The sequence below is a fragment of the Hemiscyllium ocellatum genome, chromosome 9 (genome assembly GCF_020745735.1).
Source record: "Hemiscyllium ocellatum isolate sHemOce1 chromosome 9, sHemOce1.pat.X.cur, whole genome shotgun sequence".
NCBI lineage: Eukaryota > Metazoa > Chordata > Chondrichthyes > Orectolobiformes > Hemiscylliidae > Hemiscyllium > Hemiscyllium ocellatum.
Window position 1 is genome coordinate 35373348 of NC_083409.1, and position 288358 is coordinate 35661705.

Below are 288358 nucleotides of genomic sequence, written 5' to 3' on the forward strand. Positions count from 1 at the left end.
TTAAAGTCTGACAGAGCCTCCAATACCTCCCCATTTCATATATCAAACTACGCAAATTCCTCAGTCCCTTTTCCTGAATTCCATATCTATGTTTTCTTTTGCCAGGGTGAAGGCTGAAGAGAAGTATTCATTCAACACCCTTCCATATCCTGCAGCTCCACACACAGATTACCCCTTTGGTCCCTAATGAGCCCTACTTCTTCCCTGGTTAACCTCTTCCCTTTAATGTATTTATAAAATACCTTAGGATTCTCCCTAATCCTGTTTGCAAATCTATTTTCAAAGCCCTACTCTACTTCTTTATCCAGTCCTAAATTGTCCGAGATATTCAGATATTTTGTTCAAGAAAGGATCACCCTTGTTCAAGAAAGGATCAAGACAAAAGATGGAAAATTATAGGCCAATTAGCCTAACCTCGATTGTTGGTAAAATTCTAGAATCCATCATTAAGGATGAGGTTTCTAAATTCTTAGAAGAGCAGAGTCTGATTAGAACAAGTCAACATGGATTTAGTAAGGGGAGGTCGTGTCTGACAAACCCGTTGGAATTCTTTGAAGAGGTGACAAATAGGTTAGACGAGGGAAACCCATTGGATGTGGTCTATCTAGACTTCCAAAAGGCCTTTGATAAGGTGCCACACGGGAGGCTGCTGAGCAAGGTGAGGGCCCATGGTGTTCGAGGTGAGCTACTGGTATGGATTGAGGATTGGCTGTCTGACAGAAGGCAGAGAGTTGAGATAAAAGGTTCTTTTTCGGAATGGCAGCCGGTGACAAGCGGTGTCCCGCAGGGTTCAGTGTTGGGGCCGCAGCTGTTCACATTATATATTAATGATCTGGATGAGGGGACTGGGGGCATTCTAGTGAAGTTTGCCAATGATACGAAGTTAGGTGGACAGGCAGGTCGTACTGAGGAAGTGGGGAAGCTGCAGAAGGATCTAGACAGTTTGGGAGAGTGGTCCAGGAAATGGCTGATGGAATTCAATGTGAGCAATTGCGAGGTCTTGCACTTTGGAAAAAATAATAAAAGCATAGACTACTTTCTAAACGGTGAGAAAATTCGTAAAGCCAAAGTACAAAGGGATCTGGGAGTGCTAGTTGAGGATTCTCTCAAGGTAAACATGCAGGTTGAGTCCGTGATTAAGAAAGCGAATGCAATGTTGTCATTTATTTCAAGAGGTTGGAATATAAAAGCACCGTTGTGCTACTGAGACTTTATAAAGCTCTGGTTAGGCCCCATTTGGAGTACTGTGTCCAGTTTTAGTCCCCGGAACGACATACTAGCACTGGAGCATGTCCAGCGGAGATTCACATGGATGATCCCTGGAATGGTTGGTCTAACATACGAGGAACATCCGTGGATCCTGGGATTGTATTCATTGGCGTTTAGAAGATTAAGGTGAGATTTAATAGAAACTTACAAGATAATACATGGCTTGGAAAGGGTGGACGCTAGGAAATTGTTTCCATTAGGTGAGGAGACTAGGACCCGTGGACACAGCCTTAGAATTAGAGGGGGTCAATTCAGAACAGAAATGCGGAGACATTTCTTCAACCAGAGAGTGGTGGACCTGTGGAATTCATTGTCGCGGAGTGCAGTGGAGGCTGGGACGCTAAATGTCTTCAAGGCAGAGATTGATAAATTCTTGATGTCACAAGGAATTGAGGGCTACGGGGAGAATGCTGGTAAGTGGAGTTGAAATGCCCAACAGCCATGATTGAATGGCGGAGTGGACTTGATGGGCCGAATGGCCTTACTTCCACTCCTGTGTCTTATGGTATTATGGCTCCCTGAACTGATTGCTCTTATATTTCCCTTTTAGGGGTGCATGTTGGACCTCTACTCTCCCGAGCTCCCTTTTGAATGTCTTCCATTTGTTCTGCTGTAGACTTACCCACAAGAAGCTGTTCCCAGTCTCCTGTGGCCTGATCCTGCTTTATTCAAATAAAATCTGCACCCCCTCCCCGCCTTCAATTCGAAGCTGTCTCTTGCAGGCCATTATTTTCCTTGTTCAGAAAAAAATTGTACTGTACCATGTTGTGGTTGCTATCGCCTAAATGTTCCCCCATCAAACAATTGTCCAGCTTCTTCCCTCAGAACCAGGTCCAGCACTGTACCATTCCTTGTTGGGCCTTGATACAAGAAAACCCCCCTGAATACATTTACAAAAAACCAGCCCCCACTAAACCTTTAAACTCTGACTATCCCAGTTTGTGTTGGAACTGCTAAAATCCCCTGACACACCACTGTGAACTGACTACATATTTACTCCTCTATTTCCCGCTAACTCTTTGGGGGCCTATAATACACTCCCAACAAAGTAGCTGCCCCCTTAACATTTCTACCCACAAAGCCTCTTTTGAGGGCCCCTCCAAGGCATCATCTTTCCTTATTGCAGTTATTGACTCCTTAATAACTGACGAGTAAAAAGTGAGATCTGCAGATGCTGGAGATCAGAGCTGAAAATGTGTTGCTGGTTAAAGCACAACAGGTCAGGCAGCATCCAAGGAACAGGATGCTGCTTGACCTGCTGTGCTTTAACCAGCAACACATTTTCAGCATCCTTAATAACTGTCACCTTCTCTACACCCTCCTCTGTCTCACCTAAAAATCTTATACCCTGGAATGTTGAGTTGCAGTCCAGCTCTTCCCTCAACCATGTTTCTGTGATGGCAACAATATCATATTTCAAGCTACTCCATTAATTCACAAGTCATAACCATTACTCTCAGCATTAAAGTAAAGACCATCTAAATTTGCCTTACCCTCCTGACACTCAACATAGCCGAACCCACTGTGACTTGCTTCCTATGCTGTAGCGTGAAGTGTCTCTATTTCATCGATATTCTGTGTACCCTCCCCCGTCAGACTATTTTGAACTCCTCCCAACAGCACTAGCAAACCTAGCAGCAAGGATGTTGGTTCAGTGTGGTTCAACTGCAGACTTTGCCAATTGTACATGTGTCACCTTTCCCAAAAATGGTCCCAGCGATCCAGGAATCTATCCTCCCTCTTACACCAACTCTTAAGCCACACATTCATCTGTCCTATTTTCCTACTTCTAAACTTGCCAGTACATGCACCTGGGTGTAATCCAGAGATCAAAACCATTGAGGTTCTGCCTTTTAATCAACTGCCTAGCTCTCTGAATTCATGATACAAGACCTTATTCCTCATTTTGCCCATATCATTGGTATCAACATGTACCACAACCTTTAACTCATCAACCTCCCCTTTCAGCCATTCAGTAACATCACTGACCCTGGCACTAGGGAGGCAACACAACGTCGTGGAGTCATGTCTTCAGCTGCAGAAACATCCTGTCTGCTCCCTTGACTAAAGAATCCTCTATCATTTATTGTTCTTCTTTTCTTCATGCCTCTTCCCCGCTCCATACAGTCGAGCTGCTTGTGGTGCCAGAAGCCTTAGCAATGCTTCAAATCGGTCAGCATGAATCACAATGAACAAACACCTTTTTATACAAGGTGCAACATTGGAGACGAACCAGGGTGTCAATTGCATTGTCCTGTCAAATCTGAGAGGTGCTAAGTACCATATTTACCAAGCTAAATCTGTCAGGTCTGTTTGTGAGTCAAACCATTGCATACAATAGGTGGGAAAACACTGCAGGATTCTGATGATAAAATCCCTCAAAAATAAAGCATAGCATTTGTCATCTTTAGAACATTATTTTCATATGGTATGATATCCTGCAACATTTTTGAGGAAGCAGCCCTCTTTCGACTTCCCTTTGCACTGTGTGTATGAAGTTTGGAAAAACTTCTGTTAGAATCTGAGCTGAAAATGTAACATCCATAATGTTGCCCATCTGTTGCTGAAACCTTTATTCAAGTCTTCATGGTATTTGAAGATAATCTAAAATTCTCTTAGCTAACCTCCCAATGTGCACCTTATGTAAACTTCAGCTCATCTGAAATTCTGCTACCTTTGTCCTAATTCATGGCACATCCCATTTATACATTGCCTGCGTGTAGCTAAGATACTTTAGATGCCAGTCCAGCAATATGTTGATTTTAAAATTCCTCTCCTTGTGCACAAATTTGCAACCTTACATATTCCTGATTTGGAGATGCCGGTGTTAAAAATCACACAACACCAGGTTACAGTCCAACAGGTTTAATTGGAAGCACACTAGCTTTCAGAGCGACGCTACCTTTTCCTATCTTTCCTCCAACCCACCTCCTCAATATATAAACACTCTCCATTTATGTCAGTAAGCCTGCTTTTAGTTACCTGGACAGGAAGCTCTGGAATTCTTGCCTTAAATCATTCTGCCCCTCTCCTTTAAGACTTTAGTGATTGGAATGAGGTCAGGCAGGTTGACCTCATAGAATATGAGTTTCCTGACTGGGGCTGTTAACCTGGTTCAATCAGGTGACCCTGACTTATGGATATAAACAGGAGTGTCAGCAGTTCTGCTCACCCCAGCAGCCGGCTCTGAGCTAGCTGGGTCAGTGTCATGTTCTATGCGCATGTAAATAAAGAATGACTTGGTGACAGGATACCAGCCTTCATGGAGTTATTTCACAAATGCATAGTAAAACCAAGCTTTTTCACTTAACCTTTGGTCCTAATGTCCTCTGATATGGCTTGATCAAGTGATCAAGCTCTTTGGGATGTATTTATCACATTACCGAAGCCATAAAAATGCAAGCTTATGTTGCTGAAATTTAAAATAAATAGAAGCAGTAGAAATGCCCTAATGCCAAAAGAAAGCACGTCACATCACAGGTATTAATTAGCTGTCCTCCTCTTCCGTGATCCCCTGATGCTTCAGCCATTACAGATAATCAACTTGTCTCCTTCCTCTGCTGGCAGTAAAGTTTCACAGAAATAGTGGCCTGTCAAAGAAACAAAGGAAGATCTTTTTTGTTTCAGCTGCACGGACTCCGTCTGAATACATGTTCACTACTTTGCTCTGTTTTTCACACACTCCCATTCATCTAATATTTCAGCCGTGATGCTGATGTTTACCGACTAGCTATTCATCCATATGGATCGTCTCCATGAGTCATGACATTTCGACACATAACAGGCATCTTGTTCTATACAAAAATGAGCTGAAGTGCCCACAAACCGTCTCTGTAGAAAATATTCCAACTAGGCACTTGTGATTCCTTTTTGTCATGAAGGAGAAGCTGACTGAACTGCAGACCATTCAAAAGACAGTTAGATCTTGAGGCTTGTTTGAAAAAAATACAGGTTTTAAATGGATGGTCATCTCAATCAAGTCACTTGTATTGCAGTCAGATTGTAGTCGATCTGAATAAAGCACCATTGATTTTCACCCATTTGGTTGCATAATAGTACCAAAATAAATTTGTGATTGGCAAACTTACTTCCCAATCATTAACTCATTCAGTGATAGTACTAAAGCTCTGATGAAGAGTCATCTCAACTCAAAATACAAGCTTGTTTTCCCTCTGTAGATGCTGCCTGACCCACTGTGGTTTCCAGCTAAAATGTTTTCAATACAAAAGCTAGCTGCCTGCTACTGTCAACCCTCCAACCTCAGGTGAAATATAAGTTCTAGTCATATTTGTGACAATGGAGCACTGGACTGATGGGAAAAGGAAACCTTGACTTGTCTCTGATGTCAAATGATAGGCACAGTGGCTTCAACAGCACGTGTTTCAGAGGAGTGTCACAGTCCACCTCAGCTGAGTACTGTTCTGGAGAAGGTTCTATGTAAAGCAGTTGGGAAACATACTGGGTTTTCAGGGAAATGCCATCTTGATGCCCTTTCTAGGGTAACATTCTGTAATGAGTACTGTTTCACTAGTTATGAAACCCTCAGCTGGTTATTCTCCAAGCATGCCAGTTGGGTGGGGGAGCATCACAGTAACAGTAAGGTCCACTCATCCCACTGCCCCAGTCAGGGCCTATACACATGTAGGAAGTGTTATTCAGGAGCAAAGCTCTGCCAGAATTGCTCTCCTTGCCTAGCTCAGTGGTACTGAGGAAACTTGGAGGTTCCCTAAATTTGCAGCCTATAGAAATGAATGTAGGAGTGAGAAAGTGTGAGAGTAGGAGTGACGGAGTGAGAGTGTCAGGTTAAAAGAGGGATGAGGAGAAAAATGAGTCAGCAAGAGAATGAGACTGAGGTTGTGCAACTGATAGAGACACTGGCAAAATGAGCAAAAGAGACGACACCGGGCAGAAATTTGCAGGTAATGGCGGATGGTTCGGTCCCCAGGAAGGAAGAAGTATCAGAAGTGCTGGTTAGTAAAACAAGAAACTTCGGATGCTGGAGAACTCGAGCAGAGATTGCTGGAGAAACTCAGCAGGTCTGGCAGCATCTGTAGAGTGAAAAGAGTTAATATTTCGAGTCCAATGACCCTTCTTCAGAACAGATAGTAAGTGCTGCTAGGATCACAAACAGTCCCATGAAGAAGGCTGCTATAGATCCTGCATGCAGGTACAAATGGGCAGGAAGGGTTTGTCACCTCAGGGAAGGGTGGGGTTGAAGGTGGTAAAGTCCTAAAATTCATAGGGAGGAGGGACGAACACAGTAGTATCTCCTGAGGAGTGGTTGGTGCTCCAATGTGCAAAGGACACTCCCAAAAGATAGCAAGATATACCCCACCTCTTTCTGCACTTCTAAAAACTTAAGAAAAATAAGACTGCCCATTCTCACCTGTCTGCTCACGTAACCATGTTATGGCATGGCAGGGTAATATTGGGGCCAACTGAATCTTTAACAGCTCACTTGCCCTTCATTTATATATGTGGACGGATGGGCTGATGGTAAGTTGGAGATCTCAATATCTTAGCTGTTTTATGTGGACCCTCAATTTCACAACGCTCAAGGTTAGGGTGTATAATATCCAGCCCAGTGACAAAGCGAGATTGAAAGGGAAAGAAAGGGAGAGATACATTGAGAGAGAGAGAGTGAGAGCAAGGGGAGAGAGAAAGAGAAAGAGAGACAAATTGAATGTACAAAAGAGAGAGCATGAAAATGAAATTGTCAGAGTTAGAGAATGAGCCAGACAAAGGAGGAGAGAGAAAACGAAGACAGACTTGGGATTTTCCTGAGTTGTGAGGGTAGGTGCCATATTATGGAGCGGAGTTAGCCACCAAGTCACAAGGAGAGCTCCAGGGAGTGGAATCTCTATGAATGTTGATCGTTCAGGATACCACAGTCGGATAATGAACATATAAATCAAAGGAAATTAGGTGAAGGAGCATTGCAACTGCTTTGTGCTTCGGTTACCAATAGCAACAAGAAGCTCTTCAGTTTCTGCTAGTGTGTTGGAGCAAAGTGGGAATTTGGGTTACACCTCCTCACATGTATCTCTGCACATTTTAAATGCCACCAATCACTCTGACAGACGCAATGAATTAACATCATCACGAAGACCATTTTATATTGAGCAGCAATCATTGTCAACAAACCTTTGATTGTATCCTTCCACCTGCCCCCAAGATGAATCTCCAAAAGTCAGATGTTGTCATCTTAAAAATTAAGTTACAGAGGCACTAGCTGTAACTGGTTGTACTCTTTACATTTTAGTGGTTTTAATTAATAAACAGCCACCACTGAGCCAGTTCTCCATCGGTTGCTATGGAAATGATATGATGGGCTTTTTCCTTGATATTTTGTATTTTATTTTCTAAGTTGCAATTACTTCCTTTTTTTGATTTATGCTTCTGGCTTTTATGAAGTTTTATTTTTCTCTATCTGATGGTTCACCTTGCTACCCCCACTTCTTTCAATTAATCGCCTGGGGCTTTGTATTTATTCTTGCTACAATCATGCTCCATACTGTTACACTTGTGGACTATGCTCCAAACGATTAGTGCATCAGTTCTGCCCAATAGAAACCACTTGAGCAGTGACATTGTAGCTAATTTGATTTCAACTGCGACCCTACTTGCGTTTAGATTGAAATAAGAGGCAACCTGACAACGAGACTCGGTGAAGGATTGGCTGGGGTTTTGCAGAAAGCAGCAAATGAACAGCACTCACCACTTATTATAGCTTTCGCTCATTCTCTGCTGACTATCAATCAGTAATACAGGGTGATTTCAAAGCCATTTCAATGCAGCACTGTCTACTGGGGATAAAGAGCCTGTGCAAACGTGGCAAACAATAGCATGTGGATTTAGAGCTGAAAATGTGTTACTGGAAAAGCGCATCAGGTCAGGCAGCATCCAAGGAGCAGGAGAATCGACGTTTCGGGCATGAGCCCTTCTTCAGGCTCATGCCCGAAACGTCGATTCTCCTGCTCCTTGGATGCTGCCTGACCTGCTGCGCTTTTCCAGCAACACATTTTCAGCTCTGATCTCCAGCATCTGCAGTCCTCACTTTCTCCTAGCATGTGGATTTAACTAACCAAGCTGAAAAATCAAGACATAGATAAATAAGTTCTTGATTGGTTAAGGATCAAATGTAACAGGGGGAAGACAGGATAATGAGGCTGAGAAATACATCAGCCATTGTTGAATGGTGGAACAGACTCGATGGGCTGAATAGCCCAATTCTACTTCTATATCATATGGTCTTGTTGCCTCTGTTAAAGCAGCGCAGAGATCATCTACTTGTGTCCAATTATTTTTCTCTCCTTTTTTTTTTAAATGTTTCATAGAACGTAGAATAGTGCAGGCCCTTTGGCCCTTGTTTTGTCCCCACCTTTTATCCTACTCTAAGATCAAACTAACCTACATACTCTTCATTTTACTATCGTCCATGTGCCTATCCATAAGTCACTTAAATGTCCCTAATGTCTCTGACTCCACCACCACCGCTGGCAGTGCATTCCATGCACCCACAACTCTCTGTGTAAAGAACTGACCTCTGACATCTCCCCTAAACCTTACTGCAATCACTTAAAATTATGTCCCTTTGTGATAGCCATTCCCCTGCCCTGGGAAAAAGTTTCTGACTACTCACTCTATCTTTGCCTTTCATCATCTTGTACACGTGTATAAGCCCTTCCTGATGAAGGGCTTATGCCCGAAACGTCGAATTTCCTGTTCCTTGGATGCTGCCTGACCTGCTGCGCTTTTCCAGCAACACATTTTCAGCTCTGATTACTCCAGCATCTGCAGACCTCACTTTCTCATCATCTTGTACATCTCTATCAAGTCGCCTCTCATCCTTCTTCGCTCCAGTGAGAAAAGCCTTAGCTCCCTCAACTTTTTTTCATAAGACATGTCCTCCAGTCAAGGCAGCATCCTGGTAAATCTCCTCTGCACACTCTCTAAAGCTTCCACATGCTCTCTGTAATGTTTCCATTTGTTATCTTGCCTTTTTTAACTTGACAGGAGGTGTTTTCTATCCGGCCTGGGCCCAGCAAAGAAGAGGCTTACAGCCTGGTGCAGTGGCCTCCTGCTGTGGCAGACTTATCCCAGAGGGGTAGTGTTAGATTGGCATGACTGTTTCCAGGTTTGGTGTTCTGATCTCGGCATGGAGATCTCATCAGTGTGGAGGTCTTCGGATGTGGTTTCTGGGTATTCCGGCCGCCCAGTGTGAAGATCTCATCCTGGTGTGTGGTATAGAGGTCTTGATTTCCAGCCTGGAGTGGCAGTCTCACGTTGCCCTGGTGTGTGTGTGTGTGTGTGTGTGTGTGTGTGTTGCGGGGTGGAGGAGGGGAGAGGTCATCAGCATGGAAGTCTTCAGCAGCTTCTGGTATTCCATCATTCATCATCTTAATCAACTTCCCCCAATCTGAAATAGATCTGAGATGAACTCTGTCTTAAGTTTTACTTTATTTCTTGGAACCCACCAGAAAGGTGTGAGATGAGGTCACAGTCTTCGAAACGTTCTGGCTGATTTACCTGAATATGTACCCAGGAAAGGTTTGAGAAATTAAAACATGCTCTCTCTTTCTCTCTATCTGCAGACTATAAAACTGAAACCCCATACCTAAATCACCACTAAAACCACCTCTGACTTTCGAACACAACCAATACATCATGCCCAGCCTGACTTCTGACACCACCACTCACCTGCCACAGCATGCCTTATCCACCTGGCACAGTATACCACCACCCAACTGGTACCTGTATTGCTCATCTTTCTGATGCTCTATCCCTTACTTTACCTTACAGACTTACCTTCTTTCAGCAGCTGCCAAAGTAACTTAAGAACCTATAAGCCACAGAATTTGGCTTTTAGTGCTGAAAAAGGGTTCCAGCACTGATCCACTCCGGTGTTGGCTGGAAGGATTCCTGAATTATTTGTGCTGACTTCTGGCCTGGAAGCTCACCTGAAAAACTGCAGCAAAGGTAAGTGGGCAATGTTGATTCTTATCTGAGTTGGAAATTAGGTTCCTGCCCAGATTAGAAGACTTGGAGGCCAATACTAAAATAACATTTTGACTGGTTCTGATTCATCATCATCCTGTGAGGAAGTTTCCAATATTTGGTTATAGCTTTTCTCATGGAGCTGGGTAAATCTGATTCTCTCATTCCATGCTTTGCAACTGGACATAGGTTTGCTCGCTGAGCTTGAAAGTTCATTTGTAGACGTTTCGTCACCCTACTAGGTAACATCTTCAGTAGGCCTCAGGCGAAGCATTGCTGAAAACTCCTGCTTTCTATTTATATATTTGGGTTTCTTTGGGTTGGTGATGTCATTTCCTGTAGTGTTGTTATTTTCTGTGATGAAGTCACTTCCTGTTCCTTTTCTCAGGGGCTGGTAGATAGGGTCCAGGTCGATGTGGTTGTTAATAGAGTTCCGGTTGGAATGCCATGCTTCTAGGAATTCTCGTGTGTGTCTTTGTTTGGCTTGTCTTAGGATGGATGTGTTTTCCCAGTTGACATGCGACTATTGAATTCATTGAATGCTTGATGTTAAACTTGGATTTGCAAAAGGCTGATTTTAAAAGCTGAAATTCCTGTGTGTTTACTCTGATTGTCATTTCAGATAATAGTTCTCACAGGGTTAATGTGAAAGGCTGCATTCAGCTCCACCCAATTTGATGGTGTGATAAGGACCTGGCTGGGGAAAAGCTGAAGGTCTTTGAATCACAAAGGAAACAGACTTGCTATTCACAATCTCCCAAATGTCTAAGCAACAACGTGATCTTACTGATTCTGGACCAGACCAGACCTCCTCAAATATTCTAAGAAGGTAGCTTAGACTCTAACTTTTCTTATTTTAAAGTACTGTGTTCAGATGCAATTCAACTGGTCAAAAAAGTCAGCATTAAGCAAAACACAATTTATTCAAACACTGTTGTTAAAATACAACAAAAGAAAGAACTTAGAATAACTCCATTGGAAAAGTTAACAGAATAATAGATAGAGTAGTAATTACAAATTAACTGTTTCAACATAGTAACATCCCATAAACACACCCAAAGGCAAAAAGAAAAATTCAGAAAACAGATTTTCTCACATGCAATGCCCGCAGTAGGATGAAAAGCTCCAGCTCTTATCTACAACTGAGAGAGGGAAAAAAAATTCCTATATCTTCAAAATTCCAGCAGGTTCTGCTGAATCTAACGGCTAAAAAGAAAACAATAAATCCTGGTCTGAGAGAGCTGGCCCCACCCATCCAGGTTGTTTCTATTGTTCTAACATGTTAAAAGAACCCAAAGCCTGACAAGCTGTTTATGTTATCACAGACTGCATAGTACCTCTCAATTAATCTCTCTCTCTCTTAAAACCAACCAGGACAAAATACACCTCTTAAAGCCATAGCATCGTTACATACTGACGTAACTTATATCTGATTGCTACTGTGCTATAAATGGCATTTTAAAACAACAGCTTCTTCTCCTTAGACTGTATGATTGTTTACTTTTACTACCCCAGATGAAGCATGTATGTAAATGTCAACCTCCAAGGAGATGGAAGCAGCAAAGCTACCAAGAGGCCATCGAACTCAGACAACAGTGATAGTGATTTGAAGTTTTAACTTAGCTAAGGCATTACAACATGGAAGGCAAGAGTGTGGACAAGACCTCATTTTAACCATGCAAAACAAATTCCAGTGAATCTAGAAGAAATTGCCAGTTAAAGCTTTAAGAGAGTGAAAGACTCATTGCAAACAGTCAGCAGCAGAAAGAGCTAAATACCCCAGAAGCCTTGCGGAAGAGAAATTTGAAGTCAGGTTCTGCAAGGCAAAATCTATAGCCAATGCTAAAAGCATCTCAAAGATACTGTGCAATAATGCACAAAATCACATGTGACTAGAAGTTACATTGAGCTGGTATGCTGGTCACACTTGGCAGTAACAGATTTCATCAGGTGCCAATGAAGAAAGAACAAAGAAACCTTACAGCCCAGGAACAGGCCGTTCAGCCCTTCAAACCTGAGCTGATCCAAATCCACTGTCTAAACCTGTCACCCAATTCCTAAGCATCTGTATCCCTGTGCTCCCCACCAACTCATGCATCTGTCCAGACGCACCTTAAATGAATCGACTGCCTGCCTCTACTACCTCTGCTGGCAACACGTTCCAGGCACCTACCACCCTCTGTGTAAAGTACTTTCCACATGTATCCCCCATAAAATTTTCATCTCTCACCTTGAACATGTGACCTCTTGTTATTGAATCACTCACCCTGGGAAAAAGCTTACCTCTATCTCCCCTGTAGGTCCCCCCTCAATGTCCTTTCTTCTAATGAAAACAATCATAACCTACTCAATGTCTTTTCATAGCTACCACCCTCCATCCCAGGCAACATCCTGGTAAACCTTCTCTGCACCATCTCCAAAGCGTCCACATCCTTTTGGTAATGTAGCAACCAGAACTTTACACAGTAATCTAAACCAAAGTTTTGTACAATTTTAACATGACCTACCAGCTCTTATACTCAATATGCCATCTGATGAAGGTAGGCATACCATATGCCTTCTTGACCACTCTATCCATGTGTACAGCTACCTTCAGGGTACAATGGACGTGAACATCCGGATCTCTCTGCTCATCAACTTTTCCCATGGCTCTTCCGTTTGCAGTATAGTTCGCTTTAGAATTAGACTTCCCAAAATGCATCACCTCACATTTGCCTGGATTGAACTCCATCTGCCACTTCTCTGCCCAACTCTCCAGTCTATCGATATTCTCCTGTATTCTTTGACAATCCTGTATGCTTTCTGCTATTCCACCAATCTTCGTGTCATCTGTAAACTTACTGAGTAGGCCAACAACGCCCTCTTCCAGATCATTTATGTATATCACAAACAACTGTGACTCCAGCACTGACCCCTATGGAACACCACTGGTCACCTTTCTACATTTTGAGAAACTCCCTTCAACTACTACTCTCTATTTCCTGTTACTCAACCACTTTCTTTATCCACCTAGCGAGAACATCCTGCACAACATGTGACTTCACTTTCTCCATTAGTTTAACATGGGGAACCTTATCAAATGCCTTACTAAAGTCCATGTATATCACCTCAACAGCCCTTCCTTCAGCTATCAACTTGGTCACTTCCTCAAAGAGCTCTATTAAGTTGGTAAGGCACCATCTCCCCCACACAAAACCATGTTGCCTATGTTGTTTTCAAAATATAAATACATTTTATTCTTCAGTACCTTCTCCAGCAACTTTTCCACCACTGACGTCAGGCTCACTGGTCTGGAGTTACCTGGAATATCCCTCCTAGCCTTCTTGTACTGGATGACAACATAGAGTCATAGGGTCATAGAGATGTACAGCATAGAAACAGATGCTCAGGTCCAACTCATTCATGCCAAATCACAACCCAATCTAGTCCCACCTGCCAGCACCCAGCCCATATCCCTCCAAACCCTTCCTTGCCTTCCTATTCATATACCCATCGAAATGCCTTTTAAATGTTGCAATTGTACTCTCCTCCGCCACTTCCTCTGGCAGCTCATTCCATACACATACCACCTTCTGCATGAAAAAGCTATCCCTTAGGTCTCTTTTAAATCTTTCCCCTCTCACACGAAACCTATGCCCACTGGTCAGGCTCACTTTTCCCCACCCCAGGGAAAAGACTTTGTCTATTTATCATATCCATGCCCCTCATAATTTTATAAACCTCGATAAGGTCACCCCTCAGCCTCCAAAGCTCCAGGGAAAACAGCCCCAGCCTGTTCAACCTCTCCCTATAGTTCAAATCCTCCAACCCTGGCAACATCCTTGTAAATCTTTTATGAAACCTTGCAAGTTTCACAACATCTTTCTGATAAGAAGGAGACCAGAATTGCACACAATATTCCAACAGTGGCCTAACCAATGTCCTGTACAGCCGCAACATGACCTCCCAACTCCTGTACTCAATACTCTGACCAATAATGGAAAGCATACCAAACGCCTTCTTCACTATCCTATCTATCAGCGACTCCTCTTTCAAGAAGCTATGAACTTGCACTCCAAGGTCTCTTTGTTCAACAATACTCCCTAGGACCTTACCATTAAATGTATAAGTCCTGCTAAGATTTGCTTTCCCAAAATACAGCACCTCACATTTATCTGAATTAAACACTATCTGCCACTTCTCAGCCCATTGGCCCATCTGATCAAAATCACATTGTAATCTGAGGTAACCCTCTTCGCTGTCGACTACAGCTCCAAGTTTGGTGTCATCTGCAAATTTACTAACTGGACCTCTTATGCTCGCATCCAAATCATTTATATATATATATGACGAGAAGAAGTGGACCCAGCACCGATCCTTGTGACACTCCAATGGTCACAGGCCTCCAGTCTGAAAAACAACCCTCCACCACCACCCTCTGTCTTCTACCTTTGAGCCAGTTCTGTATGCAAATGCTGGTGCTCCCTATATTCCATGGCATTTCACCTTGTTAACCAGTCTCCAATAGGGTAAATTATTGAATGCCTTACTGAAGTCCATATAGATCACATCTACTGCTCTGCCCTCATCAATCCTCTTTGTTACTACTTCAAAAAACTCAATCAAGTTTGTGAGACATTATTTCCCATGCACAAAGCCATGTTGACTATTCCTAATCAGTCCTTGCCTTTCCAAATACATGTACATCCTGTCCCTCAGGATTCCCTCCAACAACTTGCCCACTACTGACATCAGGCTCACTGATCTATAGTTCCCTGACTTGTCCTTACCACCTTTCATAAACAGTGGCACCATGTTAGCCAATCTCCAGTCTTCTGGCACCTCACCTGTGACTATCGAGGATACAAATATCTCAGCAAGAGGCCCAGCAGTCACTTGCCTAGCCTCCCACGGAGTTCTAGGGTACATCTGATCAGATTCTGGGGATTTATCCACCTTTATGCGTTTCAAGTCAACCAGCACTTCCTCCTCTGTAATATGGACATTTTTCAAGATGTCACCATCTATTTCCCTACATTCTATATCTTCCATGTCCTTTTTCACAATAAATACTGGTGCAAAATACTCATATAGTATCTCCCCCATTTTCTGCGACTCCATACAAAGGCCGCCTTGCTGATATTTTAGGGGCCCTATTCTCTCCCTAGTTACCCTTTTGTCCTTAATGTATTTGTAAAAACCCTTTGGATTCTCCTTAACTCTGTGTCAAAACTATATCATGTCCCCTTTTTGCCCTCCTGATTTCCCTCTTAAGTATACTCCTATTGCCTTTATACTTTTCTCAGGATTCACTCAATCTATCCTGTATATACCTTATATATGCTTCCTTCTTTTTCTTAACCAAACCCTCAATTTCTTTAGTCATCCAGCATTCCCTATACCTACCAGCCTTCCCTTTCGCTCTAACAGGATTATACTTTCTCTGGACTCTTGTTATCTCATTTCTGAAAGCTTCCCATTTTCCAGCCGTCCCTTTACCTATGAACATCTGCCCCCAGTCAGCTTTTGAAAATTCTTGACTAATATTGTCAAAATTGGCCTTTCTTCAATTTAGAACTTCAACTTTTAGATCTGGTCTATCCTTTTCCATCACTATTTTAAGAATAATAAAATTATAGTCATTGGCCCCAAAGTGCTCCCCCACTGACACCTCAGTCACCTGTCCTGCCTTATTTCCCAAGAGTAGGTCAAGTTTTCCACCTTCTCATGTAGGTACATCCACATAATGAATCAGAAAATGTTCTTGTACACACTTAACAAACTCCTCTCCATCTAAACCTTTAACACTATGGCAGTCCCAGTTTATGTTTGGAATTTGCTGACCTTCATATCCTTCAGCCTTCCCGTACATCCTCCCTTCTTATGTCAACGTGATCTAGAGTAAACAAACTCTCTAATCTCAACATTCATCATGTCCCTCTCCTCAGTGAGGACTGATCCAAAGTAATCATTGAGAATGTCGCCCATTTTCTCAGGTTCGATACACAACCTTCCTTCCTTATCCTTTAGTAGACCAACTCTTTCTCTAGTTACCCTTTTGCTTCTTATATAAGAATAGAAGGCCTTGGGATTCTCCTTAATTCTGCTCACTGAAGTTATTTCATGATCCCTTTTAGCCTGCTTGATTCCTCGTTTAAGATTGGTCCTACTATAGGAGTGTTCTTGAATTGAGGTTAAGCTGGAGAATAAATAAACATCAGGAGTTCCCTGGGCGAAGTTAAAATCCCTGGTTGGCAGGGAGAAGCTTTTAAATAACGGGTGCAGTTATAAACTGAATTAAACAAATAAGGACTTCCGGCTTGGGTCAAGTGTCAAGATTTATTGCAGTCAGATCACCAAGGTCATAACATTGGGAATGGCATGAAGCCAGAATTAAGCACATAACATGAGGGAGGAGCTGGGTAGAATTGACTGGGAGAGGAGCTTAGCAAGAGAGACAGTGCAACAGTAATGGCAGGAGTTTCTGAGAGTAATTCAGAAGACACAACAGAGATTTATCCTGAAGAAAAAGAATCATGGTTCAGGGAGGATGAGGCAACCATGGCTGACACTAGGGAAGTCAGGAATAGCATAAAAGCAAAAGAGAAAGCATATAATGTGGTGAAGGGCCATGGGAAACCAGAGGATTGGGAAGCTTACAAAGACTAACAGAGGGGAACAAAAAAAGAAATAAGAGAGGAGAAGATTAAATATGAGTGTAAGCTAGCCAGTAATATAAAGGAAGACTGTAAGAGTGGACATTGGGCTACTAGAAAATGACATTAGAGAGATAGTAGTGGAGAAAAAGGAAATGGCTGAGGAACTGAATAATTACTTCACGTCAGTCTTCACGGTGGAAGACATGAGTAATATCCCAAAAATTCAAGACAGTGAGGGTGCAGAGCCAGCACCAAGGAGAAGGTGCTGGAAAAACTGAATGGCCTGAAGGTGGGTAAATCATCTGGACCAGATGGACTATCCCCAGAGTTGTAAGGGAGATAGCAGAGGCATTAATGGTGATCTTTCAGGAATCGCTAGAATCAAGGAAGGTTCCAGAGGACTGAAAAATCGCTAACATGACACCCCCGTTTAAAATGGGATTAAGGCAAAAGACAGAAAATTACATACTGATTGGCCTAACCTCAGTTGTGGGTAAGATCTGGAATCCAGTGTGAAAGATGAGATTTCTGAATACTTGGAAGTGTATGGAAAAACAGGGCAAAGTCAGCATGGTTTCATCAAGGGGAGTTCATGCCTGATAAATCTGATAGAATTCTTTGAGGAAGTAACAAGCAGGTTAGACCAAGGAGAGCCAATGGATGTTATGTATATGAACGTCAAAAAGGCCTTTGACAAGGTGTTGCGCAGGAGGCTCCTGAGTAAGATAAAGGCCCATGGTGCCAGAGGCAAGGTGCTAGCATGGATAGAAGACTGGTGTCTGGCAGAAAGCAAAGAGTGGGACAAAAGGGTCCTTCTCAGGATGGCAGCTGGTGACAGCAAGTGGTATTCCGCAAGGCTCAGTGTTGGGAACACAACTTTTCACTTTATGCATTAACGATCTAGATGAAGGAACTGAGGGTGTTCTGGCTAGGTTTAAAGATGATATGAAGATAGATTGAGGGACAGATAGCATTGAGGAGGTAGGGAGGCTGCAGAGGTATTTGGATCAGACAGGGGAATGAGCAATGAAGTGGCAGATGAAATACAACATGAGAAAGTGTGAGGTTATGCACTTTGGTCAGAAGCTTGGAGGCATGGACTTTTTTTTAAATGGGGAGAAAATTCAAAAGTCTGAAGTGCAAAGAGACTTGGGAGTTCTAGTCCAGCATTTTGTCAACTTAAACTTGCAGGTTGAGTCAGTAGTTAGGAAGGCAAGTGCAATCAGAGAGACTAGGACCCGTGGACACAGCCTTAAAATTAGAGGGGGTCAATTCAGAACAGAAATGCGGAGACATTTCTTCAGCCAGAGAGTGGTGGGCCTGGGGAATTCATTGCCGCAGAGTGCAGTGGAGGCCGGGATGCTAAATATCTTCAAGGAAGAGATTGATAGATTCTTGTTGTCTCGAGGAATTAAGGGCTACGGGGAGAATGCGGGTAAGTGGAGTTGAAATGCCCATCAGCCATGATTGAATGGCGGAGTGGACTCGATGGGCCGAATGGCCTTACTTCCACTCTTATGTCTTATGGTCTTATTTATGTTGAGAGGACTTGAATATAAAAGCAGGCATGTACTTCTGAGGCTCTACAAGGCTGTGGTCAGACCACATTTGGAGTAGTGTGTGTAGTTTTGGGCCCCAAATCTCAGGAAGGATGTTCTGGCACTGCAGCATGTTCAGAGGAGGCTCATGAGAATAGTCGCAGGAATGAAAAGCTTAACATATGAGGAGAGGTAGAGGATTCTGGGTTTATACTTGGAGTTTAGAAGGATGAGAGGAGTTCTAATTGAAACATACAGAATACTGAATGGCCTGGACAGAGTAGATGTTGGGAAGATATTTCCATTGGTAGGAAAAACTAGGACCCGAGGGCATAGGCTTAGATTAAAGGGAGGACCTTTTAGAACAGAGATAAGGAGAATCTTCTTCAGTGAGAGAGTGTAAATATACAAAATTCATTGCTACTACAGCCTCCCTACCTCCTCAATGCTATTGTCCATCTACCTATCTTTGTATTGTCTGCAATGCCCTCAGTTTCTTCATCTAGTTTGTTGCTGTGGAGGCTGGGTCGTTGAGTGTATTTAGGACTGATGATAGGTTCTTGAGGTTGAAGAGTTACAGGGAGGAAGTGGGAGAATGGGGTTTAGAAACTTACCAGCTATGATTGAATGGCAGAGCAGACTTGATGGGCTGAATGGCCTAATTTCTACTGCTATGTCTTCTGGTCTAACATACACACAGACCTGTGAATATACGAACAAAGAACAGGAGTAGGCCATTCAACCCCTTGAACCTATTAGCCATTCAATATGATCATGGCTGAATTTGGTTGTAATCTCAAATCCACAATCTTGCCTAACCCTGATAATCTTTTTCTCTTTGCTTAACAAGGATCTGTCTATCTCTGCCTTGTAAAATATGCAAAATCTCTGTTTCCATCGCCTTTGCAGGAAGATTTTCAGATTTTTGGCTCTGTAGGTTGATTTTTATTTTTTTAAAATCCGAGTTCTTTTCATTAGTGGCTGACTGACAAAGTTCAGTGTGACAGAATGGTTATCACTTTCTTTACCTGTGTTGCAGGGGTGTTTGGTGGCTTTGCTTAATGCACAGACTAGGACATGACGACCTAACACACCTAACCAGAGGTGAAGTTCACTTTTAGACCCTGGCCCTGGGTATTCTTGAAAGGGAAAATCACAAATATGTCTCTCACTCAGGCTGCTAACTTATTTTTAACCACATTCACAAGCTGAGGTACTCACAGGAGTTTATGGTTCAATTTGTAATACATTCTTCCTCTTTTAAGTCCATCTCTTTGGAGATTCCTTGATACCTCATCAGGTGTGACATTCCAGGGACACACACTCCAGATAGCTACTGAACTTATATTTACAATCATTTCTTTGGCTATAGCCACTGTCTTTTGAAAAAACACATGTTGGAATTAAAAGTTCAACATGTCTAAATGTTCCAGGGTTATACTCCATCATCATGACATGCATCGTCTGCCAAGTAAACCAATAGCAACCATCCATATACATGTATCTGGTCCTATTGACCAATTTAAATATGATTCAGTAAGAAATGGGCCAAATGTTCTGGCATCAAGATCATTGGGGACTGAACATACAAATGAAGATGCATGCCGTAAACATGTGGAATTTCCGGTGAGTGAACCTTATAGGAATTGCCTGGAAATTTAGACTTCCAATAGTCAATCCCCTGGGTCACTAGGGCCCTCTGCATATGTCTCCAACTCTAAATTAAGAGTCAGATACTTTAGATGGTTCCATGGTATTTACCGGAATAGTTACCCAGGAAACTTTAGATATATTGAAGGTTGGTCTAAAGCCTGGATAAATCCACAACTAACCACCTCCAAATTACACACCCTACACCCAGCACTTCCCTTAATTGTTTTTCTTGGTGCCTGGACCTCTTCAAGATTTGAGCACAGCAGTGACTTCCAAATGTGTCAGAGCACTGGTTGGCATGTACAGAATCTCAGAGCAGTTGAGGGACCTCACAATTTAGATAGAGTAGTGCCCAGAAGCTCCAACTTCTACTCTGACCTGAGTAATCCCATATCCCTGAAGCCCTCCCTCCGATGGCAGCTCTTTAGCTATGTATTTAACTGTACTATCTTTCTATCCCTAGCCTCACTAGCATGTGGCACAGGAAGTAATCCCAATATTACAACCTTAGAAGTTCTGCTTTTCAATTTTCTACTGAACACTTTGAACTTCCTTAGCAGTAACTAATCTCTCCTTCTGCCAATATGGACCACAAACGTCTGGCTGTTCACCATCCTCTTTCAGCTTATCATGTGCCTACTCAAAGGCATCCTCGAACCCGACATTATCATAGAGTCTCACTCACGGCCAGAGAAATGCATATCTGTGTTCCTGACTATACAGCCCCCAATCACTATACCACCACCTCCCATGCTGTACAACAAATCACAATCACGGTGCCACTGATCTGGCTACTGCTGCTTTCCCCCGAGTGGCCACCCTCCCCAACAGTATCCAGAATAATACACTTGTTTGAGAGGGGAAAGGCCTTGGAGAACTCCTGCATTGCCTGCCCACACTTATTTGCCTTCCTGCTGGTCACCCAACTCTGTGTAGCCCTCCTGGTGGTGGGACCAGCTTGCTGAATGTGCTATCCACTACATAATATGTCCATCCCCAGCTCCAGGCAAATGAACATATTTCCTGCATATGTGGTCACCATGGAGACTGGAAGTGTCCCTGATTTCCCATATATTGCAGGAGGAGCATTCCATTGGGCTGGGTTATCCTGCCATTGTGAACCCCATGAACTAAACCAACTTTATCAACTCCAGACAATAATCCAGGAATTGATTACACACTTACCCATCTGTCATCAAACTCCGGTCTCTCACTCTTGCTCACTATTCCCAGCAGACTACAACTACAAAAAGTAAGTGCTTTATCTCTCTCCAGACGCTACTCACTCAGTCTGCAAGCTTACTTCCTGAGGGGGCAGCCAAGGTTAGGTCACATTTGGAGTTGTGAGGTCACCTCCTAGATTCAACTCAACATTCGCTCTGACTGACCCCCCTCCTGAGGTATTTATCCTGCTGCTGTTCACCCTGCCCCCACCCGGTTCACTCTGACTGATCCCTCTCCTCAGGTATTTATCCTGCTGCCGCTGTTCATCCCCATGTTTGCTCTATTTCATTGTTGCTGCTGCTGTCTCTGTTCAGCCTGGGGGTTTCACAATTTGGCAAGAACTGCAAAGTCATATAAGAGATGTTAACAGATGCAGTGAAAGTGTCTTGTGAGCACATGTATTGATAGAACCCCTTGCAATATCAACAGCAGCCTAGAGGTTTACCATTGATCAGAAACTGAATTGGAATAGTCATATAAATATTGTGGCTACAAGAGCAGACTGGGATTCATGCAGCAAGTCCATACAGAATGCACAAGTCAGGAGTGAAATGGAATTGGCCCCAAGTGCCTGCATAAGCGCAATTCCAACCACTCAATCCATGACAAAGCATTCTGCATGGTTGGCACCAGATGTACCATCTTGAACTTTCACTCCCTGCATGTCTCAAGCATAGAGACAGTAGTGTGCATTACCCAGAAGGTGCAACACAGCAACTCAATCAGACTCCTTCAACAGCCCTTTCCCAACCTGTAAACTATGTTCCTTATAAGGACGAGGGCAGGAGATGCATTGAAAAGCACCAAAACTTGCATATTCCCTTTCAAGTTATACCCCTCCTTCACTTTTTAACTATGTCATCATTCCTTTACTGTTGCTGGATCCGAATCAAGAAACACTCTCCCGAACCGCACTGTGTCACTGTAGTCCTACATCAGATGGTGTAGGACTACAGTGACTGAAGAAAGCAGCTCCCAATATCATCTTAAGGAGAATTGGGGATGGTAGCCAGTGTTATAATTTTCAATGGTGCTGACTCCCATGAACCCTCCTTGTCCACATCCAATAGTTTGCTCAGGCTGCTGGAGCTCGCCTAGCCACTTCACATAGGGTCCTCATGTAGATGAGGCGTCATCTCTCACCTCATCAGAGGCATCAAACACAGAAAAGACTGGCCCATTAACCAGATGGAACCTTTGTGATGGCTGAGCCTCTCAAGATGATAATCCTACCTCCAGTGGCTGCTGTGGAAATGGGAAATGTCCACGAGAAGCACATCACTTTTGCCCCCTCCCTGCAGTGGCTCCAAACCTGATAGAGTAGCTTCTTGCAGACACACCCGGCAGACAGTTCCACTGTGTCTGCCCATTCTTGTCAAAGCTGCTGCTCAGGTCTCACCTCATTCCAGTAGGTAACACTCTGAACTTCCATGCAAACCAATGAACATCTGTCCCCTGATCAATATGAGCATGTACATCTTTAGTCTAAAACTAATGTGATCGTTCGAAATGGGCCTCTACGTACATCGCTACATCATTCTTAAAAGCAATTTGGAAGATTGCAATCCATCCACCTTTATATATAGAAAGGCCTTTTGCAGGTTTAGCAAAGTGATGGATGGTAGCATGTTAACATTTTAACACCGTCCTCCGTAGACTAGAGTGGCTGCTTGCTTTCCAGTTGTCAATTCATGTCTTACAACTAGCAATCCCTGTTGATTAAGTTGCCGTAATGCTTAATTTGTGTATGACTACTCACTGTTGAATTGAGTCAATGAGACCAGACAAACCCTTGCTTTCTTGGCATTGTAATGGTTGATTCTATAATTAACCTCTCTGTCCCTGATTGAGGGAAGGAAGATTTTTCAAACCAAGCTCAGTCTTCCTTGAAGCCATAAAAACAACTTGGTGTTAATTTTAAATGCCATTCCTATTTGTAATTTTTGGATTGTGTCTGTGCCAATGTGTCAGCCATTGCCTTCGTCTGGTGTTGTGGTTTATTTCATGTTGTGCATTTCAGGACGAATAACTGAAGTTGAGGATCATTGAAATGTACCAAGTGACCCTTGCTAATGTGCGAGGGCTGGTTCTGTGGAGGGGCTGGTGTCCTTTTGATGTGGTACTTCTAAACTGTCTCCTGATTATTTTCCAAGAGAAAGAAACTATATTTTCTTCCAAGAGCATTATTCACTCGTTTGAAATTCACACATGTTCCAGATATGAGGAAAAAAACATGTCAACAAAAATGTACGCAAACATACCCACACCCGCATGAGGATATACATGACCACACGCACCCACATGCATTCCCGTGAAGTTAATGGATTGATTGACGCAGCACCTGCATAAGGAAAGCACCAGATGTTATTACAATTCTGTCACAGTCAGAAAACAGACCAAAACATGAAAGAAATTAACGGCACCTAAGATTCAAGACAGCAGGTAAATAAGAGTGAAAGGGAAAAGCAAGTAAAAATGGGAAGGTGTAAGCAGAGAGAATTTTGAATGAAGACTTGGAAAGTATGGTTGAAAATAAAATCTGATCAAGGAAGTGACGTTCGTAGTATCAGAGAGATATACCTTGTTGCAAGGAGAGATGAACAAGTGAGGCTGGAGACCTTTGCAGGATTTGAAAATCCAGCCAGGTTTAAACCTTCTCATCAGTTGATGGGGATGGTTACCATTGTGGCTAAGTTTGTGCTGGACTATTTCATGTAGGTCTGCATGATGCAGATTTACCTATCAGTAGGGTCAGTAGAATCACGAATCCCTGCATGTGGAAGCAGACCATTCGGCTCGAGTTACACTGACACTCTAAAGAGCATCCCATCCTGACCCATCCTGTACTCTTTCTTTGTAACCATGCATTTTCCATGGCTAATCCACCTAGCTTGCACCTCCCTGGACACTGCTAGGCAATTTAGCATGGCCAGTCCACCTAACCTACACATCTCTGGACTGTGGGAGCAAACTGGAGCTCTGTGAGGAAATCCATGCAGACACAGGGAGAATGTGCAAACCCCACTCAGACAGTTGCCTGATGATGGAATCGAATCCGGTTCCCTAGCGCTGTGAGGCAGCAGTACTAACCATTGAGCCACTATACCATGTACAGTATCAGGGAAGACAATACCAGCAGATCTGCTGGTAGGTGATATCCTTCTGTCCTGGGACTGCTGTATGTTGAACAAATACAAGGAGAAAGTGAGGACTACAGATGCTGGATATCAGAGTTGAGGATGTGGTGCTGGAAAAGCACAGCCTGCCAGGCAGCATCCAAGGAGCAGGAGAATTGACATTTCCGGCATAAGCTCTTCATAAGGGAATCCTAATGAAGGGCTTATGCCCGAAACGTCGTTTCTCCTGCTCCTCGGATGCTGTTTTACCAGCTGTGCTTTTCCAGCACCACAATCTTGACCTCCAACAAAGCACAATTCAACCACAATTCTCTCTCTTTTTTTCCCACTTAGGCATCTTACAACTTTAAGGTCTAAGTATTGAACTCCATAACTTCAGAAACTGACCACATTAAGTCTGTGACCTATTTTTCCCCACATTCTCTCCCCTGTCCACTTCAGCCTTGCCTTGTTTACTTTGCTCTAAGTCACAAAGGCATACTCTCCCTTTCACACCCTTAATTTACACCTCTTTTTCACTTTCTCCACCATTAACCCCTTTCTTTTTTGCAGTGAGCCTCTGCCTCTGTCAAAATTATATATAAAAAAGCATTTTCCAACACCTTTCAGTTCTGAAGAAGAGCTGGACCAGACATGAAATGTTAACTCTGTCTCTCTCTCTTACAGGTACTGGCAGACGTGCTAAGTTTCTACAAACTGTATGTATTTGTTCCAGATTTCCAACATCTGTAATATTGTGTGAGCTCTGCCAGGATAGATAAAGACAAAGGTCAAAGTTTTACCCACATAACTTAATGGAGAAATGTAATTGTTAGTGAAATGAGTAACTTTTGAAATATTAGTCAAAACCTAATTTTAGGAGATCGGAATTTCAATCGCTGAGGAAAAATAGATTAAACTTCTTTCAACAAGTCACTTGATTGGTTCATCAACAAGTTATTACGGTAAAAGAATTATACACTCTTTTCCAATTTTAAAATGCTTACATGTCAAATCTTTATTCCTTTGGCTGTGCCTCAGATTATAAAACAAAACACATTATTAGTTAAAATTTAGCTCAAATCGGGATGATGAATGGTACAATCATGTACAACTTAATAGGTTTTCTGAGAAAAGATGTAGTCTCTCTTCATCTCTCCCTTTTTCTCAAGGCTGCCAGTAATTAGAAGTTTAGACTTGGTAAATGGCACCAAACACATATGATAATGAGATCCTGACTGCTTGAAAATATATTTATTTTGTGCATTTTTGCAGTTTAAAATTAGAATATTTTCCTCCCGCTTAAAACACTTTGGCATTCAAAGAACACAGCAGTTAGTGTACATACATAATACAGCGCAGGAACAGTCCATTCCACCCACCAGGCCTACGCTAATTCCTTTTTCTTATTAAGACCCGCTACTTATTGTCCATAATCGGTTTCTATCCCTCAGTTCACCTCCCCATCATGTGTCTATCATGATGTGCCTTAAACATTGCTAATGTGCCTGATTCCACCACCTCCACTGACAGTGTTCCAGCAATGCACCAGCCTCTGTGTGAAACTTTTCCCCGCACTTCTCCCCTGAACTTTCTCTCTCTCACCTTGGATCTGTGTTTTCTTGTAATTGGCCTTTCCACCCTGGGGAAAAAAAAGCCTCTGACCGTTTCATGATTTTATAGGCTTCTATCAGGTTGCCCCTCAGCCTTCGTCTTTTCATCAAAAACAATCTGAGTTTATCCAACCTCTTCTCATAACCAAAACCCTCCAGACCAGATAACATCCTGGCAAAACTTCTCTGCACCCTCTCCAAAGCATCCGCGACCTTCTAGTAGAGTGGCAATTAGAACTGCATGAAATGTGGTCTAACTAAAGATTTACACAGCTGCAACTTAACTTGCCAACTTTTCTATTAATTGCCCCAACTGATGAAGGCAAGCATGCCTTCATGATCTTCTTAATGAGTTGCCACTTTCAGGGCTCTGTGAACCTGTATGCCCAGATCCCTTGGAAGGTCAATGCTCCTGAGGGTTCTGCCATCTATTGTATAATTCGCAACTAAGTTTGATCTTCCAAAATGCATTACCTTGCATTGGTTTGGATTAAACTCCATCTCAAATCTGCAATCCATCCTTATCTCTCTGTATCCTTTGACAAGCCTCCTCACTATCTGCAACTCTGCCAATTTTGGCGTCATCCACAAAATTACTAATCAGACCACCTACATTTTCCTCCAGATCATTTGTATATATTACAAACAACAAAGTTCCCATCAATGATCCCCGTGGAACACCACTAATCCTGATCACCATTCTGAAAATAACACTTTCACCACTATTCTCAGTCTTCTATGACCAAACCAGTTTTGTATCCATCTAGCCAGTTCACTCCGGATCGCATGAGGCTCTACTTTTTGCATCAGCCTGACTTGAGGTACTTCATCACATGTCATACTAAATTCTATGTAGACAACATCCACTGTTCTTCCTTTATCAATCATTCTTATCACCTCCTCAAAAAAACTGAATTAAGTTGGTGAGACATGACCTTTTCCACACACCCATGCTGCCTATCACTTACAAATCCATTCGCTTCCAAATGTGAATAATTTCTGCCTTAGTTTCTTCTCCAAAAGCTCCACCATCATTGAAGTCTGGCTCACTGGCCTGTCATTGCCTGGATTAACTCCGTTTTCCCTCTTAAACAAAGGAACAACATTGGCCATTCTCCAGTCCTCTGGAACCTTGCCTCCCACAGTATTGTGGGATAGATCCCATCTGGCCCTATAATCAAGATTGATTTTCTCTCTCACACACAGACAGCTTGTCGTTTTAAATATTCAGATACACTTTATCTGAATAAAGCTTTTCAAACTTGTCCTCTAAATATTATTCAAATGATTTGACAATAGGTGAACAGAACCTGTTTCATGCTAAATATTCTGACAGCATAACTGACTAAATGTCATTTATACCTCCTGGGAAATCGAACACACTGAACAATCTACATTTAACTAACAGACATACAGCTTTGTGTGAAATATCAACTCCAAGCCCGGGATTTTGTGAAGTACAAAGACCTTATGCAAAATTGTGAATATATGCATTAAAATAACACAGAAGGCAATTCATTCAATAAATATGATTTAAAAACAAACATCACTGGAAAATCTCACCAGGGTCTCACAGCATCTGTGGAGATAAATCAGAATTAATACTTCGGGTCCAGTGACCCTTTTTAAGACCACTCTCCAACAGCTTCCCCACCACTGACATCAGGCTTACCAGCCTATAATTATGTGGATTATCTCTGATTCCCTTCTTAAACAAAGGAACAGCACATCATCTTCCCACAGATGCTGCCATACTGCTAAGATTTTCTAGCAATGTCTGTTTATGTTTCTGATTTCCAGAATTCTTTTGATATTTTCATTTAGATACCAAATTGATCGGTTTTTCAGACAAACAATTTTTTAAAGATGTATCTTGAAACATCAAATTAATGTGGAGAACTACCTTAAATGTTTAAGAAAGCATTTGTGAGGAAATTCCCATCTCAGGGGAAGAGCTTCTACTGATGTTAGAAGAGAGATACAATTCTCATGTGCTTAGACTTGGGGCTCTTGTTTGAGTTAGAAGTTCCCTTTTCCAGAGTCTTGTGCGCTGTTCTCTTCCACTCAAAGAAGGAGAGGAGAAAGACATAGTCATAGAGTCATGTAGCACAGAAACAGACCCTTCGGTCCAACTCATTAATGCCAACCAAGTTTGCCAAACTAAAACTAGTCCCACTTGTCTGCATTTGGCTCTTCTCACTGTAAACCTTTCCTATTCGTGTACCTATCTAAATGTCTTTTAAATGTTATAGCTGTATTTGTATCTACCACTTCCTCTGGCAGTTCATTCCACATATGAACCAGTATGTGTGTGAAAAAGTTGCCCACCCAGGTGCTTTCTAACTCTCAACTTAAACATATGCCCCCAAGTTTTTAACTCTTACCCTAGGAAAAAGACCTTTGCTGTTTACCTTATCCACGCCCTTGACTTAGATTCATAGTCAGAGTCATACAGCACAGAAACAAACCCTTTGGTCCAACCAGTCCATGCTGAAATAATCCCAAACTAAACTGCCTGCTCCTAGCCCATATCTCTCCAAACTTTTCCTATTCGTGGACTTATCCAAATGTATTTTAAACATTGTGATTGTACCTACATCCACCACCTCCTCTGGAAATTTGTTTCACCCTCTATGTAAAAAAAATGTCCATGTCTTTTTTTAACTCTCTCTCTTCTCACCTTAAAAATGTTGAAATCTTGAAATCCCCCATCCTAGGGAAAAGAAAACTACCATTAACCCTATCCATACCCTTCATTATTTTATAAACTTCTATAAGGTCACCTCGCAACCTTTTACTCTCCAGTGAAAAAGTCCCAGCCTATCCAGCCTTTGGTTATAACTCAAACCTTCCATAGCTGGCAACATCCTGTTAAATAAGCTTTCTGGGGTTATGAGAGCAACTACCTCTTCACTCAGTACTGTGACAAACTGCAACCTACCTACACAAGACTTTGCAAGGCAGTTTTATTAACTTAAGCGCACCTGGTGCCAGTGTATCTCAGAATTAACAAATCCAGTTTCTCCAAATGTTATGTGACCTTGTGTAACTAAGAAGTGAACATCACTTTTGATCTCTGGAGACGGTTAAAAAAAGCTCGTTTGTTCTGTGCAACATGGCAGCATCCACGCTTCTATTTTCCAGATCGAGGGCTGATTCCATGGGTTCCAAATTGGCCAATAAGTGGAATTGAATGATCAGCCTTGGCAGAGATGGTCAACTAATTGGATGGAGATCTCAACAAAGGTAAGAAGTGATTTCTACGTGGGAGAAAGGGTGATGCAAACGAGCCGACAGCAGTTCAGTGGTTCCTTTGTAGGCCCTGGAAGAACAAGGTTTTACCAAGAACAGAAAATTGGAGGGCAAGGTTTTGCGTGAAGGTTGAGTTTTTAAAAAGCATTATATATTCAGAAAAGCTAAAAACAGGATTGAGAGAATAGTTAGCTCAGATCTGAACAGGATAGCACCGATGTCATTGTCCCATGCATTCTAAACAATGCAGCAATTGGTTAGATTACCTTGTCATACACAGAGCGCTTCAGACCCACTCGGATTGAAGTCCTTGTGTTCAGGGAGGCTTGCCACAAACTACATAGGGACTTGGGTTCGGCAACACTTCATTAGATCTTTCTTTCATCCAGTTATAGGACATGGGTGTTGCTGATGGGGCAAACATTTATTTCTCAGCTCTAGTTTATCTCAAGAAGTTAGTGAGCACTTTTGAACCACTGCAATCCACTTGCTGTAGGCAGACCACAATGCTGTTAGGGAGTGTGGTCCAGGGTATTAACTGAGTGACTGTGAAGGAATGGCAACATAATTCCAAATTAGGATGGTGAATGCTTTGCAATGCAACTTACAGATGGCAGTGTTCCACATGTCTAATGCTATTATTCTTCTATATCGTGGAGGGTGGGGAGTTGAAAGGTGCTACTTAAGAAGGCTTGGTGAACTTCTGCCACACATTTTGTAGCTGGTACACATTGCTGCTACTATGCATCAGTGGTGGAAGGTGTACGTGTTTGTGAACATGGTAGTTTTTCCTGGATGGCATCAAGCTTCTTGACTGTTATTAGGGCTGCACTCTCCATGCAAATGGAGAGTATTTCATCACACTTCTAACTTGTGCCTTTTAGATGGTGGACAGGCTTTGGCAAGTCAGAAGGTCATTTACTCACTGCAGGATTCCAAGCCTCTGACCTGTTCTAGTAGCTACATCATTTATAAAGCTAATCCAATTCAGTTTCTGGTCAACGTTAACACCGGAAATGTTGATCGCAGGGAATGCAGTTGTGGTAAAGTCATCAAATTTCATGGGAGAACAGCTAGTTTCTTTAACAATGAGCTTGTCATTACCTGGTGCTTGTGTGGCATGAAAGTGGAATTTGAATGAACATAAAATCTGAAATTAAAATTTTCATGATGACCATTAATTGTTGAACCACGTGGTTCAGGTTGTAACTTTGTTCTCTGAGCTGGTAGATCCCTGGCACTGTGAGGCATCAGTGCTAACCACTGTGCCATAATGTTGGCAGCAATAACAGGTCAAGGGAAATAAGGCTGACTTAAACTGGGAGGCAGAAGAGAAAGTCTAGTAGACACAAGCAATACCTTACTCTAGGCGGCTCAGTGGTTAGCACTGCTGCCTCTCAGCACAGATTCTCCCCGTATCTGTGTGGGTTTCCTCCCACAATCCAAAGATGCACAGGTTAGGTGGATTGGCCATGCAACAAAAATACCCATAGTGTGTAGGTTAGATGCATTAGTCAGTGCCAAAAATATAGGGTAGGGAAATGGGTCTGGGTGGGTTACTCTTCGGAGTATAGGTGTGGACTTGTGGGGACGAAGGTTCTATTTCTACACTGTAGGGAGTCTATGAATCCTTTCCATCTGTGCTTGAACTATCCTGACCTGCTCTTATGGGTCCTGTATTCAAAAAGCAGCAAGAAGCTGCAAAATGAGCCTTTTTGTCCCCAAAGACAGTTGCAGGCATCTGTTCTGCATTTGTGGAATGCACATTCAGTAATTACAGTCCTCTAACAATACTCGATGCCAATTCCTCAGGGAATGAAATTTAAGTTCTTTCTGGTAAGAAATCCAATTTCAGTTAGGACTTTTACACTCGATCCCCAACATCCCAAATTAGATTGGACAGAAAGACAATGTTGGTCATGGCAACTGCAACAAATAAGACATGCAGGAATAAAGACAAAATAAATTTCCCAATTTTTTAAAAACTTTACTGGACATTGAGGTGTCAGAGCCTGTAGACAGATACACACATTGAATGATCTGTGTAACATCTTATCTCAGGATGTTTTCAACTATCTGGTGTCTAACTCGAGCAGCCGAGGTGATTTCCATTGTGCACATTTCAGCGTATAAAATGTATTGACACATAAATATGTATGAACACATATGGACCATAATCTAAAAAAAATTATGTACTTTTAAACACAAGTATTCCAAATTAAATGCAAAAATTGGAGCTATAATTATGTATTCAATCATTTACAGGACCATTGAACTATTTGTGAAATCTTGTGTATTCCTAAAAAGAAAGAATCAAAGAAGGATGTGTGATTTTAACAATATGAATATCCAATTGTCAGCAGATCTATTAAAGTACCCATTTCCTGCTCAATTTGTATTCCTTCAATCCAACAGTGTCAGATTCATATAGACGGTGAAATAACTTATGTGAGACACCTGCCTTGTTCCAGACATTGCCCAGAGCAGAGAGCACAGAAGGGGCCTTTTGAAAGATCATGGCCTCCCACATCAATTTGAAAAGTGTCCAAAAGGCTGAGCTTTGCTCCAGCAAAGTGATTTTCTTTTCTCTCCTTGCATCTGTTTTTCACGATGTAATGTAAGTGACATGTCGAGAGCATTTTCGCAGTCAAGGTAAGGCAGGTTTGAGTGTGTGCTGGTTGCCATGTCCCCTCAACCTGAGGCCAAAACCAACATCACCTGCCTCTCTTTGAGCTTTCAGCCAGGTTGAGCAATGCACCCTGTGCAGCTGTTGTACAAAGCCTCTAAATAGTATAAGTAAAACAATGTTGTAACAGAGATCTCTGCATAGATCAGATCTACTAGGCCAATTAGAAATTTCTAACATCTATTTCTTGAGATGTGCGGGACTACTCAATATTATCAATGTGAATCCACAGTGGGGAAGTGTCACTTCAGTGAATGTTGACAGTCTGAGCAGACTTTGATCAGTGCACCTTGAAGATTTGCAGGCATGCTGAGGTAATAGGCTATTGTTCGTGGCACTTCTCTTCAGAGAGTATGTTCCACCACTGATGGGTCATTGCCAATTTCTTGGAAGGCCAATTTCTTGGAAGATACTTCAGCTGCTTTGCACTTCTCTCATCTTCAACTGCTCTTCTGCCAGTCTCCACCATGGTATAGAAGCAGTTTATTTAGCTTTACCTCTCAACTCTGCTCAGTTCAAGAGTCTTGGCAAAGTCCAATGTAGTTCCCAACTGGTGTTTGGTTCTGCCATTTCAGAATAAATTCAGCCTGAGCAGTCTGCATGCACGCACGGTGGAAAAGAATCAGAGAATTGTGACAGTGCAGGAGACCATTCACCCCATGATGTTGGTACTGGCTCACTGCATGAGCAATTCAGCTCATCCCATTCTAACCAACCTTTTCATTAGCAAGAAGAATGTTTCCTCCTCAGATGATTATCCAATTCGTTTTTGAAAAATTGAAGTGTATCTGCCGATGCTCTCAAACACAGTCATCCAGATTCTAACTTCACCTGGTGTCAAAATGGTTTCCTCCTACTACCATTGATCTTTTTGTATTCCATCACACTCCTACCTTGTGCGTAGCTGGTGGTGGACAAGCCTTGGGGAGTCAGGAAGTGAATTACACATTGCAGGGTTCCTAGCCTCTTAGTTACTCTTGTAAGTCTCAGCATTCAGATGATTGGTCCATTTTTTAACTTCAACAATAACTAGATATAAGTGAAATGTTGTAAATTATGTGGGACATCAGTGGGTCGGGGGGGTCTCCATGGTTTTGAAAGGAAGCTATTTCCTTGGATGTTTCAAATAGGCATTTATTACTTTTAATGGTTGGCTTTCCTTGTATGTTGGTTTGTTTCCCCTCTATCTCCTTACCTAAATGAGACAGATCATTGCTCAGCTGCTTATTGCTGGTGCATTCCTTGTTGAATCTTTGGCACTTTGTTCATCATTATGCAAGTCTCAATTCAGAACAAATGGTATCTATCACAAGTATAGTTTTCAAATTTCATTAATCTTTACAGAGCTGCTTCACTTGCCCAGAGGGCTGTGAAGATAACAAGATTCATTAACATCACTAAACCTTAATCTTTATGATTTGGTGAAAAATATAGCATGATAATGTCAGTCATAATCATAGAATCCCTACAGCACACCGACCCTCCGAAGAGCATCCCATCCAGATGCACCTCCCGACATTATCCCTGTAACTGGCTAATCTAGCTAGCTTACACATCCCTGGACACTATGGGCAATTTAGCATGGCAAATTCATCTAACCTGCACATCATTGGACCCTGGGAGGAAAGCAAAGCACCCAGAGGAAACCCACGCAGACACTGGGAGAACGTGCAAACTCCTCACAGACAGTCATCTGAGGCTGGAATCGAACCTGGGTCCCTGGCACTGTGAGGCAGCAGCGCTAACCGCTGAGCCACTATGCTGCATAACTCAAAAAACCATTTCATGAGACGAAAAAGCAATAGCAAACCACAGGGAGAAACTACAATGTTTTTATTAATAGAAAAAAAATCAAAATGTTGCTGGGAACACTGCTAAAAGCAACCATATTATCCGGCACCGAGACAAAAAGCTTTTATATATATATATATTTTTTTGGATAGGACAGGTGCTTATCAGTTCTAACAGAGCGAATAAAAGTTTTTTATTCAATGCTTTGTATCCAATTGTCAGGTTTATTAAACAGCGTCCTTGTAGAAAGTAACAGAACCGTTGCCACTTGTGCATTTCACCCATTCACTGCTTGTAGGCATGACTGAAGGAATCAAGAACAGGAAGAGATCTATGCATGGTTGCATCAATCCAAATTCACAAGATCTGACAAATGCCTTTCACAGATTTTTAAAGTTCAGAGAAAGCTTGTGTTTCCAAACATGACTGTAACATCAAGTGAACCATGCAAAGTTTTCAAGCAGGCCTCCTATTACTTATGTCACCAGTTGTCTTCCTTGGAATTTGAGACGATGTTCGAAGTTGCATACTTGCGGGCACGAAAAGAAAGAATGCAGAAAGGAAATCATTAGCAGCAAAGAGCATTGATAGTTCTCAGCGATGCTTGCATTTCCATTCGCAAGGAAATGTTAGTCCCATAATGTAGCACGCAATGCCAAATAGTCTTCCACCTCCAATGTAGTCTTATTTGCAGTGGTAACTTGTACATACTGATCTGGCTTTAGTCTATATACACAGTGGTAGTCGTACAATGTGTAGGAGGATTGGCACTATGTAACATCCTCTTCTTCTGAACAGTAGTCACGCCCCTGAAAAAATAAGCATTAAAAAGAAATTTAATGAAGAATCGTCTTCCCTGAAATAACTTATCCTTAAGGCATTTAATGCACCAGTAATGCATGCAGATAACAATAAGCCTTTGGAAATTAACTGCTATTTGCAAGGCAAAGTAAAACTACTTTGTAGTCTGAATTTCAATTTTATTTTTACTCAAAGCACACATTTTAGGAGGCAAGCACATTTTATGAGCTACCTGTAGCCAATTTGTTGTAGAAGTTGTATTGCCAGTTTAATAAAGTCAATTGCATTTTTTGCTAAAAGTGTTTCTTTTCCGTCCCCCAAACTCCTATTGTATCTTTTCTGTTCAACACACCTTGATGCAAAGAGCACAAGAGATTTCAGGAAAGACTGTAAAGCATTAAAATGATGAAAAAGTAATACGCGAGGAAATCCAAACATCCCACAGAAGTGTGGTAGTCACTAATGGTATGAAGATTGCAATCAAACACACAATGCGACCCAAACAGTGATTTGCTAAGTTGTTAGCAGCATCTCCCTCCCCAGTGGCATTGTGGGTCTACCTATATTTAATGGACTGCAACAGTTGAAGAAGACAGCTCACTGTCAACTTCTCAAGGGCAAGAAAGAATGGACATTAAATGCTGAACCAGCCAGCAGTGCCCGCATCCATTACTGAATATAAAAAAGGATACCTTTAATAATTTGATCGACAAAAAGTAGCAATTGCTCCAGAAACAACAACAGGATGGATCAAACAATGAATAAAGACCCTTTATATGGGCGAAGAACCCATCCAAATGGCAGCTTTGGAATTATAATCCTAAAGGCCAAGGTTAAATCTCTTTAATACAGTCAACTGAATGCGAAAGAGAAACCTCTTGTGGGCCACAAAGTTGAACCACAAGGCTCAAGAAAAGGAACAAACTCACTTCACTTGGACAGCTCATGGAAAATATGTTTTGAGTAATTTGGTTTGGATTTCACTCATGGAAATCTTATTGATGCTTCTGTTACCTACAAACTCAACCCAAGTCACTGGCCTCTATAAACTCCATATCAGTTAAGTCTCTGAGAGTCAGATCCTATCACATTGAAGACCCCATCTTCCATCAACCTCCATCCTTGCTAGTACACATTAACCAAATGTCACTGTTAGACAGAGTCTACATACAGTATGGAAACAGACCCTTCGGTCCAATCAGTTCATGCTAGCCATAATCCCAAACTAAACTAAGTGCACCTGCCTTCACTTGGTCCCTAGCCCCCCAAACATTTCTTATTCATATACTTCTCTAAACCTCTTTTACATGTTATAACTGGACCCACATCCATCGTTTCCTCTGGAAGTTCATTCCAAACATGAATCACTCACTGTGTAAAATAACTGCCCCTCTGTATTTTTAAAATCTTTTTCTCTCACCTTAAAAATCTGCCCCCTTAACTTGAAATCCCCCATTCTAGGGAATAGATACCTGCCTTATTTATAGCCCTTCTGATTTTATAAACTTCTATAACGTCACTCCTCAACAACCAATGCTCCAGTGAAAGAGGTCCCAGCCTATCCATCTTCCCATAATTCAAACCCCTCCTTTCCGAGCAACATCCTGGTAAATCTCTGCTGAACCTTCTCCAGCTTAATAATATCATTCCAATAACAGGATACCAATATTCCAGAAGAGGCCTCACCAATGTCCTGTATAACCTCCACACAACATCCTCTCTCCTATATTCAAAGTAGGACAAAATTACTGCAGATGCCGTAATCTGTACTGAAAACAAATGCTGAGGATCATAGAGGGTCAGGCAGCATATATGGAGAGACAGCAAGCTAACGTTTCACGTCTAGATGATGCTTCATCAGAGCTGATGTGAAGTATAGGGGGAAAACATTTATGCTATATTTGTGAGAGGAGTTGAAGTGTAAAGTGCTGGTGGAGAAAGGATATTGATAGAATAGATTAAGTGATAGGAATGTGAGAATGGCAGAACAATGGTGTGTTTAATTGCCAGACTTGAAAATTGGACAATCCCATCGGGATGGGGAGAGAGGAGATAGGGCATGGTGATAGAGAATGTAACAAGTAAAGCTAAAAGGGAAGGAAAGGAATAGGAGTCAGTTCACAACTTGAAGGTGTTGAACTCATTTAAGTCCAAAAGGCTGTGAAATGCCTAGTCTGAAGATAAAATGTTATAGAGTCATAGATTCATAAGAGATATACAGCAAGGAACAGATCCTTCAGTCCAACTCATCCATGCTGAGCAGATATCCCAACCCAATTTAGTCCCACCTGCCAGCACCTGGTCCTTTTTCCTCCAAACCCTTGATATTCATATCCCATCTAGATGCCTCTTAAATGTTGCAATTGTACCAGCGTCCACCACTTCCTCTGGCAGCTCATTCCATACATGTACCACCGTCTGCATGAAAACGTTGCCCTTTAGGTCTCTTTTATATTTTTCCCCTCTCAGCCTAAACCTATGCCCTGTAGTTCTGGACACCCCCAACCCAGGGAAAAGACTTGTCTATTTATCCTATCCATATTCCTCATGATTTTATAACCTTCTATAGGGTCATCCCTCAGCCTCCAATGCTCCAGGGAAAACAGCTCTAGCCTATTCAACCTCTCCCTACAGCTCAAATCTTCCAACCCTGGCAATATCCTTGTAAATCTTTTCTGAACCCTTTCAAGTTTCACAACATCTTACCAGTAGGAAAGAGACTAGAACTACATGCAATATTCCAACAGTGGCCTCACTAATGTCCTGTACTCAATACTCTGACCAATAAAGGAAAACACACCAAATGTCCTCTTCACTATCCATTCTACCTGTGACTCCACTTTCAAGGAGCTATGAACCTGCACTCCAAGGTCTTTTTGTTCAGCAACAATCCCTAGGACTTTACCATTAAGTGTATAAGTCCTGCTGAGATTTGCTTTACCAAAATGCAGCACCTCATATTTATCTAAATGAAACTCCATCTGCCACTTCTCAGCCCATTTGCCCATCTGATCAAAATCTCATTGTAATGTAAGGTAATCTTCTACGCTGTCCACTACACTTCCAATTTTGGTGTCATCTGCAAACTTACTAACCAAATCTCCTATGCTCACATCCAAATGATTTATATAAAATGATGAAAAGTAGTGGACCCAGCACCGATCTTTGTGGCATTCCATAGGCCTCCAGTCTGAAAAACAGACCTCCACCACCACCTTCTGTCTTCTACCTTTGAGCCAGTTCTGTATCCAAACGGCTAGTTCTCCCTGTATTGCATGAAATCTAATCTTGCTAACCAGTCTCCCATGGGGAACCTTGTTGAATGCCTTACTAAAGTCCATATAGATCACATCTACTGCTCTGCTCTCATGAATCCTCTTTGTTACTTCAGTTTGCGCTATGATTCACTGGAACACTGCAGCATGCTTAGGGCAGACATGTGGGTATGCCAACAGGACGCTGTGTTAAAATAACTGGCTATAGGAAGGTTGGGGTTGTGCTGCATTGCGGTCACCCAATCTGCGTTTTGTTTCTCCAGTGTAGAGTAAGCCACATTGGGTGCTCAGCAATGAAGGCAAGCATGCTAAATGCTTTCGTAATTACCCTGGTTATTTGTGATCCAAACTTCAAAAGAATTAGGAACCGGAACCCCAAGGTTTCTCTGTTCTACAACATTAATCTCTCCCCCACCCCCCAATCCCATCCCAGGGCCAACCCTCCAACTCAGCTCCGCCCTCTTGACCTGACCTATCTGTCCACTTTGCTTCCCATCTATCCACTCCACACTTCCCACCAACCTACCATCATCTCCTACCTTTGCCCACCTAATGCTATCCCACCTACCTTTCCTCAACCCCACCCTATTGCCCCTATTCATCTCTTAGCCCCCAGTCCTGATGAAGGGTTATGCCCAAAACATCAACTCTCTTGCTTATCAGATGCTGCCTATCCTGCTGTGCTTTTGCCAGTGTCATGCTTTATTAATTCCAAAATTACCCAAGACGCAACTTTCAATTGTATAAGCCCTGCCCTTCTTTGTGTTACCAAAATGCAATATCTCACATTTATCCAAATTGAACTCCATCCGCCACTCTTCAGCCCACTGACCCAACTGATCAAGATCTCTGTAATCTGAGATATCCTTCTTCACTGTAACACTATACCACCAATCTTAGTGTGATCTGGAAATGTACTAACCATGCTTTCTGTATTTTCATCTAAATCAGTTACATAAATGACAAACAAAAGAAGATCCATCACCGGTCCCTGTGGAACACCACTGGTCTCAGACTTCCAATCTGAAAAGCAACCCTCCACCATCACTCCAGCCGTTAAACCAATTTTGTATTCAAATGGCAAGCTCACATTGAATCCCAGGTGAGTTTTTTTTTCATAGTTTCTAAATATCACTCGCAAGGCCATCACTTATTGTCCGTCTCCAAATGTCCTTTACAACACTCATCATTGTCTGGGCACACAATTGTCCCATTTGACTTTTGCAACATCTCTACTTCCATTCCTGATGCATTCCAATGTTCCTATCTTTGTCACATAAAGGATGCTTGGATTTCATTTGATTCACACTACTGCAGATCCTGGAGTATTCGGAGCATTTTGAACATGGCAACTTGCAATTGTTTCAAAACAATTTCCTCACTAAACTGTTGAAAACACATCTCAAAAATGTCAGCACCATGAAGAGGGGGAAAACTCACAAATTACTGACTTACATCAGTGCAGGCAAAAAAAACCCCTAAACTAATAGTTGCAAATTTTAAGTGCATTCATTTCTCTGTGGGATTGATTATACAATTCCACATAGGGCAACGTAATTGCATGGATCAAATCAATCATCTGACTGGCCTGATTGAAGCAACTGCACTGCATGGCAATTAGCTAATGAATGTCAAACAGGAAGCAGAAAGTTTCTCTTCAAGGTTTGTGACAACTAATATCACACATCAAAACCCTGAAACGTTACCAACATTACAACTTGCCTTTGTAATTTTTAGAAACATGAGCTTTTGTGAATAAAGTACATTAGATAACCTAAGTTGTCACACCATAAAGGCTACATCCAATTCAGCTTGTTCAAATGATATTTGGTTTGTGTTTATGTCTGCTGTTAATACTCATTTATGTTTGTAGTTAATACTTACTATTTCATTACTTGTTAAACATAGTACCTAAGGTGTTTACCCAGTTTCCTGTATACTGTGCATGAAAGGCCTGAGACCATGGACTTTCTCCATTAGTGGAGAAGGTAAAGTTGCCATAGTCCTACTGGATCTTAGGGCTGCTCTCAAATTGCAGAGAGAGATGACTGGTAGTGAGTCTAACCTGAGGGTTATCACTGCTCAGGTAAGGGGAGAGCTTGAGAAGGAAGGTCTTTTATGGTAAGTTCAGCTGGTGTGGAAATTGAACCAAAGTTATTGGCATCACTTCGTATCACAAACCAGTCATCCAGCTAACTTAGCATTACAGCTCCAACAACCAGGTTATTATCCTTAATGAAGAGGGAATCTTGCACCATGAGCCCAAGTTATGGTTTTACCATAGCTATTCCAGTTTTAGCTCACATGCTGCCCCCTCCAAACTATATCACAAATTGCTTCAGTTGATCTAACCTGATGGTGAAGGAGGTAAATGATCATTCAGCCCAATTCCCAAAGAAAGGGCTCACTTTGGCCCTCAAGGTCAGTTTGAATCGGTTGCTGATGCATATCAGTCCACGTACCAACACGCAGATTGGATCAGAATATGATCAGACTGTGCATGCATAGAGAGATTTAGACCCTGGGCTTGGCACCTCCTCATGACTGCATCTTCCTCATGGACTTAGCGAAAAATTTCACACAACATGACTGGAGAGAAGCATCAGCCCTGTATGACTCCAGATATATCAGAAAGTTATTTGAAATACCACCCATTGATTGAAACAGCACTACTAATGTTTGTCTAAAACACATGGATCCAATTTCAGCAGATTCCAAACTGCATTGTGGCAAGTGTATGCATCATAACTCTCCCTTGTAACCATGTTCTCTTCGTTTAATTGCATATCTACTAATTAATAGACAAATACATAAGGATCCCAGTTAGCTTTCTTTTGTTTAACCTATTTTTCTCATCAACCTGTTCAGAGATGTTATTACACACATCTGGAGCAGGTGGGACTTGAATCCGGACCCCTCCGTCCAGCGATAGCAACATTACCTCCGTGCTTTCATAGATGGCTCCTCATATTGTCCAATTGTGGTAACTGATACTTTACTAACCATCAACTCTGCAGTATGTTCCAACAAATATAATCACCCTGTTTGTATAATCCAGGACCGAATGGTCAAAATCCTTCAGGACTGCATTTACACAGAAGTTGTATCTATTGCTGACAATTTCCTTGACAGGATGTTATGCTAGAATTTCCCATAAAGCCTCATTGCCTATGACCTTGATGAACAGAAAAACCAACAGGGCAGGTTAATTAAAGATGATGTCTATCCCTAACTCTTAAAGGCCATTGAGGAATTAACCATTTCCGATTTCAGTCACTGTTACAGTGAACCATTGCTATGTGCCTTCACAGTTCAATGATGATGCAATTTGTTTTTATGAGCTCATGCTCAGTGAATAATGGATAAAAGAGATGGATCTTAAAGAATGTGACAAATACATTACATAAATTATGGAAAAAAATTGTTAAGCCATCAATAGAACAAAACTTTTGACATCACTTATCCACTACAAATAACAGCCGAAATATGTTATCATGATTTTTGGTACCATTTGGTAATTGTTTGCTATGTAACAAGACAAAGAGAACTCATCAGGGATATTGCTCATTTTGCTTTTCTGTTCACTTGTTGTTTTCAATTATTATAAGCATGAAATATGAACAGAAACTTACTCCGTAGCTCCAGCCAATCCCACTGAAAGCACAGTCTTACAAGATACTATCATAAAACAGTTACAATGATATCGTGGAGACATGTGAATGCACAGAACAAGCGATGGATGAAGTTCTATTTATAACATGGAAAAATGAGATAACGTGCAAACATGACCTGGGCCAAATCTTGTAGGGAGCAAGCAGATTCACTGGGACAATGGTTAAAAAAAAGAAACATTTTGTGAGACCTAGAAAGAACTTAAGCTCAGCAGTTAAAACAAATCACAGCAACAGTATTTGGAGAGCAGAGTAAAGGCAAAAAAATGTTGAACTTTAAGTGTGAAAACGAGGAGTAAATATTCTGATTGATTTCCTTCTCCAAGTATTCACAAGAGGAAACATGAGCAACAGATAGCAAACAAATAAAACTCCATTTAAAAACAATGGTTTTGATACCAATTACCAGATAGTTGTCCTCACTTGTTGAGAGACCATGAATTTGAGAGACATTGGTGATCATTACAGGGAGTCACTGTAGAATCCCTAAGTGTGGAAGCAGGACATTCGGCCCACCGAGTCCACACCGACCCTCCAAAGTGCAACCCATCCACACCCACACCTTATATTTCATTTGGGTGACCCACATAGCCTTCACATTTCTGGACACTATGGGCAAATTATTATGGCCAATCCACCTAACCTGCACATCTTTGGACTGTGGGAGGAAACCTATGCAGACATGGGAGAATGTGTAAACTCCACACAGAGGGTTGGTTGCCCGAGGCTGGAAATGAACCTGGGTTTCTGGTGCAATGGAGACCAGGGAGCTACCTATAGAACATAACCAGGCTAACAGTGTCCATATTCAAAAAAGGGGAACAATACAGACACGAGCAGCCACTGACCTACAAATCTCACTGCTACGTGGTGTAATCAAAATTATCTCCACAAAAAGAATGTAGTAAATAGCAATTAATGTGGATTCAGAAGGGAAAGATTGTGGCTGGCCATGCAATGTCCTTTAATTTTCCAAGGAAATTGTGGAAATCTCCTTCACAATGTGCTTCTAGACCTTCAAAAGATAACTGACAAAGCTATGAGAATTCAGACCAAACTGTGAGAGCAACATTTGGAGTACTGTGTACAATTTTGGTCACTCTGCTATAGGAAAGGTATTATTAAATTGGAGAGTGCAGGAAAGATTTATTAGGATGGTATCAGGATTGGAGGATTTGAGTTATGGGAAAAGGCTGGGACTTTTTTTTGACTGGAGCGTATGAGTTTGAGATGTGACCTTCTAGTGATTTATAAATTCATGAGGAGCATAGATAATGTGAATAGCAAAGGACATTTCCCTCGGGTTGGGGAGTTCAAACTCAGAGAACAAAATTTTAAGGTGAGAGGAGAAAAAGGGACCAGAGGGGCATCATTTTCACACATAGGGTGGTGTGTGTATGGAACGAACTGCCAGAGGAGATGGTAGTTGCAGATATAGTTACAATAGCAAAGAATGATTTGGATAAGTACACAAATAGGAAAGGTTTAGAAGGATATGGGCCAAGTGCAGCCAAATTGGACTAATTTAGTTTGGGAAATTTGGTTGGGATGGGCAGGTTGGACCGAAGGGTCTGTTTCCGTCTGTATGACGTGTTTCAGTCAATTTAAAAGGGTAATTGGTGCAAAACAAGTAAAAAAGTAGTAATATTGGGTTGAGAGATTGTCACTCAGTGATGGGACTGCTACCTTTTCTATTTTACATATTGATTTGTACTTAAAAGTTGAATGAGGTCTGTTTTGCAGATGATATCTAAGTAGGTGGAGTAGTGGCATCAGGAGAGGGATATAATAAATTGTACAATGAGTTGATGATAAATGTAAATGGGCAGAGCAAGTATGGAGTAAAATTCCTTTGAAAACAATGAAGCTTGAGACATCAGAACCTTGGTTGGTGGTCAAATAAATGTCATTGCTGATCAGTAACTATCTTGTGAGTAAATGAAAGTCATTGGAATCCTGAGCAAGCTTGACTTTTAGTCCAGGAATACTGAAACAGTTCACAAACATTTCTAAACAACATTACATGATGCCAACTGCAACTAGGTAGAAAAATGCCAGAGAAAATTCATGAACTGGAAGTTTTATATACTCCTTATACCTATCTTAAGCTGCAGCAGTTGCATACAAAAATGAGAATAACTTCAAGCTTTTGTGATGAAAGTTCACTATCTTCCATAACATAGAGCAAACCCTTCCCTTTCAGTTAAAAAAAATCATGAATTTTATAATCTACATTTCAATGCAGGCATGGTGGAGCATTATGAGTCAGAAACAGAACTAGTAACATTACTGATGCTGACTGCCTTCCAAGGATATAAAAGCACTTGTGCACTAAATAATATTGTCAATTTGTCCGTGCCACCTGGTCTGTTCAGTGTACCCAGCATTTTCTGCTTTTGCATCATTTAGAATCTTATTCTCTTTTAAATGTGAGAAATGGGCATCACAGCCAAGGCCAGCATTTGTTACTAATCCCTAATTGCTCTTGAAACTGATTGCCCTCAGAAACAACCTAAAGAATGGTTAAAGAGTCAACTACCTTTTGGTAGGTCTGGATTCACATGCAGGTCAGACCAGGTGAAGATAGCAGATTTCCTTCCCTGAAGGACATTAGTGAAGCAATTGGCAATGGTTTTGGTCACATTCAGCTAGCTTTTTGCTTAAAATTCCAGATTTTATTGAATTTAAGTTGCACCATCTGCCGTGGTGGGATTTGAAGCCATGACCTCTCAGAATTAACATGAGGCTCTGGATTACCAGCCCTGTGACATGATCATTACCATTGTCTCCCTGATTAAGCTGCTTGATAATCTGAGCTTCTAACTTTAACACCAAAGTGGATGGAAGAACGTTGCATTGGTTACTGATTCAATCAAATGAAGCATCTGGCGAAATGAGGGTTGAGTTTTTGTTTGCATGTGTTGATAGTGCATCTTACATGGAACAGGAGAATCGATGTTTCGGGCATGAGCTCTTCTTCAGGAATCCTGAAGAAGGGCTCATGCCCGAAACGTCGATTCTCCTGCTCCTTGGATGCTGCCTGATCTGCTGCGCTTTTCCAGCAACACATTTCCAGCTCTGATCTCCAGCATCTGCAGTCCTCACTTTCTCCTAGTGCATTTTATATGCTCAGTAATCCAAACTCAGCTTCTGGGAGTGTTGAATGGAAATATACACCAAATTCAACAGTCTGTTGAACAGCCTTAAAAATATAATAGAATTTACTTAACAAACATATTATTCTTGCTTATTTTTCAATATGCTACTGCTGTAATTCTTCTGAAGGGGTTAATGTTGGAAACTACATTAAGCTCCACCCTTAATGTGAGAATATCATACAGTCTTGGTTGGGAAAATTAATAGGATAGCTCTCGATCTCTAAGGGGACAAATATGTCCTCTCAGTTCAGGATGACAATTGGGAGATAATTTCTAGACTTAAGTGATGGTTGGCAACATCTTTATTAAACAATAAAAGGAAGTTGTGATGTGGAGATGCCAGTGTTGGACTGGATTGGACCAGGTAAAGAAAAATCACATGACATCAGGTTATAGTCCAACAGGTTTATTTGAAAACACAAGCACCAGGTGAAGGAGGAGTGGGGCTCTGAAAGCTGTTGTGCAATTTTTGACTTTGAACATGAAGTTGAGACTTGTTGGATGGCCAACATAAAATGAATTCATCTCATTGTTGTATTTTAACCAGCTAACTATAGATCAGGGGAGATGGTGCTTTATTGGTAATCTCAGTTAACCAGTAATCAAAAGTTGAAGGATATGGGTTCAAATCCCTGCACTGCAGCTGATGGAGTTTACATTCAATTCCTAAAACTTGGAAATATAAAACTGGTCTCAGTTTGATAATGGTGACCATGAAAACTGTTATCGATTGTTGTAAAAATCCAACTGGCTCACTAATATCCTTTCACTGCTACCCTTACCCAGTTTAGGCTGCATGGGACTCCATGCTCTCAACAGTGAGATTGACCTCTGCAGTGGTCCAGAAAACTACACAATTTAGGAATGACCAGAGAAAGCCAACAAGTGTTGGCCTTGCCAGCGATGGATACATTTCATGAAAGAATTTAAAAGGAAAACTGTAAAGGCAAATTGAAAAGTCTTTAGCCATACAAGTTGCATATGATCCTGGAGAAATACTAACTAACGTATTAAAATTAATCATGTTGACATTTTAAGTTGACGTTTTCCTCTCTTAGAAAACGAGTTTGACTAGCAAGTTTACATAATCCTGCAGATTGCCAAACTGTAGAAGGAAGGTGACTAAATGTTAACAGATTGTGAAAGAACAAAAGAAGGTTGAGGGGAGAGGGAATGGAATTTTAAACTCAAGAAGAACACATGATGTGTCAGAATGAATTAGTCAAGAAAAGCATCAAACACTGCACTTCAATTAAAATCTTACCCTTTCAATTTTTTCATCCAACATCTTAAAGAATTCTTGCTGACTGTCTGAGGTGTGAAGGCTGAAAGAGATATATAAAACAACCATTACTGTAAGAGGGACCACATAATGATAATCATTTAATATATGCTTGCTATTATATTGAGACAAATACAAGTATTTGCTTTCTCTCTGTGTACAATAAGCACTTGGGATTGCATGGTTAACTGGTTTACAGAGCGATGTTATTCTGGATTAGAGTGGTGCTGAACTGCTGTGCTTTTCCAGCACCACTCTAATCCAGAATCTGGTTTCCAGCATCTGCAGTCATTGTTTTTACCGAGAGGGATGTTATTGTTCTAGTTCAAGGTGCACAATAAACACAGATAATAGGGATTGTGAATGATACAGGCATAAAGTGTGTGCGACAATTGAGTGGTTTGTTTCAAATTATTAAAGCTCATTAATTCAAGCATTTATGCTCAATTAAAAGATTCCAAATACCATCATGCAAATATGCATAAGAAAATTCACACCTTGGACACAAAATTCCTGTGTGATACTCTTGATTCATGGGAAATCATCACCTCTACTATCAGTACCCTATAAGCAGCAATATTTCCTGTCAGTGCTACGCAGTTAAAAATGGCTGCACACTTGCATTGTGTCTTGTATAAAGTCAAAAACTACCAATTGCACAGCAGGAATTTTTTTTTCATACAGTCAGAACAGAGACAATAGAAAACAAAGTCACATCCCATCATTAGACTCCACTGCAATTGAAGTGGCAGCACCTCTTTTTACATCAAGTTTCCCAATGGGGAATTAATTAATCATCAAAATAGTCAGAATGTGTGATTGATCCAAAGTGGACATTCGGCTAAGAACACTGTGCATAAGTGAGAGGCCAGAGACTAGAAAGGACGCAGGGTGTGTACATTTTGAGAAAACACTTTTATGGTGCATCCACCCAGATCACCTTTTATGACTTGTACAGCACAGGAAGCCATGCTCAATAGACGTACAAGTGAATAAGCACAGTATCTCAGTGATCAGAGTTACGTGCTTGGGGAACACGGATGGGGCTCGACGGAGGATGCTGGATTAGACAGCGGCTGACGGCAGTGAAAAGAGCCCGGCACTGGACTCATGGTGGCAGTAGTAAGTCAGCTGCAGTACCAGCGGTGGTGTCCGTGGGCCCTGTGCAGGACACAGGGCAGTGGTAGCGAAGCAGCAGTTAGCCCCAGACCCACACCATGTTGGAGGAGCCCGTGAAGCGCCAGTGGAACTGGTAGAGGCAATGGTTGTTGTGAGCCGTAACAAGAATGAAATGTAAAAATTAACTCTTGTTTTAAGTTTTGGTTTTGTATTCTGTTCCTGCTTTAATTTCTGTATTTCAAGATGGCAGCAGACAGTGGCAACATTAAACAACACTTCTCACTGTATTCGTAATACACTTGACAATAAATAAATCTAATTGAATCCGCTCTGATCTTGCTTCATTCTACTCAATACTCCAATCAGGGCTGGGGCAAGGAAGACAACTAGAATAAAGTTAAACTACAGCATTTACATAGAGCTTGATGATAAATGCCTTGTGTCTGTATACAACCTTCTACCTTTCTTCAGTAAATTAACTATATCAGTATGTCTCACTTAAACTGTTCACAATAATAATTTTAAAAGGAACAAGACCTTCCATGATAATGTTACCAGATCAATGACTACGACACAGCTGAGACTGTAAATTTTGCTGCACATAATTTTACCTTATCCTCAATGCATATCTTTATGCAAATCCTTCTTAAGCTTGAAAATATGTTTGATCAAATGCAATTAACAGATGCAACACTGGTGCAAGAGATCAAGTGGATATAGTATAGATCAAACATGGTATAATCTTTTCATCATTTCAAACTGGTTAGTTGAACATCTGTATCATTTTTACAACATTATTCATTTGAAATTCATGAGACTAGCAGCTGACTAGACCTTGACAAGCTACCTGGATAATATACACTCCCTCTTTTAGATGAAAGAAGCCTTTTCTTCATTTATATTCTCTTTGGAGACATATACATTGTCTGTATGCACACCTCTGCCACTGCAGGTGTGCACGGCCCTTGGTCCATCAGTGACTAAATTTACGGATACATATCAGAAGGATGGTGTGCAGGTATCTTGTAGATAGAGGAAGTCACTTAACTTTAAAGAACACGGTGATCTGATACTGGTGCATTGCAATTCAGCACAATCTTCAGATTACTACACCAGTGCCATTTCCTCAGGGCCACCAGCCTCTTGTTTGACTTTGTAACATTTGTCAAAGCATTGTGTACAGGCTAATCAAAATAAGACAGAATTAGTTCATTGCATCCTATGATTGCTGCAATGTGTCCAAGACAGATCTGATGAACTATAAGAGGAAGTACAAGTATGCAGTGTTGTGGATAAACAACACCTGATGTTGACATGCTAATGTACCATATCGTGTTGCTTTGAAAGGAAACTTGACACTGAAGAAAATCAGATATTAATAACGTGGCAAGTATGTTAAGTGTACTTCAAATTGGTCGGCATTTGGAAAAGATAAATTGACATCTCAGGTGGAGAAGGTTGATAAAATAGTTCAGAATCTGCGAAAGGTCACTATTCATTTGAAGGTCATCATTTCTGTGATGGAGGAATCATGGCAGTACAGTTGTATACAGGAAGCTCCCAAAAACAGCAAAACAATGATGATCACTTTGTTTTGTTTTGTGAAATTGATTGAGGGATAAACATTGGCCAGGAACAATTTTCCCTGCTCTCTTTCAAAATAGTGCCACAGGATCTTTTAGACTCATCCAAGAAGGCAGATATGGCCTCTGTTCAAAGTCTCAAAGAAGATAACACCTTGAACAGTGCTGTGCTCCCTCAGTACTGCGCTAGAGTTTCAACCTCATGTATTGGAAAGAGACTTGTATCTCAAACCTAGTGGCTCATAGACAAGAGTGCTCTCATCTGGGTCAAGGCTAACATGGTGTGAGCAATTAAGAGAAATTGAGGGCTGCAGATGCTGGAGAACCGAGTCAAGCGTGTGGTACTGGAAAAGCATAGCCGGTCAGGCAGCATCCAAGGAACAGGAGAATCCATGTTTCAGGCATAAGCTTTTAATCAGGATTGAGGCTTGTGGGTCAGGGATGACAGAAGATAACTCAGTAAGTGATAGGTGGATGAAGGTGAGGGAGAAGGTGATGGTCAGAGAGGGCAGTGATGGATGGGTCCGGAGGGCGGTGCCGAGTTGGAGACTTGGGACTGGGATAATGTGGTGGGAGGGGAAAATGAGGAAGCTGTTGAAATCCACATTTATCCGATGTGGTTGCAGGGTCCCAAGGCGGAATATGAGGCATTTCCTCTCCAGATGTTGGATGGTAACGGTTTGGCAGTGGAGGAGGACCAGGACCTGTATGTCCTTGATGGAGTGGGAGGGGGAATTGAAGTGTTTAGCCACAGGGTGGTGGGGTTGGTGAGTGTGGGTACCCCAGAGATGTTCTCAGAAACGATCCGCAAGATGGCATCCTGTCTCCCCAAAGTAGAGGAGACCACATCGGGTGCAACGGATGCAGTAGACGATATTAGAAGGTGTAGGTGAATATCTGACGAATGTAGAAGGATCCCTTGGGGCCTTAAACAGAGATGAGGGGAGTGGTGTGGATGCAGGTTTTGCACTTCTTGCAGTGGCATGGAAGGGTGCCAGGAGAGGAGTGTGGGCTGGTTGGGGGGCATGGACCTGACAAGGGAGTCGCGGAGGGAATAGTCTTTTTGGAATGCTGATAGGGGTGGGGAGGGAAATATATCTCTGATGGTGGGCCCGTTTGGAGGCATTGGGAATAAGGGATGGCATTTTTACAGGAGGTAGGGTGGGAGAAGGTGTGATCTAGGTAGCTGTGGATGTCAGTGGGCTTGTAGTATATGTCTGTGGTTAGTTGGTTGTCAGAGACGGTGATGGTGAGGTCCAGGAAGGGGAGAGAGGCTGCTGAGATGGTCCAGGTGAATTTGAAGTCGAGGTGGAAGGTGTTGGTAAAGTTGATGAACTGTTGATGGTGTGAGCAATCCAATACTTTGAACTAGAAAGTTTACAGGAGAGAAATATATACTTCATAAAATAAACTGAAGTGCTAACAACAAATCTTATACCAAATACAAGGCTGAGATTTTAATCAGTTCTAAACGCTTCGTGGAAGACCTAGTGAACTGGGCAGGCAGGATGAAGAGAAGTTTGGAAGGAGATCTGGTAGAAACATTCAAAAACCAGGAGGAGTCTGGACAGATTAGACAGGGGAAAAACCTTTTTCCACTATTGGACGGATTAAGAATGAGTGTGGCACAGATTTAAGGCAATTAGCAATGCAGGTGCAAGGAGAAGCTTTACACTGAAGGCTTATGATCTGGATTGTGATGTCACAGAGCACAGTGGAGGCATTCAAGAGGGAAATGGAATACTATTTGGAAAATGAAAACGGGCAGGGTTACAGGGAGCAGGCAGGGGAATGAGATTAAGTGAACTTGCTTACTTGGAAAGCTGGTTCAGACATGACAGGTGAAATGGAAGATAATGTGGCAAGTACGAGGCTGTGCACTTTAACAGGAAGAACTAAGAAGCTGAATATTATTTACACAGAGAAGGACGGCAGAAGGCTGCAGCACAGAAGGATTTGGGAGTCCATGTGCATAAATCATAAAAAGCTGGCATACAAGTCCATCAAGTATTAGGGAAGGCAGATGGAATATTAGCCTTTATTTCAAATGGAATGGAGTATTAAAAATAAGGAAGCTTGCTGAAATTATACAAGACACTAGTTAAAGCACATCTGACAAATGGACAGATTCAGTCCCCTTATTCAAGGCAAGATATACTGACATTGGAGGGAATCCTGATAATGTTCACTTGGTCTGTCCTGAGTATGAGGGAGTTTTCCAAGGGAGAGAGGTAGAATAAGTTGTACGTGTATTCATTGGAGTTTATAAGAAATTTTTATTCAAACAATTGAGACTGTTAGGGGCTTGTCAATGTTCATGCTGAGAGATATTTAGCCTTAATGGGAGAGTCTCACACCAGAGGGCACAATCTCAGAGTAAGGGATCACTCATTTGAGACAGCAATGAGAAAGAATTTATTCTGTCAAAGAGTACTTAATGTGTGCAATTCTTTACTGCAGAGAGCTCTCAAGATAGGGTTATTAAGTATATTCAGGGCTGAGGTAAACAGATTCTTAAATCAGTGAGTAAAGTCAGGGTTACGGGTTTAAGGCAAATTGGAGTTGATGATTATCAGATCAGCCATGATCTCACTGAACAGTGGAGCAGATGCTGAATGATGTACTTCTGCTCCTATGTTTTATGGTCTTATGATCGACGCTGTTACAATTCTGTGCGAGATTATTAGAAAAATGAAACACAGCCACAATAGTTACTATAAGTTACAGAAGTATTTTTATGTAATTGAAATTGCTGAGGGGTACCTTTTTTTACAACCGGAAATTACTATCTTTTTGCCCAATTAAGGACAGTTACATAACAGTGTGCAAATTCTGAAATTTGCTTTCCGGAGAATGGGAGGTGACTCTACACACAACACGTGGATTGAGATTCTATGACCAGGTTGGGTGACCAACTGAATTTGGCAGAGGTCTGGGGATTGAAAAGATGGGAAGTGGGAAGTAACTGCAAAATACTGACACCTCAACTAGGAACTGGACATTTGCATTTCTAGCATATATGATAAATTGGTAGCTACACAGCTTGCCATACAAGAATACACCCTTCCCTTTTGTTGCTCGGCAAGCCTTTCCCTAACTCTCCAAGTTACCCTGGGAGGAAGACCCTTAGAGCTAAAAAGAAAATTGTTACTTTCACAAATCATGAAATTGTTTTCAGGCAGATTGGATACTTTCTACATTAAGACAGCAAAATCTAGCTGTCAGATTAATCAAAGGTGGTACAAAGTTAATTAAACAGTTCGTATGGCAACTTAATTTTTCTTATTGCTCATTGATGTTGCGTTCAGAGCTATCCTAGCTGCCAGTCTGGCAGTATCTTTGCGGTAAGGTGAAATCTCATGAGTGATTAGCAACAGACTTTATTGAACATTACTATATATAGAGCCTGGTAATAGGCAACATTTTACTTGGAGCCCCACAGATCCAGGCTCAAGTTTCATGTGATCTAACATAGCTTCTTTCCTACAGGCTCAGTAGTTAAAGCTAGAGTATAGATAAAATTTCCTACATACTACATTCTTTATTCAAATCTTGATTAGATTAGATTACTTACAGTGTGGAAACAGGCCCTTCGGCCCAACAAGTCCACACCGACCCGCCGAAGCGTAACCCACCCATACCCCTACATTTACCCCCTGCCTAACACTACGGACAATTTAGCATGGCCAATTCACCTGACCCGCACATCTTTGGAATGTGGGAGGAAACCGGAGCACCCGGAGGAAACCCACGCAGACACGGGGAGAACGTGCAAACTCCACACAGTCAGTCGCCTGAGGCGGGAATTGAACCCGGATCTCTGGCGCTGTGAGGCAGCAGTGCTAACCACTGTGCCACCGTGCCGCCCTTCACACTTCACACCCTTATTTTTCAAAACACATCCTACCTTCTCCTAATTTCTTCTTCTGATATCTCTGTGGTTTTCTAATTCTAACCTCTTGAGGACTCAGCATTGATGGTTGTGCCTATTTCTGTCTTGATCATAAGACCTAGAATTTCTTCAGAAAAATCCCTGCCCTTCTATGTCTCTTTTGTCTTAAGGGGCTCCTTCAGATCATCTTCTTTGATCAAGTGACCTTCTAATATCCCTTTATACAGCTCAGTGTTAAATTCCATTTAATAACTCTCCTCTGAAGAGCACTCGAATATTTTATTCTGTTAAATATGCTAGAAAAATGCAAGCTGGTCTTGGTAAATCTTTTGCTGATCAAATCGATAGACACTGGCACTCGGGAGTTGAAACAATCCAAAATGCTCCTGGTATGTGTGTGTATGCGCGCGCACACACACACACACACACATTGGTACAAGGTGAATCTTGCCTTTGCAAACCAACACCACCAGCATTTCTTGGAATTTCTTTTGAATAAAAAAAGACTAATTTAGTGTCTAATCCAGCCACATTATTAGCTCTATTCATCTTTGAGCTTATATAAGAGAAAGTGAGGACTGCAGATACAGGAGATCATAGATGCTGGAAAAGCACAGCCGGTCAAGCAGCATTCGAGGGCAAGATCCTGATGAAGAGTCTATGCTTGAAATGTCAATTCGCCTGCTCCTCGGATGCTGCCTGACCGGCTGTGCTTTTCCAGCAACACACTCTTTGACTTTGGGCTCGTATCGTCAGGATAGAGTTTACTGTTGCATCAGTGTACCATCAGATAAGCACTCAAATTTCTATCATTGTTTTAAGACTGATTCTGATGGGATTTAACACAATTATATGGATCTTGTTTTTATTCATGAAGTTAGGATTCCACATTACTTATCAAATTTCTCAAACACCTCTACGTGCTTTTTCATAAAACTGATTATTGTTATTAAATAGGCAAATCCAGCAGCAATTTTGCACATAGCAGGCATATACAAACAGAAGTTGGCAAACGCACCAAAATCCCCTTCTTTCATTTAAGTATCATAGGATTTTTAACATGCACCCAAACCATTGAACAAGCAGAAATGATCTTGGTTCATCCAAAGGCGAAAAGAACTCGCTTTCAGTGCAGTACTTCCTCAGTACCAATCTGGACAGTCACTGTTGATTCAAATACTGGGAATCAAGCATTCAACCTTAAACTTTTTGTTATTAGGTGTATGTACATACAATTCAGTTCCATAACGTGACTGGATGTGATTTTTGGAGTGGAGATGCTTGAGATGTAACATGTAAAGTTGTAAAATACAAGACTCCAATTCTGTCCAGGCCATGAGTTATAACAAGCTACATATAGGTTTACGATGATTTCCACTTCCTTGTATTCCAGTCTTCTACATATGTGTACTCGTCAGTATCAAAATCCTTTGGTCACTATTTTACTATTTACCTAATCCGTAGGTATCTCCCAGTAATCTTAAACTCCATCTATACTGTATTCAATATCACGCTGTCTTATTATCATTGACAAACTTGAACATGGCTTTCCATTGCATTATTTAAGTCACTAACAAATAATGAAAATTTGAGGCGACATCGATCCTTCTGAGTACCCCTCATCTATCATGTCTGTTTAATAGAGTATCAATCAACAATCATTATCTCTTTGATAATGAACAGGCACTTTATTGCGGTAAGAGATGAATAAAGAAAATAGCTTGCTTTTATATTTTTTATGACTCAGAAGTTTGATTTTAATTTTCGATCATAGAATTTCTTTTCCATTCATTCACAGGACATCAGTGCCACTGACTAGGTCAAGACACACAGTGATCCCTAACTGCCCTTTGAGTGATTTAGGATCAGGCCTGTTGTGTCTCAAGCAATGAAGACCTTTTGGAAATGTACTCATTGTTCTAAAGTAAAATTATTTTTCAGTTTTTTTATGGTAACTCAGCATTTGTTTCCTATTCCTAGTTTCTCTTAACCTGTGGCATGCCAGAACATTTCAGTGGGACATTGCTGTGGGTCAGGAGACACACACAGGCCAGACCAGGTAAGGCTGGCAGATTTCCTCACTTGAAGGTCTTTAATGAATTAAATATGTTCTTACAAGACTCAATGGTAGTTTCACAGCACTGTACGCGAGACCAGCATTAAATTCCAGATTTATTATTCATTGAATTTAAATTCATCAACTCCTATGATCGAATTTGAACCAATGTCCTCAAAGCATTAATCTTACTATCTGCATTACAAATCCAGTGGCACCCCCACCTCTCTCTTAATAGTCAAAATGCACACATTGCAATCAGTAATGTGATAATGACCATCTATTCTGTTAAAAACTGATGCTTGGTGAGGAATAAATATTGATCAGGACGCTTGACAAAATAATGAATTATTTTGAACAGCGTCATGAGATTTCTTTGTTAACATTCACCATGGAGAGAGAGTGTCTCACCTGAATGACAATACCTCTATAAATGCACCATTCCCTCATATGACAATGCATTGGTGTAGCAGTGCTCTGAAAGCTTGTACTTCCAAATAAACCTGTTGGACTATAGCCTGGTGTTGAGTGATTTTTAACTTTGTCTATCCCAGTCCAACACCAGCATCTTCACATCTTGGTGTAGAAGGATTACTTCACCAAGAAAGGGAATTGAACCCCCAAACTTCTGACTGAGAAGCAAGACTCTTACTGCTTAGTGAAGACTGACACATGGAAGAGGAGAAATGGGTTCTGCCTTCATTATGATCAATGTCAAAGAGAGTCAACATTCAGTAAGCCTGAACTTGTAAATGCTCCTTGTCAAAGCAATGAATTTATGCATATCTGCATGTGGCATGGTATTAACTATTGCCATTTACCATATTTGTACTGAAAGACATTTCTCATAAAAATATTGTGCTCAGTATTCAGAGACTGGGAATATTCAGCAAATTTCAGATGAAGTGAAGCATGACTGCAGATAACACAATTGGGCTTTGATTTTATTTTGCAAGTTTACACTCTTGAACACAGGGTTAACTTGTCAGAATTCATTGTATAGTATTATGGGACTTAGGTTCTAATGGGACTGAGTGTAAGATGGGGATTAAAGGTTAAACAGCATATACTATTTTATTCAATTCAATTCAATTCCATATAAAATGATTTCAGACAAAGGAGAAAACAGAAAAAACTGCACATGTGGTCGAATGTTTCTGTGTCTGTACAGATTGGAATAGATAGTCTCTCCCTGGTATGACTTCATCAGGTCTAAGCAGCAATTTTCTCTATGCCTGTTCTTACTGGGATAAGTCTCTGACAGAGGTCCAGAACCAGTTTAATGGTATGAAGTTTCCATAATCACCATAGCAGACTAGACATTGACTACAGTTTTGCTAGGACTGCTTGATGCCACAGCCAGGTGGCCCTGACAGAACCCAAAATAATCATCAATGAGCAATTTATTCCTAAAAAAGTGCTGCTTAATAGTATTGTTGATATCTTCCGTCACTCCATCGAATCCGCAAAAAATCCTTTAAAATGTTCTAATAAAAAGTACAGAAGGAGGAACTTTATTCTTTTTAAACTACTACCAATATACAGCCATCTCTCCATGACATTCATTGTCATTGCCAAATCCCTCATTATCAATATCCTGGGAGATACTAATGACCAGAAGCTGAACTGGAACAACACTATTAATATTGTGACTACAAGAGCAGATCAGACGGTTGGAATTCTGCAGTGAGCAGTATAAAATATTTCAAATTCACTTATGTTCCTGAGGTCACCAGGGTTTCTGTTTGTTCTCTGCAACTCTGTCTAAATGTTTTGTTATTCTACATCCATGATTCGTTTTAATACAATGTTGATGTGAATATTTTCCAAATCTTGTTGAACATGGACACTCAGTGTGGCTACAGGGCTTGCAGCTATACATGTAGTGTGTTAATATTCATCTCACTTACAGGATCTGTAAGCTCAATTTTCAAATGAACTAAAACTCCTGACATATAGCTACTTTCATACATCTGCGCACTCTAATCACACAGGTACCCAGTGCTAGACAATGATTCACAAGTAACAGCTGAGAAATAGTGATTCTACTATTTTCTATCATTAATATCAATGTTAGTGGTCCAGAGGGGATTATACATCAGGGAGAATTATATATTTTCTCATTTTAATAACTATATACCCGACCAAAATCTCATCAGTTTGCTAACTAGAGGAACGAGTGCACAGGGAAACAAACAATACTTGCTGGGAGCAATTTGTCCTTAAGTTACATTTTTCAAAACATTTATGTCAGATTTCAGTCAATGTAATTTGCATTTATGTCTTTTTTCATTCATTAGCGGGACATGCATATCACTGGCTGGCGAACATTTATTGCCTGTCCCTATGGCCTTTGAGATATTTTAGATAGTTGCTGTGGGGCCGGAGTCACATGTAGGCCAGACCTGGTGGGGATGGCAGATTCCCTTCCCTGGAGGGCATTAGTAAACCAGATGGGTTTTTCCTGACAATCCACAATGGTTTCATGGTCATCAACAGATTTGTAATTCCAGATGATTACTGAATTCAAATTCCACCATCTCCCGTGGCAAGATTTGAACCGAGGTCCCCAGAACATTACCCGAGTTTCTGGATTTATGGTTTAGCAATAAACCCCTAGGCTATTGCCTCCCCTTTATGAAGGAAGATTCTACTTGAACTATTTCCATTTTTATTTGTTCGGGTTAGGATACAAATGCTAAATATAACTCAGTACACTTGTAATAATATTCTGGATTAGTGGTGCTGGAAGAGCACAGCAGTTCAGGCAGCATCCGAAGAGCAGTAAAATCAACGCTTCGGGCAAAAGCTCTTCATTAGGAATACAGGCAGAGAGCCTGAAGCCTGGAGAGATAAGTGAGAGGAGGGTGGGGGTGGGGAGAAAGTAGCATAGAGTACAATAGGTGAGTGGGTGAGGGGATGAAGGTGATAGGTCGGGGGGGGTGGAGGCTGGGGTGGATAGGTGGAAAAGAAGATAGGCAGGTAGGACAAGTCATGGGGACAGTGCTGAACTGGAAGTTGGGAACTGCGGTGAGGTGGGGGAAGGGGAAATGAGGAAACTGTTGAAGTCCACATTGATGCCCTGGGGTTGAAGTGTTCAGAGGCAGAAGATGAGGCATTCTTCCTCCAGGCATCTGGTGGTGAGGGAGCGGCGGTGAAGGAGGCCCAGGACCTCCATGTCCCCAGCAGAGTGGCAGGCAGAGTTGAAATGTTGGGCCACAGGGCGGTGTGGTTGATTGGTGCGGGAGTCCCGGAGATGTTCCCTAAAGCGCTCCCCAATGTAGAGGAGACCGCATCGGGAGCAACGGATACAATAAATGGTATTGGTGGATGTGCAGGTAAAACTTTGATGGATGTGTAAGGCTCCTTTAGGGCCTTGGATAGAGGTGAGCGGGGAGGTGTGGGCGCAGGTTTTGCAATTTCTGCAGTGACAGGGGAAGCTGCCAGGATGGGAGGGTGGGTTGAAGGTGGGGCATGGACCTGACCAGGTAGTCACGGAGGGAACTGTCTTTGCGGAAGGTGGAAAGGGGTGGGGAGGGAAAAATATCCCTGGTGGTGGGGTCCGTTTGGAGGTGGTGAAAATGTCGGCGGATGATTTGGTTTATGCGAAGGTTGGTAGGGTGGAAGGTGAGCACCAGGGGCGTTCTGTCCTTGTTACGGTTGGAGGGGTGGGGTCTGAGGGCAGAGGTGCGGGATGTGGACGAGATGCGTTGGAGGGCATCTTTAACCACGTGGGAAGGGAAATTGCGGTCTCTAAAGAAGGAGGCCATCTGGTGTGTTCTGTGGTGGTACTGGTCCCCCTGGAAGCAGATACGGCGGAGGCAGAGGAATTGGGAATATGGGATGGCATTTTTGCAGGAGGTGGGGTGGGAAGAGGTGTAATCCAGGTAGCTGTGGGAGTTGGTGGGTTTGTAAAAAATGTAGGTATCAAGTTGGTCGTCATTAATGGAGATGGAGAGGTCTAGGAAGGGGAGGGAGGTGTCAGAGATTGTTCAGGTAAATTTAAGGTCAGGGTGGAAAGTGTTGGTGAAGTTGATGAATTGCTCAATCTCCTCGCGAGAGCACGAGGTGGTGCCAATGCAGTCATCAATGTAGCGGAGGAAGAGGTGGGGAGTGGTGCCAGTGTAATTACAGAAGATAACTGTTCTACGTAGCCAACAAAGAGACAGGCAGAGCTGGGGCCCTTACGGGTGCCCATGGCTACCCCTTTGGTCTGCAGGAAGTGGGAGGATTCGAAGGAGAAATTGTTAAGGGTGGGGACCAGTTCGGCCAAATGAATGAGAGTGTCGGTGAAAGGATACTGTTGGGGACGTCGGGAGAGGAAGAAACAGAGGACTTGGAGGCCCTGGTCATGGCGGACGGAAGTGTGGGGGGATTGGATATCCATGGTGAAGAAGAGGCGTTGGGGGCCGGGGAAACGGAAGTCTTGGAAGAGGTGGAGGGCGTGGGTGGTGTCTCGAACATATGTGGGGAGTTCCTGGACGAGGGGGGATAGGACAGTGTCGAGGTAGGTAGAAATGAGTTCAGTGGGGCAGGAGCATGCTGAGTTCAGTGGGGCAGGAGCATGCTGAGTCAATGGGTCGGCCAGGGTGGTCAGGCTTGTGGATCATGGGAATGAGGTAGAACGGGGCACTGCAGGGTTCCCGGACTATGAGGTTGGAAGCTGCGGGTGGGAGATCTCCTGAGGTGATGAGGTTCTGTATGGTCTGGGAGGTGATGGTTTGGTGATGGTGGGGTGGGGTCATGGTCAAGGGGGCAGTAGGAAGAGGTGTCCTCGAGTTGGTGTTTGGCCTCAGCGGTGTAGAGGTTCGTGTGCCAGACTACCACTGTGCCCCCTTTATCTGCTGGCTTGATGGTGAGGTCGGGATTGGAGGGCTGCGCGATGTGAGGGTGAGAGGTTGGAGTGGGGGAGGGGAGTAGACAGGTAGAGGCGGTTAACGTCCTGGCGGCAGTTGGAAATGAAGAGGTCGAGGGCAGGTAATAGGCCAGTGCGGGGTGTCCAGGTGGATGCAGTGTGTTGGAGGTGGGCGAAGGGGTCCTCGGAAGGGAAATGTGGCTGTGGTAGCAAGTTTGTTTCAGGAATTTGTTTCCTCTGCCCTGAAGCTCTTCAACCGTGTCCTGAAACAAACTCGCTACCACAGCCACACTTGCTTCCTCAGTGCCTGCCTCCGTAACCAACTCATCCCACACGGACTCCGGACCACCTTTAAACCAGCAGAGTTCGGACCCGAACAGGACAAACAGTATAGGCTACAGGTTCAAAAACACCAGCAACGGTTCTCCTTCAAGATCCTCCGCTCCACACTCGCAGCAATGCGCCGGCACCTAACCTCTCTACAGTCTGCCCTGCCTCAGCTGAGGGCCACACTCAGAATTGCAAAGGACCCACTCTGTACTACATTTTCAGGAGAATTCATACTCTCAACAAACAGTATTTCAATTCCATCTCAAACATCAAAAACTGTAAGTACAACAACCTTTTATCTACCCACCTCCATAACCAGCGCTCCTCAAACATTCCAGTAGATTCCCCTGGCCTCTGGAACTGCTCGAACGCCATTAGCCATGCGGGTGGTGCAGCTGCCACCCCCATGCTGATTGACGATGTCACTTCCACCCCCATCACGGCCACTCCCACAGCCAATTCCACCCCTCACAATTCCTCATGCACCACACGTGACATCACTTCCGCCCCTCACATCATCGCTGATGTCACACACTCAGTGACTTCCGCCCCCCCCCCCCACCCCCACTGCCGCGTTTGCCACCACTTCCGCCCCCACCAACGCCCCTCACCTGCATTCTGCTGACACCCCCCCCCATTGTCACCATCCCTGTCCTCCAGAACCCGGAGGGGAACACCACCTCTACTCATCACTCCACTCCCATTCCCCCCGCCACCACACCCACTCCAGTTACCAGCTCCACCCCCACTCCCAGCTCCACACCCACATCAGATCCCAGCTCCCAGCTCCGCCGAGTTTTCACCATCCCCCCAGACCTTCCCCTCACTGAGGACGAAGTATCAGTCCTCAGCAAAGGGCTCACCTTCAAGCCTCTCCGTCCACGCATCAATGAACTTAATACACGCTGTGACGTCGAACACTTTTTCCGCTGCCTCCGCTTCCGAGCTTACTTTCACAATCAGGATTCCCGCCCACTGTCCGAGGACCCCTTCGTCCACCTCCAACACACTGCATCCACCTGGACACCCCGCACTGGCCTATTACCTGCCCTCGACCTCTTCATTTCCAACTGCCTCCAGGACATTAACCGTCTCAACCTGCCTACTCCCCTCCCCCACTCCAACCTCTCACCCTCACCGCCCTCAGACCCCACCCCTCCAACCGTAACAAGGACAGAACGCCCCTGGTGCTCACCTTCCACCCTACCAACCTTCGCGTAAACCAAATTATCCACTGACATTTCCGCCACCTCCAAAAAGACCCCACCACCAGGGATATATTTCCCTCCCCACCCCTTTCCGCCTTCCGCAAAGACCGTTCCCTCCGTGACTACCTGGTCAGGTCCACATCCCCCCTTCAACCCACCCTCCCACCCTGGCACCTTCCCCTGCCACCGCAGGAACTGTAAAACCTGCACCCACATCTCCTCCCTCACCTCCATCCAAGGCCCTAAAGGAGCCTTTCACATTCAAAGTTTTACCTGCACATCCACCAACATCTGTTGCTCCCGATGCGGTCTCCTCTACATTGGGGAGACTGGACACCTCCTCGCAGAGTGCTTTAGGGAACATCTCCGGGACACCAGCACCAATCAACCACACCGCCATGTGGCCCAACATTTCAACTCTCTCTCCCACTCTGCTGAGGACATGGAGGTCCTGGGCCTCCTTCACTGCCGCTCGCTCGCCACCAGACGCCTGGAGGAAGAACACCTCATATTCCGCCTCGGAACACTTCCACCACAGGGCATCACTGTGGACTTCAACAGTTTCCTCATTTCCCCTTCCCCACCTCACCCCAGTTCCAAACTTCCAGCTCAGCACTGTCCCCATGACTTGTCCTACCTGCCTATCTTCTTTTCCACCTATCCACTCCAGCCTCCCCCACTCACCTATTGTACTCTATGCTACTTTCTCCCCACCCCCACCCTCCTCTCACTTATCTCTCCATGCTTCAGGCTCTGCCTGTATTCCTGATGAAGGGCTTTTGCCCGAAACGTCCATTTTGCTGCTCATCGGATGCTGCCTGAACTGCTGTGCTTTTCCAGCACCACTCTAATTCAGAATCTGTTTTCCAGCATCTGCAGTCATTGTTTTTACACAGTTGTAATAATAGTAGATTCAAATCCATTTGAGGATTTGAGTACATAATCAAGGCTGAAACCTCAATGCATCGTTGCAGAAGTTCTGTATTTTGAGATGGTATCCACTTTCACTAAACTTTAGCTTCCAAGCCATGAAAAGCAGCATCACTGGGTCATTTTTAAAAATAAATTTAGACCTGGAGAAGCCATTATAGTTCAATGTTGAGGTTAACAATCCATTCCCCTACTTCAATTGCCACTGTGTGAATGATTGTGACACTACCTTGAATGGACCTCTCAGTGAGTGGGCAATGATGGAATCTAGATGGCTGTGGTCACAACTTGAGCCATTCCTCAGCCATAGGATTATACGCCTTGGAAACAGACTCTTTGGTTCAACTTGTCCATGCCGACCAGATATCCTAAACTGATCTTGTCCCATTTGCAACATTTAGCCCATATCCCTCTAAATACTTTCTGTTCATCTACCCCACCAATGCAGATGCCTTTTAAATGTTGTAATTGTACCAGCCTCCACCACATCCTCTAGCAGCTTGTTCCATTCATGCACCACCCTATTCAGCCTTATAGCTTAAGCCCTCTAATGTCAGCAATATATGGTCCACTTGTGGATTAAGAGGTCACATCTCCTCTGGCCTGCCCTGAAGAGACTGAGGCTGCCCAGATTTTCCAAGGAAGGTTGATTTCATCTCTCAGGTAGTTACCAGATTGCAGTTGGTGACATTCAACCAAGACATGCTTCATCAAGAGACAGAGGTGTTATCAGTGTATATAATGCTGAGTGTGATTCAGTAGGGTCTACGGCATTTCAGTTGAGCAACTTTATCTTTAAGATTCTGCATCAATGGGAGTGCTTCATTAGCTATTAGCTGGTGATGTTCTTTCAGGAGAATGTTTTCTCTGCAGACAATAAGAAGTTCAATCTCTGACGAAAGGAAGCCATCTCAAGAAGTATTGGCCTTGATATCCCAGAAACAATCCTTCTAGTGTTCTGGAAACGAACAGTTCATTGATGTTTGTGGGACCAAACTGGACAAGGTGCCACACTGTCCATTAGCAGTCACTGCACTGCAATTAATTCATTACATTTGAAGGATGGAAACTTTATTCTTATTCATTCACGAGAAGTGATGTCACCAACATTTATTGGAATGTTGACATGTTTCCAGGCCAGGATAGTCCATAACTAAGAGGAAAGTTTGCAGGTGATATTCCCATGTGTCTGCTGCCCTTATCCTTCTATGTCATCTTGGGGAGTTATGGCATTCATCCTATGTGGAAGGTACACCTTCTGTCACTGCATCAGTCTTAGAGGGAATGCAGAAGGTGGAGGGAATAATAGCGGATGTCGTGTGAACCAAACAGACTGCTTTGCTTTGGATGGTGTTGAGCTTCTGCAGTATTGTTGGAGATTCACATGGAAAAAAATCACCAACATTCCTGATGTTTGACATGCTTTGGGCAGTCAATTTGTGAGTTGGTCCCTGCAGAAGTCCTAGGATCAGACTTGCTCTTATTGTAGCAGTATTTATGTGGCTTGTCCCATTCAGTTTCTGGTCAATGGTACCTCCAAAGATGTTGGTAGTGGGAAATCAGCAGTGCCATTGAGAGATGGCTGTGTTCTCTCTTCTTATTGATGTGCATTGTCTACCAGTCGTGTGGTACATATCTAACTTGCCACTTGTCAACCAAGCTTGAATGTTATCTGGGTCTTGATACATGTAGACATGGGTTATTTCTGTTTATCTGTGAGGAGTCACTGAACATGGTTCAATCATCCCCACTTCTGACCTTATGACTAAGTGAAGGTCATTGATAAAGCAGCCGAAGGTGGTTGCACCTAGGACTCTAGCCTGTGGACTTCCTGCAGTGATATCCTGGGACTGAGGTAATTTATAATTAGAGCACACAAACAGGCCCTTCAGTCTAACTTGTCTGCACCGATCAGATATCCTAAACTGATCTGGTCCCATTTGCCAGCATTTGGCCTGTATCCCTCTGAACCTTTCTATTCATAGGTTCTACATTTGCTCACTGAATCTCAACCTGTGCTACAAATCTTCTCAAAAATCACCCTTTCTATTCATATACCCATGCAGATGCTTTTTAATTGTTGTAATTGTGGCAGCTTCCACCACTTCCTCTGGCAGCTCATTCCTTCCACGCACCTCCCTGTGAGAAGCCTTTAGATGGCTTTTAAATCTCTCCCCTCTCACTTTAAACTTATGCCTTCTAGTTTTGTGCTCCCCTACCCTGGTGAAAAGACCTTGTCTATTTATCCTATCCATGCCCCTCATGATTTTATAAACCTCTATAAAGGTCCCCCTTAGCCTCCGATGCTCCAGGGAAAACAGCCCCAGCCTGTTCAGCCTCTCCCTATAGCTCAAACCTTCCAACCCTGGCAACATCCTTGAAAATCTTTTCTGAACCCTTTCAAGTTTAACAACATCTTTCCTGTAGCAGGTTTAAATTTTTAAAAAATCAGACAAATCATAATTGCTAAGTAATTGTGTGCACGTTGTTCCCTGGACTGTAGAATTCGTACAATTATGTTGCAGTGTCATTCTATGACACTGGATGAATTAGAGACGAATTAGAGACTCAACTGCACATACTGAGTGTTTTTTTTGGGTGGGGGGGGCTGGAAGTTAATTTTCCTTTCCATGCAAATCACTGTTCAAAGCAGTGATGCTATTCACTGATGCTGGCCACAGTGCAATAACGAGATGTCAGCTGTTGCATCTCCTCATCACAAGCTTGTGACTTTAAGTCCAACTCTGGTCCTTAAGCACAATGATTAAGGCTGACACTCCAACATGACACTGTGTCAGCGGTACCTGCTTTCAGGTCATCTGTAAAAACCGAGATCCTCCTTACTCATTTAAATGGACATAAAACATTCCATTGAACTATTCTGAAGAGTAGCAGGGGAGCTTTTTTTTCAGAATAGATTAGATTCCCTACAGTGTGGAAACAAGCCCTTCAGCCCGACCAGTCCACATCGACCCTCCGAAGAGTAACCACCCAGACCCATTTCCCTCTGACTAACGCACCTTTCATTATTGGCAATTTAGCATGGCCAATTCACCTGACCTGCACATCTTTGGACTGTGGGAGGAAACCGGAGCACCCAGAGGAAACCCATGCAGACATGGGGAGAATATGCAAAGTCCACACAGACAGTTGACCAAGGCTGGAATCGAACCTGGGACCCTGGTGCGGTGAGGCAGCAGTGCTAACCACTGAGCCATCGTGCCACCCAATATCCAGATAAATTTCATCCCACAATCAACATCATAAAAGCTAACTATTGTCACACTGCAGTTTGGACAAGCTTGCTGCACACAAATTTGCTGTTGTACTACCAACAATATTGCAGTGTATTCTCTTGTAAAAAATACATCACAGACTATAGAGTAGTTTAGGTATCCTATGATCATGAAAGGCTCTATGTAAATAGAAGTCTTTCCTTCCATGTCAAATTGACCATCCTTCCATCACAAACCCAGATAACAATGGCGGTCTCAATTCCAGTTCAATTTTCTTTCCAACCAACAATGTAAAAAGTTACTGTTTGGTCCAAAGTTCACTGGATTACAGCCAGACCAAGAATCCAAGCTAATATTTCCCATTAAAATGGCCACTGGATACAACTGTCAGTAGCATTCTACTCCTTGCTTTATCTAAGTTGGCTAATTCAGTAAATTTCAACTCCAGCTTGGGAACCTCTGGAAGATACCAGTTATCTGTTTTTCTCAAAATCAGATTGCACATAGTTCCAGAAGTAACCATCACTGTCCTTTCTCAATAAACCATTCATTGTGTTTGCTTAATTGCCTTTAAATTATGGTGTGTAATCATTGTCAACTGTCACACCTGCCTATTGGGAAAATGCCCATGCAATAACATGGGTTGACAGATTAATCTAGTCAGACCAGGAGCAATGATGAACTCTTGTAGTCTGCAGTAATATGTGTCATCTCCAGAGATCTCAGTGATCGCATTCTCCTGTCTAGGCTGTCATGTCATAAGTTCAAATCCGTTTCTGAAAAGGACTGGCAACTCTGTCCTGACCAAGTGCTACATTGTCAGGAGGTGTTAATTGAAAAGGAGACATGACATGAATACTCCATTAGGGAAAGTGGCACTAGGGAATAGAACTAATGCAGGCAACGTGGGTCAAATGGCCTCCTTCTTCAGCATAACTATTCTGTAATTCTGTCTTACTTGCCAGTCTTGGGTAGAAATAACTGATCCCATGATATCTAATACAAACAAGAACAGAAGCATTGCCGTGAGTGTTCAGACTCATTTACTTTTAACCAACATTATCAAAATAAATGTTTTAATCATCATCACATTGCTGTTCATGAGGTTTTACTGTGTTCAAATTGGCTGCTAATTTCCCATTTGGCAAAGGTGAGTATACTTCAAAAGTATAAATGTCTGTCAAGTGCTTTGGGACATCATGAAGCCATGAAAGGCACAACATAAATTCCAATCTTCTTAAAGGTGCCAACAAAATCACTGACTTCAAAGCACTTCTTTAGCTTATAGGTCATTACATTCAAATATGGCACAGGCAGATTACTGGCAACATAAATACTCACTGAGATCTGAAAATACAATGCAACACAGTTCAAAATGAAAGACTGTCAATCAACCTAGGTAACGTAATACTAAGAAGCCATGGGATATTGGTACCATGGTTACTTGTTTGTGCTTTATTTTTATCTATTTCTGAAAGAAACGATTTAGATTGGTTGCCACTTTGCACAGGGGAGGTGATTATGGCATTATTGCTAGACTGTTAATCCACAGACCAAAGTAATGTCCCAGGGACCTGGGTCTGAATCCTGCCACAGGAGATGGTGGCATTTGAATTCAATAAATATGTGGAATTAAGAATCTAATGGTGACCATGAATCCATTGTCAACTGTCAGGAAAAACCCATCTGGCTCACTAATGTTCTTCAGGGATGGAAACTGCCATCTTTATCTGGTCTGTCCTATATGTGACTCCAGGCCCACAACAATGTGACTGCCCTCTGGGAAATTAGGGATGGGCAATAAATGATAGCTAAGCTAGTGATGTTCTCATCTCATTGATGAATTTTTAAAAAACATGAAAATATACAGAGAATCAGGCCTATTCAGTTTGTCTATTGACGCCCTTTAACATGAATAGTCATTCTATCCACAGTTCTTTACTCATTTCAAGATTACAATAATAGCATTAGAATAACTGAGCCACAGCATTACACTCATAAATATCACAATTTAATTTATGAGTCCTATAAATTCCAACAGACTGAAAATAACCATGATGTCATCTTTAATGTGTAGCAAAATTAGAGTTCCCAAATTTATATTTCTGAATGAAAATGCACCATAATGAATGCTGAATTATGAGCTGGAAATTGTAACATGCAGCTAATTGAATTTTCCGATCAGAACAATCATATTTGTGTCAGGTGGAGTTTAATTTAGATAACTGTGAGATGTTGCATTTGGTAAGGCAAACCAGAGCAGGACTTGTACTGTTAATGGTAATGGAGTGTTGCCAAACAGAGACCTATGGGTGCAGGTGCACAGTTTTTGGGAAAGTGGAGTTGCAGGAGGATAGGATGTTAAAGAAGGCATTTGTTATGCTTGCCTTTGTTAGTCAGAACATTGAGTACAGGTGTTTGGGGTGGGACTAGATTGGGTTGGGATAAATGGTCGGCATGGATGGGTTGGACCGAAGGGTCTATTTCCATGCTGTACATCTCTATGACTCTATGTACAAGACATTGGTGAGTCCAGTTTTACAATGCTACTTACAATTCTGATCATTCTTCTGTAAGAAAGATGTTGTTAAACCTGAGATCTGAAAAGATTTACGAGGATGTTGCTGGGACTGGAGGGTTTGAGCTCGAGGGAGAGGCTGCTAGGCTGGAGCTTTCTTCCCTTGACTGTTGGAGGCTGAGGGAGTGACCTTATAGAGGTTTATTAAATCATGAGAGGCATGGATAGGATGAACTTACACAGTCTGTTCCCTGGGCAGTGAAAGTCCAAAACTAGAGGACATAGATTTAAGGTGAAAGGAGAAAGATTTAAAAGGGACCTGAGGGGTAATGTTTTCACACAGAGGGTGATGAGTGTATGGAACAAGCTACCGGAGAAAATGGTGGAGGCTGGTACAAATACAACATTTAAAAGGCATCTGGATGGGTATATGAATAGGAAGGGTTTAGAAGGATATGGGCCAAATGCTGGCAGATGGGACTAGATCAGATTGGGACATCTGGTCAGCATGACCGAGTTAGACTAAAGGGTCTGTTTCTGTGCTGTATGAGTCTGTGACTCTATTTCATAGTTAACACATGCCATGGAGTTCATTTGGTTACCTTCACAGTCAGTATGAAATATTAATTTGTTGTTCATTGCATTTAGTAACTATAACTGTTAAACTTTTCAGGATGCATTCTGAAACTAACTAGGGCTTGCAATCTGCTGCGTAAATATGAATGATCTCCAAATACATATGGAACATTTCCATTACATTAAATTTCATTTCTCTGATGCCAAGATAAGATGTCTAGTCTTCAGATACTGAACCAAAAACTCATCCCTTGCTGAAAGAGCTTCTAAATTAGCAGCAACTCCAGTGAATGAATGAAGCCATTTTAAGAATTTGCTCCTCTGGTGACTAAGTCATGATGCATGAACCAGTACATGACGGAGATCACAGCTTGGTGTCTGGTATATGCTGTTTTTTTATGCCAATCAGTCACAGAAAGCAACTCAATTAGCCTCAGATTCACTGCACTAGGAAGGAGGGAGTTTAAAAAATAAATAAAATTGCCAGAATGTAGGGGTATGGGTGGGTTGCGCTTCGGTGGGTCGATGTGGACTTCTTGGGGCAAAGGGCCTGTTTCCACACTGTAAGTAATCTAATCTATTATTGAGCATTATCCTGCAAACTGGAAAACAACGGATTACAATGCAAGAGTTGCTTGCTACTCTGAATCACATGGAGAATAAGAGATGGTTTCAAAATTTGAACGAGCATAATAGCAATATTTTTGCAGTTTCCAAGAATGAGCCTTTCATGGAAAGCACCTTCTTCTTACTTTGCTGCTTAATAAAAGCAAATGAGAAAGCAAATAATATGGCAAAGGGCAGTGAAGGGAGAAGATTAAATAATATGAGGATAAACTAGCCAGTAATATAAAGGAAGACTTAAGAGTTTCTTTAGACATACAAAAAGCAAAATAGACACAAAAGTGGACAGTGGGTTGCTAGAAAATGACCTGGAGAGGTAAGTAGTGGGGAACAAGGAAAAGGTTGAGGAAGTGAATAATTGCTTGGCGTCAGTTTTCACAGTGGGAGACACAAGTAAATATCCCAAAAATTCAAGAAGGTGAGGGGGCAGAGCTGAGTATGGTGGCCATCACCAAGGAGGAGGTACTGGAAAAACTAAGTGACCTGAAGGTGGATAAATCACTGGGACCAAATGGACTACACCCCAGAGTTCTAAGTGAGATAGCTGAAGAGCTAGCCGAGGCACTAGTGGTGAGCTTTGAGGAATCGTGAATCAGGGAGGGTTCCAGAGGATTGGAAAACTGCTCACATGACACCCCTGTTTAAAAAGGGAGTAAGGCAAAAGACGGAAAATTACAGACCGGTTAACCTAACCTCAGTCGTGAGTAAGATTCTGGAATCCATCATGAAGGATGGGATTTCAGCATACTTGGGAACTGTATAGTAAAATAGGGAAAAGTCAGCACGGTTTCATCAAGGGGAGGTCACACCTGATAAATCTGCTAGAATTCTTTGAGGAAGTAACAATCAGACAAGGCCAAGGAGAGCCAGTGGATGTTAGCTACCTGGACTTCAAGAAGGCCTTTGACAAGGTGCCACACAAGAGGCTACTGACTAAGGTAAGGGCCCATGATGTCAGAGGCAAAGTGCAAGCTTGGCTGTCTGGCAGAAAGCAGAGAGTGAGGATAAAAGGGTCCTTCTCAGGATGGCAGGTGGTGACAAGTGGTCAGTTTTGGGATCACAACGTTTCACCTTTTGCATTAATCATCTTTATCAAGGAACTGAAGGCATTCTGGCTAGGTTTGCAGATGACACAAAGATAGGTAGAGGGACAGGTAGCATTGAGGAGGCGGGGCATGCAGAAGGATTTGGACCGGTTAGGAGATGGGGCAAAGAAGTGACAGATGGAGTATAATGTAGTAAAGTGTGAGGTCATGCCCTTTGGGAGGAAGAATAGAAGCATGGACTAGTTTCTAAATGGGAAGAAAGTTAAGAAGTCTGAAGTGCAAAGAATTTTGAGAATTCTACTCCAAGATTATCTCAAGGTAAACTTGTAGTAGTTAGGAAGGGAAATGCAATGATGGCACTTATTTTGAGAGGACTTGAATATCAAAGCAAGGATGACTTCTGAGGCTCTGTAAAGCTCTTGTCAGACCAGCTTTGAAGTATTGTGCGTAGTTTTGGATCTTATATCTCAGGAAGGACGTACTGGCCCTGGAACTTGTTCAGAGAAGGTTCACAAGAATGGTCCCAGGAATGAAAAGCCTAACAAATGAGGAACATTTGAGGACTCTGGGTTTATACATGATGGAGTTTAGAAGGATGGGGGGGGGGGGGGGGCGGCTTCTAATTGAAACATACGGTAAACTGAAAGGCCTGGACAGAGTCGATATTGGGAAGATGTTTCCATTGGTCAGAGAGACTAGGACTGGACTTCACAGACTTAACAAAGAAAAGACCTTTTAGAATGAAAATAAGGAGAAACTTCTTCAGTCAGAGCATGGTGAATCTATGGAATCCATTGCCACAGAAGGCTGTGAAGGCTAGGTCATTTAGTATATCTAAGACTGAGATAGATACTCAAAAACCTGAGGGTTATGGGGAGAAAGCAGGAGAATGGGGTTGAGAAACTTATCAGCCATGATTGAATGGTAGCGCAGACTCGATGGACTGAATGGCCTAATTTCTGTTCCTATGTCTTTTGGTAATAACTAACAGGAAAACTAATCTTTTAAAGTAGGTCTCAAATTTTTAGAAAGAGAAGTTCTATTTCCTATTCACAATGTTAAAGAATGTGAGTTTCAACTGAATTTCTACATTTTAGCAATAAGTGTAAGAAACGTAAAACAGAAGAATGCTCAATCACATAACACACAGGACTGATTGCATTTAATAGTTCACGCATTCTGACTTGACAATATACCACAGCTCTTTCAATGCTGCTAAATTTAGGTCCAGGTACCCATTATCTAACAACTCTGTGGGATCACCTAAATCACACACTGCCTGCAGTTCAAGGTTTTCTAAAGGCATAAAATGATAACTTTGTTGGTGATGCCCACAGCCTAAGAATCGCCTTATTAATACCCAATCTCTGATGCACCTTCCACTCACTTGCTCTGAATATCTCCTCCTTTGCTTCTTCTCTTGTCTAATTGATGCTATGAAGCACCTTAGGGCATTTTGCTATACCAGAGGCACAATATAGATGTAAATAGTTGTCACTACGCTTTTAAATTGCACAAATGCAATATGTACACTGGCCATGCACCAGTTTGGATGGAAGAATCGTAATGCAGTTTTTCAGAGCTAAATCACAACAACCAAGAGAGACATGCTTATTTGTAGTAACTTTTTAAAAAATATAATTTATATGCAATACCTAAATAAATACTAGGTTCCTTACAATGGCAAGACTGGTTAAATTGCATATTAATACAACTTAATTGTTGAGCCTTGGATGTATGCTAACTCTGGGGTTTGTGATTAGTAAAAATACCTGTACTTTAAAGCAAGCAGAAGCTGAAATGCACATTGATTATGTCTGCAACACATCAGGGTTAACCAGGGCTTTTGAGCATCACCATTTCAGTAAACAAAATAAAATACTACATTAAAATTTTACAAAATGAAAATACAAAGCATGTTGATAAAAGCTGTAGAATCTAACCAGAGCTTACAAATTTCATTACTTGGTTGAACAATATCAAACATATTTTCACCATTGATAGCTTTCTTAGCGCTCTCGTCGCGTCAGAGATTGAGGTGAAGTTCTTGTGTTCCAAAGATACAAGCATGATATAAATAATTTTTTAAAAAAATAACAATGTTAAAATCAACATTTAGAACTGAAAGGTTACGTGGATAATAAAAGGCAGCTTTATAGAGGAAATTAACTTTCAATTTCTAAATAAATGAATACAACAGGAATAGAGAAGAATAATCTTTTTGCAGTAGGAATTTGTGAGCATCGAAAAGCTGTTAAAATGCAATAAAATGCTACTTACTTTGCTCTAGGTGTGTGTGTTAGTATTGGTGCTTCTTTGCTGAGTTTAGCTTTAACATTTGGCAACGCACTCCTGTCCTGAGAACACAAAAACCCACAAAACGAAAGCATCAGTACACAACACATTTGTCCCTTTGACATATTAAAATTCCCTTCTGCAGACATTTTTAACTATTTTCTGTGTCAACCTGACATGATACAGAACCCAAACAGTGATGATAAGAAAGGCAGGATGTAAGATAGAGGCAGGAAGGCTGTTTCCACTGGCTGGTGAAACTAGCACAAGAGCACGTGGCTTCAAAATTTAGGGGAAGCAGATTTAGGGCTGAATTGAAGAGGAACTTATTCACCCAAAGGATTGAGAATCTGTGGAATTCCCTGCCCAGTGGAGTAGTTGAAGCTTCCTCATTGAATGTTTTTAAAGCTAAGATGGATAATTTTTTGATCAGTAAAGGAATTAAGGGTTATGGACAGGTAACTGGAGCTGAGGCCACAAAATGATCAGCTGTGATCTTATTGAATAGTGGAGTGGACTCAAAAGGGCCAGATGGCCCACTCCTGCTCCAATTTCTTATATTCTTGTATTGAAAACCACAGACAATAAACTCCTGTGCAGATTAATGCAAAGAAGAAAAAGATAAATGGTGAGCACTGCACAAATGAGAGAGAAATGGCAGCATTTTGATTGTAGAAAATCACACAGGGCAAATGAACATCTATTATGAGGTATTCTACCATCTGACACTACAGTGTAAACAGCCCTTATGAATGTTTGTTAAAATAACGGTACTTTTACATTATTCACTCCAATATGAAAATTATGTGCAAATAAGCAATATAACCAGACAACATAAAGAACATAGACCTTTACAGAGCAGTACAGGCCCTTCAGTCATTGACGTTGCGCTGACCTGTGACACCAATCTGAAGCCCATCTAACCTACATTATTCCATTCTCATCCATATGCCTATCCAATGACCACTTAAATGCCCTTAAATTTGGTGGGCCTACTGCTTTTGCAGGCAGTGCGTTCCACGCCCCTACTACTCTCTCAGTAAAGAAACTACCTCTGACATCTGCCCTATATCTACCACACCTCAATTTAAAGCTATGCTCCCTCGTGCTAGCCATTGCCATCTGAGGAAAAAGGTACTGTCAAAAGGGACGGCAAGGTGGTTCACTGGTTAGCACTGCTGCTTCACAGCACCAGGGTCCCAGGTTTGATTCCAGCCTCGGGCAACTGTCTGTGTGGAGTTTGCACATTCTGCATGAGTTTCCTCCCACAATCCAAAGATGTACAGGTGAGGTGAATTGGCCGTGCTAAATTGCCCACAGTGCTAGGCGCATTAGTCAGATGGAAATGGGTCCTGGGTGGGTTACTCTTTGGAGGGTGGGTGTGGACTGGTTGGGCCAAAGGGCCTGTTTCCACACTGTAGGGAATCTAATCTAAGCTAATCCGAGAAAAACAGTTACAGCTACACAAATTAGCAGATCACTAGATTGCATTCGAGATAATCAAACAATAACTTTTCTGTCGTAACCACTTCGCTCATCATTAAATCATTTTAGATTGCTGCCCAGAAATGTGCATAAAGTATTTACCAACAACATAGTACATGCCATGTTATCATCTTAACGAAAACGTCTACAAGATAAACCTAGGACACTAGCTAGATAGATAGCAAAGGAAAAGTGACAGGAAAGCAACAGATTAACACTCTGAGACCTGCCTTTAAAAGCAGATCTGAGGATGAATGCTTCAATTCCTTAAAAGCAATTAAAGTCCTAACTGAGACTGAGCTGACCAGCTCCAGGTTGAGACAATGTGAAATCTTTTGATGACCATGTGTAAAATCTATGAAAAGCATGTTTTATTTTCATGACACAGTTTAACTAATTATACGGTTTTAGCACACAAAGTAATTTTGGTATGCTTATAACATTTCAGTAACATCCCCATCAGATATTGCCAACATTTTAAAAAAAACCTTGATACACTTCTTCTCTCCAATCAGAAGACTGACGTCAAGTTTAATGCCACAGTTAAAAAAAAATCCAGGTTGAGAAAGCCAATTAGCGAACCTTGCTTTGTGACTTTGAATATTTTTTGCCTTCACCATTGCCGATGTCAATTCAGAAGACTTGGACAGAAGTCTAGGCAGAAAATGTAGTGTTGTTCTCATGAGGAAGAGAAGGGATTCTAGTGTTTCAAATGCGATGTTAAAATGAGTCCCGTCCGCCTACTCAAGCAGATGTAAAAGATCCCATGATGCTAATACAAAAAGGAGCTGAGGAATTAGCCCTAATGTCCTGTTCAATATTTATCCTCAAACTCGCATCACAGTCAGACTAACTGCTCATTCTCATCTTGTTGTTAGGGAGATGTTATGCACAATTTGGCTGGTGTATTTTCAACATTGCACATGACCACACTTCAAAAGTACTTTGTTGTCCATGAAATGTTTTGGGATTCTCTGCTATCATCAAAAGGTACCTCAAAACCAAATTCATTCTTTCATCTAAATCATGATTATAATGAATTAATGATTATAATGAATTAATTATAATGAATCTTCATTATCATTAAATCATATAAGGCTACTGACATAGAAAGATAGACTTGCACTTATGTAGTGTCGCAGGGCATCTCAAAGCTATTGACAGCCAGTAAATTTTGTTTAAAATACAAGTACAAGACAAAATACTACGCATTCTAGAAATTTTAAATTGAAAGCAGAGAAATGCTAGAAGTGCTAGATCTACAGAGAGACAGAGCTGATGTTCAGGTCAGTGGGGTATCAGGAGACCTGGTGGAACTGGATTCAGCCCGACATTCTGACATGAATGTCAGTGTTTTATCACTATTGCACTGGCTCCAGGTCTGGGAATTTTCTGGCTTCATACTTCTCACTCTACCCATCAACCTGAGCAAAGAATAAAAATAAAAGAACAAACTTGCATTTTTAAGATGCCTATTACAGTATTCTGGTGTCCCAAAGTGCGTTACAATGTGTGCAGCCACTGTTGGATAGGAATCCAGCAGCCAAACTGCACATAATATAGTGATGTGATACTGAGCAGATGGCTTCTTGTGATGTCAGATATTAAAAACTGGGCAGAACACCAGGGAACGCTTCTCTGTTCTTATTCAAAATAATGATATGGGGACTTTTAAAGCCGGACAGCAGAGAAGGGGCTCCAGTTTGACATCTCATCCAAGCACCAGCAACTCCTTTAGCGCAGCATTCCCTCAGATATTTTAGTATCGAATACTTGCCATAGTTTTGGAATAGGATGTGAACCAATCACCTTCGGAGTCAGGGCCAGAAACTTAACCCAAACTTGACAGCAAGCTTGACTCCAAAGTCAATGCACAATGCTTACCATCCTATAGGGCTACTCTCTCATCAGATAGAGATGATGATGGTGGTTTAACCTGAAGAGCCCACATCTCAGACAAGGAGAGAGGTTGAGAAGGAGAGTCCTCCATGAAAACCTCAGCCAGTGACAGGAATTGAACCCTTGCTGTTGGCATCACTCCAAACCTGCTGCCCAGCCAACTGACCTCCTCTGCACAGAATAGTCTCTTCAAATCTAACAGTAAAGAGAAGTCAGACCTTGGTTTCCTGCTTCCCAGCCTAAGGTTCCCAAGAAACATTCTGTCTGTCCTGCTGCTCCTGTTCTGATCAGTTAAATCAGCACAGAACATAAAGCTCTAAGATGTGTAATCAGTCATTCCAAATTCTACTTAAACCTACAATGCCCCTTGGCACTACAAAGTAAATAAACCCATCTTCGGGCAAAAGCATTTTTGTGGAAGTACTTCATAAAATTAAATCAGAAAGTAGCTGCTTTGTTCAATTCTGTTGATTACCTCTTGTTCCTTACAATCAGACCAATACAGAGATGAAGAACAGATGTCAGCACCACAGGTACACTAAATGCATACTGAGAACCAGCAATGTAGTGGATGGCAACGTGAGAGATTATTGTTCATGCAAACTCATAATTTTTTTTATGTTAGTGCTGTACCTGTCTTCATTGGATCCTTTTCAGCTGAACCAAGTTTAGTTTTTCATCTGGTACTAACGAGTAACTTACCTTCACCTTACATTCCACCACCAAAAATGCAGCCTGATGCAACTAATTTACATTATACTGTCGAACATAGTCTCTGCAGGTAAATGTGAACTGGAGTAATTTTGTAATTAAATGCTAAGAGCACTGGAAGAATGAAGTGCAATCATATTGAAGTACTAAAGTGCCTAAGAATACTTGACAGGGTGGATGTATGTTTCCCCTTGTGGGAGAAACTAAAATTGGCAGGATATATTTTATCAATAAGGGGGCTCCCATTTAAGATAACTCAGAGGAGGACTTTTTTTTTCTCTCTCAGAGTTGGGAGTCTGTGGAACTCCCTTCCCTAGAGCACTATGGAGTAAAGACAAGCAAAGTGATTCAAAAGAGATATCTAAAACAGGAGAATGAAGCTGAACCCACAATCAGATCAAATCGGACATGATTTTACTGAATGTGGAACAGGTTTAAGGGGCCAAATGGCTTACTTCTGCTTCTAATTTGTAATGTGACCACCTAGAACTCAGAGGAGGAATAAGCAATTGAGCTGCCACCACTACCCCCGCCCCAAACTTGCTCTTCCATTCAATGTAATCACAGCTGATCTCATCTTAACCTCAACTCCACTTTGCTACACGGTCCTCAGCAAGAGTCAAACTGTATTTACCCTTCATAAAACCATGCTGATCGATTAGGTTCTGATTTTCCAATTGTCCTTTGATCAATGAAAAATAATGGATTCCACCATTTCCCCAACAGCAGACATGAACAGGTCTACGGTTTCCTACTTTACACCTCACTCTCTTTTCAAATAAGGACACTACCACTTCTCCAATCCAATGGAACTTTTCCAGAACCTAAGAAATTTTGGAACACTATAACCAATACACCCACTGTCTCTCCTGTGATTTCATTTATTACCCTAGGATGTAGTCCTTCAGGCCCGAAAGTCTTGTCTGCCTCTAATCCCAATAGTTTGGTCAATACTTTTTCCCCATGATGGCCAATGTTTTAAGGTCTTCCTTTTCTATAATCTCTGCATTACCTGTTACTAGTGATAAGGTTTCAGCATCTTTCTCCTTGGAAACAGAGACAAAATATTGATTTAACGTGTCTGCCATTATAGTGTTGCCCACGACTAACTCTGCAGTCTAGTCCTGTAATGGACCAATATTCACTCTCTTACTTTTATATGGAAGCTTCTGCTATCTGTGTTTTTAGATTTTGCACTCATCTTCTTTCATAATTAACCTCTGCTCTTCTCATTATAAAACAAACAACTACTACAGATACCGGAGATCGGAAATATAAACACAAACTGCTTGCAAAGCTCAGCAGGTCTGTCAGTATCTGTGGGAAGAAAGCAGAGTTAACAATTCGATGCCAATGACATTTCATTAGAGTCGAAATGTTAACTCTGTTTTCATCCCACAGATGCTGACAGACCTGTTGAGTTTGGCTAGTGATTTCTGTTTTTGCTCTTTTTATTAATTTCTTTAAAGTAAGCCTTTGTTGACCTTTATAAGTTTCCCAATCCTCCAGCTTGCTCCTCTCCTTTGCAATATGGTTAGCTTCAGTTTATGTCCTTATGTTGTCTTTAATGTCCTTGGAACAATTGATGACAGCTCACCTCAAGCATTCAAAAAGTAAACTGTGATTCCTGAGTCAGCAAGGACTGGCATACTGGAACGATGATTCAACATGGATGGACTGGTGGTTATTGACTCACTCCCACTTTCAGATGCTTCTATCAAACAGGAAGTTCCACATTAGATTCTTCCAAAGAATCTGCCCATCTAAGATACCAAAGTGTGAAAAAGAGGTTGGTAGACCATAGCGGAGTCACCGTTTCTGCTATCACGTCGTAGGTTGTTGTAGACATGGGACTATATAGAATCATAGATATGTACAGCATGGAACCAGATATCCCAACCCAATTTAGTCCCATCTGCCAGCACCTGACCCATATCCCTCCAAACCCTTTCTATTCATATACCCATCCAGATGCCTTGTAAATGTTGCAATTGTACCAGCCTTCACTACTTCCTCTGGCAGCTCATACACGTACCACCCTCTGCTTGAAAAAGTTGTTCCTTATATAACTTTCCCCTCTCTCCCTAAACCTATGCCCTTTTGTTCTGGACTCCCTCACCTCAGGGAAAAGACTTTGTCTATTTATCCGATCCATGCCCCTCATGATTTTATAAACCTCTATAAGGTCATCCCTCAGCCTCTGACGCTCCAGGGAAAACAGCCTATTCAACCTCTCCCTTTAGCTCAAATCCTCCAACCCTGGCAACATCCTTGTAAATCTTTTCTGAACCCTTTCAAATTTCACAACATCTTTCCGATAGGAAGGAGACCAGAATTGCATGCAATATTCCAACAGCGGCCTAACCAATGTCCTGTACAGCTGCAACATGACCTCCCAACTCCTGTACTCAATGCTCTGACCAATAAAGGAAAGCATACCACATGCCTTCTTCACGACCCTATCTACCTGCAACTTCACTTTCAAGGAGCTATGAACCTGCACTCCAAGGTCTTTTTGTTCAGCAACACTTCCTAAGATCTTGCCATTAAGTGTATAAATTCTATTAAGTTTTGCTTTCCCAAAATGTAGTACCTCACATTTATCTAAATTAAACTCCATTTGCCACTTCTCAGCCTATTGGTCTCTCTGATCAAGATCCCATTGTAATCTGAGGTAACCTTCTTCGCTGTCCACTATACCTCCAATTTTGGTGTAATCAGCAAACTTACTATATCTCTTATGCTCACATCTAAATCAATTATATAAATGATGAAAAGTAGAGGACTTAGCACCAATCCTTGTGGCACTCCACTGGTCACAGGCCTCCACCCTCTGTCTTCTACCTTTGAGCCAGTTCTGTATCCAAATAGCGAGTTCTCCTTGTATTCCATGAGATCTAATCTTATTCACCAGTCTCCCATGGGGAACCTTGTCAAATGAAGTCCATATAGATCACGTTGACCACTCTGCCCTCATCAATCCTATTTGTTACTTCTTCAAACAAAATTCAGTCAAGTTTGTAAGATAATGCTGGAGGAGCTGCAGGTCCAAACAAGATGCAGATTTATTATCAAGTCATTCTCAGCCCTCAATAGTAAATTTTGAGAAGATTTGTAGCTGACATTGAGGTTCTGGATGTAAGTTTGCTTGCTGAGCTGGAAGGTTCATTTTCAACACAGACTATGAAAAAGGACTTGCTCAAATGTCATTGAAGTAAACAAGGTAAATTAATGTATGTGTTCACTGGCACTTATTTGGTATTCTGCAAATGGCAAACACCATGCAATATCTTTGAAATACAACATGTACAATTTTGAATTGATTAAACAGATGATTTAATCAGAGTCAAAGTTGTTCTTAAAAAAAATGCATCAGGGGCTAACTGAAGGGGGGAGAAACATGCACATCTGTTAATTTAGCAAGTGCTTTCAGTTGGCTGGTTAACTTTCCAGATTAAAATTGTAACAAGGGCAGTAGAATTCCTCATGTAAAACTCTCAAGAGTTCGGCTGTGGAATAACAAGTCCACAATAACACTGTTCCTGACTGTATTCACAAAACACAAAACAGACTGACAAGTTTGATCGACAACAGAACTGTCAAATCGACTGACAACAGAACTGTCAATCAGGTTGTAATGTTCAAATTGTTTTTTGAGTCAGGCATACCATCTCAGTACTATATTTCTCCACAGAATAACTGGTAGATTAGATTGGATTCCCTCCAGTGTGGAAACAGGCGCTTCAACCCAACAAGTCCACACCGACCCTCCGAAGAGTAAGCACCCAGTCCCATTTCTCTCTGTCTAAGCACCTCACGTTATGGGCAATTTAGCATGGCCAATTCACCTGACCTGCACATCTTTGGACTGTGGGAAGAAACCGGAACACCTGGAGGAAACCCATGCAGACACGGGGAGAACGTGTAAACTCCACACAGACTGTTGCCAGAGGCTAGAATCGAACCTGGGGCCCTGGTGCTGTGAGGCAGCAGTGCTAACCACTGGGCCACTGTGCCACCCATCAGCATTAGAAATGAGAGCCAAAGTTGGACATTGAAGATTACTCTAGAATACTTGAATTCTAGATTACCAGCTACAGGGTCACGATAGGCTCCATATTAGAGAATGAGGTACAAAAGAAACATAGGTGACTAACAGTTGATATCAAAGAATGACAGGTTAAAAAATAAAGAATATTTTTCTGACCTCTGCCAGAAAGAATGGACTGTGGCATAGTTAAATTTGAGATGCTAAACCAGCAAGAGTCACCTCATCGAGAAGACAGGCATGAGAAAACAGGCTGACACATACGGAGGTGTGACAGCTGGTGCATGTGTTAATTGTTACTCATTCCTACACAATAACAAAATACATAAAGGTTGGATCACTTCCAATCCAGAATGGTGAACGCGTTGGATAAAATCGGAAACCATTGTTATTGAAAAAGGGAATGCCAGTCAACAGGTCAGAGAAAAACATTTCAAAATGTGCAGATTGCTTTATTTTGAAAGGTGGAGGCAGGACTTTTTGTGCAAGACCTTAAGTGGTGGGGGTCATGGGGTGGGGGGGAAGGAGGAGAAGTAGGAGGAGGAGGAGGAGGAAATGAATCAGGCCTCTGACCTTGATTTAAGCATGTTTTTGATTTTGTGAGGTATTGTCACTTTATGTCACTAGTTATTTTGTGTCACTAGTCATTTCCTGAACTGCGCTTCTGATTTAATTGTGAGTTCAAACAGGATGCATACATCCAGAGGCATCTACAGTGCTTTGACGAGGAGTTGCTGCTTTGAGACCAGAGAGGCAGGGCTGGTGACAGTTTTCAGGTGAGTAGCTAGGGTTTCACACAAGGATAGACCGAAACAGAAATTGTACTGAAACCACACTAACCTCTAGGGATTTTGTTTCTTTTCCAAAAACCAAGAGCAAATCAAAGATGTAAAAGAATGAAGATCATAACACAGAAACAACAATGTTTTAACCAATACTTAGGAAGGAAAGAAAGGAGGAATGGTGTTCAATGGTAGATCTCAAGAAATCATTTTGCTCATCATTAGCAATTGCATTTCACTTTGAAACCTTATCTTTTTCAGTTACGCAGTCAAACAGAACTTGAATATTGCTGAAAATAAAGATCATTTTCAGTTTGCACTAATCAACACAAAAGCAACAGTACCAAATTTCAGGAAGATCACAATATTTTTTGCTACAGGATAAAAGGGTGCTGATTACTTGGCAATTTAACTCTGATTGGATGAGGTCTTGCCATGGAGAAAATAGTAAGAAATTACAGGCTCTCCAAACTTCTGGGTCATTCAAAAAAGCTGCAAGGCTCGAGCAATTAATTTTAATGTTTGTAGAGAACAGGTCCATGCACATGAATGTACATTGTTTCTGGTAAGCACAAATGAGCCAAATTTTCACATTGACTGATTCAGTTGAATTGAAAGTTAACACAGCTATGAGCTCACACAGGATTGTTCAGCAATTTCTACTCAATAGTGGGATTATATCCAACTGGCTCATCGAGTACGATCTATGCTCTGCATTTTACAAACAGCAAAAAAGAAAACGGCAAACGAAGTTACTAAAGCTCTATTTCACAAGGCAATGCATCTTGTTTCTGGACTTAATACAGTCCAGGTCCAGATGCAATAGTGTTCCATTCCTGCATTTAGTACTTCAGCACTGAAACAAAAGCTGCCATATCAACTCCTTGGATGAGTGATGATTTTAGCAGTATGCAGGAGATGCTAGCAGTTGTTCCAGCTTTGTGCTTATATCAGAAAATCCAGCACTACTATAACTACACATTGACAGGCTTGAGACATTCAATGAGTTCCTAACTTATCAATGCTTTCTATCCTTTATTTCATTGGGATATAATTATCGAGATGTACAGCATGGAAATGGACACTTCAGTCCAATTCGTCCAGCTGACCAGATGCTGTCCTAAGTTAATCCAATCTCATTTGCCAGCATTTGGCCCATACCTTTCTCACCCCTTTCTATTCAGGTATCCTTCCAAAGGCCTTTAAACATTGTAATTGTACTAGCCTCCACCACTTCCTCTGGCAGCTTGTTCCATACCTTTAGTTAACCAATGGTTTATCAATCATGGCCCTAAAGGTTAACAACTGACATTTGCAGAAAGAATCACAACATTTACCTTTTGAGTGTAAAGGTGCTCCCTAATTTTACTCCTAAAAGAACAGGCTTCACCCTTTACACTTTGCTTCCCACTCCTCATCACCACTGAAACAGTTTCTCTTTATTAACGCTATCAGTTCCCCTTAATATGTTGAAAACTTGCACTAAATCATCCTTCAATCTTCAAAATTCCAGGAAATACAACGTTACTTTATTTATTCTCCCCTTGGAAATTAACCCTTAAAATCCAGGTATTGCTCTGTTAAACTTGATCTCCACTCCAGTCCCAACATACCCTTCCCTAAGGTGTGGTGTCCATATTAAACACAGTACTTCAGATGTGATGTAACTAGGGTTTTGTATCGTTTCATAAAGATTGTATAAAGGAAGGCTTGATGATTTTTGCATCTGTCCACGATATTGGAATTATCACTGTCGACAAACTTCTGAGTCTCTTTCAACCTCTGGTGTTTTGAACTTTTTACCACTTAGAAAGTATTCTGATCTATTCTTTTTAGGGTCAAAGTGAATGACCTCCTACTTACCCATGCTGAAATACATTTGCCAGAGTTTTGTCCATTCACCTAACCTAGTAACTTTAAGCTTCCAACTACATTGCTCACTGCGCTGCCTTTCCTTCTGTCACTAGTAAACTTGGATAGAGGGCTCTCTATCCTACCATCCAAGGTGTTAATAGTGTAATGAATAGCTAAGGAACCAACAGTGATCCTTGCAGAATGCTATCTGTCCCATTTTGCTCCTTAAGAGCACCTGGACATTATGTTTACTGTTTCCTCATACACAGCCTACCTGTGGTGAGACAGTGACCTAGTGGTAACACCACCAGACTATGAATCCAGTTAATAGCTAATGTGCAGGGGAACTGAGTTCAAGTCAACCACTGCAAACAGCGGAATTTTAATTCATTAAAAAAATCTGGAATTATGAGGCAAAAGATGACCATGAAATTATTGCTGGAAGAAAATGTCTGGTTCACCAATGCCCTTTAGGGAGGGAAATCTATCATCTTGGTCTAACCTACATGCGACTCTAGACCCAGAGCAATGTGGTTGATTCCAAAATGCCCTGGGCAATAAGTGCTGGCCGAGCCAGTGACACCCACATCCCATGAGTGAATGAAAGAAAAGCCTCCCAACCAGACCAATAATTCGCATTCAATTCTGTATGCAATTGGATGTGCTGGAAAAAAGCAGCCTGAACTTAACATTTTACCACTGCAAGTTGCTGGATTTTGCAGCTCAAACCTTGGATGAGGATTAGGGAAATTTATATCGCAAGGCTGGCCTGATTGGGATGGCGATGGTAACAAGTGGTTACTTTATTTTTTTTATTTCACGTGCTGCTCGGAGTTGACTCTCCCTGAGGCAGCCAACACTCAGCCTACCTGTTAGGAGGCATTGGCCGAATGGTTTTACTGAGAGACTATTATAGTCCAGGAAACTCAACTAATGTTCTAGGGACCAGAGGTCAAGTCCTGCTATGGCAGATGGTGTATTTGAGTTTAATAATGGTGTTGGCTGCCTTGGAGTAATCTAAAGTTGTACAGGGATGTGAGATAGATGTTAGGTCCCTTGACTGAAGTAGCAAATGGTCTATATTTCAGACTCACTTATTCATCGTAATCTAACATCATCCTGGAAGTCTGCCATTCATGAAGTGTATACATGCTTCCTACTTGTTAATTCAAATGGCTGTGCAGTGCTGGAAAAAAATGGGAGTTTTGTGATCTTAGTTAACCCCCTGCACCCATCCCACAATTTACTTTCCCAGATGAGCATGACAATGCAAATGAGTTATCCAGAGCTCTGTTCTTAGTGTTCTGACTTTCTGTTAAAGTGACACAACAGCACTGGTCTCCAGGTACAAAGGAAAACTAAAAATCCAGCCAGTTAATGGTGGGTGCCATTATGTTTACTGAAATTAACATTTCTTGTATTTCTTTGAAGTTGCTGAATCTTAGCCAAATGCATTTTTGGCATCAGATCAAAAAAACGATGCAATTAATTAAATAGACAATGATCTTTACTGAAATGAAATTCTCTGCAATAATACAAGCAAATAAAAAAATGATAGCTGTAGTGTTAATAGATGTTAGCTTTTATTTTCCTAAAGGCAACAATGGCATTTTAGCCTTTAGTGGACGTCAGGAACTCTTTTGGCATTAATACACCCCACCGGAGTTCCTGATGATATCTTAACTATTGGTATGGAGCCTCTCTGCCTCAGCAGTTAACAGGAGCCTATAATTTAAGGAACAATAGGATGTGGAAGGCACATATATCCAATGTAATGAAGTTGCTGGAATGTATAACAAGAAAATCATATGATATGCACTGTCACCACTAGTGTAATTTGCACTGTCATTGCCCTTTCAGAAATAACGCAAATCGGGACGCAGCTCATACAGAACATGAACATTGACATACACAAGGGTTGAATGGTTGGTTTCTGTGCTGTAAAATTCAACGCAAATATATTGGCAAACACCACCAGCATTTGCAGGGAAATTAATACAATGGAAGTTTGAATCTGTACCTACCATCATCCCCACATTTAAACAGGACACCTATTTGGACATTTTAGTAAACACCACTGTCAGAACACAATGACACATTTAGGAACAGGCAAGCTACCTTAGCCCCTTCCTCAAACAACGGTTACTTCTGACCATCTTCCTTAATCAACTGTGCCCCCAAAATACATCCAATTATCTCATAAATTATATTGGTTTCCCCGGATGTCCTACATGGACTCTGCTAAAACTGGGTTAAGAAGAAAAGTTCCCCATTATCTGTCTCGCCCAATCATTTACTCCAAACTTTCTTATTGTGTCCTCTAATATTTCTCCAAAGAACATAGGAAATAGGAGCAGGAGTAGGCCATCTGGCCCATCAAGCCTGTTCTGCCGTTCAACAAGGTCATGGCTGCTTTTCTTGTGGCCTCAGCTCCACTTATCCACCTGCACACTATATACCCTTAATTCCTTTACTATCTTTGCCTTAAAAACATCCCTCAACTGCTTCACTGGGCATGGAATTCCACAGATTCACCACTCTTTGGGTAAAGACGTTCCTCCTCAACTCAGTCCTAAATCTGCTCCCCCTTATTTTAAGGCTATGGCCCTCAGTTCTAGTTTCACCTGTCGATGAAAATAACCTCCCTGCTTCTATCTTATCTATTCCCTTCGTAATTTTATAAGACACCCCCCCCCCCTTATTCTCCTAAATTCCAATGAGTTAGTCCTGGTCCATAAGAGGAGATAACCCTCTCAATTCCTCTCCTTCTTTAAAGAAATCAAGAAAAAGATTTTTTGTATTATTGAGGATAATGTAGATTGATGCAACTGCCTTTGATTGTGCTACTGCAATATTGGAAAGACAGCAACATTTTCAGTGAGTGAGCCAAGTTCTTGTGCTATTCTTAGACATAAATGGACATCCTCCTTCCACATTGACCCCCATCCCCCCATCTCACTTTTCTCAGCAGAAATGTATACCCCAAGACAACATGTCTAAATCTATCAATCTAAATTTTAATACTTTTAAATAACAACTACATTTGTTTGGGATATTTATAAAGCAATAAAATGTATGGAACACAACTTGTAAACTAATATAAAAGTATTCCAAAAGATCCTGCAAAGCTGAAAAATGTATTCCACATGTATAATGACCAGGTTTCCTATCTCAACCTTACTCAGAAACACTAAAGGCAGGTCGTTCCCCCTTCCAGTGAAAATTGAAGGAAGGATGGTTTCTATCTTTTGGATCACAAAATCACCATTGAGTGTACAAACCAACAAGTTTTAAAAGTATGCAAACCAGGAGATTACAGCAGCATACACTCACAAACATAAACCAAAAGGTAATTAGTAATTAATTAAACATTATCTTTCAACTATCTTGTATAACATGGAAACTTGTTTAGAATTAATCACACTGGCATAATATTTACCACTGCAGTCTGTGAACTATTGTACTGGAGTGTGTTCAGCTTAGGTTTATTTGGTTAGAGAATGTGTTGATCTGCAAAATCTACATAAAAATCCAAGTTACCATTTACATTTTAAAACATGCAAAAAAAAAATGTCAGTTCAGGTTCTCGTCAGAGTCAGTGATCCATGCTTTACACTCACTTGCACAAGCATACACTGTGCGTGGGCTAAAGCTCTCAGCATCTGTGATATAACAAACTGTAATGAAGTCTTGTATTCATCCTAGTGGGTGTCATGATGAGAAACAACAGGGTTTACAGGTAATCTCACAATACCATTGAAACTGAAAACCTTGTTCAAAAATCCTATTCTTGCCTCTGCAATAGTTCCATTCATGTCCCAGAATTAGGAGGATATATGTAGATAATTTACTACAGGAAACATTAAAATATAACCACCATGTTAAAAAGACTAGAAAGCTTGCAAGTAACAAGATTTGAAGATGTTGTATGCTTTATTAATTGAGTAAATGCAAGTCCCTAGTTCAAGCAATCACTACATTTGTTGAATTTAAGGTCCACCCTCTCAACCTCAGCACCACTGATATCGTTGGGGGCGTGTTCTCCTCCTTTCTTTCTGAAATCAATGATCAGTTCTTCAGCTTGGCTAACATTGAGGGAGAGATTGCTGTTGTAATTCATTTGATAGACGGCGTTTACTGAAGGAACTTGTTAGCCACTTCCCATGTTTTCCATTTCCTTTTCAAAAGGATGTCAACTGGTAGATCTTGTTCAAGACACTGGATCTTATGAGGTACCAAATTGAAAAGGTGGGCAGTTGCTGGATTGAAGACGACATAATGGAGAAGTAATTGAGGTGCAACATGGGTAGTTTTAGAAGCCTGTGTTGGGGGAAGGTTGAATAAGTGTTCACATTGCGCACCCAGTCAGTAACCAGGCCCCCGGGGCAACAAAATGACCCTCCAAGCAGACAAGATTCCAAGAGAATTTTTTAAATAATACATACAAAAGACAATAAAACACAGGAGCAGAAATAGGCCATTCAGCCCATCAAATTTTCTCCTCCACTCAATGAGATTGCGGCTAATCTGATACTCAACTCCAATTTCACGCCTTATCCTTATATAAGGCCTTTCTTTCTTTCCCCCGTACTGATTAAAAATCTGTCCATCTCAGCCTCTGCAGCTCTCTGTGGTAAAGAATTCTACAGATTCAGAACCCTGTTAGAGAAGAAATTCTTAGTCTTAAATGCACCAATCCTTAGTTGGAAATTATGTCCTCAGGTCCTTGATTCTCTCACAAGGAGAATTTACCTCGTTAAGGCATAACCCATTCATCAGGAATGGGGGTGTAAAGGGGCCAAGTGATAAAATGGAGGGGTTGGGGGGAGGTAGCTGGGAAGGCAATAGGTGGATGAAGGTGGGGAGTAATTTTGATAGGTCAGTGGGTGGAGCAGATTGGTGGGGAGGAAGATGGACAGGTAGGACAGGTCAGGAGGGCGGTGCTGAGTTAGAGGTTTGGCTCTGGGATGAGTTGGGAGAAAGGGAGAATTAGAAATGAATGAAGTCAACGCTGATGTTGCATGCTTGAAGGGTCCCGAGGCGGAAGATGAGATATTCTTCTTCCAGTTGGCAGGTGGCTTTGATTTGGTGGCGAAGGCAGCCCAGGACTTGCTTGTCCTCAGAGGAGTGGTAGGGGGAAGTTGAAGTGGTCTGTCACAGGGCGGTCAGGTTGTTTGGTGCATGTGTCCCAGAGATGTTCCCTGAAATGCTGTGAGTTTGCATCCTGTCTCTCTGATGTAGAGGATAAAATGTTGAGAGTAATGGACACAGTAGGTGAGATGGATGAATGTGCAGGAAAATCTCTGCCAGATGTTGAAGGAACCTTTGAGGCCTTGGATGGAGGTACGGTAACAGGTTTACACCTTATGCAGTGGCAAGGGAAGATGCCGGGTATGGAGGGTGGGCGACATGGACCTAACGAGGGAGTCACGGAGGGAATGGTCTCTCAGAACGCAGACAGGGATGGGAAAGAACAAATATCACTGATGATGGGGTGTGATTGAAGGTGGCAGAAATGGTGGAGGATAACACACTGTATCCGGAGATTGGTGGGGTGGAAGATGAGGGCCAGGAGGTCCTTTCCTTGTTGTAGTTGGAGGGGTGGGGTTCAAGGGTGGAGGTCCAGGAAGTCGAGGAGATACGCTAGAGGGCATTGTTGATCGTAGTTAAAACTCACACAACACCAGGTTATAGTCCACCAAGTTTATTTGGAGGTACTAGCTTTCGGAGTGCTGTTCCTTCATCAGCTACCTAATGAAGGAGTAGCACTTCAAACGCTAGTAGTTCCAAATAGACCTGTTGGATTATAACCTGGTGTGGTGTAGTTTTTAACTTTGCCCACTCCAGTCCAACACTGGCACCTCCACATCATTGTTGATCATGTGAGAGGGGAATTGTGGTCCTTGAAATAGGAAGTATCTGGGATGTCTTGGAATGGAACTGCGCCTCCTGGGAGCAGCTACGGCAGAAGCCAAATAGAAATTCATGTGAATTGGCCATGATAAACTGCCCATAGTGTTAGGTGCATTAGTCAGAGGGAAATGGGTCTGGGTGGGTTAGTCTTCAGAGGGTCGGTGTGGACTTGTTGGACCGAAGGGCCTGTTTGCACACTGTAGGGAATCTAAAACAAAATCTACCAATTTAAAATTTCTGATGACAGAAACATTGACTTGAATCGCAAAGCGTTCTTTCACTGCCTAACCTTCTGATTGTTTGGCAGCATTTTTAATTTTTGTTTCAGATTTCCAGCCATATTCTGCCTCCATCTAAACCCTCTCTGGGTATTCCGCACGAACGTAGATGATAAAATCATGTAGAGAAAGAGCATTGTTTAGTCATTTTCTTGCAATGATAATAATTACATGTAGACAGTGCTTTGCTTATCAGAGTTGACTGACTTAAAGCTTGAGGCAGACATTTATTAAAGTCGTGAGGTTATCAACAGCACGTCAGGAAGCTCGTATTCAGTTAGCATGGCAACTGGACATGAATGCAGTCTTTTCAAACAGAAACAAAATTCATCAATTAATGGAAATAGGCTGATCCACCTTTTGTTCTGTTTCACAACCGGCTGCAAAATAGGACTGGGTAATCTCAGAGTCACGTAGGCAGGGGATACAGTTTGAGTTGCAATGTAGAATTCAAAAGGATGCAAAAAACATGTACTGTGCAGGGAAATTTATTTCGTCTTACTGAGTGTTATTCATGATTATGAATAAACAAAACATACTCGCAAAGCACAATCCCTTGAAGAAGGATACATAACCACCCCCACACCCCATCACAGGAATCAACTCTCTTGAAAAATATATGCATTGGCAGCCTTACTGCGTTGAAGCAACTGCAAAAAACTAAAGCGATGAAATTAAAATATAAAATGGTAACAAATTTGACAGTTACAAAAAACCAGCACTGGATGGAAAGTGTCACAGATAAACATATGGACACAATTCTGAGGTTCTCGCTGAGTGAGAAGACCATAAGACATAGGACCAGAGGCAGGCCATTTGAGTCATTACGCCTACTCTATCATTTAACAAATTAACATCTAATCTAAAAATCTTCAAATCTATGTTGCTACCTCCCCCCTCCCTAGCCGCTAACCCTTCAATTCCTTATGAATGAAAAAACCATCTAGTTCAGCCTTGAATATACTTAACACCAGTCTCCAAATTTCTTAGTGGTAAAGAACGTCACAGGTTTGCTCTCCACAAAGGTGAAATTCCTCATCTGTCTGAAATGTGAAAACCCTTATTCTGAGATTATGCCCTCACGTTCCAGACTCTCGCTCAAAGAGAAACAGCCTTCTGTCCAACCAGGATCAACCCAATGGATCTTTACTGGACTACCACCAATGCCAATACATCTTTCCTGATGCCAGGTGATGAAAACTATTCATAGTGTTGTGTGTGGTCTCACTAGTGTATTGCACAGTTTTAGTCAAAGAGTTCCTGACTTTTTATCCCTTTGAAATAAAGGCCAACATTCAATTCGCTTTCCTTGCTAACTATTGAAATTACATGGTGGATTGTTGTGATTCTTCAATGAGATCTGTTAAATCTTTGCCCTGTAGCTTTCTGCAATCTTCCTCCATTTAAATAATATTCAGCTCCTCTATTTTTTCTGTCAAATTGTATAACCTCTCAATTTCCCATATTATATTCTATTTGCCCAGGTTTTGCCCATTGGATCGTCCCCTTTCTACTGTACTTGTCATCTTCACCATTAGCTTTTCCATTTATTTTTGTGTCATCTGTAAACCTGGCATTGGTGCATTTACTTCCCTCATCCAAGTCGCTAATTACATTCTGTAATCAAACTTGGTCTCAGTACCGATCCCAGTCGTTCCTAACTATTAGTTACAATAGCCATCCTGAAAATGCACCCCTATCCCAACTCTGTCTTCTCTTAATTAGCTAACTCTCCGTCCATTCGAATATATTATTCTAACACAATGAGTTCATGAAATCTTAAGTAGTATTCTGAGGGGTATAGTTTTGAAAGTCTTTTGAAAACCCAAATGTATCACATCTGCTGCTTCCCCTTTATGTATCCAGCTTGCTACCTCCTCCAAGAATTCTCATAAATTTGTCAGGAATTGTTTCACATTCATGATCACGCTGACTCTGCTGCATTATGTTATATATTTCTAAATGCTCTGCTATTACATCCTTGATAATAGACTCCAATATTTTCCCAAAAACATATGTTAAGCGAACTGGCCTACCTGTTTTTGATTCTCTCCCTTTGTGAATAAGGATTTTACATTGGCAGTTTCCCAGAATCTCAGAATATTTAGAGAATTACCACCAGTGCATCCATTATCTCTATAGCGACATCTTTTAATATCCTAGAATGCAACCCATTAGGTCAGGGTCTTTAGCACCATTCATGCCCTGAATATTTTTTTCCCCTCCATCGATAGTCACTGGATTATTTCCTCTCCCTATTTTGCCCCTTGATTATTCATTATTTTTGGAATACTCTTTGTATCTTCCCCCATGAAGCCTGGTGCAAACAATTTATTCATTTCCTGTGCTTCATCATTTCTCTAGCCTAATTCTCTGAAGGCACTTTGTTCACATGAGCCCCTCTCTCGTTCTCTGCATTTTAAAAAAAAAATCTGTCTATATTTATATTATTTGCAAGTTTACCCAGATAGTTTATTTTTCTCCCTTTTTTAGGTCATCTGCTGTTGTTTCATTAAAATTTCTCAATCCTCTGGCTTGCCAAATTATACATTTGTTTTTCTTTCAATTTGATACTACCTTTAATTTTCATGGTTGACCATGGTGGGTTTATCCCATTCCAACAATCCATCTTCCTCACTGGAACATATCTTTATTATAAATCATGAACTCTCTGCCTAAATGGTTCCTTGACTGTCTTTTCTGTTGAGTTCCTTTCCCAGTTCACTCCAGTGACTTCTTTCTTCATTCTTTTATAATTACCCTTATTTACGTTGATCACAGTTGTTTCTGACCCAAGTTACTCACTCTCAAACTGAATGATAAAGTCTGTTTCCGAGTATACTGTTTCCTCTGAAATCATTTATTAAACTGGTCTCATTGTGTGTGAATAGATCCAAAATAACCCAATACAATCAAAACGAAGGTTAACCTCACTATGACTAATGGCACTGCCTTTCCATGTTCGATTTGAATTCCTGATATATTACGTCCTGCGGTATAGCTATGTTTAAGGAGACCTATATGCTACCCTCAAAAGTGTAATTTGATTTTGCATCACAATCTAAGATCATTTTTTGCTATCGTATTCATTCCATATTCATACTAACAAAGCTACGTACCATCTTTCCCATGTTGCCTGTCTTTTAGAAAAGTCACATACCCCAAAACATTTAAACCCCAGTTTTCACCTCCTTGTAAACACACCTCTGTAAAAGCCTTCAACCTCTATCTGTGTTATTAACTCATTACTTTTTATTCTGGGTACTATATGTGTTTCAGTAAAAATGCCAGTAATTTTGCCTGCTGATTATCACTCCTCCTCCAACCCTACTGTTTTTATATTTGCACACATTATCCTTTTCTCTCTCCCCCACTTGGAGCATCATCACCTAAATAGTTACTCTGCAGTGCTGCCATTGCCTCAAGTTTTCTAAGTCTATGCTGGAAACTGGAAAATCATTTGGGATTCAATCCTTGGGACCAAATTAATTCAACATTTACAGCATTCATATTCAGCAAACCTTTCCTGGTCATCTGTTTTGTCATTCATTCACGGTATGAGTGTGTTGCTGGCTTGGCCAGCATTTATTACCCATCCCTTATTGCTCAGATGAGAAGGTGTATAGGGTATAAGCAGGCAGGGAAAGAGTTAAGTTCTGAGTTTTGTGAAACAAGGGGTTCAGCTGAGCATGACTCATATCAAGATAGAGTTTTACAAAACAAGAAGTTCAACTGAGCGTGACACAGATTAGGTAGGAACTCACAGTTAACAATGGGGCGCTGAAGACAAGGGTAAAGCGTAAAGTCATTATGTAGAGCCATCTAACAATATTGGAAGCATTCAGTACACAAGGTCAGCTAACAAGAGGAAAAGTATCCATTGTATGAATCCAGTTAACAAGGTTAAGGGCATTCATTGTATAACAGTAAAGGGTTTGGTCTCTGCTATTGATACTCGCTGATTGTAACGGTCATCCAATTAATATGTATGTTGCCTTATCTGGATGCTCCTCCCTGTAAAGTGACTACAGAGGAACCTCAATTATCCGAAAATCGGATTCTCCGAAGGAGATCTCGAGGTCCCAGTGGAAACATGACACCAAAGACGTGTTCCCAACAGTGATCGCATCTTTTGTTTACAGTGAATAAACTGGCATCACCTCCAAATGACTGACCTCCCAACCTCTCTCGCCACACTTTCCCTGGAGTTCTACAGAGAGGTGTACCCTAAATCCCCCCTTCCCCAGATAATCTGACCAACATTGTCCTGTACAGGGCAGAGATGCAACCTGTCAAAATGTTGCAGTCAAAAGGGGTGTGTGTGTGCGTGCGCGCGCACACACGTACGTGCGTACATACGTACGTACTATTTGGAGACTGTAGCAGTCTTGTTGTTGGTGTCCAGTCCAGCTGCGGCAAGAGGGGTAGGGAGTTGGTGTTGAATGGGGTTGAGGGCAGGGGGTTGTTGGGGGCAGTGCTGGGAACAGGGGCGGTGCTGCAAGGGGTTGGGAGTGAGGGCATGGGGTCAGGGGCGGGGCCTCGCGCTCTGTGCGGTTGCAGTCTCCTGAACGGGGAGCAGACATTAGAAATTCCAAGCCCCAGCGGAAATGCATTTAATCGATTATAAGAACGAAATAGTGCCCGCCCATCGCGTTCATATAATCAAGGTACCCCTGTATATAATTCATGAAGAAACTGCTATTCCAGAGAAGACCGTGAACTCATGTCTCTGTGCACATGGGTGATCATTCTCTCTCCCTCCAGGGCCCGAAATAAAGATGAAGGAGGTAAAACTACACTGCGTCTCTGAGCGTTTTACTTCAACTGAGGGGGGAACGGGACAACACAGAAGGGTCATGAATTAAGAGTCAACCGCATTGCTACGGGTCCAGAGTCACATGTAGGCCAGACCAGGCAAGGGATGTCAGATTCCTTCCATCAAGGACAATAGTGGAGGGATTTTTCCTGACAATGGACTTGGGGTCATCATTAGACTCTTGATCCCGGATTTTCATTCAATTCAAATTCTACCATGTACAGGATTTGAACCTGGGTCTTTGGATTAACAGTCCAGCAATAATGCCACTAGACAATACCTTTCCTGGTATTCATTGTATCCATTGTAAATTCTGCTCCCAACTTTACAATGGAAACTGTTTCATTACATTCACACCCTTGTGTTAAAGGAGGTGCTTCAGCAGTATCATTAATAGGTGGAACTGATTGTAAGAAACAGATTGAACTTCCTTTCAAAATTCAAATGCAGATTGAAAATAAGATACAACGGAATTCTTTACAATCACAGACTACTGATCACTTTGTTTAATCTCCAAGTGATTATCATATGGTTTGTAACAGTGGTCTTAATTGATTAGATAGATAACTGCCTTGAAACTATTTTAGTGCATTTGTTGGAAATGCTTTATTTGCCTATGTTCATTCTTCCAAATGCGAAGGTGGCACTTGGGGCTCCAACTGTACCATCACCCTTTGATAACTTTCTGTTCAGCACCCAGTAGCCAATTGCTGCTGCCTTTCATGTGCCTGTGACCAGTGCTTTACTGAACCTGATGTTCACCCACTTTCCTTGTGTTCCCTCAGCAGCTGCTGGCAGCAAGTGGATTCTTGGCTGGGCTCCCTTCACCTACACCAACCACGGTTACAAACAAAACATAGTGTAGTTTCTTTGCGGGGAACTTTTAACTCAGTGGTAGCATGAGCCTCTGAGCCAGGAGGTCTGGGTTCAAATCCCAGCTGCTCCAGGTGGTGTGTTATAACATCTCTGATCAGATTGGTCAGAAAATAGCTGAAATTATACCTTGGACTTTCTAGTCTACATTCCTCAATTAGGAACATTCCTTACCAACTAGACCAGCAGGGGAACAATCTATCGATGTTTTTGTATTAAACGTAAACCATCAGCATTACAGGAAAGTCATATTCTTGGCACGATGTACAATTACGATATTTCCAGACAGATTTTACCCTTATGCTCAACGTACATTCACATCATAAAACAATAATGGTGAGGATTCTATTTTTGTAAGTGAATTCTCACCTCAAATTCAATTTGAATTATTTATTGCCACTTGTATTTTGTTACAAAATACAATGAAGAGTGTCAGTGTTGCCACTCTCTGGCGCCACCTTGAAACACAGAAAAATCAACCAAAATATAGAATATAAAGGCAGAAAATAAAGGAATAAAGAGAAAGTATTGAACTTTAGAGTCAAAACTTACAACACCAGGTTATAGTCAAATAGGTTTATTTGGAAGCACTAACTTTCGGAGCGCTGCTCCTTCATCAGGTGGTTGCGAAGTATAAGATCATAAGACACAGAATTTATATCAAAAGTTTACAGTATAATGTAACCAAAATTATATATTGAAAAAGACTTGGATTGCTTGTTAAGTCTCTCAGCTTTTAGAATGAACATGTTGGTTTCAGTTTTTTCACATGGAAATCGCAGAACGTTTTTAAAGTTACATTCTCAAGTGAACTTTAGTGTCAAGTCGGCCCAGATAACGCAGCGAAGGTGTGAGGTGCCCAGTGTGAGGTGCCCAGTGTGAGACTGTCTGTGCCACAATGTTCACACTGATTCTAATCTAAAAAAATGGATTTACAGAATCTTTGATGGATTCATGTAGTTTTTGAGCAAAATAAAATGTAATTCTGCAAGTACAAATTCACCCCACAAACGTGTGCACGCGCGTGTGCATGTGGGTATATCTGGCAGGGAGGTTATGAGTGTGTGTATGCGTGTGAGTGCGAGCGTAAAGGTGTATAAGTCTGTAAGAGGGTGAGTCTGTGCGCGTGAGTGTAGGAGCGTATATGTGAGTGTATGAGACAGCTTGTGTATGAGAAAAGGTCTGCGCGAGTGTGTGTGTGTCTGTAGGGGTGTGTCTGTGTGTAGGTATGACTGCGTGTGGGAGTATGCGCGTGTGTGTGCGTGTGTGTACGTGTAGTGCAGTGGGGTCACCTGTAGTGTAAATGAACCCAAGGTTGATGCCATCCCCATGGGTACCGAACTTGGCTATCAGCCTCTGCTCGGCCACTTCGTGTTGTTGCCTGTCCCGAAGTCCGCATTGGAGGATGGTCACCCGAAGGTCCAAGATTGAACGTCCTGGACCGCTGATGTGATCCCTGACTGGGGGGGAGCACTCTATCTGTTGATTGTTGTACAGTATCCATTCAGGCGTTGCCGTATTCTCTGCTTGATCTCGCCAATGTACTATGCCTCAGAGCATCCTTTCCTGCAGCGTATGAAATAGACAACGTTAGGCGAGTCACATGAGTACCTGCCATGTACATGGTGGGAGGTGTCCCCATGCGGAATGGTGGTATCCGTGTCCACACTCTGACACGTCTTGCAGTGTCTACCATGACAAGGTTGTATGGTGTTGTCCTGAAGGCTGGTGGGGGTGGTGGGGGGGGGATGCTATGAACAATGATCTGTTTGAGGTTTGGTGGTTGTTTAAAGGCGAGAAATGGAGACATGGGAAAGATCCTGGCGCGATGTTCATCCTCATTGACAATGTGTTGCAAGCTGCGAAGTTTTTTGGCTGCTGGGAAGTTGTCGGTACACTTCCTTGCAGTAATCTGTTCAATTCTGACGACGATGGCTTCTCCTTTATCTGCTGGTTTGATGACAATGTGGTGATTGGTTTTGAGAGCATGGATGGCATTGCGTTGTGAGATCAGGTGAGGTTTTGCTCTACCTTGTGGGTGCCGCTGATAAATCTGGCATCTATATATTTCCTGACAGTTTGAGTATACATGCCAATTGCATGAATCCATGCAAGATTCTGTAAATCCGTTTTTTAGATTCGAATCCGTGTGAAAATTATGGCACAAGCAGTCTCACAGAGTGCACCTCACACCTTCAATGGGCTGACATGACATCAATTGTTCAAGTTCACTTGAGAATGTAACTTTAAAAAAAAGTTCTGTGATCTCCATAAGAAAGAACTGAAACCAACATGGTCATTCTAAAAGATGAGAGACTTAACAAACAATCCAGGTCTTTTTCGATATATAATTTCAGATACATCACATTGTCAACTTTTGCTATTAATTCTGTGTTGTTTAATCTTATGGTCCACAACCACCTGATGAAGGAGCAGCTAGTGCTTCCAAATAAACCTGTTGGACTATAACCTGATGTTGTGTGATTTTTAACTTTATACATCCCAGTCCAACACCGGCATCTCCAAATCATAACCGTAGAGTCCTTCTTGTTAAGTGCTCCGTCATCAGCCTGGTGGCCAGGCAAGAGTCCCCTTCTTCATGTCACTGCCGCTGGAATAAAAGTCACCCGCTCTTCCCCCGCTCTCCCATCTCCACCGATGCCCTCATCACTATTAGTCCTCATTGAACCTTGCCAATGCCGATGCTACAATTGCTGCCATGTAACTCATCGGCCCAAACACTCCACTGCTGCCCGGAATACGCTTCAGACGCATCCCACTGATGCAGCCACTGCCAATGCTACCAGGACTTGTACTAGGCTCAAACTCACCCATTCACACAACCCAAATTCACATTACCCACACAGATCACCAAAAGAGTTATGTTTATAAAATGATTCGTGTACTTAGCATGCACAAGACAATTCAAACGTTACAGGAATTAGCTTTAATCTGACCTCAGAATGTGCCTATTCAGGAAAAGTGGACCTTATGGCCATAAAGGGGTACGACATCTTATATGCAGCTCCAAGCTAAATTTTAATTTATTCATGGTATGTAGCTGTCACTGTTTCAGCTTGCATTTACCACATATTCTCGTGGAGAAGTCAAATTTTTTAGACTTTTTTTTGAAGGTTCAATTTATGGGATTGACTATTACATGGATACTACTTTTGAGGGGCTGAAATTCATGCTACAGTCCAAAATGCCGTGTCACGAGAAGCCCAACTGATCTCTAAATGATTAAAGAGAGAAAACACAAGTTTACCTGTGTAGGCACACTTTCACTTTGGCATTGTCTGAAGTTGGTTCGATGCCTTTCTCCAATTCTCACAAGTTTCTCCGAAACACAAATTTCTCTTGCAGCTATAGAGTTATCTGTCTTCTCTGCAATCTCAATAACTTCCAGATTAAACGCTGCTGCATATCTTTTGTTTTATCTGGAGGGCGTTTTCATGCAAAATGATGAAGTAGTTTCAAAACCTCAGCTAGGTATAAGACTGTATTCCATGAGTGCCTCAGGTGAACTGAGCTCAGCTGAGCGGTGCAGAAAGGGAGGTTGTCACCTGACTCTGACCTGATGCATCGTAAACATTCACACCGAAATGGTGCGAATTGTACATCAAAACACACAATATCATGGAAAAAATTAATTTCCTCATCGTAACACTGATGTACAGGATAACACCTTGATTCACAAATACTGATCTGTTGTCTGTGAAGAACTAAGGTTGACTTTTACATGGGATATACAGATGTTTTGGCCAAAAATAGGGAGTTGACTTTTACATGAGATCGGCGTTTACTCGAGTATATACACTATTAGCCATCTCAACTGCCGGAGATAGTGGTGGTGGTGGTGAGCTGTTTTCTTGAAACACTGCAATCCTTGTGGTGGAGGAACAGTAAGCTTCGTTTTAAGCAGCAGCTTTTGAACAAGCATTTCGATAACCTGGCAAAAAAATATATACCTCAAATACCACAATTGACCGTATTATTCTGTTCAATTTTTACAGGTTTAAAAGAAAATTATTAACCTCAATGTAAATACACCTGTTGTTCACTTGAATGGCCACAATAAATATTAACAGTTGATTCAATTCCTAGTCAATTTCTCCTCAAATAACACCATATCAGAGTAGAGAGTTGAGCGTGAGAGTGAGAAGGCTCCTTGCTGGTAAGTATTTAAAAGGCAAATTTGCATCTTTTTATTCAGTGATTTATGTTGAAAATAAAATGTAACAGTCATGTGTATCCAACCTCCGCCCACCTCCACCGCAAGCCGCCGCCGCCCCCCACCCCGTCCCCATCAAGTCCCAAACATTTACTTAAAGTGTTATTAAGCAAAATCTGACACAATGACTATTAGGACGGTAGGTTGAAAGCATAAGGGGCTCCTTAAAAGAAAGGCAAAGCAGAGAGGCAGAGACAGAGGGATGGATTTCTAGAACTTGCAATTGAAGCAGCTGATTGCATGGCAGCCTTTGATGCAGCAATGGAAACTGGAAATATCCATGAGGTTAGAACTTGTAGACTCAGATGTTTAAAAGCACAGAGGAACCTATTTGACCAGCTGTATCCATGTATAGTCAAAAAAGATCAGACTTCAATTAATCCCATTTTCCAACTCTTGGCTCATTACCATGAAGCCTATGTAATGGAAATGAATATCTAAGTACTGCTTAAACAAGAGAGTTTCAGACTCAACCACCCTTTCTTGCAGTCAATTCCAGACTTGCACAACTTTCTACTGTTCATCATAAATCCGTGTCCCCTGCTTATTGATTCCACAACTAATGGAAAAGAAATTGCCTTGGTATCCATCTTGTCTACTTCCCTCAATCTTGAACACCTCCATCAGGCCCCTTCTCAATCTCCACCACCTCAAGATAAATAACCTCAGGTTGTCTAATCTTTCCTGATAGCTCAAACCCTCCTATCGCAGCAGCATCCTGGTAAATCACCTTGCAGCATCCCTTGGGCAATTGTGTCCTTTTCATTAGTGATCAGAACTGCACACAGCGCTCCAGTTGGTGCCTAACCAGCATTTTGCACTGGTCAGCATAACCACTCACTCTTATATTCTATGCCTTGGCTAATAAAGGCAAATATCCAACATGCCTTCTCACCATCTTACCTATTTGCCACAGCAGATTCGCCGCTGACAATTAGCCACTGCCCTTTGACCACCGAGAATGCTTAGCCACCGCCCATTGGCCACTGAAGACGATTTGCCACCGCAAGCAAGTCGTATATTTTAAATATTGGTGGTATAAAAAATTGTTGTTACATTGGTTAAGGTAGTGTTTGCATTGTTTCAGTAACAACTTATTTTCATTACAGGAGAGTTTTTTTTTAAGCTTGTATTTTTGGAACAGAAATTTTTAGTACGGAAACAGAAATTATTAGTAAACGTGGAAATAAGAAGTTTTACCACGATGGTTTTATATAAACCATCTTTCTGGATTAGTGCTGCTGGAAGAGCACAGCAGTTCAGGCAGCATCCGAGGAGCAGTAAAATCGACGTTTCGGGCAAAAGCCCTTCATCAGGGATTAAACTATTCAAGAGTGGTTCAAGTATTAAGTTTTGGCGATGTGAACAATAGAGCCACCACAAATAAAGCTAAAAAAGTATCGAGACACAGACGATAGAATTAAAAAATTGTTCTTGAATACAGCGAAAGAGGTTGTTTGGAATATCTTAGAGGAATAGTGCATAACTATGAAATTTCATTGTTTAACATTAATGTGAGATTTTGCTGCCACTATAAAGATTTTTAAAATATATTTCCTTTTTCTGATTAAAAAGTTTGTAACTCATTTTTATATATAAACCAATAAAATGATATTTATTTTACTTTTTTTTATCAATATGTAGTATGTAGTTGTATAAATAAAGGGGACTGAGAAGTATGAAAGAACAGGCGGGAGAGAAAACAATCAGCACATATATATATTTCTGGTGACAAATAGTCTCCAGAGGTCAAATTACCCCAGTGGAAAAACACTGGTGGCGAACCTGCAGTGGCTAATCGTCAGCAGCGAATCTACCGTGGTGAATCATCACCAACCCATGTACAGCAAGGTCCCACCGTGGTTTAGTGCTTCCCAAGGTCCTACTATTCATATCATTATCCCTTGCCTTGTTAGTCCTTTCCAAGTCTATTACCTCACTGTTCCAGGCTGACTTTCATTTGCCTTTGCTCTGTCCAGCTGATCGATCTGTTGATAGCCTCCTATAATTTAGAGCTATCCTCTTCACTATTTGCCACACTACCTCTGTGGTTCCTGATATTCTTTCCTTAATTATTCCTTTGCTCTTTTAAACAAAACCTCTTTGGATTTCCCCTTATTCTACCCAAATGGTGTCTGAATCACTTTTAGCTTTTCTAATTGCCTTTTTATTCAATTTCCCTCCTGCAATCTTTATCCTTCTCTCGGGACCCAGCCAATGTTGAGTCCTCAATATCTGTGGCAAACTTTCTTTTAATTCTAACCTTTATGCTGGAGGAGGGCAAACATCATGGTCAGTTGTATGTGGAAGGGGCTTACAGAGACAAGGAGGGATTGAGGTAATGGAAGCTTTGAATAAAAGCATCTGATATTAAATGATATTACACCAGGTGTTAGCCTAGACCCTATCATCATACACAGTGCTCCAACTCAAAAGGCTGTGGGCTCAAACTCCAATGCCAGAGACTTCAAAACAAAATCTCGAATGATACTGAAGTCAAAATTAGTTCCTGTCAAGCTCACTGAATTTTGTTTGCTGTTAACAATTGTCAAAGAGGTTACCATTACTATTAAGAAAGGACTCCCTGAAAATGTCACTGCTCCTTTAACAATAATGTTTATTCGATGAACACTGTACACAAATCACATCAAATTATGCATAAACTGATTTGCATGTAATATTCATTAAGCTTTCCCAACATTTGTGACTATATTAAAAGTATCCCTGTGCAAACATGGAATGGAGAGCTGATGAAATGTGTCTCGATAATTTTTCAAGCCAAAGTCTATTGGCAGGAATTATTGACAACAAGGAAAATATGCACGTTAGTAACTGAAATAAAACAATTGCAAGTGGAAGAGAAAAAGAGAACATTTCAACTAACAAAATACATTTTGAACGATTTATGGGAACCAGGGAAAAGCACATAATCAAGTAATTGCAAATTGATCTTCATTTGAGTTAATTACGGAATGTTGAAAAATCTTGACTCATTTATTTAGTGATTATTGATAATCTTCCATATGAAGCATTTCAAACAGGGATTCAAAAACATCTCAAGCCATGTAGAGTAAGATTAAGTGGACTGGACAACAGATTTCATTCACTTGCTTTCCAAAGTCATAATCTTTATATTTAAAATTTTTTAAATGCTGTGATTTTATGCGAAGGGGCTAAATATATAGCATTACAACCTGATGAAGAGGAGGTAAGTTATCTTGTCTTTTTAATTCCTTTTGGTTTGACACTACATCTATTTTCATTTCTTTTTGACATGCTGCAATATCAAACGACAACCGAAAAATGCTGTTAAAAAGATCAAATCAAAGGAGCCAATTATAAGACTCTCTGACATGAAAGGAGGATGAATTTTACTACCTACCAACCCAAAGAAAAGTAATAAAATGTCACAACAAATTCTCACACAAACACAAGTAATAAGTTGACAAAGGAAACAATATTTGGTACAAAGAAGAAAGGCTATGCAGTTTAGAAGTCCTTAGAATTCATGCGGTGTTAAGACTTTTAACATGAGACCACAAATGTTTAATTGTAGAGTTGTACCTGATAGAGGGCACTTTCTTGAAGTCCAAAGAGATGTTGGGTTTAGGTGCATGGATCTTTAGGATGTCACACATAAGTACAGAAATTAATCAAGAAAGCTCATCAAATACTGGCTTTTATAATGGAATAGAAGGATGCACAAGTTATGCTGCAGCTGTACAATTTCCTGCTTTGACCCCACCTGCAGTACTGAGACCAAATTGGGGCACTGCACCATAGAAAGGACATGGTGGGAGTACAATGTTGGTTTACTAGAATGATTTCAGGGGTTAGGTTATGAGGAGAGATTGTACAAATTCGGCCTGTTTTCTCCAGAATTTAGATGGTTAAGGGATGATCTGATTGAAGTCTTCAAGATATTAACAGTGAAAAAGCAGGCAGATAAAGATAAACTATTTCCTCTGGTTGGGGATTCTAGAACTAGGGCGCATTGTCTGAGAATTAGGGTCAGAACATTCAAGAGGGATGTAAGAAAGCACTTCTACACACAAAGGATGGTAGATGTTTGTAACTCTCTTCCACAAATGGCAGTCGATGCAGGATTGGTTGTTAACTTGAAATCTGAGATATATATATTTAATGAAAATTTATCAAGGGATATTGACCAAGGACATTTATTTGGAGTTTGGCCACAGATCAGCCCTGATCTCATTGAATGGTAAAACAGGCTTGAGGGGCTGAATGGCCTACTCCTGTTCCTATGGTGTCCTCAGCAGTGGTGAAATTTGCAAGTGTCGTTGGGGTTTTGGTGAACAGTTGTTTCCCTGATTTGTCTTTTGACGGTGTTACCTTCAAACAGATCTTTACAAATTCATTTTTCCTCCTCTTGAAATCGCTGCTGAAATAGTATTCTGTGATGAAATCAAGATTTTGTTTTGTACTGAGCTAGCCAGCATACCTAGAGAGTACCATTTAGAGCACACAGACAGTACCAAGAATTGGTAGGGGGCAACATTCAATTCTGTCCAACAGTAAGGGCCTGACCTGCTGTGCTTTTCCAGCACTACTCTAATCTTGACAGGTTTTCAATAGATCGTTCAGGACAGTTCTGGAGCTTTGAAAAGGAGGTCAAAAGATGACAACCAGAGACTGTGGATCAATAAATGTGCTAAGGTGACATGGATAGATTCCATATTAAGAGTTTCAATATTTAGCTGTACTGGGAAGCAATTGGACTATGAGTTTTGTTATTAAACTCCTCACAGAAGTCAGAAATCAGTTGAATAATTACATAGATGGGGCTCCGAGAGGGGTTACACCCGAAAAGTTGACTTCTGCACCTGCTGATACTGCCCGACTTGCTGTGATCTTCCAGCCTCCTGCTTGTCTGCTCTGAGAACTCCTGGCAGAAATGAGCTTTTGAGCTGCAATGTGGAAGACAACTAAACTTCATGGAGTCTGTTAAAGGAGATTTGAGGAAAAGGTTTATTCACTCAGACAATAGTGGGAATCTGGAACGCACTGCCTTGGACAGCAGGAGATATAGGAAACCTCATGACATTTTAAAAAAAAATTATGGACAGACACTTGAAACATCAGAACATTCAAAAATATGGGCAAAGTGCCAGAAAATGGAATTCATTTAGCAAGGTGGATGCAGACTGGATGACAATGAGTCTATGACTAAAACAAAACTGCATGGAGCCAGGCTATGTGGGTGGGTGGTGTGTGTTGAGATTGCAACAATAGGAATAAAGGGCATAGAACACAACTGCATACCAGTAGCACAGACATCTTTTGTTTGTCTGATTAATAGAGGTATCAGAACATCACAGATACAAAGGCTTTCAATTGGAGAGAGGTAAGAAACGAGTCAGACAAGCAAAGCACTGAAGTAAGTGGGCAGCAGGTCAAAATCAGGAGGCTGAAAGATTACATGAGATGGACAATGGGCTGGGATTCAAAATAGTGACCAGGGAAGGGGGCTGAGTCATACAGCAAGCACATTTTTAATGCGAGCCTGAGAAACTCTTTAGCAAAAACACAATTCCTGAGACTTCGCTTCGATGCAAAGATCTTGCAGATAATTCTAACAGCACAGGAAATTGAGTTGTAAATATATTGTGAGAGACAGGCTGAGCAGCTGGAAAATAAGATCAAGGGTATGAGGCAATGCAATTAGTTGTATGGAAACTTTAAATGTGTCATTTGTGATACGGCAAGAGTCTGAATAGCAAGTACATCATTGGTTGCAACAAATTTAACAAAGTTTTAGCATGGTCTTCTCCATTCAAAAACTACCTTTTCTATCATATCTGCATAATTATTCTCTATGCATGTAGAATTATGAATGCTCTTCATGGAGTTACATCAATGTAGTCTAAAGGAATATATTTACACATTTACAGTGCTTGTAAATCCTACACAAGTGCTAAACCTCTTGACGATGAATGATTACAACCTGATGAATCACTAACCATCACATCCAACCCCCGCGCTATACATAATCCAACACACAATTCTGCCCACTTATGGCACTCGGAATACTGCTTCTTCAACAGACTGTAAGATGTAAAGCTATCCTGCCTCCTTTCCAATCGCTTGAGATTCAGACACATGAAAACCACAGCAATTCACAGCTATGCAATTTAACTGAGCAGTATAAATACTGTGCATTTGAGGCATTCAATAAATCCACACAAGTTGAATGAAAACCACCACTTGCAATATGCCTGGACCAATTTTGTCACTGGATTCTTGAAGGGGGAAACTGCAAAAATGGTCTACATTAGAAATTAACCTGAAAATCAACAGCATCAAGTTTCCATATCTGGGGAAGCACTGGGTTTGCTAATCAACCTGTATTTGACTTGGATTTAGCAAAAACAAGAGAAACAATTTACACCCCAGTTCTTTCATGTGGTAATTTCCAGCGGTGACCCATTCCATCTTAGCTAGTATGATGCCTGCAGTTTCATTTAATTTCCTCCATAAAACAATCTTCCTTTTTTGCAGTGTTCAATGAGTTGAGACAGTATTGACGTTCAGGAACATTAGCGGACCGATTAGGTTGCAGTGAAATGCCTGGACCATTTCCTGTACTGACAGCCAGTAGACAGTTCCAAGTCAAATTAGAAATTTGTTAACAAGCTGCCATGACACATTGGAATTCAAACAGTAGGCTACATTGCTCATTAATGCTTGCATTGCTCCCTTGAACAAAAGATAAAAGATAAACCATCTTGTGGTACATGGTCATCACAGCACAGCTCTGCAAATTAAGCAGCAAAAGTACATTTGTGAGATGAATGGGTAATGACTGGTAAAGTGTTTCAACCTTTGCTCAAGCAGGTGAACCTTGGAGTCAGATGAGGGCTTTTGCCCGAAATGTCAATTTTCCTGCTCCTCGGATGCAAACCTGACCTGCTGTGCTTTTCCAGTACCACTCTAATCTTGACTGTCTGTGGAAGCCCCATTCTGGAGACTTGAGTCATCAGAAGATATTGTGCATTGGCCAGGGGGTGGGGGCTGGTGGTATTGAAAGAGAAGGGGAGAGAGGGGAAGAGAGGGAGAGAGTGCACTATGATATAATAAGCTGCCTATTGCTTCAGGTTGATATTTTAATTCACCACTCAACTTACATTGGTGTAGAGTGGGGGGCGACAAATTTAACATCTAATAATTTATCTAGGACATTGTTGGGACCTTGCTGTATTATTGAGTTATTGGGTGTTATGTCATCACCATAATAGTGCGCGCACCTTTGAAGTGTTAGGACACCGTCTGAGGATTTGTAATGGCACAATAGAAATTGAATTTTTTAATCTAGAACCAAAAAGTTCAACAAGGAGAAAAGGGCACTGAAATCATCCAACCTGAGTGACTAATTAGATGATCTTGGAATCAATGTGTGTGCCTACTGCCAATACAAAGCTGTGTTTCAGCTCCCCCAAGTCTAAAATCAGGATTTAAACTTGATGGGACAACAGTGATTCCAGTGAAGCACCTTAGTACCCTGTTTGGACAAACTGCATTCTTAGTCTCATTTCAACATGAACCTTTTTCCAACGAGAAGAGGGACATTTACTCATCCACCTTCATAGCCAGATATACTGAAGCATTACTTGTTTCCTTTGTCTGAATCTTCTACACAGTATTGTTTTTAAAATGTTGACATAATGCATCTTTAAAGAGTGTCAATATATTTTACCTTGCACTTATTGTATTTTGTTTGAGCAACCCTAATATTTAGTTTGCAAATGCAGCCATTCCCACCCATCAATTATACTTTCAATATTTGGTTAACTAACATGAGAATTCATTCTGTTTTTGATCTTGCTCATTTAATCGTATACCCTAAATTTTAATCAAAGGACTTATGGCTCATTGGATTAAAATACAGGCTCAGTCTGGGCAATGGGATAGAATGGAAAAGAGGCATTAATACGTTAAATGTGAATTGCTTGTATATCCAATGCAGATAAAACAGCTTGATGAGTACCAAGATAGTAAACAAAAATCAAATATTTCACCTGAAATTATATCACTGCTGATTCAACTCACTGATGCATTAATACTTTCTATCAAAGGTTTATACCTACTATTTAATCTTGTAGCAAGCTCTTGGCAACAGACATGCTTTCAGCTTTAAAGCTAGAGGTCAGACACTTTCTGTGCAGAGAGAGGGTAAAAAGCAGAAAGAAAGATTATCTACAGCCTGGAATTGAAGTTTGCAATAAAGCTTGACCTTGGGAGCTGTCCTCTCAGGTGAATTCATTTTCACTGGAGATTTTAACACCCATTCAAAGCTAACATGGCGTAATACAGTACGAGATGAGTGCTGTATTGCTAAATCAGTCACACTTAGGATAAGGTGCTCAACTGAGATCTTATTATCCTCTTGATAGAATGTAAAAGGCCCAGTGCAACTATTTTGAAGAGAAAAAGGTGGGTTCTCCCCACTGCATTTGCTAATATTGATGTCAACCAACAAGTAAAAACAGATTAACTAGTCAGTCATTCATCTGGTGGCTGCTTGTGGGAGTTTGTTGCATACAAAGTAGCCTTCATTTTTCTTACATTACAACAGTGACTACAAATCAAAAGTGCTTCACAATCTGTGTATTATAAGGTTATCAAACTAGTTTTGTGAATATAAATCAATGTATCCCCCAAAGAAATGAAAGAGAACACTAAAGTACTAGCCTAATGGAAACCATGTGACTATCAATCATAGAGTCATACAGCTGTACAATACGGAAACTGACCCTTTGATCCAATTCGTCTATACTGACCAACTATTCCAAATTAAGCTCGTCCCATTTGCCAGCATTTGGCCCATATCTCTCTGAACCCTTCCTCTATTCATATGCCCAACCAGATGCCTTTTAAATGTTGTCATTGTACCAGCCTCCAGCACTTCCTCTGGCAGTTCATTCCATATACACACCACTTTCTGTGTGAAAATGTTGCCCTTTTGGTCCCTTTTAAACTTTCCCCTCTCACCCTAAACCTATGCCCTCTAGTTTTAGACACTGAGTTTTGAAACGATTTGTAGCTCAGGTTGAAGTTTTGGATGTAAGTTTGCTCGCTGAGCTGCAAGTTCATTTCCAGATGTTACGTCACCCTACTAGGTAACATCTTCAGTGGGCCTCAGGCGAAGCAATGCTGAAAATTCCTGCTTTCTATTTACATGTTTGGGTTTCTTTGGGTTGGTGATGTCATTTCCTGTGGTGATATTATTTCCTGAGAATTCACTTCCGGTTCCTTTTCTCAGGTGGTGGTAGATGGGGTCTAATTCGACGTGCTTGTTGATAGAGTTCCAGTTGGAATGCCATGATTCTAGGAATTCTCATGCGTGTCTTAGTTTGGCTGTCTCTCACTAGTATCCTCACATACGGATGAGGAAGGAAACCACTTAGACTGGGACAACACATCCATCTTAGGGCATGCCAAACACATTTATAAGTCGCATCAAACTTGTAAAATGTAATAGTGATTTCGTAGGGACACAGCTCAAACATGCAAACTTATGCATTCTTTATTTCATCACAACATCCTTTTTGATGATAAAATTCTTAAATTTGCCAAAACTATTGTCGTATTTTCAGACACTAAATCAACAGGAGGATCATGATTGAGATGCATAATTTATGCAGGACATAAAGTGGACAGGAAGGAACATTATTCCCCTTGGTGGAGGGATCATACACTGGGGGCATAGATTTAAGCTAAGGGGCAGGGGGTTCAAATGGGTTGACTGGGTCTTTTTTCCCCCCACCCACAGGGTGGTGGGAATCTGGAGCTCACCACCTACAAGGATGGTAAAGGCAGAAACCCTCATAATATGTAAAAAAAAAATTAGATTTAGACTTCCGATGCCAGGGTATTCAAAGTTAATGTGCCACGTGCTAGGAAAAGGAATTAGAAAAGTCATGTGATGAAGATTGCATTAGTCAAAAATAACGGGTGAAGGGCCTTCTTCTTCACGATAGACCTCCAAAACATTATGTTTCAGATTTTGTTGTCGAACAATCATAGCCTTAGCATTGCGCATTAGTTTTTAAAATTTAAAATCTGGCCACAGTACCCCAGCTTCCATCTATCTCAAAATACTAAGTGTTCACAATATGACAGCACAAGCAGAGAACAACATTCTTCTTATTTAAGCTGAACAGTTTCAATTAATCATCTGTTACTGTATTCTATGTTCAATAGCCTTGAATGCTTTGCTATTGCAAGCATATGTTGAAATACTTTTCAAGTGTTATCAAGGTTTCTGCCTCTACCACTCTTGAGAAGTGTGGTGTATGTTAGGTTAGTAAATTACTGTTCAGAAAAGCTAACTTCCAAAGAATTTAAACTGTGCAACTGATTGAAGTTCACAAATTCTGTTATGTTGGATAAATGATAAAAGGAAAACACAGTTAATACCTAATAGGCCAACCAGCAGGTTTGGCAAATGAACTGATTCTGTCAGGAAGAAGTAAACACAACAAATTTCTGGTCACTTATAGGTAGCTCACAAGATATACTGCATACAGCTCTCAGTGGACAGATTCACTGTTTTCATATTGAAACATGGGGCCTTTAAGATTAATCTAATAAGTACAAAGTGATTTGAAACTGGAATCCCTAGTTTAATCAGTCACCTGGAAAGGGCCTTGAATCAATCTTTGCTCTAACAAGACTCCTGGTGCCACTGCAGCAGAGTCTGGACAGTTGAGTAAATTTAATGACTCAGATTGCATCTGAAGGTATTGTACAGCTCAACAAATACAAAGCTGCGATCCATCTGAAGCCCCAATATCTCAACTGCCTATTTCAATCCGCATCAGGAACAGAAATTAGATCTTCATGTGCTTGTTCAAAACAAGCTATGAAATCAGTGCAATTCATATCACTGATTTAAACAGCATCACTAAAATAGTTTGCTCTTTGCAAACATATGGCCCCCTCAAGCCTGGTCTGCCAATCAATAAAACCCTGGCTGAACTGTTTGTCATTCAAACTCCCTGATAACCGATAACAAGAATCGATCTATCTCTGCCTTTGCAAATAAGTAAGTTATCTTTTTGTACCGTCTTCTGAGGCATGAAGCTTTAAAGTCACGTGACAACATTTCTTCTCCTCTAGATCCTAAAAGGGAGACATTTAATTGTTAAAACCACCTCCCCTAGTTCAGGATTTACCGACAAAGGGAAACACCATTTCCACCTTACCTTGTCAAGACCATTCAACATCTTACATACTTCAATCAAGCCACAGTTTGCTCTTCAAAACGCTTATGGAAAGAAGCCAAGCCTGTCCAACCTAAAACAACTCACTCATTCCAGGTATCAACTCAGTAAACCTCACAATCACATCCTTCAGTAAATAGAGACCAAAATTGCACACAGTATCTGAAATGTGGTGTTTCCAGTTCTCTGTTCAAAAAAAGCATTACATCCTCACATTTATACTCATTACATTTGATAATAAAGGAGAGCATCCTGAAGGATAGTACCTTCTTGAATACTTTCCAAACCTGTATACCAGGTTTTTCTGATAGACACCTAGAGCCCACTGCATCTTAGAACTCCACAGACATTCCCTGTTTGAGGAACTGCTACATTTTGATTGTTCTTGCCGAAGCAAACCATTTCAATTTTGGATGAAACACGGACCGGTGATCAATTCTAGTGGCAAGGCAAGGTTGACTACTCTTGACATTAAGCGCACAATCATTGCATCAAGGAACCCTTGTTAAACTGAAGTCAATGTGAGTCATAGCTAGCACAAAGGAAGATAAATATTGGAGGCTAGTAAGTAACAGGCCAAGAAAAATCACTCCATACCTTCCTCAGGGGTAGGTATTTCTTAACATATCTAAACAGGTTGATTATGACACATCGCTGCTACAGCTGGGGCTTGAACCCCGTCCTCCTGGCTCCGAGATATGGACACTACAACTGTATCACTCTTTTTTCCCCCAATCAGTCAGGATTTGGGTGACAGCATACAGATAGTTTAATGCCTCATCCAAAAAGATGGCATTTCTAGCAATGCAGCAACTGGGATTTCTGTGCACGAGTCCTGGGGTGGGGCTTCAATCTACAAATCTCTCACTCTGAGGAGTGTCCCCAACCAAGATGAGCCAGAGTGCATCTCCCAACCCGAAATGTTAATTTTGGTTCTCTGTCCAGAAATGTAACCAGAACCACTGTGTCCTTCTCTCTTTCAAAAACAAATCAAGGTTCTTTTATTCAGTTTTCTGCTGTCATCCCGACCTGCTTCAGCATCAAAGATGAAAGAACACAGGGAGGTATTCAAATCTTCTGAAGGGCATTGCACTGTGTTCATTATTGAAAGAATGAATTTCACAACCTCTTAAGCAGCTAGCTTTGGAAGGTGATCACAAAGAGCCATTTGCCATCGCTGAACTATAAAGTACAAAACATATCTGGACTCCGACAGTCCCCAGTTATTGTACAGGAGCAATCTACAATATTGTTCTTTCCTTGTTTACATATATAAAAAGAGTCCTGAACAAGAGAATTTTCTCCAACTTCCCTTCACTTCCTGTCATTATTCTGGCAGAAGATCATAGGGTCTTCCACATCAAACGCCACTTGTAATCAATTATAAAGCTATTCTGCGGGTTCTGGTGGTCTTCTGAAGTCATGATAGAAAACTGAGAGAAATGCCAGATGACAGCACTTGCTTCAATGTTAAAATAGTAGCATTGCAACATTTAACAAGTGCTCACCAAAATGAAAAGAAACTAACTCTGAAGTTAAACAAGGACAAAATAAGGAGAGAAATGGTTTTGAATTCTCTCTTGAGTGGTTTGTGCTTCTTTTGGTTTGGAACAACAGATTTATTGAAAAAGCATCATTGTCCTTACCAGGTTCTCCTGGTTCCTGGCAGCAACTTTCTGTTCATCTTCATGACCAGCATGTCCTTTCTCAGACCAATCAGATTCTTCCCGGTTCACATTTTTCATGTACTTCACCTCTTCGACTGTTCTAATCCTGAACTCCTCTGCAAAAGGGTAATAGTGAATTAGTAGGATGATCGATACTGGATTAACTCAAAATACTGCAAGACCAGAGAAGTAGCAATCTCAAAGCAACAGATTATCGAGTTAATAGTTAGTTTCACGAAATGGGATTCTGCATGAGAATACAATGCTTTTCAATACTGAAACAAAAACAAAATGCTTGAGAAACTCAGCAAGTCCAGTAGTTTCTATAGAGAGAAAAATCAGACTTCATGTTTAGAATGAAATATGATTCTTCTTTGAATTTATTAGTGACAGATTAATTCAAGCCAATTTTTTTTCACAAATGTATCATTTCCTGAGAATTAATAAAGTTACTGATCATCACAACTCAATTTCCCTGCAGCCATAGAAAGCATATCGAACTTTCAGCAAGTTAATTACTAAACAGCAGAGTAAAAAATACAGAATAAGATTCAAACAGATGTCTGAACTTGTATACTGCAAACTATCCAGACACTCAAACTATCCAGCATTAAGTACTGGTTACATTTATTACTGCCACAGAACTGAACAGAAGAATGTTGGAAATCAGGAGGGCAGTGGGAACAGTCAGGTTGGTTATAACATTTTTGCAAACAGGTTACAAGTGCTGGAGAAGTGCAGATTCAATCAAAACATACAATGAAGGAGTAAAGCCATTCAGTCCTTCGAGTCTGCCCCACTCTTCGATGTGATCATGGCTGATCATCCAATTCAATACCTACTTCCTGCTTTTACCCTACATCCTTTTATCCCTTTCGACCCAAGAACCAAGAACTAGGGTGGTACGGTGGCTCAGTGGTTAGCACTGCTGCCTTACAGCTCCAGGGACCTGGGTTCAATTCCCACCTCAGGCAACTGTCTACGTGGAGTTTGCACATTCTCCCAGTGTCTGCATGGGTCTCGTCTGGGTGCTCCAGTTTCCTCCGACAGTCCAAAGATATGCAGGTTAGGTGAATTGGCCATGCTAAATTGCTCAGAGTGTTAGGTGCAGGGGTAAAACGTAGAGGAATGGGGCTAGGTGGGTTGCTCTTCGGAGGGTCAGTGTGGACTTGTTAGGCCGAAGGGCCTGTTTCCACACTGTAGGGAATCTAATCTAAACTATATTTGTATTTCTTCTGAAAATCTGCAATGTTTCACTTCATTCGTTTTATGTAGAAGAGAATTACACAGGCTCGCTATCTCTTGGGTAAGAAATTTCTCTTCATTCTGTCCTGAAAAGCCTACCTCTTTTCCTTAAGCCGTCAGCCCCAATTCTGGGCTCCCCGTTCACCAAGAATAAACTTGCTGTGTCTAATCCTGTTAGAGTTTTATAGGTTTCTATGAGATCTTTCCTCATCGTCTCCTGCTGCCCTCTCCATTGGGGAAACGTAAATAAAATGAGTTTAGTATTTGCCACTTGCTGTGATTCTGCCAGTAAGTGCAATTCACAACAGTGCAGCTCCTACAGAGTCACAGCACTGATCCTTCAGGACTAAGCGTCAGGCATAAGCTTGATCAATGAGTGGAAGCAAGTGATTTGGTTTTAAGGGATTCACAGCATAACCCAATTCCTTTTCCTTGGACAGTGCGCACACGTGAAATTTTTACACAACGTTAGTGAACCAGATGGGTTTTTGATAATCAACATCATTAGCCTTTAATTCCCAAGTTCCCAAGCCGAGTTTCTGGATTAATAGTATAGCAATAATACCACCAGGCAATACTGCCCTATTACATTTCACTTTGGATTTTGACTACAAAAGATAGATCAACTATTTTACGGTTACAGATAATGCACAAAAATCACAGTAAAATATTGAATAAGAAGTCAGTTTCCATCTGTGAACGGTCTCCTTCCAGTACATCATGCTAATGTAGTTAAATGAGACTCATCCCTCTGATTGTGGGACTTCTTAAAAAACCAAATATTAGAGCTGATCAAGTCCAGGAGATCCTTTCTTTCTTATGTTAGAGTAAAAAGTGACTTGATCTTTTGGGAGACACTGTGGAGGTAGCTTGAATAATATTTATTGAACAAATAGCAATAGCACTCAGTTCAAATACACCCACAGTTCTTGTGTGCAACATTGAAACCATGTTCAAATTAACAACAGGTTTGAAAACTGAGCCACCCCATTAGTGATGAGTTGGCAGATGCAATAGTTTACTCAGCATGTACGGTGTGTGGAGAATGCCATTGAGTATAGGAAGAAACAGCAATGCATAAACGATTAAATGGAACAGTTTATACAACACCTAAGTAGTTTATGATGATGGGAAATTAGCAATTGAAATCAATGACCTAATCTAATTTAGGATAAAATCTATCTTTTAATCATCAAACCTTGCACAAAATTGAACTGTAGAGCTCAGAACCTTGAAGTATCCAAGTTAACCACTGTAACTGCTGAACCTGTGTTAGGAGTAATCCAAAGCCTTCCCCTGCTAGATCCTCCCACTGGTTGTCAATGGTTTAAGCTATTGCTGGCTCCTTTTAGAAATAAAATGCAATACTCTCTACATTATGCACTCCCTGTACCCAGGAACGACATGCTCCATCAACCTTCTGCTAAAAAGAACTTTCTGCTAACCGCCCTCTGACCATGCAAAAAGATTTGAGGTTATGTTCAATCTCCCAAAACATTGTTCACACTTACCAGAGTGGCAGTGCTCTACAGAATTGAATGAGCGACAGTAATTTTAAATAACAAATGCAATTTTTCTTTGAAATTTGAAGCTGTGCCTGAACAATGTGGTTTTTTTATTCACACCTTGGGTTCAGATGGATATTGCCGGAAAAAGCAGCTTAACAATCAAAGTCAGCCTTTCTGTCTCAGGGTGTTTTTACATTCTAACAGTTCTTTTCAAATAAACACAGTTCGTGAGTTTTATACCATGTGAGAGTTTATTTATGACTTTCATAAACCATGTGAGAGATTGTGTTATGTCTTGAAATGGTCTCTGTAGTTTTCTGCTTAGTAGAGTTTCAACATTTAGAATGGATTGCATAACAGCTCACTATTCACAACTGTACGTTCAGTAGTATGCATTTTAGCACCAGGGTTCTTGCATTAGTTTTAATTATTTGAGTACAGGGAGTGGGTAATGTAGAGAGTATTGCATTTTGGATATGCTGGGGTATTTTTGTGTGTTTTATAAAAGTAAGTTGCTGCTGTTCTATAAACATGGGCACACAAACCTTAAAGTGGCAGGTGATATTCACAAAACATAAATTCCAAGCAACAACCATCTTCGATAATAGAAAATTTTACCATTGCCCCTTGAATTCAATGGCATTACCATCAGTGAATTCACTACTATCAAAAACTCATGGGTTACCACTGCCCACAAACTGAATTGAACTGGACTATTTACATAAATATAGTGGCTACAAAGTAAGTCAGAGGCTATGAATACTGGAGCAGGTAACTCATCTCCTGACTCCCCAAGACTTGTCCGCAATCTACAAGGCGCACATGAGGAGTGTGGTAGAATATTCCCCCATTTGCCTGGAGAAGGGTACCTCTAATAACACAAGAAACTTGATACCATCCAGGAAGCAGCAACCTATTTGATTGGCACCAGATCTATAAACATCTGCTCCCTTCATCACTGATGCACAGAACATATACCATCTACATTTAGAAATTCAGTGATGATCCTTTGACAACAACGTCCAAATCCACGGTCACTTCCATCAAGAAGGACACGGGCAACAGATACATGTGAAGACCACCACTTGCAAGTTCTCCTCCAAGTCAGTCATCATCCTGACTTGGAAATGTTTCGCTGTCAATGAGTCCATTGGGTACTACAGATGCTGGAGATTAGAGTTACAATTAGAGTGGCACTGGAAAATCACAGGAGGTCAAGAATTCCCGATGAAGGGCTTTTGCCCAAAACGTTGATTTGCCTGCTCTTCAGATGCTGCCTGACATGCTGTGCTTTTCCTGGAATTCCCTCCCTGAGGATAATGCAGGTCTACCTACAGCAAACAGACTGCAGCAGATCAAAAAGGTCACTCATCACAACCTTCTCAAGAGCAATTAGGGATGGGCAATAAATGCTGGCCCTATCAGCAAAGCCCACATCCCATGATTGAATAAAAATAAAAGCCTTGTGTTTGTGAAAAACACACTTGTAAATAGCTATTGTGTAGTGTTTTGGCAGAACAGCTGAGGGAAGTCTGGAACTCAGTTTAATCACATTACGTATGCAAGATAATTTTAAGATTTTACAATTCGTAAATAATTGAGTACTTCCAGAGTTATAGAACATCAACGTCAAGTTTTTCATATGTCAAATTGGTTTACCATTCACATCTGAGTTGAAAAGTGTGGCACTGGAAAAGCACAGCAGGTCAAGCAACATCCGAGGAGCAGGAGAGTCGATGTTTCAGGCATAGGCCCTTCATCAGTAATAGTGGGGAGGGTGGTGCTGAGAGATAAATAGGAAGGGGAAGGGGCTGGGGGAGGAAGGTAGCTGGGAAGGCGGCAGGTAGATGCAGGTGGAGATGATGGTGATAGGTCAGAGGGGAGTGTAGAGTGGATAGGTGGGAAGGAAGGACAGGTAGGACAGTTCCAGAGGGCGGTGCCAAGTTGGAGGGTTGGATCTGGGGGTAAGGTGGGGGGAGGGGAGATGTGGAAACTGGTGAAATCCACATTGATCCCGTGTGGTCAGAGGTTCCCAAGGCAGAAGATGAGGCTTTCTTCCTGCAAGTGTCACGGGGCTAGGATTTGGAGGTGGATGTGGCCCTGGACATGCATATCCTTGGCAGAGTAGGAGGGGAATTGAAGTCTATTGTCATAGGGCGGTGGGGTTGTTGGGTGATTGTTCCCTAGAGCAGTTTTCTGATTGGCTCAGTACTTAACACTGCTGCCTCTCAGCACCAGCGACCCAGTTTTGATTCCAGTCTTGGGTGACTGTCTGTGTGGAGTTTGCACATTCTTCCCATGTCTGGGTAGGTTTGCTCCTGGGTACTCTGTTTTCCTCCCACAATCCAAAGGTGTGCAGGTTACGTGAATTGGCCAAGCTAAATTGCCCATAGCGTTCAAGGATGTGTAGGTTCGGGGCATTAGTCAGGGGAACGTTGAGTAATAGGGTAGGGGAATGGGTCTGGATGGGATACTCTTCAGAGGGTTGGTATGGACTTGTTGGATTGAATGGCCTGTTTCCACGCTATAGAGATTCTAAGATTCAATGAAACACTCTGTGAATTGGCACCCTGTCTCCCCAATGTAGACGAGACCACATTGAGAGCAACAGACACAGTCGATGAGGTGTTTGGATGTACTGGAAAATTTCTGCCACATGTCGAAGTATTCTTTGCGGCCTTGGATGGAAGTGAGGGGGGAAGGTGTGTGTATGGGTTTTACACTTCCTGCGGTGACGAGGGAAGATTCCGGGAGTGGAGGGTGGATTGGTGGGGGGTGTGGATCTAACCAGGGAGTCACAGAGGGAATGACCTCTGCAGAATGCTGATAAGGCTTGGGACGGAAATATATCTCTGGGGGTGGGGTCTGACTGTAGGTGGCAGAAATGGGGGAGGGTGATACATTGTATCCAGAGATTGGTGGGGTGGAAAGTGAGGACTGGGGGTGTTCTATCTTTGTAATGGTTGGAAGGGTGGGGTTCAAAGACATTTGAAGTTAACTTTTGTATTTGCCAGATATACAGAGAGAAATGGAAGCACCACTCATTTCGTCAAGATTATAGCTTCCACAGACCTAGTACTAACTGTTCCCCCTTGAATATCCTAAATCGTATCAGGTTCAAGCCTGTGAGAGCTTTTCATTATCCATGTCTAAATACAGGATTGGAACCTTCAATTTTGGTTTTAAGACTGTGTTCATATTACGATGCTGAGTTTTTTTCAGACCTTCTATCACTTGGCTGCAACTTTAAAGTTATGGGAAAGAACCCACCAAAATTCCACACGTTCCTGAGTGAGACAGTCTCACTTGGTCCTGATACTACCATTTGTATTAGTTGGGTATAGCATTGAACTTGTTTTAATACATTGCCAGGAATTTCCTTGGTCATTTTATCTGCTTCACTGGAGTTGAGTTTGAGTTTGAGTTTGTGGGTGTTCTTGCCCAAACTGCATAAATGTCAATTATTATGAGGTAAAATGGTATACATCGATAAGTGCAGATAAATTGCAGGGTGAGCCAGGTAATGAAGTAAGAAGGTTTATTTCAAATGGTATTTTTCACATCCCAGGATGTCCCTTTGTGCCGTATGGCTGACTTACTTTTCAAGGGTAACATGGGAGATACAGCAACCATTTTGCACTCAGGTGGGTCCCAAAACAACACCACGACAATGATGAGGAAATGTGATTTCTTAATGCTGATTAAATGCAACATAAATATCAGTCTTACCTCCATGAAGATCTCTCTGACTCTTCCTTGAACAGTACCATGTGTAATTTTACATTCACATAGAGGACGATTTTCTGTGTAATCTGAAGTAGTTTTTCCAAAACTGAATTTCTCAACACCGTGTGGAAACAAACATACCTCTGCATGAAACTTTTTCTCTATCATTTTATTCCAAATTTGGTTTTGCAGGATTTATTTATAATTCAGCCACATCACCAGCAATCTGGCATCATTGGTACAATTGGGTTTGTGGATTCATTGCCTCTCATGTTGACCAGGGCTGCAGACAACGATTGAGGAGGGAACCCTCCAGACCACTGAACATCACAACCATTCCAGTTTCGGATTTACTCGACCTCGGGTTATGTGGCTTGGGATTGTATTTGATTTGCTAATTGGCACTCCACAGTAAGCATCAATCCTACACCTGACACCTCAATTCAATGAGCCCTAGGGCACACCAGAACAGCAGCTTCACCAACTGTCTTGTATAAAATGCTGCATGTGGACAGTCAAGACACTATTTTGCAGTTCTGCTAAAAATCAAAATCTGGTCACGTTTTGTGCCCCAGCAGCCTTTTGTAATGAACAAAAAAAGAAAAGAGCTGGACCAGTCTACGATCCAGAATAATATCATGTTACGCACTAATTTAATAGAATTACATGAATATACAGGCCATTCAACATAACCACACCAGCTTATGCTCTTCTCAATCCCCAGTTTGCACTAAATGGTCAACACTTCAATTACAATGGCCACATGGAGACGTGTGCATGTATTAATTCATCTTGACTGTGAAGTAATCCATCATTGTACAGCCTACAGACGCTTATAAAATTACATGAACATTTCAGACATGCAGAGGATGCAAGCAATCTGAAAGCCAAAGAACAGCAAGCAAAGGGAGCAAGACAATGAAGAAAATATTGAGCTTTTTTTTAAAACAAAGGGGACAATCCTCTACATCCAGGAGTAGAAACATTTTAATTAAAAAAAAAGAACTGAATAATGAAGCAAAACTGGAAGGATCTGCTTGTAGGGATAACCAAAAATATCTTATCAAATTGAATTTTGTCTAGTAATGCTTAATTATGCCAACCGTGCTATTAAAGTGAATCACATCTTATTGACCAATTATTGCTCTAATAACAAAAAACTACAGGACTGTATTATTTATTCAAACATCAAGCAGAAGAAAAAAAGTGCCATATGACAACAGCAGAAATCCTCTTTCATTACTTGATTTTATTAAATCATGCCGCCACCTCCCGATTTAATATAATTACATTGCTCTAAATTACTGTGCATTCTATGAACATGCGCTGACTAATACAAAAATGACAATGCATCTTACCTATTTATGTTAGTGGTGGAGTAAACCTTTCTTGACTTTGAACCTCTGTTCGCATGGAACTGTAAATACTAAGACTTCAGCTGCCATTTCAGATAGAGAAAGTGAGAAGCTCATGTTGGGACAAGAAACTAAAGCCAGCCAAAACAAAAAGGAACTTATTTTAGAGCCAATCTTTAATGTTTGTTATCCACTATTGCTGAATTTTAGCAAGATGCTAAATCCTACTATGCCAGGTAGGAGAGGAATCCTGTGAAGATCTGTTTCCCTGACCATGGTCCATGGCGCTTTTTACCAAAGGGAAAGGCTCACAGTGTGCAGCAGTGTGCTCAGAAAGCAATGAAACATCATGTTTTCCTACACTCAGGACCAATTTGTTTTTTCTCTTGCTGCAGATCTGTGTACATCAAGTTCAATAAGTATAATTCTGTCTCCTTCCAAACACACACACAGTTCAGGTACAAAACAGCCAAATATAGAATGAACATCCGGTGCTTTTCCATGTTCTCAGCCTCATGCTCCATATCCAAAACCACCAGTGATACTTCCATTTCCTAGATCAGCTTAAACCTGCAATATCGGAAACTGCTAACTTAGAATCCAATACTGCCAAGTTGGACATCTCTGTACTCTGCTCTGTGTCTATTAGTAAGTAGACTGAGGTTAACACAAATCCTAAAATGGTTACAGTGAGCCATTTCCATTCCGTTATTCTAGTCTAGTACATAGTTATTTTTCATAGAATCTCTACAATGTGGAAACAGGCCCTTTGGCCCAACAAGTCCACGTAGAGCCTCCAAAAGAGTAACCCACCCAGACCCATTCCACTCTACATTTACCCCTGACTAATGCACCTAACCTACACATCCCTGAACACTATGGGCAATTTAGCATGGCCAGTTCACCTAACCGGCACATCTTTGGATTGTGGGAGGAAACCGGAGCATCTGGAGAAAACCCACGCAGACACAGGGAGAGCGTGCAAACTCCACACAGTTACCCGAAGTGGGAATCGAACCCTGGTTCCTGGCACTGTGGGGTAACAGTGCAAACCACTGAGCCACTGTGCCATCCCAGGTATTAAAAGTATGCTTTAACCATTATAAGCACAGTATGCAACTTCAACACAGGAGATCAGGCTCCATAAAAAATGGGTACTCTGATCCATCTGTCCATGCTCATATGCAATCGCAGAGCAGCTGCAAGGAATGGGAAGAGAGTTTTGTCATAATTATTTTCCTGCATAATTCCTTTACAAAAAAAGTATTTTTTCCTCAACCATTTATTACCTTGATTTTGTACTTTGAAAAATTACAAACATGCTTTGCACTTCATTTTGTACACGGTTTAATTGGCATGAATTGACTTAACTCCTCATTTTAGGAAATGCAAAAGCTGTTGGTAAGATGTCGGTCAGAGATTGACAGCTAGGCAATTTCTTAAACTTAGAGATTTCTTGGAACTCGGAGATTGCACATTGGGTACAATGCTCCATCTAGAGATGGTGATGGCCATAAACGCAGCCCACTGTAAAACAATCTTTTAATACCTTATACGAGTTCAGTACAACAAGAGTTCTTTATTTCAGATCTAAGTTGAACATTGTAGAATCTTCACAAATGTAATATGGCTTTTCCAGTTTGAGCTCCCAATTCAGTAGCACTCATTTAAAATTAATTCTTACCTTCAAATTCCTCCATGGTCTCCCCTTCCCTCTCTAACCTCTTCCAGCTCCACAACACTCATATCTGCAGTCCTTCCATTACAAACCCTTCCAGATCTCCATTTTTTCACTCCATCATTGATGAACTTGCCTCAGTTGTCCTTGGCTTTGACTGCAGAATTCCTTCCCTACACCTTTCACTCTCATGACCTCTAGCACTGCTTTTAAAACAGAAACCTTTGACCTGCTGGTCACCTAGGCAAAAAAGTGAGGACTGCAGATGCTGGAAATCAGAGTTTAGATCACAGCGGTGCTGGAAAAGCACAGCAGGTCAGGCAGCATCCGAGGAGCAGGAAAAAGCTGATGAAGGGCTTTTGCCTGAAATGTCGATTTTTCCTGCTCCTCGGATGCTGCCTGACCTGCTGTGCTTTTCCAGCACCATTCTGGTCACCTAGATTAACATTTCATTTTGTATCTCAGGGCCAAATGTTATTTGATAATATTCTTATGAAGCAACTTATGAAGTTTGCACCACATTAAGATCACTATAGAAATGGCGGCTGATGTTCTACATTAATCTAAAAACAAAGAACTGCAGACAATTGAAATCTGAAACAAGAACAGGATTACCTGGAGAAACTCAGCAGGTCTGACAACATCTCTGAAGAGAAGGCCAAGTCAATGTTTCAGGTCCAGTGACCTTCCTTCAGAACGGACTGTAGCTCGGAAAAGGTTAGATACATATGAATGAAGATGGGTTAGAAGAATGAGAGAAGGAGGAAATGACGGGCAGAGATGGAGCCCAGCGAGAAAGAGAGAAAATGGCAGTACAGCAGACAAAGGAATGGGTAAACATCAGCCTGGAAGAATTAATAGCTGCTGATGGGGACCATGAGATGCTGACAATGGGATGGTGTGGCAGGAGCCATGTGATGACAAGGCCTGGCGTGTGGGAGTTGTGGTGATGACATGCAAGAAGGTATCCAGGACCTAAAATTGTTGAACTCAATATTGAGTCTAGAAGGCTGTTGAATTCCCAAGCGGATAATGAGTTGCTGTTCTTCTAGCTTCCGCTGAACTTTGCTGAAGTAGGCCTGAGACAGAGACATTGGCCAGAGAACACGGTGGTGGTGTTCGTGTGGCAGGCGACGGAAAGCTCAGGGTCATTCTTTGCGGACAGAATATAGATTTTCGGTAAAGCGGTTTTTTTTCTCCCACATGTAGAAGAGACCACATTATGAGCACTGAATACAGTGGCCTAGGTTGAGTGAAAGGTAGGCAAATCGCTGTTTCACCTGGAAAATATGTCCGGGCCCTTGGATGGTGAGAAGGAAGGAAGTAAGTGGGCAGGAGTTACACCTTCAGCGAGTGCTTGGGAATGCACCCCATTGCCGTAGGGGTATGGGGAGGTACCAAGTGTGCAGCAGGAGTGAACCTGATGGTCTTGGAAGAAATGGTCACTGCGGAAGGCTGAGAAGGGAGAGAAGTGGAATGCAACTCTTGTGGTGGCATCCTGCTGGAGATGGTAGAAACAGCATCTTATGACCCTTTGGATGTAGATGCTATTGGGCTGGTAAATGAGGACCAGAGGAACTCTATCACTGTTGTGGGAGTGAAGAAGAGTGAGGGCCAAAGTGTGGGAAATGAGTCAGATATGACTGAGAGCCCTGTCAACCGCAGTGGTGGGGAATCCTCAATTGGGGAAAAAGATGAACAACTCTGAGGCCACCCTACAGAAGGTGGCATCATAAGAATAGAGGTGAACAGATGCCAAACTGGGAGAATGGAATAAGTTAAAATCGTAATTTATCGTCCCTTGTATTTTTACAAAACATATAGTGAAAAGTGTTTAAATCGCCATACTCCTCACAGGAAGCAGGGTGTGAGGTTGTGTAGTCCAGGTAGCTGTGGGAGTCAGTGGGCTTGTAGATGCCAGTCTGTTTCCATTTCCGGAGGTGGAGGTCAAGGAAGGACAGGGAGGAGTCAGAGATGGATGGGTGAAGGTGAGAGCAGGGTGGGAATTGGCAGTGAAATTGATAAGCCTTTCCAATTCCAGATGAGAGGGGGAAGCAGCACCAATGATATCATCAATTTACTGGAGGAAGAGGTATGGGCGGGGACCAGAGTAGGACTGGAACAAGGAATGTTTCACATACCCCACAAACACAGGGTCAGAACTGGGGGCCATTGGGGTACCCATGACCACTGCTTTGACCTAAAGAAAGTGAGAAATTAAGAGAGAGGTTGTTCAGGGTGAGGACAAGCTCGACCTGACGGAGAGGGTGATGCAGGATGGGAACGGCTCAGGCCTTTTTTTCCGGGAGCAAGTGGAGTCCCGACACCATCCTGATGTAGGATGGACCATTAAAAGGATTGCACATCTATGATGAAGAGGAGGTGGCTGAAGCCCACAAACGATTGTTCTCGTTCTTTATGGGCTCTGCCTTCACCGATCGTTTACTCTTCCCCACTCCCCATCTTGAGCATATGTACCAATGTCTTCCTAGTTATCAGAAGGTGAGGACTGAAGATGCTGGAGGTCAGAGTCAAGGCTGTGGTGCTGGAAAAGCACAGCAGGTCAGGCAGCATCCAAGGAACAGGAAAATTAATGTTTTGGCTTCTTTCCACAGATGCTGCTAGACCTGCTCAGTTTCTCCAGCAATTTGTTTTTGTTCTGAATAAATCCAGCAGCTTTCACCATAAATGTAACCCCCTGATGATTATTCATTAAGTATGCAGAGGATAGATTTCCTATAATATACAGGTACTATACTGAATACTAGGGTAAAACTGTTAGTTAACATGTCATATAGAACAGAATATAGGTTTCAGTTCATTGAGGTCGTGATCAGCACACAGAAACAACACTTTTCCTTTGAGTGACAGGTAAGTGTTGATAAAGTCATAAGTAACATTAAGAATGAATGAATAGCCTCCAATAAACTACAACCCACATCCATACCACTATCCACTCAATATTAAGTTAGAATGGATAAGGAAGAATTAAATTAGCTTTATGAAAGAACATCAAATAAAACAGTTTTCATCAACACCAGCAAATTGAAAAATCCAAGCATACCTTTAAGATAGCTATCTGATTAAAAGATTCCCTCCAGCAACCAGGGGAAGAATCAAGGCAAATTAGCTTTCTTTTTGTGTGATTTATTGTTTCAATCTAGTTCTGTAGGGAGTGGATTGAATTCACTCGAGAACAATTAAGGTTGCCTTCACACAACAAATGATCAACAATTCAAATTATTTTCATTTTCCACCCTGTAGAATGTCAGATCAATGCTGTAACGGGGAAAAATGTAGGATTCTCTGAAAGACTGAGCTCCATGGAAAAAAAATGGCTGACTTTATTTACTGGAGCCTGAGAGAATATGTGAGGAACATCAGGTAGCCACGTGTATGCTTAGCAATTGAACCAAACATATTCAAACCCAAAGTACTTTGCTTCTGGAATGAAGTCACTTTTTAAAAGAAAAAAAATAGTCCAGTCTGAACACACAATAGCCTCGCAGTGAGCAGCTGGACTGGTCACAACAAGCAGAGACTTCCCGCTCTAGTCTGCTGCAAGCACAAGTTGTTTTGCAAAATCTGGAAAGCTGAAAACTCATTTTCCCAACTTAATTCCTTGTGATAACATTAGCAGATGTTAATGCTGGCATTTAAAAGACGAAACAAAACAAGGGGTTTGCATGCTGGGACACGAAACACTTGATGCGTGCAGAGAAAATCGAGCTGAAAGGTACAGCAAACTTCAACTGCTCCAGTGCCAAAGGACAATTCACCAAATTGTCTAATTGTCATTAAACAGTATGGTTGGTGCGGCTTTCCTTCCTTACTTACCTTTTGGAAGTAGATTGTTGAGAATTTAATCTATCCAACTTGTTCTCAAGGAACAAATATTAAAAATCATAGCTCAGCTAGAAAGACTGATTTGCTGATCATCAAGTTATTCTCCAGTCACTGAATCTGGATCAACACGACATTTGCCAGAAATTCTACAGCAGAAGTTTTAATTTTATTACAGTTATTTTCTAATGTTTCTCAACCTGAAGAAATAAGTGCTGTTGCATCTGCTCTAATTTATTCAGCTAGTTGACCCCACAGGAAAATGCTAATGAGTCTATTTTGTCAAAAAATGAAAATGTTAACCAGGCTGAAAAAATGAGGATGGATTAGCGACATGAAAAACTGCATGTCCCAAGCCGTAGCAAAACATTTCTTCTCGGGCTTTCTTTTCCAATCTCTGCAGAAATGAATATGGCTGTGCCAAAACACTTTGTTGCATTACATCAGGTGTTGATCATTCTGCTGCATTATCTCCTTCAACCTCACATTTTCCTGTGTTTAACAACAGTACACATTTGTTGTTTGAAGTTATGAAACACTTAATAAGAGTGTCATCAATCAAAATTCATTACTAAATGGCATAGCCTCTGTTACAACTGGGGAGTGAGAAGCTTAATCCAAAAGGCAATGTGAGATGTAGAGAGCAAGAGTGGTTTTATGGACAGAAATCCAGGACTTGGACACTTAGCAGCTGAAGCTACACATGGCTAAAGCTGGAGTGAAGGTGATCAGGGATGCACAAGAGGCCAGAGTTAGAGAAGCACAGAGATCTCAGTGAATCAATGTGCTGGAGGTGACCACAGACAAGACGATGCTATGGAAGAACTTGAAAATACAGCAGAGAATTTTAAATCCCCTAATATCAGGCTGCCAGCCAATAGAGATCAGAGGTCATTTGTGATGTTAACTGGAACTTAGCACAATTTAGGATACTCCCAGCAGAAATGTAATCAATATTTCAATTTTCTGACAGAGACATGTAGACTAGGTCAGTTTGTAACCAAATAATGAGCTGAGCTTTAGTGTAATAATTACACAAAATACTAGGAATTCTCAGTTGGTCCTGCAGCACTGGTGAAGAGAGAAAATCGGTTGATGCTGAAGTTCTGACAAAGGTCTGAAACATGAACTCTGCTTTTCTCTCTCCACAAATGCTGCCTGGCCTGCTGAGCACATCCAGCTTTTTCTTTGTAAACACCTCCCTCCCTTCAAATGGAACTGATTAGAATGACCTTGTGTGACCAACTGTAACTATATCACCCCACATTTGTTTAAAAAAAAATACAAGGGTACTTCTTTCAAAAATCAGAAGTAATCACTCAAAATTTGAGAAATATTTGACAATTCCCAAGCACATCTCAGCCCAATGAAGTGGTAGACGACATGAGACATAGAAATACAGCAGTCAATATGTGCACAGAAAAAGCAATGTGACAAGAAGCAGATGATCTGTTTCTGTGATGTTGTTGAAGCAATGGAGCTCAAAGCTGATGTCCTCTCCTGTGATAACAGCAGTCACACTCCAAGTTTACCATTATCCTCTTAGTGACATCAGGATTGTGGTTACAGCTGGCTGCCATGGGCTGAATGGTTGTGGTTCCTGGAGGATCAGCAAACTCTCATTGAAAGAATCTTCTCGGCATGAGTGTACACCACGTGGAGATTAATAAACTCGAGCCTTGCAGTTACAAAACATGTCCTTGGTTATTATATGCTGCTTCCGGACCTATGTACTGAACAATATCACTGTGATGGTACCAAAGGGAATCTCGCCAGCCTGGAAAAGTCACATGCTCTCTTCCGCTTCTCTCCAGTCAACAGGAAAACTATTCAGCCTATCCTCCTGTACTCATCACAATTCCACAGAAACTGACAGGGCTTCTGGATGGTCAAAGTACTGACAATGTTGCTTGCTCCTGCCAAAAAGGATCCACTGGTCCAGTAACTCAGTGACTATGACAGTGACAATGCCTTCCTTACCATGCTGAGAGGCTAGCAGATCAAGACTGCAGTAAGGCTTGACAGCTCTTATCGCTACCTTCTTAGTGAAATGCATCGAGCTTGCACTCCACTCCTGGCTGAGGTGCAGTCAGCAGTGTCCCTAAAGGCCTGGGTGGTATAGCGCTCCTCATGTCCTCAAAACTTTTACTTTCTGCTGCCTGTGCTCCATCCACAAGTCATGCTGCTTCCCAAAAGAGACAGAAAGCTCAAGTCTCCATTATTGAATTGACTTCCTCCAAACAGGGCTTCCTTCCCAAGATCCAGCACCACTTATGTGAAAATCCTGAGAGATGGCAAAACACCCCCAATATCCTAGAACATGGTACTATTCACAGAACAAGACAGCATGGAAAGAGACCTTTCAGTCCAACTCACCTGCGCCAACTAGACATCTCAATCTAGTCCTAGTTCAATTTGCCAACATTTGACCCATATCTCTCCAAACCCGATCCATATACCCATCCAGATGCCTTTTAAGTATTGCAATTGTACCTGTCTCCATTTCCTCTGGCAGCTCGTTTCATACACACACTACCTGCTGTGTAAAAAGGTTACCCCTCAGGTACTTTTCAAATCTTTCCCCTCTCACCATAACCCTATTCTCTCTAGTGTTGAACTCCTCCATCCTGGGAAAAAGACCTTGGCTAGTCATCCTATCCATGCCCCTCACGATTTTATAAACCTCCATAAAGGTCAACCCCCCCCCCCCCAACCTTCGATGCTTCAGGGAAAGAAAGACCCAGCCTATTCAGCCTCTCCTATAATTCAAATCTTCAAGTACCTCCAATCCTTTTTACACCCTCTCAATATCATTCCTATTGAAGGACAACAAGAATTGCATGCAGTATTCTAAAACTGGCCTCACTAATGTCCTGCCACATCATGACATCCCAACTCCTGTACTCAAAGTTCTGATCAATGAAAGCAAGTGTGTCAAACGCCTTCTTCACCACCTTGTCTACCTGCGACTCCACTTTCAAGGAACAAAGCACCTGCACCCTAAGGTCTCATTGTTCAGCAACAGTCCCCAGGAGCCTACCATTAATTGTATCCTGCCCTGGTTTGCTTTATCAAAATGCCTGATCTCACATTTATCTAAATTAAACTCCATTTGCACTTCTTGACCTTTCAGATCAAGGTCCCGTTGTACTGAGATAACTTTCTTTATTATCTACATTGGTGCCATCTGCAAACTTACTAACCATACTTCCTATATTTATATCCAAATCATTTAAAATGAATGACAAAAAGCAGTGGACCCAGCACTGATCCTCATGGCACGTGAGTGGTCACAGGCCTCCAGTCCAAAAACATCCCCCTTCCACCACCCTCTATCTCCTACCATCAAATCAATTTTGTTTCAATTGGCTAGCTTCCCCACCCCGAGTGCATGTGATCCAACCTTACTAACTAGTTTAAATGTACCAATGTACCAACATTGTACACGAGGTACATTGATGACATTTTCTTCCTCTGGACCCATGGCGAGAAGTCACTGATAAAGCTACACAGTGACATCAACAAGTTTCATCGCACCATCAAACTCACCACAGACTACTCTCAACTATCTGTCTCATTATCGGACACATGCGCCTCCATCAAGGATGGACACCTCAGCACCACACTCGTCCGCAAACCCACAGACAACCTCACAATGCTACACTTCTCCAGCTTCCACCCAAAACATATTAAAACAGCTATCCCCTATGGACAAGCCCTACACATACACCGGATTTGCGCAGATGAGGAGGAACGTGACGGACACCTGGAAGTACTCAAGGATGCCCTCACAAGAACGGGGTACGATGCTCAACTCATCGACCGCCAGTTCCGACATGCCACAGCAAGGAACTGTAATGACCTCCTCAGGAGACAGACACGTGCTGCAATCGACAGGGTACCCTTCGTTGTTCAGTATTTCCCAGGAGCTGAAAAATCACGCCATGTTCTTCGTGACCTGCAACACATTATCAATGAGGATGAGCACCTCACCAAGACCTTCCCCACAACTTCACTACTTGTCTTTAAACAACTGCCAAACCTCAAACAGATTGTTGTTCGTAGCAAGCTGCCAGGCTCTCAGGACAACTCCATACAAACCTGTCACGGTAGACGCTGCAAGACATGTCAGAGTGTGGACATAGATACCACTATTACGCGTGGGGACATCTCCCACCTTGTACATGGCAGGTACTCATGTGACTCAGCCAACGTTGTCTATCTTATACGTTGCAGGCAAGGATGCCCGGAGTCATGGTACATTGGGGAAACCGAGCAAAGGTCACGGCAACGGATCAATGGGCACTGCACAACAATCAACAGACAGGAGGGTTCCTTCCCAGTTGGGGAACACTTCAGTGGTCCAGGACATTCAGCCTCGGACCTTCGGGTGACCATCCTCCCAGGAGGACTTCCGGACAGGCAGCAGAGAAAAATGGCCGAGCAGAGGCTGATAGCTAAAGTTCGGTACCCATAGGAGGGCCTCAACCGGGACCTTGGGTTCATGTCACATTCCAGGTGACCACCATTGCACTATACACATACACAGACACTCACTCACTCACACACACACTCTCATACATACAGACACCCACACATACCCTTACAGACACACACACTCCCACACTCACACAGGCACCCCCTCACAGACTTAAGATACTCTGCACTCACTACAACATACACACATACACTTTCTCACACTCACAACCCAGACAGACAGACAGACAGACAGACACACACACACACACACAGACACACAGACCCATATGCACTCATATATTTTGTGGGGTGAATTTGTACTTGCAGAGTTACATTGTACATTGCTCAAAAATTGCATGAATTTATGCAAAACTCTGTTATCTCACTTTTTAAGATTAGAATCAGTCTAAACATCATGGCATAGACAGAGAACACAGGGAGCTAACACCTTCAACATATTGTCTAGCTATCGCCATTGTTAACAGCTAACCTGAGAATGCAACTTTTAAAAAAAAGGTTTTGTGATTTACACATGAAAGAAGTGAAACTATCACTGTATTCTAACAGATGAGAGGCTTAACAGGCAATCAGTTTTTCAATGTATAATTTCAGTTACATCACACTGTAAATTTTTGCTATAAATTCTGTGTTAGGATCGAGCCCTCCACAATCACCTGATGAAGGAGCGTCGCTCCAAAAGCTAGTGTGCTTCCAATTAAACCTGTTGGACTATAACCTGGTGTTGTGTGATTTTTAACTAGTTTAAAGGTACAGAACCTTGTTGAACACTTTGTTGAAGTCCATGCAGACGCTGAAGGCGGCAGAGTAGTGGACAATCTTCTTTGTCACCTCTTCACAAAAACCCAATCAAGTTAGTGAAACACAACTTCCCACGTACAAAGCCATATTAACTTTCCCTAATCAGTCCTTGCCTTTCCAAATACATATAAATCCTGTCCCTCAGAATCTTCTCCAACAACTTACCCACCACTGACTTAAGGCTCACCGTTTTATAGTTCCCTAGCTTTTCCTTACAGCCTTTTTCAAACAATGGCACCTCATTAGCCAACCTCCAGTCTTCTCACCCCTCACCTGTGACTGTCAATGATACGAATCAGCAAGGGGCCCAGCAATTTCTTCCCAAACTTCCCACAAAGTTCTGGGGAACACCTGATCAGGTCCTGGGGATTTTTCTACCTTTATGCATTTTCAGACCCGGAGCACCTCCTCCTCTTTAATATGAGCTCTTTATAAGCCTTCACTACATATTTCCCCAAGTTCCCTAGAATCCATGCCCTTCCCCAGAGTAAATACTGACGCAAAATATTTGTTTAGTATCTCAGCCGTCTCCTGTTATTCCACATTTTGACTGCCTCATTGATTTTTAAGAGGCCCTATTCTCTCCCTAGTTACTCTTTTGCCCTTAATACACACATAAAATCTCTTTGGATTTTCCTTAGCACTATCTGCCAAAGCTATCTCATATCCCCTTTTTGCCCTTGTGATTTCCCACTTAAGCATACTCTTACTGCCCTTACATTCCTCTAGAGATTCATTCAATCCCAGCTTTCTATACTTGACATCTGCCTCCTTCTTTTTCTCGTCCAGAGTCTCAACTTCTCTCGTCACCCAGCATTCCCTACACCTACCAGCTTTGCACTTCACTAACAGGAGCATTCTGCCTCTGACCTCATCATCTCATTCTTAAAGGCCTCCCACTTCCCAACCTTTACCTGCAAATAGCCCCCTCCAAACAACTTTTAAGAGTTCCTGTCTAATACCATCAAAATTGGCTTCATTCTGATTTAGAACTTTAACTTTTTGATCAGTTGCATCCTTTTCCATAACTATTTAAAAACTAATAGCATTATGATCACTTGCCCTAAAGTGCTACCTCTCAGCTGACCAGTTTGCAATGCAGAGTGATGACAATAACATGGGTTCAATTACCACACTGTCCGAGCTTACCACAAGCTCCCACAATCTTGACCTCACCCTTCACCTGAGGCACAGTCACCCCCGTGTCAAAACTCATGACAAGTTGTCTCTGTCTGCAATGAGCTCTAATGGTCTTATGGGACAAAGCTGACTGCTGCTACTACTAACTAACTATATCAGCAGGAGGAAACCAAAAGCTTCTGACCAAAGTTTTGAGTGGCTAGCCCTTTAAAATAGTACAAACAGAGACTGTGGTGATGTAAAGTAGATGACTGGGCACTGCCTCACTGTGAGAGGCTGCTTGAATCATAGAATCCCTACAGTGTGGAAACAGGCCATTTTTGTCCCAACAGGTCCACACCGATCCTCCAAAGAGTAACCCACCCAGATCCATGGTCATGGGTGGCACGGTGGCACAGTGGTTATGGGTGGCACGGTGGCACAGTGGTTATGGGTGGCACGGTGGCACAGTGGTTAGCACTGCTGCCTCACAGCGACAGAGACCCGGGTTCAATTCCCGCCTCAGGTGACTGACTGTATGGAGTTTGCACGTTCTCCCCGTGTCTGCGTGGGTTTTCTCCGGGTGCTCCGGTTTCCTCCCACAGTCCAAAGATGTGCGGGTCAGGTGAATTGGCCATGCTAAATTGCCCGTAGTGTCAGGTAAGGGGTAAATGTAGGGGTATGGGTGGGTTGCGCTTTGGCGGGTCGGTGTGGACTTGTTGGGCCGAAGGGCCTGTTTCCACACTGTAAGTAATCTAATCCATTCCTCTACTTCATTACTCAACATTTACACCAAACCTACACAACCCTGAACATTATGGACAATTTAGCATGACCACCTCACATAACCTGCACGTCTTTGTGACTGTGGGAGAAAACCAGAACACCTGCAGACACAGGGAGAATGTGCAAACTCCACACAGACAGACAGTCACCCAGGGCAGGAGTTGAACCCAGGTCCCTGACACTGTGAGGCAGCAGTGCTAACCACTGAGCCAATTTGTTAGCTCTGCAAGCTGTCAGTCACAACATACCCATTGGTAGGTGGGAGGAACACTTCTGTGAAAGGCCAACAGTATCCTATTGAGCACAATTTCACAGCCTGTATGTTTTAGAGACTGCAAGGAAACATGCCTTGATGAGAAATGAATCAGAATCAGTAAAACAGTCTGACTGAGGGGGAACAACACTTTACCTACAGAGATTGTTAGCAAAACTAAGCAATACATGTAATTCTGTGACAAGGGTTAGTTAATAGTTGGGAAGTAGAAGACAAAAATAGTGATAAAGAGCTCATTTGCTTAAATAGGAACAATTTTGGTGTTTGAGCGGTTCTAGAATTTCAATATAGACATATATATGGCTTGGACAAAGCAACAAAGAGCTACGTATGAAAGCTCACACGTCATACTAAAATAGGAGGTGCACTAAGTTATATCGATGCAAAGAAGGAATCACAAAGAGACACAGACAGGCTACATTAGTCTATAGATAGAGATTAATGTGGCAAATACAAGTTAACTTAACTTGGATCTAAGACAGACAAAAATCGCAATTTTTTTCAAGGTGAAAGACCAGGGGCTGTCCAGAAGAAAATGATTCCAGAGCCAACATGCACTAATTAATCAAAGTTAATATTCAGTTACAAAAAGCAATCTTAAAATGTAATGAGATGCTGGCCTTAATATCAAAGGAATTGTAACTTATAATGAGGAAGCATTGCTTCAGTTCTAAGAGCAGTAGTTGGAGGTCTGATTACAGTTTAAGGCAAAATACCTCAAGACAGCCATATAGGCTTTGAACAAACAACACAGTGGCTACACCACAATATTTTAAAGGACTTAAAGGACCAAATTATAAAGAACAACTTGCACAGTTTATTTTTGTATTAACTTGAGTTTCAAAGATCAAAGGTTGATATAATCAAGATATTTGAAAATTAAATGAAATCTTGGGTAGAAAGAAGAACAACTTTCCTCAGGGATGGTAGCTGAATGTGGGGGAATGGAGGACCAAAGAAGTGGGGCATAACTTTAAAATTAGAGCAAACCCAGTGAGGACTGAAATCGAAGTATTTTGTCTTTGCTGGGGAGGTGGCTAATGTCACAGAACTTGTAATGCAGAAGCCCAGACTGATGTTCTGTGGTCTTCCCTATGGCTTAGGGAAGGAAATCTGCCATCTTTATCTGCTCTGGCCTCCATGTGACTTCAGCAATGTGGCTGACTCCTAATTGCACTTTGAAGTGGCCTGGCAAACAGCTCCAGGGCAATTAGGGAGGGGCAACAAATGCTCCCATATACCATGGAGGAATAAGTTAAAAATATGCACTATGGCTGGATTCCAAATTACCATTAAAAGAATACAAATGCTAGTTCAATTTCATTTTCACAACTGAATTTGATAGATACTTACACTTGATACAATCATCAAGGGATTTGGAACAAAAGTAGGTTCATGATACTTATGCACAGGACAAACAAAGATGTAACTTAATGGAAAAACATGCTCAAGGAGATGAATAGTCTATGCCTGGTCCTCAGCCACACACGCATTATAATATGCGCTCATGGGAAAGGTGGGGAGGCAGATCTGGGTAGAAGGCGCTTCAGAGGGTCGGTGTGGACTCAATGGGCTGAATGGCCTGCTTCCACAACGTAGGGGTTCTATAGTTGATGAGCTGTATTATTTCTTGTGTTGTTCCACAGCAGCTCTCACTTTTTAAAACTATGAAAGAAGAAAATACACCATTGGGGCGCTTGCATTTGACGTGGCAAACAGAAGTGCACAGGAATACTGCTTTTGATTCACAATAACATCAGCATTCAAACGTTCCAAATAAACTACACTCCTTCTGAACTATCAACATCCTTTATCCCCAGCACTTCATTCCACTCTTCTCCCCCGACCCCCAACTAATGCATAAATGCTGCCCCCTCCACACTTTGCGTCAGCTCTGATGAAGAATTAAATGTTAGCTTGTTCTCTCTCCATGGATGTTGCCTGACCCACTGTGATCTCTAGCATTTGTTGTTTTTAGATACAGATTTCAGCATCTGCAGTAATGTGCTCCTTTGGGAATGGGACTGTTTATCATGGATAAACCAGTTGAATATTTCAATAAAGATGACATTCCGATGATAATAGCCTTTGTACTTCATAAGTGATGCAGCACATAAAATGGATTGACAGAAAAAATATACTGAAACTATTTAGTAACATTAATTAAAAAATCCTGAAAATTCAACTGTTTAAGAGTTAATACAATTCTAAACGTTTCGTCACAAGGACTGAAGCAGTTTAAGGTGATCACTCACTACTGAGTGCTAAAGGTCAATAGGGATGGGCAATAAATGTTGGTCTCACCAGCAAAAACTCAGATCACATGAACAGACTAAAATGAAATGTATTTTGTAAGCCAGAAATAGACACTTATTCAAAGAGCTATGTAGGTGTGTACTTATTCTGGGCTTTAATAAAAGGCAAAAGCAAAAGACTGAAACATGTTTCTAAAAATAGAAAATGGCTTGGAGTTCTTCATGAGGCTGTAAGAACACACAGCTTTTAGACAGCACAATAGATAATAAAAGAATAGCTGAATCCCTTCACATTTAACAAACATTTCACTGGATGGTGTTGGAGCCAGAAATATACATCCCACTTTTAAGTTATACACTATTCCTTTTGGTTGCACTCGCAGCTCCTAGTTGTCACAAATTTAATATCTTTCCATCTTATCTTTTTATTTCCCTTCTTCTACATCAGGATGTATTGCTGGTAAATAACTGCTGACAAATTAAAGGGATATGTAGGTTTGGTGCATTATTCAAGGGAAATGTAAGTTAATAGGGTGGGGAATGGGCCTGGGTGGGATATTCTTCAGAGGGTGGGTGTGGACTTGGTGGCTTGTTTCCACACCGTAAGGATTCTATGAAATAAAGTCGTCCTTTATATATTTAATCTTCCAATAACTCACCAAAGCCCCTTTGACAATGCCTTGCTATTCTGCAACTGTACTGTCTAGGATCAGGAAAGCAGACATCACCTGCAAGGCCCCTCCCAGTCACAAACTATCTTGACCTAGAACTACATCACTGTTCCTTTAGTGTCAGTGGGTCAAAATACTGGAACCCCCACCTACACACCATTGTGGATGTACCCAAGAACTGCAGCGGTTCAAGAAGGCAGCTCAACAACACAAGGCAAAAAAAAAGGCAGGCAATAAATGCACAGCAGCAATATCCACATCCCATGAATGAATAATAAAAATAAATTTTATAAAATACTGGTCAACAACACCACCCTTTTTGCCCACTGAATCTAGAAAAGTGATCCAGTTATTCTCCCTACCCTACTCTTTTCCTACAGTCCTGCAGATTTATCCAGCTCCCTTCCACAATCTTGAGAATGTGATTAGAAAGAAGTTCTGGGATTTACATATTAATGAAACAAAACCTGCAAACTATTCTAAAAGATGGAAGACTTAACAGCAATCTTAACAGCAATTTGTTCAATATATCGTATCAGTTGCATGCATGACACTGTGATCTTTTGCTATAAATTGTGTCTTATGATCCTGCACCACAGCTCCCTGATGAAGGAGCAGTGCTTTAAAAGCTCGTACTTTCAAATAAATCTATTGAACTATAACCTGGTGTTGTGTGATTTTTTAACAATCATTTTAGACAAGGACTTCCAAATTGTGAAAACATTGAGCATAAAAAGGTAATTCTCCCACTCCTTTACTGGGCTTTGAGCAATTACCTTAAATCCATGAACATTCCTGACACAGATTATACAGACGGACTGCTTTTCCAGTGTCATTGTATTAACCAGATTGCTAGCCAACAATTCACACTGGTCTAAATGTTATAAAATGAAACTCCTGACTCTGGGGAATAATAGGCTACCTGATGTTACAGCATTGCTCAGCTAGTAGAAATATTTGCCTTGAGATCGAGTAGCTCTGTGCTTAGATCAAAATGACAACTTTAATTTTCTTTTTAAATTATTTATTACAGGGTGTGGACAATACTGGTACGCCCAGCAGCTGCTGATCATCCCTAAATGCCCTTCTGGTGTTGCTGGCATCTTGTTGAACTACTGCAGTCCAAATAATATGTGAAAACACACACACACACACACACACACACACACACCCTAGTCTAGTTAGGAAGGGAGTTCCTAATATTCAAGATGGTGCTTGTTGTATTGCTGCTTTAGCATGGATTACGTTGAGCGTATTGAGTTGGAGCCATAACCATCCATACCTTTGGGCACTATTCCACCACACTGCAACTTGCAGGTAGCGGACAGGCTGTGATGGGAGTCAGAATTCCCAGCCTCTGATCTATTCATGCAGCCTCAATATTTATATCATTATAGAATCTCAACAGTGTGCAATCAGGCCATTTGACCCATCTAGTCTGCACAGAACCCTTGAAGAACATGCCTCCCAGACACATGTCCCTACCCTATCTCCATAATCCTGCATTTTCCATAGCCAACCCACCTAATCTGCACAGCTTTAGAGTGCGGGAAGAAACCGGAGCACCCAGAGGAAACTCATCCGGTAGTGGGAGAAACGTGCAAACTCCACACAGATAGTCACGAGGGTGGAACTGAACCTGGGTCCCTAGTGCTGTGAGGTAGCGTTGCTAACCACTGAGCCACCATACCACCCCTAGAAAGTCCAGTTAAGTTTTTGCTTAATGGGTAGTCCCCAATATGTTGGTGAAGTGGAATTCAAAATGATAATACCATTGATTAAAAAGAAAGAGAGGTGTGCGGTCAGATTCTCTGCTATTGCAGATGGTCATTCCCAGCTCTTGTGCGCATGAAGACTAAATGTCACCCAAATCATGCTTCATGTGGAGACCACTGCTTCCATATCAGAGCACCACAATTCATTCTGAACAGTGCACAATCATCAGTGAACATCCCCACTTCTGACATTGTGAGGGAATGTCAAAGTAACTATAACCTGCAGCAGAAATACAACTGATCCACAGATGGAAATGCACTGAAGAGTACCAGAAGTAATTCAAGATCTTTGTGTATATTTAACTTTAGAAAAGGCAGGAAAAACAAACAACATTTCTAATCTTTTCTTCCTCCTCAACAAAAGGTCAAGCTTTACTCATTGTGCCCATATCATGCAAAAGTTGGATGATGGAATAACACAGGATTCTTAACAAATTGTATAGAAAATCCAACTCTTACAACATCACACTGAATTGGAGCAGCACGGTGGCTCATTGGTCAGCACGGTTGCCTCACAGTACCAGAGACCCAGGTTTGATTCCAGCCTCTGGTGACTGTCTGGAGTTTGCATGTTCTCCCCATGTCTGCTTGGGTTTCCTCCGAGTGCTCCAGTTTCCTCTCACAATCCAAAGATGTGCAGGTTAGATGAATTGGCCATGCTGAATTGCCCATAGTGTTCAGGGATGTGCAGGTTAGGTGCATTAGTCAGAGGTAAATGTGGAGTAATAGGGTAGGGGAATAGGTCTGGATGGGTTACTCTTCGAAGGGTCAGTGTGGGCTTTTTGGGCTGAAGCACCTGTTTCCATACTGTGGGGATTCTACAAGTGGAAGCCTTAGGAGTCAATGGAATGGTCAATTAGTCAAGAATGGTCCATCCCATGTCAAGGTTCAGTGCTACAGAAATTAGGCCAAGACTCATTAACAGCACAGAGCAAAAGAAAACTTGCTGAAAGCAGATCTCCTGCTCTATGTGAGCAAGTTAACTGGGCCTACAGTTAAATATTTTCCTGCCTGTGGATTCTCTTCCCTACGTACGCATGCAGTTGTACACAGCTAAATATAACTTATCAAATAACAAACCAGACACAAGCAAGACATGGCAGTATAATTTATGTTTAGTTTCATCTCATAATCTTTCACTGCTTCTGAATTGTCTCTCTGTCTGACATTGACCAACGAATGATTAGAAATTAGCTCCAGTCAAAAACCAAAAGAAACAACAACCATCGTCTTCAACCTCTGCCACAAACATTACTCCGTCACCACAAACTCCATTCATTTCTCCAGCAACTGAGAGACTGAACCAAACTGTTCACAATCTTGGTGTCCTTGGTGATTCTGATTCCATATTAAGTCCATCACCAAGACATAGTACCATTAATAGGAGGAGTAGGCCATTCAGCCTATCGAGCACTCTCCACCATTCAACATGATCGCAGTTCATCTTCTATTTCAAAACCATTCTCCAATTTCCTCTCTGTATCCATGACGGCTAAGACAGCTATATAGGTTCACCACCCTCTGAGTGAAACGTCTCATCTCAATCCAAAATGACCTACTGGGTATCCTGAGAACTGTGACCACTCCCCCCAGCCATTGCGGGCAACCTAGCCACAAGAAACGTCATCCCTGGGTATAGTCTTGTCTGAACATTATATGATTGATGTTCTGTCTCATTCTTCTGATCTCCAGTGAATACAAACCATCCCTGGAACCAGTCTGGCAAACCTTTGCTGCTCTGCTCTACGGCAAGCATTTCTTTCCTTAGGTAAGGACACTAAAATGCAATACCCCAGGTCCTGTAGAGCTGCAAAACAAAACTTCCCTGCTCCTGTACTCAAACGCTCTTGCAGTGAAGGCCAAAATATCATTCGCCTCTTAAACAGCTTGCTGCACCTACATCCTTGTTTTCAGTGACTGGCGTAAAAGGACACCCAGATCCCTCTGGATAGCAACCCTTCCAAATCTACCACCATTTCGGCCATCCTCTTTTTTTCTACTGAAATGGACAGCTTCCCAATTCTCCACATTAGAACACATCTGCTATGCATTTGCCCACTCACTCAACTTGTCGAAATCACACTGAAGCCTCTTAACATCCTCGCCACAACTCGCAATCCCATCTAGATCTGTGTCATCAGTAAACGTCAAATTATTACATTTGATGTGCTGATCCAAATTGTTAATATGCATTGTGAAAAGCCCCAAACACTGATCTTGGTTAGCTATTTTTGAGAAGATTTGTAGCTCAGGTTGAGGTTCTGGGTGCAAGTTTGCTTGCTGAGCTAGAAGGTTCATTTTCAGAGGTTTCGTCACCATACTAGGTAACATCATCACTGAGCCTCTGCTGAAGCGCTGGTGTTATATCCTGCTTTCTATTTATTAGTCTTGGTTTCTTAGGATGGATGATGTCATTTCCAGTTCTTTTCTCAGAGCATGGAAGATGAGGCCCAAATCGACATTTGTTGATGGAGTTCCATGCTTCTAGGAATTCTTGTGTATGTCTTTGTTTAGCTTGTCCTAGGATGGAAATGTTGTCCCGGCCAAAATGGTGTCCTTCTTCGTGTGTAAGGATACTAGCAATAGTGGATCATGTCTTTTTGTGGCTACTATCCTGGTGGCTAGTTTTCTGCCTGTCTGCCCGATGTAGTGCTTGTTATTTTCCTTGCATGGTATTTTGTATAGCCACTAGGATACATGAAGATCAACTAGCCACAAAAAGACATGATCCACTATCACTCGTATCCTTACACACACGAAGGAGGACACCACTTTGACTAGGACAACACACCTATCCTAGGACAAGATAAACAGAGATACGCACGAGAATCCTGAGAAGTATGGTATTCAAATCAGAAATCCATCAACAAACACATCGATTTGGACCCCATCTACCATCCTCTGAGAAAAAGAACCAGAAATGATATCACCTCCCCTTAGAGACCAAGACATCTAGGGACTTAACATCAGCACTTCACCAGAGGGTCACTGATGATGCTACCTAGTATGGTGACGAAACATCTGAAAACGAATCTTCCAGCTCAGCGAGCAAACTTATAACAAGAACTGATCTCTGTGGTCCCCCACTTGCCAGGATCTTCCATTCCAAAACAACCCATTTATTCCTGTTTTGCTTCCTGTCTGCTAATCAATTGTCAATCCATTCCAATATCCTACCATCACTCCCAGGTGCTTTGATTTTGCCCACTGACTTCAGAATTGATACATTTGATCTGATTTATTACTATCACATGTACCCAGGTACAGTGAAAAGTTTAGTTTTGCATGCAGTACGGAAAGGTCATACCATATAAAGTACATGAGGGCAATACTACAGAGCGAAGAATATAATGCTACAGCTGAAGAGAAGGTACACAAAGAGTGAGATTAACATTAAATTTAAAATTGGCAAGGTCTATTCAGAAGTCTAATAACAGCGGGGAAGAAGCTGTTCTTCAATATGTTGGTACGTGTGTGTGTTCTAAAAATCGAAGTACTTCACATCCACTAGTTCTCCCTTCTCTATTCTACCAGTTATATTCTGGAAAAAAACACCAGTAAGTTTGTCAAACTCTCCTTCCCTTTCACAAACTCATGCTGACTTTGGTGTAATCCCACTGGTACTATTAAGTAAAGATCAAAAGATTGGCAGATGCTGGAAATCAGAAACAAAAGCAGAAATTGCAGGAAAGGCTCAACATGTCTGGCAGCATCTGTGGAGAAAAATCAAGAGTTAATATTTCCGTCCAGTGACTCTTCCTCAGAATCCATTAAGTGTCCAGCTATCACATCGTTTATAATAACTCCAGCATTGGGTTCTTGTGCCACTGTTGTAGAGGTCCTTACTTCTGTCTAGGAAAGTTCCACCTTTTTCAGATGCATGTAATAGCATCTCTGAACAGGTCAATTAGAAAACATCTAGGGTCCAAGCATTTATCTCTACAACTGATGGCCAGCTAACCGGTCTGTAATTCTAGTTTTCTCTTGCTTTCCTTTTCTTTAAAAGGAAAGATGGGGCTACATTTGTCATACTCCATTTTGTTGGACTGCTCCAGATTCTAAAGAATTTTGATAGATGATAACTGCTACATTTAATACTTACATGGTCACTTCCTTCAGATTGAGATCATCAGGCTTTAGGAAATTTATCAACTTTTAGATCAAATAAATTTCTCCAGCACTATTGTTTCACGAATACTATAGTCACCTTCAATTCCTTCTCCCCAATAAACCCCTGTCTTTGTAGCATTTCCTGGAAAGTAATTTGGTGTTCACGCTAGAAAAAGGCAAATAAGAGTAGTTGTTAATTGCTCTGCAAATTCTTTATTCTTTATTATCAATTCTCCCTTCTCAAACTGTTAAGTGGTCAACGTTTGTTTCATAGAATCACAGGAACTCGACAGTGTGGAAATCGGCCAACGGGTCCATACCAATCATTCAAAGACCATCCCACCCAGAGATACCTAATGACCTTATCCCTATAACCTATAACCCCGCATTTCCCAGGGCTAAACCACCTAGTTTGCACATCCCTGGACACTATGGGCAACTTAGCATGGCCAACACACATCACCTACACATCTTTGTACTATGGGTTGAAACCGGAGCATCCGGAGGAAACTCATGTAGACATGGGCAGAAGGTGTAAACTCCACACAGAAAGTCGCCAGAGGGCAGAATTAATCATGGGACCCTAGCACTGTGAAGCATTTAATTACTGAGGCACTGTGCCACCCATTGAATGCACTAAACATTTTCTTTTTACAAACTTATGACGTTCTTACAGCCCACTCTTATTTTCCTCGAAGTTTATTTGCATAATTTATCATTCCCCTCTTAAATTAACCTCGGTGTCCTCCTTTGCTGAATTCTAAACTGGAGTCTAGTATTCAAGCTTCCTATTTTTTCACACACCTTATATTACACCTCTTTTGGGTCGAATACTATCCACAATTCCTTTTTTCCGAACCATGTTTGACTTACATTTTCCAGATGTATTCTTTGGCCGAAGAGGAATGTTCAAGTCTTGCAAAGCATGCAATCACAGTTCCCAAGTCTAAAGCAGCTAACTCACCTTTCATACATTTGTAGCTTCCTTTCTTTAGATATACAACCATGGTTTCGGATTGGACTACTTCACTTCCCATCCCAGTGAAGAACTTTATATGTCTAGAGTCACAAATAGGCCAGACCAGATTAGGATGGCAGTCTCTTCCCTAAAAGACATTAGTGAACCAGATGGGGTTTTCCAACAATTGACAATAGTTTCATGGTCATTATTAGACTCGGAATTCAAATTTCAACATCTGAATTTGCAGGATTCGAACCTGGGTCCCCAGAGAATTACCTGGGTCTCTGGATTAACAGTCCAGTGATAATACAGCTAGGCAATCATCTCCCCTATTCTGCCATAGTATTATTGCTGATATCTGCTGCCCAGACTATATTCAGATTAAAGTATCCTATGATTACTGTAGAAAATCATGTTGTATACATCTTTGGTTTCCTGTTGAATGCCATCCTTACCTTGTTGCTTATTATTTGGAGACCTACAGCCAAATCCAATTAATGTTTTCTATGCCTTGGTGCTGCTTACCTCCACCAGATTGATATTATCTGTAGATTTTCTCAGTATTACATTGATTTAACTTTCACTGACAATGCCAGGTCATTGTTGCATCCCACCTACCAACACCTTCTGATACCATCCCTTCAGCTCAGCATTCTGGGAAATAATTCTCCTATTCCTGATCTCACTAGCATGTGGTACTGAAACTAATACTGAGATTGCTACTTTTGAGGTTCTACCTTTAAATTTATTTCCTAAATCCTTATACTCTGCTTGCAGGACTTCACCTCTCTTTTTACCTAAAACATTGGTATTGATCTGGACCACAACCTCTGACTGTTCTCACTCTTCCTTCAGAGTCTCATGCAGCCGCTCAGCGATACCCTTGATCATCTTTGGTGGCAAAGATGTCCATCTCTCTACCTTATGATAGAATCCCCATATCACAGCTGCCCTCTCACTCTATTTCCTTTTTCCCATCGCTCACCAACACAATTGAGCCATTCCTAATGCCATGGACTTCACTTTCACTGTTTTAAGATCATTTTTCATTCTTGTAAACTCCAATGAATCAAGACGCAATCTACTTAACCTTTCCTCCATCCTACTACAGACTGAGCATATGCTGTATACGTCAATACACTGCTGCATTATGACAGTTGATACCTTCTGTTAGAAAAGCAGGGTTTGGCATGTCTTTTAGATCCATGTTACGAAAGAAAAAGGGCAGGAAACTCTCCTGTGCAAGAGAACATTCTTCTCTCTGCCATCACCACCACAAGCAGAAGACCACTTGAGGATATTAAACACACAGCTATTTGTGGTGGCACCCATGAACCACATAACAGACTGTTTTAATAATAGGCTTTTTTAAATGCTTCACAAATTTGTGTTTCATCATGGCACAGGGGCTATACTGATGTCCTCTGTGTCACTCTCATTTTAGTGCTACCAGTTTATGTTGAGAATGTAGCTTTTCTTATTTAGATTAGACTAGATTCCCTAATACTATGGGCAATCACCTGACCTGCACACCTTTGGACTGTGGGAGGAAACCAGAGGAAACCCACACAGACACGGGGAGAATGTGCAAACTCCACACAGATAGTCGCCAGAGGCTGAAATCAAACCTGGTGCTGTGAGGCAGCAGTGCTAACCACTGAGCCACCATGCCACCCCGAATGTAATCAGGCTTTCTGAAGCATTTTGAATAAAATTTAAGCCGGTTTATTTCATTTTACACACAGGTTCAGTGAAAACTGTAATAGATGCATAATGCAGTCAACCTCATTGTAGTACAATGCACTGTTTACTTCTTTAAAAAAATCCTGAGGGGCTTATCATTTAGCTTGATTGGTTGCATTGTAGATGCATCAGTTGGGCAGGTTGTCTTCTGGAGTTATGAGAGGATACCTGCAGCATCCATGCTTTATTAAATAGGCCACTGGGGATTAAAGCCAAGCAAATGTTATGTAACTGTACAATAGATTAATCATGATATTCTCAGCACTACAGTACAGAAAATGCTACAAAATCCATAGCATGTCAGCCAGATCTCGGAATAGAAAACCAAGTTAGCCTTTCAAGGGAAACATAGAATGAGTTCCACCCTAAAACAATGACACCCCTCAGCCTCAGATTCCAACTGACCTGCTGCACAATTACAGAAAATTCAACTCATTATTAGATACTGCCACAACTAACTCATTATCCAGCTACAAAGTGTAATTTCTGTACATTTGCACTTGACCCAAACCAACCATATGGACTCCTGCTACCAGTGGCGAAGCCTAAACAACACAACGGGGTACAAAATGAAGCAGAGCATGATAGCAGACAAAGGCACATCTCTCGGCGGAGGTGGGTACTGCAGGTGTTAGAGATTAGAGTCAAGATTAGAGTCAAGCACAGCAGGTCAGACAGTATCCAAGGAGCAGGAAAATCGATGTTTCGGACACATCCCTCCCTGATGCACTCAATGCGTTCTATACTTGGTTCGAGCCGGGCGTGCGGTGTCACCTGCACCAACAGCCGCTGACACACCTGTTCCCTCTGCCACCATTGCAGATCAGTCTTCCTGGGAGTCAACCCAAGGAAAGGGATGGGCCCGGATAGAGTCCTTGGCCATGAACGCAAATCCTGTGCGGACCAGCTGACGGAGGTATTCACCAACATTTTCAACCTCTCCTTCCTACAAGCTGAAGTCTCCACCTGTTTCAAGATGACCACCATCAACCCTGTACCTAAGACAGGACATGCAATGTTCACTAATGACTACTGCCCAGTGGCTCTAACCTCAATCATGAAGTGCTTCGAGAGGCTGTCATGGCCCACATCAATTCCAGTCGCCCAGCCTACTTTGATCCCAAACAATTTGCCTACTGACATAACAGGTCCACCGTGAGTGCCATTTCCTAAACCTTGTTCTCATCCCCTGAACAACTGGGCAACAAGGACACCTCCATCAGACTCCTGCTAATCGATTACAGTTCCACCTTCAACACCATTATCCTCTCCACACGGATCTCAAAACTCCAAGATCCTAAGTTCCACTCTCGACAACTGGATCCTCAGCTTCCTGACCCACACACTGCAATTAGTGAAGATAGACAACTGCACCTCCGCCATAACCCTCAATACTGGATCCCCCCCACCAAGGATGCGTTCTCAGCCCCCTACTGTACTCCCTGTACACCCATGACTGCGTTGCCAAATTCCAAATGAATGCCATCCACAAGTTCGCTGACGACACCACCATAGTGGGATGGATATCAAACAATGATCAGTCATAATACAGTAAGAAGATGGAGGGCTTGATGTCATGGTGCAATGATAACAATCTCTCTCTCAATATTGGCAAAACAAAAGAACTGATCACTGACTTCAGAAAAAAAGGAGAAGAACACACTCACAGCCAGATCAACAGAGGAGAGGTTGAGAGGGTGGAAAGCGTCAAGTTCCTAGGAATGACAATAACTGACAACTTGTCCTGGACTTGCTACAAAGATGCAATGGTCAAGGCGGCACAACAACGCCTCTTCCTCCTCAGGCAATTCAGGAAATTTGTCATGTCTGTGAAGTCCTTACCGACTTTAACAGATGCACCATTGAAAGCATACTGTCTGGGTGCATAACAGCCTGGTATGGCAACTGCACTGCCTGGGATCATAAATAGGTTGTGCTCACAGCCTGGACAATCACAAGTCAACCTCCCATCCACGGACTCCATTTACACAGCTCATTGCTGAGGAAAGGCTGCCAACAAGACCCATCCCATTCTGTTCATGCTCTGCTACAACCTCTTCCATCAGGCACAAGATACAGAAGTTTGAACACCCACACCAACAGGTTCAAGAATAGCTTCTTCCCTGCCCTTATCAGACTGATGAATGGACTTTCCAACTTCAAATAAAGCTGATCTTGTTAATGTAGATCTTACCTCACACATGTCCTGTGTGACATAATCTGTATGCTTACTTTTCTGGATGTTATTTCACCCTCTGATTTGTATGTCCTTGATTGCTATGATCTGCTTGCAAACAAAACTTTTCACTGTACTTAGATCTGCATGATAATAAATCAAATCAATCTTCAAAAGAAAGAAAAACTATTGTGTCTATATTGTTCAGTTTAAAGCAATTTCACACAATACGGTGATGCAGGGAAATGCTGATCTCTGTACGATCGTATTGCAAGGATGTTAGGATTAGGATTGTACACTTTAAGATTGGCTTTCTACAAGCCGCAGATAAACAAAAATTGATGATTCCTAAATCTTTATATTACATTTTATTTGATAATGTATTAACAAGAAAATATCAGAACATCCAAATGAACTTATGTCTTGCATGATACTCTTAAGTATGCTGAGAGGATTTAGTTGTAAAAGCATCAAGACAGTCAAGGAAAATAGAACCAGTAAATCAGTCCAAACCCATGATCTCTACCAGCTAGGCAGCAGATGCCATGCTTAAAAGTTCCCCAAGTTACACCGCATCTTGATTTAGCATTACATTGCCTGACCTTTTTGCCACTAGAGCAAAACCTTGGAACTCCCTCACGAACAGTACTGCGGGTGCCCTTACACCCCAAAGACTGCAGCAGCTCACTGCCACCGTCTTGACAGCAGTTAGGAACAGACAATAAAGTAAACAAATGCAGCAATACCTACATTCTACGAATGATTTTTTTTTTAAAAATTCAATTAAAGGGTTACAATAGGATCAGAAACTTTGAATAAAGACATAAACAAGAAAGATTTGCATATTCATATTTTTAGTTCAGTACAGCAATCACTGTTGAATGATTCATTGGCCACAAACATTATAAATATATCTTCAAGTAGCAATTGGAACTAAAAGCTTGCCTGACAAGCTGAACAGGTTTTGCAGAGAACTGTATTTCTGAATTCATCGCTTTTAATCCAGCATCTGCAATTTCTTCCACTACACAGGAAACTAAAACCATCACTTTAAAAAAACTTTGCTTAAGTGATGATGCATTTGCTCACTAAGCAATTAGTGGTGTGGTTAGGAGGTCGGAACTAAATGGATTGGACTTGGAAATGTGCACTCATTAACAGCTGGAACAAAACAGTCCACCATTCCACAACTTTGGAAACAAAACAAGTGAATTTAATGCACCAGTTGTTCTCAAGCTTCTCTTGGATGAAGGACCCCCTTGAACTTCATGGGTATCCTACAGACTAAATTATAACACCATAAAATACTCATTATATTAAAGTGATGCATGTAAATAGTGTTTTGATGGAAAGTAATATTTACGTACCGAAACGTATGGGTGTATCTGCTCCATCTGATAGCAGACCCCATCATTAAGGGGAGCTGAGCGAAGGAACCAGAGTAGGGGAACTGCAGATCAGGTTACCTCCAGGCACTGTTTATACACCTTGACTACGGTGGTCTGGAGAGGCGCCCAAGTTACCGCAGCCCACATGGAAAATCCCCACGGATTTCCAGAAGTCCGTGCATGCCCATTTGAGAATCACAAAACTGTACTGATGAAATGTAAGGGGAGGAAAAGAACAACTGGTCCATCAAGCCTGCCTCAGCCACAATGAAGATGGGATTAGTGTAACCAGACATTTGCCAACTCTTGTTCCCTACCCACATCCCTTGGAGTGGCAAAAACGCAAACACTCTCTCTACATCCACAAGCATCCACTCCCTCCACCACCGTCGCTCAGTAGCAGCATTGTGTACCATCTACAAGATGCACTGCAGAAATTCAAAGATCCTCAGACATCAGCTTCCAAATCCATGACCACCTCCATTTCAAAGGGCAAGAACAGCAGATATATGGGAACACCACTGCCGGCAAGTTCCCCTTCTAGCCACCCTGATTTGGAAACACATCACCGTTCCTTCACTGCTGCTGGATCAAAATCCTGGAATTCCCTCCCTAATGGCATTGCGGGTCAAGCCACAGCAGGTGGACTACAGCGGTTCAAGAAGGCAGCTCACCTTCACCTTCTCAAGGGCAACTAGGGACGGGCAATAAATACTAGCCAGCCAGCGACACCCACATCCCACAAATGAATAAATGTTTACAAACTGCAAGTGACTCCATGCTGCAAACCTCAAGTCAGAAACAAATCTACATTTTTCTCATTATACCATTCTCGAAAAAGGTATATTATATACACTTGAGCTTTGTTTCTTAATAAATATTTCATAAAACACCTGCACCCCATTACACAAGGGCCACTCAGATTTTAAACTGACACATTTTAAAGATCCAACAGCAAGGAATACATTCCAAATCCAAGGAGCCACTAAGGAGGCAGCAAACGAGGATGTGAAACACCCCAAATAGGGCTGTCACTCACGTTCTTGATGGGGTACTCTTCAAGTTAGATTATGAGTTCTTTTTCGTCAATATTGGCTGTTCCTCTCATTCTCAAGTCACCCGTCATCACTAAAAACAAAATGAATCCCTGGTTCTACCATCTTGGCTAATTTCTAATTCATCTCTGTCTCACCTTCCTTTCAAAGCCCTTGAATGTGTTGTCATTTCCCAAATCCATGCCCAGTTTTCCTGGTGCTCCATTGCAAATTTGAACCCATCCACTCACATTTCCATCCTTGCTACAGTATTGAAGTACCTCCCATCAAAGCCAATAATAACAACCTATGTGTCTATGACAACAGGTAACTTCTCCGCCCCATCCTGCTTGACCCATCCACAACTGTTGACACTTTTGCCAAGACCAATATCCAATATCACCTCTCCAACGTGTCCTAACTTGTTTGGACATTTCTGGTTCGATTCTGATCTTTCTAACCATATCAACCGGCTTCCATTTCCACTCCTGCACCATTATCTCTGGCATTCTCCAAGGATAGGATCTGTCCCGACCACCTACCCCATCCACATGTTACTCATCATCAACATCTGGAAGCACAGCACCAGTTTCCACATCTGCACTGTTGACACTTTGTTCGACCTCACCATGATCATTCTCAAATTTTCCATTGCCCCCAGATTATCAGTCTGCAGTAGATGTAAAGGAAATTGAATGCAAAATTGGAAAGGTTATGAAAGGAAACAGAGAACAGTCAGGGAATTCCTAGAGGCATGGCACTCATCCACAGATTCAATCAATAAGCACATCGATCTGGACCCAATATACCGGCCACTGCAATGGACAGCTGGAACTGACAACCGGAAGCGACAGATTCAAACCACTACAAATACCGGAGGAAAGATCACGGAAGCGCTTCACAGGGGGCTCCCAAGCACTGAGGATGTCACCTAGACAGGGGACGAAACATCTGCAACACAAATTCCTAGCTCGGCGAACAGAACCACAACAACTGAAAGGTTATGCATCACTAACACAGAGCATTGGTGAGACTGCATCTGAAGTACCGTGTACACTACAGTCACTGTACTAAAGGAACTAGGATAATGTGCTTGAAGCAGTTTAGAGATATTTGTTAAACCAACACCTGGTGGTGAGCAAACTGATTTATGAGGAAAGGCTAGACAGGCTAAGTCTGTATCCTCTGGAGCTTAGAAACATTGAACCCAGGTCCCTGGTGCTGAGAGGCAACAGTGCTAACCACTGAGCCACCGTGCCGCCCTTAATCACGGCTATGCAGGAATGTAGACACAGTAAAAATCAGATCGGCCATGATCTTATTATATGGCAGGGTGCAGATTTGAAGTGGCAAATTCTTGTTCCTTGTTCATAAGGTTGAGCAGAAATTTTCTGACAGTTGCAAATCAAAGTACCATGTTGTGTTTAGTTTGTTTGACAAGTCTGAAGGTAACCAAAGGTTCTGACTTACAACTGTAACTGTACCTGACCCCTGCATTGATCGTGCAAATGCAGAGGCTTAAAGCAACACACACCTGCTTTCCATTTAACAGGGCATAAAGTTTGAGTTCTTGCAATTGGGCATCTCCTGATTCAATGCAAGCTGTGAGTCGGTCATCTACTATCACAATAGCACAATGTGCTTAGAATTCCTCTCCATCATGTCACACTCATTGTAATGAAGTTTCCTATGGATGCCTGCCAATAAAAATCATACTGATCAATGTTGAAGTCTTGCTTTTCACATTACTTTGATTGTCTCTCTTCCTTCAGGTGCTGCTCTCTCTCCTGTGAATCTTTCTCACCGTCCGTCCCCTCAATAAAGACAACCTTGATCTGCATTCATGAAATAAATGCAGGGATCAGGTGCAGTTACAGCTGTAAGTCAAAATCTTGGGTTACCTTCAGATTTGTCAAACAAACTAATCAGAACATGGTACCACGGACCAAGTTCGATGCTCAAATGAAATCTTGCTTTAATGATTTTTTAAAAATTATCTTTAATCACTTGGTCATCCACTGAAATGTATTCAAATGTGGCTGTGGCATCATAAAAAGATCAAAGATTTATTATGCAAAGAATGAAAACAAAAAGACTTATCTAGATAAGGAACATAACTGAAAATAAATCTTAAAATGCTCAAAGTAGAATTTAACCTATTCCCCAACATCAACACTTTACACTGATTTTGGTGTAACTGATTCTTTCCCGCGAATTGCAAAGTCATCTTCTACAAGTATACTCAAACTGAGCACTTAACTCTTAATTATGTGCGGATTTCTATCCAAACATTACATTGCAAACTGTATAGCTCAGCCTCGAATACCGAAAAGTCCTAGCCACTTCAACAGTGGAAGTTATAGTATTCAGAGCAGGACAGGTGTGAACAGAGAGATCTGGGGGTTCATGCACACAATTCTCTGAAATTTGTATCTCATGTAGACAAAGTGTTTAGCATGTTGCCTTCATTGCTCAGACCTTCAAGTACAGGAGTTGGGATGTCATGTTGAGGTTGTACAGGACGTTGGTGAGGCCTCTTCTACAGTACTGTTGTCCAGTTATATGAAAAATTTTGTTAGGCTAGACAGGGTTTAGAAAAGATTTACTAGCATGTTGCCTGTAATGGACAGTAACAGTTATAAGAAGAACATAGAACATAGAAAAATACAGTGCAGTACAGGCCCTTTGGCCCTCGATGTTGCGCCGATCCAAGCCCACCTAACCTACACTAGCCCACTATCCTCCATATGCCTATCCAATGCCCGTTTAAATGCCCATAAAGAGGGAGAGTCCACCACTGCTACTGGCAGGGCATTTCATGAACTCACGACTCGCTGAGTAAAGAATCTACCCCTAACATCTGTCCTACATCTACCACCCCTTAATTTAAAGCTATGCCCCCTCGTAATATCTGACTCCATACGTGGAAAAAGGTTCTCATGGTCAACCCTATCTAAACCCCTAATCATCTTGTACACCTCTATCAAGTCACCCCTAAACCTTCTTTTCTCCAATGAAAACAGCCCCAAGTGCCTCAACCTTTCCTCATACGATCTTCCTACCTTACCAGGCAACATCCTGGTAAACCTCCTCTGAACCCGTTCCAGTGCCTCCACATCCTTCCTATAGAATGGCGGCCAAAACTGCACACAATACTCCAGATGCGGCCGCACCAGAGTCTTATACAACTGCAACATGAGAGGCTGGGACGTTTTTCATTGGAATGTAGGAAGTTGAGGGGTGACCTTATCGAGGTTTATAAAAGCATCAAGGGCACTGATAACATGAACAGTAGGTGTCTTTTCCCTAGCTTTGGAAATTTCAGGGCATAGGGCAAATTTTTAAAGTGAGAGGAGAAAGATTAAAACGACAGATATGAGGGGCAACTTTTCTTTTTTGCACACTATGTGGAATGAACTTCCAGAGGAAGTGATGGATGCAGGTACAGTTCCAACATTCAAAAGACAATCATGCACTTAGTCATAGAGGTGTACAGCAAAGAAACAGACCCTTCGGTCCAACCCGTCCATGCCAACCAGATAGCCCAATCCAATCTAGTCCCACCTGCCAGCACCCGTCCCATATCTCTCCAAACCCTTCCTATTCATATACCTAACCAAATGCCTTTTAAATGTTGCAATTGTACCAGCCTCCACCACATCCTCTAGCAGCTCATTCCATACACGTACCACCCTCTGTGTGGAAAAAGTCGGCCATAGGTCCCTTTTATATCTTTCTTCTCTCACACCAAACCTATGCCCTCTAGTTCTGGACTCCCCAACCCCAGGGAAAAGACTTTGTCTATTTATCCCATCCATGCCCCTCATAACTTTGTAAACCTCTATAAGGTCACCCCTCAGCCTCCAACGCTCCAGGGAAAACAGCCCCAGCCTGTTCAGCCTCTCCCTATAGCTCAAATCCTCCAACCCTGGCAACATCCTTGTAAATCTTTTCTGAACCTATCCAAATAAGAAATGCTTGGAGGGAGATGGGGCAAGCACAGGCAGATTGGACTAGTTTAGTTTGGGGTTATGGTTGGCATGCACTGATTGGATCAAAGTCTCTGTTTCTGTGCTCTATGACTCTATAACTGGGAGCAATGAGTCTCTCCTTCATCAAGGTAGCTGGACTGGCGAACAGTAACCAAGGCAATGGTAACCAATTTGTCAAGATGGCGGATGGGAAAGCAAGAGTGGGTAGATGGAGTTGAGTTACCAGAATGATTGAATGGTATCACCGAACAGTAGCATTGATGTGGTCTCTTCTGTTGGCACTGTGATACGAAGAACTCTCTGTTGAAGAGCTAAGAGGCAAGTTGAGAAGGGGAAGTAAAGTGTGCCTATGAAGAGATTAGCAAATGCACAGAGAGCACAGGAGGACTGATATAAGGATGACAGAGAGCAATTAAAGAAAGCACAAATATTTACAGTTTCTATATCCACTGCTTTTTGAGGAAGGAAATTCTAAAAACACTCCCCCTGTCCCATCTCCCCCCCCCACCCCCGAGAAAAACTGGAACAATAAAAGGGGCGCTGAGTGTGAAAGTACAGAGTGGGGGTTTCAAGGAGCAAAGTAACTGGAGGTACAGGTAAATAAAGAAGTGGTCAAGGTAAGAGGTAAGGTTTGCCACCATCCCCCGAGGGCAGTTACGGAAGCCCAACAATATTGGTCTTGCCAGTGATCACCCACACATACCAAAAGTTCATGAAAAGAAAATGATAATCCAGCTCCAAATTAAGTCACTCGGAGCAATTAAGGAATTCCAACAGGAATTTAGTGAAGGCAAATTGGGTTTAATGAACTTGATTAAAGTTTGTTGATGAGGTAACAGAAGGCTAACATAGTGTTACCAGCACCACTCAAAAGGTGTGGGGGGAAGGTGCCCTATCAGGATCCTGAGAAATAGTATTAGATGGGGTCAGAATACAAGAAAAGGTCCATATTCACCATATTAACTACGTCGTGAGTCTATGTGTGACTCAACAGGCTAAATGTGGAATTCCATATCTTGCGGCATATACAGCAGATTTTCTCAAGAGGTAGTGGGATCTGGAATGAAAGATTTGCTTCAACTTTTCCGTAATCTGTCACTACTCTCCAACATCTTGGGGACATCAGGACTCAAAACATGATGCTGCTTAAAATAAGGATTCAACCATTCATTACTGATTATGAGATTCTAAGGTTATGGAATCAAGACAGACATTTTTGTAGAGCTGGGGGGTGAACAGCCAGCCAACAGTTCACATCCATAACAACTACAGAGTGAGAGGGACGAATGCAAGCCAGGAAAAGCTTGGCAATCAGCACTTCAAAGTTAGTAATCTCCACATTATTCCTGACCCCACATAACAGTAAGTATAGAAATAGCCAGTTAGGACAGATGAACATGTGCATGCAGAGATGATGCAGATGAAAGTGCAATAGATTTGGACAGGTTCTGGGAGAGGTGGGACCTAAACAGCCCAGACAGGTTACACTTCAAACAGAGCTGTGAGCAAATGAATGCAAAGTGGTTTGGCAGTGCTGTCGCTGGGGGTTTAAACCAAACTGCAGGAGGATGGGAACAATTGGAAAGAGAAACAAAGGGCATAAAGGAGAATGAGACACAGATGGCGTCACCACAAGAGATAGTATTAGGTGGGGTCAGGAGAAAAAGGTCCAACACAGCCTTACAGTGCAAAAAAAATACCATGACAACTAAGGTTATTGAGATGCAAGTGTCAACAACAAATAGGTATCTAATGCCTTGGTGATAATAAAGGTCTGGCCCAAAAAAGGGCAGGAGTTGGTACTAAATGTTGATGGATATGAACCTCATGCAGAAAAAATAAGTGAAGAAAGGTAAAAAGTTCTGAAGCCAAAAGAGAAAATGCTGGAAACTCTCAGCAGGTCTGGCAGCATCTGTAAGGAGAGAAAAGAGCTGACGTTTTGAGTCTAACTGACCCTTTGCCAAAGCTTGCTTAAATTTGCTTTTATTAAAGGAAAAAGGACGACAACACTGAACGGAGATCTACTTCAATCCTGGAGATAGCGGTTGTCCCAGAGTGGTCAAGAATAGCATCCACCTCGTGAGAGTTAACATACAACAGAGCAAACATTACATTGCTGAGAGTATTTTAGAGGGCAAATAGTGACAGCCATCTAGAAAAGCATATTCTGCAGAGAAATTACAGAGGTCCAAAAATTACTGAATAGTTATAATGGGAATGGGAGTGGGAGAGGGTGTGGGAGTGGGAGTGTGTGGGGTGTTAATTATTCCACAAAAATTGAGACAATAGACCATTAAGTTACAGAGCGAGACAAACGTTCAGAAAAGTTTCCACATTTTGCGGGTTTGCAGAAAACGAGATGTAAAAGGAGAAGCTCAAGTCAGCCTCAGTGGTGGGAAAGTTTGCCACCATCCCCCGAGGGCAGTTAAGGAAGCCCAACAATATTGGTCTTGCCAGTGATCACCCACACATACCAAAAGTTAATGAAAAGAAAATGATAATCCAGCTCCAAATTAGGTCACTCAGAGCAATTAAGGAATTCCAACAGGAATTTAGTGAAGGCAAATTGGGTTTAATGAACTTGATTAAAGTTTGTTGATGAGGTAACAGAAGGCTAACATCGTGCTACCAGCAGCTATCACTCAAAAGGTGAGGGGGAAGGCACCCTATCAGGATCCTGAGAAATAGTATTAGATGGGGTCAGAATACAAGAAAAGGTCCACATTCACCACATTAACTATGTCTTGAGTCTATGTGTGACTCAACAGGCTGAATGTGGAATTCCATATCTTGCGGCATATACAGCAGATTTTCCCAAGAGGTAGTGGGATCTGGAATGAAAGATTTGCTTCAACTTTTCCGTAATCTGTCACTACTCTCCAACATCTTGGGGACATCAGGACTCAAAACATAATGCTGCTTAAAGGACAAGCTGTCACCATTCTGAACAACTGGTAGTGAGCTCCTCCCAATCATTGAGATCAATGCTGCTATGATGTGTCTTTTAAGTACCTTCTTTGTAATCCCCTGAAACATTGCCCTTTGGAGAGTTGAGAGCACAGGCCCTGGAGGGGGAGATGCTTCTTGATCATCCAGATATAGTGAAGTTAATTTGGAAGAAGTTTTCCCTGAATTGCCAGACAGCTGCTTTCAAAAATGATGCTAGCATTTTTTTTTGACAGGTCTCCCTTTCAATATGGAGAACATGATGGAGCTACTGCTCATGGAACTTGTCTAGTGCTTCTGTGCAACACTGATATGAAGTCCAGATCTCCCCGTCTTCCAGGAGAGAGGTGAATATGACATGTTAGGATTTACAATGACGTGTGAAGATTCTTTATGCAATAATTGTTGCCATAGCTGCTAGAAGTCTGAACGGATACCATTGGCCCATTGTCAGATGCCCTTGTCAGTGCAGTTTTTGGTTTTGAGAGAGGTGACCATCAAGGTATAAGAACGGCTCAACCTAGAATCGTAGAATCCCTACAGCGTGGAAGGAGGCCACTTGGCCCGTCAAGTTCACACTGACCCTCTAAAGAGCATTCTACCCAGACCCCTACTGTAATTTTTAACCCCACATTTACCACCAGCTAATCCACCTAACTTGCACTTTGGACTGTGGGAGGAAACTGGAGCACCAGCGGGAACACACACCCACATGGGAGAACATGCACACTCTACACAGCCAATGGCCCAAGGCTGGAATAGAACTGTGAGGCAGCAATGCTACCCACTGTGCTCTCCTCCAATATCAGGTGAGAAGTGTATAATCAACTGACCAAGTGTGGGCTAATATCAGAGTTTTGTTTCAGTAACAAGCAAGACCAAGTCAAGTTTCTTGTCTGTAGAACTGAAGAGTTTTCAATGTGGTTTGCAAACTTGCTGCTGACTGGACAAAGACAACGCAGTCATCCATAGATAGTACATATAACATATCTATAATAGTCGTACACAGTTGATGCAGTGAATATGGACTTATAAAGACATTTGACAAAGCAGCGCATTAGAAACTTGCTGGAAAAGTTGAAGTTTGTGGAACAAATTAGATAATGGCAACATGGTTGAGGGATAGGAAATACAAAGTAATAGTGAACCATTATTTTCTAGGTTGGAGCAAGGTAGACAATAGACTTACCTTAGGAGTAGGAGCATTGCTTTTCTCAGACAAATGACCTAGACTTGGCAAAATGTCAACATTTGCTGATGATGCAAAACTTGGAAGCATTGTGAACATTGAGGAGGACAACGATGAGCTTGAAAAGGATTTGGAATGGGCAATTCAAATTTCAAGCAGAGGAGATGAGAAGTGACATATTTGGTAGGAAAAAGGGCAAGAGACAAAATAAAGGATGTGAATCTAAAGAGGGTGTGGTTAAAATAGGGATTGGGGGTATTAGTGAAGAAATTGTTATAGCTTGTATAGTAGTTTGTGAAAGTGGTTTAAAAGGTATTCCGGGTTCTTGGTTTTATAAACAAAGTGCAAAAGCAAGCTAAGTATATGCAATTATAAAATACTGGTTCAGCTTTGACCAGACTGTGGAGTCCATATCTGGGCACCAGACCTTAAGCAAGAGCATGAAGACTTTGAAGAGTGCACAGAAATTATTAACAACAAAGGCTCTAGGGATGAAAAACTTTACTTGTCTAGATAGATTACAGAAGCGAAGGCTGTTCTCCTTCGAGATGCTTGAGATGCTATGTCCAAAAATCACAAAAAGGTCTACACAAAGTAGATACAAAGAATCTAGTCCCAATTGTTGAAGGTTTGAAATCGAGAGGCCACCATCATAAAGGTAAACTGCAAAGAACCAATCGTGACAGGAGGAAAAATTAAATAAAACAGAGTGGTGAGGAACTGAACAGGGAAGGAGTGAGTGTAGTGGCCATTATAAAGGAGAAGATGCTGGGGAAGCTGAAAGATCTGAAGGTAAATAAATCACCCAGACCAGATTAACTACATCACAGAATTCTGAAGAGATAGCTGAGGAGACTGTGGAGGCGTTGGTGGTGACATTTCAGATGTCACTTGGAGAGAGCATCCCACAGGACTGGAAAACAGCTAATGTAATGCCCCTGTTTAAGAAGGGAGGGAGGCAGAAGATAGGAAGCTATAAGCTGGTTAGCCAAACTTCAGTTGTTAAGACTTTACAGTCCATTATTAAGGATGAGATCATAGAGTACTTGGAAACATGATGTAAAATAAAGCTGAGTCAGCACAGCTTCATCAAGGGGGGCTCATGCCTGTCAAATCTGTTAGAATTCTTTGAGGAAGTGACAAGCAAGTTACACAAGTGGATGTGATCTATTTAGATTTCCAGAACATCTTTGAAGGACAGGAGAATGCTAAATAAGATGAACCCATGGTGGTAGTGGTGAGATACTGGCAGTGATAGAGTACTGGCTGACTGGTAGAAAGCAGAGTAGGGATAAAAGGGGTTTTTTTCAGGAATGGCAGCCAATGACTTATGGAATTCCATAAGGGTCAGAATTAGGACAACTATTCACATCATACATTAACGACCTGGGCAAAGTAACTGATGGCATTGTTGCTAACTTTGCTGATGACACAAAGATTGTGGCAAGACATGTACTGTTGTAGAGGCAGGAAGGCTGCAGAAGGATGAGGAGAGTGGGCAAAGTGGCAGAGGGAAAGCAATGTGGGAATGAATGAGATCATGCACTTTAGCAGGAATAGAGGGGTAGACTATTTTCTAACCAGGGAAAAACTTCAGAGATCTGAAACACTAAGGAACTTGGGAGCCCAAGTTCAGGATTCTCTTAAGGTGAACGTGCAGATTCAGTTGGCAAATGCAATGTTAGTATTTATTTCAAGAGGGCTAAAATACAAGAGCAGAGATGGACTGCTGAGGCTGTGTAAGGCTCTGGTCTGACCGCATTTGGAATATTGAGAGGGGTTTTGGGTCCCATATCTAATCAAGGATGTGCTAGCATTGAAGGGAGATCAGAGGATGTTTACAAGAATGTTGTCAGGAATTAAGAGCTTGTCATATGAGGAATGACTGAGGACTCTGGATCTGTCCTCAATGGATTTTAGAGGATATGGGGGGGATCTGATTGAAAATTACAGAATACTTAGGGGCTTAGATAGGTGGACATGGAGATGTTTCATGGAGAAGATGCTAGCACCAAGGGAACAACTCAGAGTGAAGGGACAACTATTTAGAACACAGATGAGGAAGAACTTCTTCAGACAGAGGGTGGTCAATCTGTGGAACTCATTGCCGCACAAGACTGTGGACACCATGTCATTGAGTGTATTTAAGGGACAGATAGATAGGATCTTGATTGGCTTGGGGATCAAAGGTTATGGGGAGAAGGCAAGAGAATGAGGTCGAGAAACATATTGGCCATGATCAAATGGTGGAGCAGACTGGGCCAAATTACCTAATTCTGTTCCTATATCTTACGGTCCTGCCTGAGAATGCTTTGGGGCAGATTCAGTCATGGCTGTCAAAATGGAATTGGATAGGCAGCCAAAGAGAAGAAATTGGCAGCGTTACAGGGAAAGAGTTAGAGAATGGAACTACCTGATTTGCTCTTGTAAGATCTTGTATAGCACACACATGATAGTCTAAACTATTTCCCCTGGTGTTTTAGTTACTTGTGTCCTAATTTACTAAGACTTTATGATAGACAGGCACTGTGTAATAAGTTCAATGATTTGGTGTTTTATAACGATTAGATGTTAAATAATGAATCAAACAATGTATTAATCACAGCATGTCAACCAGTCTGTGACTGACCACCCAGGAGTGCGCAGCATTTAGGATTGCTTTGCATTTGGAACAAAGACTCACTGCTTTAATACAACCTCCATGTCACTTCTTATAGTCAAGTGGATTGTATACTATTTTAAGATGCTGTGACAGAACACATATTTTATTGTTTTTTTCTGTTATTGCAGGGCAGTGTGCCACATAGCAATGTGTTAACTCAGCAGAGTCTCAAAGTTTAATTGTTGAACACTTCTGCTTAGAATGTAATGTATTTCAGAATTGATTTTGCCCCTCTGACATAGTGTAACAGTCACAGGAAAACTCCTGTATGCACAGCAGCACCATCTTACAAATGCAACAAATTAAACCTAACTAAGTATTTATTTGTGAATATGTGCTTTGGGATGTCTCCATTGCTAATATATCTCAAATAACCTGCCAACTGAGGTTCTGAAAATTTATTATTTCTGATGCTTTAGTTCATTGTTCAGAAATTATTTTGCACACAGAAAATACCCCTTTCCTCTGTTTTAAAAAATAAAAATTTTTCTCATCATGACAAACTCTCACAACAGAGATCAGCCCTGCTGCTCCCAACCATACTCACTCCAACACCTGAAGACCCCATTGTGTCTTAATGATTATAACCAGACACAGTACTCATTATTTGAGAATAATAATGCGTGTGAAATGCATTGTAGAGGTGATACCGATGTACATTACCAGAAAGATCATCAATAACACACAGCAATTTCTCCTTGCACATTTCATAGAATTTTACAATACAGAAGAGGCCCTTCAGCCCATCATGTCTCTACCACCAAAGCTGCATAAATCTACACTAGTCCCACCTTCCAGCATTAGGCCCATCCCCTTGAATGTAACAACATTTCAAGAGCTCATTCAAGTACTTTTTAAAAGGTTGTCAGGTTTCCTGCCTCAACGATGCTCCCAAGCAGTCATTCCACTGCAAACTTCCACCACCCTCTAGGCACAAGCATTTTTCTTCAAACATCCTAACTTGCAAGTAAACTTGATGGCTCCTTTTTATTGACCCTTCGATTAAGGGGAACAGATGCTTTCCATTCACCCTGCCCATGCCCCTTATAATCCGATATACTCATTCGGTTGCCCCTCAACCTTCTGTGCTCCAAAGATACCACCCGAGCTTATTCATCTCTGCTCACAGCTGAGGTTCTCCATCCCAGGCAAAATTCTGGTGCACCTCCTTTGCACCTTCTCCAGTGCAATCACATCCTCCCTATAGTGTGGTGACCTGAACTGCATGCAGTACTCCAGCTGTGGCCGAACCAAAGTCTTGTGCAGCTCTAACATAAACTCCTCGCTCTCGCAAGCTATGCTTCAATCCATAAAGTACCTTACTCAAAACGTTTCTATTTTAAACAAATTCAGCACAGTCAGAAGCATTTTCTTGGATTCAGTGACATCGGTGCTGATGTGCTACCCAATAATCATTTCTACAGCTGTGTAACCAGATGATGCAACGCTGATAACCAGTTCAGATTACTAAGCCTTACTAATCATTATTGGAAAATTCTTCAACCTGCTTGAAGGTGAACTCAGAAAACAGCCAAATATCCAAGGTCACCTACAAACTGATGCACTTTATTTCCAAGCAACCAAACATATGAAGATCTATTACACATGATTTGGTGAATTCAGTCAGTACAATTTATCTTCCGATAATGGCTTGAAGACAATAGACGTTATACTTCTGCACATAGAGTCTTCTTATTTGACTTAAAACAAAGTGCCTTATCATTACTCGCCGACAATCCTTTGAGTCTGGACAAACTTATCCTTACAATTTTCTGCTTACAGACTGATTAGTGAGTGTTTCTTGGACTAGAAAGCATTTCTTGAGTGCACAGAACTCTCAACAAAATGGGCTTTAGGTGGGGTTCACGGCCTACACAGACAGGCTGAAGAACTGCTTATTGTCGACTATCTTGAGGGAAAACAATCTCTCGTCCCTTAGCATAAATCATCTTTCATACAGAGTAATCACAGGCAAATGATTCGGTTAATCATGGCAAATATCTTCATCCTGGTTTTCTTCAGCTCAACAGTGATGTGCAGAATGGATGTTCCCCAGCTTATTCTCTCTGCCAACTTTACAAATATTGCTTTTGGAAAGTGCAGTTGTGCAAAACCAACACATGCTATACATCCTGACTTGCCTGAAGACATTGGTACTGTCACACCTTCTTCGAGTCACCGAGGTGTACGGCATAGAAACAGACACTTCGGTCCAACTGACTTCATGCTGACTGGATATCCCAAATTAATCTAGCTCCATTTACCTGCATTAACACTTACCCCTCTAAATCCTTCCCATTCATGATTCCATCCAGAAGCCTTTTAAATGTTGTAATTGTACCAGCCTCCATCACCTCCTCTGGCAGCTCATTCCACACACACACGCTAAATAATTGCACCTGAAGTCCATTTTATATCTTCTCCCTCTCACCTTAAATTTCTGCCCTCCAGTTTTGGTCTGTCCCTGGGAAAAAGATCACCCTATCCATGCCCCTCACGATCTGATGAACCTCTAAGGTCACCCCTCAGCCTCCAAAGGTCCAGGGAAAACAGAGTCAAAACGTGTGATGCTGGAAAAGCACAGCCGGTCAGGCAGCATCCAACAAGCACGGCAGTCACTGTTTCAAGCAGAAGTTCTTCATCAAGAATGTTGGGGGGTAGGGGGAGGATCAAGGGGGCTGAGAGAAAAATGGGGCAGGGAGTTGGAGTGGGGTGGGAAGGGGGAGAAGGTAGCTGGGAATGCGATAGGTGGATTAAGGTAAAGGGTGATGGTGATAGGCCGGAGGAGAGGGTGGAGCAGATAGGTGGTAAAGAAGATGGACACGTAGGATGATGTCAAATTAGAGGGCTGGATCTGGGATAAAGTCGAGATGAGGAAACTGGTGAAATCGACATTGATCCCATACGTTGGGTGGCTAGAATTTGGTGGTGAAGGAGGACCATGACCTGCAGAGTGGGCGAGGGAGTTGAAGTGTTTGGCCACAGGGCGGTGTGGTTGTTTAGTGCATATGTCCCAGAAATGTTCTCTGAAACGTTCTGCAAGTTAGCATCCTGTCTCACCATGTTGAGGAGAGCACATTGACAGCAAAGGACACAGTAGAGGAGGTTTGTGAAGGTGCAAGAAAAACTCTGCTGGATGTGAAAGGATCCTTTTGGGCTTTGGATGGAGGTGAGAGGGGAGGTGTAGGCACAGGTCTTACACCTCTTGTGGTGGCAAGAGAGGGTGCCGGGAGTGGAAGATGGCTTGGTTGAGGTGCGTGGGCCTAACAAGGGAGGAAAATATGGAAAATATTGTCTCTACGGAATGCAGATAGGGGCAGGGAGGGAAATATATCTCTGGTGGTGGAGTCTGTTTGTAGGTGGCGGAAATGGCGGAGGATGAGATATTGTATCCGGGGCGGGGGGGGGGGGGGGGGGGGGCGGTCCTTGTTGCGATTGGAGTTCAAGGATGGAGTTGCAGGAAGTGGAGGAGATTAGATTAGATTACTTACAGTGTGGAAACATGCCCTTCGGCCCAACAAGTCCACACCGACCCGCCGAAGCGCAACCCACCCATACCCCTACATTTACCCCTTACCTAACACTACGGGCAATTTAGCATGGCCAATTCACCTGACCCGCACATCTTCGGACTGTGGGAGGAAACCGGAGCACCCGGAGGAAACCCACACAGACACGGGGAGAATGTGCAAACTCCACACAGTCAGTCGCTGGAGTCGGGAATTGAACCCTGGTCTCAGGCGCTGTGAGGCAGCAGTGCTAACCACTGTGCCACCGTGCCACCCACTATGCCTGCCTGTTTGTTGGATATGTGGAACAGTCCATCTTCCACAGTTACACCGGCACCATCCCCCACCTGTTCCTCCTCTACATCGATGACTGCACTGGCACTGCCTCGTGCATCCACGAGGAGGTTGACCACTTCATCAACTTTACCAACACCTTCCACCCCCACCTCAAATCCACTGGACCATCTCGGACACCTCCCTCCCCTCCCTGGACCTCTCCATCACCATCTCCGACAACTGACTAACCACAGGAAAAAAAAGGTTCCTGATGAAGGGTTTAAGCCTGAAACATCGATTCTCCTGCTCCTCGGATGCTGCCTGAACTGCTGTGCTTTGCCAGCACTACACTCTCGACTGTGATCTCCAGCATCTGCAGATGTACCGGAGGGCATGGTTGACCACGTTGCAGTCCTGGAAGGAGCTGGCCAGCTAGGATGTGGTGGAATTGATTCTTCTGGGAGCAGATGCACCGAAGGCGGAGGTATTGGGACGGCATTTTTACAGGAGGCAGCATGGGAGGTGATGTAGTCCAGGTAGCTCTGGGAGTTGGTGGGTTTGAAGCTGAGGTCCGGGAAAGGGAGGGAGGTGTCCGAGGTGGTCTAGGTGAATTTGGTGTCGGAGTGGAAGATGTTGGCGAATCTGATGAACTGTTCAACCTCCTTGTGGGAGCACGAGGTGGAGTCGATACAGTCATCGATGTAGCGGAGGAAAAGGTGGGGAATGGTGCTGGCGGAGCTGCGGAAGATGAACTGTCCCATGTACCCAAAAAAGAGGCAGGCATAGCTGGGGCCCATGCTATTGTCCATAGCTACCCCTTTGGTCTGGTGGAAGTGGGACGATTCGAAGGGGAAATTGTTGAGGGTGAGAACCAGTTCAACAAATCGAATAATGTGTTGGTGGAAGGGTACTGGTTGGGTCACCGGGAGAAAAAGAAATGGAGGGCTTGGAGGCGTTCATCCTGGCGGATAGATATGGATAGGGACTGGGTGTCCATGGTGAAGATGCAGCATTGAGGGTCAGGGGTCCGAAAGTCATGGAGGAGGTGGAGAACATGGATAGTGTCTCGAATGTATGTGGGGAGTTCCTGGACCAACGGGGACAGGACAGTGTCAAGGTATGCAGAGGTAGGTTCGGTGGGGCAGGAGCAGGCTGAGACGATGGGTCAACCGGACAGTCAGGTTTGTGAACTTTGGGGAAGAGGGCTATTTTCCAGGGAAAATAGTCCCAGTCTATTCAGCCTCTCCTTCCACGCTCTCCAACCACGACAACATCCTTATAAAGCTTTTCTACACCCTTTCAAATTTAACAACATCTTTCCTACAGTCGCGAGACCAGAATTGCACACAGAATTCCAAAAGTGGCCAAACCAATGTCCTGTACAGTCGCAACATGACATTCCAACTCCTATAGGAGGAAGTGAGGACTGCAGATGCTGGAGATCACAGTCGAGAGTGTAGTGCTGGCAAAGCACAGTAGTTCAGACAGCATCCAAGGGGCAGGAGAATCGATGTTTCAGGCTTAACCCCTTCATCAGGAGCCTTTTTCTTTTCCTGTGGTTAGTCAGTTGTCGGAGATGGTCTAGGAAGGGGAGGGAGGTGTCCGAGATGGTCCAGTGGATTTGAGGTGGGGGTGGAAGGTGTTGGTAAAGTTGATGAAGTGGTCAACCTCCTCGTGGATGCACGAGGCAGTGCCAGTGCAGTCATCGATGTAGAGGAGGAACAGGTGGGGGGTGGTGCCGGCGTAACTGTGGAAGATGGACTGTTCCATGTATCCAACAAACAGGCAGGCATAGCTGGGGCCCACATGGGTGCCCATGGCTCCTCCTTTTGTTTGGAAGAAGTGGGAGGATTGGAAGGAGAAGTTAAGGGTGAGCACCCGTTCAGCCAGGTGGATGGGGGATGTTAGTGGACAGGTACTGGTTAGGACAGCCTGGGAGGAAGGGCTTATATCTGGAACACTGATTCTCCTTCTCCTTGGATTCTGCCTGACCTGCTGTGCTTTCCCAGCAACACACTCTTGATCTCAACTTCTATACTCAATGCTCTTGAACTGCTGCTGTCGATCTGGTGTAGGTACAATCTTAAATGCTGTTAGGAAGTTTCAGGCTTTTGACTTGGCAGCCATGAAGCTGCTCTGTAATAGGGAATTCTGCGGCTAGGTCCTAAGAATGAGATCATTGGCTTCTAATAACTACAAGTATTTTTTTTCTTTGCTCAGTATGACTCCAAACAGCAGGGAACCCTCTCCCACCTTCCCCCACTCCTGTTGGCTTCAGTTTTACTTGGTTTCCTTGATGCCATGCTGGTAAAGTGCTCCCTTGATGTCAAGGGCTGTCACTCAGTCTCTGCCATGTGGGTCACAAATCCACAAATCTTTGCACTCCAAATTTTTAACTATTTCTAAATGCTCTCAGCTCATAAGCACAGCATGATCTGTTAAGCAAGGGTCACAGAGTCATACAGCACAGAAACAGACCCTTCGGTCCAACTACTCCATGCAGATCATAATCCCAAACCATACTAGTCACATCTGCCTGTGCTTGGTCCAAATCCTTCCAAACAGTTCTTATTCCTGCACTTGTCCAAATGTCTTAGAAACGCTGCAGCTCTATCCACCACTTTCTCTCGAAGTTTATTCCACAAACAAACAACTCCCTATGTTAAATAATTGCCACACATATCTTTTTAAATCTTTCTCCTCTTAACTTAAAAATATGCCCCCTAGTCTTGAAACTCCCCACCCTAGGGAAAAGACTACTGCCATTCACCTTAGCTATATCTCAGTTAGCTCAGTTGGCTGAACGGCTGGTTTGTGATGTAGAATGAAGCCGCCTGCCCGGGTTCAATTCCTGCACTGGCTGAGATTACCATGAATGACCCGCCTTCTCAACTATTCCGTTCACCTGAGGCAAGGTAACCCTCAGGTTAAACGACTACCAGTCATCATTCTCTCTGATGGAAGAGACAGAAGCCCTCTTGTCCGGTAGGATTATGGTGGCTTTACGTGCTAAGGACCAGCATCTACAGACTGTAATTTCACACTGTCCTGTTAGTCCAAAACTAGAAGCGATTCCCTTTCCTCCAAAAAGTGTGGACATAAGCACTGTACCTCACAACATTTCATAATTTTAGCAGCAGTCATGTGAAACATATTTCAAAACAAAATAGACAGGCAGCAACATACTAGATTTTGAAACATTAGCTTAATACCGGCAGACAGGAGGCTATGTCCACTTTTCACACCTTCCTTGGCAAATCTTAATTGGGAGAAATGCATTGAGCTTTCATCTGTTCTTTACAATTTTTCAACCATTTTCTAAACCAGATTACCTAGCCACGGCTATGTCCATCATAATGGGACCATGCTTTGCAAGCTCTGCACTGTTGTGTCTACATTACAACAGTGATTCCATTCCTGAAGTAAATCACTTTGGGATGCCCAGAGGTTATGAAAGGCATTACATAAGCACCTTCATGCATGGACCATTCCAGTCATTCTTGAACTAATCATTCATATTTGGTCAGCAGACCAGAAGTAATCTGGGTAAATGGTATCATAAAGTCAATGTTGTGTACCTGAGAGCCAATTTACAAACACGCACAATGATAGCTGACGAAATCCATCATTGAAGATTAATGTCAGAAAACTACAAGCCTTTGAAACAATAGGGGCCATTGCAAAATCTTGCTCTCATGACTCAGAACTTACCTGAAACAAAATTGGAGTACATTAAACAGAGAAAAATACTAATGGGCAACTTTTCTTAACTACCGTAAGACCATTAGCAAAGTTAAAAGTTAAAAAGAATCTGGGTTTCCACTTTAAGAGGATGTCAGATTAAATGCGTGAAATGGAAGGCTGTTCGGAACACTGGAACAGGAGTAGGCCATTCAGCCCGTTAAAGCCTGCTCTGCCATGCAGTTAGATCATAGCTGATCATCCATCCCATGCTATCCCCATATCTCTTGATATCATTCACTTTCAGAAATCTAGTGATTTCTGTTATGAACATTATAAATAAGCCTCCACAGCCCAATGAAGTAGGTAATTACAGAAGTTCACCACCCTCTAAGTGAAGAAATTTGTCACCACCTCAGTTTAAATTTAACTAACACTTATTCTGAGAATATGACTCCTGGTTCATGACTCACTAATAGGGGAAACATCCAATCTACATCACCTCTGTCACTCCCATCAGAATTTTGCAAGTTTCAATGCGATCACCTTTCATTTGTTAAAACTCTACAGAGAACTGACCTAGTTTCCCCGATCTTTCCTCATAATTCACCACCATCGTCTCAGGGATTAACTCCAATTTTCCACCATTATCATGCATCCCTCAATTACCTGAGACACTAAAAGACGATCTATCCCAACCTAAAATAATGGCACATTTGGACTAGATAATTCAAATAGCCATTCCTTTCCATTAACAATGCAGCCAACTGCATGCGACACTGGCCCCCTTAGGATCAGTGAGATATAACTAAGGATGAACGACCATCCAATTCCGTTACAGGCTTCAGTTTAATTCAACATAATAGGTAAAACACCACGCAATTCAGTGCCTTGCATAAGAAGTTTCCACATCTTTCAAGACATATTTAAACATGTGTATTTGCATCTGTGTTGTTTTTCTCTTATTTGGGAATTGATACTGGCTCATAAGGCCTCTTGAAGGCATTTTACATGAATTGCGGTTGGCTGACAGCAAACAAATCGAAGACGCAAGAGTACAAAATGTACCTTCTACATATACTGAGTTTATTAAATTAAACTGATGATTTCCTGAGCTCCAACCAACTTTGCCACCCAGCACTGCACCTTGATCTTCCTAATTACAGGTACAAGATGCTTTATCCGAACCTCCAAAAACCGTAAAGCTCTGAAATCCGAAGGTTGTTTTGTGAAGTTTTTTTCTCATGAACAAGGTTGTTTGGCGAGTAAACAGTTAACCCAAGTTGACATCCACTCTATGTGTGTCACGCAGATGCGACATTGGAGGCGCAGCCAAGCACCAACAGGCCTGGGCTTTCTCTGTGAATGCCCCCAAGTCGACACCCCTCAACCTGTGTCACTCAGATGTGACTTGGGGTGGCGTGGCCAAGCACGTTCTTAGTAAGAAGTCTGCTTCTCTGGTAAGATGTTTAAAAACTTCACCAATAAACTCTCACATTCTGAAAGCTGAAAAATTCTGAATTCCGTAAAACAGCTGGTCCCGAGCATTTCGGATAAAGGATCTTGTACCTGTGCAGGACAAAGTAAGCTCTCAGTGTTTTAAGGGATTCACCTGTATTGCAGTAAAGAAATGTATAAAACTAAATGTCTTTAAAGTGATATTCAGTGCATCAGACAATAATCCGTACCCTCTCCAACATGAATGAAGATCATTTAGCAAAGAAATTTAATAATTTAATATTCACAGATATCAAAACTGAATGGACATCTTTACATTTTCCATTGTCAGAATCACTTCTGCCAGATATTTTATAGTAAAAAAAAATGGAGATGTCCTTTTCATGGGGATGAGTTTTGGTTAAAATACACTATCCACAATACAATAAAATTCTCTAAGCACAAAGTTGATCAGCCACCAACTAGCAGTTATCCACTTAGAGAGATGACGGAATTTTGACACCACTGATACCATTCTATGTATCAGTTTTCTGTTATATTATCAACAAATAGCAATCAACATTCAGAAATAAAGCACACATTTTTCGTCCCATATTCAAGCCAAGTAATATACACTTGCCATTGTCCAATAGGTAAACAGTCCAATGACTGAAGAAATATTTATTTCTTTTTTTTAAAAAATATCAGAACTGCAATAACTATCTGATTCTCTCAAATCTGCAGTTAAACGCTCTTCAATAGTAACAGTCGTGTCTGGTGCATATTTTCAAAAGCAGCTACATCATTTGTCAACGGTTAATCGTCACAGTTATCACACCGCCTCAACCTGGCAGGAGGTCATAAGGAACTGTGCACTTAAAGCAAAGGGCAAAAGCAGCATTTTGGCAGCTGACTGAAAGAAAGATACGGACATTTAAAATTTACTGCCAGCAGGAAAGCATAAATATTTATGCTTTGCTGCAAAATATTTGAAAGGAAAGGCCTGCACAGATGGAAAAAAAAACTTCATATCATATCATGTCACACAGCAGTCCTTATTGTAACATATAAACAGTTGGCTGCTGCCTCTTAGCAGAGACACATAAAAGCATCTTTTTAATATTACACTACGCATGTCTTGTTAAAACAGGTTATTTAATGATTTCCAGCCTCAGAATTAGGCTATAGCACAGCACAATAGCAGCTGTAAAGGATGGAAAAAGCTTTCAATACTGACAAGATCAATTATATATTCAAATAAAACACATCGCCAGTACTAAATGTCTGTGCTAAATTTCCAACAAGTATTTTAGCTCAGTTCAGTTCTGTTCCTGTAAACACAGTGTTATTTTAGTCCAACGCAGCCAGTGATTAACACAGTCAAGGCAGCCATTATAATGTTCCTCAAGCCACCCTTGGTACATACCCCCAAAGACATCGCCATTTTGGAAGTTCTTTCCCTTCTGCGCTTCCTCCTCGTTTTGAACAGTAGAGACATGCTTGGCTGAGGCACAGCCCATAGTTCTACGCAAATGGCTTCAACGTGCACTGCCCACAGATCATGTCTAAGATGAAATCTCCTCCCTCCCTGTTAGATGCAACCTGTGGACAAACGAATTAAACAGTCTTAAAATCTCTGTGTTAAACAGGTTCTCAATCTTGCCCAAATAGGACAGGAGGTATCACAACCTTTTCCCCACCTCTTCGCACTTATTTGAATAGCACTGTGCATGAAAATCTGCACTCCAAACTGCAGCAAATTCTCCAGCAACAGACAGGAGGGTCAGGGAAGAATGTGGCCTCTAATGAAGTCCATTTGTCAAGCGTACAGGCACTAAAAATTAGCTGATGTTCAGGACGTGTTGGTCTTTACTGAAAAATAAGACAGTAGACAGTGGTAGGCACTACTGAGAGGCGATACCCTTCCACCATGAGCAGAGAAAACAAAATGCAAAAACATAACTGTGAACCAAAAAAGGCAACATGAAAGAATCCATAAGTGTAACAAGAATGCACAGATACATTTACAAATAAATTGACGGATATATATGGCTTCTGGTCAACTTTTTCAGTGCAGGTGGCTTTTGTCATAAAAACATCTGAATATGCACAGTCTGTTGTTATCCTGTGACGAGTCAGGTGACACACAGCTTCATTTGTAGACTGTGGAGAAAAATGCATGCAAGGCTGCTTCCCTGTATTTCTCATGTACTGGCTATGTACTAAATGGTTCTGTTTTCCGGGGCAGCTCCAAAATCATTAGATAAATTTTTATTACACACAACCTCTATCAATCATGAGTTTTTACTATCTGTAAACAACCAGCTCATTCACTAACGAAGTGGCAAAATCTATTTGAATTATAGCAGAGCAGTATTCAATCATTTGACATGTTTAATTAAAGAACATACAATGGGCTTCACGGTTTCATTATAATCTTTTGTCATTCTTTTTTGTGAATGAAAAAAAGGCTTTAAATGCAACTAGCAAATACATTTTTATCAATCTGACTTCATCAGTATTACAGCAGAGCTTAAAACTGATTGAATTTCAATGAAATTAAGCCAATTAGACTTGGTGTATCACAGTTAACTTGCACACATGATCCTCCGTTCAATGCACACATGTATTGATGCACTGAATGTAACTGGTCTGATATGTCTTGCATTAAATGTTGCTGCCAGCTCATTTCCAATTCAGCAGATCTGTCTGGTTCATTTCTTATTGCAATGCCCTTGGAAACACAGGGATTACAATTTTACTGGATTTGTGATGTAGGTTAAAAAAAATGAAATTAAATGATGCATTCAGGTTTTGTTCCTCCACTGTCACATTAACACTTTTTGGCCATTAAGAGCTTTCTGTTCATCATTAGGATTGTGATCGTTTTTTCGGATCACGACAAGTATTGAGTGTATTTTCTTCCCCTTCCTACAAAGGGTCATCGCTTCAATGGTGCAGCAACACCAGGAACTCTTCCTATCAGAAGTTGGAAGTGTAAATCTGATGCCCTTGCAGTGTTGATTTGAGCTATTTCAATGAAGGAATGTGGCCAGCAAAACTATAAACCTCCCAAATAATAAACAGTCACAGTACAGAACAGAACTGGGATATACTGCAGAAAAGTCTTTTCTCAGAACCACTCCTAGGTCAAACTTTGAGCTGTGCATTCTGATACTTGGCCCAATCAGGACTGAAGCCATTCTCCTTCAGAATCTGGAAAACCTCAAACAGAAGATTACAAAGTTGCGTCATTTCCAGAACGAACAAACCTAATGTTACGAACCTCTTCTTCTAACTCAAGATGTTTGACAGCTGGAATTGAAAGAACAGCCTTGCATTCATATTGTGCAATTCATAAGAGGAGAACATTTCAGAAGCACTTCACAGCCAATTCATTTATCTTTAAAGTATATTTACCGTTACCACATAGGAAACAAAACAGTCAATTTTCACACAGCAACCTCCTACAAACAACTTGATAAATGACCAGATATTTGGCTTTTAGTGCTTTTCATTGAACGATGATCACTGGCCAGGAGAACGCTTCTGTTTTTCTTCAAGTACTGCCCTGAATTTTTTACATCCACTTAAAAAGGCAGTGGGGGAATGTCTCTGTTTAACATTTCATCTGAAGGATGTCATCTCTGAACTGCAACACTCCTTCAGTACCTCACTGAAGTGTCAGCCTGTATTATGTACTCGAGTGACACTTGAGTCCATGACCTTTGGGTTTGGAAATGAGAATACTATCATGAGCCAAATTACAATTGCTTCTCTATCCTCTCAAGGACAATAATATCCTTGCTGTGATTCAGTGACTGAAATGGCACAGAATACTGTAGATGGCATGTGACCAACTTCTTAACTGGCAATAGAACCACTTTTCATTTGTGTTGTTTTGTTGTTATGACCCAATTGGACGTTCCTACTGCAGTCAAGTCGGGCTGATAATTTCCTGATACATTTAGCCACAATAACGTCGGCTGTTTCATTTAATACAGAGTTGATCTTTCTTTCAGTTCCTCCCACACTAATTAATTTATGCTCACATATATTGCATTGCATCTACTAATTTAACACTGAGATCCAAGTCCTTCAGAATCTAATTATCTGTTACTTTCTTATGAATGGACAATGAATGTGTACAATTTCATCAGGTCCTGTTACAATATCCTCACCCACAGTACTTGTTCAAACAGTGGCTGTTCTAATACTGGACACTAGGATGGCCACCTCAATAATGCGCAGCTTCATAGAACAAAGAAAATTTACAGCTCAGGAACAGGCCCTTCAGCCCTCCAAGTTTGAGCCGATCCAAATCCATTGTCTAAACCTATCGCCCAATTCCTAAGCATCTGTATCCCTCTGCTCTCCACCTACTCATTCACCTGTCCAGTCACAGCTTAAATGAATCTAGCATGCCTGCCTCTACTGGCAATGCATTCCAGACACTTACCACCCTCTGTGTAAAGTACTTGCCGTGTATACATTCCTTAAACTTTTCACTTCTCGCCTTGAACACATGACCTCCTATTACTGAATCCCTCATCCTGGGAAAAAGCTACCCTGTCTATACCCTTCATGGTTTTGTAGACCTCAATCAGGTCCCCCCCTCAATCTCCTTTTTTCTAATGAAAACTATCCTAACCTACTCAACCTCTCTTCATAGCTAGCACCTTCCATACCAGGCAACATCCTCGTAAACCTTCTCTGCACCCTCTCCAAAGTGTCCACATCCTTTTGGTAATGTGGTGACCAGAACAGTACACGGTATTCTAAATGCGGCCAAACCCATGTCTTGTACAATTCTAACATCACCTGCCAGCTCTTCTACTCAATATCCTGTCTGATGAAGGCAAGCATGTGAAATGCCTTCTTGACCACTATATCGACCTGTGCAGCCACCTCCAGGGTACAATGGAGCTGAACTCCCAGATCTCTCTGCTCATTAACTTTTCCCAAGGCTCTTCTATTTACAGTTTAAAATGTGAACTGTTCATTTCTGTGAACCTTGAATTTCCTGTTTCTAAGCTACTTATCCTGTGCTATACATTAATCCTTGCTTCAGGTCTCCTTAACCTAGCTTTTGACCATCAATGTAAAATTTCAACCAAAGTTTTTAGAAACTCCAAGCCCATAACCGTGCTTGTGCCACTCTTGGCCACCAGACCAATTAAACAATGACAATTATTTGAGCATCTCCTCCCTTTGTTTAACCTAGCCAGTTGAATTTCCATGTTTTTCATGGATACAGAAGAATCTTTCACATTCATTCATTAAATTTCTGCAACCCACATCCCAGACAGCACATCGAAGCACCGAAGAGAGGGGTTTCATTCAGGAAGACTACAAAACACATGGATTCACTGCTGCCAGTATCCTGGGATAATGCCAGTCAGTAAAGCATTTGGATGCAATCAACTGGTCAGGTTGTTCCACTCAATTGGCAGCATCACCTTGGTCTTTCTACACTCCAAGTTTTGTTGGCAACCGTACCCATGCAAGTAAAAGCAGATTTCAAACTTGCAAATGGTTGGCTGTTAATGGTAGTTAAGAGAAGTATAGTTCTTAATCTCCAGTGTTAAGGACGGTTCCTAAATAAATGTCAAGTAGTATGACAGCCACAGTATAGTCAGTCTGAATCTATAAAGACAAGGGATAGAACATAGGCCCTTGTTGAATCTTTTTGTAAAACAGAACGATATGGTAATTACCCAGTTAGCACTAGAACAAAGTGTTTCAAGGAATGGCACAGATGTAGGCGAAAAGCTTTGACATTAAACATGTAATTGTTGCAAACATATTCTTGTGCTTGGTATTCGATGTGTTTGACCAGTGGTTTGTAGCCTTAGCTATAATATGACAAATGGCAATTTTCTCCACCTACCAATGTTAAAACAAAAGCTGTCACTATGCATCGTCACCTAGCACATTTAAAGAAGGTCACTGTGTTCTTTCGAAAAGGTTTCATGAGCAACCTATCGGTAGCTAATTAATGCCAAGTTTGCAGACCAGCAACAAATAACACCTCTGTACACAGGATAAAACAGAGTCAACACGCCAAGCTGCTAACAACTCTAGCGTAAAAACAAAACTGCACTGGTTCCTTCTTTTAAGCAATAACTCTAAAGATCCCCTTTTTCCTCACAATTCAGTTTTTTGCCAGATGAACTTTAGCACTGCCAGAGTGTTCATGGGACTGAGAAACATAACCAGCAGAACTCATAAGCTTCACTTCCAAATTAATCTTTCAATGTACTTCACTGAAACATATGCTCCAATGAGCCAGTGCAAATATTTCCATTTCTTCCAGGTTTGCACTCTGAGTAAATTCACTGCTATCGAGTCAATCTGTGACAACTTTTGAACAGGTTATATTTCAGGAACTGCATCTATTAAGAACCTACTACGTTCCTAGGCATCTGCATCTTACAGAGACAGAGAGTTGCTCCACAAGTTTGTACAGGATTTATATAGTGGTCCTGGATGCGAAACAACAATATGGTAGCCCATTATGACATCTTACTTTCCCAGGTATGCAGATTTGTCATAACTGGATATGTTCAGTTGGGCATGCTTTGACTAATGATTAGGGGGGGGGCATGTATTGGGTGCATAAACAAGATTGAGTGATTTGATGAGGCAACAGAAGACATGTCATTTTGTGCAAGATAAAGATGAAAAATTCTGCACAAATCCAGGCACCATCTGTGGAGAGAGAAAATGTTTAAAATTTAAGACTGATATGACCCTTCCTCAGGTCTGACTATTTCAACAGAGAGGTTTGGACCCACCAGAGCCTCTGGATTAGTCATCCAGTGACAGTACCATGATACCACTGCCTCCACTGGTTGAGAGAGATTCAGCTCTGAGTTTTGAAAAACAAATTGTAAAGCCCAGAAAGAACAACTAATTGTAGGGCCAAGGTGGGGGCAGTGGAATGAGAACCATGATCTGACTGCGGATTATGAGCAGTCACTCAGCATGCCTGCTCTTAAGGGCAGGTTACTTTGAAATGCAGCAAAACATCACATGGCCACTCTAGCCATGTACTACATGAACAGAGGATGAAGGGTGACCTGTGCAGATTACCTACCCACAGGGTATCTTACAAATCATTCCCCAGGGATAATAGTTTCTATTCATTCCCTATCACTGAGGCCAGCTCAAACCTCAACAATTAGCATTATTTTTCAAGTTGCCACTCAAAGGAAGGTTACTGTCAGATAACATCTATCAATCACAACAAAATCACCTGTAATCGAGACTGAGAAACTACTGTTGCCTGCATAGAAAATGAATGCCACGATCACCCAGAAGTAAGCCAATCATTCTGAGATTCTGCTAAAAGAAATAAATAAGAACCATCAAAAAGCTTTTCTAACTCCTAGGTTTGGAGATGACCAGGCAATGTGTTCCAATTCATGTTATTATACATGAATCATTTTATTTTCCTTTAATGTAAAGCCTCAGGACATCAAAAGGTACTTGAAAGCCAATGAAATGTTTGCAAAAGGCAGCTCTGAAGCTTTGTCCTATTACTCCCGCAACAGGAATGAGGTAAATGGCCAGTCCTTTCCCCTTGCCATTTTGGCTGATGAATAAACATGGGGAGAACATTCCTACTCTCTCTCAAAAGTGTGGTGTAATCGCTCACATCCAGAGGGTCACTGGCTTAACATCTCATCTGAAAGACAGGAAACTCAACTATCACAGCATTCCCTCACTACTGCCCTCGCGTCAGTATGGATAACGTGCTAACATTTCTGGAAGGAGGCTTGAACCCATGACCTTCTGACTTGGAGGGCAAGTGTACTGCCAACACTACAGTTGGTTTCAAGACAGTGTACCATCTGATGCTCCAGTTGAGAGTAGACTCCTAAATACAGATCAAGAATAAATCTCAGTAGGTTCCTTCCTGTGGTAAAGTCACCACTCTCTAATTCTCAGTGTGCCACAAGCTATTCACAACATATGAACCAGATTATAGAACCCAATAATGATTTTTAAAACAACTTTATAGTTAAAAACCTACAGTGATGTCCACTGGAGTCATGTCAGGGCTAAAGTAAGCAATTTTAATTGTTGTTAGGATTGAGGAGCAAATTACCAAAGGTGTGATCATTCAACAGCAAAGTTCTTTGAAAAAAAATGTGCTTCATCTCAATGTGGCATGCAGCAGAGTGAAGCAAAACAACTGGTAGTAATTGACCAAAGAACTTCTGATTAGATTAGATTACCTATAGTGTGGAAACCGGCCCTTCGGCCCAACAAGTCCACACTGACCCTCCTAAGAGTAACCCACGCACACCCATTCCCTCATTCACCCCTGTCTAATGCACCGAACACTATGGCCAATTCACCTGATTGTGGGAGGAAACTAGAGCACCCGGAGGAAACCCACGCAGACACGGGGAGAATGTGCAAACTCCACACAGACAGCCGCCAGAGGCTGGAATCGAACCCGGGTCTCTGGTGCTGTGTGGCAGCACTGCTAACCACTGTGTCACCGTGCTGCCCTTCTCTCGAGCATGGTGACCTATGTATCCTCAGTGCATTGACTACACCACAATACACTTTCATGCTCTAAGGTGCATTTTTTATTAAAACATCAGTTCATGGTTTGTTATCGTCGCAACTTTTCTTTAACTATTTCACTTAAGCAGCAGGCCATTGTGTACAGGCAGGACCAGCATTTAATCAAGTGCTTTTATACAAGTTAAAACTAACAACTTTGAAAAGGACCTGCAGTAAGAACATCCCTATCTGATCACTAACCTATCATTCCATGTAAGGGGCAGTGAAGATGCTGCCAACTCCCAGTAGCTCTTGAGTGAATTAGTGAATCCAGACAACTGGTACCCCACAGCAAGAAGATGCAAGAATAAAAAAGGTTCAGCCCATTTCTGTCACCTCTGTGCATGTTAGATGTGCTCTCCAACCCTACAGCAATGAATATACTTCAAAGTCATTTACTGGCTGTCCTGATGTGGTGAAAGATGATACATAAATGCAATTTCTTCCCTCCTGTATTTAAACCCACGAGGCTATTGTTAATTCTTGGGAGAGGTCTGAACGTTCGACAATGAAAAAGCCGACAAGAAAAAATCATTAAAGCTACTGCGTGCAGTCAAAACCTCTTCCTGAGGTAATGCATCACATTTCTCAAATTATGTATGTACATATAAAAGTCATATCCGTCAGGAAGAAAAATGGGAGAAGGCAGCAGTGGGGTGGGGCAAAGTGAGATCAGGGAGATGAAAGAGAGAGCCAGGGAATGGGAGAGAGGGAGAAATGTGGGAAGGAGAGAAGGTGGGGGGGAGAGAGAGAGAGAGAGAGAGAGAGGAGTGGGGGGAAAGGAGAGAGACAGAGGAGAGAGAGCAAGAGAAAGGGGCGGGGGGAGAGATAGATGCATGGGAGGAGAGAGAGAGGGAGAGAAGAGAGGGAGAAGGAGATGGGGAGGGGCTACAGAGATGGCAGGAGAAAGAGGAGGGGAGGCGAGAGAGAGAGGAGGGGCGAGAGAGGGAGAGGGGGAGCGAGAGAGGGAGAGGGGGAGCGAGAGAGGGAGAGGGGGAGCGAGAGAGAGAGAGGGGGAGAGGGGTGAGGGGGGGCAGGGCGAGAGAGAGGGGCAAGAGTGAGAGAGGGGGCAAGAGAGAGGAGTGGGGGAGAGAGAGAGAAATAGGAGTGGGGGAAGAGAGAGAGAGAGAGAGAGAGGGAGGGAGGAGTGGAGGGGAGAGAGGGAGGAGTGGGGGGGGAGAGAGAGAGAGAGGAGTGGGGGGGGAGAGAGAGAGGAGTGGGGGAGAGAGGAGTGGGGGGAGAGAGGAGTGGGGAGAGAGGGGGGAGTGGGGGGGGAGAGAGAGAGGAGTGGGGGGGGGAGAGAGAGAGGAGTGGGGGGGGGAGAGAGAGAGGAGTGGGGGGGGAGAGTGAGAGAGGAGTGGGGGGGAGAGTGAGAGAGGAGTGGGGGGGAGAGTGAGAGAGGAGTGGGGGGGGGAGAGTGAAAGAGGAGTGGGGGGGGAGAGTGAAAGAGGAGTGGGGGGGGAGAGTGAAAGAGGAGTGGGGGGGGAGGAGAGTGAGAGGAAGGGGCGGAGAGAGAGAGAGAGAGAGAGAGAGAGAGGGAGAGGAGGGTGAAGAGACAGAGAGAGGGGGAGGGCGGGAGAGGGAGAGAGGGGAGGGCGGGAGAGGGAAAGAGGGGAGAGCAGGAGAGCGGAGGGAGGGGAGGGCGGGAGAGCGGAGGGAGGGGAGGGCGGGAGAGGGGAGGGAGGGGAGGGAGGGAGGGGAGGGAGAGAAAGAGAGGAGGGCGGGGGGAGAGAGAGAGGAGGGCTGGGGGAGAGAGGGAGGAGGGAGGTGAGAGAGGAGGGGTTACGGGGGTGACGGGGTGTGACGGGGTGAGGGGGGGTAAGGAGGGGTGAGAGAGGGACTGAGAGAGGGGGGTTGAGGGGGTTGAGAGAGTGGGGGGATTGAGAGAGTGGGGGGGTTGAGAGAGTGGGGGGGTTGAGAGAGTGGGGGGGTGAGAGAGTGGGGGGGTGAGAGAGTGGGGGGGGTGAGAGAGTGGGGGGGTGAGAGAGTGGGGGGGTGAGAGAGTGGGGGGGGTGAGAGAGTGGGGGGGGTGAGAGAGTGGGGGGGGTGAGAGAGTGGGGGGGGTGAGAGAGTGGGGGGGGGAGAGAGTGGGGGGGTGAGAGAGAGTGCGGGGGTGAGAGAGAGTGCGGGGGTGAGAGAGAGTGCGGGGGTGAGAGAGAGTGAGGGGGTGAGAGAGAGTGGGGGCTGGGGGGTGAGAGAGTGGGGGGGAGGTGAGAGAGGGCATCTATGTGGGAGCAAGAGCAAGAGTGATGTGTGAGCCGATAATGTCAGAGAGACTAACACAGAATGTTGGGGTTCTGTTCGCCGAGCTGGGAGTTTTTGTTGCAAACGTTTCGTCCCCTGTCTAGGTGACATCCTCAGTGCTTGGGAGCCTCCTGTGAAGCGCTTCTGTCATGTTTCCTTTGGCATTTATAGTGGCTTGTCTCTGCCGCTTCCAGTTGTCAGTTGCTGTCCGCTGCAGTGGCTGGTATATTAGGTCCAGGTCGATGTGTCTATTGATAGAATCTGTGGATGAGTGCCATGCCTCTAGGAATTCCCTGGCTGTTCTCTGTTTGGCTTGCCCTATAATAGTGGTGTTGTCCCAATCGAATTCATGTTGTTTGTCAACTGAGTGTGTGGCTACTAAGGATAGCTGGTCGTGTCGTTTCGTGGCTAACAGAATATTAGGTGAATGAAGACTGACAGGAATAAAGGAAAGGAATTAAAGAAAAGGGTGTCAAAAGAGGAACGTAAATCAGCATGGCGTAAAGGGAAGGGGAAAGATCAGGGAACAGTTAACAAAACATGGAACCAAATTACAGCCCCCACCAGAGCACAAAAATATCACTTCCTCAACTTGGATTTGCTCAAATTGACTTTAGATTTCCCTTTCAGCAGCCACTGTCACTGGAAACATTTCCACAAAATCTAACCAATCGTTGCTTCAGATCAACAAACATCATTTGCTGGTTCATTACTAAAAAGGAATCCCAATTGCAAGCCCAACAGCAGTATCAGGGTCGCGTGCAAGAGTTCTGTTGGTTGCACTGGGGCACTTCCATCACTAACAATAACAAAGACCTCTTTCCTCTCTCTCCTCAAATAAACACACTGAAACATCGGGAGGTCTTCTCGCATTGCCAGTCCTCCAAAACCTCAGCCTAAGTAATGTGGAGGTGCCAGTGTTAGACTGGAGTGGACAAAGTTAGAAATCATACAACACCAGGTTATAGTCCAACAGGTTTATTTGGAAGCACTAAGAGTGCCGCTGCCTGTCGAAGGAGCTGTACCCCGAAAGCTTGTACCTCCAAATAAACCTGTTGGAAAATAACCTGGTGTTGCGTCACCATACGTGGACATTCCTCTTGTACAGACAATTTCATTCATGTGCGAACTTCACATCCATGCGCAAACATGCACACACTTACACTTGAAAAATAATCGGCAACGACACCTCACGGCACGGTGGCACAGTGGTTAGCACTGCTGCCTCACAGCACCAGAGACCCAGGTTCAATTCCCGCCTCACGTAACTGTGTGGAGTTTGCACGTTCTCCCCGTGTCTGCGTGGGTTTCCTCTGGGTGCTCCGGTTTCCTTCTACAGTCCAAAAGATGTGCGGGGTCAGGTGAATTGGCCATGCTAAATTGTCCGTAGTGTTAGGTAGGGGGTAAATGTAGGGGTATGGGTGAGTTGCGCTTCGGCGGGTCGGTGTGGACTTGTTGGGCCGAAGGGCCTGTTTCCACACTGTAAGTAATCTAAAAATCGTTCGCCCTGCGAGGGTTCAAGGCTCACGAGCAACTAACTTCACAGTGACCTCAACTCAGAACAGCAGGCCCGTGGGGCAGAGATCTTGCTGTGACCTCAAGCTACTCAGTCAAATTGTATGAAGGTCATAACAGCAGGCAGGCACGTCATTATGGACTCAGAAACAAAGTCAGAGAACACACCAAATCTCGAGGAATTAAGAGCTACGGGGAGAACGCTGGTAAGCTGCCACCCAGGTAAATAGTGCTGTGAAGAAGGCATATGGTGTACTGGGCTTTATTGGTAGAGGAATTGAGTTCCGGAGTCCTGAGGTCATGTTGCAGTTGTATAAGACTCTGGTGCGGCCTCATCTGGAGTATTGTGTGCAGTTTTGGTCGCTATACTATAGGAAGGATGTGGAGGCATTGGAACGAGTGCAGAGGAGGTTTACTAGGATGTTGCCTGGCATGGTAGGAAGATCGTATGAGGAAAGGCTGAGGCACTTGGGGCTGTTCTCATTGGAGAAAAGAAGGTTTAGGGGAGATTTGATAGAGGTGTACAAGATGATTAGGGGTTTAGATAGGGTAGACACTGAGAACCTTTTTCTGTTAATGGAGTCAGCTGTTACTAGGGGACACAGCTTTAAATTAAGGGGTGGTAGGTATAGGACAGATGTTAGGGGTAGATTCTTTACTCAGCGGGTTGTGAGTTCATGGAATGCCCTGCCAGTAGCAGTGGTGAACTCTCCCTCTTTATGGTCATTTAAGTGGGCATTGGATAAGCATATGGAGGTTATTGGGCTAGTGTAGGTTAGGTAGGCTTTGGTCGGTGCAACATCGAGGGCCGAAGGGCCTGTACTGCGCTGTATTTTTTTTCTATGTTCTAAGTGGAGTTGAAATGCCCATCAGCCATGATTGAATGGTGGAGTGGACTCAATGGGCCGAATGGCCTTACTTCCACTCCTATGTCTTATGGTCTTAAAAACACACACCTGTAATTATTGAAAGATATTATAAACCTTGCCAAGCTGCTGATCATCATCTACTGAAGCTGTTCCAGTTGACCTGCAGTTTGACAGGCAGACCATCAGGTCAGCTAAGTACTTACATTTGGAAACATTAAACAACAGCTCTGATGTAGACACACAACATCACAGGGGTCCGTTTTGTGCGCAAACGAACCAATTTCTTTCTTCTCATATACAACTCGAGCTGCCGAGATGAGCAGAGGAGTGGATCTCCAATAAACTTTCAGCAGTATTGTAAGCCAGGAACAAGAAAGACAAGAACACAGAGGAGGGATGGCAGAGAAAGCTGAAGCACAAAATAGAACAAGAGAGTCTAATGAGCGATAACAGAGCAAGGGGAAAGAGAGAGAAAGCGCAAGGGGAAAGAAAGAGAGAAAGCGCATGAGGGGAAAGAAAGAAAGAAAGAAAGAAAGTGATACAGAGATGGGACAGGATTGGGTGGGACGGCACAACAGAAACATGGAACCCAGGGTGGGTAGGCTGTGAGGGGACCAGAGACTGAAACCAGCATGGGGTGGATGCCAGAGACCACAGAGACAGAGAGCAGCACTGGTGGGGCAGGGGGTGCTGGCAGGAAGGAACAACAGGCACAGAGGATGAGGAAGAGAGGGAGATGGAGAGAGGCAGTAGGGGAGAGAAAGAGGAAGGCAGAGGCAAGGCAGAGATGGGGAATGACTGGTGAGAGAGTGAGTGTCACAGGAAAAGGGGGGCCTGAATTATGGGATAATTCACACACAAATGGCACCAGCTATTCATTACCTTTACACTTAGTGCACTGTTTTGAACTGGAATTGGCAGCTACAGAGAATGCAGTCCTCAACAGAGAATGTGGGGCCTGTGTCGTCTTAATACTAATCTGGAGAATCATTACTAAGGCACACAAAGTATAAACTAGAAAGTGCTGATTAGAATAGTTAAGTAATGTTAAATCATGTTCCAAAAACAAAATCTACAGGGGGAAGCTTGGGAAGAGGGATATAAAAAGTTTTAAAAAAACACTCAAGTAAATATTAACTCTGTTAAAATGATCTACATCTGCAAAAGTGAAGCTTCAGTGCCAGAGAAATTGCTTAGTAATTTAAAGTTAAGTTAATTTAAGACTTGAAGTCATTGAGTTATAGAGCTGTACTGCATAGAAACAGACCCTTTGGTCCAACTCATCCATGCCAACCAAATACCCTAAATTAACCCAGTCTCATTTGTCAGCACTTGGTCCATATCCCCCTAAACCCTTCCTAGTCATATACCCATCCAGATGCCTTTTAAATGCTGAAATTGTATCTGCCTCCACCACTTCCTCTGGCAGCGGTAATGTTTCTATGCGAAAACATTACCCCTTAGGTGGCTTTTAAATCTTTCTCCTCTTAGCTTAAACCTATGTCCTCTAGCTTTGGACTCCCCCACCCTGGGGAAAAATCCTTGTCTATTTACCCTGTTCCATTCCCCTCATGATTTTATAACCCTCCATAAGGTCACGCCTCAACCTCCATCACTCCAGAGAAAACAGTCCCAGCCTATTCAGCCTCTCCCTCTAGCTTAAACCCTACTGGCAACCATCCTCATAAATCTTTTCTGAACCCTTTCTAATTTCACCATATCCTTCTTATAGCAGGAAGACCTGAATTGCATGCAGTATACCAAAAGTGGCCTAACCAATGTCCTCTACAGCCACAACACGACCTTCCAACTCCTATACTCTATGCTCTGACCTAGAAAGGAAGGCATACCAAACACCTTCACTATCCTATCTACCTGCGACTCCACTTTCAAGAAGCTATGAACCTGTGCTTCAAGGTCTCTTCGTTTAGCAACACTCCCCAGGACCTTACCATTAAGTGTTTTAGTCCTGCCCTGATTTGCCTTTCCAAAAATGCAGCACCTCACATTTACACAAATTAAACTCCACCTGCCATTCCTTGGGCTATTGGTCCATCTGACCAGTGTCCCGTTGTACCCTGACGTAACCTTCTTCATTGTCCACTACACCTCCAATTTTGGAGTCATCTGCAAACTTACTAACCTTACCTCTTATGTTTACATCCAAATCAGATCATTTATATAAATGACAAAAAGCAGTGGACCCAGCACCAATCCTTGTGGTACATCACTGGTCACAGGCTTCCATTCTGAAAAGCAACCCTCCACCACTACATTCTTACTTACACAAGAACACAAGAGCAGGAAGAGGACCCTCATCCCCTCTGCCTTCCATAGGACCAGTGGATTCTATAGGATCACAGGTGATCTGCTTCAGACCTCAACTCCTGGGATGGGCCACATCAGCATGACCTGAACTCCCTGATATTTCAGAACATAGAACATTACAGTGCAGTGCAGTACAGGCCCTTCGGCCCTCGATGCTGCATCAACCTGTGAAAACAATCTGAAGCCCATCTAGTCTACACTATTCTATTCTCATCCATATACTTACCCAATGATCATTTAAATGCTCATAAAGCTGGTGAGTCTACTACTGTTGCAGACAGTGCGTTCCACACCCCAGCTACTCTTGGAGTAAAGAAACTACCTCTGACATCTGTCTTATATCTATCACCCCTCAATTTAAAGCTTAGTCTCCTCATGTTAGCCAACACCATCCGAGGAAAAAAGGCTCTCACCGTGCACCCTATCTAACCCTCTGATTATCTTATATGTCCCAATTAAGTCACCTCTCAACATTCTTCTCTCCAATGAAAACAGCCTCAAGTCCCTCAATCTTTCCTCGTAAGACCTTCCCTCCATGCCAGGCAACATCCTAGTAAATCTCCTCTGAACCCTTTCCAAAGTTTCCACATCCTTCCTATAATACGGCGACCAGAAACTGCACGCAATACTCCAACTGCAGCTGCACCAGAGTTTTGTCCAGCTGCAGCATGACCTCATGGCTCCAAAACACAATCCCTCTACCAATAAAAGTTAACACACCGTATATGTCTTCTTAATAACCCTATCAACCAGGGTGGCAACTTTGAGGGATCTATGTGTACGGACACAGAGATCTCTCTGCTCAGCTACATGACCCAGAATCTTACCATTCGCCCAGTACTCTCCACCCAAAGTGAATCATCTCACACTTTTCTGCATTAAACCCCATTTGCCACCTCTCGGCCCAGCTCTGCAGCTTATCTATGTCCCTCCGTAACCTACAACATCCTTCGGCACTATGCACAACTCTACCAGCCTTAGCGACGTCCGCAAACATTTTAAAAACAATTTACCTCCTTTATAAATACTCGGTGAGGTGATCTCGCCTCCACAACTCTGAGGCAGAGAAATTTCAGACATTCACTTCCCTCTGGAAGGAAAAATAAACTTCCTTTGCATCTCAGTTTTAAATGAGTACCCTTCTATTCTAAAATTACATTCTATTCCAAGAGTATGGCCTCACACCTACCGACATTAAATGCCATCTACTACACTTTTTGCCCACTCATTCAATTGATATACAACCAAAGAGTTTGTTTCCTACTTATAACTCTATGACCCTAAGTGAACTTCCCTCTCCTAATTAGAAAGCACCACCTACAACTTTGTTATAGGTTCTGCGATGACTTTGTTCCCAGCATAGCTCAAATGAAGCCAGCCCCTCTCTTTCCCCAGTACTGGTGCCATTGCCCTACGAATTGAACTTATTTCTCCCACCTGAATCTTTGAGCTACGCGTTTATCTCTCCAACCTTATTTACACTTTGCATATGGCTCAAGTAGTAATCTTGAGATTTGTCATCTGTGGTTTGTGATCCACCACTGTGGTTTTTAAATTTAGCCCCGAGCAGTTTGCAAACCCTCAGCAGAACCTCGTGCCTAGGATTACCTATGTAGTTGTTACCAAACTGCATGATGACACTTGGGTACTTCCCCTCCCATTCCAAGTTCCTCTCCAGCCCTAAAGAGATGTCCTTAACCATGACACCAGGTAGGCAGCACAGCATTTGGAACTTTCTGACTCTGCTGCAGAGAACAGCATGTTATCCAGAACTATGCTATCCCCATTACTATTCATCACTTCATTAAAAATTAACTCACTCTGACTTGTTCTAACTTTTGATCTAACTACAGTAAGTTCATGTGCTTTCATAAGCTTCAATGCTGAATCTCAAAGCAAGGCAGGTATAACAAAACCTGTAGAGACGCAGGGTCTGCACATACATTGACTTCTGCTGCCAGAAATTGTCGACTGATTTACATTTTTAATAAGAGTGAGCACTGATAGCCTATACCACAACACAAATGGGAGTGAAGAAAACTGCACAGGATCTCTGCAAGCAATGTTTTGACTTATTTGAGAATTGTTTCAAAACACATTCACACAGAATTCTTAATATTTTGAGCTGGATCATGTCTCGCCTTTGAGATCAATTCAATTCACAGTTTACCAAGTAACAGCCACAAAATCCCATACAAATATCTTTCAATGGCCCCCCCCCCACCTTGAAGAAAGCAGTACTTTTCAATACTTTAATGAGTTTGCCAAACACATTCTGCAAAACAAATAAACATAGTAGCAATCCACCACAGATTACCTAACCGCACTAACTGATGCATCAGTATTCCCAAGCTGTGCAAACTAATCGCATCAAGTTCAGCAAGGCTTTCCCCGCCCCCCCCCCCCCCCCCCCCCCCCGCCCTCAACAACCTGTTCAGCGATGTCATTAATATCTCTTGGGCAGGTGGGTTTTGAACCTGGGTCCTCTGGCTCAGAGGGAGGGAAACTACCACTGTACCACCTCAGATCATGAACCAATTAGCTCTGGATGTTTGGTGGGATTCAAACACGGGTTGCCAGAACATAACCGGAGTCTTAACTTTAATAGCCTACTTATAATACCACTAATCTATCACTGCCATCAATCAGAAACAGGAATGGTTTGGCTTCAGCTGTTTCTTCTCCCAAGACTGGATCAGGACTAGAGGACAATTGTCACACATAAGAATATGACAAGACACCAGACTTAAGGATGGAGATAGCAACCACACAACTGAGATAGAAAAGAAATATAGCATTGGAAAATAATCAACACTTAGAGAGAACATTACACTAAAATAACAACAAGTGTTTTTTATTATTTTAGAGTTCCTCTTTACCTGAACAACACAAAGTTTCTTTTTTAAATTTGTTACTGGCAAACTCTAGTGTGGGGGAGGGGGCCAACTTTATTTTTTATTATTTTACAGTACGCATGTGTTTTTGTGAAGGCTAATGTTTGTTGCCCATCCCAAACTGAATCGCTTGCTAAGCAGAGGGCAGTTCAGATTCAACCGCACTCCCGTGGATCTGAAATCATACACAGGCCAAACCAAGTAAGGATGGCAGATTTCCATCCTGAAAAAAGACGTTAGTAAACTATCAGCAAGAAGTCATGGTCTTTACAACTATCACTGACAGTTTCTCTTCCACTGTAACTGAATCAGGTTCCATCAGCCACCGTGCTGGGATCTGAATCCAACAGACAATAGGTGCAGGAGTAGGCCATTCCACCCTTTGAGCCTGCACCACCATTCAATATGATCATGGCTGATCATCCATTATCAGTATCCTGTTCCTGCCTTATCTTCGTAACCATTGATTCTACTATCCTTGACAGCTCTATCCAACTCTTTCTTAAATGAATCCACACAGCCACCACTCTCTGGGTGAAGAAGTTTCTCCTCATCTCTGTCCTAAATGGTCTACCCTGTATTTTTAAGCTGTGTCCTCTGGTTCGGCACTCACCCATCAGCGGAAACATGTTTCCTGCCTCCAGAGTGTCCAATCCTTATATGTCTCAATCAGATCCCCTCTCAGTCTTCTAAACTCAAGGGTATACAAGCCCAGTCGCTCCAGTCTTTCAGCGTAAGGTAGTCCCGCCATTCCAGGAATTGACCTCGTGAACCTATGCTGCATTCCCTCAATAGCCAGAATGTCTTTCCTCAAATTTGGAGACCAGAACTGCACACAGTATTCCAGGTGTGGTCTCACCAGGGCCCTGTACAGCTGCAGAAGAACCTCTTTGCTTCTATACTCAATCCCTCTTATTATGAAGGCCAACATGCTATTAGCCTTCTTCACTACCTGCTGTACCTGCATGCTTACCTTCATTGACTGGTGTACAAGAACACCCAGATCTCTTTGTACTGCCCCTTTATCTAACTTGACTCCATTTAGGTAGTAATCTGCCTTCCTGTTCTTGCCACCAAAGTGGATAAACATACATTTATCCACATTAAACTGCATCTGCCATGCATCTGACCACTCACTTAACCTGTCCAGGTCACCCTGTAATCTCCTAACATCCTCATCACATTTCACCCTGCCACCCAGCTTTGTATCATCAGCAAATTTGCTAATGTTATTGCTGATACCATCTTCTATATCATTAACATATATTGTAAAAAGCTGCGGTCCCAGCACTGATTCCTGCGGTACCCCACTGGTCACTGCCTGCCATTCCGCAATGGAGCCGTTTATCACTACTCTTTGTTTCCTGTCAACCAACCAACTTTCAATCCAAGTTAGTACTTTGCCCCCAATACCATACACCCTAATTTTGCTCACTAACCTCCTATGTGGGACTTTATCAAAAGCTTTCTGAAAGTCTAGGCACACTACATCAACTGGATCTCCCTTGTCCATCTTCAGAGTTACATCCTCAAAAAATTCCAGAAGATTAGTCAAGCATGATTTCCCCTTCATAAATCCATGCTGACTCTGACCTATCCTGTTACTACTATCCAGATGTGTCCCTTCTCGGAGTCAAAAGATGTGTGCATACAGTGGTTAGCACCGCTGCCTCACAGTGCCAGGGACCCAGGTTCCAGCTTCGGGTGACTGTGTGGAGTTTGCACATTCTCCCCGTGTCTGCATGGGTTTCCTCTGGGTGCACTGGTTTCATCCCACAGCACCAAAGATGTGCAGGTTAGGTGAATTAGCCACACTAAACTGTCCGTAGTGTCAGATGCATTACTCAGAGGGAAATTGGCCTTGGTGGGTTACTCTTCAGAGGGTCGTGTTTTTTTTAGATTAGATTCCCTACAGTGTGGAAACAAGCCCTTTGGGCCAACCAGTCCACACCAACTCTCTGAAGACTAACCCACCCAGACCCCATTCAAATGGGCAAATTTAGCATAGCCAATTCATCTGGCCTGCACATCTTTGGACTGTGGGAGGAAACCGGAGCAAACCCACACAGACACGGGAGAATGTGCAAACTCCACACACAGTCGCCCGAGGTTGGAATCGAACCTGGGACCCTGGTGCTGTGAAGCAGCAGTGCTAACCACCGAGCCACCGTGCCGCACATAATTGCCGTTGTGGATTTGTTAAGCTGATGGGTCTGTTTCCACACTGTAGGGAATCTAACCTAACCATACTAGCACAGCATGGGCGACTATGTGTCTCTGTGTGTGTGTGTGTCTGTGCACGTTCCTATGTGTACATGTGCCTATGTGTGCTTGTCTGTCTGCCAGCTTACCAGCACTACTAGTGCCCAGGGAACTACAGCCCACAATAAATTGTTACATCAGTGGGTAAAGCAAGTAAACACGTTGCTTTGTGGTGACAATAGGATGTGAAAACATTGCATCAAAAACCAACATGTTTACTTGTATGTTTCAACCTCGTCCCTTAAAGCATCAACATGCACAACAGTTCAAAAATAAAACAAAGAACTGCGGATGCTGGCAAACAGAAATTGCTGCAGAAACGCAGGAGGTTTGGCAGCCTCTGTGGAGTGAGAGAGCAGAGGTAACATTTCAGGTCCAGCAAGGAAGGGCCACAATGATTCGCCTGGTTTGGCTCAGATTTGACTTGAGCAGAAACAGCCAATAAACTGTGCTTGTTGTTCAGCGATGACTTTTCAAAGCAAAATGGAAATTCCAAGAAAATTCAATGGTAAGTTACCCATGTGGATCTGCTGCACACACACGGTACATTCCTATATTTCCGATTGATTTTTTTTATAACAGTACATTTTCTCTCCTTTATTTCCTTTGTTGACAATCTTGTTCTTGATTTCTAGAATTCCTCTGGCTCAAAGTAGCGACAGTAGTCAGCACCAAATGTATAATTACCTTGTTCAGTCAGCTACTGCTTGGTGCCATAAAGGTAATGTGAACTGATGAGGCTGACGACATATTCAGATAACACACACAGCAGTGCAAGTGGGAGTGGGTAGAGTGCCTAAAGCAAGATTTAACCAGAGGAAATGTACATGCGAGGGCTTTATGTTCTCAGAGGTTTGTTTTATGAATAAATACAATCCAACCGGCTTTGAAAGTCATTTATGGTGCAAATTCTCAGCCTTCAGTCTAAGATTCAGATTAAAAAGAGAAAGCTCGCCTTTATACAGTATATATATATGACTGCTCATGCCTGACCGTAGGTTATCTCATAATGCTTTCCAGTTAATGAAGCAATTTCAAGGTATAGTCACTGCTGTAATATAGGAATCGTGTTGCAACAATATCAGGGCACAGCATGCTCCCGTAAACAGCAAGGACCACATAATCAGTTGGGTCTTTTCCTATGCAAGTCTCAAGGGTGGAGTTACAAAATCTAAATTGCATTCAAGTTGCCTTTTATGCTTTGAAAATGTGCACAATATTTTAAATCGAACCCACAATTGAACATTCCCTGCCTACAGGTCTTGAGACATGCTCTCACAGAGAATCTATGACCGATCAAGGCAAAGCGAGTTGCTCATAACATATAATCAATCATCCACGGCTCCTTGCTGATTTATTCAGTTTTGCTTCCATGCCAGTCACATCTTATTTCTCAGCTGCCTCTCCTGCAGATCCTGCTCAACCGTTGCCTGCGACTCCTCACTTTAAAGACTGTTGCCTCAAGGGATATGCTGGTAACTGCAATTAAAAATTACACATTGTTCCATTTTAAGGTGCTTCTGTGTATGTAGGAGGTCAATCCAATAAAACCATCTCAGCGTTCTCCCAGTAGAATGCTAAATTTGTTAGGATATCTACTGAGGACTGTGAGTTGCACAAGGGAGTACTTCAAAATGAAGCTCGTGTGGACAGTTTAGTACACTTCACAAGCAAATGCTAACAGCTAAACTAATTGAGTAACAAGTACTTAGTCAATGACTTGGGCAAATCTCAAGGCTCTTCTGTTATCATTCCATCTCAGGCTAAATTATTTGGTGGAAATCTCCAAATCTAGCCATACCCAAGTGAATGCTCGAGTGTTGAATTTGGATTATAGAGCTAGCATAAATATTACTGTATGGACTGCTGACTTAATGTAGTAACTTCAATCCTCAATCAACAATCCAGGCCATTCTGTTCTCAATACTACCTCCCTCACATACTGCCGCCCCAATTTTTGCAAAACTGTAGATATGTTTAAAGTTACACAAATACCTAAACAGTGACAAATATCTTGGCAGCATTTCAGAATTGGCGAAGAGGGATCTGCGCGTACAGGTCCGCAAATCCGTGAAAGTACAGCACAGATTAATAAGGTGGTCACAAAGGCATATAGCACGCTTGTCTTTATCAGCCGAGGCATCAAATATAAAAGTTGACAAGTTATGCTATAGCTGTACAAAACTTTAGTTAGGCCATATTTGGAAAACTATCTGCAGTTCTGCTCTCACACTACCAGACGGACATGGATGCTGTGGCCAGCACGTAGAGAAGGTTTACCAGGATATTGTTTGGTCTAGAGGGTTTCAGCTATGAGGAGAGGTTGGACAAACTCAAGGTGTTTTCACTGGAAAGATGGATGCTGAGGGGGCGACCTGATAGAGGCCTACAAGATTATTAGAGGCATAGACAGGGTGGCTAGTTGGAGGCTTTTCCCCCCAGGGTGGGAAGGTCAACTATAAGAGGACACAAGTTCAATGTGAGAGTCGGAAAGTTTAGGGGAGAAGTGTGGGAAAACGTTTTCACACAGAGGGTGGTGGGTGTCTGGAACACACTGCCAGTGGAGGTGGTGAAAGCAGGCACGATAGCCACAGGAATAAAAGGCAAACGGGATAGAAACTGTGCATGGGCAATAACTAGCAGGTCTAAATAAGAAATAGGAATCAGTACAGGCCTGGTGGGCCGAAGAGCCTGTTGCTGTTCTGTATGAATTTAACTAAATTAAACTGAATGCGTATTATTTAGGATAGCATACAAGAAGAGTATAAATAAAGAAATGAGCAGATATCAAGTATTTTGCCGTGTTAGTTCTTAGGCATTGAGTTTGAAGAGGAATAGTAATTTATTTTTATAGAAAAGAACACATACAACATGAGTAGGTCATTCAGCACGCTAAGACTATTCAACCATTCAAATGAGATCATGACCATGTCCACCAATACCATTTTCTTGCATGGCCCTTTACATCGTTTTGCCAAATATGTAGAAAGCTATCAATCTTGATCTCAAGGACTGAGCCAGCACAGTCTTCAGGGAGAGAATTCGAAGAAATGCACCCTTACGTCAGTCCTAAATGGCCTGTCCCCGATTCCGAGACAGCGCACACTGGTTCCAGGCATGAAAAGAACACGGGCGGCACGGTGGCACAGTGGTTAGCACTGCTGCCTCACAGCGCCTGAGACCCGGGTTCAATTCCCGACTCAGGCGACTGACTGTGTGGAGTTTGCACGTTCTCCCCGTGTCTGCGTGGGTTTCCTCCGGCTGCTCCGGTTTCCTCCGGTAGGAGTATGGGTGGGTTGTGCTTCGGCGGGTCGGTGTGGACTTGTTGGGCCGAAGGGCCTGTTTCCACACTGTGAGTAATCTAATCTAATCTAATCTAATCTAAAACATTTGCTGACATGAGTAACTTAAGTGCAGGCAAATGTCTGCAAGGGATAATGCAACAAACCAGATATAGTTCTTCAGGGGACAATTTGCAAAGACCTTTTGACTGTATTCTTCTGTATTTTTGATAGTGGGAAAAGGACTATTTATAAACCAAAGACTGCGATACTTTTTGAAAGCAAGTTACCAGCATTTATTTTGTGTGGCATTTGTTCAGCCATTGGGGGTTGTTTAGTTGCAAATGAAGTGGCACCAGAGATTTGGTTGGCAACAGTTAGCTGATTGGTATGCAGTATGGTATCAGATTGTTGATGACAATTGCTGTCTGTCTGCCTGCTGACAATTGTGTGATGAGCTCTGGGTAGCTTCTGGGTGTGAATAACAATCATAGAAAGCCTACAGCGTGGAAGCAGGCCATTCCACCTATCGAGTCCACAGCAACCCCATTACATTATCTTGGTAGCCCCACTCCCCATGGCCAATCCATCCTCTCTGAAAATTATGGGCAATTTAGCATGGCCAATCCATCTAACTTGTACATCTTTGGATCGTGGGAGGAAGGCACAGCACCTGGAGGAGACACAGGGAGAATGTGCAAACTGCACACAAACAGCCATCCGAGGCTGGAATCAAACCCAGGTCCCTGGATTCCCAGGAATTGAACACAGATTTCCTCACGAGATAGCAGTGCTAATCACTGAGACACCACGCTGCCCCCAAGTCAGAAGCCAACTGACCAACACAAAGGAAGGTGCTATCTCTGCAATAAAAAAATAACTGGAGAAAGCCAGTTATTTTCCTCATCAGTTACTGTAAGCTGTGGCTTTTAATCAATAAGCCAAGGACACAATAAGTGAATCAGTTGCCCTGTGCCACATAAAAATGAGAGACAGACGTAATGAATCCTGGCCCATGCTTTCTGTAAACCTGCATCGAAAGACAATCAAGTTGGGAGACTCTTTGAACTTCTATAAAATCTTTGAATTTTGTGATCACGCTGGGAATATTGGGACTTGAGTTCCGCTACTTGAGTGCGCTACCTCAATGAAGCATAAGAGTATATGCGAAGTTGCACAATTTGGGGAACAGAATAGGAGAATCAAAATGTCTCCAAAACAGCAATGTTAAAATAAGTGAAGTGGAGAAATGATGATTAAGAAAGTGAAAATATGCAGACCTTCAGAGACAGATTAACAAACTTAAACATAGTGAACACATTTTACAACACATTTACGACATAAGTGTCTCTATGACCTAATTGGACATGAAGCAAATTGTTAAAATGACACACAAGGACAAGGATAATTGAACCTGAACATGAAAATTTGACTTAGTCATTATTTTAAAATCACACATTGTGGTTTATTTTATATTTGCCACTTAAAATTGATACCTCTAAATTTACAACAACAGCCTATGTAAACTTTCAAAATTACAATTATATATTTCTGCCTGTGGTGACATTTCCATGATTATTAGATATACAAAACCTACATGAGGAAATGTTGACAGGAAGCACATACAATGACAACTTTTAACACGTTAATAGAGGCTCGGGTTCAGGGACATAATGTTTTGAAATTTGCATTACAGGTGGACAGTGTGATCGAGAAGGTGTTAAACACATTTATCTTCATTGCTTAGATCTTTCAATATAGAAGCTGGGACTTCAGGAAGGATTTTGTGAAATGAATGAGGTTTCAGACAAGACTTTCAAAAGCTAATTGGGGGCAGATGTTCGCAGGTAAAGGGACAGCTAGAAAATGGGAAGCCTTCAGAAATTAGATAACCAGAGTCCAGAGACAGTATATTCCTGTTAGGGTGAAAGGAAAGGCTGGTAGGTAGAGGGAATGCTGGATGACTAGAGAAATTGAGGGTTTGGTTAAGAAAAAGAAAGAAGCATATGTAAGGTATAGACAGGAGAGATCGATTGAACCCTGAGAAGAGTATAAAGGCAGTAGGAGTATACTTAAGAGGGAAATCAGAAGGGGATAAAGGGGACATGAGATAGCTTTGGCAAATAGAGTTAAGGAGAATCCAAAGGGATTTTACAAATACATAAAGGACAAAAGGGTAACTAGGGAGAGAATAGGACCCCTCAAAGATCAGCAGGGTAGCCTTTGTGTGGAGCCACAGGAGGTGAGGAAGATACTAAATGAGCATTTTGCATCAGTATTTACTGTGGAAACGGATATGAAAGATATAGACTATAGGAAAATAGACGGTGACATCTTAAAAATGTCCATATTACAGAGGATGAAGTGCTAGATGTCTTGAAATGCATAAAAGTGGATAAATCCCCAGGACCTGATCAGGTGTACCCTAGAACTCTGTGGGAAGCCAGGGAAGTGATTGCTGAGCCTCTTGCTGAGAGATTTGTATCATCGATACTCACAGGGGTAGTGCCAGAAGACTGGAGGTTGGCTAACGTGGGGCCATTATTTAAGTAACGCGGTCAGGACAAGACAGGAAACTATAGACCAGTGAACCTGACGTCGGTAGTGGGCAAGTTGTCGGAGGGAATCCTGAGGGACAGAATGTACATGTATTTGGAAAGGCAAGGACTGATTAGGGATAGTCAACATGGCTTTGTGCATGGGAAATCATGTCTCACAAACTTGATTGAGTTTTTTGAAGAATTAACAAAAAGGATCAATAAGGGCAAAGTGGTAGATGTGATCTATATGGACTTCAATAAGGTGTTCGACAAGGTTCCCCATGGGAGACTGATTAGCAAGGTTGGATCTCATGGAATACAGGGAGAACTAGCCATTTGGATACAGAACTGGCTCAAAGGTAGAAGACAGAGGGTTGTTTTTCAGACTGGAGGCCTGTGACCAGTGGAGTGACACAAGGAAGGGTGCTGGATCCACTACTTTTCGTCATTTATATAAATGATTTGGATATGAGCATAAAAGATATAGTTAGCAAGTTTGCAGATGCCACCAAAATTGGAAATGTAGTGGACAGCGAAGGTTACCTCTGATTACAACAGAATCTTGATCAGATGAGCCAATGGGCTGAGGAATGGCAGATGGAGTTTAATTTAGATAAATGTGAGGTGCTGCATTTTGGGAAAGCAAATCTTAGCAGGATGTATACACTTATTAGTAAGGCCCTAGAGAGTGTTACTGAACAAAGAGACCTTGGAGTGCAGTTTCATATTTCCTTGAAAGTGGAGTCACAGGTAGATAGGATAGCGAAGGTGGTGTTTGGTTTGCTTTCCTTTATTGGTCAGAGTATTGAGTACAGAAGTTGGGAGGTCATTTTGCGGCTGTACAGGACATTGGTTAGGCCACTTTTGGAATAGTGTGTGCAATTCTGGTCTCCTTCCAATTGGAAGAAAGTTGTGAAACTCGAACGGGTTCAGAAAAGATTTACAAAGATGTTGCTAGGGTTGGAGGATTTGAGCTATAGGGAGAGGTTAAATAGGCTGGACTGTTTTCCCTGGACCATCGGAGGCCGATGGGTGAACTTGTAAAGTTTATAAAATCATGAGGAGCATGGACAGGGCAAATTGACAAGTTCTCTTCCCTGGGTGGGTAGTCCAAAACAAGAGGGCAAAGGTTTAGAGTGAGAGGAGAAAGATACCTAAGGGGCAACTTTTTCACACAGAGGGTGATACGTGTATGGAATGAGCTGCCAGAGGAAGTGGTGAAGGCTGGTATAATTACAACCTTTAAAAGGCATCTGGATGGGTATATGAACAGGAAGGGTTTAGAGGGATATGGACCACGAGCTGGCAGGTGGGACTAGATTGGGTTAATAATATCCTTCCTAAAGCAGGGTGACCAGAATTACATACAATACTCCAGAAAAGGCCTCACTAACATTCTCTACAGTCTCAACACATAGTCAAAAAGATGTACAGCACAGAGGCAGACCCTTTGATCCAACTCGTCCACGCCGACCAGATATCTAACCCATATCTAACTTATGGTCTTATGGGTTACAGCCTCTGTGCTGTACATCTTTTTGACTCTGTGTTGAGATTGTAGAGGATGTTAGTGAGGCCTCTTCTGGAGTACTGAATGTAATTCTGGTCACCCTGCTTTAGGAAGGATATTATTAAATTGGAGAAAAGATTCAGAAAAGATTTAACAGGATGTTACTGGGAATGGAAGGTTTGAGTTATAAAAATAGGCAGGATAGGCTGGGACCTTTTTCACTGGAGCTTAGGAGGGTGAGAGGTGACCTTACAGGGGTTTATAAAGCCATGAGGGACACAGATAAGGTGAATAACAAGGGGTTTTCCCTCGAATAGGGGGAGTTCAAAACTAGGGGACATAGTTTTAAAATGAGAGGAGAAAGTTTTAAAAAAGGATATTAGGGGCAACCTTTTTTAAAAAAAATGCAAGAGGAAGTGGTGGGTGCAGGTAGAATTAGAACATTTAAAATACATTTGGATAAGTATATGAATAGGGAAGGTTTGGAGGGATATGAGCCAAGCGCAGGCAAGTGGTACTAGTTCAGATTGGGAATATGGTCAGCATGGACTAGTTGACCGATGGGTCTGTTTCCATGCTGTATGACTCTACTGCTGTTATTGCACACATAACACATACAGACATTTTGAGTGATGACTTGCTTGGGTTACAATTGGAGTATTGAGTACAGTGGACATTCCATATTTGCACACAAAACCGATTTAGGAGCCATAGGTGTGGTTCAAAATGAACAGTAAGGGAGATGGCTAAATGCAATCAAGTTGCCGTGTTTGAACAATTAGCACTGCATTCGTTGGAACAAAGAAACAGCATCACAAAACACCTTTAAGCAAAAGTTATGCAACTGGTTATTGAAACAAACAAAAAAAAAGTGAGCCTCACTCTGGAGAGCTGAGCACATAATTCAGGCTGATATGGTAATTATAACACCGAGGGTGCACTGCACAGTTGTGTATCTTTCCAATAGGATGTTAAATCCTGCCTGGCCTTTCAGGTGGAAATAAAGGCCCCCGTGACACCCAAGGGAATGCTCCGTGGCCTTCTGACCAATGTCTACCTCTCAAGCAAGCACTGTTAAGGCAGGTTATGTGGTCAGTGCATGCCACCTGTGGGAGCTCGATGCAAGCCGACTGGTTGCTACATCTCTCACAAAAGTACCAACACTTCAAAATAACTCAGTTGACTGTAAATTATTTCTTCACAACTCAAGAATGTGCAAGTTTTAATATAAAAGCATTTACTTTATCTTGAACACAGTATGGAGCCAGCGTAGACATAATGAACTGAATAATAAGCCACCTTTCAGAAGTGCATCATAAAAGAATAAATGAAAACCAAGCTTGGTGAGCAGGCCTCCTGGGTAAAAATCAAAGATACTTTGAAAAAAACCGAACAGAGCAAACACAATTAAAAAGCATCACGCTTTTGCCAATGCCAATTCACAAACATTGCAAAATTTGGATTATCTGGATAATGTTAAGTATTTCTTTCTAGAAACCACGTAAGTTATGTATTGGCACAAAACTAAACAGTCATAATTTCCTCACATCTGGTATTATTTTGCATTAGATTTGCTGTAACAGATCTATTGGAAATTTGGTTATATTCCCAATGATTCAGTCATGATTCAACTAACAATCATCAACATCTTCATTTACGGACAAGATATTCTTGGGCTCTGGCGCAGACAGACATTAAGGACAGCACGGTAGCTCAGTGGTTAGCACTGCCAACACACGCCAGGGACCTCGGAACCAAGGATGGGTGACTGTGTGGATTTTGCACATTCTCCCCATGTCTGCATGGGTTTCCTCTGGGGGCTCTAGTTTCCTCCCACAGTCCAAAAATGTACAGGTTAGGTGCAGTAGCCATGGGAAATGCATGGTTACAGGAATAGGAATAGGAAAAGAAGATGGGTCTGGGTGACCCCACTTTGGATGGTGGGTGTGGGCTCAATAGTCCGAAAGGCTTGCTTCCACACTGCAGATATTCTATGATTAATCCTGATTCTCCAGTTACTTCAGTCAAACATTTATAATAATACAAGAATTGGCATTTAGCCTCTTAAGCATGCTCAAGGTTTCAAAATATACTAAGCAATCTTTGCTCTTTCCCAGACTTTACTAGACAGAAGCAGTAAGTACATGGTACACCTTGTTAGTTATGTATTCGTTCGCTCCCAAAATTGCTGGAAGAGCAAGCTCATAAAAGAATGGCCGGGGCCTTTGTGAACAATGGAAAAATAATGCAGTGCTTTAACGGAATTTGAGGACTGACAAATAAATGCAGAAAGAGCTATGAAAGTAGATGAGTCCAGGTGGTGAATTCGAGGCCAAGTGAGTTATGGAATGAGATGGAAACAGAGAGCAGAATGAGATAGCAAAAAACAGACAATGGAAAATAGTTTAATCTCCTTAAACAATTCACAAGCTGAAGGAATGAGATTCCACACCTAGAAATTGTTTACAATCTTGGTGAGAGAGGCCAGAATTAATGATGGTGACGCTGATAAGAACATACTTACAGAGTTAAGCACAGTAATTAGCATTTTATGGTGCAGTTCATGCGCAACTTTGTAAAAATCACGGGGAGGTCACAAAAACAAGATGCTCTTTGTGCAAAACCTATGGGCGAAATAGCACCAACTGGTCAGAAATCTGTGGTGATTCATAATTCGTGAGGTACTGTTTTCTTGCAAGACGTTGCCTGCCTAAATGTATGCTATTTATCTCAGACACTTTTTAATTCTGTAAAATCTGAACCAAAACTATCTTCAAAGCTTCAATTTCCCCAATATCCACAGCCTTGACAGGGACAGAATTCAAAATATTCATGAATTTTAGTACAAGAAAAATGCTTTTTGATTTCACTCCAAATAGCCTAGCTCTACTTTAAAGATTACGTTCTTGTGTTTTTGAATATACTGCCGGAGGAATAGCTTCTCCATATCGATCTCGACAAACCTTTTAACATTATTAAAACATCTCCCAACATCCCAGATAAAAGCTAACCACCTGTCCTCGAAGCATAACCCTCAAAACCCAATGTGTTTCAAATGAATCCATGCCGTATCCCATCCAAAATACCCCTTCTGGGGTGAGCTACACTAAACTTCAGCATCCTAATCAAGTTTGACCAAAAGAGTCATAGAGATGTACAGCATGGAAACGGACCCTGAGTCCCTTTTAAATCTTTCTCCTCTCATCCTAAATCTATGCCCTCTCATTCTGGACTCCCCCAAGTTTATACAATTTATTAGTTTCAGTGAGTGAAATATAGAAGGGGTATTTTAGAAAGAAAATGGGTGCAAAATTCAAGCTGTAGATCTAAGAGTCACGTGCAGGACACCAAATCTGCATGGGTCAGACTCTACAAATTCTCAAAACTGATATCCAAGCAAAATTCTTCATTTTCCTTCTTTTATTTTAAAAACAAAACTTCCACAGCCTTTGAAAACAAAGTTGCATCATTTTCAACAAGATCAGAAAAATTAAATGAGGACTTCACTCTAGAAAGCTAAACAAACGCAGACTTACAGTTTGTTCATCCGACACTACATTTAGAAAACATTTACAATTCTAAGTGCTGGAGTATTTATTTTAATGAAAGGCAGTACTGTTTAAGCTCTGGTGTCAAGGGAGAATGGACTTTCAAAGGAAAAGGCAAGGCATTTTGCACATATTATGCAGCATGCAAATTCAATTCAGCTTTATAATATCCAACATTAGAAGCATTTTAAATATGAAAGGCTGCACATGATTTGTCATGCATTTGCAATGCTCAGTTGGTATTTAGGTCATACACCAAAATCCAAACCAGAAATTTTTAGTGTGGAGTGATATCTTGTTTCTTTATTTTACCATTGGCAACAAAGCCTCCAGCTGCTTTGTTCCAAAGGTTTGGAATTCCTTCCAAAACCTCTCTGCCTTTTTGAACCCTTCCTCTCCTTTAAGATCTTCCTGTCAATCTAATTCCCTAATTACACTTTTGCTCACCTGCCTAATATCTTGCGAATTTCACTCCCAAGTATCTGTTGTGAAGGACCTTGGGACATGCTGTCTATGTTAAAGGTAAGTCGCACCAGACTTTTACGTAGACTTTGAACAAGCCGTCAGTTCATGGTGAGAAGTAAAAGACAGATCAATCAGAAATTTCTGCTGTAAAAGGAAACAGTGTCAATGTCAGATTGCCAAACACTAATGGTAGATGATTATGTGCTGATTGTTAATGCTGCTAATAACCTTAAGGACAAATTACTAAGAAGAAAATATCTGGAGCTGCAACTTTACACACTTGAATCTATAGCAAGTGCATTTAAAGAACAGATTTAGCTAACTTTAGACCAGGACTGGTGGCACAACTTGTGAACTTCTAGATGTTTCAACTAAAGGTCCCTAAAGCCCTCGCATAGATAATTCCATGTTAAATTACATAGTAGCTTATTTTAAACCAGTACATTGCCCCTGGGCCACGCAGCTACTTAAACAGAAGGGGTGCAACAGATTTACTGTTCAACATATGATTTATTCACATCTATCACAGAGCTATGTTTTTTAGAATGCAGTAACTACACTTTTTCAGATCAACAAAATGTGCCAAGGAGTTTAACCATTCATTAGTACAACCACATATTTAAGTTTAAGAAGTTGACTCTTCCCAAATTATTAACATTAAAAAGAAAGAAATAAAAGTGCAAACTCCCAAACAGCCAGGGTGCGGTTTCGAATGGTACATAATTTGCTGCAGTACAGCAGGAGGGTTAGATTTTTGAACACACAATGCAACTTCTGAAAATATTCTAATTACTGTTTAGAGAAGTCACTTTACAAGGTCTTGGCTGTTATTAAGGCAGTATTGGCTTTGTTTTACCGCAACTATGAATAAAAGGTGAAGTACATGCTAACCAAAGACATCGTTAACAATGTCGGAGGTATTCCCCACAACTAAACCTAATGCAGCTAAAATGATTTGAGGAAGACTTTACGGCTCCAGGCTTTTCATTTCCACAGTAAACATGCCCTGATTTTAAAAGTTTACAAAATTATACTTGTGCTAACATGCAATGCACACACGCAACAGTGAGAGCAGTTTATTTATTTAAAAAAGAGAGATTTCCATGGATGTACAGTGCAGCCACGATCTCAAAAACGTTTTATCTCCAAGAGGAGTGGGAGAACAGAAAATTTCCATAGCCAGGCTCGCCAACAGATAAACTCACCATGATGGGAATCTTTTTCTCTTAAAAGCCTGCGCATTACCTGTCTGGCAGTAACTTGCTCATTAGAGGGGTAAAATCCTGGCAATAGGAGCTCAGTTGAGAATACAGCTGTTTCTTCCAGGCACATTTTGTGAACCCTAGACAAACTGGCAATCAAGTTTTGGCGACAATGCTTTAAATGTAAAAACCCAAGTGCCAGAAATCATGAATAAACTTCTGTATGTTGCACTGCACTTCAATCCTTTGGCGGAGGTACATGTTGACATACTAACCAACTATGGAGGCAGCAGTCTGTTTAGACATAGGCAAGATGATTCATGGACAACGCCAAAGGGCACATTGTAAGAGAAACATGAGCTGTGTTGACTTTAAAACTTAAACGTAGTGGCTCCATCAAACAGGAAATCTCTTCAATTCTCCCACAACTAGCTTCTTACCCCAGGGTCACCTGCCTGCTCCCTTTGATGTTACTACATCACCCTTCGAACATCACCTACGTTGAACCTGTAGCACAGCAACTGTTGCCTGCCTCTTTATTCTGAATATTCACTTAAAATTAAATACATCATTAAACAAACATAATCAAGAATTTCAATGAACTAAATATAATAACAACGTAATTGTGCTCTGATGAAAAATCATAAAATCAATTGTCCAAATAAATTCTGCAACACATTAAACTGCCTCTCCTATTAACTGCAAGCAGCAATAAGCTGCTGGTTTTCTAAGACTTAGTTCCTGCTTTTCTATTTCTTGTGTTCAATTCTTTAATCCATCTCCTCACAGATTCATACACTGCAGAAAAGGCCCTTCGGCCCATCATGTTTGCACCCACACAACTACCGCTAAAAGTGCACGAATCCCAGTTTCCTGCACTTGACCCATATCCTTGAATGTTAACATATTTGAAGTGCTCATCCCAATTTTTTTTTTGAAAGGTTGTAAAATTTCCAGCCTCCACTACCTTCCTGACAGTGGAGTGAAATTCCACAAACACTAACAACAGGCTAGGATTATCTACAGTTGTCATTCCTGACACATGATCCTGGACAGGGTATGCTGTTCAACCATTAACTGTTGGAACCCTAGTTAAATCCACTACAAACCATGTGCCTAAACATACACTTTCTAACAGACCTGTCTGACAGCAATCAGGCCCAAGACCTTCCACAACTGGCAATGATGCCAGCTTTAATGGTCCATCACCACTCAGTTCAGATCAGATAATCTAGAGTGGTGCTGGAAAAGCACAGCAGGTCAGACAGCATCCGAGGAGTAGGAAAATCGACTTCGAGCATAAGCCCTTCATCAGGACCGGACTGGAGTCCTGATGAAGGGCTTATGCTTGAAGTTGATTTTCCTACTCCTCGGATGCTGCCTGACCTGCTGTGTTTTTCCAGCACCACTCTAATCTAGACTGTAATTTCCAACATCTGCAGTCCTCACTTTTGCCTCAGATCAGATAGCGCTGCACAAAATGAGGATTAAATCAGACAGGCCATCTAGTCCACATGGTTTGGTGGCATATTCCTCAACAATCATTTGCTGGCAAAATCAATCTTAAAGCTGCTCTACATGTTTAATTGACTTTGATAAATTTTTGAGACAGTCTGCTTGAAAACATATCTCACAAGTGAACAGTCAAATTTCAATGACACCAAAGCAATGGCCCAAAGAAAAACAGATTTGTTTTTGGCGAAGAGGCAGATCAGAATCCAAACCTTGGATTTTTTTTAAAAAAGATCTGTAACATAAAGCAAGGTGAATGTTGTGAACTGTTTCCTGTGATGTGTTGAACATTGTGGACTGTTTCCACTGTTGTGTCAAAATGAGAGCAGAGTTTTTAGTACAGGTTTTTGGATGTGGATTGACCTGAAATTTCCTCAATAAAAGTTGTGAATTTTGTTTTTGAAAAGACATCTATTTCCAGTTTTGTTGCTGCAGAGCATCAACCAGACAGGGAAAAGTCTCGACGAAAAAAACTCCATTTCTGCAATAACATTGAGTTAACTAAGCCTGGCAGACTTAAAAACAATCTGAGTCCCGTCTTCATTTGCTTTCAAATGCTGACAATCATAAAACAACGACAGAACTTCAGATTAGAGTCAGCTTGGGTAATAAGAAACTGCCATTGAAATGGAACTGTTTGCCTGAACAAACCATTGTCTTTCAAGTAAGCTATGCATCATTCATTTTACTTTATGAAGAATGCTGTTTAATAACAGACATGTGCGTGTTGGAATTACACAGAGTTAGAATCCATTCAGCATCACTGACCCTTTACCAGCTCCGAAAAGAACAACCCAATTAGCTCCACATCTTGCTCTTGCCACAAAGCCATGTATGCTTATATTTTCTTTTTCATATATATATTCAATTCACTTTAGAAAAAATCCTATTGAATTTGCTTTCACCAGCTTTGCAAGCCATGCATTCCAGATCATCATAGCTTGCTGCTAAAAACAAAATCTCCTCCCTGATTCTTTCATCAATTATCTTTATCTAGTCTCCTCTCAATGGAAACAGACTCTCCTTGCTATATCTGCCAAGGTCCATCCACATTTAAAATTCTTCCATTAAAGTCTCCATTGACCTTTCTGGTCCTTAAGAAAATAATGTAGATGTTTCAGTGTCTTGAGGTGCTGGATACAGCTCAGAGTCAGATGTACAGCACAGAAACAGAGCCTTCAGTCCAACTTGTCAAAGAGAACCAGATAGCCTAAGTTAATCTGGCCCCATTTGCCAGCATTGGCCCATAATCCTCTAAACTCTTCCTATTCATATATCCATCCAGCTGCCTTTTAAATGTTGTAATTGTACCAGCCTCCACCACTTCATCTGGCAGCTCATTCCATACATGCACCACCCTCTGCATGAAAAAGGTGCCCCTTAGGTCCCTTTTAAATCTCTCCCCTCTCACCTTAAACCTATGCCCTCTAGTTTTGGACTCCCTCGCCCCAGGGAAAAGACCTTGTTTATTTACCCTATCCATGCCCCTCATGATTTTATAAACCTCAATAAGGTCACCCCTCAGCCTCCAACATTCCAGGGAAAACAGCCCCAGATTTTCTCTGTAGTTCAAACACTCAAACCATGGCAACGTTCTTGCAAATCTTTTCTGAACCCTTTCAAATTTAACATCATCTTTCCTATAGCAGTGAGACCAGAACTGAATGCGGTCCTTAGTATCAACTGTGGCCAATCTCCAAGATCTCCCTAACTGATGTGCTCAGAATTGTCTAAGCAGTAATTTATTGTTTCACACAACCTTCCTGGTCTTTGAACTCCGTGTCAGGGTTTACAAAGCCAAGAATCCTGTATGCACTTTTTTCTTCAAACATATAGAGCCCACTCACACAAACCTTTGAAGGTGGTAGGACATGCTGTGTGAGTTTGCTGTTCCGACACCCTTTTCAGATTTGCAGATACCTTCTCAGAATATGTGGCAGAAAACCTGGAAGCAAATTCCAGGAGGGAGGTGGTTGACCACCCTAAAACACTCAGCACAGAACACGTCCTTACAAGTAGCTCACTGTCACCAGTTTCTGCGGCATGTGGTTTTGTATACAGGAATTCAAACTACCAATTAGCAGTCCAGTCTGAGATCCACATTGAATGCAGGAGCGGAAGAGCTTTTAAAAAAAAACTCAACTATCAGAATGATTCAAGATTTATGTACTTGTTAGTGCATGGAGCTTGACGAGTAGTGCCAACCCCAATTGCTGAAAAACACTGGGTTCATAGATAAAGAAAGGTCAACCAGGAGAGACAGAAAAGGGCTGCAGGCCAACAACAACTCATTGCATTCAGGAGAAATAGGCAGAACAAGGGAAGAGAGCAAAGAGTTTGCGATTTTTGAGAAGATTTGTAGCTCAGATTGTGGTTCGGGTCATAAGTTTGCTCACTGAGGTGGAAGGTTTGTTCTCAGATGTTTCGTCACCATGCTAGCTGCCACCAGTGAGCCTCCATTGAAGTACTGGTGTTCTGTCTTTCTTCCTATGTGTGTGTCTTGGTCTGTGTGGTGGGTGATATCACTTCCAGTTCTTTTTCACAGAGGTTACTAAATAGTGTCCAAACCAATGTGTTTATTGATGGAGTTCCAGATTGAATGCCAGGCCTCGAGTGGTGAAAGAGTGATCAAAGAGTTCCAAATTGTTTGAAAATGTAATCAATTTTTCTAAGCAACTTGTTTGATAGCATTATTACATACCTATGAAGCAGATGGGACTTGAACTGGGGCCTCTCAGTCCAGAGTTAGGGACACTACCACTGAGCCACAAGGGCTTTCAATGAAAGAGTAAATAGTGCCTCACAAATTGAATCCTTGGTGTAAGCTATCAATTGAAGGGAATAAAATTAAGTTGCGCAGTGCCTTTCAAAACCTCAGCATACTCTATTTTTCTTTACCATCAATAAATTATTTTTGAAGTGCTCATATTATTATAATTCAAGGAGACTTTACTCTTACAGTAAAGGACCAAAGTCAGTTTAACTCTAGCTGAAATTCCAGTCTCAAACCTCAAGCACTGAGGCCAATTATAGTGCTCAAGGCTGGAATCGAACCTGGATCCCTGATGCTGTGAGGCAGCAGTGCTAACCACTGAGCCACTCTTCCATGGAAGTGTTATGGTGCAGGAGAAGGCCATTCAGCCCACACAACTCGGGACTGCTCCTCTAAAGCAACAAAACTTCCCAAGATGCTTTGGATGATGTATAGCCCAAGCTTGGTCAGGGTTAAATTTTAAGTAACATCTCTAAGTGGGAGAGAGTGATGACGAGAATAGGGAGGGAAGTGCACAGCTTGAAGTGCAGGCAGCTGAAGGCACATCAATAATGGAATAATTAAAATCAGGGCTGCTCCAAAAGTCTGACTTTGAATACAAATATTTCAGTGGACTCAGGGGCTGGAGGAGATGCGAAGACAAGACACAGTGGAAGGAATTTGAAAACCAAGCATTGTCAAAGCAGCAATCAGTGAGCACGGTGTGACACTGGACAAGCAAGCAAGGCAGAGAACTCCAGTTTATAAATGATCAGCTAACCTCTCAGACCTTCCACACCACAACTATCTTCTTACACACCAGGGAGGACTCCAAATAGCCAGGTTGGACTTATCCTGCTTTTTAAGGACAGGACATACCCGGGCAATTTTGCACATTGGCAGGGAGATGCCAGAGTCACAGCTGTACAAGAACAGTTTGGCTAGGGTGACAGCGCAGACAAAGCACACATCCTCAAGTGCTATTATCAGAAGGACCCACAGCTTTTACAATAACCAGTGAATCCAGCCATTTCAGGTGGAGTGATTGAATTGGCTAAAGACTAGCATCTGTAAAGCTGGGGATCTTTGGAGAGGGAATAATCTTCAATATCGGGTGAATGCCAGGATTATGAATACAGAAATTTTTAATTCAACAGAGATCCCAAGCCAAAAAAAACAAACTCATCACCCCAGAGCCAAGTTTCAACCCCAGCCAAGCTGTCAATATAACTGCTGATACCAAAGTCATTAACAGTGATGGCCTAATTTGGTTGGACATGAACTGTTTGGAGAGGTGACAGTGATGTGTAAACTCAAGGAGAAAAGGGAAGAGGTGGGTAAGGTTAAATTGCAGCAGCAGCATCGCAACTAGCAGATGGAACAACTAAGGACGGCTACTTCAGGAGATAGAGGCAGATGCATCTGGACATGGGGAGAATGCTAAGAGACACATTCACACAAGGCCATTCTCTGAGGCTCTCAGAACAGCACTGTCAGTCATAGGAAGGTAACTAGCCCATAGGTGAGGGTTTGGAGTTGGGAAAAGGAGAAGTGTGTAAATCATGTGGGTGACAGGCCATGGAAAAAATGACTAATTGCACAGCAACGCATCTAAGTGACAGCAAAAAAAACACAGGAGAAAGCATTCCAAGAGGGGAAGAAAGGAATACAAGTGATGAGATGCTGGAAATCTGTAACAAAGACCAAAGTTGCTAGAGAAACGCAGCAGAAATAATGCTGAAGGGTCAAAATGTGAACTGTATTCTCTCCAAAGATGCTGCCAGACCTGCTGAGTTTCTCCAGCAATTTATACATTTGTGTTATATGAGTGATGGGCTCAGATTAAAAGCAGGAGCCAAAACACTCATGCAAATAATCACAAAAGCAATTGAGTTCATCAGAAATTAGGCAAGACTTCTTGCAGTCATGGAAGACAAGGAGGAGTCAATACAGAGCAGTCTAAAGGTAAGACTTAGACCCTGAAACAGGAAAATGTTGACTGGGAGAAAGCGTAGTATTAGTCTAAAGTGTTTGGATGCAGAGATGCCAGTGTTGGACTGGGGTGGGCAAAGTCAGAAGTCACATGACACCAGGTTACAGTCCAACAGGTTTACTTAAAATCACCAGAGTTTGGAGCACTGCTCCTTCATCAGGTGATGACTTGCTCTGATGAATGAGCATCGCTCCAAAAGCTTGTGATTTTAACTAAACCTGGGGTTGTGCAACTTCTGACTTTGCAATGTTTGGAGACAAATGCAGCAAGCCAGTGGATCAGAAGTGAGCAATTCCATTTTTGATTACTGTTGTGCTTCCATCACACTTGGTGTTATTGACATTGTATGAACACAAAGGAAACAAGGCATTCTTCACTGACTTTTTACTAGGTAATTGAACTAAACATTTATGGAAACTGCATGACTCACTGAAATGTAATATTTAACACTGGGTTAGTCTTCTGAAATTGTTATCGCCACAAGGAAGAGGATGTTAAAAACAGCAGTTAGATAAATCGCAGGAGGAAAATGCAGTCACTCTGCCAGTTTCCCAGAACCTAGCTCTTCAGTCTGACCTCGGGTGATCCTCAACAGATGATCTTGAGACTTTGTGCACTTGCACATCTGATCAGAACACAGGATCCATTTTCGAACAATGGCAGAACCTTGACACAAAGTCTCTTACTTACTCGTCTACACACAGGCGTTTAATCTTCACTTGTCCAATGACCTGAAAAAAAGACAGTCTGACCTTTGTACGCTGGATCCTTCTCCATTTTTCTTACCCTCACCATGAGTTGCTCCTTACAGATTTAAAGAAGGCCATGTACACCGTAGTGAATAAGGAAACAATGCTAATAAAAGGTCAAATGATACATTTTGTCAATATGTTCCTGATGTGGGAGGAGGTAAAGGAAGATACATAATATCAAACTCCGCTCCGTTCTTTCAAAGGATATTTGCTCTCCAGCAATAAGAAATCACCACTGAATATTCCTGCTGCTTTTATCTTGATGTATTTCAAGAACTAATGCAAACTGGAGATCTCCACTGAAGTTCACTCTTGCCAGCTACCACCCAGAAGCTCACTGATGACTCCACACAAGACTCCTGCTCCTCAAGGTCCACAAAGGAGCTGCAGCCCATACCAAACGCTCTATACCTCATGTGCATTCTGATGTGCTTTTTTTTAGTGCGAGCAGCAGCGGAGGTAAGACGAACCCGAAAGACTGCAGCTAAGGTAAGGCAGTTTTTTTTAAATTACTTACCGGTAGCGGACAGCAGTGTTTTCCCTTTCACAGAAGGAGTGGGAGCAGAGTAAGGAAGTTACAAGGACTAGAGAGGCAGCCGGGAAGGAAAGCAGTGACCATATATATCAGCAAGGCGGCTAAAGCCGAGACTCTACAACTGTACTGTCTCCCACCCGCTCTCCTCCCCTAACCTAGTTAATAAGGTAAGGTTCATTCTAAACTTCTTCTATTGAATACAAGTTTGTTATTAAGTTTATAGCAACTTGAACTAAGCTTTCTACTTTAGTACTGATGGGTGTTCAGATAAGTTGGGTATGGATGCTAGGGCCGTTGCTTGCTCCTCCTTCAGAAAGTGGCAGGTGGGAGACATGACACACGTCTCCGCTGGCTACATCTGCGGGAAGTGCACCCAACTCCAGCTCCTTGAAAACCGTGTTAGGGAATTGGAGCTGGAGCTGGATGAACTACTGAACATTTGGGAGGCTGAGGGGGTAATTGAGAGGAGTTACCGGGTCACTCCTAAGGCTCAGGACAAGGATAGATGGGTTACAGGTAGGAGGAGGAAAGGGGACAGACAGACAGTGCAGAGATCCCCTGTGGTCATTCCCCTCAGCAATACGTATACCATTTTGGATACTGCTGGGTGGGGGGATGACCTACCAGAGGAAAGCCACAGCAGTCAGTTCTCTGGCACTGAGCCTGACACTGTGGCAAAGAAGGGAAGGGGGGAGAATAGAAAAGTACTCATGGTAGGGGACTCGATAGTTAGGGGAATTGACAGGAGATTTTGGGGTCAGGATCAAGATTCCCTGAAGGTATGTTGCCTCCCTGATCGGGTGTATAAAGTTCTAAAAGGGGAGGGCAAACTGCCAGAAATCGTGTTACATATTGGCACTAATGATCTAGCCAGGAAAAGGATCGAGGATATAAAAAGTGATTTCAGGGAGTTAGGACGGAAGCTGCAAAGCAGGACAAACAGAGTAGTGTTCTCTAGTTTACTACCGGTGCCACGAGATAGCGAGGCGAGGGACAGGGAGCGGGCGCAGCTTAACACGTGGCTGCACAGCTGGTGTAGGAGGGAGGGCTTCAGATATGTAGATAATTGGGATGCCTTCTGGGGAAGGTGGGACCTGTACAAGAAGGACGGGTTGCATCTGAACTGGAAGGGGACCAATGTCCTGGGTGGAAGATTTGCTCAAGTAGTTCAAGAGGCTTTAAACTAGAATGGCAGGGGGGTGGCAACCTGAGCTGTATATCAGAGGTGAGAGTTGATGCAGATGAGGCAATAGCAAGAGGGAGACCAGCAAGTGGGAAGGATTTTCCTGGGAAGGAACCTAGGGATCAGTTAAAGTGTGTTTGCTTTAATGCAAGGAGTATCAGGAATAAAAGTGATGGACTTAGAGCACGGATCAGTACCTGGTGCTATGATGTTGTGGCCATAACAGAGACATGAGTTTCTCAGGGGCAGGAATGGTTGCTGGATGTTCCAGGATTTAGAGCATTTAAAAAGAATTGGGGGGGGGGGGGGGGAGGGAAAGAAGAGGGGGTGTAGCACTGCTAATCAGAGAGGTTATCACAGCCACAGAAGCTTCCATTGTAGAGGAAGATCTGCCTACCAAGTCAGTATAGGTGGAAATTAGGAACAGCAAGGGAGCAGTCACCTCATTAGGGGTTTACTACAGGCTCCCCAATAGCAGCAGGGAGATGGAAGAAAGCATAGGTCAGCAGATTTTGGAAAAGTGTGGGCATGGTAGGGTTGTTGTAATGGGTGATTTTAACTTTCCCAATATTGATTGGAACCTCCTTCAAGCAGAAGATTTGAATGGAGCTGTTTTTGTAAGGTGTGTTCTGGAGGGTTTCCTAACTCAGTACGTTGACAGGCCGATGAGGGGAGAGGCCATTCTAGACTTGGTGCTTGGAAACAAGCCGGGCCAGGTATCACATCTTGTGGTGGGAGGGCATTTTGGTGATAGTGACCACAACTGCCTCACATTCTACATAGCTATGGAGGAGGAGAGGATTAGACAAAATGGGAGGATATTTAATTGGGGAAGAGGAAACTATGATGCGATTAGACATGAGTTAGGAAGCATGGATTGGGAGCAATTGTTCCATGGTAAAGGCACTATATACATGTGGAGACTGTTTAAGGCACAGTTGTTGCATGTGATGAATAAATATGTCCCTCTGAAAAATGCAAGAAGTGGTAAGATAAAGGAACCTTGGATGACGAGAGCGGTGGAGCCTTCTCGTCAAAAGGAAAAAGGTAGCTTACATAAGGTGGAGGAAGCTAGGGTCAAGCTCAGCTCGAGAGAATTACAGGCAGGCGAGGAAGGAGCTCAAAAATGGTCTGAGGAGAGCCAGGAGGGGGCACAAGAAGGGTTTGGCAGAAAGGATTAGTGTGAACACAAAAGCATTTTACACTTATGTGAGGAATAAGAGAATGGTCAAAGAAAGAGTAGGGCTGATCGGGGATAGCATAGGGAATTTGTGTGTGCAGTCTAAGGGAGGTAGGGGAAGCCCTAAATGAGTTTTTTGCTTCTGTCTTTGCGAAAGAAACAAACTTTGTAGTGAATGAAACCTTTGAAGAGCAGGTGTGTATGCTGGAATGGATAGAGATAGAGGAAGCTGATGTGCTGAAAATTTTGTCAAACATTAAGATTGACAAGTCACCAGGCCCGGACCAGATTTGTCCTTGGCTGCTTTGGGAAATGAGAAATGCAATTGCTTTACCACTTGCGAATACCTGAGGACTGGAGAGAGGCAAATGTAATTCCTCTCTTCAAGAAAGGAAACAGGGAAATCCCAGCAATTACAGATCAGCAAGTCTCACGTCTGTTGTCTGCAAGATGTTAGAAAGGATTCTGATGGATAGGATTTATGACCATCTGGAAGAGCATGGCTTGATTAAATGCAGTCAACACTGCTTTGTGAGGGGCAGGTCATGCCTCACAAACCTTATCGAGTTCTTTGAGGATGTGACTAGAAAAGTTGATGAGGGTTGAGCTGTGGGTATGGTGTATATGGACTTCAGCAAGGCATTTGATAAGGTTCCCCATGGTAGGTTCATTCAGAATGTCAGGAGGAATGGGATACAGGGGAACCTAGCTGTCTGGATACAGAATTGGCTGGCCGACAGAAGACAGCGAGTGGTAGTAGAAGGAAAATATTCTGCCTGGATGCCAGTGGTGAGTGGTGTTCCACAGGGCTCTGTCCTTGGGCCTCCACTGTTTGTAATTTTTATTATTAATGACTTGGATGAGGGGATTGAAGGATGGGTCAGCAAGTTTGCAGATGACCCAAAGGTTGGAGGTGTCCTTGACAGTATACAGGACTGTTGTAGGCTGCAGCGGGACATTGACAGGATGCAGAGATGGGCTGGGAGGTGGCAGATGGAGTTCAATCTGGATAAATTCAAGGTGATGCTTCTTGGAAGTCAAATTTGAAAGCTGAGTACAGGATTAAGGATAGGATTCTTGGCAGTGTGGAGAAACAGAGGGATCTTGGTGTGCAGGTACATAGATCCCTTAGAATGGCTACCCAAGTGACAGGGTTGTTAAGAAAGCATATGGTGTTTTGGCTTTCATTAACAGGGGTATTGAGTTTAAGAGTTGTGAGATTTTGTTGCAGCTCTATAAAACTTTGGTTAGACCGCACTTGGAATACTGCGTCCAGTTCTGGTCGCCCTATTATAGGAAAGATGTGGATGCTTTGGAGAGGGTTCAGAGGAGGTTTAGCAGAATGCTGCCTGGACTGGAGGGCTTATCTTATGAAGAGAGGTTCACTGAACTCGGACCTTTTTCATTGGAGAAAAGGAGGAGGAGAGGGGACCTAATTGAGGTATACAAGATAATGAGAGGCATAGATAGAGTCGATAGCCAGAGACTATTTCCCAGGGCAGAAATGACTAACACGAGGGGTCATAGTTTTAAGCTGGTTGGAGGAAAGTATAGAGGGGATGTCAGAGGCGGGTTCTTTACACAGAGAGTTGTGAGAGCATGGAATGCGTTGCCAGCAGCAGTTGTGGAAGCAAGGTCATTGGGGTCATTTAAGAGACTACTGGACATGCATACGGTCACAGAAATTTGAGGGTGCATCCATGAGTATCAGTGGTCGGCACAACATCGTGGGCTGAAGGGCCTGTTCTGTGCTGTACTGTTCTATGTTCTATGTTCTAAAGTGACACTCCAACATTAGTTAGTCAAAAATTACTCAACACTGGGTTATAGTCCAACAGGTTTATTTAAAACTAGAAGCTTTCAGAGCCCTGCTCTTTCATCCAGCAGCTAGTGAGAGAGAATACATCAGGCAAGGTCAAAGATTAAAGGATGTCTGATGTATTCTCTCTCACTAGCTACCTAAGGAAGGAGCGGGGGCTCCCGATAGCTTGTGGTTTCAAATAAACCTGTTGGACTATAACCAGACGTCGTGTGATTTTTGAGTTTGCCCACCCCAGTCCAACAACAGCCCCGCCATATCAACATTAGATATGTCAGCTGTGGCTCAAATGACGAGCACTCTCACCTCTGGTTCAGAGGACTGAGACTTCAAAGCCCACTCTAGAAACTGGAGTACAAATCCAGGAAAATCCTCAGCATGCTTGACTGAAACAAGAACCGGGAGGGAGAATACATACTTATGCCGGTATCTGGAAACAGGGGTCACAGTTTTAAAATCAGGAGTTGTCCACTTAAAACAGAGATGAGGTGGGCATTTTTCCCACCAGGGGTTCAGCGGGTCTGTGACTCTCGACCCGGAAAAGGCAGGAAGCACAGTCCTTGAATATTTTTGAAGCAGAAGTGGATCAATTCTTTGGATACAAGGAGTTGACGTGCCTACCAGGACAGGCAGGAAGGTGAATTGAAGGTTACAATAAGATCAGTCAAGGTCTTATTGAGCAATGGAGCATTCTGAATTTTTTATCTGTATGGTCATATGTTGCAAAGGGGCTACAGTATCTCAAAGGAAAGACTCATGTCTGGCCCTAAGGTGGATGTGAAAGAACTGCAGGGTAAGCCCTCCCAGGCTTGTGGCCAACACTGATACCATGAGCAACATCAGTAAAACAGATTACCCCATATCCAGCCATTTGTGGGAGTTGGTGCGTGCAAATTTCCTACATTGCAGCAATAACCGTGCTTCAAAAACACTTAAGTGAACATAATGTACTTTGGGACGTCCAATGCTTGTGAAAAATCTTGCCAAAATGCTTTCTTTCAACATCCTGCTGCTTTGACATAAATAACTTAAATATTTTATCAAAGTATGTTTGGTTACGTTCACATCTACTTCAGATCAGCATGTCAGTCAAAGAGTCAGTTTCTCAGAGACTTGAGCAATGTTCTTGAGAGAGTAATTAATCCACATTTCAGTTTACTTTCAGAGTTCTTTGAGGGGTGTCGCTGATACAGTCAGTACTTTGCCCAGCTTGCAGTTTCACAGACTAGTAGAAGTCCTGGATTTGACTGATGGCATTCCGAAACACAGGTTTCAGCTGCAGCGGTGATCAGCATGCTAGAATTAGTTTGGCTGCCTCAGGACGAGGCTGACAGTAGGAAAAAATGAACCATGGTTGAAGGGAAGAGCATTCTGGGAAGGCTAGGAGATGGTCAAAAAGGGAAAAGCCAGGGTCAGAAAATGAGTTGGGGGTAGTGAACCAGGGAGAAAGAGAAAGAGAGGTTGAAAGAGGCGGGGAGAAAAGGAAAGAGAGCAGGTGAGCTGGGGCAAGAGGGAGAGACGAGAGAAAGAGGAGGAAAGAAATGCCAACCAGGAATGGACTAGGGAGTGAAGTGAAAGACAGAAAAAAAAAGTACTGCCAGAGTAAAAATGATCATCCAGGCAGCCTTTTCATACAGGGTAATCCAAAGTTCTTTACTACTCATGAAGTGCAGATACTGATGTAATGTAGGAAACTATGCAGAAAATAAGTCCATGCCTAAAAATAAACACAACTTAACATTCCAACACAAAACAACATTCTCTGGGAAAAACACAGACTTGCGTGCAATGGACTTCCATGACTTATAATTTTTTTTTAGTTAATGTGAATCCCAGACCCCAGCCACAAGTCCCTTGACTCCAGTTACTGTCCATAGTGTGTGGGAGCAGGACACAGTAGTGACAAGTGGAAAAACAACTGCTTCCAGGACACAAGGCCTCTTTCATGTAAAGCCATCTGTGGTAATTTCAAACCCAACTTTTCATAATTGCAACATTCCAACCTGAGCATCTGAAGTTCAGCAATTATCCAGCAGTTGTCCTTTTTAAGTGACTTGAGCTTGAAACTATGAATATTCCATAAACAGTAATCCAAATGGAATGCACTTTTAACTGATAAAGCCGAGGAACATTGTGTTTGCCTGTTCATATATTTGACATGCTGACACTACTATGAAAACAGCTGCAAAAAAAATCTAGTATTTCAAGGGCACCGATCTATATTTAGATACAAATGAAAATTCTCTAGAAACAGAAGATAAAGGCTACACTACTGTCAAAGCACCATCACTCACAATTAATGCTGCCTACATGACATACTTTTGGTTTCTAATCCCTTTCTCCTCTCAATAGTACACCACTCTCCTCATCAGGCTGGCTTCAATACTGAGGGAAGACCGCTCTGTCAGAGATACGTCATTCTGACAAGACGTTCAGTTAAGATCCTGTCAGCCCCATCATGTGAACACAAAATGCCACTATTTAAAATATCAGCACACAACATATAGACCCGTCATCCTAACACAGATGGGAAAAATAATGATTATTTCTTTCACTGCTGTTTGGGAATTCTTGCTGTGCTTAAATTGGTGGAGATGCTTCCAAGGCCATAATGCCGGCTAAACGCTCAAAAATATTCCGCTGGCCTGTGAAGTGCTTTGGAACGCAGGTTCCTAAAATGGCCTTATGGAAGTTTATAAAATCACAAGAGGCATGCAGAGGTCTTTTCCCCAATATGGGGGAGTCCAAAACTAGAGCGCATAGGTTCAAGGTGAGAGGGGAAAGATATAAAAGGGACTTAAGGGGCAACTTTTTCACGCAGAGGGTGCTACATGTATGGAATGAGCTGCCAGAGGAAGTGGAGTAGGCTGATAGAACTACAACAGTCAAAAGACATCTGGATGGGTATATGAAGAGGAAGAGTTTAGAGGAAAACGGGCCAAATGTTGGCAATTGGGACTAGATTAATTTAGGATATCTAGTCGGCATGGACGAGTTGGACTGGAGCATCTGTTTCCATGCCGTACATCTCTATGCTACTAAATGTTAGATATAAATGCAGGCTTTCTCTTCCTTTATGCTCATGCGAGAGGTCAAGGGAGTGAGCAGACCAAAACTGCGGCCTTCTCTACATCAGGGAGATCAAACATAAAATTACGGAATGGCTCACCATGCATCACATCCGGTTCAGCAGAGGCCTGACCAGACCTCTCAGTCACCGCCCATTTCAATTCCCCTCCCCACTCCCTTTCCGACATTACCATCCTTGGCCTCCTCCATTGCCAAAATAAACCACAGTGCCTATTGGAGGAACAGCACCTTATCTTCCGCCTGGGCACCCAACAGCTCCGAGGACTCAACATTGAGTTCTCCAATTTCAAATAACCTCCTTCCCCACCCCCCGACTCCCTTCCCAGCCACTCCCCCTCCCTGCCACCAAGCGGATTCATTCCTCCCATTGACCAACCAAATTGTACCCTCTACCTGTCTTCACCTATCCCCATTTTACCACCTTGCCCCCGCCTCCCCCAACACCCACCCCCAATCCTGAAGAAGGGTTACACCCAAAATGTCGACTTCTGCAACCCCTGGTGCTGCCTGGCTTGCTGGGTCTTCGAGCCTCCTGTCTGTCTACAATACATTACCAAGGAAGCATGTATCAATTTATTTATCAATGCAATTATGCAGGAGAAGCAGAGTAGCGCAAGATTCTGGTCAAGTAGCCCTGATGATCATTTTAGAAAAATTAGTTCAAATTCCATCATTGCAACCAGATTAATTTCCATTGGTTACATAGACTTGGTCCTCCTTTTTGTAGGATGGGCAATTGTCACATCTTTGGGAAGATGCCAGTAGTTGTAGCTGTATGATAATAACATGGCTAAGAACACAATTAGCTTGAGGGCACAAGTCTTTGGGATGTTGTCTCGACTCTGTAGCCTCTGCTGTATCTATGCCTTTTGGCTGGTTCTTGTAAACTGGATTCTCTGTAAATTGACATCTGTGATACTGGGGACAACAAGAGAAGATCGACATGGATCATTCATTCAGCAGTTGAAGATGTGCACTATCTTTTGCACTCGCGAACTGACACTGTGGTTGGCTTTGGGACTGGGATATTTGTTCACCCTCTCCCCTTGCCCATCACCATTCATGATTGAATGTGGTAGGACTACAGAACTTCAAACTAATCCAATGGCTGTGGGATAACCTAGCTCTGTTTAGCATGGAGCAGTCCTGTAGAGGAGTTTCGCCAGCTCTGATTTTACTCAGGCCGGTGTTCCTTCCAGCATGCTCACTACAAGGACCAGGGTTGGTTCTGAGCTGGCCTTAATGGTGGAATCAGGGTTATGTATACCATCCAAGGATAAACTGCATACTGGAGCAATATCACATCTATCACCTTAAACATCATTGACTACAAGTGAGATGAAGCAGAAAGAAGGAGGCTGCAAGTGGGTCAAGGAGGGATGAGGAGACAACAAGGATAGTTGGGAAAAAGGATGTTGTAAAGGGGCAAGAAGAGAGGAGGCTGTACATTGGTAGGGAGAAACAGACTGCTAAGGAGAGACAATAGTTTCATCAACAAATGAATACTCAGCTAAGTGGGATCCAAGAAAACTTCATATCACTGAGGTAATGAATGTCTTGCAAACAAATGTGGAATCTCTAGTTTAAGGCCAGATAACATTAGGAACTAACAATGAGCTACTGTAACAAACACATTGTTAATTTTAATCTGGGATTGAGATCTGATATGCATGAAATAGGATTGTTACTGTCTAGTTAAATGTTCTAGCTTTGTACACATGAAAGAAACTCATTTAAGTTATGACCTCACCAGCTTATGGAAGATATTTCAGGTAATAGCATTTCTTATGAAGAAGTGCATGCCTGTTATTTTGAAAAAAAAATTGTTAATTCAGTCTGGCTGTCTTATACCAATGTAAATACAATGGTGTTTAGGAAATGTAATGCTTTTGTTGAGTGTTGTGGCCTTAAATTTAATGGAGAGTCCATAATTATTGAGGATGTTGATGAATTATTCTAATTCTATTTTTGTGCAAGTCCAAATACCTCAGTTAATCAAAATAAAGAAGATACTGTAATAATGCAAGAGGGATAAGTCGCTATTAAGAATGAAAAAGATGACCCTCAAAAACCAAAAATTAGCCCTTTGAAAAACTTACAATATTTTGACCTATACAGAGCATCAAAAACACGTAGCCCCACAGCATGCTGTGTGGAAGGAAAAAAAGCATGCAATTTGCTGACAGCATTTTCTTTAGAAACCACCAGTTTGGAGTGGACAAGATTGCTTGTATTCTATAAACTTAGTATCAGTAATAAAAACTCTCAATCCACATTCACCTACCCATACATCAAGGTGCATGGTTATGTAAACCAAAGTGTAATAAGCTATCTGTTCTTGCATAAAGTCAAGAAACCAAAGCAATGAAATGTGCATTTTGGTATTCCCACAGAATGTCCCACAATTAATAGTCCTGAAACTACTGCAGCATTAGAAAAATGTCTTGCATTTATATAGTGCCCTTCACAACCTCAACATGTCTCAAAGCATTTCAAAGTCAATTAAACATTTTTGAAGTACAGACACCAGGGTAATGTAGGAAATGCAGGAATCAATTTTGTGCATGGCACACTATCATTGACAGCAATATGGTGATAACCAATAATCAGTTTAGCAAAGCTGACTGAGGGATAAATGTTGAGCAGAATGTCAGGTGAACTCCTTCTTGGAAATAGTCATCATTTACATCCGTACCTAACATGACAAAAAGGGCCTCAGCTTAATGTTAACCTAATTTCAAATAATGCAAAAACTCCTTCAGTATTCAGACTACATGCTACAGTGATATCACAAGCTTCTAATGGCGAAGCAAGAACACATTAAAAAAAAACGACTTCAGTGTTAACTGGGATCCACTTAGGAAGCAATTACTGCAAGAAGTTCAATGTCTCGCTTTTTAAAAATTCTGGAGTTGAACTAACATCATGGAAGAGATCCCTACTTGGTGATTAAAGTAAATTGAGAGATCATTATTCCAAGTGTTCTAATACACTCACTGGAATGACCGCTTTTGCTACAGAAATAGATGATAAAAAGCACAAGTAGTGGCATACTTACAAAGAAAAAACAAAAGAGAGCTGAAATACAAAGGAAACCAACTTGGCAAGTCTGCAAATCTGAGATTTTGTTGGACTATCAAATTGATGAATCATTAGAGTAATTCTTGTGACTGCTTTCTCTAAGGAAAGATGTCGCACCTCAGTATTGTTCTGTTATCAGATAATTCCAAAATGGGCAAAAATACTGTAAATTTTACAATGAAGGAAGTAACTGTAACAGAATGGGAGACTAAACAGAAATGAAGTTAAAAGAACAAGGTTCAAACACCTTGTAAAAGAAACAAATCATGTCTTAAATTTTGAAAACCAGCTTTGAAGATTGAAATGCTTGTGGTTCTTGGAATGAGAGATTAGAAGAGCTAGAGAAACGAAGATAAGAGAGAAAAAAAACGTGAGTGGGGAGGTAATGGAAGAAGAAAGACGATGAATTAGCTGAACAAACAGAAAACTGGTTACAGGAAAAACAATACAGTTTATACACCTGTCAATAAGCTACACCATGAAGGAGAATCAACATCTGCAAACTTGTTCAAAATTCTGCATAATGCACTGTTCCTGCAGTTACAATTACAATAAAAGGGATAGAATATGTCACCATGAAGTTTAGTTTTAAAATTTGAAATTTAAATTAAATTTTAAAATTGAGGCAGAAGGCTTTAGTTAGTTCCTAGAAACAACAAGTGGAGATGGGAGTGATATATTTCTCTGGAACCAGTGTATTTGTAAAAGGATAGTTTTGAAAAATAGGATGAAACTTTGATTTGCTGGTTGTGTTAAGATCGTTCCAACTGTCTTATTTAAAACTTGTTGTTTATTTTTTTCATACAACAAACATTTGCAGCCTCATATTTCAGTGAGCAGCCACCATGTTAACCAACTGCAAAAACAAACGTATTATCTAACAAGTCAAATGACACTCTATGACTGCCATCTGATGGGATCCGGTAAAAAAAATTATTTCAGCATTAACCAAAGTAAATTGCTTTATCAACAGCTTTCATTCAAATTGTCATGGCATACATCAGTGATCCATATCTCTAAAGGACAAGAGTCAAAGAGATGTACAGCATGGAAACAGACCCTTCGGTCCAACCCGTCCATGCCAATCAGATATCCCAACCCAATCTACTCCCACCTGCCAGCACCTGGCCCATATCCCTCCAAACCCTTCCTATTCATATACCCATCCAAATGCCTTTTAAAATGTTGCAATTGTACCAGCTTTCACCACTTCCTCTAGCAGCTCATTCCATACACGGACCACTCTCTGCATGAAAAAGTTGCCCCTTAAGTCTCTTTTATATCTTTCCCCTCTCACCGTAAACCTATGCCCTCTTGTTCTGGATTCCCCCACCCCAGGGAAAAGACTTTGTCTATTTATCCTATCCATGCCCCTCATAAATTTTGTAAACCTCTACAAGTGCTCAACTTGTGCGATTTAACCTTCAAAGAGAACCAAAAGAAACAAATGTTTTTTTTTAAAAGGCTTTTACAAATAAAAACAAATGGCGATGATGCCAGATACTTTTAAACTAAATCACAGAAAGCTATCAGAGATAATGGAAGGAACAGAGGAATAGAAGCAAGAGTTGGCAATTCAGCCTGATCTGCCTACTCTACCATCCAAGAAGATTATGAGTGATTTGATCTTGGTCTCAAGACCACTTTCCTTTCTGTTCTCTATTATCTTCGATTTCATCTAAAGTTCAAAATCTGTCCATCTCAACTTTGAATATAAATCACTGGTCACTTGGCAGAAAATTCCCAAGATTCACATTCCTCAGACAAGAAATTTATCATCTGTGCCTTAAACAGGCAGCTCCTTATTCTAAAACTGGACCACCTTCGTTTATTTTCCCCACACAGAAGGTAAGTCTTGTCAAGTCCCCCTCAGATTCCTGTAAGTTATAGTAACTCTCCTGCTAATATCCAAATTCAGCCCAACCTTTCTTCACAAGACAACCATCAACCTGGTGTATCTTCTCTGAACTGCCACCAAAGCAAGCATTACCCTTATTATGGACTAGGTCAGACCACTCAAAACATCCTTAATCAGGCACCCCAGACCATAACTTTGCAATTTGTTCAGTAAGTGCACAGTGAAGATTACCCGGAGTAAGCTAGCTAGGTTGACTACTAGGTTTTAAAGGAGAAAGTGAGGCCTGCAGATGCTGGAGATCAAAGTCGAGTGTGTGTTGCTGGAAAAGCACAGCAGGTCAGGCAGCATCCGAGGAGCAGGAGAATCAACGTTTCGGGCCAGAGCCCTTCATCGGGAAACCAGGTTTTAAACAGACAAAAACATTATTCACAAAATTACACAATGAAACACAAAGAACGGAATAAAGAATCCCTACAGAACTCAGTTTATCCAACCTAGATTTAATTATGCTGTTCCGAATATAGACAACAGTCCCAACAAGCAAACCCCGGTAAAATAAACAGTAAGAATGGAACAAGTGTTTACAGGTTGAAGTTAGAAGGGCAGAAGGAGAGAGAGAGAGAAAACCTGTTTCTAAACAGCTGAACTCCTCACTAGTTCTGGACTGAACTGCTCAGTTTTGAGAACTGACCAGTCCCCTATCAGGTCACTTCTAAAACATGACCACTTCAGCCTGAAGTCTCATCTGTTTACATATAAACAAAAGGCCTCTCAAAATCCTTCTTCATCTCTGTAACGAGTTAGTCTAATCAGAACCCAGCCCATGTACGACCCCTCTGTGAAAAAAATCAAGGACTTTTAGAAAAAAAAGGGACCAGCTTTGTGACACCTTCCTCAAATGAAGAGATAAAAATTAGATACTGCCCTCCAGGTATAATCACATAAATGCGCTGTACACGTGGAGCAAGGCATCCTTACCGTTAAATTCCGCTACCCTTATTCCAAAGACCATTTGCTCTCCTAATTACTTTCTGCCCTTGCATACTAACCTTTTGTATTCCATACACAAATCCATCTAGGTACCTCAGCATTCTGCAGTATCTCTCCATTCAAATAAAGTTGTGATTTTCTATTCTTTCTAAAGCCTCACTTTTTCCCAAATTATACACCATCGTTGTTGTGGTTCTGTTCGCCGAGCTGGAAGTCTTTGTTGCAAACGTTTTGTCCCCTGGCTAGGCGACATCATCAGTGCTCTGGAGCCTCCTGCGAAGCGCTTCTTTGATGTCTCTTCCGGTATTTATAGTGGTCTGTCCTTGCCGCTTCCGGGTGTCAGTTTCAGCTGTCCGCTGTAGTGGTTGGTATATTGGGTCCAGGTCGATGTGTTTGTTGATGGAGCGGCAAGGACAGACCACTACAAGCTACAAATCTTCGCACAAACCTTATACACCATCTGCCAAGTGTTTGCCCTTTTGTGTAATTAGCCTACATCCCTTTGAAAACACGATTTCCTCACAGCATGCTTCCCCGTATGAGTTTATATCATCCGTAAACTTGGGTACAGTACACTTGGTTCCTTCAAAATCATTTACACAGATCGTAGAGAGGTGAGGCCTCAGCACAGTTGTTGGTGGCACCTCACCCGTTATTGTTTGCTAACTTAGAAATGACCCATGTATCCTGACTGATTCTTGTTGGGTAGTCAATCCTCTGTCCATTCCAATGTATTATCCTCTCCATTATAAATTCAATAATTTCTTCGTGGTGTGTTATCAAATGTCTTTTGGAAACCAAATGTACACCTACTGGTACCTCTTTTTCATCTGTTCATTATAGTTACAAAGAATTTTAATTAATTTATCAAGCAATTTCCCTTTCATAAAGCCTTGCTAACTGTTAAACTGTACTATAACCTTCAAAATTTCCTGATAATATTTTCTTTAATAATTTCAATATTTTCCAATTGACAGATTTTAAGTTAACTGATCAACACCTTCCCTGTTTTCAGTCTCTACCCGCACCCCTCCCTCCCCTTTCTTGACAGGGGTATTTGATTTGCAGCATTCCAATTTGAGGATCAATGAGATTTTGGATACTTATAACCAACGCCTTCTGTTCTACCACTTCTTATAAGGCCCTTAAGTGAAGGCCATCAATTATAGGGGATTTGTGAGCCTTTTGTCCCACAAGTTTGCTTTTGTTCTTTCTTTGCTTCTTTCCAGTCTGCTGGTCTGTCACTGATCTTCACATTACTACATACATTTTACTTTCCCTCCAAGTTGATACTATTCTTAACTTTCATATAGTTAGCCAAGGATCGGCAGCTCTTCCTTATAGATCTTTCCTTCTGAATAGACAATACCTTTGTTGAAAATTCTGAAATATTTCCTTCAGTGTCTGCCATTGCTAATCTCTCATCTTTGCCTTTAACTGCTTCCCCAATTTTGTTTCCACTTTTTTACAATTGTGCTCACTTAATTTTAAAACATTAGTTTTTGACCAAATTGCTCACTCTCAAACTGAATGTGAAATTCCATTACAGTGTCTATAATAATTCTTTCCTAGAGAAACCTCACCTCAGAAATAAATGAATTAATTTTGTTTCATTTAGCATTCATAGAATCCCTAGTATGAAAACAAACTATTTGGCCCAACAAGTCCACACCAACACTGCAAAGAGTAACCCACCCAGATCCATTCCCCTATCCCATTGCTCTATATTTACACCTGACTATTGCACCTAACCTACATATCCCCTGAACACTGCGGCCAATTCATCTAACCTGCACATCTTTGGACTGTGGGAGGAAACCAAAGCACTCAGAGCAAACTCACGCAGACACGGGGAGAATGTGCAAACTCCACACAGACAGCTGCCCGAGGTTGGAATCGAACCCGGTGCTGTGAGGCAGCGGTACTAACCACTGAGCCACCATGCTGCCTTATTCCATATGACCAGATCTAAAATAGACTGTTCCCCTCCTTGGTTCCACAAAACTTTATTATAAGAAACATTTATTTTTTTAATTTGTTCTTGGCAAATGGGCTTTGGCATCTGGACTGGCACTAATTACGTATCCCCATTTGTCCTTCAGAAGGTGGTGGTGATCTACCTTCGTGAACCGGACCAGTCCATTTGGTATTAGGTGCGGACACAATTCTGTTAGGGACAGAGTCCCAACTATTCCAAAGTTAATTCTAGTCACTCATTCCTAGTGCTACCAGTGCCAATCTATATGAATACTGAAGTTGCCCAAGCTAACTGAGGCATCTTTCTTCCATGTCCTCATCATCAGTCCTACAGCATGCCTATGGTTAGGTGGCAGTAGACTGCTCCCACTTCTGATTCATTCCTTTGATATTTCTTAATATACCCAAACTGATACTAAATATCATTCTTCCAAGCCAAGACTGTTTCTCACTATCGTACTGCTCTCATATGTTACTGATAGCTACAACATCTCCTTTTCTTTTCTGCCCAGCCTTCCAAAATGGAATATTCAGTCCCCAGCCTTAGTCATCATTTATCCCATAAGATCATACCCATTTATTCCTAATTGTACTATCAGTTCTTCTATCCTGTTTCAAATGCTGCAAACATTTACATACATGGCTTTTAATTTTGTATGCTTACTGTTTTTCCCTACTCTGTTCCGATTTACTGGAGTACAATAACATTTGTACACTCTGGTGTCCTCCTAATACATGCAATATTACCCATATTATTACCCAACACTACAGTTTTGTCCTTTCTGCTTAACTTTCCAAATGTGCCTTCACGTGAATCCTACCCCCATCCCACCACAATTTTGTCTAAAGATCTATCTACAGCCTCAATTATTCAATCGACGAAACAGCTCCCTCTTTGCTGCACAGTTCTGCATAAATCAATCTTTTGAGCCAACCATTCAATGCTCTGGCCTTACATTCTTTATGTTACGTTGCTTGTGGTTCAGGGAGTAATCTTCCTTTGGAGTTCTGCATCTGAATTCATCAGTGAGCTGCACATACTCCCTCAGCAGAATCACTTGCTTAATCTTTACTGTGTGATTGATTCCTCTGTGGACCACACTAACATGAGCCTTCCCACACAATCTAAGTTCCTCTCCCTGAGATGTGAGATATCCTTAACCATGACTATGGGATGCAATAGACCCTTCAGAACGCATGCTCTAAGCTGGAGAAAAGTCTCTCTCCTATTACCTAGAAATTGGATGGTTAAGTGATACTGCACTAAACGAACTCTATCTTTTAAGGAGCCCTTTCACGATGGAGATATGGGCCTTATTTATGTCATCATCCATAAGTCACTATCCTTATGTAGAAGAGACTCTTGGTATAAACAGAAATACAACTGGAGACAACTTGAATTGAATTGAATTTATTGTCACATATAACGAGACACAGTGAAAAGCTTTGTCTTGCAAGCAATACAGGCAGATCACATAGTTAAATAGCATAGATAAGTAAATAATAGGTAAACAGAAGCAAAAACAAAAACACAGGTACAGGTGAATACTAAGAGTTTGCAAGTCCATTCAGTATTCTAACAAGTAGGGTAGAAACTGTTTTGAAACCGGCTGGTGCGTGTGTTTTGTACCTTTCCCCCAATGATAGAGGTTGTAGGAAAGCATTGTCAGGGTGGGATGGATCTTTGAGAATGTTAACTGCATTTCCTTGACAGCGGGCCTGGTAGATGGATTCTATAGATGGGAGGTTGGCCTTTGTGATTGTCCGGGCCGAGGTCACCACTCTCTGTAACGGTTTCCGATCTTGAATGGCTCAGCTGCTGTACCAGGTAGTGATACATCCAGGAAAAAGCGAGGACTGCAGATGCTGGAGATCAGAGCGGAAAAATGTGTTGCTAGAAAAGCACAGCAGGTCACAGAATGCTCTCGATGGCACACCTATAAAAGTTGGCAAGGGTATTCACCGTCATGCCAAATTTTTTTAATCTGCCTGAGAAGGAAGAGCTGTTGTTGGGCCTTTGTAACCAGTGCATCCACTTGAAGAGTCCAAGAAAGCTTGTTGTTGACGACCACTCCCAAAGCTTGACACTCTCCACTTGTTCCACCTCTGTGCTGTTAATGTGTAGGGGTGTATAAGTAACATCCCGACGAAAGTCAATAATGAGTTCCTTGGTTTTGCCAGCAATGAGAGCTAGGTTGTTCTCAGAGCATCATTTTTTCTGTCGTCTGTTTTGTCACCATCTGAGATTTGACCAACTATGGTGGTGTCATCAGCGAACTTGTAAATGGCATTAGTCTGGTATTTGGCAAGGTATTTGAAGTAATTCAAAGATTTTATTCAGTAGAAAGGATACAGAATTTGTTTTCCTTTGGTGGAGGAATCCTGAACAAGCAGGAATAACTTAAAAATAGATCGAAGCCATATCAGGAAATATTTCTCTACTCAAAGAATAGAAGACATCTGAAGCTCTAAAGGATTATTGAGTCTACAATTGACTTGACAATTTTAAAAATTATTTAATCATTCATTGAAATGAATGCTAGGTCAGCATTTATTGCCCATCCCTAACTGGCTAACAGTCAACCATATTTCTGAGAGTCTGGAGTTACGTGTAGACCAGACAAAGTAAGAAAAGATTCTTTCCTTGAAAGAATATTATTGAACCAGACAGATTTTTACAATAATCTATTGAGATGTTTGCCATTAGGTTGGCTCCTTTTCATTCCAGATTTTTACTGAATTCAAATTTCTTCATTTCTCATAGGTTCGTAGAATCCCAAAACTTGGAAGCAAGCCATTCGGCCCATCAAGTCCACATCGACCCTCCAAAGAACATCCCATCCAGACCTCCCCACCCTCCCTATCCCTGTAATTCCACATTTCCTAAAGCTAACCCACCTAGTCTGCAATCCCTGAACACAAATGAGTAAATTTGCAGGGCCAATCCACCTAACCTGCACATCTTTGGACTTATGGTGGAATCTGAATCAGTGTCTTCACAGGATTAGCCTGAAGACTGGGAATACTAGTCTAATGACATGATCGCTATACCACCACTCTCTCAAAGTTACAAAATTTAATTTTTTTTTGTTAGACAACACTTAAGGACAATGGACCTAACACAGCAATGAACGGAGGCTCTTGCAATGCAGAGGCAGTGTCAGGCTTGGGTTCAAGTCACACCTACTCTAAAAATGTGTAATAACATCTCTGAACAGGTTGCTTGAAAAGTGAGAGATGCAGGTATTCTAATTAATAGCTGAACAGGCTTGACAGGATGAACGGCCAACTCCTGCTCTGGTATTCCTCATGGCAATCTCAGATCGTGAGGTGGATACTTGAAGTGATTTTCTGAAATCTATGCCAACTCTCTGTCATCCTTCGTAAAGATTATCAAGCCCTCAACTGACAGTAGGCAAAATATATTGCAACATATCATCAACAAGTGATAGAACCATCATTAGATTAGAAAGCAGTGAGAGACTACGGTAAACGAGCGTAGAGTAAGGCAGAGAATATGAAGCATGAAAATATGAATATGAAGATAACCAATCAAAAAAATGCCAATGCAATGATATCATTTGAAACAAAACCAGTTGTGTTATTCGACGATGTTCTTACTCTGTCTTCTGGTGAAGTAACAGCAGATATCTCATTTGACTGGGATAAGACTTATTGCACTGTGGTTAATACAATCATGTAGTCACATGTTCTCTTCTCCAGTGTTTACAACACTTTCTCCACTCCTCAGCTGCCACAATTAAAATCAGCATCATTGCAGGAAAGCCCTGGAGCAAAACATCTCAGGATCCTGGCAATGCAACACTTCAGGGTGTTTTCCTCATTCAGTCATTCAATGCCAAGATTATGGGATGTGCTGAGTGAAAGCCAGAGGTTTCCCTCAGAGAACACAAGATAGTCAATGACCAAAGTGACCCATGTCACTCTCTCATCTCCCCACAGCTAGCCACAGGGCTCCGTGAAAACAAGTCATCCTTCTATCTTCTCTGCCGACAGCCACACATCAAAGGAAGTGGCAGAAGAAAGCTACAGCAGGGGGAATATAAAAGCTCTGCCAAACTTGTTGGGTTTCCTTTCCATCTCTGAGACATTAAAAGACTTTGGGATGCGTGAAGGAGAGTGAACAAAAGGCATCCCAATCACACAAGCTGCTCTCTAGCAGGTTACCTAGCTGACCCATCTCCATGGTTTTGCTGGACTATGTTGTGAAACATTAAAAAGGTGATGGAAGCTGAATACATAAATTGCTTTAAGAAAGTGCTGATGAGGTATTTGAGCATGAGGAATTTACAGAGTTATGAATAAGGAGGTTGGGGTCTAGATCTAAGCGTGACAACATTTGCAAAGGACTAGCACAGACAGGATGGGTTGATTGGCTTCTTCCTGTACTGGAAATCTTTGATTCTACAATGTTACAGCAACAATGACAAGTTCTTACATTTCAACTATAGACCTCACAGAGAGTGCACTGAGCAAAAGCAGTATATGAGCAGGGAGGAAACACAACCTTGGTGGCAGAGTGACAAAGCTGACGTGGGCTGGCAACACTCCAGTTGGATAGGAGAATGATTTAATATTAAATAAGACAACAACATGCAATAAGAAGAAAAATGCAACACTGGGTCAGTCACCATGTTGGCACTAACCTAGAAATCCTGAATACCACCAGAAATGATTAGCTCTACCTTTTAATTCCATGCTTTTCTTAAAAAATAATTACATATAGAGCACGTTCAATGCTTACTTACCACTACAGGATTACAGGGACAGGTTAAAGTTGGTCACCTCAGCAACATGAATGATGTAAATTTGACAACTGAATTCAAAAACATAAAGTAAATACATCTTAGTGGTGTTGAGGGTTATTAGATGGGGCATGATCTCATTCGATGACAGAGTAGATTTGATGGGCTGAATGGCCTTAACACTTCCATGTTTTATGGTCTTAGCCTTAAATCTTAGCCTGCTGTCAGACAACAATAACGTCTCGGTAATAAAATGGGTGAACAGGTTGAGGCCTTTTCGATCAGATTCACAAGAAAGTGCTTTAAGAAATTCAAACAGATCAGGATTTTGCTGGATTATGGTATCTCATATTGTGCTGCTCTTTGATGTTTTCCTCAACCTTTCGGACTGTTGCTATGTCTATGGATTGAAAAGTCATGGGTGAAAAATAGGATCAACAGCCCATCTCTTTTACCGTCGCAATTAACAAATAATAAAGAGAAATGACAGAGATGGGTACATGTTAATGTTAAATACTGGATAATTAACACATTGATAATCGGTGAGCGCTACTTAACTCACCATTATTTTTGCAGCAAAACTGAGACCATTGTTTAAATTTAGAGAATAGCCAAACCTCATCTTTCCCTTGACGTCATACACCAGTGACTCCAAGATGTTATGACACCATCTATAATCCTAAATTGTAAATTTGTGAACAAAGGGAGTCTTGCTCAGCATCTCTGCTCCTGCAACAAAGAAAATTTAGGGCAACCTCTCCAACTTACAAAGATGAAAGGATTGACATTGAGTTGACAGCAATCTCAGTTCACCCCTTCATGAAAACAAATTTAACGTCATTTCAAAATTGTCATCAACAATTGTACACGATGGTTCAGGCAAAGACCACAAACCACTCCATAACTTACACCTCAAACATAAAATGCACGATGAATACTCCTTCAATTAAGGATAGAAGACAAATAGGGATCAATATTGCCCAAAAGCAGAAACTTTACTTCAATTGCTACAAATTTAATACCAGTCATCTATTCAGTGGAAATTTGATAAACATTAATTAGATAACGAAAAAGTCAGAGTTAGCGAGAGTATGCTTTCCAAAAACTTAATTTCTCCACATCAGAATCCTTACAAACTGCAATTACAGATCAAGGGCCCAAACATTTGGTGACTTACAGTAGGATCATGCATTTAAAGTAGCTTTATTATGAATAACTCAGCAGACACATCTGACGCAAGACAGAAGTTGCCCACGCAACACATGGGTATATAGCAATATGTCATGACTTCCCTAGAACTTGCTGTAAGCAAGATTTGTACAAACCACTCATACCATGGCCATTAAATTTAAGTTGATTCCATTTCATACCACACCCCCCCCCCCCCCATACATTAAGTTCTCCAGTTTTCCACAGAGAAATGTGCACACCACAACTAGCTATAATGGCTATAACCCATCATTCAAGCCAATCCTACACTAATATATTTGCTTGAGGACAAACCTCCTAATGTCAAGGCAAATAAAGTAGCAGAAATTTAAAAACTGAAACAATAGTTAATTAATTTTCATATGTACATTTGCCAGTTTTCCCGTCTCCCCTCCCAAATTACACTCGTGGGCTAAACATTAAGTTGGAGTTCTGTGAATCTTTCTTCTTTCTGTTGTTTGAAGGGAACCATGAACCTACACTTTCCTAAATCTGTGCTCATTTACACAGGGAATCTCATTCAACTACAGAACAGTGGACTCCCAGAGGCCTGTTAAGGGCAGCCCCACAGGAAACCACTCATCATAAGCTTTCCAGAAAAAAAAATCATATTCTCCCACATGGAGATGTTCTGACTTGCACATTAACGCACTCAAATCACTGGTAATCTCTGAACAGGCTCCAGACGCTGTACTAATGCTGCAAGTCTTTATCAGTGATTTTTCTCCCCCCCCCCCCAATCGAATCGAACGATTTTAGTCGGGTCGGAAACATGTTCTCGATGGCAGTCGTTTTCCTCAGATGTTTCGTGTGCTAGCTACTGAATGAGAGATGATGTAGGAGATATCATTTAAAATAAAAACACAAAAAACGGCAAAGACTGTTGCAAATACGTTCAGGAGGGAAATCTGCTAAACAGTGTGAAGACCATTTTTGCTTCCCCTTAATTCCCACCCTAAAGACTGCGAAAGGAAAAAGAAAGCAGCTTCCCAGCACACACGAACCACAAAGACAAAGGAGTTTAAGATTTACAAAATGTTGCGATGTGTATCTCTGCACGCACACAATAGAGAAATAACTCACCGTTCGCTGCTTATATTCCTTGGTGAAGGGGTAAAGCGAGGCACTGCTGTTGCAGATAGAGAGAGCTGGTTCTGCTTGTGTAGCTCTGTAAGTGTATGTGTCTCGCGTACTCTGACTGAGACTGACTGGCAAGAGCAGCGCCTTGGAAAGGCAGGGCGGGCGGGCGGGAGGGAGACCGGCGCTAGACCTGAGCAACCAACAGCAGAAACACCAATCACAGCAAGAGGGGGAAATACCTTGCAAAACACGGCGACCAAAACCAGCACTTAACTGCACCCACCCTGCAGCCAAATCAAACCTGCCTCTCATCCACCCCCTCATCAAATCTCATTTTTTTTAAAAATGTCCAGAAAATTTATCACACATGACCAAGAGTTGATCGTTTTATTGCCCCACACTCTCCCCATCACCTCCCCTCAAAAGCTGAAGGCCACACAAGCGACACCAAGAAGGACAAAGCACTTGACTAATTACAGACTAGGTTCCTTCCAAATGTAAGATCCCCTGGGAACCGTGATCATCCACTGTTATAATTACGTGGCTCAGAGAGAGATGGTTGAGCCATTGTAATTGCAGTCTCGGTTACAGTTCATTATTCGAGAGCGCACAACGGCATTTAGATTCTCCGACTGGCCTACCTAAAATATTGGACACAGTTGCTTGTAGCGCTGGCTTGCCTTCCAAGTTAGCAGATGTCAAAGAGAATGTGGGAAAAATAATGAACGGAATACGTTATAGTGGGCCCTGAACTGAATGAGTGCTGGAAGCAAGACATGGGACAAGATAAATCTTGGTGCAAGATTAATTTGGGCACTGTCAGTCTTTGCCACTTTGATTCTAATTCTGGGATCTTGTGCTCCCCCAATCTCCCTCTCTCAGTTGTCACCTGTATCTTAGGTTGTTTAGATTTTTGTCTACCCCTCTCTCATCCTTTAAGACATTCCATAAAACCTACCTCCATTCAAATACCTCCTGATTTGGCTGCGGGTAAGGTGTTACGCTTGAATACTCCCGCGAAGCCCCTCGGCCATCTCATCACGTCCGCGACGCGATATAAATGCAGTGCTGCTGTGAAGATGCTTGGCGTCGAGTGCCTGGGCTCAGAAACTGACTTGCAGTTGGATTGAAAGGACCAACTTCTGGGGTGGATATATCAATCCTGTTTGTCGCCTTTTCCAATTTAATCTTCAAATGCAAAGAATATACACCCTTGCCTTGCAATTAATCACATCGAATTATTCTGAGCACATCAAGTGACAAAATTCGACACAAATAATCCAAGCTGTAGATACAAAGTTTTATTCTGCTAACAGTGACAGGCTACCCTCGCCACCGATATCAAATTGGCAATGCTACGGCCTTCCTGCAAACGATCAAACCCATGCGAAACTGATTTTATTCTGCGCAAGGTTAAACCTAACAATTTTACAAATTAAAAGACTTGATCCATCTCCTTCCATTCATTCACCTTCCATGCTTGTTGTGCCATTCTGCTCAGTGGCGACGCTCCTCGCCAGTATGAGAATTGCACTCCCTGTCCCAGAGAGAGAGAGAGACACAAAAAATTCCGGGTTGTCACGTGATCCGTCATTCCCAAAAAGTTGCAGACAGCCCGAGGAAGTGCTGAGATCATTTCGGGATTTCCTGCCCCTTAGTCAATTATTTCGCCAAAAAAAAATCCTTTTATATCTCAATGGATACATGCCACCGCGTATTTTCCGAGTCTGTTACTTTCTCGCAATGTAGCCATGAAGAATAAGCAGGAGAGAGAGAGAGACAGGCCTTTCGGCTCTGACATTAGTCTGTACTGGTCTTCAAATTCCAGAAAGTTTCCTCCCACATCATCGACTCCAATCAGCTTTCCTGGTATATTACGCGTTTTCTTGTCTTCTCATGCTTGTCTGATTTAATCCTGAAGGCACCTAAGTTTTCTGCATCAGCCACTTTCTTTAAAAAGCCTGCAAATTGAAACATTCAAAAGAATTAGGAGCTGAAGTAAGACATAGAACCCCACAAACTTGCACTGCCACTTGATAAGATCATTACTATCTAACTGTGGCCTCAGCTCCACTTTTCTGTGTACCGCTTACACTTTGACCCCCTGGTCAGTTAATAATCCATCTAAACTGTGTCCTCTGGATCGAGACTCTCCCAACAAGGGAAAAACATCCTTTCTGCACCTACCCTGGAAAGTTCCCTCAGGATCTTGTGTTTCAATATATCATCTCTCACTCTTCTAAACTGCAAATGGATACAGACCAAACCTGTCCAACTTTTCCCATAAGTTAACCCTTTCACTCTAGAACTGGATTTGACACTGATCAAAGAAGCATCTTTTTATCTCCTTACTGCATCGGTCAGAAACTATCTTAAACATCTTGAATTTATGGCCATTGGTTTTGAATTGTGAATAATGCTAACATTATTTGCCGTTTATCCTTGTCCAAACCATTGCTAATTTCAAAACCCACTATCATCTCTTCTCTAAGTTTTCTCTTTTCTAAAGCAAAGAGCCCCAACTTGTTCGATCTTTTCTCCATAGCGGCTCTGTCCCTTGTACTGTCTGTGCAAACATAATTTATACACGTTCCCTGATGTTCGATGTCCTTTTTGGAGAATGGGAATGGTGGTTGAAACAGATTCAATCATAACTTTTAGAAAGCCAATGGATAATTAGTTGCATTTGAGCAGTGAGAAAAAATGCAGGGCTATGGGGAAAAGACAGTGGGAAGGCATTTAGCGAATTGCTCTTAGTCTCATTCTGTATTGCAGCCGTTCTGCAATTCTATGAACTGTGCATAGCACTCTTAAGCAAAGCTTGAGCAAGGTCATGCACATATTTAACAAAAATGCCACTACTTTTGACATAAATTCCAGTTCTCATTTCTAATTGTTATGCTGCCCAGCAATACAAGATTTTAATGATTTATTCACCTGTATCTATAGATTTATTCCCAGAAGGCAGCAAAATAAGGTGTCAATCTCAGGCATAGTTTGATGACATGTCACAGAGTACTTGCAGACAAGCTCCAGTGGGTATGTGAGGATGGTGCAAAACAGAGAAGTGTGATGTATCATGACAGGAGATCTTCTGGTAGAAGTAGCTTTAGGCAACATCAACATTCATAGACTACTTTGCACTTCTGTCCCATTCAGTTTCTTGTTTGCTAAGGTATAGGTCATATTACTATTTTTCCTATCAAACTGCATCATCTAACCTTTACCTATGTTAAAATTCACTTGCTACTTAATTGCTAGTTTGCTATTTTTCTCAAATCTTTTTGTATCATGTATTTTCCTCACTTGTAGCCAAATTCTGAGTTTAGTATCTCTGCGAAAAGTTGATACTTAAAATGATACCTGTTCCCAAGTTCAAATTAACAATAAAAAACATAAATTAGAGTGGTCACAACACTGAAAGGGTACCACTTCCTCTCTCCCTCCTGTCTGACCAACTTTTCTTTCCTTTACACTCTGTTTTCTAATGGTTTTAGGCAATTTTCTATCCATTCAGCTGTTTGTCCCCTGCTTTTATGTGCCCTGACCTTTGAAAATAGATGATCATTTGCTCCACCTTATTAAAGGTCATTTGAAAGTATGCTTTCTTTCACATTTAGCTATCTTTGCCAGGGCTGGCACAGTGGCACAGTGGTTAGCACTGCTGCCTCACAGCACCAGAGACCCGGGTTCAATTCCCGACTCAGGCGACTGTGTGGAGTTTCCCCGTGTCTGCGTGGGTTTCCTCCGGGTGCTCCGGTTTCCTCCCACAGTCCAAAGATGTGCGGGTCAGGTGAATTGGCCATGCTAAATTGCCCGTAGTGTTAGGTAAGGGGTAAATGTAGGGGTATGGGTGGGTTGCGCTTCGGCGGGTCGGTGTGGACTTGTTGGGCCGAAGGGCCTTTTTCCACACTGTAAGTAATCTAATCTAATTAATTTTTAAAAAGCGAAGAATGGTGAAACAAATGAAAAGTGACAAAGGAAGAAATAAAAGGAAAACAACAGCTCAGTTAGCCAAAGAACTTTGAACAAAGCAAACTGGACCAGCAGAGAATCAAAGTGATAAGATAATTGAGGAGAGGATAATTGTCAAATAAAGAAAGACAACATTACAGGAACAGAGATGGGGCGGGGGGGGGAATGCATGAGAGATAAGAAATATGGCAACGTATTTTTAAATTTACAAACACCCAAATTAGGAGCAGCGATAGGTTAATTGGTTTCTCTGGCCTGCTGTTCTATTCAGTGTGATCATAGCCAACATGATTGTCCACATTCCTACCTACCCCAATAACTTTTCATCCCCCTTCTTTAACAAGAATCTATCCACTTCTGCTTAAAAATATTCAAAGACTTTGCTTCACCTCCTTTTGAGCAATATAATTCAAATGACTCATGACCCTATAAAAGAAAGATATTCTTTTCATCTCTGTCTCAAATGGGTGAACTTCTTCATTTAAGCAGCTTTAGATTCTCACACGAGAGGAAGCAATCTTCATTTTCATATCCATCCTGCCAAGACTCCTCAGAATCTTAACCATTTCAATTAAATTATAGTCACTCTTCAGAAATCAGAATCATAGACATGTCACAGTGAAAAAGGAGATCACTCAGACCATTGTGTCTACACCAGCAATCTAATGGATACAAGCTTAATCCAACCTTTCCTCATAAGACAACTTTCCATTCCAGGTATCAACCCAGTAAACTTTTTGTAACTGTTTACAACGCATTTATATTCTTCCTTAAATAATGAAACCAATACTCTACGTAGAGCCACAGATGTGATCTCACCAGTGTCCTGCATAACTACAGGATAACCACCCTTCTCCTACATTCAATTCTACTTATTGTAAGCAATTACATTTTATTAGTTTTTACCTGCATGCTAATCTCTTTTGATTCATATACCATGACATCCAGATCTCCCTGCATCTCAGAGTTCAGTGATCTCTTACCATGAAGATAATATGTTTCTTTTTCAATTCTTCTCGCCAAATAGGAAATTTCAAATTTTCCTAAATTATATTCCATTTACAAGACCATTGCTCATTCACTTAGCATACCCATAAACTTATATCCTCTTCACTACTTACTTTCCTACCAGCTCTCTGTATCCACAGCACATGTCACTTCTTCAAAGAACAGCAGAAGTTGATTAAAAATGATTTCCTGCCCACAAAATTATGACCATGTTCATGAATAAGAACACAAATGAGATTACTGGAATTATTGAATTACTGCTGCTTTTGTTAGATTTATAGCCATGTAAGTTACAAACTGAATTAAAAAACAGGACAGTGTGGCACATCACCTTATTGGTGGAGTAAATATTTCATCTGTACAACAGTTGAGGTATTGATTCCCTTTGACAGGCCAAGTTGTCACTCATTCATATTGCCTTGCCAATGGATTTCTAATTGGTATTGAAAGATTCACTAGAATGACACAACTCCGGATCTTGCTCTCCTGTTTTCTTCCCATAGGATGCAGACATTGTTGGAAGCATTTGTACATCCCTAGTTGCCTTGGGTTGATGTCATAAAATGTATTCTTTCATGGGGTGTAGGTGTTGCTGGCCATTCAGTTCAGGCAATTAGGGAAGAGCAACAAATGCTGGTGCTGCCAGCAACACCTACACCTTGTGAAAGAATACATTTTATAACATCATGTCAGAGGGCAGTTAAGAACCAACCACACTGCTATGGATCTGGAGTCACACAGAGGCCAGACTAGGTAAGAATGGCAGACTTTATTCCAAAACGAAAATTAGTAAGTGAATCAATAAAAGTTGACATGGTCATCATTCTGAGATGACTTCACATTCCAGATTTATTAATTGAATTTAAGTTGTACTAGCAGCTATGATGGAATTTGAACTTTTGTCCCCTGTGAATTTGACTGAGCCCCTTGGAATTACTATTTTACAATTTAAAAAAATCTAATCAACCTGTTCAGCCATGTTATTACACACTTCTGGAGCAAGTAAGACTGGAATCAAAGTCTCCTGGCCCCACTGCACTACAAAAGCCCATGAGTGCAGTAATATTACCATTGCACTATTGTCTTCCCCTGTTGATACACCAGATGTCACAGAGTCTGCATCAGAGGTTAATTAAAAGTCAATGACTCTAGTGTGAGCTAAAGTCACATCCAGAATTAATTGGCATGCAATTTCATTTTTCATTTTGCTACATTCGATGATTTTCAATCCATTTGATCTGAAGTTTCCCGCCTTAATTATTATCAGATAGAATTCTACCAGTTTGCCATTCTATTATGAAGAAGAGAGTGTTGTTTTTTCTAAATTAGAATGGATCTTCCCACTTTTGTTGGGATCGAGTCCTCTGTTGAGAACAAGGTTAGAGAGCACAGAGTTTTTGTAATGCAGCTAGTTTTTTTTTACATTACTGTTCTGGATTTGGATCATGTGGAAAGGGTTGTTTGACAGTTATTTTTTAAGAAAGAGGCTAAGTGAAATTATAGAGTAATTAGGAATGGAACATTAATACAGAAGAAGAATAGGAGTTCATATGATACGGCTTAATCAACGAGTTAATCACTTAAGCTAAATTGCAAAAGATGGGAAATGGGAAGATTCTGTTTTAACCAGGGTTATGATGATCTGTAATATATTTTCTGAAAAGATGGTAAAAATAGATTCAATTGTAATTTTGAATAAATTAGATATCATGTTTGAAGGAGATATTTGCAGAAGCAAAAGAGGAGCAGGACCTACTCGGTCACAATTTCAAATAGCCTGCAGAATCATGATCTGCTAAGTATGTGATTTTATGACTCGATAGTCTTAAAAGCAGACAATAGGCAGTAATGTCCAACAATTTATTGGAGCTGATAAGAAAAGTGATGTAGCAAGGAAATTAATTGGAACTTTACATGATTTTTAAGGTGATTTTAAGGTTGCAGTGTCAATTAATTAAGCCTTCAAAATATAGTCCAATTCCTAGATAAAAGAAAATTACATTACGAAACAAAATAAGCTGTGCAAACGTATCAATTCTCTTCTAAAGCATTGAAAGCATTGCAGCTGACCACAGGGGATCAATGTCGCTCTTAATCAAGTCTACTATTACTGCATTAACCCATTTTCGGTGACTGTTTATATTCACATCTATTATCAAATGAACTGGCTAAACCTAATTTCATTTCTGAACTTTTCCTTTTAAAACTGACTATTATGATCTTTAGGAGCACACTCTGAATCCAGTTCAAATAATTTATAATTTTTTACTCAGATCAATACTTTTCATTAATTTAAACTTGAATACTTGCATTGTCTTCCTTCCTAAATCTCCCTTTTGATAATGAGACATCTTAGCTCCTTTAATCATTCTTTGCAGCTTATAAATTTTATCTCAGAATTCATCACATTTATTCAACATTGCATTCACTAAACCAAATATGGCTTTCTGAAAGTGCAATAATGAAAATCACACAAAAGAACAGTAATGTATATATATAGCATGTTTTCTTTGTCTTATAATCTTAACATCTATTTGTAAATGTGCATTTTACTACTGAGAAGTGCTTGATGCCTTGATGGTAGTAACTTGGAGATGCTCTCTATATTGTACTTTCTGCAAATATTCAATAGTAGTATTACCAAAACACTCAGACAACCACACATTGAGTCATAGAGTCAAAGAGATGTATAGCATGGAAACAGACCCTTTGGTCCAACTCGTCCATGCTGACCAGACATCCCAACCCAATCTAGTCCCACCTGCCAGCACCTGGCCCATATCCCTCCAAACTCTTCCTATTCATATACCCTCCAGATGCCTTTTAAATGTTGCAATTATGCTAGCTTCCACCACTTTCCCTGGCAGCTCATTCCATACACGTACCACCCTCTGCATGAAAAAGTTGCCTCTTAGGTCTCTTTTATATCTTTCCCCTTAACTATGCCCTCTAGTTCTGGACTCCCCAACACCAGGGAAAAGACTTTGTCTATTTACCCTATCCATGCCCCTCATGATTTTATAAATCTCTATATTGGAGATGTAAATAAATTAACTCTCTGACTTTCCAGGTCACTCTATAAGTAATGTGAATTAGCCATCCTACATGCAGTGTCTGAAAATATACCCAAATTAACAATGATTAAAAATTAAGCATTGGCTATGGACAAAGAGCAGGAGAGCATGAGTGGTACATTGTTTCAAAGAGTATAGTCTGAACAGGCTAATGGCTTTTTATTTTGTTGCAATTCTATAATTCGCTGACTCTTGATATCCACCATCTAATTTTCATCGTGTTTTGAATTGAATTGGCTACCACAATGTAAATTTCATATTCCTTACATAGAGTCATAGAGATGTACAGCACGGAAACAGACCATTTGGTTCAACTTGTCCATGCCGACCAGATATCCTAACCTAATCTAGTCCCATTTGCCAGCACTTGGCACACATCCCCCTAAATCCTTCCTATTCATACACCCATCCAGATGCCTTTTAAATGCTTTAATTGTACCAGCCTCCACCACTTCCTCCGGCAACATGCTTTAAAAAATATTGCTGTGGAGTCTTTGTCACAATAGGAAATCAAAATATGCAATACCCACAATGGCTTTGTCTTGAATTCACGTGATTTCCTTTGTTTTCTTGAAAATCATGACTTTTGTTTTCACAGACCAATGTGCTGGTCATTTATTCCAGTCACTTTACCAGACAAAGGTAGCAGAAAGCTTCCTATTAAAGCCCTTCAAGAATTTTCTAAGCAGAAAATGTATGCATCACTGTAGGATTCACTGACTGAGCTTTTGACAGATGACATAACCAAGAATTTACTATCGTGAACATTGTCCTTTTGGTATGACACTCCAGTTTTGTCTAAAATATAAAATGAATTTTTTGTGAATATGCACAAAATGATGGATTTCTTCATTTAAATAATATGAAGTGAAGTAAATTGAACTGGTCCCAATCCTGTCCTCCTTGAATATAATTCTACAAACACATACTCACTGTTCGCTATCCACAATTGGCACTTACAGCATTCAGCGAGGTTTTGTAATCTATGTATCGATGATATATTAACAATTGCGTGCCTGAGTGCACTTATGATAATTGCTTTCCATGATAAAATCCAATATCCAAGGTTATAATGGAAACACCCTATGTAAACATGTCACATGATAACTACAACCTTCCTCTCCCGCGTGAGGATTTTGCAATGGTAGCAAAGGGTTAATTGCAGTCTGAGAAAGTTACGTAGGCAGTTGCCAATATAAATGTAGACATTGGAATTCATAGTGGAAATAAAAATGTAAGAATAGAATTTATGATTTTAATTTGAGAAATCACCAAGGCTCCTTAGACAGCAAATGACAAAGCCATGATCACTACCATCGAGAAGGAATTTCATAGGAACACTGTCATCTGCAAGGACCTCTTCAATCCACTCACCATCCTGACTTGGAAATAGATCCTATTCCTGCATTGTCACTCAGTCAAAATCCACCAAACTCCAACCCTATCAGCCTTGTGGATGTACGTATGCCATTGGACCTGCAGCAAGAAAGCAACTTACTGCCACCTTTTCAGGGGCAATTGGGCAATAAACACTGGCCTAGTTAATGATACCCACATCCCACGAATGAATAAATTAAACCTGAATCATATCTGTTCAATTATCTCTGCATTTATATTCTGTCCGTCTGAAAGAAATATCTGGCCTTGACTTTGTGTTAAATTCCACAGCAATTTGAACAGGACCACAGTAGCTTGTTGTACAGTAGCACTAATCAAAATAATTAATAATTACTCAATGGTAAAGATACGTTCACAAACATGATAAGAATTAAAATTTCAATTATTACCATGCCAATGGCACTGTACCAACTAATGGCAAGGAACATTTTGGGACTGCTGTACAGAGATGAACGAAGGATGTTGTGATGTAGAAAATCATGAGATGGACATCAAGGCAGGGCCCTGGAAGCAAGGACAGGACTTTGGCTTTCAACAGACCATGCCCTTCCCTCCCCACCATGTGACCTGATGTCAGGTCCTCCATTGGACACAGCGTATCTGATAGCATCCCCGATGCCTCTGCTCCAGAGGACTGCTGGCAAACTGAAGGAAGGTTTCTGGGTGGTCTTCCAAGATCTGAAGAAAGACCCCCTCCAGTTGCGTCAGGAATGGCTGGTATCAATTGACTCATTAGTGAGTCACAGGAATCCCAAATCAGTCCCATATGTATGCCCTCCATCTTAAACAGGAGAAATTCTCCCACCATTAGGAGGTTGAGATGTGACCAACCCCCAGTATTAAGCACACTGAGCCTCCATGCTTCCTGTGATGATAGATTTCTTTAAATCCTACCCTATATTTCCAAATTCAGTGCTGAAAAGTGCATAATGAAGTCCTAAGGTTATGGAAGATGCTTTGAAAAATGTGAACTGTTCTTTCCTTGTGCAGGCAATATTCTTGATAAAACCTTTGAGTTCTTTTCAGTAACTATAATTAAGTTATATTTAACTTATGTGACACAGATGCAGATTGCATAATTCAATCATATGAATATTGCATTGGAGATTGGCACACTGGACTTTTACCTTTAGGGTTGGGTTTACATCATGGTTAGAAAGATTCAACAATGCTCCTTTCATTACTGACTGTAAATTCCTGTGTGTTAGGAGCTGGACTAATTGAAATTTCTTATTTAGCAGGACTATCTCCACCACAGAAAACTGCAGAGAATTTTGTCACTAAATCTGAGGTCTCGCTTGAAGTTGCTGGTGTAGCATTCAAGACTTTTCTGAGAGATTTAACGGTCGGTGTCCATTGTCTTTCACTCTTAGTATTTCTAACCTTGTAATAGACTCAGAACATATTATTGCAATTCACCAAATGAATAAATCAGTCAATGCAAACAAACGTTTTTCTCTCTAATTTTGGTAGGCTTGCAGATTGTCACTAACTTGCTAATCCTGATATTGATCAAGAGTTGGAAACCTAGATGATATTCCCCTTCTTTTGCCTCTGATGAATAAGTCACTGGAAGAATTTTAACCTCACCTACATTAGGAAATTGATGGAAATGCAGATAACATTATTTTTATAGTTATGAGAGAGTAATTTTAGGCAGACGCTAAAACTGGTAGTGTAGCTGATCCTGTGGGTTCCTTGCCTATTGAGTGAGATTCACATTGGTCATATTATATTGGCCCTCACATCAGTGTTGACACTGTGGTGAATGTTAGCTAGCTCAACACAAAATGAGATGTAGGGGTCTTCTGCCATAACATACTTCCAAATATCTCAAAGAATGACTCAACTTTTGGAAAACATTGCAAAACATTTTTTGCATCAAATTAGATGCTCTAAAATTTGCCTGTATTGGCCTATGCCAGTGTTTGTGCTATCTTCCTCCCATCTTCATCTAACCTTATTGATAAATGCTTCCGAATATTCTTTTCTCAGAGGAATGAAGCTTACAAATAAATCTGTTCATTCAAATATATTACAGAGGTGGGAACAGCAATTATTGTGTTGTCACAATTGGAAGTAGTACAGTATTGCGGTGACCAAATCCTAGATACATGGTTTTAGGATTGATGGGAACCAAACCATAGTAGACGAACTGGGGGACCTGAAGAAAATCAGTTTTGAAATGGACATAAAAACCTGTCAATTGTAGGAGGTGAGAAAAACAGTGAGAGGAAAGAGGTGTTTTGCACTTTGAGAAAGAATCAATATAGTGAGTCTAAAACTGTTCCAAAACGTAACAAGTTCCCTCCAGGCATCTTCATGTTTGAGAAAATCTCTGATCTACACCCTTAAAATGTAAAACAATGAGATGTTCTTGGTAGAATATTCTCTGAACAGAAAGAGTTGTAGCATCTGGTCGAGCAGTCGATTGTGAAAGTCAGGATAAGCAGCTCTACACCTTTTATGGTTTCTCCTCATACGTCCCATGTCATAAATGTAATAAATGATGTAAACAGATAAAACAAAAAAATCTTATCATAAACAATGTTTGTTATGGGTATTTTTATATATAATCTGTTGGTGATACAGAGGTGTCATGAGTTACTGCCCTTGCCCAATGTTTTATTAAAATATTCCAAGAAAGAGTCACAGAATTCAAAATATTAACTTTATTTCTCTTTCCACAGATCTGCTGAGTTTTTCCAGCACTTTCTATTTTTATTTCAGACCTACAGCATTTCATAATATTTTGCTTTTATTAAGACATTAGTCCTTGGAGTGCAGATTGGAATTGCTGCTTAAATGCTTTCTCACAAATGACTGTGGATATCCAAATTCTCCTTTGAATTGCTGACTGCACTAGCTGCTTTCAAAATTCAAGTGTGAGCTCTGGCAGATGTGTAAGAGTAGGTACCGCTCTGTTGCTAGAAGTACTGCATTGATGGCTGCAATGAAGTGATAGACAATTATTTCACATGAGGCATCTTACGGGAATATCCAACATCCAATCTTGTGCATGTTACTCCTTTGCAGTGTGACCTTGCAATGCTAACGCATGCTCACAAGAGCATGAACCATTGATCAGACTGTGGCGCTAAACTTGGCAGAGGGCAACAAGTCACTCATTCTCTTGAAGGACTGGACCCAGTCTTTCTTGCAGCACCCATAGGCACTGACCTCTGCAGGCACCTCAGTCCAGATTGCCTTGGATGGTTAGATGGTCTTCTGTTGACACCCCTCAGAAACATGCCACCTCTGACAGACTTGGTTAGAAACAAAAAAAAACTGCAGATGCTGGAATCCAAAGTAGACAGTCGGAAGGCTGGAAGAACACAGCAAGCCTGACAGCATCAGGAGGTGGAGGAGTCGATATTTTGGATGTAACCCTTCTTCAGGACCAGTGGTGGGTGTAAGGGGAGCTGCAGATAAAGGGGGAGTGGGAGGGGTGGATGGCGGGGGTGCAGGGTGGTGAAGTGGAGATAGGTGAAAACAGGTAGACCTGTTTGGTCAATGGGAGGAATGAATCCGGTTGGTGGATAGGAGGTGTGGAAGGAAAGGGGAGGGGCAGGAAAGGGAGTTGGAGGACAGGGAGGGAAGTTATTTGAAATTGGAAACCTCAATGTTGAATCATCCGGGCTGTAGGCTGCCCAGACAGAAGACGAGGTGTTGCTCCTCCAATTTGCGGTTGGTTCGTTGTGGCAATGGAGGATGCCAAGGATGGTCATGTCGGAAAGGAAGTGGGAAATCACCACCCATTTTAATTCCCTTTCCACAGCCTATGTTCCCTGTTCCATGTAGGTCGTACCCTCTACCTGTCTTCACCTATCCCCATTTGACTACCATGTCCCCCACTACCCCCTTTATCTGAAGCTCCCCCACATCCAAACACTAGTCCTGAAGAAGGGTAACGCCCAACAAGTCGACTTCTCTACCTCCTGATGCTGCCTGTAAGTGTTCTTCCAGCCTCGTGCCTATCTCTGACAGACTGGCAGCAGCAGTACAACAAGGGAGGTATCACTGAAGAATGGGGCTGCCTTTTGGGGTGTTTCTGATATCTCCCAGGGTGGGTGAGGGTGACAGCACAGGCTGAGCGATGCTCCTGGGCTGCAAAGAATGAAGAGCTGTCCACATGTATTTTGGATACCCGTGGACTTTGGAGCTGGGAAGGTACTGAAAAGTGAGGTGGACAAAATATCCTGCCAGTGTAACTATAAGTTTGGCATTTTATCCATCCCTGCATTTGTAAAAAAACAAAGAAGAATTTAGTTGTGTGAGAAAACATGACCCTCTGCCCATCCACTTTAAGACCCATCTCCACACTCAGTCCCAAAAGCAGCAAATTCCACCCAAGAAGATTTTAGTTCAGGCAATAAAAAATTGAGAGGCAGAGAAGTTTAGAGGTGGAATTAGTGAGGTTGACAATAGTGGGTTGGTTAAAAGTGGTCTACTGCATCAGACATGATGAGAATGTTCTGTAATGTACTCTACCCCAGCACCATCTTAGCATTTTAAAACTAATCAAAGGCATACAGCAAAGAAACCAACTTAAGATCTGAACCTTGATTTATTTTGTCTTCTGGCCTGACTGGATGAGAGATACAGCTGTTCCGTTATACATTTTGAAATAACTTTACAGAAGGCAGAATCCTGTTATCAAGTCACCCTTTATTTACGCATAAGCAGTCCTTGACTTTCGTATTGCCTCATTCAGAGTCAGCTGCCAGTAAAACTACCTTTATTCCTGATGAACGGCTTTTGCCCGAAACGTCGATTTTGCTACTCCTTGGATGCTGCCTGAACTGCTGTGCTCTTCCAGCACCACTGATCCAAAATCTGGTTTCCAGCATCTGCAGTCATTGTTTTTACCTAGTAAAACTGCCACTCCTCCTTTTGTCTGTCAGACAGTGCTCCCTGACTGGACCAGGTTAACAGCCCCAGTCAGGGAACTCATAGTCTATGAGGTTCACCTGGATGATCTCATTACAATCACCACATATTTCCAACAGTTTCTGTGTTGATTTTGGTTAATCGACCATTGTTTGTGAGATCTTTGTTAAATATTGACAGCAGTTACCAAATCATATTAAATGAAAACATAAAATGTTGGATACATTGAGTACGCCAAGGAGTATGGGCAATCCAAATAGTAAGGTTAACATTTCACATTGATAGCGTTTCATCCAAACTGAAAGAAATTGTAAAATGCAACAGATTTAAGCAAGTGCAGAGAAAGGAGAGAATAAGGTGCGAAGGAGAGAACAAAAGGGAAGCTAGGAGGTAGGAGAGACTAAATGACAAATGGGATGATGGTGCAAGGCAAAATGAGATGGAAGTGGGACAAGTAAAGAAACAAAAGATGGGTTTAGATGAAGTGCTAATGGTTACAGCAAAAGCACCATCAAGCATTCTGCCATCCAAAAAAAATGTGTTCAATGGTTATGAGCTGGAATCATTAAGGTTGTAAAGTGTTTGATTAAACGAGGAAGTGCAGTTCTGTGAATGGGGAAAGCAGCAGTTCAAGGAATGTAAACTACCCGTAATCAAATAGTATTTAATTATTTTGTTTTCTCCATCATATTTTTCTATTCTGTTCCTCTGTTGAAAAATGCATCATTATTTAGGTCAACAATTTGCTGTTTGGACAAGTGAGTGTTGGAAATGAAGGAGAAATTACAGTAAAGAGGTAAAGCAAATGAAGGAGTGATAGAGAGAATATAGAATTGATGGTGTAACATTTGTCATAGCATTGGAATGTATTAAATGTATAGTGGAGGAAAAGCATCTTTAACATTTAAATGATCTGTTTTACACTATATGTATGTTAAAGTTGAACTGTTGAGTAATGCACTTTCATAGCTTTAAGAATAAATATACTTTTGAAAAATATATCAGCATTCAAATACATCCAGCATAGTTTATCAGTTGATTTAATAGGTGAGGTTATTCCAGATCAGAAATACACTGTTGCTATTAACAGAATAGCAAACATATGGACACCCACAAAAGAGTGGCAAACATGTTGAACTGGAAGGCAAATGGTTTTACTTAAAACATCATCTTAGTTATAAAATATTGTTGTAAGAATACTGTTATTTGAGTTGTTCTGCTTTGTTCTATGTGGGCTTATATGTTATTTGTGAAGGAAACACAATTATGACTTATCTCTGCCATGTCAATTTGTACATAATACATAGTAGTTAAACATTTAGTTTCCTTACTGATAATGTTGAGTTTCTTAAAAACCTTATTATCATTAAACATATCAAAAAATTCTGTCAAAGCAAGTGAACAATTAAAACAATGCCTATTATGCAAGGTATTCATTTCTTACTCTTCCTGTTATTTGATGTTACAAGAAACCTTTACATGTACATTCGTACCTCACTCCTCACATTCACTCTAAGCCGTACAGGTGGGCAGCTGCACAGCATCTGGAATGTACAACGCAGGGAAAAAACAGCCACACACCAATGTTCTTTTTAAGGTGTGCTCATGCATGACTGTGCAGTTGTCTTAAAGGGAACACACTACAGCTAGGTGACTATACCCAAATTAGATATTAAAGGATACATGGCCTCACCTCACATTATATTGTAGCACTTGTAACTAATATCACCTAAGTGAATGGCTCATAATCTCCTTGATTGCAACAAAAACCTTACTTTGTGGATGACTTGCCTCCACTATCGCACTGCTATCTATCTATTGCCATAAACAGCCATGGCTGGTTAGTAGTTTTAAGTTATTCAATTAAGAAGCACAACGTGCCTCTGGGACTCATTTGCACTAACATTGACAATATAGGCCCTATGGGCTGACTTCTGTTTATGTTGTTCTGTCATTAAGTTGTCCACAATTTATTGCCAGGCAAAGGTAAACACAGGATGCAGATTTCTTAATCCCTGTTGACATTATCACCTGCTTACTCCTCCCATGGATAACCTGCATTCTCCCAGTGTTCCCACACTTCATGACCAACCCCTCAACATCCAATACTTTTGAATGTCACATTCCTTCGAATTTCTGAAAGAAGTGCAGCACTAGCTCATTATTTGTATCCTGGAGCTTTCACAGGTAAGAAATAATAGTTAAATTTATTGTTTTAAACATCCATCAAAAGTACATAATTATGGAATTTGTTGAAAGGTATTTCTAGTACTCTGAAAATACAAAGTTTTAAAACTCAATTTAACTTAATTGTACATATTATAAACTATATATACATTGAAACAGAATATGCTCCAACTCAAAAAAACAAAGAATTGAGGATGCTGGAAATCAGAAACAAAAACAGAAATTGCTGGAGAAACTCAGCAGGCCTGGTAGCATCCATGCAGGGAAAGCAGAGTTAATTTTTCATGTCCAGTGACCTTCCAGTTCTAAAGAAGGGTCACTGGATCCAAAAGGTTAATTTTAGTGCTCCAACACAATATCAGGAGCATTAGAGATTTATTCTGCCGTGATGTATATGGTGACTTAAAATTGTTGCGACATTAGAACCTGTTTAAGAAATATCTCCTGTAGAAAATACTATTTTAAGATGTAAACCACAATCTGTTACTTTACTGTCTTCCATATCATTTGATGATGTGCGAATGCTAATTCCAATGTTAAAAGACAACAATGACTTGTGATAATGCTGGATGACGCTGTACTATCATTTGCCCTGTTTATTCAATTACTCACATTTCAAACATCCAAATTAAGTTTTCAAATGTAGAAATTACAAATAATAATGTTTGAACTTATCAGTTAAATTGTTCCTTTTAATAAATCCCCATTTGTGATGTTCTTCAGAAATTCAAATAACAAAATTCAGTGGAAAGGAAAAAGGGAAAAGGTTAAATTTTGGAATTAAGTTATAAGCTCCTAGTTGTTGTATTTTACTGCCAGTTTGAAGTGTTGACATTCCTATTACTGACATATGAGATATAAAGAGAGACCCACACTGATGGGAAAGCAAAAAAGGTGGAGAAAGCGATTCGGATAAATTGTTGTTTCTCTTCCTAAACTGAAATTATTTTAGAAGCAATTAAAGTCTCCTTGAAGGAATCCCTGAAGGTCATTGAAAGAAGGAACACAGACCAAACTGAAAGAGCTCCTGCTCAGTCATGAGACTGACAATAGAATGAACAGAGGGTTGGTAATAAGGTGAGCGACAGAGGCAAAGGGCAAAAGGTTCAGAAGTTGAGTCAGTGACTCAAAGGGAGCGCAGATTAGAATCATAGAGATGTACAGCACCGAAACAGACTTCTCAGTCCAGCTCATCCATACCAACTAGATGCCCTAACCTATCCTAACCATTTGCCAGCATTTGACCCATGTCCCTCTAAACCCTCCTCCTCCCCACCCCGCTCCCCCCCACCACCACCACCAACACCATTCAAATACCCATCCAGATGCCTTTTAAATGTTGTAATTGTACCAGCCTCCACCATTTCCCCAGCAGTTATTCTACACACGCACCACCCTCTGCATGAGAAAAGTTTCCGTTTAGGTCCAATTTAAATCTTTCCCCTCTTATCTTAAACCTATGCCCACTACTTTTGGACTCCCCTACCCTGAGGAAAAGACCTTGACTTTTCACCCAATCCATCCCCCTCATGATTTTATAAGGTCCTTCTATAAGGTCACCCCTCAGCCTCCAATGTGTCAGGGTAAATCGTCCTGGCCTATTCAGCTTCTCCCTGTAGGTCACACCCTCTAACCTTGGCAACATCCTTGTAAATCTTTTCTGAACCTTTTCACGTTTAGTAACATCTTTCCTAAAACAGGGAGGCCAGAAATGAACACAGTATTCCAAAAGTGACCTTACCAGAGACCACAACATGACCTCCCAATTCTTGTACACAATGTGCTGAACCAATAAAGGCAAGTTAAAGTGTGGTAGCAGTGAGAATGAAAGTGGAACATGAAGGGCTATGAAATTTAATGATGGTGATGGAGTATGAAAAGTACAAAAGATGAGAGAGGGAAGTAAAGAATCAACTGAAACAGACTAGACTTTACCTTCACTTCCCACTAGAAAATGCAGCTCACAGCTGCTAGTTCTCCTAGCTTTTTGTTTCAATGTCCATTGCCTTTCACCATTGCCAAAAAAAAGGAGCCAAAAAGAATTAAGAAATGAGAAGGAGTGATCAAAAAGAAATATAGAAGAAAAGAGGGGAAGAATTAAATGACATCGCAAATAAAAGGTGAGTGAGAGATCATGTATTTCCACTCACTATGTCCCCTGCCTCTGCCAATCTAATAATAACGTAAATAGACAGTAGACAATAGACATTAGGTGCAGGAGTAGGCCATTCTGCCCTTTGAGCCTGCACCACCATTCAATATGATCATGGCTGATCATCCTTAATCAGTATCCTGTTCCTGCCTTATCTCCATAACCCTTGATTCCACTATATTTGAGAGCTCTATCCAACTCTTTCTTAAAAGAATCCAGAGACTGGGCCTCCACTGCCCTCTGGGGCAGAGCATTCCACACAGCCACCACTCTCTGGGTGAAGAAGTTTCTCCTCAACTCTGTCCTAAATGGTCTACCCCATATTTTTAAGCTGTGTCCTCTGGTTTGGCACTCACCCATCAGTGGAAACATGTTTCCTGCCTCCAGACTGTCTAATCCTTTAATAATCTTATACGTCTCAATCAGATCCCCTCTCAGTCTTCTAAACTCAAGGGTATACAAACCCAGTCGCTCCAATCTTTCAGCGTAAGGTAGTCTCGCCATTCCAGGAATTGACCTCATGAACCTATGCTGCATTCCCTCAATAGCCAGAATGTCTTTCCTCGAATTTGGAGACCAGGACTGCACACAATACTCCAGATGTGGTCTCACCAGGGCCCTGTACAGCTGCAGAAGAACCTCTTTGCTTCTATACCCAATCCTTCTTGTTATGAAGGCCAGCATGCTATTAGCCTTCTTCACCACCTGCTGTACCTGCATGCTTGCCTTCATTGACTGGAGTACAAGAACACCCAGATCTCTTTGTACTGCCCCTTTACCTAAATTGATTCCATTTAAGTAGTAATCTGCCTTCCTGCTCTTGCCACCAAAGTGGATAACCATAGATTTATCCACATTAAACTGCATCTGCCATGCATCTGACCACTCACCTAATCTGTCCAGGTCATCCTGTAATCTCCTAATATCCTCCACAAATTCCACCCTGCCACCCAGCTTAGTATCATCAGCAAATTTGCTAATACCATCTTCTATATCATTAATATATATTGTAAAAAGCTGCGGTTCCAGCACTAATCCCTGCGGCACCCCACTGGTCACTGCCTGCCATTCCGAAATTGAGCCATCTATCAATACTCTTTGTTTCCTGTCAGCCAACCAACTTTCAATCCAAGTTAGTACAAATAACGTAAAAGAATATGCGTATGTGTAACTTTTGATGAGTAGTAGGTTTAGCTCAATTGGCTGGTCAGCTGTCTCACAGGATGGAATAATGCTGATATTGTGGATTTAATTTAGTTGAGATTACCATTACAGATTCTCCTTTACAACCACTCCCCTCAGGTTAAACCAGAACCTTTTTCTAATGAGAGAGCAGCTCTGTGGTTTGCTAAGACATTGGGGTGAATTTAAATAACCATCTGTCATTCATAATAAGCTTGATAATATTAGAATGGTACTCTATTTTACTTCAGTAATTTTTTTTGGCTTCGATTAATTCAGAACAAGAATAGGTGTGAATGGAGGAATTTTCAAATGTTATTCTTACAATTAAGATTACTATAATCAGGTGAGGAGGCCGAATCAACCCCCTTCTTTTTATCGTTCTCTCAGTTGGCCACAATAATTCTTAACATTTTGTTAGCATGCACTTTTCACACTTTAATGAAAACATAATTAATTAGGTCAAAAAGAAGAAGCCAGTTTACAAGATCTGTGGATTTTGCGAAAGAAAAATTGTATTACTTACTATTCCTGATAATGATAATAAAAGCATGACATCAAACGTTCAACCAAATTTAAGAAAAAGTTTAATAAAGAGGGCATTCTGGTACAGACTGGAAGAGATGACATGGTAGTTAGCATTGCTACCCCACAGTGCCAGAGATCTGGGTTCAATTCCTCGGGTGACTGTCTATGTGTAGTTTGCGCATTCTCCCCATGTCTGTGTGAGTTTCCTTCCAAAGTCCAAAGATATGCAGGCTCGGTAGATTACCCATAGTGTCCAGGGATGTGTAGGTTAGGTGGATCAGTCATGGAGAATGCTGGGTTATAGGTTAGGGAGGTTGGTTTGAGTGGGCTGCCCTTCAGAGGATTGGTGTGGACTTGATGGGTTAAATGGCCAGCTTCCACACTATAGAGATTTTAATAAGCTGTATAGTTTTTCCAAACATATCCTCAGTCATTATGATCTTTGTGTTTAAACCTAAGGCTTGTTAGTTATTGGTTGATCTGAAATCTGCAGCAGTGGTGAAGGTTGTAGATCTTGAATTGTTGCTTGTTGTTTTAGAGTGAAACATTGACTTTGAGGTTGAGAGAGACTTGCAGTGTCCTTGCTGTTGTCAGTTCACATTTCTATTTTTTGCTGCTTTGCTGCTCCAAGCAACTGTTATTATGGGTCCACTTCCTTTTTCCTGAATCTGCTCCTTCCAAACTGAATACTTCATGTGTGATCATTCATTTCCTCATATCTGAAGTTAACATGTGTTAAAATTGGAGATTCAAATGTCTTGATGCTGACTCTGTTGGCTAGTTTCAGTCTTCGGATAGCATAGTGTCTCACGAGGAGTCCAGTTTTCTTTCTTCCATATGGGTTCTCTGACCTTGCCTCAGTCTGTATCAGGTGATCACTACAACTTTATTAAGTCAATATGTGTCCATTTTAAAGCCATTTTTAGTTCATGAAATATCTCAGGTATGACAATCTGATGATGAAAGTTGAATATTAGATTACTTACAGTGTGGAAACAGGCCCTTCGGCCCAACAAGTCCAAACCAACCCGCCAAAGCACAACCCACCCAGACCCATTCCTCTACATTTACCCCTTCACGTAACACTACAGGCAATTTAGCATGGCCAATTCACCTAACCTGCACATTTTTGGACTGTGGAGGAAACCGGAGCATCCAGAGGAAACCCACGCAGACACGGGGAGAATGTGCAAACTCCACACAGTGAGTCGCCTGAGGTGGGAATTGAACCCAGGTCTCTGGCACTGTGAGGCAGCAGTGCCACCGTGCCGCCCATTTTTGCTATGATCAAAATAGGATGAATTAGATCCTTTGCTTCCTGCATTTAGCTTTCTTTCTCAGTTGGATCAAGAAATGTTAAAGTACAATAGCTTTGCTCTCTCTAAGCACATTTATGTACTGATTTCACTCTTATTTTTAAATTATTGCATGACCCCGTGTCTGCATGGGTTTCTTCTGAGTGCTCCGGTTTCCTCCCATAGTCCAAGGTGTGCAGATCAGCTGAATTGGCCATGCTAAATTGCCCATAGTGTTAGGTGCATTAGTCAGACGGAGATGGGTCTAGGTAGGTTGCTCTTCAGCAGGTTGATGTGGACTTTGTTGGGCCAAATGCCTATTTCCATACTTTACAGAATGTAATCTAATCTAACCCTATTATATTGTGGGGTTTCTCAGATTGTAATATTTTGGAACTATTGCTTTACATTTTGGGTAAATTAAGGGGTGAGGTGTCCTGTTCTGAGGTCTGCCTACTCGTAAATGAGGGGGAAGGGGAGGGGATGTCATTCTATTGATGACGATCGAAGGAATTCTTAGTTTGTTCTACTGGGAAGAGAGTGCAAGCTATTTACATTTAGAAATAGTCTCTGAGTGTAAAACAAGCAGTATCTGAGTCTTCTGAACTCCCAGAAAGGTGTTGTAGGTATCATGTTGGGTACAATTGTGCTATCAATTGTCCATTTACTTGGCATCAAAAATAGCTTATTAACATTTCCAACTGGATACCAGTATAAGGTCAATGAGAAGAGGCAGAGGAAGCCATTTTGAGGTCAGATTACTGGCATCCATGTAAATCAATGAATAACACAAATGGACAACACTCTTTTTTGGTTAGCAGAGAGAAGAGGCATATCCTGCAGCCACCTAAAGATTCTAAAGGATAACATAAACAAGGAAAGAAGAATATCACCATTGGCTGTATCATTTGTGGTAATCTATGAAAAAGAATATTGTTTGATTGTCAACAATTTCAGTTTTTTGTTACAATAAAACTTCTACAACTCAAGATCTTGATGCATCATTATTTCCACTATAAACTGGAAGTTTGATTATCTTTTTAAAGGCTTGTTGTATTTGTTGGGACTTTAACAATTCATTGTTCATTTCATTGTTTCAAGAATGTAAAAGGAAATACACCTTATAGCTTTAAGGAGTTACAATACACTTTCCTTTACCAGGGAACATAGCTCCTGAAATTGTAAGGTACATACTTTCTAATCTAACTTGAACAGTGCTATGGGCGATTCCCATGGGCTATTTGAAATACACTACAATAATGTGAATTTCATACTTCACACTTCCTCGGTTGCATTTTTACATCACACTTGCACTTGGATATCGCTCTTGGAGGTTTGTTTATGTTTTCGAATCAGCAGGTGTTAACTCAATAGTTGAGAAATGCGACCAAGATTTATCTAAAAGTTAAAGCAGAATCAGAACTGTTCAAAAACACTTAAATTCCCAATTGCTTCAGACTCTATCAATCATGGTGCAACTCTGCAAAGCTGAACTAAATTAACACATGAGAAATCACTCAAACCCATACACTTGCAACTGTAATCCTCTGCCCTCAGCCCTCAGCCTTCCACTCCAACTAATAAAAGTGCAACTTATATCGTACAAGATATGTAAAAATAAACTTTCAAAAATGCGTCTAACAATAAGTTTCATTGTTATCACTTGCAGTTACAGGTCTGATTGGAGCCTTTCCTGGAGTACAATCAGAAAAAATGAGGCAAATACTCAGGTCTTATCTGTATCTATATGGCACAATACAAGAATCCCTTCGATCAGTAACCTTGCTTCCTTATAGTTCACATGCAATGCTATGGGAAATAAATAAAATTCCTTTTATAAGAAGTCACACTTTGAGATGGGAAAAATGACATGACTAGTCAGGATTTAACGTGTTCTATAACAAATACTGTTATTAAACTTGATGTAAATAAACACTAAATAAAATGATGGTACTAAATACTTTTTATTGCCAGGATTTTGAAATCAAGTTGCGTCAGTCTTGATTTGAATAAAAACAAGTTTGAGTTTTCACTACCATATAAGAGTTTGGACTTTAGTCCATTATTACACTGGCTCTTCATTAAAAGTCTAGACTTAATATGTTTTCCACTTGAGTGCATCTGTGACACATCTTACATCCCCTATGCATTAGTTGGATATCTTGGGAGATAGTTTCTCAAGGAAAGCAGATTAGCATCACCAGCAGCAGTGTCTGACGCACTACTGCTACTTGAAAAAATAATAAACAACGCACTATCCCTGATGGTCTACTTCAGGAGATAACTATTCCCTAATTGCAGAATGTACAGGCATGGTAAACCCTTTTACGTCTTTTGATTCTCAGAAGTCATGCTTTTAGTTACAAATATTGGCTCATTTCCCAGACCTCACCATGTGCTCCAGAGAAAGGACAAAACATTGTTGTTTTGGTAGGCTGACTGTCTGTAGTACAGGAGAGAGGAATATGGCTTTTTGCACGGACACCTACATAGCAATATAGTTCCTAACTCTTTTTCTCCAATCAAACAACAATATAGCACCTCTATTTGAAAATGAACCTTTAACTCTGGGAGATCTACAGTTGTGATTCATTATTCAATATGTTTCAACTGTTACCATCATGAACTAGACCACACCACATGAAGAGCTGGTGGGAAGAGATTGAATGGTAACTTTTACAAGTGAATTGGTAATTACCTGGAAAAGGAAAAAAATACAGGGCCAAGAGGATGCATTTTATTGGATAACACTTTCAGAAAGCTGGAACAGCCTAGCCAGATTCAAAGTTCTTCACTATATAATTTTAATAGCATTTAGACTTATGACTAGATTAAGAAAACGTCATTTTTATTTTTAAAAATCACACAACACCAGGTGATTTTTAAATTTGTACACCCCAGTCCAACACCGGCATCTCCAAATCATTTTTATTGAGTTACTTGAATGTCCACATGTAGAAAATATCCTAGAATGGCAACCCAAGCCCAATCGAACATAAGGACACCAGAGCATAACAAATGGAATCTGGAACAATCTGCCATTCAGCACAATCATGGATAGCTTTGACCTTCACCTCCACCTTTCTACCTGTTTCTTGTATCCCTTGATTCCCTGAGAGACTGACTATCTACCTCAAGAAGTGGAGCAGGCATTTGGGCAGCACATACCTCTGCGTTAGTTCAACATTATTGTCATTATGCAGATCTTCCAAGAGGCATCTCCCTGCCTGGCTGATGCTGTGTAACCACAAAGATAAAATAACATCTTTTTATTAAAAATATCCATCTCAATGAGGACTGCTCAAGAAAATCCTCACCCAACAATTTGGTCTGAAAACTCTGATTGCATTTTGAGAGCTGTGACAAAATCTACTAACCAGCAGGGATTCTAAAACAGCCCTAAATAAAAGAATTTGCAAAATTTTTAAAAGGAAAGACTGTTCACCTATAAATACTTTGCAGAGCCAGATCGACATCTCTGCCATATTCCAGTCAAGATCTAATGTGATCTGTGTACTAGGCTTAATTGAAATCTGTCTTTTAGTTTTTGAGATTATTCGTTACAAACAAATGGGCTAATACTCAGGCACGTATACGTTACCTTCACACAGCTTCAGTGGTAGGTGTGAATGTTTTCAATGAAGGAGTATCCACAATGCACTGGAATTTCAAAGATTCACAGCCTTCTGGGTGAAGGAATTTCTCCTCACCTCAGTCCTAAATGATTGGCTCCTTGAGACTGTGGCATCCCCACCCCAGCCCCCAAGTCAGGGAAAACAATTGCTCACTGCCGCAAAGTTAAAGAGTTTTCAATATATTAAGGGGAACAGATAGAATAGATATCAGGAAAGCTAAAAAAACTACTTCTGCTGGTTGGGGAGCCTCAGCCTAGGGACCTCATCTGAAAAGTGTCCAGGATGTCAAGCAACTCCAGAATCTGAACTATTTCAGCATGATCACCTCTTTGTCTTTATTCTAAATTATTACATGCTTACTGTTGAATAGAATTTTCTCAAGATAACACAGGAAAAGTGTACAATGCATGGAGGGAAAATTTTCACCTCTGGTGGAACAGATTGCATATTCATTATAACAGCTACCCAGGTTTAATTTTCGTTAAAAATACAAAATATAAGTGTTGGATCAGCTTCACCTTTTTTTCAACAGTTCATTGTCTCCTTAAATGTTTGCCATCTGATTTTACTGGGCCAAGCAACTGGCTAATTGTCAAATTAGTTAAAAGAGGGGACATCAGACTTCAATAAAATTGGTTTTTAACAAGGCTTGTACACAATAATACTGTGTGCAAATGTCTGTTTGACTGAGCAGGGCTCAGCTGTAAGGATCAGATATGGTGAACTGTAAAACAGAAACAGGGACAACTTTGAATTCATCAAAAATAAACCCTTGAAGTAGAATGAAATATTTGGTCTGTTATGGACCAGACCAGAAATTCTCGAAATATTTTAAGAAGGTAGCCGAGACCCTAACATTTTCGTATTTTAAAGGCAGATGTGAAGTGGGTGTTCAGGTGTGATAGCTGGTCAAACTACTCAGTTTTAAGCAAAATAGAATTTATTTAAGCACTACAATTGAAACACAAACAAAACAGAATCTAGAATAACTTAACTATTGGAAAGCTCAACTGACCCAACACAGCAACTTAACTAAGGAGCTGTTCCAATTCCCATCACATCCCATAAACACACCCCTTGGCAAAAGGTAAATTCAAACACAGGTTCTTACAGGCAAGAGAGATTTCACAGAAAAAAGTCAGTCAGAGATCATCTGCTGAAGCATGGAACCGTTTGCTTCTCTGTTACAGCTGAACCAGCGGCTTCTCATTGTTACAAAGGACTCACTTCATCCCCTTCTGTCCAAGCATCAATGAATTTAATACACGCTGTGACGTCGAACACTTCTTCTGCCGCCTCCACCTCCGAGCTTACTTTCACAATCAGGATTCCCGCCCACCTTCCGAGGACCCCTTCGCCCACCTCCAACACTCTGCATCCACCTGGACACCCCGTGCTGGCCTATTACCCGCCCTCAACCTCTTCATTTCCAACTGCTGGTGGGACATTAACTGCCTCAACCTGTCTATCACCCTCCCCCACTCCAACCTCTCACCCTCACAACGCGCAGCCCTCCAATCCCTCTGCTCCAATCCCAACCTCACCATCAAGCCAGCAGATAAAGGGGGCTCAGTGGTAGTCTGGCGCACTGACCTCTACACCATTGAAGCCAAACACCAACTTGAGGACATCTCTTCCTACCGCGCCCTCAAACATGACCCCACCCCACATCACCAAACCATCATCTCCAAGACCATACAGAACCTGATCCCCTCAGGAAATCTCCCACCCACAGCTTCCAACCTCATAGTCCGGGAACCACACACTCCCCAGTTCTACCTCCTTCCCAAGATGCACAAGCCTGATCACCCTGGTCGACCCATTGTCTCAGCATGCTCCTGCCCCACTGAACACATTTCTACGTACCTCGACACTGTCTTAGTCCCCCCTAGTCCAGGAAATCCCACATATGTTCAAGACACCACCCACGCCCTCCACCTCCTCCAAGATTTCTGTTTCCCCGGCCCCCAACACCTCATCTTCACCATGGATATCCAATCCCTCTACACCTCCATCTGCCATGACCAGGGCCTCCAAGCCCTCCATTTCTTCCTCTCCCGACGTCCCCAACAGTACCCTTCCACCGACACTCTCATTCATTTGGCCGAACTGGTCCTCACCCTTAACAATTTCTCCTTTGAATCCTCCCACTACTTCGAGACCAAAGGGGTAGCCATGGGCACCTGTATGGGCCCCAGCTATTCCTGTCTCTTTTTTGGCTACGTAGAACAGTCGATCTTCCATAATTACACCCGCACCACTCCCGACCTCTTCCTCCGCTGTATTGATGACTGCATTGGCGCCACCTCATGCTCCCGTGAGGAGGTTGAGCAATTCATCAACTTCACCAACACATTTCACCCCGACCTTAAATTTACCTGGACCATCTCTGACACCTCCCTCCCCTTCCTGGACCTCTCCATCTCCATTAATGACGACCGACTTGACACTGACATTTTTTACAAACCCACCGACTCCCACAGCCAACTGGATTACACCTCTTCCCACCCTACCTCCTGCAAAAATATCATCCCATATTCCCAATTCCTCCACCTCCGCCATATCTGTTCCCAGGAGGACCAGTTCCACCACCAGAGTACACCAGATGGCCTCCTTCTTTAGAGACCGCAACTTCCCTTCCCACGTGGTTAAAGATGCCCTCCAACGCAACTCGTCCACATACCGCACCTCCGCCCTCAGACCCCACGCCTCCAACCGTAACAAGGACAGAACGCCCCTGGTGCTCACCTTCCACCCTACCAACCTTCACATAAACCAAATCATCCACCGACATTTCCGCCACCTCCAAACGGACCCTGCCACTAGGAATATATTTCCCTCCCCACCCCTTTCCACCTTCCGCAAAGACCATTCCCTCCGTGACTACCTGGTCAGGTCCACGCCCCCCTACAACCCACCCTCCCATCCTGGCGTCTTCCCCTGCCACCACAGGAATTGCAAAATCTACTCCCTCACCTCCATCCAAGGCCCTAAAGGACTTCCACATCCATCAAAGCTTTACCTGCACATCCACCAATATCATTTATTGTATCCGTTGCTCCCGATGCGGTCTCCTCTACATTGGGGAGACTGGACGCCTCCTCACAGAGTGCTTTAGGGAACATCTCCAGGACACCCGCACCAATCAACCACACCGTCCTGTGGCCCAACATTTCAACTCCCCCTCTCACTCTGCTGAGGACGTGGAGGTCCTGGGCCTCCTTCACCGCCGCTCCCTCACCACCAGACGCCTGGAGGAAGAACGCCTCATCTTCCGCCTCAGAACACTTCAACCCCAGGGCATTAATGTGGACTTCAACAGTTTCCTCATTTCCCCTTCCCCCACCTCACCCCAGTTTCAACCTTCCAGCTCAGCACTGTCCCCATGACTTGTCCTACCTACTTATCTTCTTTTCCACCTATCCACTCCATCCTCCCCCCCACCGACCTATCACCTTCATCCCCTCCCCCACTCACCTATTGTACCCTATGCTACTTTCTCCCCACCCCCACCCTCCTCTCACTTATCTCTCCACCCTTCAGGCTCTCTGCCTGTATTCCTGATGAAGGGCTTTTGCCCGAAACATCGATTTTACTGCTCCTCGGATGCTGCCTGAACTGCTGTGCTTTTCCAGCATCACTAATCCAGAGTCTGGTTTCCAGCATCTGCAGTCATTGTTTTTACTCAGTTTTCAGGAAGTTAGTACAAACATGAGACAATTTCACCATGTTAGAAAAAATGGTAATTTACATCTCGATTTGATTGAAGAATGGCAGGCCATTTTGGAGCCCACAAATTGTCACTTCCATTGTGTGTTTCTTGCATTTGTTACCTTAATTGTAGTTGATGCTATTTTCTTTCTCTTTTGTTCTTCTAGTATCTCTTCATTGCCAGAGACGTTTTCTATCAGCCTGTACTTATTTTCAGTTTCATAATAAATCCTGAAAGGATGGTACTTAAGTATTTTGTGGATCGTTTCAATTTTCTGACGCTGAGGTCTCGCCAAGTATTTCAACTAATATCAGCTTTTCTCAACAATGTTTGTCACCAGAGGATTGGTTTGGAGCATACCCAATTGTAACAGCATGGTGTATTCATTTTGCTACATTGGCTACAAGTCTCTTCATTTATTTGCTGGAACAATATCCAGCCTGAATCACAAGTTTAGTGTTTTATGGACAAATGGTTCACTCAATTTATTTTTTAATCATCTCCAGCACTGCGCACAATGGATTACTCAAGTTATTCTCTCAATTAAGCAGCATTGCTGATCTAAGCAGGAAGGGTTCACTACTGTGTGTGCATCAGGCACCTGTTTTGCTTTGCTGAAGGTGCTATGCAAATGCAACTAGCTGTTGTGAACATAATGAAGTAGAAATTAGTGGTAGTGATCTGTAACTGATTACAACACTCTTCTTGAATGTGTTGGTGTTGCAATTCAGAGAGGAGTTCTTGTGGTGTAATGGGTGTCACCCCTCCTCCACCACCGCCTTCCCTCCACCCCTCCACCCCACCCCCAACCCAAACCTCTGCAGCTCGGGCACAAGTCCAACCTCAGGACTTGCTGGAAGTTGTGTCATAATGTGGCTGAAAATGTAAGTTAGCAATTTTTTAAAAATCCTTTTGAAATACCTACAGCAGGCAGTAAAATTGGCAGAGTTTTCTGGTCAGTCAATTTTAGTTAAAAGACTCCATACGGAGTTACTTGCCATCATTTGATGATATCTGCTTTCCAAGAGATTGCTGTACACAATTTGGAGTCTGAATTAATACCCTAAAGTTAGTTACGGCTGAAAATGTGTTGCTGGTCAAAGCACAGCAGGCCAGGCAGCATCTCAGGAATAGGGAATTCGACGTTTCGAGCATAAGCCCTTCATCAGGAATGAGAGAGAGTAGCAAAGCAGGCTAAGATAAAAGGTAGGGAGGAGGGACTTGGGGGAGGGGCGATGGAGGTGGGATAGGTGGAAGGAGGTCAAGGTGAGGGTGATAGGCCGGAGTGGGGTGGGGGCGGAGAGGTCAGGAAGGAGATTGCAGGTTAGGAGGGCGGTGCTGAGTTGAGGGAACCGACTGAGACAAGGTGGGGGGAGGAGAAATGAGGAAACTGGAGAAATCTGAATTCATACCTTGTGGTTGGAGGGTTCCCAGGCGGAAGATGAGGCGCTCCTCCTCCAGCCGTTGTGTTGTTATGTTCTGCCGGTGGAGGAGTCCAAGGACCTGCATGTCCTCGGTGGAGTGGGAGGGAGAGTTAAAGTGTTGAGCCACGGGGTGGTTGGGTTGGTTGGTCCGGGCGGCCCAGAGGTGTTCTCTGAAGCGTTCCGCAAGTAAGCGGCCTGTCTCCCCAATATAGAGGAGGCCACATCGGGTGCAGCGGATGCAATAGATGATGTGTGTGGAGGTACAGGTGAACTTGTGGCGGATATGGAAGGATCCCTTGGGGCCTTGGAGGGAAGTGAGTGTGGAGGTGTGGGCGCAAGTTTTACATTTCCTGCGGTTGCAGGGGAAAGTGCCGGGGGTGGAGGTTGGGTTGGTGGGGGGTGTGGATCTGACGAGGGAGTCACGAAGGGAGTGGTCCTTGCGGAACGCTGATAGGGGAGGGGAGGGAAATATATCCTTGGTGGTGGGGTCCGTTTGGAGGTGGCGGAAATGACGGCGGATGATACGTTGTATGCGGAGGTTGGTGGGGTGGTAGGTGAGAACCAGTGGGGTTCTGTCTTGGTGGCGGTTGGAGGAGCGGGGCTCAAGGGCGGAGGAGCGGGAAGTGGAGGAGATGCGGTGGAGGGCATCGTCGATCTCGTCTGGGGGGAATATGCGGTCCTTGAAGAAGGAGGCCATCTGGGCTGTGCGGTGTTGGAACTGGTCCTCCTGGGAGCAGATGCGGCGGAGACAAAGGAATTGGGAATATGGGATGGAGTTTTTGCAGGGGGCAGGGTGGGAGGAGGTGTAGTCCAGGTAGCTGTGGGAGTCAGTCGGTTTATAGTAGATGTCTGTGTTGAGTCGGTCGCCCGAGATAGAGATGGAAAGGTCTAGGAAGGGGAAGGAGGAGTCTGAGACAGTCCAGGTGAATTTGAGTTCGGGATGGAAGGTGTTAGTAAAGTTGATGAACTGTTCAACTTCCTCGTGGGAGCATGAGGCAGCGCTGATACAGTCATCGATGTAGCGGAGGAAAAGGTGGGGGGTGGTGCCAGTGTAGTTGCGGAAGATGGACTGTTCCACATATCCTACGAAGAGGCAGGCATAGCTGGGGCCCATGCGGGTGCCCATGGCAACTCCTTTAGTTTGGAGGAAGTGGGAGGATTGAAAAGAGAAGTTATTCAGGGTGAAGACCAGTTCAGTCAGTCGAAGGAGGGTGTCAGTGGAAGGGTACTGGTTGGTGCGGCGGGAAAGGAAGAAGCGGAGGGCTTTGAGTCCTTCGTGATGGGGGATGGAGGTGTACAGGGACTGGATGTCCATAGTGAAAATAAGGCAATCTGAATTCATACCTTGTGGTTGGAGGGTTCCCAGGCGGAAGATGAGGCGCTCATCTGAATTCATACCTTGTGGTTGGAGGGTTCCCAGGCGGAAGATGAGGCTTCTCATTTCCTCATTTCCCCTCCCCCCACCTTGTCTCAGTCGGTTCCCTCAACTCAGCACCGCCCTCCTAACCTGCAATCTCCTTCCTGACCTCTCCGCCCCCACCCCACTCTGGCCTATCACCCTCACCTTGACTTCCTTCCACCTATCCCACCTCCATCGCCCCTCCCCCAAGTCCCTCCTCCCTACCTTTTATCTTAGCCTGCTTGGCTACTCTCTCTCATTCCTGATGAAGGGCTTATGCTCGAAATGTCGAATTCCCTATTCCTGAGATGCTGCCTGGCCTGCTGTGCTTTGACCAGCAACACATTTTCAGCTGTGATCTCCAGCATCTGCAGACCTCATTTTTTACTTAAAGTTAGTTACGGCCTATTTGAGGATGCAGTTCAATGCCTAGTAAGTCTGGCGCAGCCTCTGTATGACTACTGTCAATGTATTTGGCAAAGTTTTAATAAGAGTCTTTTAACAGAATGAAAATTCGATCATGACAGTGCAATCTTAGTGTTTCAAAGAAGCTCTTACTCAAGACGGTTTCAAGCGTGAGCTGATTTCTGTTCAGGACAACTTGCTGCAAAAGCAAACCTTGATTTTTTTTCTCTCAAGCAACGCTCATTCACCCATGAGACCAGTTAAAATCTCAGACTGATTGGAATGATTGCAGAGAGCTAGCCAAGGCAATGACACATCAACCTTACTTCACCCCAAGGCAGACTGATGAGTTTAACATCTCCTCTCTGTCTGCTGGGTGTAAAAGGTCTTTTATGAATTTTGACAGTCAGAGTTTAGTTCTGAGCACACAAGTCTTGACACAAAATTGCACAGAATGTCTCATATGGCATATGAGCAAAGTCATGTTGATAAAATACAGAGCACCTCTTTTAAAAGTTACTCTGCACCAGGTATTGAAACACCTGATCAAGGGATTCCCAATGTTGACACTGGCTATCCCAAATGGAAAGAGATCCATCCCTCAGGACTAAGATGCCTCACTTTGATGTGCAAAGGATTTATTTTAAATGATTGATTCAAGTAATTTGAGATGAATTGCATTTCTTTTCCAGCCAAATCAGGCTGTTCAGTGTGCAGTCTAATGAAAGGTCATCAACCTGAAACAGTAAATCTGTTTGTCTTTCCACATGTGCTGCCAGACCTACTTTCCAGCATTTTCTGTTTTTATTTTAGGTTTATACCATTCACAGTATTTTGTGAATGTATATTTCTAGCTGCACAGTAATATTCTGGGGCATTTGATGACAATCAAATTAATTTTCCACATCAAGTTCTTTGTCATTTGCATCACTTTTGCTTTGGGTTCAATAATAATTTGCAAAATCAATGTTTGTTTTCTAGTGTTGTTATTCATACCTTGAGTCTGGTTTATTCTGGAACTTAGCCAAGTTAATCATCGTCTTGTTTTAATCCGATGTAGTAATAATATTTTTTACAGAGTCAGTCATGGCATGCGGGTGCAGCTGGCTGCGCTATCATTTATTGCCTGTTCCTAGTTGCCCTTAAGAAGGTGGGGATGAGCTGCCTTGTTGAACCGCTACAGTCCACCTGCTGTGAGTTGACCCACAATGTCATTAGGGAGAGACTTCCAGGATTTTTCCCCAGTAACAATGAAGAAACAGTGAGACATTTCCTAGTCAGGATGGTGAGTGGCTTGGAAGAGAACTGGAAGGTGGTGGTGTTCCTATGCATCTGCTGCCCTTGTCCTTCCAAATGGAAGTGGTCGTGGGTTTGGAAGGTGTCGTCTGAGGAGCTTTGGTGAATTTCTGCAGTGCATCTTGTAGATAGTACACATTGTTGCTACTGAGTATCAGCGGCTGGGGGGAGTGGATGCTTGAGGATATGCTGCCAATCAAGCAAGGTGCTTTGTTCCGAATGGTGTCAAACTTCCTGAGTATTGTCGGGGCTGCACCCATCCAGACAATTGGGGAATGTTCCATGACTTGTGCCTGACGTGTGCCTTGTAGATGATGGACAGGATTTGGGGAGTCAAGAGGTGAGTTACTCACTGCATTACTCCGAGCCCCTGACCTGCTCTTGTAGCCGCTGTATTTATGTTGAGTTTCGGTCAATGATAACTCTCAGCATGTTGATAGTGGGGGTTCAGTGATGACAACTCTTTTGAATGTCCAGGGGAGGTATTTAGATTGTCTCTTCTTGATGATGGTCATTACCTGGTAGTTGTGTGGCACAAATGTTACTTGCTACTTGTCAGCCCAAGCCTGGATATTGTCCAGATCTTGTTGCATTTAAACATGGACTGCTTCAGTATTTGAGGAGTCATGAACAGTGCTGAAAATTGTGTAATCATGAGTGAACATCCTCACTTCTCACTTTTCAATAAAAGATAGGTCAATGATGAAGCAGCTGAAGATGGTTGGACCTAGGACTCTACCCCCTGAGGAACTCCTGCAGAGGTGTCCTGGAGGTGAGATGATTGACCTCTAACAACCATGACTATCTTCCCATGTGCCAAGTATGACTCCAACCAGCAGAGAGTTTGCCCCCTTGATTCCAGTTTTGCTAGAATCCTTGATGCCACACTTGATCACATGCAGCTTTGATGTCAAGAGCTGTCACTCTCACCTCCCCTCTGGAATTCAGCTCTTTTGTCCATGTTTGAACCTGCAATGAGATCAGGAGCAGGTTATTGCTGAGCTGGTGCTCTTGATAGCATTGTTGATGACACCTTCCATCACTTTATTGATGATTGACAGTCGACCGATGGAGCAGTTATTGACTGGGTTAGATTTGTTCTACTTTTTATGCACAGGACTTAGCTGGGCAATTTCCCACATCATTGGGTGAATGCCAACATTTTAACTGTACTGGAAGAGCTTGGCTAGAGGAGCGGCCATTTCTGGAGCACAACTCTTCAGTATTATTGCGGGAATGTTGACAGGACCCATAGCCTTTGCGGTCTCCAGTGCATCCAACCATTACTTGATATCACATGGAGTGAATGGAATTGGCTGAAGACCGGTATGTGATGCTGGGGACCACTGGAGCTGGTCGGAGTGGATCATCCACTCATCCTCCACTTCATTCTCATCTGCATTTAACCGTTTTCTGCTGTCCCATCTCAAGGTGCCTATTAAATTGTATGCAATTTTCCTTCATATGCCCTGTATTGGCCTTTGGTTTTTAATCCTTGCTGAGTATAATATCCCAGTTTATTTACTGTTGCTATTAGACATTTACGTATCTTTCAGTCTTTAAAACAATTTCTGTGCCTGCATGGATGTCTTTTCTGATTGATCTCAGCATGCATTACTTTTCAGATAGGCAATACAATCAGTTCCAAGAATCGCATTCAGCAACAAACGCTGAAAGCTCAATAAGTTCAATTAACACAATAAGTGCTGAGTGATTCCCATCCAAACTAAAATGTACTTTTTGAAGGCCTAGAACTTTTAGATGACTTGTCCCTCCTGATCCAAACCACCTCTCCTCCCAAACATGCCCTCCTTCCATGTTTTCTCTTTTCTCCCCTTCTAACCCCACCGTTCTCTCAATTTCTGAATTACTTTTCTTCTTCTGATCAGCTCCTGGACCACTTCCTCAATCTCCCAACCATGGCCTCTTTCTCCTGATTTGTCCTCGGTGATGATACCATGCCTTTAAAAGAGATGTGCTTTGTGCTTTTTCTCTTGCAGAGAGGTATTGCCCCAGTGGTAGTGGAATGTCTGTTTCCAAAGCAGTGGGTAAACAGCTTTGAGCTCCTGAGTGTTTTTTTTTAATTAGACAAATTAGCATGTCTGGGTGGAGACAGACTCACACAGACCCGGCATTTTAGTTTCGCTTTGGAGCTGGCTGTTGAAACAGATACCACCCCCTTCCCCCCCCCCCACCCCCCCAAACCCTCTGCTACTGTAAAAAGCTTAACATCTCTCTCTGCTGCTAGATTGTTTCTTTCAGTGTTCCTTTCTCCTGGACTGGAGATAGCACATGAGGTAAATCTGTTTTGCTGAATTTGCCTGTGCCAAGTGTGTCTTAATTGGAAGAGTAGATGATTACTAGTTAAATAATATATTATTTTATTAAGAATCTCGATAGCATTAAAGTTATGTCAATTGTATTTTGTTTGCAATTTAGATGTTGTTAGAGTAAAGTATGTTTTGCTTAAAGTTTAGAAGTGGACCAGTTGAATTACATCTGGAACACAGCACCTATGTTTGTCTTAAATAAAATTTTAAAAATTTCCTTAATATATTTTGATGTGGGTTTGGTCTGGTCCATAACACCTCCTCCCGATCAGCCAGTACTTCCTCAGTTATTATATTACAGAAATCCGGTTAATGACTGGAATCAATCTCATCAGACCTCTACATTAATTAACAGTTAGACATTACAAACACCTCTAAAACCAAGAGTGACAGGTTGTCTGTGGATTCGAGCGAATCATCAGTTAATGCCCACCATTTGCAATTCACTGAAAACAGTTCAAATGCTACTAACAGTGATCATACACCTCAATCATTTCATTGCACCCCTACCCCCCCCCCCGATCACTCATCTCAACCAACATTGCCTCTCACTCTCTTGATCAATCCCCCTCTTGCGAACTTCCCTATCTCTCTCACAATCACGCCCCTCTTTCCAGACTGGTCCCCATCCTTCTTCTGATTATCCTCCATCTTATTCCCAAACAGTCTCTACCCCTCTCTCAATTGCCACTCGCCCTTCTGATTACTGATCCTTCCTTCCTATTGCTCCCTCTTTCTCTCCTGATTCCTTCCTCAGTCTCTCCCATAATCTGCTACCAGTGACAGTGTGGCAAAAGTTAAAACCTTCTTCACTTTTGCATTTGCAAGTCTTGTGTAAATGCAACCTGACTCTTCTGTATGAGGTGCTATGTGGGCCCATCTATACTATCCCTTTTGTAAAGTCTGGACTAGTCAATGTGTTCAATTTGTACAGCTTGCTATCAGCTAGAGTCGGTAACCAGTGTGACATACGCAACTGGAAAATGAACACATGTATATTTTTGCATGTGCAGCATCGTTGGGGATTGTTATCATGTTGCATCCTCTTGGCTGAAGTTAGTGCAAGGAATACCATGCACCAGTTAGATCTGAAGTGAGTGATTTAACAGTTCCCTGCTGCACCTCCAGCGTGCTCCGGGATATGAGTTCACAGCTGTAAGCCTGCATCATCATGTCTAATCTCATCCACAGGGTAACGGGAGAGGCTGCAGTTTCAGAACAGCTTTGATAGAGCTGGGAATAGATTTGTGAACCTTCTGAATTAGCCTTAAGTTCCCAAAGACTTCAGGACAATCTCCCGAACACTGTTGCCAGACTTCCAGGAGGCAATGAAAATAACGTTATCTTTCATTTGTCCTTATTGGTTGAGAACATGCTTTAAATTGTGGAGCAAGATCAATTGGCTGAGCTCCCTGCAAATAATTTCAGTGACAGTTGGCAACATAGTTCAGAAAATAGGGTGGGATATGAAGAAGATGAACTAGAGAAGTTTTTTTTTGTAACAAATATACTGTAGTGTTGATTATGTTTGGCGAACAGACCCCATGAAAATTGAATTTAAGCACCATCTTAACAAAAGTCTTAACATTTCCTTACACATTCCCTTGTCTCAAGGGGCAACAATCTGATTTTCTACCTCTTACCTGGGTGTCGGCAATGTCTGCAGCATTTTTATTGCAGCACCTAAGCCAATGTCAACTTCAAACCTGACGGTAATCTAATTACTCTAATGTGATCAGTTAATTTCATTCACATAATCCCATTCCCATGTCCCAGTGTAATTCTGTCTAATTGTGTGTGTATGTGTGTGTGTGTGTGTGTGCGCGCACTGCAAAGTAAGTTGAAATTTAAAAGTAGGTGGCAGGAACTCTCAGACAAATTTTTACATTAAAAAACTGGAAATGAGATGCAAATACAAGTAGAATGATTAGAACCCAGATAAATACAGGGTCAGAAATTGTTGTTTGGATGCATTTTTATGGTGAGGTGAAAAATGCTCAAAGGAGTATTGTGCAGAATTTAAATGTTACCATTGACCAGTTTGGCCAAAGGCACTTCCTCTGTACCATAGAGTAAAATTATGTAAAATCAATGGTGCAAACTCTATTCACTGATCCTTCATGGATTTGAACTAAGGGAGGTGACAAGAAAATAAGAGGTGCATTTGGCAATCATGATGGTATTTTTAAAGAGCACATTTTCATTATGGCTAATGAGAAAAATACGCATACTGGATTCTTAACTGTATCTGTGCATTCCTGATTGAATGAGGAGGGGCAGTCCCATCATTCATCCATGGTTTACTTCTTCAGCAGCAAATTGATGCCATGCACCTTGAGTGATTAATTGCTATAAAATTCACGTCTGAGCCAGATATCCGATCTTAATCTTTCAGCTCTTAGAAGAACCATTTCCTAAGCTGACCCAACAAGGTTATCCCACCTCCAACCAATCTGTCACTGTGCTGTATTGAAAAGCCAGGTAGACAATTTATATTCAACCCTCCACCTTGTTCCTTTAATTCGTTTTTTTCCCGTGTATATGTGTGTTACATAATGTCAATGCTGCTTCTCTTAAGGATGGCCCTGGGTTGGGAGGCAGAGAATACTACTGATGTGAACTCCATGATATGTAAGCATCCTCACAGGAAATGCAGCCCCTTTCATAGAATGTAGAACATCGAATATTACAGCGCAGTACAGGCCCTTTGGCCCTCGACGTTGCGCCGACCTCTGGAGCTAATCTAACCGACACTATTCCATTTTCATCCACATGTTTATCCAATCTTTCACCACCAACACTCTCCCCCCACCCCAACCCCATCCCACTCCCACCCCGCACCTGTCATTCCTGATGAAGAAGGTCTTATGCCCAAAACTTCGACTCTCCTGCTCCTTGGATGCTGCCTGACCTGCTGTGTTTTACCAGCGTCACACTTTTTGACTCTGACCTCCGGCATCTGCAGTCCTCACTTTCTCCTGGTAGGATTCATCGTTTTGTTTTATTAGGTTCATGTTCCATTTTTTGAAGTTTTCACAGGGGATTCTATTTTTCCCTAGGTTTCAGTACTACTACCATTCCTGGAATTTAAATTTGTGTCCTCCATTGGGCAAAATGTGTCATAGAATCATAGAGATGTACAGCATCTTCGGTCCAACCTGTCCATGCTGACCAGATGTCCCAACCCAATCTAGTTCCACCTGCCAGCACCCGGCCCATATCCCTCCAAACCCTTCCTATTCATATACACATCCAAATGCCATTTAAATGTTGCAATTGTACCAGCTTCCACCACTGCCTCTGGCAGCTCATTCCATACACGTACCTCCCTCTGCGTGAAAAAGTTGCCTCATAAGTGTCTTTTATATCTTTCCCCTCTCACCCTAGACCTATGCCCTCTAGTTCTGGACTCCCCCACCCCAGGGAAAAGACTTTGTCTTTTTATCATATCCATCCTATCCATGTAAACCTCTATAAGGTCACCCCTCAACCTCTGATGCTCCTTAAGCAGTAGTGAGTTTCAGTGAAGTTGAACAATTAATTCTTACCACAGCCATACTGCACACTGGAATTAAAAAAAGGCTTCATGAGTTGTGGATATCACTCACTGGACCAGTATTGATAGCCAGTCCTTAAGAAAGTGGTGATGCGCTGCCTTCCTGACTTTGCATTTTGTAGATAAAGGTGGTGCATGGGCTGCCAATTAAGTAAACTGTTTTGTTCCAAATGATGCCAAACATTTTGACTGTTGTCTGAGCTGCGTCCATCCGAGACAAATGGGAAATATTCCATCACACTCATGGCTTGAGACTTGCATATGGTGGGCTGGTTTTGGGGATTCAGGAGATTAGTTACTTGATGCAGAATTTCCAATCTGTTGTCCAGGTCTTGCTGCATTTGGACATGGATTACTTCAGTCTCTGAACAATGTGCAATCTTTGGCAAACATCCCCATTTCTGACCTGATGATGAGATTAAGATCATTAATAAAACTGCCAAAGAAGTTTAAGCCTAGTACACTAGCCTGAGAGACTCCTGCAGAGATGTCCTAGGAATGAATTGATTGACCTCCAACAATCTCAACCGTTTACCTCTGTGTTAAGTATGACTCTAACTAGCAAAGAGTTTTCCTCCTACACCCCTTCCCACAATTCCATGTTGTCAAGTACAGCCGCTCTCACCTCCCATTATGAGTTCAATTATTTTGTCTATGTTTGGTCCAATCCAGAACAAAATGATCTTGAAAAGACCCAACCCTTGAACTACTGAGCAGGTTATTATTGTGTATTTTCCACTTGGCAGCATTGTCAACAACATCTTCCGTCACTTTTCTGATGATTGGGTGGAGACTTAAAACACTGAAATTGACCAGGTTGCATTTGTCCTGCTTTTTGTGGACTGGACATACCTGGGCAATTTTCCACAGTTGCACATCTATGATGTTGTGTTCTCAGGTAGATGAGATGAATCATTCATTCAGTCCTTCTGGCTGAAAATGTTTGCAAATGAAATTTTTTCTTGTCCTTTGCAATGACATGCTAGCCTCTAGCATCACTGGTGATGGGATTATTTGCAGAGCCACTTCCTCCTGTTAGTTGTCTTATTATTGATTGTGAGACTGCTGGCAGTCCCCCTGTTGTAGTAATCCAGGTTGTCACCTTATTTTTAGCCATGTCTGGTACTACTTCTGGCATGCTCTGTTGTATTCCACATTAAAACAGTGTTGACCCCCAGCATGGTGGTAGTTGTGGAGTGGGGAATATGCCAGGCCATGAGGTTACAGATTGTGGTTTAACACCATATCTGCTGCCATTGATGATCCACAGTTCTTCAAGAATGCCTAATTTTGAGTTGTTAGCTCTGTTCTTAATTCCACTCATTTAGCACATGATAATGCCTCACACCACAATGACAGTATCTTCAATATAAAGATGGAAACTCACCTCTACAAGGACTATGCAGTCAAACTAATACTGACATGGACAGTTGCACTTGCACGTAGGTTAGTAAGGACAAGGCCAACAGGTTTCTTATGGCTGCTTGTTGGTTTCTATACCAAATACTGTAAGGCCAGTCTAGTAGCTTGTCATTTAGGACTTGACCAACTTGGATGTTAGTGCTGCTATGGACATTTTATACCCTCAATCTCGAGCATACTCCATGCCTTTGCCAGCTTTAGTGATTCTTTTGGATGGTTTTCAACATGGACGAGCAATGCGCTGAGGGGATGGGACAGACAGTTGGATTAATCAGCCAGAAGTTTCCTTGCCCACATTCAACTTGATGCCATCTGATCTCATTGGGTCTGGAGTCAATCTTGAATCCAGGCTAACTCCTCTCAATTCTACATCACTTTGCAACCTTGTTGAATCTGTCCTGCCCATGGATGGGTCATACCAAGGGATTTAACTTGGTAGATTGTAAGAACTGCAGGTATCATTTTTTGGAAATATAAACTGGAAAATAGAGCATTGCCGTGTTACAGAGAAAAATCTAGTTTTGTGTAATGACGCGAAGATAAATTGAAATGGTTTGGTTTGTCGCATACTGACACCATAAGTTCATGTAACATATGGAGATTCTGGACGTGATACTTATGTGAGACAAGCTGTCACCAGCTGTTTTGGCTTACAACAAAAGGGCCAAGCAACAGTTTTCACAGATAAGTTGTCACAGAATTAAGAGAATTTTAAAAAGCAACCAAAAAATAAGCCAAGACCCCTTGTCTGTCAGTGGAAAAGAAACACCACTTAAAGCTTCTGAATAAAGGAGCTTGTCACTCCTGCAAAAACCTAGACCCACCTGAATTGGGGTCATAAAACTGTCAGCAGTGTGGTGCTGGAAAAGCACAGCAGGTCAGGCAACATCTGAGGAGCAGGAGAATCAACGTTTCAGGTATAAGCCCTTCATTCCTGATGAAGTGTTTATGCCCAAAATGTCAATTCTCCTGCTCCTCGGATGCTGCCTGACCTGCTGTGCTTTTCCAGCACCACACTCCTGATTCTGATCTGCAGTCCTCACTTTCTCCCTGTCATAAAAAATGTGACAACATCAGCAAAAGCCAAAAGAACCACGTGAAAGATATCTCATTTCACCCTTGTAGCTTGGATTTTTGATGCACAAAGTTTATTCTTTTCTCCCCCTGGCAGAACCATATCCAGTTTGAGTGGTGTGGTCTATGGTAAGATGCGTGGTAGAGTCGGGCAAGATGTGTGGCGAGACTATCTCACTGCATCTCATTCACTTTCTCAAGCAGCGTGGTGATATCATCATAAGCCAGCAGCAAGTTCCCAATGATTGAGATGTCTCATTGCGTATAAAAGTGTTTGTTAGCAGCTCATTCTCCACAGCTTGTGATCTTAACCAGCTCGCCATGCACACTAGCTAGTCAGGAAACCTTAACATGGAGACTCAACAGGAGTGAGTTCTTGACAGGTTCAATTCACTGCTTGCTCTGAAATACCATGATGTTGGGCACTGCGCACTAACATCACAAGTATGTTCCATGATACCCCATACCCACAGACGTTGGCAACTGACTTGCTCCAGCCTATTGTCCGAGGTCCACTTCCAGACACTTCTGGACTTTGAAGATTGCACTTTGGGTTGCACTCACCACTATCGTTGCAATGCTGCAGCAAGGACACTGCGGGCACAGAGATGCGTGCATCCAGCTCATGGATGGAGCAGGCTGCATCTCTGGGCTTTTTACGTTCTTTCATAGCACTCGCTCACTCTGAGCCTAAATGGATGCTCACAGCTTTCCTGCTTTACGTTGCCCCTGCCTTTCCTTGCCTTTTAGCCCCCTCAGCCACAGATACCAAGTTTACATTGTCTTTTTCTTGCCATGCCATATAGAGCAGTAAAGCCTGGAAGCTGACCACCGTTGTCAGTAAGGCTTCAGTTCAGACAAGGAAATAGTCTTTGTTGAGAGAATCCTGGCACAGTAAATGCAGGGCAGCCTCCAATACCAGTCCATGTCCTACTCAGGGCGGTCAGAGTTATGATTCTCTGTTGAAATGGGATGAGGAGCTAAGTGGCGGGCAGCACACCATCCATCTTGACTCTTTCTAGCTTAATGTGGGCTGTTCTGTTCCAGGAATGAGAGACAGGCAGGTATTACAGAAGATGAAAATACGAGAGACAGTTGGTACAGACGGTGAGGTGTTCCCAGGGAGAAAGTCGGCAGTGGTCTCACAGGTTGGAGTTGGTGAGAGTGAGTGGGGAAGATGTTGCACTCTTTAATAAAAATGGTAGAGCATGCGCCTTGATGAGTCTTTCACTCAAAGGAAGAGTGAGTAGGAGATTCCAGTGGGAAAATGGTGGCACCAAAGCTGGTGTAGTGGAGAATGAACTTTGATCTTCTTCCTGCAGTGCTGGCCATCCCTCCAGATACTGAGGCTGCTTTAACCCATGTGGACTAGTCTGGTGTGGGTTTATGTTCTGACTACTGCTGCTGATCCTGGGGGAGGAAGAAATCCTGCCTGTACATCTCCCAATTCAGAAGGACCCCCAGGTTCTTGCCCACAAGACTGGGCACCAACTTCCTGCTGTCTGTCCCGCCCGGGCAAATATCAGGAATGGCGGAGGGCGGATCGAGACTGATAGTACTTGTGCAGGTCTACAACGGCCGTTTAAACATGGCGGCAATACAAAGGACATCAGTCATTTCTGGGATATCAGGTCGATGGTGGTGAGTTATTTGAGGAATAGTGCATGGTAAGATAGGGCAGAAATCAGATGTGATTTTCTCCGCAAGGGCTCAAGTTTAAGTTTGCATATTAATATTAAATAATTCACTTGTTAAATGTTTGTTGATATACAGAAGGTTAGTTTTCTTTATTTATAAAAGTATTTTTGAGTGTCTTTTCTTGAACAGCTGCAGTCGGTAAACACACTCAATGCCACTGATGGAACAGGTGACACATTTCCATGTCAGGGTGTTGAACGGCTTGGAGCAGAATTCACAAGTAATGGTTTTCTCATGTATTTGCTATTGCTAGTCCTCTGGGTGGGAGTAGTTGTGGGTTTAGAAGATGCTTCCTAAAGAGCCTTGATGAATTTCTGTCGGGCATTTTGTAGATGATATAGACCACTACTACTCAACATCAGTGATGTAGAGAGTGGATACTTGTCAATGTAGTGCCAATGAAGTGGGCTGATTCGTTCCAGATGATGTCAAACTTCTTGGGTGTTATTTGAGCTGCACCCATCCAGGTAAGTGGGAAGTACTCCTGACTTGTGCCATGCAGATTACCACTCTTTGGGGAGTCAGGAGGTGAGTCCCTTACTACAGGATCCCTAGCCTCTGACATGCTCTTGTAGCCATGGTATTTATATGGCTAGTCAACTTCAGTTTGGGTCCAGTGGTAATTCCGAGAATATTGGTAACAGGAGATTTAGTGTTAGTAATGCCATTGAATATTAAAGGGAAGTTAAGATTCTCTCTTGTTGGAGATGGTCATTGCCTGACACTTGCGTGGCATGAACGTTACTTGCCACTAGTAGACCAAAGCTTGGATACTGAGCAGGTCGTGGACTGTTTCAGTCTCTGACCTTATGACAGAGGCAAGATCATTGATGAAGCAGCTGAAGACCACTGAGCCGTGAACATGACATTGAGGAACTCCTGCAGAAATGTTCTGGAGTTGATCAAAGTGATCAAAGTCAGGCAATATCAACATCTTAGTGATTCAAATGGTCATAAATGGATTTGTGATGACTTGTGGAATTTTGCAGTTTGATATCCAGTGCACTTTTCTCACCAGGGTCATGATAAGATGCTGGCAAAAAATCTCCCCTTAAATAGTGGGGAGAATGTCTATTCCATTGACCCTTAGCAGAGGGTTTAAACCATTTGGCGCAAATGTATGTGAGGCCACTATCGATGGCTCCTGATGACATGGCCATCGGACAAACAGAGCTGCATATATTGAGACTGAGAGCGAGATAGACTAAACTCAATGTCCTGATCTAATCATCACCTTCATTCAATTCTTCAATATCAGCTTAGTTGGCCATTAAACCCAATATCAATTCCTGAAGAAGGGCTCATGCCCGAAACATCGATTCTCCTGTTCCTTGGATGCTGCCTGACCTGCTGCGCTTTTCCAGCAACACATTTTCAGCTCTGATCTCCAGCATCTTCAGTCCTCACTTTCTCCATTAAACCCAGTACTTTAAAAATAACCCCAGAGTGTCAATTACATAAGATGTTTGAATCAAATAGAAGGTTTTTACTTTGGCACTTTGACCACACTATGTTTCAAGGGAATTAATTTTTCCAGAGGCAGCTACCATTGCATAGAATTGCACATAGCCTTTTGACTCAACTTACCCATGCTGATGTTTATGCTCCACGTAACACTCCTTGCAATGCTATTAGCAAATCCTTCTATTTCTTTCTTTTTCATGTATTTATCTAGCTCCCAATTAAACCTGCTACTGGACATTAAAGGTAGCAGGACAGGTTGAAAGAGCAGTTATTAATGCATCCACTATCCTAAGCTTAATTATTAGGGGCACAGAATGCAAAGGTTTAACCTTGGCTGGAGTGTTACATCCTGTTCTGGACAACTTGGGAAGAAGGTGTCAAGATTGGAGAGAGTGCAGAAGGGATTTACACATATGAAAACCCTCCATTTTGAAGGTGGCTTAGAAAAGTTAGGACAGTTCACCTTGGAGAAGGGTAATTTGAGAGGAGATCTGATTGAAGTATTTAAAATTGTGAAAGTTCTGGATAGATTATAAAAGGAGAAATGATCGAGAAGGCCCAGTTTTAGAAGCAGTCAGTAAAAGAAGCAAAAGTGATATGAGGAAAAGCTTTTCCTTGCAGCAAGTGGTTACGGTCTGGAAAGCATTGTGTGAGAGTATGGTGGTGATAGGTTCAGCCAAGACACTCGATAAAAGACTTAAACAGTTATTCAATAGGGACAACGTGCAACGTTACTGGGAGATGCAGGAGAATAGCATCAGGAGCTAGCAGTCAAGATAAGTTGATTGCTATTGCCTGTGCTGCAAATATTCTCTGATAGTTCTGTGACCATGGTCACATTTAATGAACATTGGCACACAATATTGTACTTGTAATTTCACAATGTAGGAGGTACAGATGAGTATCAATATCACAGTGCACATTGAGACAACTCCTGCCAGCATGCAGGAATCCAACAGACGATCCTTCAGGGAAAAATCTGCTTCATCTCTGTCAACAAAATGTTTCCACTGCTAAACTGCCGTCAGGTCCAAGAAAGTTTCCATTGCGTGGAGCTTACTGATTTACAAAGTTATCACTATTATTGGTGAAATGAAATGAATAAAAGGAGGGAGAGAAGAAAGAAAGCACAAAAGAAAACATTAGATTTTAATTAATCATGACCTCAGGATGTGCTGTTATAACCAAGAAGTGTACTCACTCTTGTAAAATGAGGGAACAAAGCATCTATCTGTTGCATAGCAAGATCCCAAAGACGGCAAAATGATAAATAATCAGATAATGGGAAAGGCCAAGAGTTTGCTTTTTTGAAACTAAGTGGGTGTCTTAGGAGTTGAATAATTCACTGATCCCTGCCCCAGCACCAAGAAAGCTTGCTGGATCGCTGTTCAATCACCTTGTTAAGAGCTAATGTTGAATCATGGGTCTGAACGTTGGCATCTGGCTTTCCAGAAGTTTCCAACCAGTCAAAGGTTGTCATTTTCTGGGTCATTAGACCATCAGTCGAGGTCTACGCTTCCGGAGATCCAAAGGTGAGAAGTTAGGTCTTTTGCTTTTGCTTCTCATTGGATGGGAGCTTCGGAGTGAGAGGGAGTTTCAGAGGATGTCAAAGGTCAGGACAGCAGGTTGGCTTTCAGAAGCCTTCTGCCTTGTCCACCATTTATGTCTCTGGTTGCCCAAAAATTATGGCAAATGGATTCCCCTCCCCACCACAAACTCTTTGGCAGTTCACTCTGATTAATCAACTGGGAAACCAACCACTTTTCCTGTCTGCTGGGAAAACAGGTCATTGGGAAGGGTGTGAGTTGAGGCCCTCAAGTGGCCTTTAGATTAGATGAGATTAGATTACTTACATTGTGGAAACAGGCTCTTCAGCCCAACAAATTCACACCAACCCTCTGAAGAGCAACCCACCCAGACCCATTCCCCTACATCTACCCCTTCACCTAAGACTATGAGCAATTTAGCATGGCCAATTAACCTAGCCTTAATTGCTGTGAGTCCAGAAAGTTCCCGATGGATCTCTCATCCAGCACTGGGTAAGATGACAAGAACTATCTCTCCAATTCCAGCTTACCCAATTAGTTCCTCCTCATTCCACCTCTCAACATCTCTAAGGAGAGGAAATTTGAACTTTACCTACAATAGTCTGCATCCAGCTGTGTCCAGATGCCTAGTAGGGTTGCCGACTGTGATAAAGTGTATTCCTTGAGGTTTGCTGACATGAATAGCTTCAGCCATTAGTCTGTCAACACACAGCTGGACAATAAATGCTGGTCACATCAATGATGTTCATGGAACAAATATAGAAAAAGGCCAGGATGGATTCCTCTGCAATTCTCATGCAGTGCATGTGACATTACTGCCATCAACACAGCAGGTAGCTGCCTGCATCAAGGAACAATACTGACTGCTGCCTCACTCATCAACTCCTTTACTTGCCATTCTCCTCCTGCTTGCTGCCTGTCTTGTGAACCCTCTCACTGTATTCAGAGAGCAAAGTCGTGAACCAGGAGAGTGAATGGGATGGTGAGTGAAGCAGTCAGGGCTGGCCAGGAAGCAGGTGACAACAGTAATGGGCATTCAGCAACACAACCTCCTGATATGAAGGTGGCAGTGGTGCCAAAGTCCTGTTCCAATATAATGACAGGAGATCCAATTTCTAAACAAATAGTGCCCTTGAAGTCTCCACCTTCTCCAGGTTCCACATGAGACTTCGTAACTAATTTGAAGTTTTAAAACATTTTTGATAACAATGTTAGCTGTCATTAGGTAATACTTGGTAACACTTTCATCCCTCAGTCTGAAAGTTATTGGTTCAATTCCATTCTGGAGACTTCAGCAATAAAATCTAGACTGGTCCGCCAATATTGCAAGGAAGTAGTGCTGCACTGCCGTCTATGTTCCCTTCTGGATGAGTTTTTGAATGGAAGACCCATCAATGTAGATGTAAAACAATCTCATAGCATTATTTCAAGGAGGAGAATGGGAATTATTCTTAGTGTCCCAGTCAACATACATTTCTGAATCAACTTCACAAAATCTGGTCGTCTTGCTGTGTGTGGGAACTTGCTGGGTGTACATTGGATGCTGCATTTTCAACATAAAGTTATAATTATAGAGTCATAGAGATGTACAGCATGGAAACAGACCCTTTGGTCCAACTCACCCACGCTGACCAAATATCCTAAACTAATCTACTCCCATTTTCCAGCACTTGGTCCAATAACTGCACTGCAAAGACAGTTCATTGGGTGCAAAGGGTTTTGGAATATCTGTAGTCATAAACTATTCTATTTAAATGCAAGTTTATTCTTTCATTCTTTCAATTGTCTTCATTCCTCTCAGTGTCACTGCTTACATCCTTCAATTCTTTTTCACTGGACTAGTGCATGCTCTGTCCAGCATCCACTGCCACACTTAGCTTCAACTATCATGTCACTACTCTTTGAAACTCCCTCAGTTTCTCTAGTTGTTCAAGTTTGGAACACTTCATTTGCAAATGAGCCTTCAGCATTGACCCGTAATTACCTTCTATCTGTTCTCTGTTCTCCTGTTGGTGCCTCTTTTATTCTTTTCTTACATCCTGCTGTGCACTTTGGAATATCCTTCTGAAATGAGTAGTACATGTTGTCATGTTCCACTGTCTAGTTTACATTGAGCTAACAATAGATGGGCCATTGAGAATATTTCAGTTGGCGAACTATATATGGTTTTAATTCACTGTCTGAAATTATATCCTAGGTTTTAGATAACCAGCGTGCAGATATTAATATGACACCAAGCTGTTAAAACCCTCTTCTGAATGCGAGAAAAGATCATGACTAATTTCCTCAATGCCTGGTCCGTGTACTGAAAAAAACAAGATGGCATTTTTTGTTGTTGATAATTTGCTGAACCTACTTAATGCATCCCACTGAATCTCCAAGCATTTGTCACAATTATTAAGTTACAAACTGTGCCAGCAGTTTGGAACTAATCCTGTCGAAGATTGGAAGTCTGTGGCCTGATGGAATGTAATGCTCTATTTTTACTTCCTTCAACAGCTTTTTGTGCTTAGACTTTCCGATGGCCTTGTTCAGGGTCTTTTATTTTGTACAGTTCACTGAAAAGAATGCTACAGGGCTTTGTATTGTTTAATCCTTTTATTTCCCTTTGGTTTCCCATTAGCTCTGAAGCAGCTTCTAAAAGAACAGTTCACAGAATGGTGGGTGCTGTTGGCACGTCCAGCACTTACTGCTTATCTCTGAGTGGACTGCTGCCTTCTCGCAAACAGTTTGAGTCACTGGTAGGGCCAATTCAGGAAATAGGCAAGAATGAGCCATGATGGTGTGCAGCTCAAGTTATGATAGGAGCACACAAGGTAAGGACAGTTGGTTTCTTCCCCTCAAGTTTTCTACGCTGACCTGTCAACTTCATGGTGATTCTGAAGGCATGTGTTCATCTCCCTTTATTTTTGACTCTTCTTGCCTCCTCTTGACCAGCACCACCTCATGTGAAATGCCCAAAAAGTCAATACATGGAGAATGACATAAGTATGTCAATATCCCACTATTTTAGCGAAGGAGGTTCATGCATTACTATCCCATATTGCTAAAGTAATATTAACGCTTGACTCTGCAAATACAGCCCAAAGTGCTGTAAAAGGTCAACCAGAAAATTTCAAAAAAATGTATTTTATTATGGTAGAGGAAAGTAAAAAGGTCTAATAGAAGAGCTCTCTGATAATGACAAGCAATGAAAATCTAAAATCTGGCATGACAAAACTTTCCCAATCTCCCAACTGTGCAAGTCTCAATGCTTTATTTGGCAGAAGTTTTCACTCCCATCAAAATCTATTACAGATTGAATAAACTAAAAATAGAAAGGAAGATTAGTAACAGATTTGAAGCATAATTAAACTCTGGAGCTACCATGAACTGAAGTGTACGAAATGCTGAGCCATAAACTGGGAGTTAGCACTTTCAACCTGGCAAAGCAGTCTTAGTACTGTTAATGACTCCACTCAAATTCATTTTAATAGGTGCTCATAATCCTGCCTGATAGCTAATACTGAGACTTTTATTAACACCTGCTGTCCATTGCATGATGCGTTATTTCAGCACAAGTTGAACTACAGCTCATTGACTGGGCTTACCAAAGTACATGCAACACACCTGAAGCATGTGAATTTTCAAGCAATTAAACTTCATATCGTTTATTGATAGCTGTGTATAAGTGGCTTGACATTGATACTCGGATAGGAGTGATTAGGAATCCAGAATAAGTTGGTGTTCACAGGACCAGCTGCTTCCAAAGCAAACTCCTTTGCAAAAATTGAGATGGGAGATAATAGAGGCATTGAAGGACGTGGGCTACTACAGGAGTGATGAGAGGTCATCTTTAGTCGCAACTGTCCTGGGCCTCAATGGAGTTACAATGGCTAAACTGCAGGGTCAAGACTTTGGTGTAGTGTTAGGAGATGAGGTTGTAATTCAAACAAGCAAGGGGGAAAATGTGGAACCTCAGTGCTGAAGGGTTTGCCGGTGAGTGCAAATAAGAAAGGGACATGGTGGTTTCAAGATGCCCTTTGCTAATCAAGCTCAGCCCGGGACTCATTGCGTCAAATGTGGTGTGCGTTCTCTTCCATACTTAAGTGAATACTTAGTGCGTGGTGGAAATGGAAAATGGCTGTGACACATCCAGAGTCGACAGATTAAGGACTTATTTTCTGACTGAGCACGTGGCTCTACTTGTGAGAGTAATGAGGCCCTTGAAGGGGCAATGGTATTGATTAAGCACAGCACAGTACTGGAAGCACAGTACCCTGCAGTGTCAAACTGTATAGGATACAAACTGTGGTCACAAGCCATCTTGATCATGCTACTAGTCATTTGACAATAATCACGGCCATTTCTGTGAATTGGAAGTAAGCACAGGCGACCTTCAAAGCAGTACCTGAGGGCACAATTCACAAAGGCAACCCAAGATCTTCACAAAGGGCACAGAGCTTATTTCCTCTCAACTCAAACTATATGTACTCACTGACTTGCTCTTCAATACAATGCTGCCTTTCTTGGGTGACATGGGGTTTATGGAGGAACAAGGTATCAATAATGATGCTGCACTTACAAACTCCTGTGGCATATGTGCAGCATGGCTGGTGTTGAAATTCATGCAATAAGGTCCCTATGTCTACCCTCTGCAGCCATAATATTACAGAAAGCCTGAGTGAAACAGAGTGTAGATAAAATGCAGCTTATTCTTCAGCCAGGTCTAGACGATAGATCTCCTAACGATGAGGTCCCAATGTTTGAGTCAGTTTGCTGGGTGAGCCTTGTGGTAAAGTCCAGAGACCTTGTCCTGTGTAATCTGCATGGCTCAACTGGAGCGGGCAAAGAGGAGATTTGTGGGCGGCACGGTGGCACAGTGGTTAGCACTGCTGCCTCACAGCGCCTGAGACCCGGGTTCAATTCCCGACTCAGGCAACTGACTGTGTGGAGTTTGCGCGTTCTCCCCGTGTCTGCGTGGGTTTCCTCCGGGTGCTCCGGTTTCCTCCCACAGTCCAAAGATGTGCGGGTCAGGTGAATTGGCCATGCTAAATTGCCCATGGTGTTAGGTAGGGGTAAATACTGGGGTATGGGTGCGTTGTGCTTCGGCGGGTTGGTGTGGACTTGTTGGGCCAAAGGGCCTATTTCCACACTGTAAATCTAATCTAATCTAATCTAATCTTGATGGATACTGAAGAGCTGGGAGGATGGCAGCAGTCTTCCAAGGAAAGGGTTAAGTGGCAAAACAGAGATGCCGTAAGTAGGCGCAAAGTAAGTGGGTGTTAAGATAGCCAGCCAGGAGCCCTGAGGTGCAACCTGGTCAAATCAATGAAGTGAGTCCCCGTTCCCAATGTGAAAAATGGCCTGCCCAAAGGCCTCGTGTGCAGCAATGGCAGGACTGGGAACTTTATTCTAAGTGAGTCAGAGATGAGGCATAAGGCTGCGGTGAGGCCGGTGCATGTCTGATGCCAGACTCTGTGAATGGCAGATGTGGGTAGCTGCTGCCCAAGTTGTGTGCCCTGGGGTCTGCTGTCCAAGATGGACTCCTCCTTAGGATGACTAAGTACCAAGCTGGAGTCTGACTGTCTTGCTGGAGAGTACCACCATCTTGTTTCCAACAAATAGGTGGGAGAATAGAAAACCACATATCATTAAGATGAGGTTAGTTAATCATAGAATCCCTATAGTGTGGAAACAGGCCCTTCGACCCAACAAAGCCACATCAACTTTCCGAAGAGTAACCCACCCATACCCATTCTGCTACCCTATATTTACCCCTCACTAATGCATCTAACCTATACATCCCTGAACACTATGGGCAATTTAGCATGGCCAATTCACCTAACCTGCATATCTTTGGATTGTGGAAGGAAATCCACGCAAATAAAAGGAGAATGTGCAAACTCCACACAGACAGTCGCCTGAGGCTGGAATCAAACCTGGGTCCCTGGTGCTGTGAGGCAGCAGTTCGAACCACTGAGCCACCGTGCCACCCCATAAGAGCATACAAATGGAAGCAAATAGGCCTCTTGCCACTCACTACTGGGTATGTTCTCTGTCCAGGCAAAAATTCATTGCAGAATCAAATCTTTATCTCTGCTGAACTCACCCTATTTTCTCAACCAATGCATTAATGCCCACGTCTTCCAGGGGTTGGGCAGATCTGGCTAATAGACAGGTTCATGGTAATAATTATAAAAGGCCAATGGAATTCTCAAAAAAACATGAGAAAGTGAAAGTGAAGCCCACATTAGTGGAAGAGCCACAAGGTAATGAACTTTCCATGTTTTGGCAGTAGTGTTCCAGGGCAAGTGGAACAGGTCGAGAGAAAGTCGTTCCCAAAACAAAGGGGAAAGGGAAGGAAACGAAGCCAACAACAGACACAAGTAGCGGAAGTTACCAGGGCATACCAATGAATTAAACGGAGTTACCCACTGGGAGATCCAAGAACAACCAGATCCCAGACCAACTTCTAGTTCCCATGCAGGTTTTAAACACAGATTTGGACAAAGAGAGTAAGTGCAGAATTTGTGTGTGTTGTCACCAAAGGTTTTGAATTGACCATGACAGAGTGCTCCCCATAAAAACAATGGTGAATATTGTTGACATCCATTCTTCACAGTGGGAGATGTCACAATCATTGTGAAAATGGACTATCAATACTCAACTTTCATTGTTTGTCTCTAATACCTGAGAGTTTTGTGAACTAGAAATGATTTAAAAAATTACTGCTTTGATCTCCTGTCAAGACCAAACAATACACATGGAATATACAACGCCAGCTGCTTCAGAATTAATATTTTAGACAAGAGAAATGAAAACTCATTGAGGCATCAGTAATTTTGCATCTTATTTTGCTCACACCTGCATGAGAACTGCACATATAGAGATGAAAAGTCGCCTACAATTATCTAGCTTAAAATGAAAAAATGACAGACACCAGATCCACAAAAAAAAGTATCAAATGCATCGTGAGACGAAAGACAGAAGGAAAGAAACTTGAACAAAAACAGAAAAACTAAATTTCAGAAGGATCATTGGACCCAAAACGTTAACACTGCTTTCCCTCCACAGATGCTGCCTGACTTGCTGAGCTTTTCCAGTAAATTCTGTTTTTGTTTCTAATTTCAGGCATCCACTGTTCTTTGGATTTTTTTTTGAGAAAGAAAAATGGATTAATTACAGCAAGTGCACTGAAAGATCTTATCTTTCTCTTTCACTCAATTTCAGTTTCAGAAATCAATACTGGTGAATAAAACAAATCAGAGAAGTTGCTGTCATTAAGCAACTTTGGGGGTGCACAGTGGCTCAGTGGTGAGTACGGCTGCCTCACAGCACCAGGGACCTGGGTTCGATTCCAGCCTTGGGTGAGTTTTGTCTGTGTGGAGTTTGCACGGTCTCCCTGAGTCTGCGTGGGTTTCCTCCGGGTACTCTGTTTTCCTCCCACAGTCCAAAGATGTGCAGGTTAGGTGAATTGGCCATGCTGAATTGCCCATAGTGTTCAGTGATGTGTAGGCTAAGTGTGTCAGTCAGGGGAAATGTAGGGTAATAGGTAGGGGAATGGGTCTGAGTGGATTACTCTTCGAAGGGTCGGTATGGACTTGTTGGGCCAAATGGCCTGTTTCCACACTGTAGGGATTCTATGAATAACTCAAGATTTGCAAACTTTGCCATTGCTGAAGAGACATGCCAACTGCTAAACAGTTGGATTCAGGTCGTTGCATTCTTGAAACCTAAAGAACTCTTAAGATCTGTAACTGCATTTGCTTTTATCTTTGCATCTGTATTCGGCACCCCACTTGGATTTGAACCTGTTTTTGATGTCACATTGTATTTTTTTTGATGGTTTAACAGGCACTTTAATATTTTTCACTGAAATGAACCTTGGAAACTAGCTGCATTTTTTAATCCAATTGACTGATTTGTCTAATTAACTAATCCTCTCCTGGAGTACGGTGTACAGTTCTGGTCTCCCTGTTACAGGAAGGATATTATTAAGCTGGAGAGGGTTCAAAAGACATTTACCTGGATGTTGCCAGGAATGGAAGGTTTGAGGTATAAGGACAGGCTGGATAGACTGGGGCTTGTTTCACTGGAGTCTCAAAGGTTGAGAAGTGACCATATAGAGGTTTATAAAATAATGAGGGGTATAGGTAAGGTGAATGGCAGGTGTCTTTTCCCTAGTGGTGGGAGGGTTTTGCAAGACTAGGAGGTGTATTTTTAAGCTGAAGGGAGAAAGATTTAAAAAATATACAGAGAGTACGCAGAATGAATCTTCAGAGGAGCGGATGGATGCAGGTACACTTACAATGTTTATAAGACATTTGCGTAAGTACATGAATAAGAAATATTTGGAGGGATATGGACCAGGTGGGACTAGTTTCATTTGGGATTATGGTTAGTCCGAAGGCAGGAGTGGATGCTGGAGATTAGAGTGAAGATTAGAGTGGTGCTGGAAAAGCACAGCAGGTCAGGCAGCATCCAAGGCTGCATGACTCAATGACTGAGTTTAATTAAAGTCTGTCAGGCGTTAGCCCCAAGAAAAAAAAACAGTAATCTTTTCCTGCCTACCCTGCTGTCTGTGGATGAGTGCGCTGTAGTATGCCTTATCGACAATGTGGTCATGCATATTTTCAGAGTTTTCGTGCTGCAGTGTGAATCTCGAAGCATCTGTATGGAATTCACAGCTTGTGCAAGGGTCAACAGGCAGTCATTCATTGAACACTTCAGTGTTGCCATCAGTGTCCATGTATGAAGAAGGTATTATATCTATAATAGTCTCATCTGTAGATTCTGTTCAGTGTACACAGTCATTTAACTCAGCCAACTTTTCCCTGGCTGTTTCATGTTGGAATTTCTATGCAGGCCACCCAAAGGTGAGTAAAAAGGTCCTCATTAGCAGGTTTGTTGACCCCACCCATGACCTCTTCATTCTCAGTATCTTACGAGAACTGAAATAAGGAGCATGTCCCACCCGTTATAATATCATGGCTGATCTGATTGTAACCTCAAACCCATTTTCCATCCTATTGTAATAATTTTTCATCCTTGCTTACCAAGAATCTATCTTGAGTTTTGAATCTAGTCCTTAGTTTTACATGGTCTTGATTTATTTGATTTTCATTTCTATTCACACATGAATGACTAAACACCGAATGATTTGTCATTCATGAATGCTGAAGTGTACTGTATTTATTCTACAGGTGAGAGGGGAAGTATAAATTTGGAGTTGTCTCCTATGACAGGTTATGGATGCTGTGGAGCAATTGAAGTTTTCAAGTTTTGTGTTAGGTGAGAGATATGGAGGTGAAATTTATTTTATTCTTTCATTATATGAGGGGTTAAGGCCAGCATTTGATGTGCATCACTTTCAGAAGGTCAATGACATTGCTGTTGGTCTTTAGTTACAAGTAGACCAGATGAGATAATGATGGCAGATTTCTATCCCTAAAGGATATTGTAATGAACAAGATGGAACTTTAATAAAATCAATGATTGTTATGATTACTGAGTCAACCTTCCAATTCCTAATTTATCAACCAATGGCATTTAAATTCCATAGGATGCCATGTAGGATTTGAACCCACACTTCCAGAGTACTAGACGAGGCCCTGGATTACTAGCTGAGGGACATTACCACCAGATACATAACGTCCCTGATATAATTTACCACATAGCAGGTCCTATTGTCCTGAATGGCCCATTCCTGCTCTTAATATTCCTAAAGTTTCTTTCTGTGACCTGATACAAAACCACTAATGCATAATTTATCATCATGCAGCATGGAAATCTCCTCCATCCTCTTCTCCAGTAATTGGCAAAATGTTGTATCAAACGTTTACTTAGTTTGTCTTCTGTTAATTTTGGTTGCTTTTGCAGGTTTGGATTAAGTGTTTGTGAGACACCAGGTGATAGTCCTTGAAAAGACCAGCCAAATAGTTCGAAGCTATCTAAAATCTGAGGATTTTCTTTCAAACATAAAAGACACATTAAACTAAACAGGATGACTGTCATTAAATAAGGGTGGCCAATAAATTA

At 42.0% G+C, this 288358-nt stretch overlaps 1 protein-coding gene across 3 annotated transcripts; it reads right to left on the reverse strand.

The window, feature by feature from the left end:
* Positions 1–33804: 33804 nt before the first annotated feature.
* LOC132818656 (uncharacterized protein C1orf21-like) lies at positions 33805–232815 on the reverse strand. 3 transcript variants are annotated; one of them, XM_060829673.1, is made up of 6 exons: positions 232646–232815; positions 170099–170274; positions 112015–112151; positions 72218–72294; positions 45947–46007; positions 33805–34586 (listed from the first exon to the last, which is right to left on the reverse strand). In XM_060829673.1, exons 2-6 carry the CDS (start codon positions 170190–170192, stop codon positions 34548–34550), a joined length of 408 nt encoding a protein of 135 aa, XP_060685656.1. In that variant the 5' UTR covers positions 170193–170274; positions 232646–232815; the 3' UTR covers positions 33805–34547. The 3 variants fall into 3 exon arrangements, with proteins under 3 accessions (XP_060685656.1, XP_060685655.1, XP_060685657.1); XM_060829672.1 differs by lacking the exon at positions 232646–232815 and adding an exon at positions 231691–231829; XM_060829674.1 differs by lacking the exon at positions 232646–232815 and adding an exon at positions 229402–229452.
* Between the last annotated feature and the right edge of the window lie 55543 nt (positions 232816–288358).

Coding starts and splice junctions, on each gene's coding strand:
- LOC132818656 (XM_060829673.1), bottom strand. CDS start 170,192: ATGGGCTGTGCCTCAGCCAAGCATGTCTCTACTGTTCAAAACGAGGAG. Junction 72,295..112,014: donor CCAGGAACCAGGAGAACCTG/GTAAGGACAATG, acceptor TTGTGTTCTCAG/GACAGGAGTGCGTTGCCAAA. Junction 34,587..45,946: donor TGGATGAAAAAATTGAAAGG/GTAAGATTTTAA, acceptor TTATTTTTTCAG/GGGCGTGACTACTGTTCAGA.